The sequence below is a fragment of the Carcharodon carcharias genome, chromosome 16 (assembly GCF_017639515.1).
Source record: "Carcharodon carcharias isolate sCarCar2 chromosome 16, sCarCar2.pri, whole genome shotgun sequence".
In the NCBI taxonomy this organism is placed as follows: domain Eukaryota; kingdom Metazoa; phylum Chordata; class Chondrichthyes; order Lamniformes; family Lamnidae; genus Carcharodon; species Carcharodon carcharias.
Window position 1 is genome coordinate 63,615,624 of NC_054482.1, and position 288,358 is coordinate 63,903,981.

The 288,358-nt window shown below is 44.2% G+C and overlaps 1 protein-coding gene across 1 annotated transcript; it reads right to left on the minus strand.

Annotated features, from left to right (window-relative positions):
- Positions 1-22,086: 22,086 nt before the first annotated feature.
- On the minus strand, positions 22,087-220,327 carry dab1a (DAB adaptor protein 1a). The gene is made up of 25 exons (XM_041207818.1): positions 220,183-220,327; positions 217,729-217,868; positions 188,695-188,793; positions 150,423-150,554; positions 150,089-150,208; positions 147,158-147,196; positions 132,276-132,335; positions 122,458-122,507; positions 96,517-96,589; positions 94,346-94,472; positions 93,517-94,023; positions 89,476-89,843; positions 84,169-84,240; positions 59,447-59,541; positions 56,151-56,313; positions 55,164-55,302; positions 53,726-53,867; positions 53,063-53,195; positions 43,511-43,708; positions 40,907-41,147; positions 36,305-36,433; positions 34,573-34,736; positions 24,087-24,240; positions 22,742-22,810; positions 22,087-22,238 (listed from the first exon to the last, which is right to left on the minus strand). Exons 1-25 carry the CDS (start codon positions 220,325-220,327, stop codon positions 22,087-22,089), a joined length of 3,711 nt encoding a protein of 1,236 aa, XP_041063752.1.
- Positions 220,328-288,358: the final 68,031 nt, after the last annotated feature.

The window sequence follows — 288,358 nt, forward strand, 5'->3', positions numbered from 1 at the left end:
CTCTTCCTCAGAACTAAGGAAAAATAGAAATGAAGTGAATTGTAAGCTGGTTGAGGGGGAGGGACACAGGTAGAGCTGGATAGAGGGCCAGTGACAAGTGGAGGCAAAGAAGAGATTACCAAAGATGTCATAAACAAAAGGACAAAGGGGTGTAGATGATGGTGATATTAGCTAACATAACTTGCCATTTCAACACACCATCCTGCTCTCATGCCCACATGTCCGTCCTTGGCCTGCTGCAATGTTCCAGTGAAGCTCAACACAAACTGGAGGAACAGCACCTCATCTTCCAACAAGGCACCCTACAGCCTTCTGGAGTTAACATTGAGTTCAACAACTTCAGATCATGAACTCTCTCTTCCATCCCCACCCCCTTTGCGATCCCACTTTTTCCAATAATTTATAATTTTTTTAATATAATTTTTTAAAAAATATATTTTTCTTTTCCCACCTATTTTTATTATTTTTAAATTTATTTCCATCCATTGTTTCATCTCCACCTTTTAGCCTATTTTGATATCTTCCTCCACCCCATCCCCACTAGGGCTATCTGTCACTTGCTCGTCCTGCTTTCTAACCTTAATGTCACCATTAGTACATTCATTAGCTAATATCACCACCATCAACACCCCTTTGTCCTTTTGTCTATGACATATTTGGCAATCTCTTCTTTGCCTCCACCTATCACTGGCCTTCTATCCAGTTCTACCTGTCCCACCTCCCTCAACCAGCTTATATTTCACCTCATTTCTATTTTTCCTTAGTTCTGATGAAGATTCATATGGACTCGAAACGTTAACTGTATTCCTCTCCGCAGATGCTGTCAGACCTGCTGAGTTTTTCCAGCTATTTTTGTTCTTGTTTCAGATTTCCAGCATGCGCAATATTTTGCTTTTATCTGGGTTATATCAGTGTCGGGTTGTTCCCTCGGGTTCCGAAATGCACTGGCTATCTTACAAAGGTTGATGAAGCAGGTAGTGGCGAGCTTGTCCAATTGTGTCGTGTGCCTGGACGACCTCCTAGTGAAAAGTGACGCCTGGGAGAACCGTATAGAGCAACTGGAAGCCCTCTTCCAGGGAGTACAGTCAGCTGACGTAGTGGCCAATATTGCAAAGAGTGAGTTCGCTAAGGCTAAAGTGACCTATCTATGTCAAGGACAGATACTGCCCAGGGCTAACAAGATACAAGCCATCATTCACTTCCCCATTCCCACCACAAAACAGGAAATCATGAGGTTCTTGGGGATGTGTGGGTTCTACCACAAGTGCATCCCAAGCTTTAGCATAGTAGCCGCCCTGCTGACAGACCTATCTGGCTGAACTATCTAATTGAGACCCCAGATTGGGGGAAAAAGCCAAAGGCTGTGTCATGTCAACATCATGAAGAGCTATCACAGCTGAGAAGGGAACAAGCAAGAAGCGGTCTGTCCCGTTGCCACCAACCTGGAGGAGTGGGGTAGCAGTGGGGATGAATTGGAGGGAGACATGGGTGAGGCCCACATTGAACTCCCTACTACCCGGCTGACCAATACAGAAATACTAGCCAACTTAGGCCCCTTGTTCTCCCACCTAGGTGCGGAGCAGCGAGGAGGCTACTCAATGCATTTAAAGGCTTCTACAGAGACAAACCAGGCCGCACTACCCCAGACCTACATATCTACTCCACAGTAGAGAAGGAAACCCTTGGTTTATTACTGGCCCCCAGATAGTTTGAGATATATGTCCAAAATGGGTACAAAGAGACCACAATCTATACCCACCACAATACATTAACTTTTGCAGAACAATTTCAGACCCAGAATGCTAGGAGCTTGTCCCTCCAGCCATACCACTTAAAAATCACCCACATTCCTGGGAAATGAAATGTGATTGTGGATGCCCTGTCCAGAACTTAAAGGAGTCCAGTTAGAGCTGGAAAAGATAATTGACCATTGCTAAAAGAATGAATGCGTGTATGAGAGTGTTTTGTTGCTAATAAGTTTTTCCCTTTTTTTAATGAAATGAGAATGAATCTCATTTCATTCCAGGGAGGAGGGGAAATATCATAATAATGAAAGAAAAAACACCAAATTGTGTCTGGAAATATTGGACTTTAAAAATAAGACCTGAGTTTCTAAAAATACGCACAAGCCAATGGCTGAAATGCTGCAGGGTGACTCCCTAAGGGGTAATGGAACACCATCCTGTGCCAGGCAAGGTACTTCTAAAGACATCCAAAAACTATTTGCTCCCTCCGGTAGAGACAATGAGACATAAAGGGAAATGAGTATCACCTCATCAAGAAATCCTGTGAGCAATGCCCAAACAGATTTGTGAATTCACTTCCCACCTGGAATAAACAAAGAAGAGGTTAGAAGTGAGCTGAAAAGCTTCCCCGGAGTCTGTCTGTTGGTGGGTGTTCTGAGAGAGATCAAGTGCTGGAAGCTTGACTCAGAAGTAACAACCACACACAATACTCCCACAAATTGCCATTTTGCGGCTATCCTGATCTCTCCCTCTCTACCAAATTCAACACCACTGGAACCTCAAAACCAACTATCCATCTCTACCGAATTCAACACTATTGGAACCTCGAAACCAACTATCTCTCTCTACCAGAGTCAACTCTACTGGAACCTTGAATCCGAATATTCATCTATTCAATTTCGTCAATTCAATTCTACTGGAATCTCAAATCGAAATGGCCACAATGCTCAATCACCTACTCTCCACTAGTAAAGGACTGTTCCGTATACCTGTATATATATTCAGTTACTTCAAACTGAATTTTTACTTTTAACCTGTATGACCGTATATACATGTGTTTTATCCTATCTTGCCTTAAGTAGTTAATTAAAAAAATAATGCTAAGTGGCAGAATAAATATTAATAAAAGGGAAACTATAAAATTTCAGAGTGCTGTGGAAAAATAGAGAGGTTGGAAATGAAAATTGGACATATGTATGATAAAAGTCATTAAAGAGAAAGAATCAATATGAGCAATAAAAGAGAAAGGCTAATTTCCCCAACCTTTAACTCAAAAAAGTCTGATCAAATTGGCTCCTTCAAAACCAGATGATTGGGTCTGGGATAAAGGTATCCGCACAAGGGACCCTTTTTAGATTAAATCTTGTTGCAACCAACAGATGTGAGTGAGCTAAATAAAGACAGAGAGCCAGTTCATCCCTCCTCACCTGTGGCCTAACAATTTGGGGGTGGCCCAGCCAGATGGTGACAAATTGAGGTGTCTTGCCTGGATCAACAACTTTGTGGGTGGGTCATAGCAACAGGCAGCCTGGAATCTCCATAGTCTTTAGGTGCTGGCCTATCCTTAAACAGTGAGATGTGTGAATTCCATGGGCTTGTTATGAATAATATGTTTTGCATGGACAGCAGGCCGGGAGCGGGAAGACCAATTTTTAACCTCAATTGGTTAAAGGGTGGGAAGATAGGGAGGAGGTTCACTCTTCGGGGACTGCCCTTTGCCGCTTGCGGGGTGGTCCCTCTTAGACTGAACACCCTTCATTCCTAACCATTCCCTCTCACAAACCCACCCTTATCTGCCCCGCCACTGCCCCTGTCCCTAACATTCAAAACCCTCCCAGCCCAAGACCCCGGATTTGCTCCAGGGATACTGGCTTTTGGGCTCCCCCCCTTCGGCTGCAGTCCTGACACCCTCCTGGCGTTGCTGGGACTGATGGAGTTGCCTGCCAATCAGATTGACTGGCAACTCCAGAGGGTGGGATGGGGCACAAGGCCCACTCGGCCCTCATTAATGAGCCCTGTAATGCTTTATGCTGTGGGGCTGCTTGGCGGTGGAGTCAGTCAGCTTCATGCCAACATGGTTTCCTGGGGATGCGTTCTTTCTGCCTCCCACCCACCCCAGCACCCAAATATTATTCAGACCGAAGAGTGAGCTAGCTCAACTGATGTGGAAAAAGAAATTAGCACACTGGACTGTAGATAAACATAGTGATATTTTTTAATTAAAAAATAATGCCAAGTGGCAGAGTAAATATATACTATTAATAAAAGGGAAACTACAAAGTTTCATAGTGCTGTGGAAAGATAGGGAGGTTGGAAAGAAATGAAAATTAGACATAAGTACAATAAAAATGATTAAAGAAGAAGAACCAATGTGAGATATAAAAGAGAGAGGTTAATAAAAGGAATAAAGACAGCAAGGATAAGGTATAAAGAGAAAATCTCAAAAATTGTTAAAAGAAACAATTCTACAGAAACTTAGAATTGTTAAACATGTGAGTCCTAAGAGAAGAGGATAGTTGGTTTGTCGAAGTAAAGTGAAAGTGTTAAAGATACTGGGCAGAATTTCATCCTTGTTGGGCGGGCTCAGCTGGGGTGGTCAGGAAACCGACCTCCGCCTATGATCGAAACTGGAAGACAATTTCACACCGGTGGTCCAATTAAGGCCTGCCCAGCGTGAAATGCGAGAGGCAGTGCTCAGCACTGCCTGTGTGGGTGGGGGGGGAGTGTAGGTGGGTAGGGATGCAAGAGGGGCAAACAGGAACTTTGCACATGGGCGCAAGTGAGCGCTTGAAAATCTTTCTGAAACACAGAGCTGCCTCAGGGAGGTGAAGAGTTTAAAAAAAAATAAAGAAATTAAAAATGTTATAAAACATGTCCCCTCATGTGACTCCATCATATAAATAAAATATATTTTATTTTTATTTGCTTTAGGAAACCTCATCCCGCCCATGGATGAGGTTTCCTAAAAAGTGCAAAGGCTGCTTGGTCTTTTTGCCTGCCCGCCAAATGTAAGGTTGGATGGGCAGTGAAAAATTCTATTTAATTGCTCCTTTAACGGCCTTAATAGGCCTTTTAATTGTTAGCAGAGTGCTGCTGATTTTGGCATGCGCCCACTGAATGAAATATCGCACAACTATGCGTTGACGTCGGGACGCTCGCCCAACGTCAGCGCATATCATTTTATGTTCGAGCAAGTCGGATGTGTGCCCACCTGCCAGGCTAAAAATTTTGCCCACTAAGTACTTGATATCAGTGCCTACAAAAGAGAAAAGTATTTGCAAGGATGAGAAATACTATAATAAATGAAAGGAATCCATAAGTGAGTTAAGCTAAAGGATGACAGGGTCTCAAGATCAAATGTAATAATCTGAACAATGATAAACAATATATAATTATAATAATATATCCGAAGAATGTGAGGGAAATAGGGGAAGAAGCAGCAGAGGTGCTAGGCATTATGATTCAGGATTATATTGAGAGTAGGCCTATGCCAGAAGAATGGAGAGTGACCAAGAATGTATCCATTTTCAAACAGGTAAACAAAACCAATCTGGGCAAGTATAGACTGGTTAGTCTAACCATTGTAGGCAAAGGAGTAGTCTTTATGTAATGATAAATTTATTAAATATCTAGAAAGAACTTGCATTTAGATCTATGTGAAGAGAAAATAATCAGGAGCAGCCAACTTTTAGAGAAATATTATGTTTAACAAGCCTGACAGAGTTCCTTGAGGAGTTGACAGAATAGATGGATGGGTGAAATGCAACGGCTATGGTGTCTATGGATTTTCAGAAAATCTTTAAATAAGGACCATTCAAGGGTCTATTGGAGATGTTTAAAGGAAATTAAATTGGGAGAAGCTGGGAAATAGATTTAAAACTGGTTACAAGACAGGAAACAGAGAAGCAAACACTAACCCTTGCATACCCGAGAAGAATGAGGCAATTCAATTCTTGCAGCAAAGAATCACCTTCCTCACTGATTTTATGACATGCATTATTTTAACTATTGGCTTCTGGCCGGCCAGTGAGGCCTTTGCACCAGTCAGATGGAAGCCTTGTTAAAATTCAAAACTCGGGATGTGATGATTTTATTCAGACCACAACTACGTTTTCATGCTGGGCAGCCACGTTCAGCACCTTTACAAGATTCACCAGGGGCACCAGGTGTGAAGGATCTCACACATCTGATGGGGAACCTAAGATTTTAAGACATTAATCCACAGTTAGCACTAAAAAATGGCAGAATTGCCTTAAAAGCTACCTTGACATGAAAATAGCTGCTAACCTGAATTATTGCCATATGTAAAGTCAATAAGATGATCTTTAAACTGAAAATCAGGATGCAGTCAGAAAAGCCGGGTACTTGTCTGGAGTCTAAAGCTTTATTAATCAAGCTGTTTTTGAACTGAGGTCGCTCTTCAAGATAACATAATCTTTTTCACCAACACAAGCACAATGAACAATTAAAGACACTGAAAATACAGCTGAACATATTTCTTTAGAAAACCTGACTCTTAGCTATGCAGGATAGTCAGCCATATTTGTACCACACAAAGGGTTGACTTCCTTGTCAATGTCCCCTGGACCAGGACAGAGAAACTAATATAACTATATTGGGTTTTGTGAGTATAATTTTCTTTCATATATTTGTTTGATTATCCAATAACTTTGCTGATAAGGTGGAATCAAAATTGCATATATTTTATTCCATTATTGACATGCTATGATTAGCTTTAGTTACCTTCTATGACCTCAAGTATAAGCTGTAATTTATAGTTGGCTTCAACAAAAGACTTATTTTTGAAGCGTACAAGAGGGTGTAGTTTAAAATATATATTATCTCGAGAATCCACACAAACATACTACATGTGACTCCAGACCCACAGCAATGTGATTGACTCTTAAATGCCTCCTGAACAAGGGCAATTAGGAACAGGCAATAAATACTGGCCTAGCCACATCTCATTAATGAAAATAAAACTCCTCAATGCTTGCAGCCCAGGACTGCTCTGGTGAAGACATGGTCCCAAAAACTAAGAGGAATGAAGTCCCCCCAATTCTAAGATGCATCCCTGGGATACCTTCTGGATGCTGTGGAGGCCCGCCGCGATGTCCTCTACCCCTGCTCTGGCTGCAGGAAGCCCATCAGTTTCACCCCTCCCTCTTCGAAGGCAGAGGTGGTCAATGCCAATGTTGCACACAAGAGGTCAGCCATCCAGTGCAGAAAATGGATGAATGATCTCACCCACGCTGCCAGGATAAGGCTCTTATCCTCACTCTAAACTCACACACTCACAAGGCCATCACACATTCACTGGCATCTCACTCACTGCCAGCTAATGGGACATCACCACTCATTCTCTCACAGACACTCTTACATCTCCCCCTGGCCTCATCTCCTCTGGAGGCTGCCTCCTCAGCCTTCACCATCTTGAGGCCTCTTGCACAGATTAACATGCGCTCCATACACACCCTGGGTTACCCTCCTTCCACAGTGTAGCTCTCGCCCTGTAGCGTCTTCCCTTGCCTGAGGCCACTTCTACCCTTCCCCAAGCAAACCCTAGTCCTGCAGCCATTGAAAAGCCACCCCCGGGCTTACAGCTTGTCTGGTGGGTTGAGATCTGCGCGTGAGCCCCCGCTAAAAGTGATGCGGTGCTGCCTGCAAAGCCTGGTGCTGATAGCTACAAGTGCTGCCTAAAGCAAGGTAGGCAAACAAACCTCGAAGTCCTGAGCGAAGTGCAGCTCACCACGTGCATGTCGCTTATGTACAGTTGTGAAACATTGCACGCCGGCATGCCTGGATGATCCAGTGTGAGGGGGTGATTCCAGTGAACAGGGTTTATAATAAGATGCTAAAGTATTGAAATTAGGTTTCAGATACATGGTGGTGGGAAACACGGCTCAACATTGACGGGTGGACTGGATGATCGCAAACTGGTTTCATGACAACGTGAAACCTATTTTTCCATCTCGTCACATTGTCTGCTCATGACACATGATGTCAATGGCCAAAAACATTTAGCTCTTTTGTACATGTTTGGACCAGGGCTGCAATAAGAGCCAGAATTTTCTGGAGTTGAGGTGTGAGTGAATGCCCTTGATATCAAAGCAGCATTTGACTGAGTGTGACATCGAGCAGTCGTAGTAAAATTGAAATCACTGGGAATCAGGGAAAACTCTCCACTTTGAGTCATGCCTAGCACAAAAGACGATGGCTGTTGGAGGCCAATCATTTCAGCCCTAGGACATTACTGCAGACGTTTCTCAGGGTTGTGTCCTGAGTCTAACCATCTTTGGCAGTTTCGTCAATGACCTTCCCTCCATCATAAGGTCAGAAGTGGGGATGTTTGTTGATGATTGCACAACGTTCACTTACATTCACAACACCTGAGATATTTGTTAGTTAGTCTGACAGTCTGTAGGGAAAAAGCTAGGATCTATTATTAAGGATAACAGAGAACCTAGAAAATCATAATATGATTGGGCAGAGTCACCATGGGTCTACAAAAGGGAAATTGTGTTTGACAAATCTATTAGAATTTTCCTGATGTTGTAACTAGTAAGGTGGATAAGGGGGGACCAGTGAATATAATGTATTTGTAGTTTCAAAAAATATGAAATAAAGTGCTGCACAAGATTATTCCACAAAATTAGGAATATATTAGTATGGATTGAGGATTGGTTAACAGACAGAAAACAGAGAGTAGGAATAAAGTGGACATTTCTAAGCTGGCTTGATGCAAGGATTAGTGCTCTGGCCTCATCCAGCTATAATCTTTATCAATGACTTATGTGAGGTAATGTAATGTAATTAGCCATAGTCCACAAGGGACCATAGGCCTCTTTGTTAAAAAGAGATAAGTGCTTATATAGCAGTATTCCACATCAAGCTTGGGACGAGGCAAGGAGGCAAATTTCCATAATCTACCACAGCTGGCATCATTTTGCATTACACTCTAACCAACTGAGCTAACAAACACTCGCGACTTAGATGAGAAGATGGAGTGCCATACTGTAATGCATCCAAGTATGCTGACAATGCAAAGCTGTGCGGGAAAATAAGCTGTGAGGAGGATGCAAAAGCCCTGCAAAAACAATTTAGACAGGTTAAGTGAGTAGGCAAGAATGTGGCAAATGGAATATAAAGTGGAGAAATATGGGCCAAAATTTTCTGTTTGGAAGGCGGGCAGAGCAGGTGCGGATGCGGGCGGGCATGGACCCGATCGCCGCCTGTGATCGAGGCCGCGCCGCCATTTTGCACGGGCAGGCCAATTAAGCCCCATCTAGCACATTTCTGACTCCCGTGGAGAGTGGGAGTGTAAAGGTTGCAGCAGGGGTGTACAGACCACCGGGTCCAATGGTGACCTGGCAGTCTGTTCAAAAGAAGGCCTGGCAGCCTCCTGTAGGCTGTTCACTATAGCCAGCTGGAGATCCAGTCGCAGGGGATCTGCTCAGCAGGTTGATCTGGAGGGAAGGGCAGAGGAGCAGGGCAGGCTGCAGGGTCTGCCCCAGGAGCAGGGTGGGCTGAAGGTTAGGCCAGTGGGTGGCCAATGTGCCCTCGCTTTTCTGATGACTGCCTTGCTGCCCTTCTCAAGGAGGTTGCAGCATGGCAGGAGGTGCTGGTTCCCCAGGATGGGAGGAGGAGGCCCCCCCCACATGATGAAGCATGCCTGGGAGGAGATGACGGAGGTGGTGAGCTCCCGCGACGTGGTGCGGCGCACCTGGATCCAGTGCCATAAGCGCTTCAATGATTTGTTGCGCTCTGGAAAGGTGAGTACCATGTTGGTGTTGGGTCTTTAACCCAGCAGGGAGCTTTAGCCTTTGAAGTCCCCCTCCAAGTCTTACTGTCGTGACTGTATTGAATCATGTTGGGCATTTCTCATACGCTGGGTGGGCAAGCAAATAGTGCCCATGCTTACATCAGCCTCAGTGGGTTCATAAGGAGATGTGTTCATGAGGAGATGGGTTCTCCCCCGCACCATGTGTTGCTCTTATTCACACATGACTAGTCTGGGGCAACCTGCAGGAGATGCAGCTAGGCGCATACTCAGAACTCCAACACATGTCCTACTCATGGTGATGAGATTGTGGAAGGGGAGCCTCAAGGTCTCGTGGCCAAGAGCCATCTGCTGCCCTCGATGCCACACCTAGTTGCGCCTCCTTGCCATGGGAGCTAAGACCGTGTGTTTCTTAAAATGATGGATACAGAATGTGTCCATGGTGGCCGTTTGGGGGGGTTGGGGTGTGGGTGGCATTGGGAGCAGTTGTACAATATTTTTGTGACTGATCAGTAGTAGAGGGGAGAGGAGGCACTGGAGGCCTGATATGGGCCACTGTGGTTGTGTGTGGCAGGTGCATGCAGAGTACATGTGCAATTAACTGCAATGAATGGTCTTCTCTGTTTTTCAGGAGAAAAATGCTCACAATGCCTCTGAGCGTTTGCAGACTGGAGGTGGCCAGGCCCAGTTTCTGATTTTGAGCCGTTTTGAGCAGGAGGCCCTGGAGCTTGGAAGGCACAATGCGCCGAGGTCCACAGGTATCGGTGAGGCTGGGGTGGAGCGGCCAGGTATTTGAGGTCCACAGTGACATCCACTCTGTCTTCCCACCATCCAAAGCACTGATGTTTGTTTGAATCGTTATTGTAGCAACACTGCTCATTCACAGACTGATAGAGTGAGATGTGTAGGTCATAGACAAAGGTCCCTCAGCCCTTCGAACATGCGCATGTCAAGCACCTTCCAAAGTCACCTTATCCTATTTCTGACCACTATCCCTATGGTCTTGTATGCCATGGCATTACAACTGCACATCCAAATACTTATTACATGTTAGGAGGATTTCTGCCTCCACCACCCTTTCAGCCAGTGTGACTCACATTACTGTGTGCAAAAGTTCCTCATCACCTCACCTGTCAACCTCATGCCCCTTACCTTAAATCAATGCCACCAGGTTACTCATCCCTCCACCAAGGGGAAAAGTTCCTTTCTGTCGATCCTGTCTATGCCGCTCATAATGCTATAAAGCTCCAGATTGTCATTCCTCAATCTCCTCTGCTCCAGGGCAAATATCCCCAGTCTATGCTATGTGTCCTCATAACTCCAACTCTCCAGCCCAGCATGCATCCTGGTCAGTGACCTCTGCACTCTCTTTACTCCAATCACATCCCTCCTGTGAAGCGCAGATCACAACAGCATGCAGTATTGTAGCTGTGGCCTCAGCAGCGTTTTCTGCACTTGCAACATGACCTTCCTGCTCCTATATTCTATTCCTCAGCTAATAAAGGCAAGTATGGCATTTACCTTCTTAAACACCTTATGTTCCTGTCCCGCTGCCTTAATTGGCCTGTCAACATGCCCAGCAAGGTCCCTCTGATCCTCCTTAATTTCCGCGGTCCTACCATTCCTTGTGTATTCCTGTACCTTGTTTCTCCTGCCCAAGTGCATCACCTCACACTTATCTACATAACATTCCATGTGGCAGTCCTTAGGCCATCTGACCAGCCCATCTGTATCCACCTGTAATGTTTGGGCCTCCTCCTGACTATTTTCCACCCCACCAATATTCATCTCCATAGGTTCTGGAAGGTTGAGCACATAATGAAAAGGGAAAGGGATGAAGTCTGTCACTGTGTGGACAATAACTGATCCATTGTCCTTGTTGTTATTTTCAGCATCAGCAGAGCCTGGCAACCAGGATCGATTGCAGATGCCCCCCTCCCACACCTGAGGGCCCTCAACTGTCACCTGCGTCACACCTGCGAGGCAGGCACCAGCGCAGATACTAGCTCCTCAGTGGGAATTGCAACATTGGCTAGTGTCCCGGGGCACAGTGGAGAGGGCACTTCACAATCGCTGGAGGAGATGGCAGAAACAGAGAGTGCCAATGGCGCCAGCAGCCAGAGAACTGCAGGGGACCAGGCGCATGCTGAGTTGGGGTGTGATAATGTGCCTCTGGAGTCGTCCGCGACGCAACAGCTGCAAGAAATGCGGCCGGGTGTGTGGGAGTATCTGGGAGTGTTGCATGAGAGTATGCTTCGCTTGATGTCTATGGTGGAGGAGTTCACGCGGAGCATGAGAGATGCTATGAGCCTCATGTCAGAGTGTCATGATTCCTCCATGGAGAGAGTGGCGACTCTTGTGGAGAGGGGCTTCCAGGAGAACAATCAGCTTCTCCTGGGAATACGCTCGGACCTGCAAGTCCTCACAGCACCATTGGCCATAGCTGATCATTGCCAATGTGGGAGATGGTGTGGGCTTCAAGCTTCCCAGCTCTTTGCCCATCCATCGACGGTGAGCAGGGAGGTCCGGGACGACCTCACATTGGCGGAACAGCTGCCTGTCGTATCTGCGGGCTCCTCTCATGGAGCTCCGGATGAGGGCAACAGCTGCTCCACCCCTCTCCCAGTGACTGCTTCATCGGGTGAGTCTGCGATGACTGGGGAAATGCCAACTGTGGACCTGGCAGATCCCTCCCAGGTGGGGCCAGCACAGGATCCGTGGGCCAGAGGACAGTTGCCATGGTCATCAAGGCCAACAGGACCTCGAAGGCTGTCTCAGAAGCCACTCTGAGCGATGGGGCGGCACCAAGATTTAGCACCCGTAAACGTAAGCATATGGCGCCTTAGGCACACAATGGGTTTCCCACTGGTACTTTTGTGTTGGCCCTAGATTAGGGAATTATTATTTCTTGAAGTTTGAAAAATGTTTTGCTTCATTTTGTTTGACCATATGATGGATAAAATTAAATCCAGATGTGTCATCATGGCTGAGGGTGGCTCCTTTGTTCTGCATTTGTATGTTTTACATACATGTCATGAGTGTTTGAGTGTTTGAGGTTTATGTCCAAAGCCCTTAGTTGCAGCTGATGAAGTGGCAGATTCAGCACTTAAGTGCCACGTATGCAAGCGCCAGGCAAGGGTGGTCCTCCAGATCCATTTGTGTGGAGTTAGCTGAAGGTTCATTGGATTAAAGTCTCCTGGGTGTCCCTGCCTCCTTGGTGTAGTGCCAGGTCAGCATTCAACCCTCATCATTCCCCTGTGCTTCCTCATCCTCCGAATAGTGCTGGGCTCATCATGTGCAACAGCATCCACTGCGCTGACGTCTTCATCGTCCACTGTGTCCCCCCTTTCCAGCGCAAGATTGTGGAGAGCACAGCACGCTACCACTATCACCGAGACATGATCTGGGGGGCACTGGAGTGCGCTCCCTGAGCAGTCCAGGCATCAGAAGCACATCTTGAGAAGACAGATGGCTCTCTCCACCTTGTGGAGGCGTGGCTCCTATTGTAGCGCTGCTCAGCTTCTGTTCTTGGATGGCAGAGAGGCATCATGAGCCACTTCCTAAGGGGATAGCCCTTGTCACCCAGCAGCCATCCATCAAGCCGAGCCGGAGCACTGAAGAGCCTCAGCACCTGGGAGTGTCTGAGGATGGAAGCATCATGGGAGCTGCCTGGGTACCTTGCACAGACTTGTAGAATCAGCATCCTGTGATCACACACTATCTGCACATTCATGGAGTGGAAGTCCTCCCTGTTGACGAAGGCACCGGGCTCACCTGCTGGTGCCTTGATGGCCACATATGTGCAGTCTATTGTACCCTGGACGTGGGGGAAGCCAGCAATGGCTGCAAAGCCTCTGGCTTGCTGTCTGGCTTGCCTGGTCCCAACGGAAGTAGATGAAGGTCAGTGCATGCCTGAACAGAGTGCCTGTGACCTGCTTGACACATGTGTGGACAGCTGATAGGGACACAGCAAAGATCACCAACAGAGCCCTGGAAGGAGCCAGAGGCATAGAAGTTGAGGGCAACTGTAACCTTCAGAGCTGCTGGCATGGGGTGTCCGCCCACACAGTTAGGAGAGATCTCAGGGCCAATCATCTGACAGATATAGTTGACTGTCTCCCTTGACAGTTGGAGCCTCCTTCGGCACTGCACGTCAGTCATGTTGATTTAGCTGCCTCTCCGCCTGTATACCCTGACAGCAGGATAGTGGCATCTTCTGCGGCCCCTTCCACCTTGGACTACCTCTTGGCCCTGCACCCCTTGTGCCTGCACCTGTACTCCCAAAGGTGGCTCCCCTGGAGGCTGATTGTGCACTCCTGGCATCCTCCTTATTCTAGCTCTCTCTTCTTCCTCAGAGGAGCTGCCTCCAGTGGACATGTCAAAACCCTTACCCAGGCTAAAGGGAGGCCCCCAGAGAGCTGCAGGCCCGTTAAAGATTCCTGACTGCAGAGTGCTGAGCTGAAGATTTAAAGTACAGAGAAAGCTGCTGGAATTCGTTCTGAACTGCTACAGATCGCACAGGCAAGTTTAAAAAACTTTCTGCAATAAATACTCACAGGCCAGATTGACAACCCCACTGATCCCTCTTACCCCGCCTGTGGATGAGTTTTATTAAAAAGTCACTTAACCGCTTGCCCATTGTGCCCGTGCACTGAGCTGAAGATCGCAAGGGCGCCTGAAAATCGGTGTCGATTGCCGATTTAAGGGCCTTAACTAGCTTGTTAATTAATGGCGGGCACGCGTTGCACTTCATCGCATGCCTGGCCAACGAAATATCGCAATGGCGCGCAGTGACGTCGGGACGCTCGCCCGACGTCACTGCGTGTCATCTTACTTGCTGATGTGTGGGGCCCGCCCCCCACACATCAAGCAGAAAAGTCTGCCCATAAAGTTATTCACTTTGGTAGGAAAAACTGAAAAGCAGAATATTTTTTAAATGGTAGAGATTGGGAAATGTGGATATTCAGAATTATCTGTGAATCCTGAGTCACAGCAAGTTTGTATACAGGTACAGCAAGAAATTAGAAAAGCAACTAACAATTAGGCACAGAAGAAGACCATATGGCCCATCAAGCTTGTACAATTGCACAGTGTTAGTGCTATTCACAGCTCCTAATCCATGCCAGCATGCAACAAGACCTGGACAACATTCAGATTTGGGATGTTAAGTGGCAAGTAGCATTCAGACCACGCAAGTGCCAGGCAATGGCCATCTGCAACAAAGGGAAAGAAGCTAACCATCTTCCCTGTACATTTAACTGCAATACTGTTGCTGCATCCTCACCATTAAAATGCTGGGAGTTACCATTGATCAGAAACTCAAAGGATCACATGACAAGATTTGAAGTTTTAAAAACAAAAAACTGCGGATGCAGGAAATCCAAAACAAAAACAGAATTACCTGGAAAAACTCAGCAGGTCTGGCAGCATCAGCGGAGAAGAAAAGAGTTGACGTTTCGAGTCCTCATGACCCTTCGACAGAACTTAAGTTTGAGTCCAAGAAAGAGTTGAAATATAAGCTGGTTTAAGGTGTGTGTGGTGGGGGGGGTGGGGGGGCGGAGAGAGAGAGAGAGAGAGAAGTGGAGGGGGTTGGTGTGATTGTAGGGACAAACAAGCAGTGATAGAAGCAGATCATTAAAAGATGTCACCAATAGAACAAAAGAACACCTAGGTGTTAAAGTTGGTGATATTATCTAAACGACTGGGCTAATTAAGAATGGATGGTAGGGCACTCAAGGTACAGCTCTAGTTGGGGTGGGGTGGAAAGACTAGCGGGACATAAAAGCTTTAAAAATAACGGAAATAGGTGGGAAAAGAAAAATCTATATAAATTATTGGAAAAAACAAAAGAAAGGGGGAAGAAACAGAAAGGGGGTGGGGATGGAGGAGGGAGTTCAAGATCTAAAGTTGTTGAATTCAATATTCAGTCCGAAAGGCTGTAAAGTGCCTAGTCGGAAGACTACAGTAGCAAACAAACTAAAATCAATAGACTAAACATTACTTAGTAGACAACTAGTACACGAAGCTAGAGAAAAGATATCCCCCTTAACTTCCTAACATGACTGAAAACCCCATGCTGTGTTTATATTTTACAATGCATTCTCCGCACAATTCTAATTTGAACCAGCCCAATGTTACTCCCAGTTTCCAATGGGCTCACATTTCCCTGTTTTGCTCAGTTATAACGTTCAGTATTTGTCGAATTTCAGTTCCTTCAGTCTTCTGGGAATTCCTGAACCGACTTCAAGCAGCAATGCCCACTCTGGTGACTCCTTCTCTTGTCATTGACAGGCAAATCTTCCAGTGTCCTTAAATCCGTTTATCACCCTTGGCTCCATTGTCTAACTTAACTTTGAATATGTACAATGACTGAGTCTCCACTGCAATTCCCACAACTGATTTTGGGGGCTATCCAACTTGACACACAATTTCTTTACAAAAAGGATGTGAAATGCACTTCTGGGGCAGAATTTCACCCATGTAAGGTGGGCTCGGTGGGGGTGGGTAGGTGTGGCCGGGAAGCAGGTCATGATCATGGCCGGAAGGCAATTTCACACTGGCAGCCAATTAAGGCCCACCCAGTGTGAAATGCAAGCGGCAGCGCTCATCACTGCCTATGCGGGCGGGGGCTGGGGGGGTATTGCGAGCTGGGCACATACGCGCGAGTGAGCGCTTCATAATCTCCGAGGCAAATAAAAACATAATGAAACATGCCCCCTCATATGAATCTGTCACATGAGCAAGGAAGTGTTGTTAATTAAGTTTTAAATTTTTTATTTTATTTTTATTTGCTTTAGGAAACCTCATCCCACCTGTGGATGAAATTTCGTAAAAGTGCAAAGGCTGCTTGGCCTTTTCACCTGCCCACCAACTGTAAGGTTGGACGGGCTGCGAAAAATTGAACTTAATTGATAATTTAGTGGCCTTAACAGGCCTTTCAATTGTTGGCGGGCACGCTGCTGACTCCGGCACATGCCCGCCAAATGAAATATCACGTGACTGCACGTTGACGTTGGGATGCTTACCTGACATCAACATCTGTCGGCACATTCTGTATCCTGAGGATGGGAGGAGGAGGGCCCCCCATGAAACCAGCCAGGCGTGGGAGGAGATGGGTGACACCGTAAGCACCCATGATGATGTGCGGTGCACTGGCACCCAGTGCAGGAAAAGATTCAATGATTTGCAGCACTTTGGGCGGGTGAGTACCATGTCTGTCTTGGCCATTTGACCCAGAAGGCAACCTTAGCCTTTGAGCCCCCCCACCATGTCTTGCTGTTGTTACTGCATAGGGCATCTGTCACACACTGGGTGGGCAAATGGGTACTGACCATGCTTACACCAGCCTTAGTGGTTGAGGAGAAGAAGGGTTCTCTCTGCAGCATATGTTGGTGTTTGTGGCATTTGAGTAGTCTGGGGACAACCTGCAGGGGAGGCTGCTAGACACGTACTCAGAACTCCAACACATGTCATATTGATGGTAATGAGATGGTGCAAGGGGTGCCTCAAGGTGTTTTGGACAAGTGCCACCTGGTTGTGCCTCCTTGCCATGGCCGTTAAGACCCGTGTACTATTCAAAGTGATGGACGCCAAATGTGTCCAAGGTGGCCGTTGGGGGAGGGGGTTGGGACCAGCCGTACTATCTTCTGGGGACTGATCACCAGCAGTGTGGACAGGAGCCGCTGGAGGCCTCAGATAGGCCACTGTGGTTGGGGTGCGGCGTGCATGTGCAGAGTACATGAGCAAGCAGCCCCAATAAATCCTCTTCTCTGTTTTGCAGGCGAGAAGTCACCACAATGCCCAGGAGTGCCAGAGGACTCGAGGTGGGTGCGCCCTTGTCCAACGCCTCACACCCTTTGAAGAGCAGGCCATGGAGCTGGGCAGGAGTCAGGAGGCCAGGGCGGCTGGGGGCAGCGAGGCTGGGGTCCAGCGGGTAGGTATTTGAGGTCCACAGTCCCATCCATTTTGTCTGCCCACCATCCAAACCACTGATGGTTGCTGCAATCGTTAATGCTGAAACACTGCTCATTCACAGACTGAGACATTCTGACGTGTGGGTCATACAGAAGGGACCCTCGTCCCCTTGAGGAATCATGTCTCCACCACCTTCCAAAGTCACCTTATCCCATTTGTGACCACTATCACCATGGTCTAACAAGCCATTGGATCACTGCTGCACAGCCAAAGACTTATTTCATCTGAGGGAGTTTGGGACCTCCAACACCCTTTCAGCCAGTGCACCCCACATTACTTTGTCCAAAAGGCCTTCAGCACCTCAGCTGTGAAACTCATGGCACTCAACTTAGATGAATGCCACCACGTTACTCATCCCTGCGCCAAGGGGAAATGTTGCCTTCTGCCCAGTCTACACCCCTGCCTACGGAATGAAGACCAATAATGTGACCTCTCAACCTCCTGTGATTGACGGCAAATGTCACAACTGTTTGCGATGTTTCCTCAGCCCCACACTTATCCAGGCCACAATGCATCCAGGTCAGGTACCTCTGCACTCTCCCCACTCCTATGGTTCGTAACATGCCATGTGGCATTCCTGAGGCCATCTGACCAGCCTGTCTGCACATGTGCATTTAATGGTTGGGGCCCGTCTTGACTCTTTTCTGCCTCACCAATGTCCTTCTCCTTAGGGTCCAGAAGGGTGAGCGACTTATGAGGCTGGGGGAGAAAGGGAGGAAAGGTTAAACTGAATGTATGCTAATTGATGTACTGTCCTTGTTGTTAATTTCAGCATCACCATCGGAGCACCAGAGCGACCCGCGTGTCGACACCGCTCCACACCTGAAGGCCAACATGTGCAACTTGCGGCACATCATTTCAGCCAGCCAGGCACCAGCGCAGACACACACACCTCGGTGGGGACTTTACCATTGGCTAGTGTCCCGGGTCACACAATTGCTGGAGGAGGTGGTAGGGGCAGAAAGTGCTGATGGCGCCAGCAACTGGAGGGCTGCAGGGGACGAGGCAGATGCTGAGTCCAGCACTGATGACTTGCCTCTGGAGTTGTCCCCAATGAAGCAGCTGCAGGACAGGTGGCAGGAAGTGTGTTTGCATCTAGCAGGGTTGCATGAGGGAATGCTTCAGTTGCTCTCTGCGACGGAAGAGTCCAGGCAGAGTGCACGTGAAGGTTTGGCCCTCAGGGCAGAGCTTCAGGCTTCCTGCAATGAAAGATTGGCGACTCACACAGAGAGGGGCTTCAATCAAATGGAACATTTTATGATTGGGTTACGCTCTGACCTGCAAGCCCTCACAACAGTACTGGCCACGGGTGGTCATTCCCAATGTGGGAGATGTTGTGGACGACATGCATCTGTGGTGATCAGGGCGGTCGAAAGGGACCTCACATCGGTGCAGCAGCAACCTGTCGTCGCTGCGAGCTCCTCTCATGGTGCTCTGGATGAAGGCAGCAGCTCCTCTGCCCCTCTGCCAGTCAACATTTCTTCCGCTGAGGCTGCGACAACTGGGGAGGTGCCAGTTCAGGAACTGGCCATTCCCTCCCAGGTGGGGCCATCACAGGCTCCATGGGCCAGAGGACGCCTGCCAATGTCATCGAGGCCAATAGGACAGCAGAGTCAGCAGGTTTCTCTCAAGCCACTCCGAGCAATGGGGAGGCACACAGACGTAGTACCCAAAAATGTAAGCATAAGGCACCTTAGGCATTCCCCGGATATGTCACTGGTGACTTTGTGTTGGCCTTAGAATAGGCAGCCATATTTTTCTTGTTGCAAAAAAGTGCTGTGTTCTTTTCTTTTGGACACAATAAAGTCCACCTTTGTTACCATGGCTGAGTGTCTTTTGTTTATGGTGCATTTTTCTTTTTCACATATTTATCATGAGTGTTTGAGTGGACATTGATGTTTCTGTATTAAGCCTTTATTTGCAGCTGAACAGGTGGAAGATGTAGCATCGAAGTACCACGTGTGGAAGTGTCAGGCAATGCTGCTCCTGCTGATCCATGTGTGTGGAGCTAGCTGAAGGTTCTTTGGATTAAATTGTCGCAGGTGTCCCTGCCTCCTTGGTGTAAATGCGGGTCGTTGTTCTGCCCCTCATCATCGCCCTGTGCTGCCTCATCCTCTGAGGCACTGCTGGATTCATCGTGTGCAGCCTCATCCACTGTGTCAAGGTCTTCATCGTCAACTGCATCCCCCCCTTTCCAGCGCAAGATTGTGCAGGGCCCAGCAGACTACCACTATCAGAGAGACGCAATCTGGGGGATCCTGGAGTGCGCCCCACGGAAGCGCATCTTGAGAAGACCAATGGCTTTCTCCACCACAGTCCTTGTGGTGCCCTGGCTCCTATTGTAGCGCTGCTCAGCTTCTGTTCTTTGACGGCATAGTGGTGGCATCACGAGCCACCTTCGCAGGGGATAGCCCTTGTCACCAGCAGCCAACCATCCAGCCGAGCCAGAGCACTGAAGAGCCCCGGCACCTGGGAGTGTCTGAGGATGTAGGCGTCGTGGGAGCTGCCTGGGAACCTTGCACAGACTTGTAAAATCTGCATTCTGTGATATAACACTATCTGCATGTTCATGAAGTGGAAGCCCTTCCTGTTGACGAAGGCACTGGGCTCACCTGCTGCCCCCTTGATGGCCACATGTGTACAGTCTGTAGCACTCTGGATGCAGAGGAAGCCAGAAATGGCCAGGAAGCCTCTGGTTCGCTGTGCCTGACTTGCCTGGTTGCAGCTGAAATGGTTGAAGGTGGATACCCGTCTGAGCAGAGCATCTGTAACTTGCTTGACACAAGTGTGGACAGCTGATTGGGAGACACTGCAAAGATCACCCACCAAGCCCTGGAAGGAGCCAGAGGCATAGAAGTGGAGGGCAACTGTGAGCTTCAGAGTCACTGGCATGGGGTGTCCACCCACACAGTTAGGGGAGATCTCGAGGCCAATAATCTGACAGATATAGTTGACTGTCCCCCTTGGGAGTCGAAGCCTCCTTCGGCACTGCACCTCAGTCATATTGTGGTAGCTGCTTTGCTGCCTGTATACCCTGGCAGCAGGATAGTGACGTCTTCTGCGGCCCCTTGCACCTTGGACAACCTCTTGACCCTGTGCCCCTTGTGCCTGTGCCTGGCCTCCCAAAGGTGGCTCCCCTGGAGGCTGATTGTCCAGTCCTGGCCTCCTCCTTATTCTATCCCTCCTTTCCTCTTCAGGAGCTGCCTCCAGTGGTGAGGTCAAAACCCATACCCCCAGGCTAAATGGAGGCCTCCGGAAAGCTGCAGGCCCGAGAAAGATTACTGTCTGCAGACTGGTTTCAAAGTACACAAGAAGCTCTTGGAAATTGATGAGAACTGCTAACAATCACACAGGCAACTTTTAAACACTTTCAGCAATTAAAACTTTGTGTAAAACATTAACAACCCCTCTGAGTCCGCATATCCTGACATTGCATGAGTTTTCTTAAAAAGTCTCCTACCCGCCTGCCCATTGGGCCCATGCTCCGACCTGAAGGTTGCATGGGCCCCTCAAAATCCAGGACAATTGACAAGTTAAGGGCCTTAACAAGGCCTTCAATTAATGGTGGGCGAACGCCTCGCTGCTGAGTGCATCCGCTGACTGAAATATCGCGATGCCATGCGCTGACATTGGGATGCTCGTGCAATGTCAGCGTGTGACATTTTAAGCGCTGACATGTGGGCTCCGCCACCCACATGTCAGCCGGAAAATTCTGGCCAATTTTGGGTCTTGCTGGGAAAAGTTCTACAGGCACTGTCTTCTGTTGTCTTGATCAAGTGATCATTCTTGATGGGTGAAGCTAAACAGTGACTGATGGTATATAGCCAAACTTGATCATCTCCTCACTTTAAGACAATGCATAGCATTGGATAGTGAAACGGACACACTACGCCCTCCTTACTCGAGTTGTAGAACTTCAACTGCCACTTTAGCCAAGATCAATTAATTAACCATATTTGCGAGAATTAATCCTTGGCTTGGACTTAGCAACTGAGCCTTGGAAGTCATAAGATTTTTTTCACAATACTTCACAATTCTTTAGTCTATAAGAACAATAATTAGATACTATCTTCATACATTTGTTTTTGGATGTGATGCCTAATTCTTTCAATTAAGTGGCACATCATCTCCACCTGCAAAGTATACAAAGCAGTTTAATTATCTTCTGATTTTCCACTAATACTATTAATTGACCCTCCTGTGTATGCCAGCTGTGAAATGTTTCTTGGTTTGTTGGTTGAATCAGCCTGTTGGATATGTAGTACACCCAGAGTTTCTGACATGACCCTTTATGTTAAATCCAAAGCTCAATAACCGAATGTATATAAATACATCTATTCATAAAGAAAAGCAGGTGAAAAACTGTTTAGTCTTACAGATGAATTGATTTTTATTTAACTGTCCTGTTTAAGCTATCTCCATTTACTTTCATTAACCATTGTGTAACCAAGTATTTTAATTACATTTTACTTTTACTGCAGCAAAATGTTCTCTTCCACTGAAACAAGGTTTTACATTTGATAGAAATATTTTTGGAACCAAAATCTGAAGCTGTGAAGAAGGCCAATAAAGAGCATTGTTTCCTCATTAGCATGATATTATGTGCTGATTATCTCCTTTGCATGTTTGGCCACCATTTTCAGGTGGGGGATTATTGCACTGTCGCGTCCTTGTCCTTTGTCTACTTCTGCATTCAGACCAAGATGACCAACAGCTCCACTTCCCATCAACAGCAACATCTAAATCAAGAAGAAATATGCTATGGCATTCGTTTTACTACATTTCTTACATGACTTTTTGATATCAACAAATTTAATGTGTGGAAATTCATAAAACGAACAGATCAACTCTAAGCCAAAAAATTAACAATCTGTTTTTACAAAAACTCGGTTTTAATTTTGAAGTTATTTTGCTCTCCCATTTTGCTCTCCCTATACCATGATAGCAAGTTGCTGTAAAAGTGGGCAATGTTGGGACATAACAGAAGTACAGGCTGACCGTCCATCCTATTTCCTTTATTTATGGGAAGCAGCTGGTTTCCAATTTTCTCATTGCAATGTGGCTGAAATTGGGATTCAGCAAACAAAGGATGATGGATATAAACCTGTCTCTGCAAAGTGCATCCTGCTGCTTCTATAACACCATGCTGTATTGGCTATTGGTCTGGTTTTGCAAGATGTTACCTTCTGGTGTTAAAAGTAAAATGATTATTTCTCTCCTTAACACAATTAGTAATGCTTACCCTCCCTGGTTGACTTCTCACAGGCAGTTCCATGAAAACCAACAGGACATATACAGACACATTGGGTTCCTGCAATGATATAATACTTTCATTACTGATGTTTGACAACAATTTTTTATTCTGTAGCCTTTAATTGCTACAGTTTTATCCAGATGATTGCAAGGAGTGAAGCAGCAAAGTGTGGATCCTATTGTGGAGAATTTTCTCCCTGTTGTGTGGGCTGGGCGGGAGCCGGCGCGCAGCTGATTGCCACCTGCGATTGGCTGCGTGCTGCCATTTTACTTGGGGGGCCAGTTAAGGCCCACCCAGCAAGACGAGCACCCAGAAGTCCTCAGTGCCCTCTGTGCGGGCAGGGGAAGGAGGGAGAGTCGGGGCCTGTGCTCTTTTGCGCGCCTGCCTCAGGAGCTGCCTCAGGGAGATTAATCTGATTGTGTAAACTTGAAATAAAGAATAAAAAAATTATTCAGACATGTCCCCTCATGTGACAGTGTCACGTGAGCTGGGACATGTTTATGAATTTTGTTAAAAATTCTTATTAAAGTTATAAAGTCTTCATGAAACCTCAACCCGCCTGTGGATGAGGTTCCTTGAAAAATGTGAAGTCCGCCTGGGCTCTTCGCCTGCCCGCCAACCTTAAGATTGGACGGGCAGCCCTTACAAGGGCCTCAATTAGTTGATTAATGGCCTTAATAGGCCTTTGACAGTTCGGCGGGCGCGCAGCTGACTCCGGTGCTCGCTCGCTGAACTGAAGATCTGAATGACGTGCAGTGAGGTCAGGAAGCATGCCGGACATCACCATGCTTCATTTCATGCGTCGATGTGCGGGGGTGGGCCCTGCGCGCCGACCAGAAGATTCAGGCCGTTGTGTTTATTATAATCATGGCTACTAGTTTGTCATTCCTTTGGAAAAATGGAAGGAACCATTGAATGTAATCCTCAAAGTGCCAATAGAAATACAGGAGAATCCTTATGCAGCCATTGTAAAGCAATGGTTCGCATTATAATTTCTACTTTTAAAGAATGATGGTAAAATTTATTTTTTAATTAAGAATTTTGAGTCTTCATCGCAATTAATGATCATTAACAATCAAGGGAAGGGCAGTGATTTTTGAGAATGTGACCTTGTTACATTATCATGCAAAAATGCATTATTCTGTTTTCTATCAAAAGTGGTATATCACCCTCCCAGTGACAATCTGAAAACTTGCACTACATATTACTGTGGTTGTAAGCAAGGATTTTGTAATTATCTTGGTATGTTGACTGTTTGAAAGGAAATAATTAAAATTGTTATTGTAGAAGAATAATGTCCTTCATTGTCTACCAGTCACTAATAGCTTTGTACCTTTAAGAACAACAACACCATTGTTTTGACATGGAGCACATCGACAAGAACTGGATTCAATCAGGTACTCCTCTAGGGCTCGCCTCATGTTGCCTTTGATCTTATGGGCATTCTGAAATGTATTTGAAGTGACTAGTTCATAAAGAGGTACTGGCTGCAAAGAAAAAGAAAAAATATGTAGAATTAGTAAAAACATATTACTTACATTATATAAAAAAATCTTGTACATGACAGAGCTAGGGTAAGTCACAGACTGGTGGGAACCTAGCTTATAACAATTATTTCCATTTAATAAAAGTTCTGGTCTAAGTGAGTGAGTGGGATGTGCCTCATAAGTGGGAGGGAGAGATGACTGAAGGGGGAATCCACCACACAGATGCATCCATTTCTTGGCAGATAATAAGACTGGCACAGGCAGATATATAAGAATAGATTTGGTCAGTCCCTGAGGTGGGTCATTTGGAAAATCAAAGGAGTTTGCAAATCATAAATAAACAGTAAATGAATAGGAAAATATTAATGATGATCTTTTTGATCCTGATGCTCCTTCACATGATTTTGCATTACAAAAAGACATATCTGTTTTGAGCAAAGGTTATGGGGCCAACAGCTGAAAGCCGAGAGGAAAGATCAAAGGAGGGACTAGTTGAATTGCTGATTCAAAGAGCATCTTAACAGTAAGTGGCTATACACAGCGACAATCATTTTTTTGCAGAACTTCCAATGGCATTGTAAAATTCAGAAGTAACGGCATCTTTCCAAAGGCTATGTTGGGCAAAAGAAGTGATTGTTGGCAACATAAATGTGGAGACATGAAAATTAAATACGTGGACTTGCGACAGGATGATGCGGCTTTCAAAACCCCTGTTTCATGGGTGGGGAAGTAGAGGTACTGCTGCATGAGGTGAGGGTGAGTAAGGTTGCCTCTAGGCACCCTTCCCATAGGAATTTTAATTCCTTCAAGGGGGGATGTTGCCCAGGATCAATGCACTGTGCCCACAGGATATGGGAGACATAGTGGTGGAATCCATGAAAGTTCCCAATGTACAAGACACAAAAGTACTTGGTAGATGTCTCAATTATATTGTCAGAAGTTGTTGCCTGTCAACCTGCTGCACAGAATACAGGTGGCACATATTAAATCCTAAGATAACCTTGCAGTATTCCATTGTTTACCATGCATACTCAAGCAGAAACAGTCAAGGTGGAATTTTCAACTGAAATTATTGGTACATTAACAGATTTAGCAGTCTTCCACACAGAACACAGCCTAGCTATATGATATGTGGCCAGCAAGTAAAAAGTAAAAAGCAGAATTGGCTGCAGGGTTGGACTCTTGCTGGTTTTTCTTCAATTTAGAACTTGTCAAAATAACTAAAGCAAAATACTATGGATGCTGGGAATCTGGAATAAAAAAAAATTCTGAAAATACTCAGCAGGTCAAGCAGCAGAATTCTGATAGAAGGTCATCAGCCTGAAATGTTAACTGTGCCTCTGTCGATATTAAGATACTGCCAGGCCTGCTGAGTATTGTCAGCAATTTCAGTTTTTATATTAAAATTACTTCTCTGTTTAGATGACAAAATGACAAAAAATACAAGAGAAGACAGTAGCAGTGGGCCCAAAAATCACAAGCCTTTGGCTCCCTTGGAGGACACTAGCATGGGCAGACATGCATTTAGAAATATTGAGGAAATAAAGATGAAGAAAAACTCAGGACAACTATCATTTTGCTCATGTTATGTCTTATTCCCCTTTCCACTCATTTACACATTTATCCACAGTAGCATCATGTACAACATCTTTCAATGCAAGTTCTGTTTGAAGGTATGCAATGAAGTTGACATTCTAACATTTGTCACTTTTCTGGCATTGAAGCTTTGGTAGAACAGTCTTTCAAGGATGGCTAGTGGTCCGGAACAAGATAGTATGTTGCAGCATCCCATTATCCACTCATCATAATTACACACATTCTGTGGTCAGCTCAGACAAGGCTTGGATGTAAGTGCCCTTTTACTCTAGGGTAGCTGGCTAGAGAGAACAAGACAATGGAGATAAAAGGGCAATAATTATAGAGTAACATACTCCTCAAGTACTCCGGTAGCACATGTAGTCTAGATATCAACTGATGGATCAGCTGTCTGCAATCAAGCAGTGGTATCTTTAGTTCACAGCATTGCAAATCACATGTTTGCAGATAAATGAAAATAAAGTGAAATAAAAAATATCAAAGGAATGAAACAACTGGACCAGCTACATTACAGCTATTGCAGCTACAGAAAGTCATGGGCTGAGTATTCTGTGGTGTGTGACTCATCTCCTCACTCTGCAAAGACAGTCCACCACCAGTGAAGCACAGTTCAGGGGTGTGCTGGAAACTCTCCACTTGTCTGGATGGATACAGCTGTAATAACACTTGAGAATAATCTCAGCTTTTTAAGAGTCAGCCAAGCATTCATAAAGAGCCTTTAGGGAAATGATAACAATAAATAACAACTGAAAAGGTTCAGACAGATGCTATATCACCTGGCCTGTCAATCAAAGCAGTCAAGCAGCTGGTGTTTTTTCATTTGTACCGACAGCTGTAGCTAGATTTTTTGCAGCCTAGAGTGGGGGGTTTCAAGAAACCTGAAGACTGTTCTACCAAAGCTTCAATGTCATTGCATGTGATTTGCAACGTCATGACAGTCAAACAAACCTTATCTGCCCTTCAAGAGTGTTTATATTTACTCCATGGGCAGAATTTTGCCCTTGGCGTGTGGGCTTGGCGGGGGCGGGCAGGGGTGGTCATGAAGCCGACTTCTGCCCATGATCGACATGGCACCATGATTTCATGCTGGTGGGCCAATTAAGGCCCGCCCAGTGTGGAAGGCTGCTGGGGAAGCTTCGAGAAGGGGCGGGCAGGGGCATGATGTCTACCGGGTCCAATGGCGACCCAGTGGCTGATTCAAAAGTGGCTCAGGCAGCCTCTGGAAGATTGCCACAGAACGACGCTGAAGTGAAGATGGATTCTAGTGCGGTTTGACACGGCAGGCGGGAGGGCAGATCGGCAGGGCCGTTGGCACCGCGTTTCTCCAACAAGTGTCCCGCTGCCCTCTTGGAGGATGTGCAGCCAGGAAGGAAACCCTTGTCCCCAGAGATGGGAGGAAGAGGCCCCCGTGCCTCACCAAAAAGGCCTGGGAGGAGGTGGTATCCAGGGTGAGCAGCCATGACGTTATGAGGCACACATAGGTGCAGTGCCGGAAGCACCTCAACAATCTGCTGCGCTCAGGAAGGATGAGTACCATGTTGGGATTGGTCAGTGTGCAGAACAGTTAAGGGCTGGCCACCACACCCATCCAACCCCCGCCCCGTGGACCTGAGGGTTGTTCGAGTGTGAGTGGCAACTATCAATGACACCGGAGCTGGCCAAGAGGGTGAGCCCCTGCTGTGTGGACTGAGTGCCTTGCGGCTCAAGGGCCACAAATCGACTGAGGCCTGCCAGGTGTTCCTCAGCTAGGGTTGGCCAGGCTGCAATGGTGCTGCAGGTAGAGAGTGGGCTAATCAATGTTCCTCTATCTTTTCAGGATGAGACATCCCATAACAGTATTCAGAGGTCATGGACTGGTGGGCGTCCCCCACAGCTCCTAATCCTGACGCGCTATGAGCAGGGGGCACTGGAGCTGGAGAGGTGACATGCACCTCGGTCAACCGACCATGGTGAGGTTGGGGTGCCAGGCAAAGGTAAACGTGCAGCGCACTAAGCTGAGAATGTCAGCTATTGCAACCACCATAGTGTTGACTCTATATTGATGCAAGCCTTGAAGCTGGAGTCCCCACTGATAATGAAAGACGAGGGCATCATGGTGCAGACATCTGTTGTCTCACCAGTGTCATGACTAAAACTGATTACATGTCCTTCTTCTCCCTTTTAGGCTCACCAGCAGGTGCTTGCCATGAGGATCTTGAAGGCCCACCCCTGAGGACCACCATACTCACCACGCACCTGCGCCACACCCTCTCCGTCAAGCAGGCACCAGCACAGATACCAGCACCTCGGTGGGCATAAGATAATCGCTTAGTATCTCAGTGCACATTGGCGAGGGCACTTCACACTCGCTTGACGTACAGGCAGAGGCAGAGAGTGCCGAGGACACCGGCCATTGGAGGACTGCTGGAGACCAGGACAATGTTCAGTCAATGGCTAATGATAGGCTTCTGGAGTCATCCATTAGGCAGCAGATGCTGGAAGTGCAGCAGGGTGCTCGGGAGAATCTGGCGGAGATACATGAGGGAATGCATGCCATATTGTCCATTAGGGAGGAGTCCCTGCAGAGCATGATCACTCATTGATACTCATGGCCGAGCGCAATGCCTCCTCTATGGAGAGAGTGGTGACTCTCATGGAGAGGCTACTCCAATCATGAGTCCCTGGGGTTGCGCTCGGACCTGAAAGCCCACACTGGTCAGTGTCAGTGTGAGAGATAGATTGGGCACCCAGTATCCCAGCTAGGTGCCTATCCAGCAGCTCCTCTGTCCCTCTGCCAGTGACTGTGGCATCTGATGAGCTGTGGCAACTGGGCAGCTGTGGCACTGGTTGTCCCCTCCCAGGCAGGGCCTTCACAGGCTCCACGGGACAGAGGATGACCGCCAAGGTCATCAAGGCCAGCAAGACAGCAGAGTGAGCAGGCTGTCTCCAATGTCAGTGCCAGCGAGCGGAGAGCACCTAGACGTAGCTCCCACAAACATAAATGTAAAGCATTGTTAAGCATAAGATGGCCTTATCATGGGCGATATTTTGTTCCCCCATTTTGCTTTAACTTTTTTAATGGTGTGACAAAGAGCACCAGTTTATGTTCATTTCAGATATGTTTCACATGCACAATTAAATGAGATGTTATTTTGTGCTATTGGGCTCTGTATACTTCATTTATTCTGTTAGAGCAGGTAAGCCATTATATAACGATGGATGTATGCCTCCTGAAACTTCATTACACAGGCACAGAGTGTATGTTGGTGGCCAAGGAAATGGTCCTCTCTGGGATTGAGTATGGAGCCTACAGCCCTCGCATGTAGTGGTGGTTCTTATTAGGTAGGCTAGCTGCAGGAGCATTGGGTCAAAGCATCCCAGGTGTCCCTGCCTCTCTGGATGTTACTCAGGTCAGCGTCCATGCCCTCGGTGTTCTCCTAACTGTGCTTGTCCTTTGACTCACTACTGGACTCATCATCTGTGGCCTGCGCAACTGTGTCAACTTCATCTTCCTCCATTGGGTCATCCCTTGCCAGTGGCAGATTGTGGAAAGTGCAGCATTCAACCACTATCAGTGACACACACTCTGGGGGGCATTGCAGTGCACCCCCTGAATGGTCCAGGCATCGGAAGCGCATCTTCAGAAGACCTACTGTTCTCTCTATCACCACTCCTGTTGCACCTCTGCTCGGCCTCTGTTCTTGGGTGGTGGAGAAGCATCATGGGACATTTTTCAGGGGATAGCCCTTGTCACCCAGCAGCCTTCCATCCAGTCGGGCTGGAGCACTGAAGAGCCCGGCACCTGGGAGTGTCTCAGGATGTAAGTGTCATGGGAGCTGCCTGGTTACCTTGCACAGACTTGCAGAATCTGCATTTTGTGATCACGTACTATCTGCACATTCATGGAGTGGAAGCCCTTCCTGTTGATGAAGGCACCCAGTTGACCAGCTGGTGCTTTGATGGCCACATGTGTGCATTCGATGGCACTTAGCGCGCGGGGGAACCCAGCAATCGCTGCAAAGCCTCTGGCTCGCTATGCCTGGCAGGTCTTGTCCGTACTGTAATGAATGGAAGTTGATGCATGCCTGAACAGAGCGTCTGTCACCAGTTTGTTGCAACTATGGACATCTGATTGGGAGACTCCACACAGATCCCCCACTGAGCCCTGGAAAGAGCCAGAGGCATAGAAGTTGAAGGCCACTGTGAACTTCAGAGCCACTGGCATGGAGTGCCCACCCGCACAGTTGGAACTGATCTCAGGGCCACTGACAAATGGAGGTCACTGTCTCCCTTGAGAGATAAAGCCTCCTTCGGCATTGAGAAATTGGGAACATTTAGTTTTGACCGACTATAATTGAAAAGGATTGTTTAAATAATAACTAGAATAAATCTGAAGCACTAATTCAAAGAAGCTGAGAAAGCCTTGAGGCAGCATTGATGGAAATTGGTGGTAGTCAAGTCTAGGACTCTGGTCAGGAAGAATTTCTTCATACAACAACACATCTTCATCAATGCTTGGAATAAACCTTTGGGTAGAACAGTGGACTTCGAAATTTTTGAGTAATCTATAAGTCAATTAAATGCTGCAATGGGGGGACTAGGTATTTTTCTATATAGATGAGCTAAAATGGGTCAAATGATCTTTTCTCAACTAGACCTATATTGGACCTTGTGGAAAAATGGTAGACCAATAAAAAACAGAAATAAATCCAAACAAAGGGGCAAGAAACCAAACACAAAAAATGAAAATTAAACCAAATAAGAAAAAAATATATGTAGAGAGAAAAGGATAAAGAAAAAAAAAGCCATTCAATGGTGAAGGAAGCACTTCAGATAATTAAAGGTCTTCTAGAACATATCAGATATGTTGTTATTCCATTCAGGGCTAATATCAAAGTTTTTCATTTACATTGGAGGGGGCACCCTTGGTTTCTCATTTACATTGGTGGGCCTCCACTGCCCCCGCACCTTACCCGACTTAAAACAACCCTTCACCCCAGTGGATAAAGTAATTGATAAATAATTGACGGACCACAAATTTTTGTTTTATGTTTAGGGTGCAGCAATACCCTATATGGGAATGATGACAATCACAATATGATTAACTTAAACTGAATGTAAACCTCTTCTGGGTTGTGAACTTCATTTATGTTAGACAAGATGATGTTATTCTTAGGGAGCTGTGCGATCTCATGAAAATTCTGTTGTATAATTAGAATTGGATAATGGAGGTTTTTCTGTATTAATGGAATTACCCCTTTAGTTTGTCCTTGTTTTGCTGTTTACACCGGCTTTGTAGGCTTTGATCCAGAATCATTTGCTTTTCTATTTCAGTGTTTTACACTAGGCATTTTGGTATTAAAATATTCAAATACACAATTAACAAAAAAAAATCACATTCAGGGACCTTTCCTGTAGTTTACATTTTTGAGAAATATTGGACTGTAGCTTTAAGAATAATCATGTGATGTAAGATCACATGATCTGTGTAAACCAATGTGTTAGCAGCATGGGGAACCTCTACAGAGAGAGGAGAGTACTTCTTAGTTATGGAGTGTGCTGAATGTGTGTAGTTGCTGCTGCTGTCTTGTAAATAAAGCCAAATGTTTCCACTAAGAAAAGTTGTCTGCAAATCAACTCTATAACAAACTGGCGGCAAGGCTAAATCAGATTCGGTGCTGTACCTCGCCCAAAGATTGTGAGATAAGTTCATTAACAATAACAGAAGATATACTCATGTGAAATGCCACCGTTCGATGCAGAATCGATCCCTTTGAGCCAACCACAGAGGTGGGTCTCAGCATAGAGAACGTTGTGTGTTCTTTCAAGCAAACAAAATCACGGGAGAAAAGAAGAGGAGACCAATCCTCTTGAGTACTTGTGGGAGCAAAACCTACAGTTTGATTTGAAGCTTGTCAGCCCTCAGTGCTCCAAATTTGAAGACTTTCAGTGAATTAGTAGACCTCGTTAAGGGACATTTTCAACCCAAAACCTCAGTCACAATGCAGAGGTTCAGGTTCAATTCACGCAATAGTGCCTGAGGTAAGGCAATTGTTACCTACATGGTGAAATTAAAGTAACTAATGGAATATTGTGATTTTGGTGAAACCCTGAATGACATGCTCAGAGATCGTTTAGTATGTGGCATGGAATAGTAAGTGGCATCCTGCATGGAAGACAATTTACAGCGGAGACTGCTGGCTGAATTGAATCTTGATTTTAAGAAAGCATTAGAAATAGTGCTGTTGATGGCACTGTAAGGGATTCACAAGCAATTCAAGGGGTGCAAAATGGCTGCAGACACCAAATTAGGTGGGAACAGTCAGCCAAAAGTGGCGCGAAAAGCCGGGACTCTGCTGCAAAGCAGGAAACAGCCCCCACTAATGGAAAAATGAGAGGAAGTAGCTTAGCAACTAAATTGAAAAATAACTTTCAGTGACATGGAAACAATCATTCTTCTAGCGATTGGCAATATAAAAATGTAGAATGTTATTTTTGTCACAGAAGTAGGCACTTAATGAGACAGTGCAAAGCGAGATTTAAACAGGCCTCCAAACAACAAACGAACTCCAATGATGTCTATAGCATAGAAAAACCTGAACCAACAAATTCAGATGTTTATTCATTATTCAACATAAAAGTTTGGAAGATGGAGCCAATATTTGTTAAAATACAAGTGAATGGTAAAGCACTAAAAATGGAAGTAGACTTGGGAGCTTCCACATTGTAATTGGAGAATGCACTTTCAGATATCTAAATAAAGGTGGTCAAGAATTAAATTTGGAACAAACATCTACAAAGTTGAAATCGTGCACAGGTGAAGAAATCTAAGTAAAAGGTATCACTAGAGCAACTGTTCATTCTAGAAACCAATTGGCATGTCTACCAGTGACGGTATTGAAAGGCAGAGGACCAAGCCTTCTAGGGTAAAATTGGTTAAGGGAAATCAACCTTTATTGGCCAATGAGATTCCAAAAGAGAGCTGGAAGAGTTCCTGTTTTGAAAAAGGAGTGTGTAAAGATTCAACAACCTGAAGAAATGAAGACTGTCTTAAACAACAACATGGAAGAACAACAGAATAAACTCAAGGTGACCCTGTTGAATGATAGAGTTCAAAATGAAATGAGTAACCTTCGCAAAGAAAAGGAAAATCTGTTGAAAGACCTTCACACATTACAAGATTCCCTCACATCAAAGTTTGTGCCTCTGGAAAAGTACGAAGATAAACAGGAAGAATTTGACGCCTCTCTGAACAAACTGAAGAACCAGTTGGCAGAGAAGATGCAGCAATGTTCAAGGTTCCAGGAGGAAGCCAACAGATACAAGGAGACAGAAAAGCTGAAGAATCAGCTAAATGAAGCTAAAGAGGCTTTGAAAGCAGAAGTCATAGAACTTTCCAAGAGTTGAGCAGATAATGATGTCTTGGGTGACTCAGCTACTAAACTAAGACAAGTTGAGATTGCATCTGAGGGAAGTCGGAGACTAAATTCTGTGGTAAAAAGAAGACACGTAGAAAGAAGCTGCAGAATTATTGATGAGATGCCGTCTTTGGATAAGACTGAGCTTAATATTTCTCAATTTTGAGGGGAAGGTAGAGAAAAGTCAAGGGAACCAAAAAGCAATGCATGACTTGTACAGTCATGAGAGGCAATTTACTGTTGGAGAAGCAGTATATGTTAAGAATTTCAGTTGTGGACCGATGTGGTTACCTGGTAAAGTAAGTTTGATGACCGGACCATAGTCATACCACGTGGAAGTGGAGGTCTGGATCACCCGTAAGCATGTGGATCATTTAAGAAAAAGAGAGATATGTCAAAAAGATATTATTCCACCTCTAACCATGATTGAATCAGTGATTCCTATTGAAGATGCTCAACCAAGGAAAGACAAGCCTAATGTCTCTGTCAGATTGGAAGACACTGACCTGCAAGTGCCTAATGAGGTACCTGATGTTAATGCAATTCCAGCAAATGTGTTTCCCACAAAAGAATCTGAAGTCGTGGAGCTGTGAAGTTTCACATGGATCAGGAATCCACCTAAAAGACTGAGCTTGTAATTTTATGACCTTTGTAAATATTGTAATGTCATGAGATAAATATTAATGTAAATATAAAATGTACAGAAAAGTTAAAGGGGGAGGAATATAGTAATTATAGTTTTGGGAAATGTTGAACTGTAGCTTTAAGAATAATCCGTGATGTAAGATCACGTGATCAATGTAAACCAATGTGTTAGCAGTGCAGGGAACCTCTACAGAGAGAGGAGTGCACTTCTTGGTTATGGAGTTTGTTGAATGCGTGTATTTATTACTACTGTCTTGTAAATAAAGCCAAATGTTTCCACTAAGAAAAATTGACTGAAGATCAACTCTATAAATTTCCATTCATTGGTTTCTCTTGATCTTGCACCTACTGTGACTGAGAGATTATGGGTGACTTGCTCCCAAACCTTTGCCTGAGCCAATATGAAACTTGCCTGCTGGGAGGTAAACAAAATATTTTTCCAATTCCTCAGACCTTCAGGTTTTGGACTGGATTTCAGCGACTGTGTTCTAATATCCTACTACTTTGTAAAACTCTGTATTGGTGTTCAAAATGTGCTCTTTTATCATACATCATGATAAGAAAAATGACAAAGATACCTATTAAATGAAACATTGGAGAATAAACAGCTAAGTGATTATAATACACATGGTGCATGAAAACTGTTTTTATTTAATTCTAGTACTGAACTTTACTCAATAGGTGAAAATATTACCTTAAATTTAATGATTTCTGGATTATACTCAACCGCATCTCCCCATTCCTGCATCAATTCTACAGTTGGAAGCTGTTTGTGAGCAAGTGCTGTCACATGTTCACTTGCTCCACCTCGCACAAATACTATGAAGTCTTTGGTGTATTTTGATTTGGTAATACCCTCTGGAACAATATATGTACAATTAGAATTCATTATGAAGGAAAAGTTAATAAAAAATATGCCCATTCTCCCCTCTATTTGACCAATGTTCTCACCTCTTCTTCAAAAGGTGCTAGGTAATTATTCACAGGTGTGGAGAACCCTCTGGTACCTCACACAAGTGGCCAGTTTTCATGAGCGTGCATACCTGTGACATGTGTGGCTAAAGGGTTGCTGTGGGAAAGAATGGTCCCTTTTCATAGGATACTCATACCAGTTCTGGGACAGGAAGGAACTGTACCGATGGGATGGACTCCACCTGAACCAGAATGGGACCTCTGTCCAAATGGAAAAGGTAAACAGGGAGGTGGCAAAGGCTTTAAGCTAGTAAAATGGTGGAGAAATCTATAAGCAATGTAAGCAGTCGAAATGTAAACAGAGCAGGGCCGGAGAGCATAGAAAGAATAAAATAAGGGAGGATATATCATATGCAAAGCAATAAAACCTGTGCTAGCCTGGGAGAGAGGTGATTCAAATTGGTTTTAAATCTGTTTTCACAGGACTTCCGCCTATCCATAAGTTATAGAGGAAGTCAGGAGAGCAATCAATTGTTGTGTCTGTAACTGATTTTCCCCACCCCTAGCCTACATCTGTGGATGTCTTTTGGCCTGCTTCTGAGCCAGAAACACCAGGTTCAAGCCCAACCCCAATGCCAGGGGCAGCATAATCCACCCTGCCCGCACCCACCCACCCCTTGCTGGAGAGAATGTCTTCCCCTCGGGAGCTGCCAGCCAACCTAATTGGGTGGCAGCTCCAGTAGTCCTGGTAGTGCCAAGAGCACCTTAATGGGCACCGCTGGGGCTGCAAACAGACAGGGAGTAGGCCTATGGATCCTCGAGCCATGTAGGTCTTGGGTGGGGAGGGTTTGGGCATTTTAGGGAGGGGATGGAGGGCTTTGTGGGTGGTGTGTTTTATAGAGCAGGTATGTAGGAAGAAAGGGGGGCACTATCTCAGGGGGGCTGACCTCCAAAGTGCAAAGGGCACTGTATTCTGGCGTGGGCAATGTATTATCAGGGTCAATTGGCTTGTTAACAAGCTCAATTGACCCTTGATTATTTATTTAAATAGGGGTGGGTGGGTAGGTGGTGGGGTTTGCACCCACCGTATTTTACATTCCTTCCTGCCGAAAACATGCCCGGAGGGGGCATGTAAAATTCAGCCCCCGGACTTCTTGGCCATGGAAGGAGTGTTCATGTTGTAGCTCAAACTAGTTGATAATTAGCACGCTAATCCTTTCAACACTTTTCCCATTCTTCTCCAAAGGGAAAGCAGTGTGTGAAGAAAACAAACAAGGGTACAACTAGTAAACCAATTGTATTGCTCAACTGCTTCCTTGGTTGTGGTCAGCACCCTCAGGAATGGAACTTGGGAACTTCCTGATCTGTATGTCTCAGTATATGTTGTACAGTACATTTCCCCACTCAGCTAATAACACTTATTTAAGTTAACACTTATTCAGGAATTAAATTGAAATATATAATCTACAAATACAGTTTTAATGTTGTATGAAAACCTATTATGTTAGAGGTACCTCCTTTAATATTCAGAAGACTATCGCAAACTCCAGCTTTGACATCAACAGCAACATAGACTCCTTTAATGTTGGCCCCTATGTTAAAGCCTCCCTTTACACAGTCTTTAGCATCATTCAATGTGTAACCTAAAGATTAAAAGAAGGTAAATGCCACCAGTCAAGATTTTAATAATTTGAAATTAATTTCATGGCCCGAATTTTGTATTCAGTGCTGAAGTGATGGTGCTCACTGCTAACCTGAAGCTGCCTACAAAGATCCAGCAATCTCTATCATGTGGATTTCACCTTTCCCACCATTAAATTCATTCTGGCGCAAGCTAGAGGGGATCTCTGGCAGCAACATTGATGTCATCAAACAGACTAAGCACCAATCACATTGAAGAACTCTGACAGACAACAAACCAGGAAATAGCAAACAGATTTTATCATTCATGTTTTATAATATCACAGAAAGTGAAATAAAGATTGGGACATTCACATGGGCTGAAGAATGAAAGCTGAAATATAAACACACATAAAATGATATTTTACGACTTAAAAATTCTGATATTTTTATTACAGTATGGAGAAATTTGCCATTTCACAATGCAAAATTATTTTTTCAGAAGCAAGAGGGGTTCAGCAATAATCATGATTTAGTATGTTGTTAAATACCTAGGGGTGTAACTTTTTCAAACGAAAGCTAATAGCTTACATCAATGTAAATTATTTCAAAAGATTTCCATCTGCGAAGAGTACAAAAAGGGCACCCTGAGAATGAATGGGGAATTACTGCCAGCGGTTCTGGATTTAAGTATTTCACTCCACATCTACAAATACCAACTTGCTGTTAGTTTCACAAGCGTATTGACAGTGAACGCTAACAGTTTTACCATCATTACAACCACAGTATTCGGGCCTATGATTTATAAAACTTCAGGAACATTATAAAAGTACTAACAAAGTAAATTGTACAATGATATCACAATTATCAACCTATTAATTCTGTCTCCATTTACGTCATCAACTCATCATTTCTTTGGTTGGAAACAGACTATATGATCCCCACAGACCCTGATGGAAGTGTTGGTTCTATTAAAATTATAACTTTTTCAAGACACAATAGGTAAATTGTCAGCTCTTCCACCAACTGAATAGAAAAACTCGTTTTCAGTTTCCATCAGCACTTTTACACCTTAGAAAATAATATTAAAAGTAATGTTTGGCTTTCATATGTGTGCATCTATGGATTGCTCCAAACCACTCAGAACATAGGAGCAATTAAAGGCCATTCAATTTCTTGAGCTCATTCCACTATTCAATTTCATGATGGCTCACCTCAGCTTCATTCACTCGTTTTTAGTGCATGTTCCTTGTTACCATGTATTCAAAAAAAAGTCTAGCAATCTCAGTTTTGAAAATTTAAAGTAACCTAGTATCCACAATTTTTTAGGGGAGTAAGTTTCAGATTTCCACTAGCCTTTGTGTGGACAAATTGCCTCCTGAATTCTTTCCTAAATGGCTTAGCTAAAATTTTGTGTCCTCTTTTTATGAATTCCCCTACTCATTGCATGGTATTTAACCAATTTCAATCTTGGTGATCTCCAGCACTGTAGGTTTAAACTTATAATTTGACATTCCAGAGGAAAGAAAATGGAATCAACAAAGGGCCTATTGAAATTGACCCCCACCCTCCCTCCCACCCCCCTGCCACTCCACCACCTTATCAGTAAATAAAAGCTCCGAAGCTAAGCTCTTCTTCACAGCCACTCATTGGAATTAGGTTGTGTAATGTCATTTAATATTCTTGTAAATCAATCAAGCAATTATAGAAGTAAAGTTCCAGCTAACTGTGCAAATTATAATTTCTGCATGTAGTGTATAACACAAATTTTATTCTTATCTATGATCTTTGCAGCCCAGCCACAGGAAAATAGTTTGGAGCAAAACAGCCAATCTGCTTAGTTCCAAAAATAAAAACAAAAAAACTGCGAATGCTGGAAATCCAAAACAAAAACAGAATTACCTGGAAAAACTCAGCAGGTCTGGCAGCATCGGCGGAGAAGAAAAGAGTTGACGTTTCGAGTCCTCATGACCCTTCGACAGAACTTGAGTTCGAGTCCAAGAAAGAGTTGAAATATAAGCTGGTTTAAGGTGTGTGGGGAGGGGGGGGGAGAGATAGAGAGAGAGAGAAGTGGAGGAGGTTGGTGTGGTTGTAGGGACAAACAAACAATGATAGAAGCAGATCATCAAAAGATGTCACAAACAACAGAACAAAAGAACACATAGGTGTTAAAGTTGGTGATATTATCTAAACGAATGTGCTAATTAAGAATGGATGGTAGGGCACTCAAGGTATAGCTCTAGTGGGGGTGGGGAGAGCATAAAAGATTTAAAAATATTTAAAAATAATGGAAATAGGTGGGAAAAGAAAAAGAAAAATCTATATAATTTATTGGAAAAAAACAAAAGGAAGGGGGAAACAGAAAGGGGGTGGGGATGGAGGAGGGAGCTCAAGGCCTAAAGTTGTTGAATTCAATATTCAGTCCGGAAGGCTGTAAAGTGCCTAGTTGGAAGATGAGGTGTTGTTCCTCCAGTTTGCGTTGGGCTTCACTCGAACAATGCAGCAAGCCAAGGACAGACATGTGGGCAAGGGAGCAGGGTGGAGTGTTAAAATGGCAAGCGACAGGGAGGTTTGGGTCATTCTTGTGGACAGACCGCAGGTGTTCTGCAAAGCGGTCGCCCAGTTTACGTTTGGTCTCTCCAATGTAGAGGAGACCACATTGGGAGCAACGAATGCAGTAGACTAAGTTGGGGGAAATGCAAGTGAAATGCTGCTTGACTTGAAAGGAGTGTTTGGGCCCTTGGACGGTGAGGAGAGAGGAAGTGAAGGGGCAGGTGTTGCATCTTTTGCGTGGGCATGGGGTGGTGCCATAGGAGGGGGTTGAGGAGTAGGAGGTGATGGAGGAGTGGACCAGGGTGTCCTGGAGGGAGCAATCCCTACGGAATGCCGGGGGGGGGGTGAAGAGAAGATGTGTTTGGTGGTGGCATCATGCTGGAATTGGCGGAAATGGCGGAGGATGATCCTTTGAATGCGGAGGCTTGTGGGGTGATAAGTGAGGACAAGGGGGACCCTATCATGTTTCTGGGAGGGAGGAGAGGCATGAGGGCGGATGCGCGGGAGATGGGCCGGACATGGTTGAGGGCCCTGTCAACAACCGTGGGTGGAAAACCTCGGTTAAGGAAGAAGGAGGACATGTCAGAGGAACTGTTTTTGAAGGTAGCATCATTGGAACAGATGCGACGGGGGCGAAGGAACTGAGAGAATGGATGGAGTCCTTACAGGAAGCGGGGTGTGAGGAGCTGTAGTCGAGGTAGCTGTGGGAGTCGGTGGGTTTGTAATGGATATTGGTGGACAATCTATCACCAGAGATTGAGACAGAGAGGTCAAGGAAGGGAAGGGAAGTGTCAGAGATGGACCACGTGAAAATGATGGAGGGGTGGAGATTGGAAGCAAAATTAATAAATTTTTCCAAGTCCCGACGAGAGCATGAAGCAGCACCGAAGTAATCATCGACGTACCGGAGAAAGAGTTGTGGAAGGGGGCCAGGGTAGGACTGGAACAAGGAATGTTCCACATACCCCATAAAGAGACAGGCAAAGCAGGGGCCCCTGCGGGCCATTTTATCATCTCTGAGCAGGAATTCACCAACAGCAGTGAAGCAACTCCTCCAGCAGTTTAGTGAAATATGCTTCTACTTTCATTTTTAATATAGTTGGGCACCATTCAATGAGATCAAAAGGAACATTTAGAAATGAAATGCCTACTGACATGTCAAAAGAATCACTTTAAATTGATTGCTAATTTGACAGACATTGAAATTTGCTTGCTTCTGGATTCTGGAATTTATAAATATATATATATAGTCACAACAAAATTTACAAAAAGTGAAGGCACACAGTAATTATGAATAATGGAATTCAAGTCTCTGGTTCCATATTTAAACATTTTGTATGAATTCTTACTCTTTACTGATATTCTATAACATTAGGAATCATGTTTAATTTTGGAAAACATTAATTTCATAAGTTGGAATAATTGGTTAATCTCTGCCCTTGTAAATCACGATCAGGACTTTTTCCAATAACTTGGCCATTATCACAGTTATTTCTGATCATCGTTGGTTACCAAGTGTTTTCCAAAGAGTAGGAATGAAGATCATATGAAACCTGATGAAGATTTTTAATAATTTCCTTCAGTAGAGCAATGGCAAAGCCTAAGAAACAGGTTACTTCCCTCCCCGTCACCCCCATCTTCTCAGGGCTGGTGCATCACATGAGGGTAACCAAGTATGAGGAATTGGAGAAGATGACTTAAAGAAAGGGGACTTTTATCAAAGAGCAGGTATGCCAGAAGCAAAATAACAGTACACTAAGATTTTATGCTCACACATTTTCCCAGCTCTTGCCTATGAATTACTGAATTGCAGTGCACAGCTCCTTAAAGCAGAGTCCTAACCTTTATCAGTAAGATAAATGTCTATCAGCTTAACTACTTTTGAAACCTTGAAATGAAAAAAAATGCAGGTCAATAACTTAATGAATTAAAAAAAGACATACCATCTTTCTGCATTTCTTTGACATCAACTGCCCAAATATATTCATAGGTTCCACCAAGTACACCCTCACTCATGTAATGAGTTCCATAGTCCTTAAAGACTTCCCTGTATTCTCCATAATCGTACACAGTTGGCAGTTGCTTAATTCTTTGAAAGAACTCATAATGGAGCATGAGTTCCCTGGGTTTTATCTTAAACCGAGCCACTTGGAGTGAGAACTGTGCATGAAACAAACTTCTTTTCTGAAAAGGAACCAAAATAATTCAATGGCTGAAGAACATGACCAGTGAAATATTTAAATTATGTGCACACCCATATACACAGTATGTATTTGTAATATCTGGTCAAAGGAAAGAATAAAGGAATTTTAACCACACATTTCCTTCATGATACTCTTTAAATCCATGCTCAGACACTTTTGTTCCCTGGTGTATCACTGTGACTCCTCCTTTTTCTATTCTATCCTGTCTGTCAGTTATTTGACCAAGAATGACATCAAGAAGCTCTCATAAAATTGAAGTCAATGGGAATAAGAGGGAGAGCTCCCCCTGGGTGGAGTCACAGCTAGCAAAAAGGAAGATGGCTGTGCTTGTTGGGGGTCAATCATCGCAGCCACAGGACATCGCTACAAGAGTTCCTCAGGGTAATGTTCTAGGTCCAACTATCTTCAGCTGCTTCAGCACTGACTTTCTCCTGTCATATGGTCAGAAATGGGAGTGTTCACTGATGATTGCACAGTATTCAGTTCCATTTGCAACTCTTCAAATAATGAAGCCGTCTATGGTCACATGCAACAAGATCTGGACAACATTAATGCTTGGGCTAATAAGTGACAAGTAACATGCCACATCGCAATGTCAGGCATTGACTCCAACAAGTTTAAATATGTCACCTTGACATTCAATGACAATAGCATCATCAAATACCCATCAAAATCCCAGGGAATACCATTGACCAGAAACCTAACTGGACCTGCTACATAAAAACTTTGGATGCAAGACCAGGCCAGAGGCTGGGTATTCTGGGGAAAGTGACTCATGTCCTGACTTCCCAATGCCTTTCCACCCTCTACAAGGTAGAAGTCAGGAGCATGATGGAATACGGTCCACTTACCTATGTGAGTGCAGCTCCAGTAACACTCAAGAAGCTCGACACCATCCAGGACAAAGCAATCCACTTGATTGACACTAAAACCACCACCTTAAATGTTCACCCCCCTCCACCACCAGCTAATGTGCCATCTGCAATATGCACTGCAGCAACTTGCCAATGCTTCTTTGACAACATCTTTCAAACCTAGTGACCTCTAACCTCTTGAAGGACAACAGGGAGCAAGCGCATGGAAATACTATCACCTCCAAGCTCCCCTTCAAGTCACATACCATCCTGACATAGCTCTACATTGCCATTTCTTCATTGCCACTAGATCAAAATCTTGGAACTTCCTCCATAAGGGCAGTGTGGGTGTATGTATAGTACACGGACTGCAGAGATTGAAGAAGGCCATTCACTGGGACCGTAGCACTTTAAGAAGGCTCACCATCAATTTCTCGAGGACAATTGGAGATAGCGATATCTGCTTACTTTGCCAGTAATGCTCAAATCCCATGATTGAATAAATCAAAAAAGTTAATCTCAAGTGTGAGAGTTTTTTGTCGTTATAAACTCATGCCTATGGCAACTGGACTGACAGATTTTCACAAAGATATAGCTTTTTAAAATAAAACCACAGGTTTCTTTAGAGTGCACACACAAAACCCCAGCTTCATCAGAGAAAATGAGAAAAATAATCTGCTTAGCCTGACAGTGTGTGGCATGAGGAGACCCAAGAAATTGGAGGGGAACAAAATAACTTAAAATATCAGACTCACACATTGCTTTAGATTTGATTGAAGTATGCCTTAACTTATACGTAATACATGAGGGTGGTGATATTATTTTCTATAGCATGGTGCCTAAATCAGACATGTTCATTGACACTTCAGATTGAGGGGAATTTTGAGGATCACACAAAGGGTAACCTCTGGCCCATGCAATGCCTGGCCTGTGATTTCTCAATGCTACTGTTCATGACAAATCTGAAATTTTCCAACTATATCAACCTTTGTTTGAAGGAAACACATTTATCTAAAATATAATTAAGCAATTGCTGAATAAGTTTGACAATTTATTGTTTCCCTCTCCTTCCTTCTCCTGAATACAATAACTCAAACTGGAGTACAGCTCCCTAGGTGGTGATCACTGCCTGATACCTGTTTATGTGAGCAATTCAACCATGGCATGAGTGCCAGGTGAGCCTGATCCAGTTCTCATCAACATTCATACATATTCACATTCCAGGAGAAGGAGGAAGGAGTCACTAGCTATAATTAAACAGGAGAAAGATGAATATTTCTCATTTTTAATTCAGGTGGGGTGCAGCCAATCATAGTGCTCCTATTGCTACTCCAACTAAGATCATCAATCTTGAACCATGTATGAGCTTACTAAGCTACCAGAAGAATTCTTATTGTAAACTTTTATTCCTTAATCAATTTGGCATATGGAAAAATTGTGAAGACCAAGATCAATAGTAGTTTGAAATATACCATTGTCACGTACTTACTGATGCAGAGTTTTGTAGGAGCTTTTGCATCATTTTCTTGAAATTATTACCATTGTAACTGACTCCAATTTCAAAAACATCTGGATAGCTAATTCCAAAACTAAAGCCAACTTTTTGATTCTTAGATTCAAATCTGCTGTGTGTAAAATTTGAAAATGATTCATGTTCACTCAAGGAGAGTTCAAACCTTCCTTCAGTCTGGAATGAAAAGAATACATTACTATGAAATGACCTATTTTGAAATGATTCATGTACGTAAAAATTACAGAAACATGCACATATAACACTTTCAAACTAATGATTTGGATAATATTGAACTAGTCAAAGTATTTGAGTAATGGTCATAAAGTGTCCCATACAGCGAGAAATTTTTATGATTCCTGAGTTTGTAAGGATAAATTGAGAAACTCTTTGTGATTTGTAACAGCCACAATGTACATGATATTGCAAAAAATATCTCAATATGTTTTAATGCTTTTGAAATGAGTTTGTTTAAAATATATAGTGATTACTTCATGGAAAATAAAAATCCAGAGGCATCATGATTTCAGTCCATGATGTGAATCGATCTCTGTAGTATCAGTAGTTTCCTTGACGTTAATAGTGATACCTTTGTTAACCAGCTTGGTGCTGGTACTTTAGTATTCTTGTCAAATCATTCATGGAGCACATTGCTGATGCAATCGTATTACAACTCCTTTACATTGTTGGAGTTGGAAATGCTTTGGGGTTGGTTGAGGCAGAATGAATCTTATAAGAAAAATTGAATAAATATTTGAAGCAGATGAAGATACAGGGTTATCATAGCATCATACAACACTGAAGGAGACCATTCAGCCCATCAAGTCTGTGTTGGCTCTTTCGAAGAACAATCCACTTAGTCTCACTCCCAAACCTTTTTCCACGTTGTTGCATATTTTGCCTTTAAGTTTTTAATCCAATTCCCTTTTGAAGGCAACCATTGAATTTGTGTTCACCACCTTATATCCGACAGTACATTTCAAATTCTAACTGCTTGTTGGTCTGAATTTTTCTCTCGTTGGGCACGCGCAATTGGTGGGTCTGGGAGGGGTTGGGAAATGGGATCCTGACTGTGATCGACACCCAATCGTGATTTCATGCTGGCTGGCCAGTTAAGGCCCATCCAGCCTGCAACGCATCTACCGAATGGTCAGGAGGGGCTGGGTGGGGGCAGGCCCTGTTGGGTGCCGGGTCCAATGGTGACCTGGCGGGCACTTTAAAATCTGCAAGGACAGCTCACTGAAGGCTGCCAGGGGAGAATCTTTATTCGGTCTGGAGATTGGAGCAACGGCCTCACCAGTGGCAGGAAACATCAGGCTCGAGGGCGGGTCAGGTGGGCACTCAGCCCCCCATTTCTCAGACGAGTGCCTCGCGGTCCTCATGGAGGAGTTAGGTGTGAGGCGGGACACACTCATTCCCAGGGATGGCAGAAGGAAGCCACTGTACCAGACTAAAAAAGCTTGAGAGGAGGTAGCAGCCAAGGTCAGCAGCCACGATATTGTGAGGTGCACATGGGTGAAGTGCCACAAAAGGTTCAATGACCTGTTTCTCTTGGCAAGGGTGAGTACAGCATTGACATGGATCAGCGTGGACAAGTGTGGCTGTCCCCCTGTGGTCCCTGTTAGAGTCTGAGTGCCAACTGTCAATGATGCCAGAGCTGGCCTGGGAGTGAGCCCTGGCTGCTTAGCTTGAGTGCCTTGCGGCTCGAGGGCCATGACTCGGATGTGCCCAGTAAGGTGTTCCTCAGGTAGTGTTGGCCAGGCTGCAATAGCGCTTCACATAGAGAGTGGACTAATCAATGCTCCTCTGTCCTTTCAGGAGAAGAGAAGCCATAACAACATCGAGCAGTTAAGGACAAGCATAGGCCCCCAGATGTCCTAATCATGATGAAATGGATGCTTTGGAGCTGGAGAGCTGCCACCCACCTCGGTCAGCCATTCATGGAGGGGTAGGGGTCTCTGATGAAGGTAAGGGTACAGTGCACAGAGGTGAGAGTGTTGGATTGGACAAACATTCTTCTGTAGACTCATCATTAATGGGAGCCTCAAAACTGAAGTCCCCAGTGATGGCACCATGATGCAGATCTCCGTTGTGCCCCAAGGCACCTGGCCTGCACAGTCACAGACATGTCATTTTTCTACCTTAGATTCGCCAGCACGCACTCAATCACAGGACCCTGAAGAGCCACCCTTGACGCCAGAGGGCTGCCAGGCTTCAGATGCACCTGTGTCATGCCCGCTTTTTGAACCAGGCACCAACACAGATACCAGCACCTCAGTGGGCATAAGATCCTCAGCTAGAATGTTGGTGCACAGCAGTGAGGGCAATTCGTACATGCTTGAGGAGCCGGCACGTGGAGGACTGCTGGTGACCAGGATGATGCTGAGTTGAAAGCAGATGATGAGACTCTAGAGCCGTCCATTAGTCGACAGTTGCTGGATGTCCAGTGGGATATGTGGGAGGATCTAGAGGAGATCCATGAGGACATGCGTCTGTTGTGGAGGAGTCCATGCGGAGCATGAGCACTGCGTTGACCCTCATCGCCACATGCACCACCTCCTCCATTGAGAGAATGGCGACTCTCATAAAGAGGCAGCTCCTCAGACAGAATCAGGGGTTCCTGGGGTTGCATTCGGACCTGCAAGCCCTCACACAGGCAATGACCTCAGGTGGTCAGTTTCAGTGTGGGAGCTGGATGAGGCACCCAGTATCCCAGCTAGGTGCCTGTCCATCAATGGCGAGCAGGGAGGTCCAGAGTGACCTCACATTGGCGCACAAGGTGCTTGTTGTCTCTGCGGGCTCCTCTCACGGCGCTCTGGATGATAGCAGCAGCTCCTCTGCCCCTCTGCCAGTGACTGCGGCATCTGATGAGGCTGCGATGACTGGGGAGATGCCAACAAGACAGCAGAATCAGCTGGCTGCCTCCAATGCTACTGCCAGCGAGGTCGGGGTCGGAGTTGAGGGGGGGGGGTTGCTGGATGGCAACAAGATGCAGCACTTGCACGCTTAAGTTTAAGGCACCATGAGCACAAGAAGGACTGTTCATGGGTGATCTTCTGTTCTGCCATGTTTTGTTAATATGTTTACTGGAGTGGTCATTAACACCAGATATAGTAATGTTCATTTGTTGTGAGTGTCAAAATTATATAAATTTTGCTTTTGTCTTAATGGCCTGAGTATGCTTCACCTTTATTTTTGGTGCAAGGTTTGCAAGTATCTAACGCTGGACATGAGTGGCTCTAAACTTTATTGTACAGGCACTGAGTGGACTTTGGGTTCAAATGAAATGGTCATTTCGACATCCGGGATGGAGGTGGCAGCCCTGGCATGAGGTGGAAGCTGATCTTTGGCAGCCTAGCTGAAGGACCATTGGATCAAGGCGTCCCTAGTGTCCCTGTCTCCCTGGAGGTTACTGAGGTCTGCCTCCATGCCCTCAGCGTTCTCCTCACCGTGCTTCTCTTCTGACTCACCATTGGATTCATCCTCTGTTGCCTGTGTAGCTGCCTCAAGGTCCTCTTCCTCCAGTGGGTCCCCCCTTGTCAGTGCCAGATTGTGCAGAGCACAGCATGAAACCATTATCAGTGATACATGCCCTGGCAGGTATTGTAATGCACTCACTGAATGGTCCAGGCATCAAAAGTGCATCTTCAGAAGACCTATGGACCTCTCTATGGCCACCCTTGTGGAAACATGACTCCTATAATATCACTGCTCTGCCTCTGTTCTTGGGTGGTGGATAGGCATCATAAGCCACATTTTCAACAGTTGTGTCAAGCTGGTGACAGAAGCATCTAACCAGTCATCTATCCAGTCAGGCTGGGGTATTGAATAGCCTTGGCACCTGGGAATTTCTGAGGATGTAAGTGTCATGGGAGCTGCCAGGGTACCTTGCACAGACTTGCAGAATCTGTGTCTTGTGGTCACAAACTACCTGGACATTCATGGAGTGGAAGCCCTTCCTGTTGACGAAGATACTCGGCTGAACCGCCTTGAGGGCCACATGTGTGCTGTCGATTGCGGGGGAATCCAGCAATTGCTGAAAACCCTGTGGCGGGGTCGGAGGGGGTGTGGGTGGGGGGGGGGGGGGGGGGGGGGGGGGTGGGGGGGGTGTGCTGGATGGCAACAAGATGCAGCACTTGCACGCGTAAGTTTAAGACATGCGTAAGTTTAAGGCACCATGAGCACAAGAGGGACTGTTCATGGGTGTAGAAGGAGGCCATTCAGCCTATTGTGTCTGCACTGGCTGTCTGAGCATTTTAACTTACTGCCTTTTCCCCGTAACCCTGCACATTGTTTCTATTTAAGTAATCATCCAATGACCTCTTGAATGCCTCAATTGAACCTGCCTCGGCCACACTTGCAGGCAGTGCATTCCAAACCATAACTACTCACTGTGTGAACAAGTTTTTTTTCTTGACTCTCATTTGCTTCTTTTGCAAAACACTTTAAAACTGGTTATCGATCCATTTACGAGTGGGAACAATTTCTCCCTATCTACTCTGTCCAGACCCCTCATGATTTTAAGAACTTCTTTCAAGCCTCCTCTTAGCCTTCTCCTCTTCAAGGAAAACAGTCCCAACTTCTCCAATCTTTCCTCATAACTGAAGTGTCTCATCCCTGGAGCTATTCTTGTAACCTCTTCTGCATTCTCTCTAATGCATTCACATTCTTCCTATAGTGTGGCACCGAGAACTGTACATAATACTCCAGCTGGGGTCTAACCAGTAATTTATATAAGTTCATCATAACCTCCCTGCTCTTGTACTCTATGCACCTATTAATGAAGCCTAGAATACTCTATGAATTAGAAACAGCTCCTTCTACCTGTGCTGCCACATTTAATGACTTATGTATATATACACCCAGGTCTCTCTGCTCCTGCACACCCTTCAGAATAGTATCCTTTATTTTATACTATCTTTCCATGTTCTTTGCACCAAAGTGTATCACCTCACACTTCTCCATATTGAACTTCATCTGCCACCTATCCGCCCACTCCATCAATGTGTCAATGTCCTTTTGAAGTTCTACACTGTCCTCCTCACAGTTTACAATTCTCCCACGTTTTGAGTTTTCTGCACTCTTTGAAATTGTGCCCTGCATACCTAGACCTAGATCATTTACATATATCAGGAAAAGCAAGGGTCCCAATACTGACCCTTGGGGAACTCCACTACAAAAGATTGGGTCCTGACTTGTCCAATCTCTAATCTGTTGAGCACATACCGGTGAGGAATCTAAGAAATTTAACAGTAAAACAAGTTCCTGTAGAACTGGGACGTGCTCATCATTTTCTTATGAAGGCAAATGACTAAGGGCATCGGCGTTTGCAATTTGATTGCCAGGCCTATGTACAAAAGTGTATGCTTATGCTGCCAGAACTAAAGCTCAGCGTTGCATCCTTGCTGAGGCTATAGCCTTGTCCTCAATAAACAATCCGAGCAATGGTTTGTGCTCGGAAATGATTGTAAAATGGAGGCCATGTACGTACTGGTGAAATTTCTTGACACCAAAGATGATGGACAGGCCTTTTTCTGTCTGCGAGTATATCCTTTTCTGCTGTGGTGAGCATTCTTGATACGTAATCTATTGGCCATTCCATGCTGTCTACCATCCGATGAGAGAGCACTGCTCCCACTCCTTAGGGAGATGCATCACATTTCAGCACCAATTCTTTCATCTGGTCATAATGCACTAATAGATTGGACGGGTGTAACAATTGTTTCACCTTTATGGAAGCTTCTTTCTGGAGTGCCTCCCAGGACCAATGTTGGTTCTTTTTGAGTAGTGAATGCAGGGGACCAGCACTATAGACAAATCGGGTGAGAACCGCCCGTAATAGTTGATCATTCCTAGGAATGATTTGAGTTCTGAGGCGTTCTTTGGCACAGGTGCCTCTCTTATGGCTCTCATTTTCTCCTCAATTGGGTGGAGACCCTGTGAATCTACCCGGTGACCCAAATAGATTACCTCCCTCGCTTGGAATATGCACTTTTCTTTTCTCTAGCGCGGACTTTAACCTCGGCCTTCTTTTTGACTTCACTGTTGGCCAGACTTCTCTCAGATTCAAGCTCACCCTGATTCAGCTCAGTCGTTGTGTCTCCCAAAATTTCATTATCTGTCTGCTTCTTGGAAAATTCTGCGACTTTTGCTTCCAAAGCTTCTTTGGCTTCATTTAGCTGATTCTTCAGCTCTTCTGTCTCTTTTTTGTATTTGTTTGCTGCTTCCTGGAAAATTGAACATTGTTGTGACTTCTTTGCCAACTCATTCTTCAGTTTGTTTAGAGAAGTGCTGAATTCTTTGTTTCTCTTCATACTTTTCCAGGGGTACACACTTTGACCTGAGTGTGTGAAGGTCTTTCAACAGGTTTACTTTTTCCCTTCGAAGGTTGCTCATCTTGTCTCAAGCTCTGTCATCAAGCAGGGTCTCCTCAAGTTTCTTCTGCTGTTCTTCCAGGGTTTGGCTTAAGACAGCCTGCATTTCTTCAGGTTGTTGAGTCCTTACACACTCCTTTTTCAAAACAGGAATGCTTCCGGCTTCGTTTTGGAATCTCAGTGGCCAATTAAGGTTGATTTCCTTTAGCCAGTTTTGCCCTAGAAGGCTTGATCCTCCAATTCCAACACTGCTAGCTTTGCCGATTGACTTCCATAATGGATAGTTACTCTGCTTATGCCTTTTACTTGAATGTCTTCACCCATATATGTTTTTAGCTTGGTGGCTGTTTCTTCTAAACTTAATTGATATTCAGCATTATTCAAATATCTGAAGGTGTGTTCCCCAATTACTGTAACGGAAGCTCCGGTGTTCGCTTCTATCCTAACAGGTTTGCCATTTACTTTCACTGTAACAAATATTGGTTCTGTCTTTCCAAGTTTCAGATTAAACAATGAGTAAATGTCTGAATTTGTTGTTTCAGGTTCTTGTACATTGTAGATTTCATTGAGCTTCTTCTTTTGTTTACAAGCCTGTTTGGATCTTTTCCTGCACTGCCTCATTATATGCCTGTTTCTGTGACAATAGTAGCATTCGATTTTTTAAACTGCCAATTGCTAAAAGACTGATTGTTTCCACCTCTATTAAAATTATTCTTCAATTTCACTGCTAAGTTATTTTTCTTTATTCTTCGGCTAGTGGGGGCTGTTTCCCGCTTCGTGGCAGAGTCTCGCTTTTTCACGCCACTTCCAGCTGATGTGGATGCTGGCACAATTTTGCGCACCCTGTACTGCTTTTGAATCTCTTACTGCGCTTTCCATTGCCAGTGTTATCTATAGCGCCTTCTTGAAATCCAGATTCACTTTGGACAATAATCTCCAACTCTAACTCTACACTGTCTGCTGAGGTAGCCCACGCTACTCACCTATTGTTTACTACAGGGCATGTGATCTTTCTTAACAAGTATTATTCTTAAAGGTACATTGCACACTAAATAAAACCATAATTACTACAGAGAGGAGGATCGTAACTGATTAACTAAATTAATTTTTTTAGGGAGGTATTAGAATTTATGGATAAAGGTAACTCCATATTAAAGTCTATCTAGGCTTCAGCAGGTCTTTTGGTACAGTATCACATAAGAGGTTGGCCCTCAAGATCAAAAATCATAGATTAGGTAGGTAGATGTTGAAGTAGATTTATAGCTGGCTACATCAATGGAGACAGTGGCCGGGATTTTCTGGCCCTGTTGCGGGTGGGACCCGCCATGGGCGAGGTGACGCCCCAGCCGGGAGCCCATTGACTTGCGGCGGGACCAGAAGATCACGGCGGCGGGTGGGTGCGGAAAATCCCGCCCAGTGTGTTTGTGCATGGAGCTGCATTGGATGTGGTCATATATTTAAACCACATGGGCTGTAGCAGCTTAATGTCACCTTCTCAAAAATGGGCAATAAATGCTGGCCTAGACAGAGACAGCCACATTCCATGAATGAATAAATACAACAACTACAACTTATATTTATATTGTGCCTTTAACATAATAAAACATCTCAAGGTGATTCACAGGGTAAACTATGACACTGACCCACATAAGGAAAAACTAGGTCAGGTGACCAAAAGTTTGGTTAAAGAGGTAGATTTTAAGGAATGTCTTAAAGAAGGAGAGCATGATGGAGAGGTGTAGGGAGGGTATTCCAGAGCTTAGGGCTTTAGAAACTGAAGGCACAATGGTGGGGCGATTAAAATTGGGAATGATCTAAAGGCCAAAATTAGAGGACCGCAGATATTTCAAAGCGTTGTGGGGCTGGAGGAGATGATAGAGTTAGGGAGGGGCGAGGCCATGTAGGGATTTGAAAACAAGGTTGAGAATTTTACAATCAAGACATTACTTGACCAGGAGTCAATTTAGGTCAGTAAGTAGGGGGGGGTGATAGGTGAACCGGACTTGTTGCAATTTCAGACATGGTAGCAGGGTGTTGGTTGACCTCCATTAATGGCAAATAGAATGTGGGAGATCAGCCAGGAGTGCATTGGAATAGTCAAGTATAGATGTAAAAAAGAGATGAATGAGGGTTTCAGCAGCAGATGAACTGAGTCAAGGGTGACATCAGGCAATGTTACAGAAGTAGAATAGGCAACAGCCAGTCTTAGTGATTGTGTAAATATATGGTTGGAAGCTCATCTTGGGGTCAAAGTTGGCACCAAGGTGGCAAACAGACCAGCTTAATCTCAGATTGTTACTAGGGAGAGGAATGGAGCCAGTAGTGAGGGAATGGAATTTGGGGCAGGAAACAAAAACAATGGCTTTAGTCTTCCCAGTATTTAATTGGAAGAAATTTCTGCTCATCACTGGACGTCAGATAAGCAGTTTGATAGGTAGCAAAGGTGGAGGAGTCAAGAGAGCTGATGGTGTGGTAAGGCTGGGTTTCATCAACATAAACGTGAAAACTAACATTGTGCTTTTGGATGATGTCGCCGCATACAGATGCGAAATAAAAATTGTTTAAAAATTGACATGCAAGGTACCCAAAGGATCACATTGTCCATATTCTAACTTGTACTAAGTTCTGTTCACCCATTACCCCTCTGTTCGCTGACCTACATTGACTCCCGGGTCAAGTAATACCTCAATTTTAAAATTCTTATCCTTGTTTTCAAATCCTTCCATGACCTCTCCCCTCCGTATAACTTAAACCTCCTCTAGTCTACAACTCTACAAAATCTCAGTGCTCCTCCAATTCTGGTCTCTTGCTCATCTCTGATTTTCATCATTTTATTAGTGTCGATGTCAGCTGCCTGGGGACTAGGCTTTGGAATTCCCTCCATAAACCTCTCTGCCTCCCAACCTTTCTCTACTTCTTAAAGTCACTTCTTAAAACTTAATTCTACCCAGTTTAAAGATTTCTTTATGTGGCTTGGTGGTGTGTGAAGCACCTTGGGACATTTTGCTTACATTAAAAAATTATATGTAAATCTAAGTTTTTATTTACCAATCTGAACAAAGTATTTTAAAAAAATAAGCACATATAGAATCTGCAGTTAAAAATTTTTTGACATTTGAAAAGAAAATCATAGATTGTCCTCACAGTGTGTATTTACCTCAGGGCTGTAGAATTCTAAATTGTGTGGTTTTCTGAATCTTACATTATTTATATAATATGGTGCACAGCTTCCTCCATAATATCTGTTGTCTAGAACAGTTCCTTCCAGAGTCTCAGTTAAAATGTTATATCTGGAAACATATGAAAACGATTAATTTAAACACAAATTAAATTCACCAACACACACTGCCAGTGAACTTTTCCTTACTGTACTGATATTCTGCTCTTGTTTCCTCCCTCATTCTATACACCAAACATATTGTCCTAGGTTCTCTTCCTCTCTCCTGCATTATCTACCACTGTGTTGAATCATAATTCATCACGCAGTCGCGGGTTCTACCCATTCTTTCCAAGGACTTCAAAGCAGGCATTGCCCTAAAACCATCAATCATTTTTCCTTCTAAGATTTGTAACCATTTAAAACCCAAGCTTGGCTTCATATTACTTCCTCATTTATCTCACCTCAATATAATACTGAAGGAGTGCTGCACTGTTGGAGTTGTTGTCTTTTTGATGAGACATTAATTTGAGGCGCCACTTGTCCTTTTGGATACCTAGTGGTTTGTATTGTAAGTACTGCTGATCTAGAATCAATAGTGCACATATTTATAATGTTGTATTGAAGTATCAGTCAGATCTGGACTTACTAGAGGATACATACCCACTTCCAATATGCTGCACGGCCCAATACTGTTCGGTCTTTCTGGAACATGCGTTACTGACTCTCCTGCATCCTTTCTCATCAGACTGATCTCCACAATCATCATCTTCATTACAACAGAGTCTGCGAGGAATGCATCTACCTTAAAACACACCCGGAGAACATGTATTTCAGTGTAAACTACAAGATAATTTCAGTCATAACTTATTGTTTTCAGTCTGACTGATTAAAATACATGGTTTACTGTGTATAGAAGCAGAATTATGGCATTATCTAAATTTAGGTAACCAGAATATTTTAAAGATCCTCCTATACATAAAACTGAACTTACAAGTGACACAATCCTGTTTAGCCAGTACATCAGAGGGGATAACGTTAGTACATAATATAGGGTCCTATTTTAAGTAGGCCAATAGAAATTTGAGTCTTAGTTAACTTGGTCCCACAAGGATTCAATCAAATGACTCCCCTTAAAAAGGGGACACCACAATAATCCCTTCTGTTTAGGTCTGGCCCAACAAATTGAGTATTTTTATTACAATAAATATTTAAAAACTAACTTATTGCAGAGGACTCATGATTTTGTCCATTTGCAAAAATTGATTTTTTTGTACAGTTATTGAATATATCTAATCAATCTAAAATTGCTGGGAAAGAACTAAGAGGATTTGGTTGTAAGGCAAGATAAGTTATTCTAACCTAGGATAGAATTGATGAAATCAAATTTGGAAACTTGCACGCAATTGTGATAAAAACCCAAATGAACCAATTCACTAATGTCCTCCAGGGAAGGGAACCTGTTACCCCCTATCGAGCCTAACACACATGTGACTCCAATCCCACATTACGTGATTGGCTCTTAATGCTCACAGCGTAACTAGCAATGGGCAATAAATATTGCCCTGGCAATGTCATTCACCTCCCAAAATTAAACTGAAAAAATTTGTAATATTAAAGAGGGTTTTAGAGAACAAATGTTGAATCTTTTCTCTGTATCCTTGTGGAGGGTTTGCAGCTCCTAGTCTGTTAAATTTGCATTTCTCACTCACCAGTGTTGAAATCTGTGTTAATTTAATGAGTGATAAGCTAATTTTACCTTCCACTGTTACTTTGCACCTATCCGATTCTTACTTGCAGGTTACGGTCTGCTTTAGAGGATTTATTATTGTTTCATTTTCATTGGTTTGCCCACTTTACATGAGAAGACATCCATGTTTTGGCCATAGATTGAAAACAGAAAGATTGGGTATAATCCAGCAAGTAAGGATACTCCCAAATATTACTAGTGATCCATGATTAACTCAGCATGTTAAAAAAATTAGGGTTAATTTTATTCAGCGCTCTGCAGAAGCTGCTTGCTGATAAACATTATAATGTTAAATGAAGTTTCAGTTCTTCCATAATAGTTGGGTTATATTTTACTGAAAACATTTATTACCTGTTTCAGCACATATGAAACCCTCGCACAAACTCCTGGTTCTGCAGGCACCTGCTAGGCAGGGTTCCTCTTCTCTGTCAAAAGAGTCGCATGATGCGCCACCAAACTGAGATGGTACTTCAAGTCTTGCATACCTGTACTATATAAATTGGGGTGGCAAGCACTGAACTTAAAGGAGTTAGTATCATAAATCATGGCTAGTTAAAGTGTAGTGGGTAAACATATTGGTGCTCCATTGAGTCTGCATCACTAGTTTCAATTTTTGCTTTCTTCAATGCCATTGGAGAAAGGATTGAATGACAGTCTTGTTATCAACTTGAAAGGCTGGTAAAATTGCAGGAAAAATTTCTAACTGTGTATTACAGTACAGAGTGAACATGTAACTTTTTCTCACTTTTCATGATTTTATTTCTTCCAAGCTTGAGGATACAAAGGTCAACTGTAGTGTCTCCCCCACTATAGTTGTGTTCATCTAGTTCAACACAACCCTTCATGACCTGTATGGTTACATCCCACAAACCACTACTGCATCACATTTTCCATTGAGTTGACACTGAGGCCTGTAAATTGAGGCTCAGTAAAACAACTTGACGTTATTTTTCCATACCAGTCCGAAGCAGTAACCTTAAGGACTGAAGAACCTGATCACAGCATGTCATGAGCAATTCAATTTTGTAAAGGGAACATCAGACCCACAATAGATCCTCTGATGTGCATACGTAAAGAGCTGAATGCTTGTTTCAGGCATGGCTTATGGATGTTTATGGAGGAGCTTTCACAACTATGATGGGCTATCCATATCCAGCATCCGCAGTTTTTTTGTTTTTATATCCATATCCAGGGCCGGATGCTTTTATTTTTCAAGAATATTTTTTGGCAGAGTACAGAAGCTGTCAAACTATTACTGAATAATATTCCTTCCTTTCTGATCATGAGAGTCAGATTGCATGGACCCTTATTTATACTGATTTTCATTACCATACTTACATGTTTGTTCTGGCAAGGATCACAAGTGCTCCATGAGGACCAAGAAGAAAGAATGCAATCAATTGGCTGTGATGGATTCCCCAACGATCTTTTCCAGTGTCCTCCCACTTTATTAATATTTACTACGTTTGATTGATCATTTAATTCCACAAGTGTGTCTTTGCTGAAATCAGATAGAGATTATAATAAATCTGGAAGATCATCTTGACAAAAAAATCTCTTTTCCTGGGACGTCTGATCTAAACATAGTTGAGCTGTGTACTTTTAACAAGACTCCATAAACAAAAACAACTTAAATTTGTAGAGCACTGTTATGATAATAAAACGTCCCAAGGCATTTCATAGAAACATTACAAAAGAAAATATGACACTGAGGTGCATAAGGAGATATTAGCTACATCAGATTATTAAAAGCTTGGTTAAAGAGATAGGTTTTAAGGAGTGCCTTGAAGGAGGAAAGTGGGGTAGAGAAGTGAATAGATGTAGAAAGGCAATTACAGAGATTGGGGCCTAGGCAGCTGAACATGCAGTAATCAAAGTTGAAGCAATTAAAATAGGGTATAGTTAAGAGTTCAGAATTAGAGGAGTGTAGTTATCCCAGAGGATTGTGGGCTGGAGGAGTTGACAGGGACAGCGACATAGAGGGGTGAATCCATGGAGGGATCTGAAAACAAGGATGAGAATTTTAAAATCAAGACTTTGCATGACCGGGAGACAATGTATAGGTCAGTGAACATAGAGATGATAGCGGAATGGGACTTGGTGTGAGTTAAGACATGGGCAGCATCTTCAGCTACCTAGGCCCAAATCTCTGTAATTGCTTCCCTACATCTATCCGCTTCTCTACCCCGCTTTCCTCCTTCAAAACCTATCTGTTTAACCAAGCTTTTAATAATCTGATGTAGCTAATATCTCCTCATTCACCTCAGTGTCATATTTTCTTTTGTAATGCTTCTATGAAATGCCTTGGGACGTTTTATTATCATAACAGTGCTCTATAAATTTAAGTTGTTGTTGTTTATGGAATCTTGAGGATGACATCAAGTTGATGGAGGGTAGAATGAGTGAGACCAGCCTGGCATGCATTCAAATAGTCAAGTCCAGAGGTAACAAAGATCTGAATGAGGATTTCAGCTCAGATGAGCTGAGATAGGGGTGAAGTCAGGCAATGTTAAAGAGGTGGAAATAGGCTCATTTGGTGTTGCTGCAAATATGAGGCCAGAAGCTCTGGGATCAAAGATGACACCAAGGTTGCAAACAGATTAGCTCAAACTCAGATTTCACCAGGGAGAGGGGTGGAGTCAGTAGCTCTGGAACAGAGTTTGGAGTGGGTTCAGAAAACAATGTTTTCAGTCTACCCAATAGTTACTAGGAGGAAATTTCTGCTCATTCAGAACTGGATGTTGGATAAGCATTCTGATAGCTTAGCAAAAGTGGAAGAACTGAGAGAGGTGATGGTGCAGTGTAGCTGGGTGTCATCAGCCTATATGTAAAAATTAACTATGCTTTTGGATATTGTCACTGAGGGGCGGCACGCAGATGAGAAATAGAAGGGGGCCAAGGATAGATTTTTGGGGGATACCAAAGGTACTGGTACGGTAGAGAGTCCATTGCAAGTTATTCTCTGGCTCTGATTAGATAGACAAGAATGGAATCAGGTAGAGCTGCCTCACCCAGTTGGACAGCAGAGAAGGATGGTGCTGCTAATTGAGTCAAACATCGCAAACATGTCAAGAAGGACGAGGAGGGAAAATCTACCTTTGTCACAGTCACACAGAATATTATATGTGACTTTGATGAGAGCTGTTTTGGCTGTTGCTGGGTGGGGTGAGGAACCTACTTGGAAGGATTCAAATATGGAGCTTTGGGAAAGATGGAAACAGCTTTGGGAAGCAACAACACATTGAAGAACTTTGGAGGGGAAACAAGGTTGGAAATTGGATGGTAGTTTACAAGGACTGTGGAGTCAAGGGTTGGTCATTTTTTTGAGGAGAGGATGATGATAGCAGATTTAAAGGAGAGATGCACAACACCTGAAGAAAGAGAGAGCCATTAACACTACCAGCTAAAATGAGGGCCAGGAAGGGAAGTTGGGTGCTCAGCAGTTTAGTAAAAGAGGAAGAAAATGTTGGAAATACTCAGCAAGTCAGGCAGTGGAGGAAGAAACAGGAAGGTCATTGACCTGAAATGTTAACTGTTTCTCTCCCCACAGATGCTGGCTAACCTGAGTGTTTCCAACATTTTCAGTTTTAATTTCAGATTTCCAGCATCCACAGTATTTTGCTTTTCCAAAACTGTCAAAGATTGAAGTTTTATATCAATTTTTTCCAAAATCAAAATATTCAACTTTCTATCCAGTGACCTCTGTTAAAAGCACAAGCAAATGGGAATGAGTGGCAGGATCAAATCTGTCAATATATATCATCCTTCTGGAGAAACAATTAAATTCGCTAAATTTTTCTAAAATGGTGCATTTTCCATAACAGTAATTTCAGTTTATTGAATGTAAAATATTTTAGTATGTTCTGAGGATGCAAATGGTGCTATTTAAATGCAAGTTCTATTTTTCTATTCTCAGCACTGATCATTGAATGCCTGAAGCATACTGATAGAATGAAAATGAGAGAGAAAGGACCCAGACAATACTTATTGATAAATAATTATTCAGCTTGAAGAGATGAGGTAGATGTGGCTGTACAGGCTATGAAGTTATTTGCCACTCAATGATAAGTGTCAAATTTTAAGATAACTTTCAATCTGCTGAGCACAGTGTTGGCCATTTATGGACTTCTGAGCACAGGTAAATCTTTACACGAGAAATGCCAAATGTCATGTCCAGAATTTGGCTGGGATATTGCAGTTATGCAGGTGTGATAGGATTGGGCGTTTATTTGTCCATGCTGTTTGATGTTTTGAATTTTCTTGACCATGTTACAATACTAGGTTCTTACAGCCAAATACATTTGCACAAGTTTTAAAAAGAATAGCATGGAGATAATGCTTGAAAAGCGCTAAGCTTTGAAGTTGATCCTCTGTAGACTGTAAAGAATAAGCTCATTAAGCAAATAATAAACCTCACCAGTGGATTACAAGGGGGTACTATTCTAACTTGTTGGGCTATCTTATTGCATAGCTAGATATTAGGCAAAAAGGGCATTGTCCAAAATGTAAAACATTGGGACTGCTTACAGGAGTAACTACCACTGTTGCTGCTGAGAATACATCTAAGGCAAGGCTCTAAGCTTGTAACAACCAGTACTTGGAATAGAAAGCAAGGTTAACATTTTGGACAGGACCTGCTGTCAAAGTTGATATCAATTGTCTTGCAGCGCATTTCTAACGTTTTCTGCTTTTCTTTCAGATTGATAACATTCAGAGTTTTTATTTTCATCTGGAAATGATAAATTGTCAACAGATCATGAACAAACTCCTTTTTTCAAAGATATGTCTTTAAGTTGCTTTGTATTCAAATTATTTACAGAAGAGAGTTGAGATTCTGCTATGCAATGTGAGCAACAAATTTTTAATGTGTATGTATCAAATTCCTTGTTTCTAATTCAACAAAGTTAGTTAAACATTGATGTTGATATTGGTAGAGGAATTACGAGCAAGCGCCATACAGCTCCAAGAAAATAAACTGACAGCAAAAAGATTGTGTTATATAGCATGTGAAATAAATTGAAAAATATCATTTTTCAGGAGAAATTGCTGAACACTCTGAGTTTAAATGCATTACAATGTATTTCAAAAATGACAATTTGTTTTAAAACTAACTAAAAAGACACTGTTAGAAGTGCACCCAGTTTCAGAGGATTACCCCTAAATTCTTAACAACAACCAGACAAATTTTCACCATGTCACATTTTCTCCTCTGTTCTGCTGAAGGAACAGACTCATGCTAGAGAGCAGTTCCCATATGTACAGTCCATCTTCCAGTACCTTGGCCAAGTACCCATTCTCCACGTCTGATGTTTGGCAGTGATGACCGAGAAACATAGAAACATAGAAACTAGGAGCAGGAGTAGGCCATTTGTCCATTCAAGCCTGCTCCGCCTTTCATTATGATCATGCCTGATCATCCAACTCAACAGCCTGCTCCTGCTTTCTCCCCATACCCTTTGATCCCTTTCACCCCATATCTAACTCCTTCTTGAAAACATACAATGTTTTGGCCTCAACTACTTTCCGTGATAGCGAATTCCACAGGCTCACCACTCTTTGGGTGGAGAAATTTCTCCCTTTTTTATGTCCTAAATGATCTACCCCGTATCCTCAGACTATGATCCCTGGTTCCGGACTCCCACACCATCGGGAACATCCTTCCTGCATCTAGCCTGTCTAGTCCTGTTGGAATTTTATAGATTTCTATGAGATCCCCCATCATTCTTCTGAACTCCAGCGAATATAATTCTAACCGACTCAGTCTCTCGTCATGTGTCAGTCTCACCATTCCAGGAATCAGTCTGGTAAACCTTCATTGCACTTCTTCTATAGCAAGAATATCCTTCCTCAGGTAAGGAGACCAAAACTGCACACAATATTCCAAGTGTGGTCTCATGAAGGCCATATATAATTGCAGCAAGACATCCCTGCTCCTGTACTTGAATCCTCTCGCTATGAAGGCCAACATACCATTTGCCTTCTTTACCACTTGCTGCACCTGCATGCTTACCTTCAGCGACTGGTGTACGAGGACATTCCCCTCTCTCAATTTATAACCATTCAGATAATAATATGCCTTCCTGATTTTGCTACCAAAGTGGATAACTTCACATTTATCCACATTATATTGCATCTGCCATGAATTTGCCCACTCACTCAGCTTGTCCAAATCACCCTGAAGCATCTCTGCATCCTCCTCACAGCTCACCCTCCCACCCAGCATTGTGTCATCTACAAATTTGGAGATATTACATTTAGCTCCTTCATCTAAATCATTAATATATATTGTGAATAGCTGGGGTCGAGCACTGATCCCTGCGGTACCCCACTAGTCACTGCCTGCCATTCGGAAAAGGACCCATTTATTCCTACTGTTTGTTTCCCATCTGCCAACTAGTTTTCTATCCATCTCAATACACTACTCCCAATCCCATGCACTTTAATTTTACATGCTTATGTAGGACTTTGTTGAAAGCCTTCTGAAAGTCCAAATAAACCTCATCCACTGGCACCCCCTCATCAACTCTACTAGTTACATTCTCGAAAATTCCAGTAGATTTGTCAAGCATGATTTCCCTTTCGTAAATCCATGCCGACTCTGTCCGATTCTGCCACTGTTTTCCAAGTGCTCAGATATTAAATCTTTTATAATGGACTCTAAAATTTTCCCCACTACTGATTTCAGGCTGACTGGTCTATAATCCCCTGTTTTCTCTCTATCTCCCTTTTTAAATGGTGGGGTTACATTTGCTACCTCCAATCTGTAGGAACTGTTCCAGAGTCTATAGAATCTTGGAAGATGACCACCAATGCATCCATTATTTCTACGGTCACTTCCTTAAGTACTCTGGGATGTAGATAATCAGGCCCTGGGGATTTATCGGCCTTCAATCCCATCAATTTCTCCAACGCCATTTCCCTACTAATGCTGATTTCTTTCAGTTCCTCCCTCTCACTAAATCCTGTGTTCCCCAACATTTCTGGTATGTTATTTGTGTCCTCCTTTGTGAAGACAAAACCAAAGTATGTATTTAGTTGGTCAGCCATTTCTTTGCTCCCCATTATAAATTTCCCTGTTTCAGAATTCAAAGGACCTACATTTGTCTTCACCGATCTTTTTCTCTTCACATACCTATAGAAACTTTTACAATCAGTTTTTATGTTCCCTGCAAGCTTACTCTCGTATTCTATTTTCCCCCTCTTAATCAATCCCTTGGTCCTCCTTTGCTGAATTCTAAAGTGCTCCCAATCCTCAGGTCTGTTGTTTTTTCTGGCCTATTTGTAAGCCTTTTCCTTGGATCTAATACTATCTCTAATTTCCCTTGTAAGCCATGGTTTGGCCACCTTTCCTGTTTTACTTTTGCGCCAGACAGGAATAAACAATTGTTGCAGTTCACCCATGCGCCCTTTGAACGTTTGCCAATGCCTATCCAATGTCACCCCTTTAAGTAACGTTTCCCAATCCACCATAGTTAATTCGCGTCTCATACTATCATAGATTCCTTTATTAAGATTCAGGACCCTAGTCTCAGAATCAACTACGTCACTCTCCACCTTGATGAAGAATTCTATCATATTATGGTCGTTCATCCCCAGGGGGCCTTGCACAACTAGATTGCCAATTATTCCTTTCTCATTACACAATAGCCAGTCTAGGATGGCCTGTTTTCTAATTGGTTCCTCAACGTATTGGTCCAGAAAACCATCCCATATACACTCCAGGAATTCCTCCTCTACAGTATTGTTTCTAATTTGATTTGCCCAATCTATATGCACATTAAAGTCACCCATAATTACAGATATTCCTTTATTGCATGTGTCTCTAATTTCCTGTTTAATGCCATTCCCAACATCACCATTACAGTTTGTAACCCCCACTAACGTTTTTGCCCCTTAGTGTTTCTCAGCTCTACCCATGCAGGTTCCACATCATCGGAGCTAATATCTTTCCTCACTATTGCATTAATTTCCTCTTTAACCAGCAATGCAATTCCATTGTCTTTTCCTTTTTGTCTGTCTTTCCTAATTACTGAATACCCCTGGATGTTCAGTTCCCGTCCCTGGTCACACTGCAGCCATGCCTCTGTAATCCCGACTATATAATACCTGTTTACATCTATTTGCGCGGTTAATTCATCCACTTTATTGTGAATGCTCCTCGCGTTAAGGCACAAAGCCTTAAGGCTTGTCTTTTTAACATTACTTGTCCCGTTCCCACTATTTTTCACTGAGGCCCTATTTGATTCTTACCCTTGATTTCTCTGCCTATCACTTTTCTTATTCCCCTTTCTGTCTTTTGTTCTTGTCCTTGATTTCCCCCTCCTTTGACTCCTTGCATAGGTTCCCATCCCTCTGCCACTTTAGTTTAAACCCTCCCCAAACACTCTAGCAAGTATTCCCCCTAGGACATCAGTTTAGGTCTGAAGGGATTCTGAAACCGAGCAATATTAGCTGGGGCTCGTTCCTTTTACAGCCTGTGCTTCACATACATTTCCCTGGTTGTTTTGTTTTTAACTCCCTCCCCCTTTTCTAGCCTAAGGATCTTGAATCCAATTGCATTGCTCCCTACCAGTCATCTAAAATTTTGAACAACTAAACTTTTGGTCAGAGAAACTTACCAGTAACCACTTGGCTGTATAATGCCTAATGCAACATAAAGCATTATATAATTCACTGATTGAAGCATGATCTTGTATGTTTTCACCATATTCCAAACAGTGTTCACAGCAACTGACGGTTAAGCTTTCAGAATAATAAGTTATCTGTTTTGTAATGTGTGTGCGCTCCTCTTTGATTGATTGATTTTCTTATTTGTGCAGGGATAAAACATACAACTCCTGAAGGTCATTTAAAACTACCGACTTGTCTTTACATCATTACATTTCAAAAAAGTATGAATTTCATAATTACTTTTGGCACATTGCAACCAATCCACTTTAAAAATTAACACAGTTATATTGCATATTAACTAATTGGGAAACTTTCTGCAACAAAATGATTGTGCTGCAGTTTGATAGAGGTCATTATGGGGCAAGTCAGCTGGTGGGTAGCTTCATTTTGAGTGAGTGTGGTTAGAGAATCAGCCATATAATGCCAAAACTCTATCTTCAAACCATGCTCCCTTAGAAGGTAGCTCCACATTGGTTTGCTGAATGTACCTCTAAATTTCAAGGATACTTGTTTCCAGAAGATACAGATCTTTAAAAATCTGCAATTAAGAAATATTTAACTCTGAGCGAGCTACTGTTATGTACAATAATGGCAGCTAGCCAGTTCTGCCCCTTAATGGGCCAATTGGAGAAATGATAATGGCACAATTGTTATCTTCCTTGTCTTCTTGATGCTTTCATGAGCCCACTGGGCTGCAACAGCATGGCCACAGCAGCAAACAATCCTGTGAATGGGCTCCCCATCCACAATGATGGCCTGATAACTGTAGCTATGCGCAATTTATAATTTTTTCCAATGCTGCAGAAAGCACCAGCATTTTGAAGTGCCCTCATGGTCTCCTACATGCCTTGGCAGTGCCCACCTCTCCTGGTGAGGTTACTGGCTGGACAATCCTACAGGCCCTCCTATTGGGCCTTCTGCTTTCATGGTCCACCTGCTCTCCTTAATTGGATGGGGCTCCTGGAGGCGGCTTCTTAATTGACAGCCTCTGGGAAGATTGTGACCGACTTCCTTTTATGGCCACTTCCGGATTCCCAGCAAGGAATTGAACCCAACAGTGTGATAGTGACCCAACTGGGAAAACCAGCTGGTTTCAATAAAAATGGGTAAGGGAATGGAAACCAAAGACAGAATTGTCATAGATTTGCGCAAAGTGCAGTAGCAGGTGTGAAAAAAGACATTTTATGCGCTGGTTGCAATGGCGGATTATTCATGCCATATCATTCCCTTCCCACCTAATAAATTATGTAGTCATGGGAAACACACTGAATCTCTGGGGGCCAGCCTCCGGTTGGTCCGCTACGCCGTTACCTTGTCGCTTCCTCACTCCGGGTGCCATATTTTAACTGCAGCCACATGCACACTTCTCAATGCTTGCTACCCAGGACTGCTCCAGTGAAGACATGGCCCCAAAAGCCAAGAAGAGTGCAGCCCCCCAATTCAAGTGACATATCCCTGGGACGCCTTTTGGACACCATGGACGCCTACCATGATGTCCTCTACCCCCGCTCTGACTGCAGGAGGCTGATCGGTCTTGGTAGGTGGTGACAGAGGTGGTCAGTGCCAATGCTACACACAAGGGGTCAGCCTTCCAGTGTAGAGAAAGGATGAATGATCTCATCTGTGCCACTAGGGTAAGTCAGCCATCTCATCACTTTCAACTCACACACTCACAAGCCCATCACACATTCACTGGCATCCCACTCACTGCCAGTTCAAGAGGGATCACCAGTCACTCTCTCACACACATCCTCACATCTCCATCTGACCTCATCTCCTCTGGAGATTGCATCCTCATCCCATCCATGGCTTCACTCAGCCTGGCCTCCCCCTCATTTGGCCAGGCATGTGCCTTGCTCACAATCTCTCCATCAGTCTTTATACAGGACAACATTGTGCACAATCAATGGGAGAGGTCCCAGACCGGGGGTGGGGTGCTGGGCATCAAGGTCCTCACTCCGTTCGAGAGTCGTGCATTGGAGCTGGCTGAAGAGACATCGCGCCTGAGGTGACGGTGAGGTCAGCGGCAAGCATCCATGTGAAGATCCTGCATAACATCATCCCTCTGTCAATGCTACTCTGAGTCCACTGTTCCGTGTGTAATGTGGCTGCCAAGCACTAATAATCTCCACTTTCTGTGCTAGACCCATCTGACACGTCACCCTTAGGCAACCTTGACACCAACCACAGCACCGAGAGCACCTCGGATTAGGACCCTGAGGGCAACAATTTTGAAGACTCGTCTTTGCCCTCGTCCACATTCTCCACCAGCGCAGAGACACACACCTTGGTGGGACCTAGATGTAGACCATCTGGTGAGCACAACACACAATCTGTTCCACAGCAGGGGAAGGCATGGACATCTTTGGTCACCAGTACTCGGAGGACTGCTGGAGGCAAGAAATCTGAGTTGAGTTAGGTGATGAGCATCTGGACTTGTTGTCAGTGGTTGGAACTGCAAATACAATCATGGGAACATCAGAAAGGGATATCTGGTGCACTTCTCAGATTGCAAGGGACGATGGAGGAGTGTGTGCGTCTTCAGTCTGAGGTGATAGTGCCACCTTCCCATACACCGAGGTCAACACTGGTAGGATGGCGGCTGCCAGAGAGACCTTGATCCAGGACATCAGTCCTGCACTGATGTGCAGGCTGAACTCCATTGCTGATGCCATAGTTGGCCTCCAACATTGTCAACATGAGAGGGGTGCAGGGCAGCTAAATCTCACTCCAGCTTGCCCTTCTCCTCAAGGAGTCAGCCAGGAGCTATCGAGCACCCATAGGGAGGAGGACCAGCAGCTTGACACCTCAGGACCATCCACCCAGGTGATTCCGGGAATGTCCGGCTGACCCAAATCCCCTCTTCCTGTGACCCTATCATCTTCAGCTCCAAAGGTCGTGAAGGGTGCACCTGGCCCACAGCAAGATACCCAAAGCAGGCCTGGGCCCTACAGGGGTCTCCAGAAGATTCCTGCCAAACTCATCGCAGCCAACAGAGCATAGCAGTCAACAGGCTGCCTCCACCTCCACTGTGAGGGAGCACCAAGATATAGAGGCTGGGTTAGGAAGGTTAAGAAGATGTAGTTGCACCGTGTGGGCACAGGTGTTAATCTCTTGTACATAGTCTTCACTATTGTAAATAAACTCCCAAGAATGTTTCCTTGTCTATGGTTTCTTGTTATGATGAGCAGTGCTTGTGTCATTCAGATGAAAAACCTTGGTTCCTACACAAGATAAAGGTAAGCGCCTCAGTCCAGGGCCTCTTCCTTGTGCAGTGTGTAACCTTCAGACCAAAGCAATCATCTGGCTTCACATTCACTGGACACATTAGTGATGACTACACCTCGATGGTTCTTGTCATTGCTGCCAGAATGTCGTGGACAGGCATCACAGAGTTCCATCATTCCCTCTGTGTGCTCTCAGCACTTTTGAGCTGGGGCTGGCCCCCCCCCCGCCACATCTCTTCAGCACCTGTGTCTGGTGATGGTGTGGTCATGAAGGGGATAGGTGCATGTGCGGTGATGGTGTGGTCCTGAAGGGGACAGGTGCGTGTCTGATGATGGTGTGGTCCTGAAGGGGACAGGTGCTGAAGGCTGCCAAAGGATCAAAGGACTGCGTCTCCACGATATGACTCTGATCACAGAGTGCAAGTGAGTTGCCCTCATCAGGCACAAGTCAAACATTCACAGAGGCTGTGTGAAGATCTGTGGAGTGTCTTCACTGTATGTCATCGTCATCATCCTGGAATCTTGCGACCATTAGGACTTCCATTGTGTCTCCATGACATGAGCCTGAGCACTGAGGGTATGTGTGCTATCTTTAGCCACAGAGGAGTCAAATGTTCACAGATGCAAGGTGAGAATGTCAGGACTGTCCTCACTGCATCCCATCATCATCCTCCATGAATATTGTGACTATTAAGGTCTCACAAGCATGCCTATCTCATCTGGCTAGTTTGATGGCCTCATCACTGATATCCCTTACCTTCAAGGACTTCATCACCCTCATCTCATTCGATGTCCTCCTCATCGCAGGAGACGTGCAACTCTGCCACCTCCTCCTCAGCCAGGTCATCCCCCCTTTGAAGTTCCAGGTTGTGTAGCACGCAGCAAGCTACAATGATCTGTGACACCCTCTGCGGACTGTAATTGCAGTGCTCTACTGGACCTGTCGAGGCACCGGAACCTCATTTTCAAAATGCCTATCATTTACTTCACCGAAGTCTGGTTTGCAGCATGACCCTTATTGTACCGTCTCTTGCCTGCAGTCTGAGGCTGCCGCACGGGCATCATCAGCCACATCCTCTGTGGGTAGCCCTTGTCCCCAAGGAGTCAACCCTGCAGCCTCTCTGGACCCAGGAAGATGTCAGGGATCAGAGACCTAAGGATGCAGAAGTCGTGGCATTCCCTGGGGATCATGTGCAGACCTGCGAGATGCATTTGTGATGGTCGCAGACCAGCTGAACATTAAGCAAGTGGAAGCCCTTGTGTGATTATCATAGTTGACTGCTTGTTGCCACGGAGATCTAGGCGCCATGTGAGTGCAGTCGATGGCATCCTGCACCTGTGGAAAGCCAGAGATTGCTGCAAATCCCAGCTCTCCTCAGCTTCCTGGTTTGCCTGATCCCAGTTGAAATGCACAAAGTTTTTGCCGTTGTCAAGGTAGTGTCCATGATCTCCTGGATATATTTGTGGATGGAGGCTTATGAAATCCCGCACAGGTCATCTGTGAAGCCCTGGAAGGAGACACTGGCATAAAAACTGAGCACCGCGGTCACTTTCACGGCCACTGGCAGTGGATGTGCTCCATGTCCCCATAGCATCAAAACCTGCAGCAGGTGACATATGTGACCGACCAGCAACCTGGACGTGTGCAGTCTTCAGTGACACTGGTTCTCAGTCACTCAGTCATCTGCAGGAATGACAGATGCCATCCATGGACCCTGAGTCTAGCGAGGCGCCTATGTGTGACAGCTCTCTGTGGATCTTCAGCTGCATGCACAGTAGGCCCTGTTACCTCTTCATCTTTAGGATGGCGCTCCTTCCATTGGTGAGCCAGGTGCCTCTGTCATTCTCTTCTCCTTCTTCTCTGCTCCCTGTAAACTATGAGGCATACTATTGGATCATTAGACTCCATCATCCTGATGTTCACCTGCTGTAGGATTAAAGAGAGAGATGCAAGGGTTAGCATATGTATCCTAAGGACCTCTCTTGGTTAAGTCTCAAGGCTCCTTCAAACATTCTGGAGAGTGCTGGCCACCACTTGGCCACACCTCCACCCCAGTCCACTTGACCGATTGGGGGCAGCTTCAGCCATTGAGCTACATGCTGGGCTCTAAACTCAGGTGCAGACTCTCATAACCCGTACTGCAAGGCTGCGCTGTTAGCTTGAACCATGAAGGACCATTAAGGTCCAAGCCTTAATAAAGGCATTGCAAGGGGCTGTGAGCACCTCCACCAATGACTGTGCCATGGCTACCTTTCGCATGGGGATTCTACAACTTGCCCAGTCATACATTTGTTCTATTGCTCCCTAAAACGCACACTAATTTGCACTCTGCGCCCGAGGGGTTAAAGGTTCTGGAGCATTTGGTGGCATATTCATACTTTTACGTTGCTTGAGTAGGCGGAAAAGCTTCAGAGGCCCAACTCCAAGCGTGTCAATGGAGCTGCTGCTGAACTCAGCTGTAGAAGAATGCTCACTTTTGATAAGCTTTATCAAGAGCGTGGCTGCACTCACCCTCTACCCTCATTCACCCCCCACCACCCAGCATATGCTTGTGTATTTCCTTCAGTCTGTGCTGCCTTGTCCTCCCCTCCCTCCTGGTCCCACCCGCACTGGAGCCCTTACCCCGGGACTGCACTGAAATCCAGCCGGGAAAAAGCGAGTTGCCCGTGACCCCCTGGAATGCACGGCGCCTCTTCCTTGATACCCTATGGGTGATCCTTGTGACTGCTGCACAAGGTTGTGTGCAATCACCTCTGAGTTCCCCTCAAAGTTCAGCTCTCCAGGTGCACACCTTTTAAAGACAGTCGTGAAGCACGCCATTCTGAAGTCATGCCGACATGTGCGGTAAATTTGAGATGGGGGGATGGTTCCGGTTTGCGGCCACAATGATGAGATGCAAATGCATTAAAACTAAATTCCCGATGTTGGATGGTGGGAAACATGGCCCACCAGTGACGGGCAGAGTGGACAATCGCAAACTGTTCTCACAACAGTGTAAAGCCGATTTTGGCCTTCTTGCCATATTGTCTGCTCACGCCCGCCATGACGCCTGCTGCCAACAGGAGCGGAACATTCCAACCCAAGTTATTCTTAGGAGCTAGATCAGTCACTAAAATGCTTTAAGGAAGCTGTATTTTTATTTTAAACTTTTGGAGGCCAGGATTCCCAGACAGCAAAAAGATGGTGAGAAGGACCAGACCAATGACATAAATGCTTTTATTTCATTGTTTCGTGGCCAGGAGAAGCAAGATTGTTTCCTCGAGATCCAACAAAATACCTGCATGTAACTGAACATTCTCAATTGGCCGACTTCTATCTCTCACAGAATAATAATAATAATAATTATAACAATATTAGTAATAATAATAATAGTAATACTAATAATATTCTTCTTCCTCTGCCTCTTCTTTCTCCCATTTTATCTGTGGTCGCCACAATGCTGGTTGATCAACCTTCACTATCTCCTCTTGTCAGTCACCTATTCTTCCAATCCTGCTGCGTTTAAGTCTCTCGCCACCACATCTTTCCAATTGGTCTTAGGCTTTCCTCTTCTCCTTCTTCTTGGCAGTCCCATCACCACCACTCACCTCACCACATTTCCTGTGTCTCTCAGCAACCATAGTATTTTGATTTCTTCTCAGATACTTTCTTCAATACTCCCACAATCTTCACTGACCCCCTGAGTTACTGGTTCCTGATCTTTCCTTTCTCATCACTCCACACATTCATCTCAGCATCTGCTTCTCATTAGTATCCAGTTATTAGTCCTCTCTTCTTGATGTTTCTGCATCATGTAACAAGGTCGGTCTCACAGCTGCCTTATGGATTCTTCTTTTGACTTTCAGCTATATTTCTTTATCACATAACACTCCACTGTACTGCTTTCAGTTATTCCAACCAGAGCTAACCTGTTGCTTAATTTCAATTGCCATACTTCTACAATAAATAAAAGCAGAAAATGCTGGAAAAATTCAGCAGGTCTGACAGCATCTGTGGAGAGAGAAACAGAGTTAAGGTTTCAAGTCCATGTGACTCTTCTTCAGAGCCATACTTCTATCTCTGACTCCAGGTTCTTGAAACTACTCACAGTCACCAAATCTTCACCCATAATCTTTATGCCTTCACTTTGATCCTCTTCCCTAAGCTTAAACTGAAAAAGGAAAAGGCTGATGTCAAAATAACTGCTGCCATGCAAGGAACTGACTGTAGGACAGGCCATTGCCTGATCCACACCAAGCTGAGTCTAAAGATCCAGCCAAAACATTGTAAATCAACTTGCCAGGCACAGCCAAATCTAGATATCAAACTCCTCAAGAATCCTACTTTGACTTAGATCTGGTTACACAACTTGATACCACTCTGCATTTTGTTTGATCTTCTTCCCGCAAGTGACACAGAAAATGAATAGAAACAGTTCTGTGATCAGATCTTCAAGACTTCAGTGGATGTCCTGGAATACTGCAAGTGCAAACACCAAGACTGTTTTGATGAGAATGATGAATCCATCTTCGCAAACAGAAAAAACTCACACATGCAAATCTTCTAATAGCCCCACAGTCAACAATCAAGCATCAAACCTATAAAAATGCTGAATACAAGCTCCAATGTGCTTTAAGAGAAATGCACAATGACTGGTGAAACATAAAGCTGATGAGCTGCAACATCTAGCCGAAAGGCATGATCCATGTTAAAAACTGTATATTGCTCACCCATCTCAACATTTGCTCCTGTAATAAGAGCTTATGAAAATGATCTAATCACTAATTAGGCTGCTGTAACGGAAAGGCAGTCTGTGCACTGCACCAACCTCACTGAGAATACCAAACTGCAACTCTACCAAGCCTGCCTCCTCAGCGCACTACTCTACAATGGTGAGGCCTGGGCAGGAGAAAAGGTGAATAGGTTTCACCTTCGCTGTCTCAGATATATCCTTGCTAAAATCATGGCAGGGCAATCTCACCAACCCAGAGGTGCTGGAGTGTGCTAATTACATTAGCATACACTCACTGCTAAGCCAATAATGACAGCACAAGCTCAGCCAAGTTCACAGAATGAATGATGGCCATCTACCCAAAGAACTTCTGTATGATGAATTGGCAGCTAAGTCATAACCACCTGGGCAGTCACCACTCCGCTACAAGGATACCTGCAACTGCAATACGAAGATGGCAGATACTGGCACTGACAACTGGAAGACAGTCGTGAATGGCCCTGACCTCTGAAGTCAGGCTGTTTGGAAAGGCATTGGAAGAGATGAGCAGAAACAAAAAACTCAGCTGGCAGAGAAGAAGCTCCAGAGAAAATAGATACCAATGAACCATGCACCTCTCAGCTCACTGTCTTCCTCTGCAGCAAAGACAGGAGAGACTGCTGTGCCATAGTGGGGCTTCTGAGCCACATCAGGTGACGCTTACAGAGTTGATCACCACAATGCAATTCATCATCTTTTTTGGTATTTATTCATTCATGGGATGTGGGCATTACTGGCTAGGCCAGCATTTATTGCCCTTCCCTAACTGCCCTTGAGAAGGTGGTGGTGAGCTGCCTTTTCGAACTGCTGCAGTCCATGTGGTGTAGGAACACCCACAGTGCTGTTAGGAAGGGAGTTCCAGGATTTTGACCCAGCAACAGTGAAGGAATGACGATATATTTCCAAGTCAGGATGGTGAGTGGTTTGGAGGGGAACTTGCAGATGGTGGTGTTCCCATGTATCTGCTGCCCTTGTCCTTCTATATTGTAGCCATCATGTAAAGATTATGGACATACAGTTCAATATCACCGGGAGAATGGTGTCAGGAACGCTGTTTGAAATCTATTTGGTGGTAGTGCCATACAAGGAATCCTCAATGTGAAGACGGGATTTCATCTCCACAAGAACTGTGCAGTGGTCACTCCTATCAATACTGTCATGGACAGATGCATCTGTGGCAGGCAGATGAGGATGAGGTCAAATATGTTTTTCCCTCCTGGTGGTTCCATCACCACCTGCCACAGACCCAGTCTAGTGGTTTTGTCCTTTAGGACTTGGCCGCAGATGCATCTGTCCATGACAGTATTGATAGGAGTGACCACCGCATAGTCCTTGTGGAGATGAAATCCCGTCTTCACATTGACGATACCTTCCATCACGTTGTATGGCACTACCACCAAATAGATTTCAAACAGCGTTCCTGATACCATCTTCCCGGCGATTTTGAACTGTACGTCCATGATCTTTACATGATGGCTGCAAGACCATGCTGCAGAGCAGCATTCTGCAGCAGAGTAGACTAGGGTTATTGTTGTGGTGCAAAGTATCTGGCTAATGGTAGAGTTCCAAAGACTCACAACACTCAGAGAAAATATTTTCCTCATCCCTGTCTTAAATGGGTGAACCCTTATGTTTAAACAGTGACCTCTAGTCCTAGATTCTCCCACAAGAGGAATCATCCTTTCCACTTCCACCCCGTCAAATCCCCTTAGGATCTTAAATGTTTCAATCAAGTTGCCTTTTAGTCTTTTAAACTGCAATGGATACAAGCCTAGCTTGTCCAGCCTCTCCTCAGCTGCATCCGATCATATTTGACCTCATCCTCATCTGCCTGCCTATTCCTGGTATTAGTCTATTAAGCCTTCTTTGAGCTGTTTCCAACACAGTCACATCCTTCCTTAATTAAGGAAACCAATACTGTACACAGTGCTCCAATGCCCTGTATAAAGAACAAAGAACAAAGAAAAATACAGCACAGGAACAGGCCCTTCGGCCCTCCAAGCCTGCACCGATCATATTGCCTGTCAAACTAAAACATTTTGCACTTCCGGGGTCCGAATCCCTCTATTCCCATCCTATTTATGTATTTGTCAAGCTGCCTCTTAACCACCACTATCGTACCTGCTTCCACCACCTCTTCTGGCAGCAAATTCCAGACACTCACTACCCTCTGCATAAAAAACTTGCCCCACACATCTCTAAAGTTTTCTCCTCTCATCTTAAATCTTGGTCCCCTAGTAATTGACTTTTCCACCCTGGGAAAAAGCTTCTGACTATCTACTCTGTCCATGCCACTCATAATTTTATAAACTTCTATCAAGTTGCCCCTCAATCAGTTCACTTTCATTAGCTCTGCTTTCATGTCTTCATAATTGCCCTTATTTAAGATTAATATGTTAGTCTTCGACCCACTCTTCTCTCCTTCAAACAGAATGTAAAATTCAATCATATTATGATCACTGCTACGTAGCGGCACCTTTGCTATGAGGTCATTAATTAATCCTATCTCATTGGTCAATGAGATAGGATTAGTATAGCCTGCTTTCTGTTTGGTGCCAGAACATGCTATTCAAAGAAACTATCCTGAAAACATTACATGAGTTCCTCATCTAGACTACCTTTGCCCATCTTATTTTTTCAGTCTACACATAGATTAGAATCCCCCATGATAATTGCTGTACCCTTCTAACAAGTTCCTATTACTCCTCCTTTGATATCCCGGCCTACCATGTGGTTGCTTTTAGGTGGCCTGTACACCACTCCCACAAGTGACTTCTTGCCTTTAGCATTCCTCACCTCTACCCTAGCTGCCTCTATATCCTGATTTCCTGAACTTAGGTCATCCTTCTCTATTGTGCTAATATCATATTAATTAACAGAGCTACCCCTCCACTTTTCCTGACTTCCTATCCTTCCTAAATGTCAAGTACCCTCCAATATTCAAGTCACAATCTCTGCCATCCTGCAGCCATGTCTCTGGCTATTAGATGTTTGTTTATCTCAATTTGCACTATCAGTTCATCTGTTTTATTTCAAATGCTATGTGCATTCAGATACAGAACCTAAACGTTTGTCCTTTTTTTTTGTCACCTTTAGCCTTATCTGATTAATTACTTTTAGATTTGTACTCTCTGTCCCTTCCTGTGTAGTCTGTTTATAATTTCCCAGATTAATACTTTCCTCTCTTGTTTTGTCTCTACTCTTTGATTTACTACACATTCCCAAATTTGATCCCTTGTCCCCACTATTTAGTTTAAAACCCCCCCTACTTCTCTAGTTGTGCAGCTTGCAAGAACACTGATCCCAGCACTGTTCAGGTGTAGACTGTGCTAATGGTACAGCCCCCACTTTCCCCAGTACTGGTGTCAGTTCCCCATAAACTGGAATCCACTTCTCCCATACCAGTCTTTAAGTCACACATTCATCTTTCTAATCTGATTTGTCCTATGCCAATTTGCACATGGTTTAGCTAATAATCCAGAGATTATTACCTTTGAGATTTTACTTCTTAATTTGGTGCCTAGCTCCTCATATTGGCTAAGCAGAACCTCTTTCCTTGTCCTGCCTATGTCATTGGCATCTACATGGACCATGACAACTGGATCCTCCCTCTCCCACTCCAAGTTCCTCTTCAGCCGATATCCCGAACTCTGTGTCCGGGCAGGCAGCACAGACTTCTGGACTCTCGCTCTTTGCTGCAGGGAACAGTGTCAATCCCTCTCACTATACTGTCCCCTACTACCCCTACATTCCTTTTTGCTCTCCCTGCTTGAACAGCTTCCTGTACCATGGTACTATGTCCAGCCTGCTCATCCAACTTTCAGACTTCACTTTTGTCCACAAAGTTTGCAAGCACTTCAAACCTGTTTGACAATTGCAAAGCCTGAGGCTCATTCACTACTGTCTGCTCATTCCCTTTACCTGCCTCACTCATGGTCATATCCTCCTGTCCCTCACTGCTAACCAAAACAAATGACCCTATTCTATGAGATGTGACTATCTTCTGGAACAATGTGTCCAGGTATTCCTCCCCCTCCAATATGTCACGCAGTGTCTGCAGTTCAGCTTCCAGATCAATAACCCTGATCTGGAATTCCTCTAGCTGCTTACACTTTCTGCAGAATGAAAATTCCACCAACCCCCAAGATTACACAACTCTCAATAGACAATAAATAATTCTTCTCTATCCTCTTTTAATATTCTTTATGACTTAAGATTCCAAGCATGAATGTTGTTCATTAAAGCTAATCAACTTTGGGAGAAGATAATTTCACTGAAATATCGAACAGCACACTCAATTTGAAGTAATAATAACACCATCAAGCGCGTGCATTAGCACAGTTAGTAAACACCTTGATCATTGTGAAATTAAGGTGTGCAGACATGTGTCCAGTGTTAAGTCAACAGTCTGTGCTGAGTTAGCTGATCTTAGCTGGGGTGGCGATGGGGTTCTAAAAATGGCATCAATGCCCTGGGTTGGGGAGCAGCTAGGATTTCGAACTATTAATCTAATGATTACTTTTGGAAAATGAACTTATAGCCATGGATGAGGGCATGATATTGCTCAACTATGGTGATCTCTCCAACCATAATTGAATAAAATTCAGGCTCAAATAAAGGATGATAACTTGGGCAAGGTAGTAACAGATGATTCTTGCACATGGAATGAGGCTTTTGGCGGAGTCAACACCTTCAGTAAAGTCAGGAGAAACTGGGGAAAAGACAAGTGTGTACCTTCATTAAACTTGAAGGGCTCTGATAGGATTCAGTATTCTGCTGTCCTACATTTGTTTATCTCATCCAATTTTTGCGAGCCTTAAATGCAGTAGCTGTGAAGTTTGATAAGGCCCAAAAACTGGCACTTGGATTGCAATTAACCAGCACCTGTTGCTTCCAAACTTTGTACTGCCTACTTATTTTGATGAGTTTGACATGCAGCCAGCACTGAGCACACTGTGGAGTAGTTCCATGCTTGAGTAGGGGCACAAAGTTGTGAGAGGTATGACATGAAGGCCCGATGCATCAGCTTTCACATGGGCCAACAACAGTGGGAAATGGTGACATCTCCTGTGGTCTGGTGTTTACCACCATGATGATCAGTGGCTACAGCAGCCTGACCACTGGTGCCAACACAAAACAACAATCCACAATGACACCTGAGAACCACCTCATATGTGGCATTTGTGGCAGCTCCTGCCTCTCATGGATTGGTCTCTGCTACCCATTAGCAGAAGTGTATCATGTAAAAGTATTCCATCCCCAAAGGATTTGCTGCCTGTCTATCACATGTCTAGAACAGTTAATGTGGTTCCGCTATTTAAGAAGGGTTGTAGAGATAAGCCAGGGAACTACAGGCCAGTGAGTCTCATGTCAGTGATAGGAAAACTACTGGAGAAAATTCTGCAGGAGAGAATCTATCTCCACCTGGAGAGGCAAAGTTTGATCAGGGATAGTCAGCATGACTTTGTCAGAGGGAGGTCATGCCTAACAAATTTGGTTGAATTTTTTGAGGAGGTGACCAGGTCTGTAGATGAGGGTCATGCAGTTGATGTAGTTTATATGGATTTCAGCAAAGCCTTTGACAAGGTCCCGCATGGGAGACTTATAAAGAAGGCAAATGCACATGGGATACAGGGTAATTTGATGAGGTGGATTCAAAATTGGCTTAGTTGTAGGAGACAGAGGGCGATGACAGAAGCTGCTTTACTGACTGGAAGCCAGTGTCTAGTGGCGTACCACAGGGATCTGTGCTGGGTTCCCTATTATTCATCATTTATATAAACGACATAGATGACTATGTGGGGGGTAGGATTAGTAAGTTTGCGGAAGACACAAAGATTGGCCGGGTGGTTAACAGTGAGGTTGAATGTCTTAGTCTACAGGAAGATATAGATGGATGGTCAAATGGGCAGCTAAGTGGCAGGTGGAATTTGACCCTGAAAAGTGTGAGGTGATACACTTTGGAAGGAGTAATTTGACAAGGAAGTATTCAATGAATGGCATGACACTAGGAAGTTCTGAGCAACAAAGGGACCTTGGCGTGTGTTTCCATAGATCTCTGAAGGTGGAGGGGCATATTAGTGGGGTGGTGAAAAAGGTATATGGGACATTTGCCTTTATCAATCGAGGCATAGATTATAAAAGCAGGAAGGTCATGTTGGAGTTGTATAGAACCTTGGTGTGGCCACAGCTGGAGCATTATGTGCAGTTCTGCTCGCCACATTATAGGAAGGATGTGATTGCACTGGAGGGGGTGCAGAGACGATTCACCAGGATGAAACGTTTAAGTTATGGAAAGAGGTTGGATAGATTTGGGTTGTTTCGTTGGAGCAGAGAAGATTGAGGGGTGACCTGATCGAGGTGTACAAGATTATGAGGGCCATGGACAGGGTGGATAGGAAGCAGCTGTTCCCCTTAGTTGAAGGGGCAGTCATGAGGGGACATAAGTTCAAAGTGAGGGGCAGGAGGTTTGGGGGGATGTGAGGAAAAACGTTTTTACCCAGAGGGTGGTGACAGTCTGAAATGGGCTACATGGAATAGTGGTGGAGGCAGGTTGCCTCACATTCTTTAAAAAGTACCTGGATGAGCACTTGGCATGTCATAACATTCAAGGTTATGGGCCAAGTGCTGGTAAAAGGGGTTAGGTAGGTAGGTCAGGTGTTTCTCACATATTGGTGCAGACTCGATAGGCTGAAGGGCCTCTTCTGCACTATGTGATTCTGTGATCTTATGTAGATGGAAGGATACTGAGGATGAGAGCAGGAGTTGAAGCTTGCCTCCACTACTTAAATCTAGCTGACACCTACCTCTTGGAGGGAGGTGCATCGTGAATGGAGCAGGTGCTGGAAGTCATTCTAACAATGAGATGGACCTTGGAAATACACAAATAGCACAACATGGCAGAGAGTGTGCTCTAAGGCTCTCCAACATACCACTGGAGGCTGATCTCAGGACGACAGCATTCATTCTTCCATCACTGCCATTCTGTCAGCAGCCTTGCTGTTGCCTGTCAGCCAGCACAGACTGTTGACACCCATGCTGAGGTGGTGCAGTTCAAACTAGGCCTTCTAGGGCTAGAGCTGCACTAGGTCATCTTGTAAGGTCCGCTACAACTTCCCACTGTCAAAGTAAGCAGCCTTCCGCATTAAGTAGGAGCGCTAGCACAGGCAATGGCAATGGGAAGACAGGCACTAAGGGAATGCACAAGAGTGATTAGTCAACTTTTGTATGGAATTTTAGATGGTTTGCTTGGTAAAGTTAGTATGGAATGGTGGCTTATATGAACAAGAGGCCAAGCCGATGCTGTGTTGATCCATAACAGAGGGGTGGTAAGGTGTGGGACTGTGTTGAATGGGAAATTGGGGTTCCATTTACTGGTACAGCAGTCAGATGAGACAATCATGGACAGCCCAATTGAAAAGGGAATGTGTTGGTTTCCTTCTCCTCCTCCTCAGTTGTTGCCATATACCTGGTGGCAAGTGCAACACTCTCATGATGGCAAGGTTGGGCTGCAGCAGACCATGACAAATCGAGACTCCCCCAAAGTGTTACAGGCAGTGGATGCATTGCTTAATCATCCTAACTGTCTGCTTGATGATATTTCGTATGGCAGCAGGGGTCTTGTTATATGCATATGTGTGCGCATGTGGGTTGCGCAGTGGAGTCATGAGCCAGGTGGTCAGTGGATAGCCTTGGTTACCCTGGTCTATTATTGTAGCTCAAATGCTGACAGTACAGCAGGCTGGTGCAAAATAAAGGCATCATGACAGCTGCCAGGATACCAGGCACATACCAGTTGAACATTGATGGAATGGATCTCTTTGTGGTTATCTAAAGTTACATATGGCACCTACAAAGCACTGTGTACACAGTCAATGGTGCCGTGCACCATAGGCTATCCTGGTGCAGCTGTGAGCATGCTCAGCCTGTTTCTCTCTTTGCCTACAGAGGGTCAGTCATGTCTCTTACAACAGTACAACTTTGAGATGTTGGAGGTGCTCTCTGCTCCAGCCTGGAAAGAGCCTGACTCAAAGATTTTCTTGACCATGAGCGTCTTTACAGCTACTGGCAATATTGCCCTTGCTCTGCTCTGAGGATGTTAATGGCTTAGAATAAGGTGCCACAAATGTTCCTTGAGGCCTCTTGCTGAGAGGCCTTCACCACTCCCCTTCTCCCTCTCCCAGAAACTTGTCTTCCTTTTCATTGCCCATTGCCTCTGCTTATTCTCCCTGTCAATCTATAGGCCTAACTGCACCACGCGTGACTGGGAGCAACTGGTCTGAGCAGAACCCAGCTCAGTGAGAACTAAGGGCCTTCATCATGTGTTGCACCACTCAATGTCAACTTTACCAATTTTAAGCTGCAGAACAAACCTCCAAGCATTTCTGCAAACTCTGCAAAAGACTGTTGAAATCACAACTAACTTGAAAGTGGTGATCCACTTTTGGGGGTTCTTCCTGCTGCTGAATGCATGTTTAACTGTACAAAGTTAAGAAAGGTTTTTAGCTTGAGCGTTGAGATGGAAAATGGCATCGCTAAAGTCAAATCAGTGCTACGCACTGATTGATGTCATGATCTGCCTCTTGTGCATAATTCTGATACATGCTCACAGCACCTGTAGTAATGATCTAGCAAAATAGCATCCAGACCGGCCTGCATCACTGTATGCACATATGGCACAGGTCTCATTTTGGATCCAAAACGACACGTGTAGCACCTAAATTTCTGACAATTATTGAATATCTGCTCAAAATGAGTTTTGATTCTGAAGTGTTGCACAGTTAAATACCAGAATCTGTTCATGTTATTTGAACAAGTGTTTGGGAAAAAGTGATCCTTACTTAGTTCAGAGGTCAATGTTGTGTACACTTCATATGAGAGCAAAGTATTGACCTAAAAGTCAAAAGCTTAGACTGCAGTACAATTAATGATTTAATAATAAAACACAAGCCTGGCATCATCTACCCACTCTGTTTCTTACTTCAGGTTCCTGGTTGGAAGTCTCATTTTCCAAATAGACCTTTGTTGTTGGGTTCCTCAATTTAAAAAATGGTCACCATAATGTGGAGCTTTTGGCACACTAAGTTCCAGCTCAAAGGCCACATTAATCATCATGGTAAGTTAGCACAACAACATTCCCTTCAGCTATTGGAATGTACACATTTAGAATGCTTTCATGCTCACTGTTTACATATCGCACAGTACATTTAAGAGTTCTTCACCAGTCAATATTTCTTTAGATTGCATCATACAATAAGAACTGCCCAACACTTTAATTGGGTGGTTTAGAGAACCGGTACTATTATACTGTTACCTATTTCAAATTCTGCAGCTTCAACAGCACATAATAATCCCTGAGGTCTGTCTGCCCATTAATTGTGCCAATATTCTTACAACAGAGATGACATTGAAATCAAAGGCACTTACATTAATTGGCCTGCAATGTTGTTCATAATTAAAATACTGAGTCTGGTTAGCATGATCATCAGAATTACTTTACAATTTTCTCATTAACTCATGACAAATGCTAAGTATTTTGAAGCTTTAACATTCTTTGTTCCATTGCAGTTCCATTTACCCTCCAAATAAGTTCCAATTTATTGAGATTTTATTATTTTTTGGTGTTTGAGTATAGTCCCTCAACTTCACTTCATCCTACGTGCAGCTCAATGAACAACTTCAATTATATCTCCAAGGCTAATTGTTCATTTTTTTTTCATTTTGGTGAAAGGTTCAAATACCAAGTGTCAGAGAATAATAATTAGGATGTCACCTGGAAGCAATTAACACAACCAACAATAAACCTGTGGAATAAATTAGCAGCGAAGGGTACAATGCAGTAGGACCAAGAAGCAATTAGCTACATTTCAGGAGGAAACTGGTAGATGATGAGCAAGCAGATAGATGGAGTTGTGAACTACCACAAACGGATGGACTTTTATATTCTATATCATGTGAATGCTCTTAAGGCTACATGAATGGAATGTAAGGAAGTGCTTCAAAAACATTGTAAGACTATACAATAAACTTGATAAGGATATAGCATGTGGAAATGCTTGTGCATTGTACTCCAGATATTCCTAATATTAGCAGAACATTTCTGGCCAAAGTCTCTTTGCATCTCTCACAATAACAGGAACCAATTTGCTAATGTTCCTAGCAAGCCACTGGGCTATTGAGGACAAAAAATGAGCCAGGGTTTTTATTACTTATTGATATCCAGTGACTGCTTGTGCGTGTGCTGAATTTGTGTGAATGTCTATGTTGATTAAGCTTGACTATTGCACTCTCAGCAGAAAAAAGTCTTCTGACATTTTTGGGTGATTTTTACTTTGGACCTTGGCAGAAAACCAGAAATCAATGGAAAGAAAAATCAAACAAAGTGCATGAGGGTGGTTAATCCACAACTGCGAGCTTCCTTATGGGAAAATTACCATCTTATGGATAGACTTACAAATGACAAATAACTACTTAGGAAATGCATCAGAGAGCGGTCAGCATCAATGGAACTGTACCATAGAATGAGTTAATACTTCAAGAAAGAAAAGGACAAAGAATCATATAAAATAGATTAAATGTGAAAGGTTTGAACTGTAGCACATGGCATATTGAATATAATGAATTCCATGATAATAAGTGTTGTTTTCCATGTGTATTTTTCTAATAGTATTACATGCTGACTTACAGAAATTCATGTGAATTGTTGTAAAAAAAATCTATTTTATAATGAATTGTTTGATAAAGTTGAAAATAATGTGCAAATGTATCTAAAGTGTGAGCTGTGGTAAGTTAAAATATGCAGAAACATACTCAGTCATATCCCTTTAATTTCAATCTCAAGTTCAAAAATTTAAATTCTGTAAATGCAGAGAAAACAAACTAAGTTAAAAGATCGTTTTGAACACCGATATTTACAAAAAAGAAAAGATGACAAATCATCAAACTTCTTAAAGCCACTTTACCTAAAACACATTCAAAGTGTTCAGTTGAACAGCGAGAACTTTCGTTTTTTTATAAAATAAAATTTGTGTTTTGATTTTTTTCTTTTCATATTGTACAAAAGTGATAAGAGTTTTGTCTGTTTTGAAAATGTCAGAAATCGTACACAGTAGCAAATTCATGCTATTAATGTCCTGCTATAAATTATGTTTGATTTTGTTGCTTCCTGAAAAAGGGATTTTTTCTGATCTAGGGGGAAATGATTAATGTACTTTCCATTAAAGAACATAGAAGAGAGGTTGACATCTGCATAGTGATTCAGCAGCGAGCTCTTGGACCTTAGAAAATCAAATAGCAATTTCTAGAGGATTCAAATACTCTGTTTCTTTCCCAAGAAATTACTTCTAGCAGAATGTGGCTGCCTTGTTGGAAAGTTCCACGTCCACATCAAACTGATCAATCGATCCTTCAGATACAGAATACATTTCTCTTCACCTTGGCGCAATCAGTAGTTAATTCTTTAAAATAGCATCTGTCACAATTGTTTGCACAAACAGTAAGGCAAACCACTAATCCTTCATCATTTTGCTTCTCTGATACAACAGAACGGCTTTGAGGGAGGTGCAGGCGAGGCTGATTGATTTTGTTTTGCACGCTGATCCAATGGAGATCGGTTCAAGATTTCCTGCAACACACTCATGGCTCCAGCTGGTTATTTCTTGGTCTTCTTTATCTGGGCATAGAGAGGCTCCACTGCCTGTGGGCAGACAGATACAGGCTTAAACTTAAGAACAACCTTGTATTGCACTGCACATGTAGATAATCTCTTGCCACCTCATATGCTGTTGGAATATCACTAAACACTCATCAATGCCTAGAAATATGAGAGCAAATATTCACCTTCACGGCCTGGACGGTAATCTGGTGAGGAAGCTCATACATTCTTTATAGAACCTGCATGATTTTCAGCCTATTAAAGTCATTTTGTTGAAAATTATGCAATTTCTATAACTGGATTATTATTCAGGTGGCGAAGTCAAAAATCTACCTAATTTTTTTTTTGTTTAAACATATCTTAGAATTAGTGATATGAATGCACTTATCATGTATTTATTATATTAATGTCTGCAACCTTTACAGTCTTGATTTAAATTAGCACCCCAAGTTTCCCTCATCAGCCATCTCACTGCCCATATTGCCCTGCGATTCAGTCTCACCACCCCTATTTGCTCTGATGTGCAGCATCTCTGCTTCAGTTCTCTATTTTCTAACTCACTGCCCCTGCTCTTGCTGAATTTGGCTAACTAAATTTTGTGTACCTCTGGGTTCAACTTTTGAATTTGATGAAATTTGCAGTTTGAAAATAATCCATTCCTGCTTTTGTCTCCTTGTTGTTTCAAAAATGTCTTCACCAACCTGTTGCAGCATTCATGAGCTGCAAGGACATTAGTTGGGATTCTGATATTTGTCAAAAAGTTATTGAGCGATATAGTACAACCTCAGATTTACAGGATGTAACATCTCAGAGTACAGTATGAAACCCATTACAACACAAAAATGTTTTATACATTCCACTGGCAGAGGCTCATGCAGTTATGAAGATTGATGAGAAAAGCCATGTTTAAACATAAAAACACACAGAAATGATGTTTATACAACTAAAACAAACCACAATCCATGGGTCGCAGTGATCAGCAGCAGTGGGATGCGTGCATACCTAGGAAAAAGAAAAGTGATACCTACCCCGAATTCTGCTATCTAGCTACCGACCTGTGGGGTGAAAGAATCACCAAGACAGTCACCAACTGCATCATTATTTGAGGACGTCTCAGAATTATCAAGCTGTGAAAAAAGAAAATAATTAGCAATTTATTACATAAAGAAATGTATAAAGCAGATTTTAAGATATTTGATATTTACTGGTATTACAAACAGCAGTTGATACATGATTTCAAATGTTAAAATATATTTTTCCTGTTCCTCTCTCAATTTCATTTACCTAACATTTCAAAGTCAGGAAGATGTTCTCTCTATGAACCCCCAAAATTGTCCAGATTGATTCATTGTTTTCAGTTACCCGCCCTGTAATTGGTGTCTCCTCCAAATCCCTAAAACAGATGATCTGGTCATTTATTTCATCACTGTTTGTGGCAGCTTGCTGTGCACAAATTGGTTGTCAAGGTTGCCAACATTACATGCAAACATACAAACAAGGAGCAGGAGTAGGCCATTCAGCCCATCAAGCCTGATCCGCAATTTAATAAGATCATGGCTGATCTGATAGTAACCTGAAATCTGCATCCCACTTACCCCTATAACCTATCACTCCCTTGCTTACCAAGACCACCTCTGTCTTAAAAATATTTAAAGACTCTGCTTCCACCACCTTTTCAGGAAGAGAATTCCTAAGACTCATGACCCTCTGAGTGAAAAAATTTCACCTCACCTGTTTTAAATGAACGACCCCTCATTTTTAAACAGTGACCCCTAGTTCTAGATTCTCCTACAAGAGGAAACATCCTCTCCACATCCACCCTGTCAAGACCCCTCAGGATCTTATATGTTTCAATCAAATCGCCAACGTCAACAAGTCGTACAACATTAATTACAATTCTAAAGTACTTCATTGACTGTAAATTGCTTTGGGATGTCCTGGGGTTGTGAGAAGTGCGATATAAAAGCAATTTATTTCTTTTATCTCTATCTGCTCTCTCTGTTATTTCTTCAAATTTTTTTTAATGTTGGTCAAGTACAACTTACCTTTTAGAAATCTGTGCTGTGACGTCATGATTAGTTAATGTCTCTCCAAATACTTAGTAAATAGGTCTTGTATTATAAACTTCAGTAATTTATCGATCAATGAAGTAAGATTAATGGCCCAATAGTTTTCTGGCTTATCCTAATTATTTATGGAAGGATAGTCACATTAATTCACAGTAAATTCAATTCACAGTAAAATTTTATCCTCCACAGTTGTTTGGAAAGTTAATCAGAGGGGCTCTCAATTCCTTCCAACAGGATCCTCGAGTATAACAATATCAGTGATTTTTCTACCCTAAATTTGAGGAACTTCTTTAGTAATATTTCTCTTTGAAGAATAATCCTATTACCAATGCTACAGCCTAATCCGTGGTTCCACAACTCAAACACCCCATTTCCTCTGTGAAAACTGAGAGCAAGCATGGTTCCCATTCCCTCACTCTCCACTACAAATTACCTCCTTCAACAATTCATGGTCCTACCACCTTGATTATCCTCTTCCTACTAAAATGTCTATAAAAAACATTTTAGTGTCCTCCAAAGTTTTGGATTTATTTCTCCCATATTCCCTCTTAATTTTTCTAAACTCCTCTTTTGTCTGGTTTGGGAATTCAGGAGAGCGTGAGAACCACCCTAAATACCACTACTTCCTGGCAACACTTTGTGGTGATCCAGTTTTCAACTAAAAGGATATTAAGTACTCCAATGCATGAGAATACTATACAACCTACATCTGCCAGATTTACATTCTAAACCTGCCCAGATTGAAAGGATGAAGGATTCCCATATCTGCCAGCTAAGATGAGGTATATGAAATGATACTGGTGAGGAGTACGTGCATAATATCACGAGCATATATGTAAAACTGTTCATAATTTGGCACCGCTTAAGAATCTTACACAGAAAGAACACAAAATTTTTTGGTGTTGAAAATGGAAATGTTACTCTTGTGAAGCAAGTGCACACTCTCCTCAGGCTAACATAAGAACTTAGAAAATAGGAGCAGGAGTTGGCATGTGGCCCCTCAAACCTGCTTCACCATTCAATATGATCCTGCCTGATCTTCTGCTTCATCGCCATTTCCCACCTGTGCCCCATATCCCTTGATTCTCTGAGACACCAAAAAATCTATCTATCTCAGCCTTAAATAAACTCAACAATGGAGCATCTGGTCTTGGGTAGAAAATTCCAAAGATTCAAAACCTTCTGGGTGCAGAAATTTCTCCTCAGCTCAGTTCTAAATGATCAACCCTTTATCCTGGGATTTGTTCCTCCATGTTCTAAATTCCCCAGATAGGAAAAACAACCTCTCAGTGTCTAACCTCTCAAGCCCCTTCAGAATTTTGTATTCTTCACTGAGATCATCTTTCATTCTTCTAAACTCCAGAGTGTATAGGCCCAATTTACTCAGCCTCTCATCATAGGATAACGCTCTCATCCCAGGAACCAATCTAGTGAACCTTGGTTGTACCATTTCTAATGCAATATATCCTTCTTTCAACATGGAGACCAAAATTCCCACAGTACTTAAGGTGTGGTCTCCCCTTAACCCTATACAATTGTAGCAAAGCTTTCTTATTCTTGCATTCCAATTGCTTTGCAGTAAAGGTCAACATGGCATTTGCTGCTTGCTGTACCTGCACACTAACTTTCTGCGTTCCTTGTATAATTACACCTAAGTGTCTTGAAACATCGAAGCTTCAAGCCCTTTAAAAAATATTCTGCCTTTCTATTCTTGCTACCAAAGTGAACAACCACACATTTCCCCACATTATACTTTATCTGCCATCTTGCTGCCCACTCACTTAACCTGTCTATATATCTTTGCAGCCTCTTGTGTCTTCCTCACAATTTACACTTCCACCTAGCTTTGTATCATCTGCAAATTTGGGTAGATCACTCTTGGTCTCTTCATATAAGTCATTAATATAGATGGTGAATGGCTAAAGCCCCAGCACTGATCCTTGTGGTACTCTAGTAGTTACAGACTACAACTTGAAAATGCCCCATATTTCCCTACTCTTTGCTTCCTGGCTGTTAATCAATCCTCTGTCCATGCTAGTATATTACTCCCAACTCCATGAGCCCTTATTTCCACCTTTTGTGTGACACCTTATCAAATGCCTTTTGGAAATCCAAGTATACTACATCAACTTACCTTCTTTTAAGGGGTTGGTTAGCTCACTTGGCTGGACAACTGGTTTGGGATGCAAACTAACACCACCAGCATAGGTTCAATTACTGTATCAGCTGAGGCCATCCATGAAATCCTTGCCTTCTCAACCTTACCTGAGGTATGGTGACCCTCAGGTTAAACTCAGGTTAAAATCTCTGTCTAATGAGAGAGCAGCCTCTGGCAGCAACTTCCACGTACATTTATCTAATTACATCCTCAAAAACTAAAACATTGTCTATAAAAAGCACTTCCCTTTTCATAAAACCATGAGTCTGATTATACTCTGATTTTCTAAGTGTATTGTTAAAGTTTCCATAATAATAGATTTTATTATTTTCCGATGACTGATATCAGGGTAACTGGCCTGCAGTTCCCTTCCTTTCCTGAATAGAGGTGTTACATTTGCCAACTTCAAATCTGCTGGGACCACTTGAGAATCTAGGAAATTCTGGAAAATCGTAACTAGTGCCTCCACTATCTCCTCAGCCCTCTTTTGTAATCCTAGGGTGTAGGCCATCCGGCCCTAGGGATTTGTTAGCTTTTAGTTCCTTGAGTTTCTCTAATATTTTTCTCTGCTGATATTAATTGCCTTAACTTTCCCACTTTTATTAAGCCCTAAGTTACCCTCAGTTTCTGATATATAATTTGTGTCTTCTATTCTGTGAAGACAGACACAAAATACTTGTTCAACGTCTCTGACATTTTCTCATTCCACATGATAATTTCTCCCGTCTCTGCCTCTAAGGGACCAACAATTACTTTATTTACTCTCATTTTTTTTACAATTTGTTTTTATATTCCTGGCTAATTTACTCTCATATTTTATCTTTTCCTTTTTATCAACTTTTTGGTCACCGTTTGCTAGTTTCTGAAGCTGTACTTTGCAATACTATAAGCCTTTTCTTTTAATCTAATACTATCCTAAACTTCTGTAATAAGCCATGGTTGGATCTTTCTAACTGAGTTTTTGTTTTTTAATGGAATGTGTTTTTGTTAAACACTTAGCGCTGAATTTTATGGCGGGAGGGGCGGGTGATGTGGGGGTGCTTCATACTGCTCGACCCTCATCACAATGTTGGTTTCAAACCGACTAACTTTAAAAAAGGCTGCCCTGAATGATAATACACTGCCTCTGGCCTAAATGAGCAGAGGGTGGGATTTCTGCCCCTCAGTTGGAGAAGTCTCACCCTTGAGAGCTGTCGGCCAATCTGATTGGCCGGTAGCACTGTCAGTCCCAGCAGTGGCAGAACTCAGTAGTGGACACTGCTGTGGCTGCAAGTAAGCTCTGGGAAGAACAGCAATGGATCTCGGACTAAGGTAAGTCCTGGGTTTTTAGGGTGAGAAGGGATCAGATATCCTAGGGAGAAGTGGGGTGAAGAAGGTGGAGGTGGGTTTTGCAGGCCAGGCGGAGAGGCACAATGGGGCAGGATATCAGCTTGGGGGGCTGCTCCCAGTTCATACAGGGCACCCCTTAAAATATGCAACCCTCTCTTCCTGCCTGCTTTTTAACCAGCTCTCACCCACCTGACCACGCCAACCATTTTATGACATGGACAGCGTAATATTCAGGTCATTAAGCTTGTTAACAAACTCAATTGCCCGTTAATTATTTTTCCTAAAAATGATGGGCGGGCTGCTGATTTTGGCGCCTGCCCGCCTGCCTTATTAGGGGACCAGGCCAATGTTGGGCAGAAAGGTGGTGGGCTGCCACACATCACATTTTATGTGTCACCTTTGCTGAAATGCCAGGCAGGGAGCCATAAAATCCAGTCCTTAGAGCCATTTCTAGAATGTTTCCCACTATTTGTTTACTACAATACCTTTTCAGTCTATTTACCCAATTAACCTTAACTAGTTCTCCCCTCATACCCATGTAATTGGCTTTGTTTAAGACTCTTGCTTGTGACTGAAGCATGTCCCTCAGAAACTTAATATGGAATTCAATTGTATTGAAGTTTTACACTGCACTGGCTGTGCGATATCTGGAAGCTCTTATTACTGATATTGGATCCTTAGATAAAAAAGTCTTCTATTTCCTATTACTAACTGCTTTAACATTTAGGTGTTCTTCAACCATCCAAGAAAACAAATGTGGGACAGGATATGGCACTACCTCTACTGTTTGCTGCTTGAATACTCACAGCCACTTGCACTCTGCTGTTGTTCAGGTTGTCCGGGTCATCTCCCACTTGGTCATCAGGTGTAGTTTCATTAGGACGCAAGGCTGGTGATTTTGATGGAATACTCTGGTGACAGGATGTTGGGGGAGAGGTCCGGAGGGGAGATGTAGCAGCTGTGCTTTGATGAGGAGATGTCGCAGGTGTGTTCTGATGAGGAGATGCCACAGATGTGTGTTGACGAGGCGATGCAGCAGGTGTGTGTTGACGAGGAGATGTAGCAGGTGTGTGTTGATGAGGAGACGCAGCGGGTGTGTGTTGATGAGGAGACGCAGCGGGTGTGTGTTGATGAGATGCCTCAGGTGTGTGCTGATGTGGAGATGAAGTAGGAGCTGGGAGACAAAATTAATTTATATTCAGCAAAATATGAAATAAAGAACCACAAAGATAAGTGCATAGTTCTTAAACTGTACACTCCAATTACACAGCATGTCCAGGAAAATATTTTTGTTTGGGAAACAGGAAGACAGTAAGTAATAATGAATAAAAATGATTTCCAATGCATGATAGTTAACAGTTTTAAAGCAAATTCACATGATCTACCAAAATTGTCATGAAGCATTACTATTCTGTTGCATCTTGTACATGCTTAAGCAGCTTCCAACTTGGCTGAATGTGTGCAGTAGAAATTGCAAAATTTTATTTTTATATTTTTTTCCTCCTGGACTTTGCAATACTTAAAAAATGTTCCATTTGAGAACCATAGACAATTTTTTATATATATGTATATATATATATTTTGTGTTAATACTGTATGTTTTAATTAACAGGGCAATTTGCTTTGATACTGTGAACTATAAGCTCCAATATATTTTTCTATGTGCTTTTCCTCTTACCAGTGTTACAAACATACAAACAATAATGGGCAGGTAAAGACCTTTTGGTCCAACCAACCTGTCCCACTTAATTGTGATACCTTGGCCTGAATTTTCACCATGATGGAGAGGGTCCCCTGCTTAGTCAAAATGATGCCAGAGGGCTGAATCTGGAAGCCCCGCCACCAAGCCTGGCACCCACCATTTTCGCCAGGGGTTGGGGGGAGGGGGTTATGGGGGCGGGTTGTACTTTGCTCAACCATAGTTCACGGAGGTAACTGTACATGCTTAAGTGTGGCTGCCTTCAACCAGAACCAATTTTCACTAGTGGGATGTCCAAAACACAACTTGTGCACTTTAGACCTATCAGAAGAAGGTCTAAATTTTGCAGAGTAATGTAGGGTACTCATTTGGTGAGGCAAAATATCCTTTTGGATAGGTCCAGGGAGGTGCCCTTTCGGAGAGGTAAGGTGCTCTTTGAGATTGCTAAACATATACATAACTGTGCATAAAATGGTGGACAAACTCATTGGAACTGTCAAGCTGTCAAGGGAACTGTCAAGGGAGCTATCAAGCTGTCAAGGGAACTGTCAAAGTGTCAAGGTATTTAAATGTACTGGCCTTTAATTATTTGAAAAAACGCTGTCTGCAGTGAAAAAATAAATCAGTGCTTGCTATTTCACTCTGTCTGTTGACATTATCCTGAGGTCCTGAGGACTTTCTTTAAAGGATTTGTGCCGCATGGCTGATTTCACAACCTATCATTATCATGGCGGATTTTTCTCAATTCATAGTTTGATTGACAACTCCAAGTGCTTATAAATTATTTAAAGTGGGGCAATGAACACAAATGTTTACTTTGATAAGGGATTAAGTAGTTGAATAAAGTTAAATGGGATGAATGGTTTTTTCTCAATGAGTATGTTTTTCATAATAGTGAATTTAAAAATAGACACATAGGATTCAGCATGGATCCTGAGGTCTGCCCATGGTGGATACTGGGTGAGTTGACATGGAGCACATAAGGACAAAGAGTGGTGCAGGGGTGGCATGAGTTGGCACTAAGTTGGCATAGGCACTATAAAAGAGCCATGGGGTCAGAGAGGCCTATTGGGGTGAGTAGAGGGACATAGGTTGACATGGAGGGTATGAGGGTTCTTGGGAAGTGGGTGGTGAGGCATGAGATGGATGGGTCAGCATGGATGGGGGATGGGAAGTGAGTGTGGGGTGAGGGAATGTGTGGGGGTGAGTACTAGATGTCTGTTTTTTGTTTTTTTTTATAGCTGGGACAAAGCGCTGGAGCACCAAGGTGGGCCTTTTCCAAGCCCACCTCCACACACACACAGCCACTGTGGCTGCCTCTAAACACTTCCCAGGGGGTGGCAGGTTTACCTTCTGCTAACAACTAAGCTCCGAATGAAAATGCGACTGTCCGGGGCAGTTTCTCCCAAGTTAGGTTTGAGGAACTTGATTTTTCCTGACTGCACTCCTGACACAGTAGCAAAAATTCAGGCCCTCTTGTATCACAATATATACGTCCACCACCCCACCTGAAACCATGTCATCTCCTAGGAGATGTGATAAATTAGATTAAAAATCCAGGCAAATTTGGGGAAAAATGTGGGAAATTCTTCTCTGACACATCTCAGTGATTAATACTAGTTCAGGAGTTCTCTTGATCACTGAATTCTCTGCAGTACCACCTTTTGTAAGAAGTGATGTCTGCCCCAGCCAGGAACAGGTTTAGCTCTCGCTTGAAAGAATTCAACAAGTCGGCATTCGCTGCATGAGACAGCAGGCTATTCCAGAGGTTCACTGTTTTCTGGGAAGACTTATTATGTGGCCTTCTACTCTAACTCATTCTTTACCATGTCTTAATATTTCTTAGCTATTCATCCTCCCTTCCTCAACAATCTATAGACTTTAAAAGCTCAAGGCTCCTAACCATTACTGCCTAATTTAGATCTGGTTAATCCCTATGCTTCCTCATATTTTGAACATGGCAGTTTGTAGTGGCATAGGAGTTTGTGCTGACATAAAGACAGTAGGCTGGAATGGGCTTCCAACGGGAGCCCACTGTTGTTGAACAGCAAATAAGGTAAGCTGGCCCCATGCTGTTGATTGGACTCCAGCTAACAAAGGATTGATGATGTTCTACATCTTGGGCATTGGCTCTTTATATAGACTTTTGACAAAAAATTCACACATGATATCATTGTGATATTAATGTTACCAATATATTTTTAGGAAAACTATGTCGCTTTAAATCGCTAAGGAATATTAAAAATATCCCATCAATAAGTCCATCATTAAGAATCCATTTAAAAATCCAATTTTGCTTATGTTGCTCCAGAGAGAAAAAAATAAATTGCTGAAGTAAAGATTCTGCTCCAAATGCACAAAAACCCCACCCATTCATTTCTTTTCACTTAGCTTTTGGAACAAAAACAAACAAAAAGAAGAATAATGCTGCTCAATCAGGCCTGTGATTTTGGATCCATTGCGTTCTCTACATCATGGCCCATGCCCCTTTGGCACATCTGCCATTAAAAACAGCCATGATTTTATTTAAAGATGATAACATCAAATAGTATTCTGAACATCAGCAGCAGCTGGTTGAATAATCAGCATCTGTGGCTACTTTCTGAAATGTTTTTAAATAATATATTCATCCCTACCACAGACACTAGAATTGGTTTGTGCTTTTATACAGCAATTATATTCCTGATTATTTCCCTTCAATGTAAAAAGTGAAGTCTTAAGTGTCCAGATACCTCACTGGGTGAAGGCACTTCCTAATATGACTTAAAGCCATAGAGATAAAATCTTCCAGGATTCTGAGCTGTGATGAGAATGCTGCTCATTGGCCTCATCTGGACAGGAGAAAATGTACAGGCAGCATTCTAACTCCTGATTACAGTTCTGTGACCTATGCTGAAAATTCACATGTGTGGATAGCACAGGCAGGATCAATTACTCAACAGTGCTTTCTCCCTCTATTGAATAACCTGCTAACACTCAAATGTTTAGGTTTATGCTGTGATGAATGGCCAATAAGGTGAGGTACTGGAGAGCAAAAGGCATTTATGGAACTATGCCCCAGCGTGAGGGAGAAAATCAGGGGAAAAATAGAACAGAATTTTGACAAGTACACATGCAGTTAAAGAAAAATAACCACAGAGAAACTTACGTGAATTGGTTGATGATGGTGTGGAATTGGAGGTTGCTGGGGTAAGATTTAACTGAGAGATATCAAAGTCATCTGCATCATCCATCTCCTGTGCCATTCCCACTTTGTTAAAGTAGCTTGTGAAGGCATCTGAGGTGCACGAGAGAGATGATTGCTCACTCCTTCTGGATGGCACTGCTGGGGGTTTGACCATTTGGAAATCTTTAAACATTTCCTTCCCCATTTTCTGTTTTGGCTTCTCTTCTTGATGACTGGCAATTGTTGGTTGACCAGCAGATAAGGCTGCTTTGAACATGGCAGTTTGTAGTGGCATAGGAGTTTGTGCTGACATAAAGACAGTAGGCTGGAATGGGCTTCCAACGGGAGCCCACTGCTGTTGAACTGCAAATAAGGTAGGCTGGCCCCACGCTGTTGATTGGACTCCAGCTAACAAAGGATTGATGATATTTTGAGCACCCGATTGTTGTGCCCAGACTGCGGGTGGCACTGCTCCCATTGTGACATAGCCTGTCAAAATGAACATTAAAGATACCTGCTATGATACTTGCTCTATTAATGCCATGCTAAATAAGGCAATCACTCAGAAATGTACATTTTATGTAATACTCCACAATTTTTCTTAAGTTACCTTGGGAATAAGGCAGAAACTTTGAAAGACCATTCCTCAGAACATGAAATAAAGTGAGAAGAATCCATTTCATAGCTAATTGTATATGGTTGCTGGAAGGAATGGACTTGAAGCATTGAATTGGCCTTTTCTTGATCCAGGAGTTTATTATTAACTGACATAACTTTCCTCTATCATAAAGTAGACCAAGGTTTTCCTTACCTGTGGGCACAGCAGCAGTATTGAAAGGAATGGATCCAAACAAGTCAGGTCTCCCTGGTGGTTGAGCACTTAGAACTCCAGTGGCAAATGTATCTGGTCCAAGGGTATTGGCTGGTGATCCTGGGGTCTGGGAGAGATACAAATAATGCAGATTTAGTGATGCTGTCAACTAGATGAAATATATAAGACTCAGATTTAGCAACTATAGGCACAAATTTTAAATCAATTAATACTACGTTCTTAGAATCTTAAGAATGCAGCATTTAGTTGCAGGAAAGTTACAAATTCATACCCTTTTGCAAATATTTTCTATATTTCCCTAGAATTAAATCTAGAAATTTCAAATAAAATTATATAATGATATTTAGGGATTTAATTATTTCCATTTAGTTCTTCCTAAAGTTGATTTGAAAATTCACAGCAATGACCTACTCATTGTCAGCTTTGCTGTTACACCATCTTAACTAAATGGAAAAGTTTAATTTTTTTCTACCTATTAGAGTAACATGAAAATGACAAACCAAATTTCAGGACCTGGAGACTCGGTTGTTAGAAATAAACAGTAATACAAATTCTCAGCAAAGAAGGAATGAATGCAATCCTTAACAGTGCCTCATATTAGAATTTACATCTGTCCTTTGTAAATATAGCCCCTAACATCAGTCAAATTTGAATAGTTTACCCTCATCCAAGTCTCTGAGAAGCTGCTGAAAATATCTGACATTATTAATCATTAGGCAGAATCATCCCAGATTTGCACTAAGTGTGGCTGTGGGCGGGAAAAAGAACGTTATACCTGCCAGCCGCAATGGTGGATTTTCATGCCGTATTGTTGCAATCCCGCCTCATTCCCGGGAAATACGCCATTTCGATTGCGGCGGACTCTCATTTGCCTGCTATGCCATCACCTCGCTACTTCCTGATGCTGGGTACCATATTTAAAGTGCAGCTGTGCGCACATCACTCAGTGTTTCCAGCCTAGGACTGCTGCACAGAAGACATGGCGCCAGAAGGCAAAAAGACTGCAGCTCCGTGATTTAGTGAGGTGTCCCTGGAACTCCTTTTGGATGCTGTGGAGGCCCGCTGTGATGTCCTCTACCCCCACTCTGACTGCAGGAGGTCCAGCAATCTACCACACCAGCTTGGTAGGCAATGGCAGTGGTGATTGGCATCAATGCTGCATAGAAGTGGTTGGCCATCCAGTGCAGAAAGAGGATGAATAATCTCATTTGTGCCACCATGGTAAAGCAACCACCTCATCACTCTAAACTCACACACTCACGCCAATCACACATTCACCGGCATCTCACTCATTGCCAGTTCAAGGGACGTTACCACTCACTCTCTCACACTCAGCCTCACATCTCCATCTGGCCTCATTTCCTCTGGAGACTGACACCTCAGCTCTCTTGAGGCCACAGACAGATCAGCCTATGCCCTACACACACCCTGGAATACCCACCTCTTCCCCTGTACAGCCCTCACCCTGCAGCCACCCCTTGCCTGAGGCCACTTCTCCCCCTTCCCCAAGCAAGCCCTAGCCCTGCAGCCATTGAAAAGCCACCCCTGCCTTCTGGCTGGTCTGGTAGGCAGAGACCTGCCTGTGAATCCCCCTAAAATTGCTATGGTGCTGTCTGCAAAGCCTGGCACTGATGATTGTGAGTGCTGCCCGAAGCAAGATGGGCAAAACAAACCTCGAAGTCCCGAGTGAAGTGCAGCTCACTAGGTGCACATTGTTTATGAACAGTTGTGAAACATGTTGGTATGATGTGCTCAGATGATCCAGCATGGGGAATGATTACAGCGAGCTGGGTTTATAATGATATGCAGATGTATTACAATGAGGTTCCTGATGTCGGATGGTGGGAAACGCCGCCCGCCATTGATGGGCAGAGCGGACGATTGCAAATTGGTTTCACAACGTCGTGACACTGATTTTTGGCCATGTCGCCATATTGTCTGCTCATGCCACCAAATACACCCGCCGCCAACAGGCATGGAAAATTCCACCCCTTATGTGTAAAATTTTATGTAAAAATTTAAAGACACGATCTTAAGAAATGCTCTTTATTTACATTTATTAGTTTTCTGTGTAGTCAATAAACTTAGAGACACAAGAGTTGCTATGAGAACCTAAGCAACATTGATGAATATTTAAAAGTGGAACTTACCCCAAAGGATGTAATGTCAGGGGGAGTAGACATATCACCAAAGAGGTCTAACTGGTTAATTGTCTGTAAAAAAGCATACCAGTTAGAACATTGTCTCATTCTAATATGGTAAACCTGTATAGTCATAGCATTAAATTGAATATTTTGAAATAAATGCTGTGATCATTAACAGTCCAGTGCACCTTAGAGATTAAACACTGAGCTTCTTTAAAAAGGCATAGCAAGTTCTGATGACTGATATGTGATTCCAGTCCCACAATAACATGGTTAACACTTAATTGTCCTCTGAAGTGGTCTGTAAGTCACTCAATTGCATAAACCCATATTGTAGTGGTTCAACAAGAAGACCCATCACCACCTTCTCAGGGCAACTAGGGATGGGGCAATAAATGTCAACCTAGCCAATGATGCTCACATCACTCAGAATGAATATGATGTATAAGACTTCTTCAATACATTTCCCTCAAGACATTCTTCCATTTACTTCCATGATGCATTATACCTGTAGTCACAGCTATTGCATGCTAGCTGGCATTAACAATAGTGACTGGCATTTATTATAGTTTTAAATTCTGATGGGGCATTTGACCATGATGGCAAAAGGGAAACATGGACAAGGGATGTAGATGAAATTGTGATAAAACCTATCTAATTCTCACCAGGCATCAATATAAATCCACAAACACCAACTTTTCAGCATACATCATTGAACATTAGTGTGTGCACCGGCAGCCCTGCCTCATTTTCCTACACTCACTAGTGTAGGGATACCGAGATCAATTGTACTGTTTCAACGGTGATCAGGCCAATCAACCCAAACCATCAATGAAATCTGCCAGGGTCCTTTTGTCATTCAATGCAATATGTGATGTAGCTCTTGACTGCATCAGCAGGGGGAGCTGTTGGTCTGATTATTCATTTTGACTCCTCATTTGAAAGGAGCATTTAAAAGGCATGTGAAAATTGATAGTCTTGAAATTCAAGAAATATTGCTCATTAGCATGAGTGGCAAAGTGGAACTCCTGTCCACCCATGTTCCTTGATGTAGATATGTCCCAAATTGTGGGCACGGTGACACTTAAATACTCAATATAGACAGCTGGGTAAAATTGCCTCAGAAGTGCTATCTCAACGTTACTCTGGAATGTCAGAGCCACTCTGATGGCTGAAAGGAGGGCAAGGAAGGGGCAGAGAGGTAATGCTGCCAATTATGGCCGAGAAATTCAGGCTTCTGGGCATATGGGAGACAAAGGGCAATCCCTATGTTGAATTGGTGAGGCCAAAGGTGTTACTGAGATTGGGCTTCAGGCCACATTTCCATTGTGCCAGTGAGTTGTGGAGAATAAGAGGCAGCTAGCTATCAAAACATGATTGAGGTTTTGCAGTGGTCCTCAGGTAAATGAGGAAAGCTTGATGGGGAGGCAGGTAACCCTGGAAGAAGTGGCGACGATCGATTGGGGGATTGTTAGGAGCATTCTGTCACCTCCTAGATCCATATTTGATTAAGTATATATTTAACATTACATTGTTGGTTGTGACCTTGCAGATGGTTACCTGCCATCAGAGAAAAACAGTCTTTTGTGGATTTTTCAAAAATCCATTAGGCCTAGAATTATTTACATCTACAAATAGTCTAATGTCTGTTTATGTCCATTTTTGGCCGTTACCAATATAGCAAATCGTGTACCTCTGGTTTCACTATTTCAATGCTCCCCTGGATGGCTGCCCATCAATCACCTTCCACAAACTTCAGTTCACTTAAAGCCTTGCTGCTTCCCTGGAGAGTGAGCATGCAGTGTCTGCTGGCGCCATTGAGGCCTTCCATACCCGGTGGGCACCGCGGGGACTGGGGTGCTTCATTGACCCCTTTAATCACATCTTGATTTGATGTTTGTAAGTTTCCTTTACATTTTGTCTTTGGTTTTTGCAGTTCCCTAATTTAGGGGCTGTGTTTATTTTGTCCCTCATTTTGCTAATTTAGTTTAATTGGTTGACTCCCAAAAGTGTTAAAGCCCTGCTGCCTGTGCTCTAATCTGTGCCCTTAACCCTGTTAATATTCTTCTACAATGGTTAACTTTGAATCACCTATGACTTTCTATCAGTGAGACAATTTCACAGCAGAGACATGGAGCTGAATCTTTGGGTCCCACTGAGATTGGGAACATGGCTGGAAAATACTGGCACCAGCTGGAATGCCAATTTCCCGATCTCGCTATTGGCACTGGCCATTTTTGCCGAGGCTGGTTCAGGGCCAGCACAGCTAACTGTTCCAATGAGGGTGACAGCCAATTAGGCTCAATAAGAACCATTGTAAGGGCACTTCAAGGAAGCCAACTAAAATGTTTCTGATGCATTGAGGGGTAGTTTAACTGCATGGAGGTGGGCACCTAGTGGCAGGCCTTGTCAAGGGGTGGGGGGAGGTGTGGTGTGGGGGCCAGCACTCCAGGCAGGTCTAGAGGCCCTCCCCCTGGGCCAGGTGCAGCCAAAGGTCAAAGAGGGATTCTCCTCTTCTCAAAGTCCACTGAATCTATTTTTTAATTAACAATTGAAGTGCTTTGGGGCACTTCCATCTTGAAATATCCTCTCAATTTCTTCCCCTACACCCCTCTCAATCTGAAAGGTCCCTGATTGGCCCTCCACCTTCAACCACCTGCTCGCCATCTTTAGTTGGACAGGGAACCTGTCTCCATGCCAATTAAGGGCCAAAATCCCAGAGTGACTGTTCCTCTGCCCTACCCAGGGGCATGTTCAGGACTAAGAAACACTTTCCTGCACCTAATGCAAAAATTCAGCCCATGGATTTAGGATCAAAGGAATATGAAGTAGCTGGGTGTCATCTGTAGTATAAGGGTCTGGCACATAAAGGGTTAACACTGGACTGAGTGGAGTACTGCCCAAACAGTGGTGTGAGAGAACACATGACATAAGAATCAGTGTAGTATTGGACAGAGCCGTGTATAGAAGCAAGCTCCTAACTTAGACCTTAACTGTACCGATGTATAGTTTTCTAGTAGCTTACTATTGAACTACTGAATATTACGAATACTTTGACAAGAGAGAGCCCAGTCAACGCCCCTTGATATTCAATGACATTACTATTGCTGAATCCACCACTATCAACATCCTGGGGGTTAACATTGACCAGAAACTGAAATGCACTAGCTATATAAATACTGTGGCTGCAAGAGCAGGGCAGAGGCTAGGAATCCTGAGGCGAGTAACTCACCTCCTGACTCCCCAAAGCCTGTCCACCATCTACAAGGTACAACTCAGGAGTGTGATGGAATACGCTCCGCTTGCTTAGATGAGTGCAGCTCCAACACTCTAGAAGCTTGACACCATCCAGGACAAAGCAGCCAGCTTGATTGGCATTCCATCCATAAACTTTCACTCCTTCCACCACTGATGTATGGTGGCAGCAGTGTGTACCATCTACAAGATGCACTGCAGCAATTCACTAAGGCTCCTTAGACAGCACCTTCCAAACCCATGATCACTGCCATCTAGAAGGACAAGGGTAGCAGATGCAAGGGAAACCACCACCTGGTAGTTTCCCTCCAAGCCATACACCATCCTGACTTGGAAACATATCGCTGTTCCTTCACTGTCACTGGGTCAAAATCCTGGAACTCCCTCCCTAACAGTACTGTAAGTGTACCTATACCACCTGGACTGCAGCGATTCAAGAAGGTAGCTCACCACCACCTTCTCAAGGGTAATTAGGGATGGGCAATAAATGCTGGCCTAGCTAGTGATGCCACACTCCCATGAATGAATAAAAAAGAGACCTACTGAATTACGCCCAATACCTTACAACTTCATCAGTATGCAAATAGAAGCTGACTTTCTAGCTGCAGATGATGTCACTCTGAGGCAGGTGAAGCCTTTCATAGTAACTTATTTCATAACTTTATTACTTGTATAAGTAAATTTCTTTGATTCTCCAAATTTTCCAAACTAGGAATCAAATGAAGGTTGGCCAATAGCCTCAAAAAACCTGCCACAAGCCCAAAATAGTGACTACTCAAAACAACCCAAAGTTAGACCTAGGACATGCAGGTGACTCTTAATTTTTGTATCAAATAAGTTTACTGCAGTTAAATGGCATAATAATAATGTGACTAGCAAAGGGGTATAATTTTATAGTTGTTTGGTAATACAGAACCTGAGTATTGCTGAAAAAAGAGACATGTCTAAGCTTTTTGTCTTGCACTTATCAGGACACTTGACAAGAATACCAATATGAGGGGTGTACCTTACTTCAATCACAAGGTTAATGCAAACAACATACTGATGAGCAGAACAATTTTTTATTGCACAAGGAAATGTTTGGTAGTTAGCGCACTCTAAATACAAGGGCAAATAAATAATTATTATACTATCAGTTTACGCAATCTCAACATTATTAATCCAATATGCTAATTAGTCAAATTTCTCCACAGATCATGTTGGCTTAATTTCTCATATAACATCCAATAATCAAGTTAAACAGAAGTACCATCATACTTTCAAGTTGCCCTACTTTTTCAAATATTTAGAAAGTCTTCCTTCTGTCCTAATCCATGGATTACAACTTTTGTATCCCTCCTTTTTGATTAGAATAATACTGAGAGACCTAATCAGAATACTGGAAAGGAGAGATATCGGTGTTGTAATCTAGGGATTAGAACAGATGGAAGACTTTGTTGAATTAATAGTTCCTGAATTACAGATCTGTATCTCTAAATCTCCAGAGCATGTCAGTTTTTTTTTCTATCCCAAGCATAGTGTGTAGATTACAGCTCAGTACTGTCTGGTATCTGAACAGCAGATCCCTCATGTGGTCACAAAGCTTTCCTTCCATTATTCTCTACTTTTCTGTTCCATTGTCTTTTCATGCACTCCCTCCATCTCTGAGATTCTATACTTCATTATTTTATCCCCTTTCCCGTTCTCCGTTTACTTCATGAGATACTCTTTCTTTTGTGATTTCTCCATGTTAGTCTATCCCTGTGTCTCCTGTATTGTTCAATCTTCACCTCTAAGTATGTGTTCTCTACGCATTTCTGTTCTTGAGTAAGGGTTTTGTCTCATGCTTGGCTTTTAGGGAACAGAAAGGATCATTCTTTAAACATTCTCATTATTTATTCCATACATTGGGAGGTTTTGAGGGATTAAAGCAGTGTAGTTTGTGGCATTTGTGGAAATTTTCCAAAAAAAACCCCTCTGCAGCTGGTGGAATATGCTTCCACCAAAGACTTGGCCCATCCTACCCTTACAGTCCATTACATCCAATGAGAATTGTTCATGAGTGTGAACTCTTCAGTTGCTCGGATTTTATGACAAGAAGCCAATTATTAGGAAAAACGAGGGAAGCAAGCATTTAAAATTTAGAGAATTGAGCAGAGCACAGTCTGTTTGAATAGAATGTTTGCCAGCTGTGATTTAGTACATCAAATGTGAACAAGTGAACAGTGGGCTCCAAATGCCAACTGCCACTGAAAAGGTCACAGTTGGAAATGTATGCTTCCCTTTTTACTCTTAAATTATTCTTCAATTTGGACTTTTCAACACTGAACAATTTGACTGGATCAACCATCAATCAGTCCCCTTTGTAATGTTCAAACTTCAAACAGGTCACTTTAAAATCACTATTTGAAAGAAATAGCCTAACTTCTTTAACTCTTCTTCATTAACTAAATTCCTGATATGTAGAATAATCTTTATTGTGTGTTACAGCACACTTTTAAGCGCACAAATTTATACAGTGCAGTTACTTACTTCAGAAAACAAGTGAATAAAAAACCCCATTGAAAAATAAAGACTGGAGTTTCCAAGATCATCAAAGGAATTGCAGAGCATGACCTCTATCTACTGGAATCCCACTGCATTTTCCTTGGGAGTCTTAGTTAATTTTTAAAAAATTAATTCACGGAATGTGGACTTCTCTGGCTGGGCCAGCATTTATTGTCCATCCCCCCCTAGTTGCCCGTGAGAAGATGGTGGTGAGCTGCCTTCTTGAACTGCTGCAGTCCCTGTGGTGTAGGTACACCCACAGCGCTGTTAGGAAGGCAGTTCCAGGATTTTGACCCAGCAACTGGATAACATTTTAGTGAGAATCCCAATCCTGAGTGGGTCTCCATTGCAGGGAGGTTTTGTCCAACAGTTAAAAAGCTTCTGCAACTGAAATACCTGGAAGCAGATGACTCAGAGGCTGGGGAACGGGAGATGAGGAGGCGGGTGGGATAGTGAAGAAACAGAGATAGTGAGAGAGATTGATAGAGATAACATATGTGCACAGTGCAGTTGCTCTTGGCTATTGAAACGTAATGACAGAAGCAGTAGTTGGACTGTCTGCAATGGCTAAGGTGACAAGATTCCCAGAAGCTGCAGTAGAGATAACCCTGTCAGAGATATAGGCCAGAAGACAATGGGTCTTTGTCAGAAAAAGGATGCATCAGTAATTTATAGGGAGGTGACACAAATGGTCAGTACTAACTTTACATACTCCCATCTTCCAATTCAGCACATCAAAAAACTCCGCTGCCCATATCCTATCAAAGTCTTTCTCATTACCCTGTTCCTGCTAACCCCAAAACCTCTTATTTATTATTGCTCCCCGAAAACCTCAGATTTAAAATTCGCATCCTCCTGTTTAAGTTGCTTCACAGCTTCAAAATTCCAGACTTCAGAAACCTCCTTCAATCCTCCAATACCATCCCACCACAAGTTCTGTTTCCTTTGCTTTGGCCACATGCGCATCGACCCTTCTTCATCACACCAATGTCAATGACCATCTCCAATAAGAGAAAATCTAACCATCATCCCTTGACATTCAATGGCATTACCATCATTGAATCCCCCAGTATCAATATAATGGGGGTTACCATTGACCAGAAACTGAACTGGACTAGCCATATAAATATTGTGGCTACAGGAGCAGGTCAGAGGTTAGGAATCCTCAGAGGGCAACTCACCTCCTGACTCACCAAAGTCTGTCCACCACAAGGCACAAGTCAGGAGTGTGATGGAATACTCTCCACTTGCCTGGATGAGTGCAGCTCCCACAATACTCTAGGAGCTTGACACCATCCAGGACAAAGCAGTCCGCTTAATTGGCACCCCACCCAGAAATGTTCGCTCCCTCCACCACCGACGCACAGTAGCAGCAGTGTGTACCATCTACAAGATGCATTGCAGGAATTCACCAAGGCTCCTTAGACAGCACCTTCCAAACCCACGATCACTACCATCTAGAAGGACAAGACAGCAGATAGATGGGAACACCACTAACTGGAAGTTCCCTCCAAGTCACTCACCCTGACTTGGAAATATATCATCATTCCTTCACTGTCGCTGGGTCAAAATCCTGGAACTCCCTTCTGAATAGCACTGTGGGTGTGCCAACACTGCATGGACTGCAGCGGTTCAAGAAGGCAGCTCACCACCACCTTCTCAAGGGCAGCTAGGGATGGGCAATAAATGCTGGCCCAGCCAGCAAAGCCCACATCCCGTGAATGAATTTAAAAAAAGCCTCTCTCGACCTCTCAGCTTCCCACTCCTCCTTTAAAACCCTCCTTAGAATGCACCTCTTCAACTAATCTAATATATGCTTCTGCTTTGCACCAATTTTAATTTTATGTTATATCTTTCTGAAATGTCTTGGGACGTTTTCCTGCTTAAAGACATAAATAATTGAAAACTGTTGTTTTTGAGATAAGGACAATTCAGGAAAAATCCAGGAGGGGAATTCACTCTTCTTGAAAGTAGCTTTAACCACTGGAGGAGATGATTGGTTTGGCTCAGTTCAGGTGCTTACTGTTGTAAAGATTTGTGAAAAGCGTGAAATAATTGTATCTTTGAAAGACTGAAGGAAAAATAATTTTCATTTGCCCTTTGAAGGGAGGTAATGTACTGATTTAGGCATTTCACTGAGTGAGAATGGAGATTGTGAGCAGTGAAAGTCTGAGATCTAGACCAAGTAAGTGAAAAGACAAGACAAGAACCATCAGCAAAGGAGTTTGATGATGAGCACAGGAAATGTTTGGCATGACTAAGTAGCAACAATTTTCGATAGAGCAATAAATTTAAAAAAACTCCTGCAAATGCCAGTTGAATAAATTTAAAATAATTTTAATTACATGTTAACATGAATGAGAAACTATGTGAGTTCATGGTTATTTACAAGCTAATGTGTGTGTTGGTGGCAAGGCTGCTATTTATTGCCTATACTTAGTTGCCCTCAGAAGGCCTTCTTTTTGAACGACTGCAGTCTGTATGGACAACTGAGTAGAGTTAAAAACAAAAAACTGCCAGACCTGCTGAGTTTTTCCAGGTAATTCTGTTTTTGTTTTGAACTGAGTGGAGTGTTTGGCCACTTCAGAATCAACCACTTTGGTATGGGCCTGGAGTTACACATGGTTAGGAACAGCTTGCTTTGTTTCCTAAAAAACCTGAGTGAATTAGTTGGGTGGTTCAATCAGATAACTTCATTGTCACTTTTACCAACAGCAGCTTTTTATTTCCAGATTTTCAAACCTGAATTCAAAATGTCATGGTAGGATTTGAATTCACATTCTGGTTTATTAGCCCAGGCCTCTGGATTGCTACTCCAGTAACATAACCACTATTCATATCCTCTGTATCTTTGAAGATTGAAAGTTGTAAGGTGGGTCTGAAAATAAGAGAAATCAATCAAATTGATTGATTTTTAGAATGCTTATGTTTAAAAGTAATCTTCAATAATCTCACAATAATTTAAAACCTCAAGTTTTATATGATCAAGAGAGTCTCAGAAACATTCAGTTGGCTCCATTACTGTCTTCTCCTGAAGGTAAAATTCTGACATGAATATTTAAAAACTTGTCTCCTTCCTCAAAAGTCAAACTTCAAACCTGACTTTGAGTTAAACCACTCCTTGTTTTTCTCCCTTGAGTAATTACAATACTCCAATCAAAAACATGATCACAATTGAATTGACTAGCTAGTCAAAAGCATTTCACTTATGCACATGCACTGTTGTTGGTTGGTCCACAAAATGGAAATAGGGACATATTATTGGAGGAATAGTGTTACCAGCAGCAAATATCAACACCAAATACCAGCGATGTTTATCAGCAGCTAATTACTATTGAAACCGGTGCTGCATACAATTTAAGTGGGTTGTTCAGGCTTAGGACAATGTTTTAATTTTGTTATTGGTTGGAGTGAAATGGGGCCAACAGACCTGAATCATACTGTTGTGTCTATGTTACTTTTTGGTAGGAAAATGAAGTTCTGTCCATGGGTGGTTAAATGCACACACTGAGCTCCACTCACCATTGTATGGATGATCATTAAATGCTAATGTTAACAAAAAGCTGAGTGCATCATCTTGACACCTCAAGGAAATTACACAGCTAGAACCACTTTGCAATGCTGCAAAGTGCCGTGCCTTATTAATATACTATTTTATATTGTCTCTATTAAACATAACAGTTGCTCAGATAACAGATTAAATATGATTAATAAAGTTGCCATTTATTTTCAATGAATTTCATAAAATTCTTGCTACACTATAAAAACAGAAAATATGATGATTAAAACTCCTCTACAACAATACAAAAGAAAACACTGCAACAGTCATGTTCTTTAAGGTTAAAGCAGATGGATGAAGGACTCTGAAATACATACCTTACTATGGAGGTTGGCCAAACATGAAAGCCTTCTCCAAACTACAATCTGGTAGAATGAACTTGACTTAGTGTATGAGACACACCAGACATCAACCACATCTGAGACTTCTAATATAAATACCTACTTCTCAGAGTGTGAAAGTGTCTATGTACCAGCTAGAGCTTACAGTACCTGTGCTTCCATTTAGGTTGCTGTGAAATGAACCTTTCCTATTATATGGTAATGAATCCACTTGGCAAAATAACAGATGAGTAGCACACTTTATATACAGGAACAACACAATGTGCACATCTGATTTTCATATGCATTCACCAGTTTGAAACTGCTTTGAAATTTGTCTCAATCACAGATTTCCTTGCAGTGGAAGATCATGAGATGCATAATTTTTAGTGGAGATAAAACACTTCCAACACTTCCTTCAGTTTGATGCCCTACATCTCTGGTCAAGAAGGGAGAGCAGGGTACCTGCTTATGTAATTGGAAGATGTGTAAGTTCAACCCAGCAGTGCCTTGTGGAAGCATCTGGTTTTTAGCTGGTGCCTATCATTAGGAATGAACCTCAGTAGACAAATGCAGTGACCTGGGATATCAAGTGTTGCCACTAATGTGACGCAAGCCTTGAGTGCTCCATGCACTATGCTATCAGATTTCACATTCAAAATGCTTTTCATTATGTTTAAAATGTGAGCTAGGACATGCCAATGGCTACTGGAATCCTTTATTGAATTTCACTTAAAATAAATATCCCCCATAAATATATAGTAGATCTGTGTTTCAGCTCCAAACAAGGATAATAAGATTCCTGTTCTTTCCAGAACACTTGTTTCATATTTCTCCACATATACGGATATAGTATTCTGCACCTTCAAGGTTTTGTGATGTCATTATTGCAAATGTAATTTATATTTCTTGAAAACATGTTTCTTTTGTTACGTAAGTTCCATCTTCAATGGTAAATAATTTGATGATTTAATTAAACATGCATGTTAAAGACGACCCTATTTGGATAAAAGACAATCTGAGGGACTGCTGCAGTAATTTGCTTCATGGTTAAAAACAGGGGTAATGCTGAGTGGAAAAAGTCGTAGAATTTGCCCACTGTTCCCTGAGCCTTTCCAAAGACATATATGGTTATAGGTATTCCCTGATTTCAAAATACTGATCTATACCTTAATAAACTTGGGGGAACATTTCCCCCTCACCGTTGAGGGGGAAGTGCAGGAGCGGGCGCCGATGGCCGGCCTTCCGATCGGCGCCCCCAGTCGGGGTGGGGGGGTTGTGGGTGCCGCCATTTTATGTGGGAGGGCCAACTATGGCCTACACAGCGTGACATTTGCCAGGAAGTGCTGTGCGCTCCCTGTGCAGGCGGGGGGAATTTCCTCAGCTGGGAGTGCGTTCTTTTGCGCATTAAAGAGCGCACAGATCTCCCTGAGGCAAAGTGCTGCCTCAGGGAGATCGGCTCCGAATAAAAAGTTGACAGAAAGGTAATAAAAAAATTTCCCTGACATGTCCCCACATGTGATGCAGTCACATGAGCTGGGACATGTCCTTAACTTTTATTTAAACATTTGATAAACATTTAAAAGCCCTCATGAAACCTCATCCCGCCTGTGGATGAGGTTTCATGCTTTTTCCAAGACTCGCCTGGGCCCCTGCCCTGTCCACCAACCCTAAGGCTGGGTGATCAGGTTCATCAATCAAATTAATTAGTTTCTTACTGGCCTTAATAGGCCATTGATAGTTCGACGGGCATGCAGCCGAATTGGCTGCGCGTTTGCAGAACTGAAAATCTAAATGACGTGCGGTGACGCTGGGATGCACACCCTGACGTATCCCCATGTCATTTGATGCATTGGCAAGTAGGCCCCCCTCCTGCCCACCACCCCCCTCCCTGGCTCACCGACCGGAAAAACCTGCCCTTGAAGTATCCCCATCACTCCTGTATTTATCAATGTCCACTGGCTTCTGCTGTCTGAACTGTCAAGATTGACTACTTCAGTTTCAAATCCCTCCATGGCCTTTCCCATCTCTGGGCTGAATCACTGAATCACAGAATCTTAACGCCACAGAAGGAGGCCATTTGGCCCATCGTGTCTGCACCAGCTCTCCAAATGAGCATTATGACCTAGTGCCATTGCCCTGCCTTTTCCCCATACCCCTGCATCTTGTTTCTATTCAGATAATCATCTAATGCCCTCTTGAATGCCTCGATTGAACCTGCCTCCACCACACTTCCAGGCAGTGCATTCCAGACCCAAACCACACGTTGTGTGAAAAAGTTTTTTCTCACATCACATTTGCTTCTTTTGCAAATCATTTTAAAACTGTGCCCTCTCGTTCTTGATCCTTTTACGAGTGTCCAGCCCCTAATGATTTTGAAAACTTCTATCAAGTCTCCTCTCAGCCTTCTCCTCTCCAAGGAAAACAGTCCCAACTTCTCCAACCTATCCTCATAGCTGAAGCTTCTCATCCCCAAACATTATCTAGGCAGCAGAAATCCTGCCCACTGGGCCATAAAAAGCTTTTCTGGATGGCAGGACTCAGGGAAGTAATTAAAGATGCAGCCCACCCCCAAGAGCTGCTAACCTATTCAGCTGCATGGAGTTGCAATGGCCAATCGTCCTTGAAGAGGGATGAAAAGGGTTGGGAAACGCTATGACCAGGCATGCAGGCCTTAGTCATCAGCAAATGTGTCATTAAATACTGACATACCATTGCTACCAGGAGCCCCTCCGTGAGTTATGGCATGCCTAAAAAGGGACCACCTTTGTCAACCAAGAAGATGCTAGGTATCACTGAGCGGTTTCCTCACGTGGCAGTGGGCTTCCCCAACATGAACAAAATACCTGCGGAGGCGGGGAGTGGCCCTAATTGGCAATTTAAGTGTGACATGAATATGTAATTTCATGATTTATATCTTTTAGGAATATAGCTTTTAGTTTGGGGATTTAAATATTTGAATGTAAGATAAATGAAAGCACTTGGTTTGAGAAACTGATAAATACCCCTAAAGTTATCAAAATTCGAAGGATGGTCCATGTTTACTTAAAGGAGTTAGAGGCAGAGGTATAAAAACAATAAATAACAGGTGTTCCTCTCTTAGCTTCATAATGGAGGCAGTGAGTTTGGTAAGATTGTAGTTTTCCCTGTTAGAAGTTTGCAATATTCATATAATTTCTCCAGATCAAAGAAAAGTTTGAAAGCAATTGGTAAAGAAAGGAAATTTTTTAATGTATCTATACTTTTCAGATCAAGGGAAGGAAACTCCTAGAACTCCTTTCCTAACAGCACTGTGGGTGTACCTACACTACATGGACCACAGAGTTTCAAGCCGGCGTCTCACCACCAACTTCTCAAGTGCAATTAGGGGTGGGCACTAAATGCCAGTGACGTCCACCTCCTATTAAAGAATATATAAAAGTTGGAGATAAATAGTTTAAATTTCTGTCTGGAACATCCCATGTATGCCACGTTGCTATGCAATTAGGTTATGCTTTGGTTTTGGGTTCATCTATGTGATTTCTCAAAAGAAAGGCAGTTGATGTCAGCCTGGAAGCAGTTTTGAGACAGGCATAGAAAGAGCATCTGCCAGGAGCTATAGACCAGTGGCGGAAGGTTATCAGAAACCAAGGCAGTTTTCTGATGTGGAGTCACTAAGAGTTCAGTGAACCCTATGCTTGTGCTGGGTTGTCCTTCAATTTTGTGGTGCTTAAGGAGACTTGGAGGGTCGGCTAGCTGGATACTACTGGAAGGACCCCAAGAAATCGTATATCTTGGAGAACAGGGGAACACTGAAGAGAATCAAAGTGAATCCCTGATAGCTGTGGCAAATGTGGAGAAGTGAAGGAACTCTCAAGATTCTGTAAAGTATAGGGGAGCTCTTGGGTGGAAATAAAAATAGAACAGGAAGAGGAAGTGTCCTATTAAAACTTTCAGGCTTAAAGCATGAGTGTTTATGAAATATCGTGTTAAGTTAGGAGTACTTGCTTTGTTTAACTCTTGTACAGTAAAGGTTTTTGTTTCAAACATGAAATCCTGTAGTGTAATTCTTTCAGCTGATAACTGGAAATTCGAATTTCTTTTAAAGGTACTAGTCTCCACCGAGATCATAACAAATGGTTCAACTGGGCACTGGCAGGCAGCCGATCTGCTAACTTTCCCGCTGTTGGCAAAATTGCATGATAGTGGAAAGATGATGGACACCACTCACCGCCCCCCACCACCCACCCCCCCACCCCCTACTCCCCCAAATACCACCTTCCTCCATTTTACCAGCCTTCCTGCTTTCAAGCCCTTTCATAAAGGGCTGGTAAAATTTGGGTCTCTATCTCAGTGATTTCTTTTTTATCCTATATCCTGCACACACTCTCAGATCCCCCCTAACTGGTCTACGTCTTGCTCACTATTTCCTTCAAAACACCATGCCCCACTACATGGAGTTTCTCTCTCAGCATCTTCATCCTTCTACTAACTTCCTGCCTTTAAGACGCCCTTTGGTATCCTTCTTACTGACTGTGCTGCTCATCGTCTTTCCTTTCTTCCTTCTACTAAATGACCAATCACTGTCAGCTGCCTGGTATAACACTCAGAGAAATCTCTCTCTCTCTCTAGATTATGAACGTTACAGAAATATAAGTTGTTTCTCTGCTTCTCACTGAATGGATAGATTACTACAGGACAAAATATTTATACCTACTGGTACTTTTTAATCAGACTTTTTTTAGGATGTTTGGAGAATTAAGAATGTGGTTATTCAAATATTTGATAATTTGAATATACACTACCTACATAAAAAAGGACAGAGTCACGAGGAGTTTTGGAGGAATTAAATGTAAGTTTTATGAATGTAGCTTTATGAAATAATAAAGTAGGCAAAGTGCAGTATGGTATACCTCTGATACATTGTTAACCTTCCCTACTTGAATGTATATTCCACAAAAAGCTAATCTATTTAACGAGAGGCACACACCTTATCAATATTCTTCAGTTGTTCATCAATCTCCCCCAATGGTCCGCCATTCTGTAAGAATAAGATAGTTTTCATGTTCGAGAAATGGACCCTATTTTGTAATGAAAGCTGCCCACTGATAATTGAAACTCTATTTGAAGCTGACTGGGTGCCACTACCTTAATTGCTCAGGAATGAAATTAATCTTAGTTTACAATATATTTACTTCAGCAGCAATTATGATGCAGCTCATTCAAACTTGATTTTTCATATCCAATAAACAGAACTGCTCTTACTGAAGATCAAGTTGTTGACTGAAAGGAGACACTGCTCTTAATTGTTCTAATCTTCCTTCTTTTATTAGTTATTGCTTCCTTTAGATAGCAACACTCTGCTTTGAAGTTGGAAGGGATAGCTACCGTTCTCAAGAGGTTCGACAAAGTAAGAGGAATCTCTCAGATAAAAGCAAAAAACTGCGGATGCTGGAAATCCAAAACAAAAACAAAAATACCGGGAAAAACTCTCTTCAGGGAAGTCCAATTTAAGATGCTTCTGCCCTTGTCCCTCCCTCAATCCCTGCAGTTACAAAAATGACTCAAATATTTAAAAGAATCATATTATTCTTGAAATTAGAAATATCAGTGAAGGCCCCAGCAATTCCAGCAGGTAAGCACATCACTTGCAACCCACATCATACAGACAGCAAGATTCCAGATTAAATGCATTGCATAGTGTGGTACTGATCCTCAGGCACAGCAAGATCCCAGATTAAATGTGCTGCATTGTGTGGTTTTAAGCCATAGGCACAGTAAAATCCTAGGTTAAATGTTTTGCAGTATGTGGTATTGAGCCATAGACACAGTAAAAACCCAGATTAAATGTATTGCATGGCATGGAACTGAGCAATAGATAGTATGAAATCTCAGACTAAATGTGTTGCATGGTGTGGTATTGAGCCATAGGTACAGCAAGATCCCAGATTAAATGTACTGTGTGGTTTGAGTTATACAGATGGGAAATTCAAGATTCAATCTCTGAAATATCTGAGCTGAGGTAGCAGTTGCTACATATTGCCCCATTCCAGAGGAGAGAAGAGCGTTAAGGTTCCCGCCCTTCCTACACTTTGAGCAACTTCTGGTGACAAGTGAGAACGTGCACAGATATGATATCAGTCCTGAAAAATAGTGCTTGACTAAGGCACTGGAGGACAGATAGCATTTCATGAAACCTTACTCCAACTCAAGCCACTGAGTTCAGAAGGAGAGATCAAAAGTGGGAAAGAAGGCAGAGGGAGCACTAGTTAAGTTTAATAAGGAACGTAACCAAAATCTGAACCTTCAAAACCTTTTATCTATTTAATTACATGGCACTTAATATTTTAGATGACTTTAAAAAGTCAGTTGAATGAACGAATAGCAGTAGTTTGGTTATTCAGTTGAAAAGAAAGAATATGCATTTATTCTTTACGGTAAGGGATGTTTGAAATATAAAGTACAAAGAAGTAAACATATGTGTTTATGGAGGGGGGAAGGGGCTTTGGCAGGAAAATAAAGTTCAGGTATAGTGGAAAAAAAATTGTTGAACTTAATGGTATTTTTCTGTTACCAAATGATATTTATGTTCCTGCTGTGTACCTTGGACTTGGGCATATTTAATATAATCCATCATATCAGTTTAAGTGAGATATAGTACATTACTGCTACTTTTAAGGAACTTTTAAAAAATTAATTCATGGGATGTGTGTTGCTAGCTAGGCCAGCATTTATTGCCCATCCATAATTGCCCTTGAGAAGGCGGTGCTATGCTGCCTTCTTCAACTGCTGCAGTCTATGTGGTGTAGGTACACCCAGAGCGCTGTTAGGGACGGAGTTCCAAGATATTGACTCAATAACAGTGAAGGAATGGCAATAGACTTCCAAGTCAGGATGGTGTATGGCTTGGAGGGGAACTTGGAGGGGAATTTTTGGGTCGGCAAAATGACGTGCGTTGACATTTGGCGGGCGTCCCGACATCACCGCGCGTCATTTAGATCTTCAGTTCGGCGGGCATGCAGCCGACTCAGCTGCATGACCGCCGAACTGTCAAAGGCCTATTAAGGCCATTAAGAAAGTAATTTAAGTAGTTAAGAATACTGCCTGTCCAACCTTGAGGTTGGCGGGCAGGCAAAGAGCACAGGCAGCCTACACAATTTTCATGAAACCTCATCTACGGGTTGGATGAGGTTTCATGAAGGGTTTATTCATTAAATTTAAAAATTTTAAATATCTGATAAACATGTCCCAGCTCATGTGACACTGTCACATGAGGGGACATGTCCAAATAATTTTTCTCTGTCTTTAATAAAAATTTTCATTCTAAACTTAATCCCCCTGAGGCAGCTCCGTGTCTCAGGGAGATTTCTGCGCTCTTTCGCGCGCATGCGAGAAGGAGCGCAGGCCCCGACTCAGTGAATACCCCCCCGCTCGCACAGGGAGCACTCAGCCCATAATTGGCCCATACACGTAAAATGGTGACGTGGCCCCAATTGAGTTCGCGCCTGGCCCCGTACAACCCCTCCCGATGGGGGAAAATTTCTGCCCCATGTATCTGCTGCTCTTGTCCTTCTAGACGTAGTGATCGAGGGTTTGGTAGGTGCTGACTGGGCACCACATTTCTGCTGCTCACAGCCTCTGTTACTAGCAGTCACAACCATATGGTGAGGCTGGCTGGCCTTCTCCTACCATCCTCAGGTATGGGGACTTCTCTTCTTTCCCTCATTGCATTCAACATGACCTCCATGGATCTGAGAACAGGGGGAAGCTTCCCCCCATCTTGCCTCCATTCTGCAGCAGTTTCCTGCTTCCCGTTGGTATCTTAAATGCTTCATTCAGTGCTGTCATTGTGAGCCCTTCCAGAGTCCCTTTAAATGGAGATCCTTCATTGCTTGTTGAGGCTTTTATCCTGCTCATCCTCCTTGATTGGATGGGGAACTCAAAGATGGGACAATGATGCTGTGACTCTGGAAAAGAGCCTTGGCAATGCCTGCCAATTAGTAAACCCACTAAGGGACTAAGTGAAGAAGATTCAGTCTTGAGACTGGGGTAGACTGACAGCATAAATATAATTTTACACCATATTTGTGAAGTGAGGCAAAATATGAACTGTGCACAGAAAGTGAATTGGTTCAATGGAGCCATAACAAGCAAATGTTTAGTCTGTGAGTTATTGCAATATTAGTCTGTAAAAGAGGTTTCCAAACCTGTTATTAAGAAACTTAAATCAGAAATGTTAAAGGATCCTCCAGATGTAATTTAATGAGTAACAATGGCCAGGACTTTACGGCCCCTCCCATGCGATGGGGTGTTATGGTCCCACCAAATTGAATGGAGGTTTAAATAATTCGCCAGATCCGCCGGGGCGAGACACGCTGTGGCAGGGCCATAAAATCCTGCCCGTGTCTTATGTGTATGGGTAATCAGGAATAATCTTATTTCTATTTCAGCAATTTTATGATAATATATAAGCCCACAAATTACTATTATTTACATTGTCACATAATGTGATTATGGGTTATTTTCTGATATTTGGGATGAACATCAACAGCACTTGGAAGATTGATTTTTGCATATCATATACAGGTACTCCCATTTGAGGCAGTCTTTTCAGCTTTTGTGATATGTCAGCTTTGGAGAGTTTTCTAGGTTAACATCTATGTCAGTCACATTTCTACAGAGGATGGAAAAGGGGCAAAACATTTCAGCAGAAACCAGAGTTAAGGTATGAACGAGAATGTACAAAATAAAACTAGAATACCAGCAGGAAACAATGACAAAGGTCAGTTGGAAAATAGGGCCTAATGATCCAGAATCTCTAAAGAAAAGAAAAATCAATAAGAAGTAAACACCGAAGAAGATTATTGAGAAGCACAACATTTAAAAAAAAAGACTGGATGGAAAATAACGCCTATTTTCACATTTGCAGACCATGAGACTGGAAGTGGTACAATTTTACAGCAATAAAGAATGAGTAAGCCCAGGAAAAGGTGGTGCTCTGCAAAAAACTAAAACACAAGCACCAAGCTCCTGAGGGAGGGAAATATTACTGAAGGGATTTCAAACACAGAAAAGGAAAGTCTGTGATTTTCTTGTGAAATTATTTAATTTTTTGTCATTATGTTAGAAATATTATTAGCAATATTTCCTCAGGCAGCTGGGAAACCAAAATGACAGCAGAAAGCACTTTCAAAAATGTTTTAATGATTTTTTTTGTGTTCCTTTCTTCTGCTTTCCGCATGAGTAGATATTCTATCTGTTTAATTATGGGCTGGGTTTTGTAGCAAACCCATAGGTCCCGAGGTCGGGACTAGAAGCTGGTGGCCCTTCCTTTCTGATGTTGAATGGCCAGCAATATATGATCCTATGATAGTGAGCCAATTAATACTGGGGAGACATGAGGGTGATCCACTCAGTACATAGACAGGAAGCAAGGCAGCAGAGGTGGTGTCAACTGATGTCACAGCAGGTGCTGATGCCATATTTAAACTACTGCATTCATTGCCGACAGCCTTCCAGGTCCTATGGACAGGCCTACGGGTACTACAGCCTGCCCACCAGTACCTTGGACTGCCCACCAGTCTGCAGTCTGACTACCTGCCTGGAAATCAGAACATTTTACAGAAGCCTGAAGATACGATGGCAGATGTGAAGACCCCATGCGGCCCTCATGGTTCAGCAATGCCTCCCTGCAGGTTCACTTCAAGGCTGCAAGGGAAAGGTGGGAGGTCCTTTTCCCCAGGGATGGGAGGAGAGGCCCCCCTGACCAAACAAGCCCGGACAGAGATTGCAGAAGAGGTCAGCAGTCATGGGGTCACCCCAAGAACCTGGATCCAGTGCTGCAAATACATTTCGCAGGGATCATTCCCTCCAGGACACCCTGGTCCACTCCTCCATCACCCCCACACCTCAACCCCCTCCCACAGCACCTTCCCATGCAACCGCAGAAGGTGCAACACCTGCCCCTTTACTTCCCCCCTCCTCACCGTCCAAGGGCCCAAACACTCCTTTCAAGTGAAGCAGCATTTCACTTGCACTTCCCTCATTTTAGTCTACTGCATTCACTGTTCCCAATGCGGTTTCCTCTACATTGGAGAGACCAAACGCAGACTGGGTGACCGCTTTGCGGAACACCTTCCGTCTGTCCGCAAGCATGACCCAGACCTTCCTGTTGCTTGCCATTTCAACATACCACCCTGCTCTCATGCCCACATGTCCATCCTTGGCCTGTTGCAATGTTCCAGTGAAGCTCAACGCAAACTGGAGGAACAGCACCTCATCTTCCGACTAGGTACTTTACAGCTTTCCAGACTGAATATTGAGTTCAATAACTTTAGATCGTGAACTCTCTCCTTCTTCCCCACCCCCTTTCCGATCCCTCTTTTTTCCAATAATTTATATATATTTTTCTTTTTCTTTTCCCACCTATCTCCATTATTTTTAAATGTATTTCCATCCATTGTTTTATCTCTGCCTTTTAGCCTATTTCGATCCCCCCCCACCCCACCCGCACTAGGGCTGTCTGTCCCTTGCTCGTCCTGCTTTCTACCCTTAATGTCACCATTAGAACATTTCTTAGATAATATCACCACCGTCAACACCTCTTTGTCCTTTTGTCTATGACATCTTTTGGCTATCTCCACCTATCACTGGCCCTCTATCCAGCTCTACCTGTCCCACCACCCCCCCACCCATTTAACCAGATCATATTTCACCTCTATGCTATTCTTCCTTAGTTCTGATGAAGAGTCATTCAGACTCGAAACGTTAACTGTATCCCTCTCCGCAGACGCTGTCAGACCTGCTGAGTTTTTCCAGGTATTTTTGTTTTTGTTCTAGATTTCCAGCATCTGCAGTATTTTGCTTTTACGTCAATGATCTTATTTGGTCAGAGGGTGGGTTTTGTAGCAATGAGGGGCCACCCAGTCGGTGACAATGGACTTAGGCACTAGCAAATGCTGCCATAGGCGTGTTGGCATCTTGGTGGCCCCTCTATCGCTGATGGCAAAGCAGGAGTATCAATGCAAGAGACTGAATGAATGAGCAGAGAGGCACCAGTCCACCACTGAACATTGAGTTCCACAATTGGGATAGTTGGAATGCTGCAGTGGGAAGCCCATATCCCTTCAATATATTTGGTCTCTCATGCAGGTCAGGGTCAGAAGAGCAGAGAGCTGGAGAGACTGAGGACAGTCGGCTGCCTCAAGGAGGAGGGAACCTCAGAGGGTGCACCGTCACATCAATCCCCTGCACCCTCTCAGCTTCACTCTCAGCTCTCTTCTCACGTCAGAGATTCAGGCACACAACCCAGTGAGCACAGCACAGACGCACCTGAGCAGCTGACGTAGGTTGTGACATCTGAGGCCACTGACAGTTGGAGAACTTTAGGAGGCCAGGCCAATGCTGAGCCCCAGGCTGATGGTGTGCTTCCGGAGCCATCAGCAACATGACAACTGCTGCAGTCACAATGAGAAACAAGGGAACATCTGGTGGAACTTCCACACCCATGCACAGACAATGGAGGAGTATATCCAGGTCATGTCTCTGGCACATGCGTACGTGGGCCACTCCAGGGAGAGATTGGGGACCCTTATGGAGATCCAGCTCCAGCAGATCACTCAATGGATGCTGGAGATGCAAGCAGACCTGCATATCATGGCCTCACCTCTGGGAAAGAATTTTTGGGTCGGCGAACGAGGGCGGGTTCGCTGGCCGACATGTAAAATGATGTGCATTGATGTCAGGCTTGTGTCCCGATGTCATGGCTCATCATTCAGACTTTCAGTTCGGCGGGCGCGCAGCCAAGTTGGCTACGCACCCGCTGAACTGTCAAAGGCCTATTAAGGCCATTTAAATATCAATTAAAGTTATTAACTGAGCTGGTGAAGAGTCCAGGCAGCCTTTGCATTTTTCATGGAACCTCATCCATGGGCAGCATGAGGTTCCATGAAGTGTTTATAAATTAAATACATTTTTTCATTAATGTTCTTTGACATGTCTCAGCTCATGTTACGCTGTCACATGAGGGGACATAACTTAAAATATTTTCTTTTCATTATTTTAAACTTTTAAACCTTAAACGAACCTGTGAAAGAGCACAGGCCCCAGCTCAGGGAATCTCCCCTGCCCGCCCGCACAGGGAGCGCACAGTGCTTCTGGGCCCACGTCACGCTGAGTGGGCCGTAATCGGCCCGCCCATATAGAATGGCGGCATGGACCTGATTGGGGGCGCTGATTGGGTTTGCACCTGCCTCTGCCCCCGCTTGCCCCTGCACAGCTCCCCCGATGGGGGGAAATTTCTGCCCCTGAGATCTATGCAGCTGTGGCAAAGCTAGAGGGGAATGAGGTGCCTGGAATCTCCGGCAGTTTCTCATGCTTCTCAGGAAAGCAGGGAGGTACGAATGTGTGTTGCAAGGGAGAAGGTTCCTCTAAGGACACTCTTGGTGTGGGCAACACCACATCAGCCCCTCTGCCAGTGACACCAGCACCTCAAGAAACTGCGATAACAGAGGAGGCTCCTAAACCTGTTCAGGAGCCTTTCAGCATGCAGGGGCCCTCCAGGCCTCGGACAGCCAGTAGATAGCCATCAAGGTCATCCCAAGCCAAGGTGCTGCTAAGTCAGCAGCCCACCTCCACCTCAGCTGCAGGCACAGGAGAGACCACCATGTTAGAAATTTAAGAAGCGTGAATACAGTGTATAGATATTATAACTTGTATTTGTTGTGCCACAGAGTTCATGTATTATTCCTACATCTCCTTCCAATCCTTGATGCCCTTTGGATTTCACTTACAGCTTGGTTCCCTCAATGGACTGGAAAGGGTGGACTAAGCCACTTGTGGTCAATTATTTGTCCCTGCCACAGTGCGATAAGTATCTGGGCACTGGGCAATAGAGTGAAAAATGAAGGAGGTGTCAATATTAAAATTTCATTGGTATGGATCCAATAGGTGGTAAGGGTCATATGAAACATCTATGTATAAGTGTGTCCTGAAACTTCCTTGCTTACATCTTATTGCACCTTGCTTGTGGTTCCTGGGGTCCTTCATTATTTATCACTTGCTCAGCAGCCTCCTTCACATCCTCATTGCTAGAGGCATCACAATCCACAATATCCTTATTATTCAAACCCCCCTCTGCTCTGCAGTGTCAGGTTGTGCAATGCACACCCGCCCACCACAAAACATGAGACCCTCACTGTGGCATATTGAAGGGCTCAACCAGATTAATCCAGGCACCTGAATCTTCAGGAGACCGATGGCCTGCTTGATGGTTGCTTGGTTGCCTAGTGGCAGGTGTTGTACCTCTCCTCTGCATCTGTGCGTGACTTCCTCAGAGGCGTTCACTTGGGACCGCCGAAGTGTGTAGACATTGTGGCTGCTTCCTGGGAACCATGCACATACCTGAAGGATCAGTTTGTGGTGTTCACAGACTAGTTGTACATTGAGCGAGTGGCAACCTTTCCTGTTGAAGAAGGCACTGGCTGGTTTGTGGGAGCCTTGATGGCCACATGAATGCAATCTTTCACACCCTGCATCTGGGGCAGTTCAGCAATGGTCCTGAACCCAATGGACCTCTCCACCTGTCTGGATTGGTGTGGTAGCGTAAATAGTTGGCAGTCCACTTGAACAGGGCATTAGATACTTCCTTGATGCACAGATGTGCTTTGGGCAGCGAGATCTCACAGTGGATCATTGGAAAGATTCCGAGGCATATAAGTTCAGTGCCATGGTAACCTTCAGGGTCACTGGCAATGGGTGGTCATCATCTCCCATGGCACTCAGCTTGCCCTGCAGCATGGCAAATTGATTAATGAAGGCCTTCCTGGAGAGCTGCCGATTTCAAAGACGCTGCCTCTCAGACATTTGCAGGTATTTAAGCCTTTGATAGGGCAGACCCTCTCTGGAGGGTGGCTTCTGTGCACAGGAGGCAACTCCCATGCCCCTCTGAACAGCTCTCTGGCATCACCACTGCCCAACCACCTCTTTTTGATTCTGAGGTTGCTGATGCCCCACAGTACCTGGACTCCCATCCTCCCTGCTGATCCTCTTCCTCAAATGGGGCCCCGAAGCCTGGGTGAATGAGCCCCATGGAGGTGGCCTTTCTGCTTATGCAAGACCTTATCCAGAGGCCCCCACAATCCCTTTTGATGCCATTTATTTTGAGCAAATGCCACAGTCCCAATGGCACATTGACATCCTGGCTGTTTGTCACTGCAGTGCTGGCTCCTTTTCCCTCTCCAGCCTCTAGCTTCTGGTCCCATACTGCTCCAGTTTCCTGGCATGCCATGCTGGCTCTCTCGATGGCTGTTGCAAGGAGAGAGCCAGCACATGCCCTCACTTGCTTGCTGCCTCTTTCAACTAGGCAAGGCTCAAAAGTCCCGTGGTTCCTGTGTGCCATCAGTAAAATTCAAAGTGCACTGTAAAATTGCAGTCAATTGCCAGTTAAGTGCCTTAATTACAATCCCACCCCAATCAATTTGCAAAGTCTAAATTTGCAAATCTGCCACTATAAGCAGAATGCGGAAATGACATGAAGACATTGGACTTCCTGTCCAACATCTTCCATTCTGATCTTACGGCCTCCATGTCATCGCACAACCACCCCCTCATCACCCAACAATCTCTGAACATGTTCAAAATTGCCCCATAAAATTCCAGGCTATATTTCAGTGCCATTCGGTTAATAGTGATTGTTTTCTTCTTTTTAAGCTATAACATTGATGTGTGATGGACATTTCTCCCATGGACTACAGACATGAACTAAATGAAAGTTTTAAATTATATAAATAGATATTGTAGGATCACAGAGAGCACAACTCAGGAAATTACAACTGTGCCCCATGTGATAGTTCCATCAAATATAGTGACAAGGAAGAGCATTTAGAATGGGATGCTTAGAGCTGAGGAGGAACGGGAGGAAAATTAAAAGGGCAATAACTATAGAAGCATTGATTAAAGTAATAATGTGTGTGTGTGTGTGTGAGAGAGAGGGGGAGAAGATAGGGGAGGGGGGTTGAAGGTTAGAGTCAACAGAAAGGCAGTCTATTAAACAAATATTTTCTTGCATTATGTCTTGCCTTGTCTTCTGAATGAAGCTAGAAGACTTTCTTCAGATCATGGAGTAGTAATTATATAGGCAGAAGTTATACTCTAGAAAATTGTTGAAAGGATGACATTTTTGCACTCATGAGAAAACCAATAATATTGATGGCAGCTTTAGCAGACATGATGCATAGAATGTTTAACTTAGCAATGACAGAAAATAATTATTGTAACTTCTTAACTTAAGTGTTTTTCTATTCTCCATTTCCTTGTAACTCATAATGTTACTTTATTTTATTGACCGCTCATTACTTACTTTCAAAGATTGCAATTGTAGTTGTGATGAATGACACAATCCTAAATAAATATGCCATTCACATAAAGAGTAAGAAGATTAACAACATTGTAATAATTATTCAAAAGTGATAGCAAACCAATTTACTAGCAGTGAAGGACAAACAATAGTATTCCTACCCTTTTCTTTATTCTTTCATAGGATGTGAAGGCAAGGCCAGCATTTGTTGCCCATCCCAAATTCCCCTTGAATTCTCAGAGTTAACCACATTGCTATGGGTCTGGAGTTACATATAGGTCAGGACAGCAGAATTCCTTCCCTAAAGGGCATGAGTGAAGTATATTTTTTTTTTTACAATGATCAATGATAGTTTCATGGCCATTATTACTGAGACTAGTTTATATTCCAGATTTTGTTAACTGAAAACAAATTCCACCAGCTATATGATGGGATTTGAACCCATGTCCCCAGATCATTAGCTTAGGCCTCTGGATTATTAGCCCAGTACATTATCACTACCTCACCATCTCCCTTTCTCTCACCTGCTCTCTCTGACATGTTACCTCATAATAGAGAAAACCCACAATTTTTCAATCACATTAGATAAATACTTATGGTTATTTTAACTGCCAGTTTAGCTATTCAAATTAAAACTATCCAAACAGCTGATTAGATTCTTGATACCAGGGCACAATGCTGAAAGGTATTGATGAATTTACTAGAATATGCAGAGGTACATCTTAGAAGATTAGGTCTTCACACATTGAGGGAAATGATGCCAGGGGCAAACAATTTGGCATCACACCTAGAGGTTAGACAAAAACATATTAGAGTAGCTCAATGAAGTGACACATCTAGCCTGAAAACCAGAATTGAAGAGGCAGCATTTTTTTAAATATAAACTCAATGAATGACATAAAATATCAGTGATACAAAGCACAAGATAGAAAATCCAGATTTGACTCACTGGTTGGCTTTTTGGCACATCATAAACACCTTCCTTCTGCTGACTTGTGGGCACCTGGGTGTACAATTAGAAAACAAATATTCTAATGAACAATCACATACTGTCACAACGTTTTTGTGGAACCATATAATTTTTGATGGTTTTAAAGAAAATTAGTTGATTCCACAAAGGTTTCAACAATATCAAAAGTTCTGGTGTAGCCAGACATGTCATTCCTGAGATAAACTGCTAGATCCACCAAGTAACCTCATGGGTAATCATACCACTGCTATAGAATTCAGAAGGACTCTAATAACCTAATCTGCAACATATTCAGCAGATGCAATTCATTGCTTCATAATGTAAAGTTCTAATTTTACAGTTATTTAGAAATGATCAAAAAGGAGGAATATTTCATGGGGCTGGATTTTATGGCCCTCCCACTGGCGTATTTAAAGATAAAATAAACAGATGGCCTGCCGGCAACCTCCAGCCCACCCGGACCTGCCACCCATACTACATGGGCAGGGGAAGCATCAGGCTTTTTGAGGCCCTTGAGTGGCCAAGTAATGGGCACTTAAGGGCCTCATTCCATTTCAACCACCATATTGTGTGGGCAGAGCCTGGCAGATTTCACTGTGAAGGGTAGGAAGGAGGGAGGTGGTGTGGTACCTCCTTTGGGGGGGGCTCCCTGTGCCCATTGAAGGCAACCTGTCCCAACTCATATCTCCTTTTAAGCCCCCCCCGCTGGCCTCTAAATACCAGCCTTTCACTCCTCTCTCCGCCCTTGCTGGGCCAGTCCAAAATCCTGGGACTAACTTGAAGTCTGGGATCCATGAGACACTTCTTCTTTGCAGAGGTCTACCTGTAGTCCCAGCAGTGGCCACCACTGGATTCTGGTGCTGCTGGGATGACAGAGCTGCTAGCCAGCTCTCTAGGGTGGGACTTCCTCCCAGATGGGCAGGGAAGCCCATACTCTAATCAATTAAGACTGTCCCCAGCATAATATCACTGTGAAGGAAGCTGGGTTTTGGGTAGGCAGACTGACAATGGCCTTTTTGGTCAGGGGAGGGTGGGGGGGCAGGGGGGGTGCGGGGAATACGTCACCCTATAAAATCCAGGGGTTTCAGAGCTCAGTTAAGCAGTATAGTCCAGACCAGAAATTTTTGAGTTTCAGGGATGTTTGCTCCCTTTCGCTTACTTGCCTCAGTTGATAAGTTTGATCAATCATTAGCTTTAGATAAATGGCTTATGAATGTAAGACAACCCACATATGAGAGGAGGAATTCAGCAAAGACATTATCTGACCCACAGCCTTCGCTGGAAAGAGCACTGATATTAGACTTGGAGAAGTCTGATATCAACATTGCCCCATCTTGCATCTTCATACCAGAAAAGAATTGTACGAGCACATGTAATCTTTAGGTGAGAAATATGTAAAAATACAGGGGAAAATGTGTGCAGTTATCACTCAAAAATTCTTGTTTAATAATCTGCTGATTCTAATAAGCATTTTAAATCAACAGGTGCTAAAATAATAGGATATAAAAAGCCTCCTATTTTAAACTCTGCTTCCACTCTCCAACACGGGTGATGTCACCATTTCCCTTTGTCATTGGCTCGTGTCTCCCAGGTATGAAAGTCAATGTTTAGGGCTTGCAAACAACCTTGAAGCAGAACTTAAGCGACCTACTGGTCTTATGGCTTCAACCATCTCGTCATACAGAACATTCTTTGGAATACATATGTCTTCCATTCTGTAAATGTGTCTGAGCCACCAAAGTCACCTCTTCTTGACAAATATTAGCACATTTGAGAGATTTGCCTTTGAGAGAACTGTCATAATTTTCAGTGGTGCACAATTTTAGTATTTTTTAAATACTGTAATTATGAATAATAAAACAATCATCTATTGGCAATGGCCTTCTTTTGCTTTTCTCAATCAATACAAAATATCTCCGAAGTGTTGATATGAAGAAAGCCTGCTAGCCTGATAATTTTCTGGTCAATTTTCACTCTTGGTACCAATAAGTCAATTACCTATCAAAGTGAGATGGCTGAGATCAGGAATTCAGCAAAGTGGGGAATATCAGACCTCAGGCCCATCACTTTGTACAGTGTTCTGATGTTATAACACATAATGCCACATCATTTACTGGATTCATTCTTAAACAAAGATATAAGTAAAATACGGTTCTCAGAAGTTTTATTTTAATAACTGGATCAGTTTTAATAAGAAACTGACCTGCTATATCCTTATGATCTTAACAAAATCACATATTTTGTATTGATTGAGAAAAGCAAAAGAAGGCCATTGCCAATAGGTGATTGTTTTATTATTCATAATTACAGTATTTAAAAAATACTAAAATTGTACACCACTGAAAATTATGATAGTTCTCTCAAAGGCATATCTCTAAAATGTGCTAATATTCGTCAAGAAGAGGTGACTTTGGTGGCTCGGACACATTTGCAGAATGGAAGACATATGTATTCCAAAGAATGTTCTGTATGACGAGATGGTTGAAGCCATAAGACCAGTAGGTCGCTTAAAGTTCTGCTTCAAGGTTGTTTGCAAGCCCTAAACATTGACTTTCATACCTGAGAGACACGAGCCAATGACAAAGGGAAATGGTGACATCACCCGTCGGCCAGCATACACCACAATGACAATCCGTGGCTACAGCACTTGACATCAGGTATCAACCCTGAAAACAACAACCCACAACAACACCCGATAACCCCCTCATATGCAGCACTTGTAGCAGAACTTGCTTCTCATGGAATGGCCTCTTCAGCCATCAGCAGAAGTGCACTATATGAAATTATCTCATCCCCAACAGATTTACTGCATGTTTATCATCTTACGTAGATGGAATGATGCCGAAAAAAGACAACCTCTATCACCTTCCAATAGCTATCACCTACCCAACAGTTACTCTGAAACTTCAATCTGCCAATAGGAACAGACATGCCAGCCAATTACAGTGATAGGGCACATTGCTAATAAATTATGGGGCAGAATTTTACGCCCTGCGGGTGGGCGTGTGCCCAAACCGATCGGGCGTAAAATAGTGTGAGAAGATGCCGGGCGAGCACCCCAAAGTCATCCCACAATATTTTGCTTGGCGGGCACATTTCTGACTTTTGCATGTGCCCGCTGAAAACTAAGAGGGCAATTAAGCTCATTAACAGCGCAATTGTCTCCGATTTTTCATGGCCATCCAACTTTACGGTTGGCGGATGGGAGAATCGGCCAGGCGGACTTTGCATTTTTCACCAAACCTCATTCAAGGGCGGGATGAGGTTTCTGTTATTATATAAAATAAAAATGAAAATCTGTGGAAAGAATTTTTATCACCTATATGTTTAAGTGCCTGATAGTGATGCTTGGACATTTTCTTTCTGATTTTCAGAACTTTCTTTCATGGTTTTCGGGTCTGCAGCTTCCTGAGGCAGCTCTCTGACTTCAGGGAGCTTTCTCTCTGTGCTCGTCCCGCACGCATTGATGTAATCGCCTTCCCTCCTCCCGTCCTGGCAGTGCTGAGCTTTTCAACGGTGCTTCACGCTGGCTGGCCGTTAATTGGCCAGCCAGCATGAAATCGTGGTCGGGGGCCAATGACCGTCAGCAGTCCATTTCCTGGCAGATCCTGGGCCCACCGATTGCACCTGCCTGCTGATCTGAAAATTCAGGCCATGAAGACAGAATCACTATTCTGCCGTTAGTTGCAGAATTGGAATGTATTCTGACAGGGTTATCACAGTGACGATTTTACTTTGATAATTATTTTCACAACTCCAGCCCAAAACTGGCAAATGTTTACCATCATGGAGGAGTTTGAAACATGAATAATATCCTGCTCACAGTTTTTTAAAGTATGTTCTGTAAATTTATGATCACTGTTGGTGCTGGTGACATCCGGTGTTAAACGGGTAATATTTCACAGATTCTTTTTTTTTAATGATTGTGTGGTTTGGAAGGCTTAAATTCTTTCTATAGGTCCAGTTGAAATATCCATATAGGCCTCAGCTAGAATATTGCATCCAGGTTTGGGCACTGCAGGAAAGATGTGAAGGTATTGCGGAGAAGGCAGAAAAGATTCATAAGGATGGTTCCAAGGATGAGGGATTTCAATTATGAAGATAGCTTGGAGACTGTCTTCCTTGTGTAACATGAGATTCAAGTACATAGGCTGGAATTTTTCAGCCCCGTTGGTGTTGGACGTCATGGCAGGTGTGTGGGGACAGTATGGCGAGAAGGCCAAAAATTGGTTTCACGCGGGCATGGGAGCACAGTAGGATCATCCAATGGTATCAGACCGCGAATCCCGCTAGAGGCCGGCGTCAACCTGCCTTGCATCCAGCCAGTGGGATGCACAGCATGGCCCGACTGGAATTGTACCCCCACGCCAGATTCACAATTACACCAGTGGGAAAACATGCCAGCCTAGAAAACATCTGGACAAGTGTGACATGCAGAAGTGGGGATTTACTGTTAGGGCCTTGCTGAGATCACGGACATCCAGGGAGCAGAAGATCCTGGAGCTCTACAGCTACTGGACCCTGGAGGAACATTTGCATCATATGCTGTGTGGATTTTCATGGACATGGCTCCGATGCGAAGTAGCCCTCACCGAAGATCAGGGGGGTCTCCGTTGATGTCTTGGGTCTGCTATGGGACATCACGGTCTTGGCCATAGGTTGCTATGGATGGTCGGCGAGGTAGGGGTGAAGAAGGCCTAGGTTTCACTGGGGGAGGAAGGCGCACTGTGGATGGGGTGGGGGGCGGGGGTTGTGAAGTTGAGATGGGGGGACAAAGGTGTCAGGAGATTTTAGTTGGGAGGAGTGTATGAAGGTGTCAGGGAGTGAGGTTGGGTGGGGAATGAAGGTGTTGGGGGGTGAGGATGGGGGGATGGGGGAGAATGCAGCAAGTGGGGAATTAGGCATAAATGGGGAGGAAGAAGTAATGGAAGGAGTTCAGAGTGGGAAAGGAGATCGGCGGGAGAAAGGAGTTGGGAGGGGAAAGGAGTTTGAAGGGGAGAAGGAGTCTATGGGAGGAAGGTTTCCAGCGGAAGGAAGGAGTTCAGAGGTGGGGGAAGGATTCTGGGAGGAGGAAGGCGTTTGGAGGGGGGAAGGAGTCCAGTGGGAGGAAGGAGTCTGAGGGGAGGAAGGAGTTCGGAGTGGGGAAGGATCTGGGGCTGGGGGGAAGAAAGGAGTCCAGGGGAGGAAGCAATTCAGGAGTCCAGAGGGAGGAGAGGGAGATATCTAGGTGAATGTGCAAGCGAGGGGTCTGTGGATCAATGACTGCCTCCTGGGGAGTGAGCTGCAGGTGAGCATGACAGGAGCGAATGGTACCTATGGGAGGGGTCAGAGGCAGCCAGAAGGGTAGGAAGATGAAGGTGTGACAGTAGAGGTAGAAGGGACGACAAGGGTAGTTGGTGGGGACCCTGAGGCAGACACAGATCCAAGGGTGGGAAAGAGGAGGTCGGGGAGGTCAATGCAGATGGGAGTGGGATTCTCAGGAAGATAGGGAATGTATATGTTCACCTGGACAGACTGGAAAGAAAAGGGTTTGGGTTGGTAGATGACAGTGGGAAAGTGGAAGTGGAGACTTGCAGGGAGCGGACAGCCTCTGAGATTCCTGAGTGGATGACCCAGGGGTGTCCAGCTACCATTCCTCCTCCCTTCGGGTGCCCAAGGGCCCTGGCCTAACTTGAGGGGAAAAAGCACCTGGAGGGATGTCAAGGTGCCCCCTTCCCTCTCGCGTTGCCACTGCAGGAACTCACCCATGGCTACCGCGATGGAGTGCAGGTCTTCATGCATCTCTGTGTTCTGTTGGACCAGGGTCTCCATGGTCACTGCCTTCTTTCCCATGTAGACCTCCATGCACACATATGTGGGCACCACTTCATCAGAGAGCAGGTGGATGCACTCCTCTGATGCATATGCCACTTTATCGAGGGCTTACAACAGTTTTGCGTAATGTTCCACCGCCTTCTGCTGACTGTCCACGATGAATTGGAAGGCTGAATCCAGAGGCTTGTCATCTGACTCTGACCTCACTGATGCCTTTTCCCAAGCAGTCCACCAAGTGTCGGGGAGTTCGGCTGCTGTCCATGCAGTGGCTGCCAGAGTGTGAACCTAAGCCTGCTCTTAATCTAGGGCGCACTGAGGTGTGTGTTGCAGCGCTGGTGGAGGGTGTGGGTAAGCACTGTGACTGGTCTTCCAGGCTGCATGTTTCTAGTTCTTCAGTAGAGGAGGTATCCGCTTGGCTGGAGGTGAAGACCTGGATGGAGCTGAGGGGTTGGCTGGCTGAAGGTGTTGGTCACTTGGCAAAACTCCCTGTGAACCAAAGTGGAGATAATGAATGCATGGCAGCAGAGTCAAAAGCAGGAGAGAGAGCACTCACAGTTGCATTGAGAGATGGATGTGTGGTGCAGGATCCTCACATGGGTGTTCACTGCTGACCTCACCATTGCCGCAGGCAGAGTCCACATCCTCACCAGTCAGCACGATGGTACGTTCCTCAAAGTGAATGAGGGGCCTAATGTGGGCCACTCCACTCAGGTGTGGGGCCTCTCCCTGCTGTTGTGAACCAGCTTCTCCTGCATGAAAACAAATGGAGAGGATGTGAGCAGTTGCATGGCGCTGCATGGAATATTTGTGTAGTGACTGGAGCCATGGTCACAAAGAGGACATGAGCTCCAGAGAATATGAGCCTGATGGAGATGTGAGGGTGTGTGTGAGAGTTAGTAGTGTTGTCCTTGAGGTGTGAGATCCCTGTGGATGTGTGATGGGTTTGTGAGTGTGTGTGTGTGAGTTGAGAGTGATGAAGTGGTTGACTTACACTGGCAGAACAGATGAGAACATTCATCCACTTTCTGCACTGGCTGTCTGACCTCCCTCGTGCACTGGTGGTGCTGACCGCCGCTGCCACCTCCTCCCAGGCCTGATTGGTGACTTTGGTGGACGTCCTGCAGCCAGAGTGGGGGTTGAGGACAGCAGGCACCCCAATGAAGCATCATTAAATTTTGGAGGCTGCCGTCTTCTTAGATTTCGGGCTATCTGTCACCTGGAAAAGTCCTGGTCTGTGTGCATGAGATAGGCATGCGCTCTGGTGTGTTTTAAATATGGTGCCCAGAGCGAGGAAGCTCTGAGGTTAGGGCAGAGCAGGCAAATCCGAGCCCGCCCGCCAGTGTGTGAGCTGGTGTGTTTGCCGTGAATGCATTACTAATGACGCAGCACGCGCCGGGAATGGATATGGCGCAAAAAGCCACCCGTGCGGCCGGTAGCTAAAATGTCCTTTTTCCCATCCGCTTCCGTACTTTGTGCAAATCTGGGATGATTTTGCCTATGGACTGCATGAGGGTTATATCCCGCTGACATCAAATCTTTATAAACATTAATGGAAAATCTTAACTTAGATGAATGGATTGTTTACAATGGATAATCATGATCAACACCCCAGATCCACCAGAAGACCGTCAAGAGCATAATTCCTGATCACTAATCAGCTGAGTAGCAGAGTGAAATTGATGGAGCTTCTACTGCTAACTTCCCATGACCACATGACCAGATTACTTTATCCCCTGGACACAAGGGGAATCTTCCTCTCCTTGGAGCTTCTTAGACTCAAGGGTGCTGAGTAGTCAGTCCAAATAGCTCTTCATGTAGCTGTAGGCCTGCTCCACTTCCCAGTTCTTTAGCAACTGTCAGAAGCTTTGAATTTACTTATTCATGGCCTTGGCTCTTACAATGCAGCAACTAACAAGTCCTAGGCTCCTGCTACTTGCTGCTTTCTCTGGTCACCTGTTCTCCCGATACTCCTAATCCCTCCAGCCTCATACACTCTCCAGGCTCCCTTCTGGACTTCCATTCTCCCCAGGCTCCCAATCTCTCCTGGCTCCCATGTTCTCAAAACTCCCACAGTCTCCAGATCTCTGCAGTCTCCCACTTTCTCCACGGTCATGTTCTTTCCGGGTTCCACGGTCTCCAGAGTCCCATTCTCTTACGACTTCAAATTTCTCCAAGCTCCTGCATTCTATGCGCTCGAGCGCTCCCCAGGCTTGGGCTCCCTCAAGCTTCACTCATTTTCGGTGCTCCTATACTCTCCAGTCTGCTGCGTTGTCTGGGCTGCCGCTGTCTGCAGGTCAGCTTGCATTAGGCTCCCGCTCTCTTTTACCTTTGCACTGTCTGGCCTCCAGCTCCCTCTGGCCATCTGCTGTCTCCTACCTTCCACTTCCTCTAGGCTCAAGCTTGCTTCAGGATGCCCAACGACTCTACTCCATGCGTGCAGGGGCCCAAAGGGGCCAATCTGTTCCCCTCCTCGGAGCTCTCACCCAATACCGCTACCTGCTGGTGGAGGCCCTACTAAAGAGAAGGCTGAGAGGAGATTTCATAGAGAGATTCAAAATAGTGAGGCATCTGGACAGCATAGATAGGGAGAAACTATTCCCACTTGTGAAAGGATCAAGAAAGAGAGGGCACAGATTTAAAGTAATTGGCAAAAGAAGCAAAAGCTTTTTCATGCAGCGAGTAGTTAAGGTCTGGAATGTTATTGCCTGAGAGTTTGGTGGAGGCAGGTTCGAGGCATTTAAAAGGGCATTAGACTGTTACCTGACAAGGAAGAATGTGCAGAATTACAGGGAGAAGGCAGGCGAATGGCACTAGATGAATTGCTCATTCGGAGAGCTGGTGCTGACATGATGGGCCGAATGCACTGCATTGTACCAATTCTACACTGCTCTTCTCATACAGTATAAAGTTGTTGCTTCCCCTGACATTGGTATTCTTGTGATGAGTGCAAGATGAAAAGCTTTGACAAAATGTATTTTTTCAGCAATGCTCAAGTTTTGTACTACCAAACAACAATTTGTAACAATTCTGTGATAAACAGCTCAAAGAAAAATGAGCAGTGAAAATTATTAAATAAGCTAATTGAAATTCCTAACTATAATAAGGACAGATTTCTCTGATATTGACCATGATAGGTGTTGTGAGAATGCAATACCTTGAAGATGTTGTACTGGGTTTACCAACAGGCTACATAATACCTGTTTAGTAATCTTGTAGAATGAATGATGCATTTGAAATTGATATCACAAATTACAGCACATAGAAAACAATTTTAACATTTCAACAGGCATGACATTTAGAGCAAATGCATCCAGTTTAAACAATGCTGAGGGTTATTCAGACCATCAAGAATTTAACATGGAAATTAAATTGGTGACACTATAAGAGACTGTCCCACTTAGCAACAGTTGCTAATGCATTTACAGAGTCGCAGCAGAATTATTTTCTTGTTTCCTAGACAACTGCAACATGAATTTGATGTCAGTAGTTATTTTAAGGCTATAGATGATAACTTCCTCAACTCTGTCTGTATGTGTTCTCCACGGTGGATATTTCGTGAAACATCTTCAAACCTGCATCAGTGATACCTTACTGTAACACCAACGAATCTCACATATAAAACCTTTTGAAATGTGGCATTAAAATACCATTTTATTATTACTCTGAAACATTGATTAGTTTTCATTACAATTAAGGCATTATCATTAACAAACTGTCAGTCATTTTTAAACTATTAGCCATTAGGTCAAAAATAATTTTAAACCAAATGAATAGATACCTATGGTGACAATATCTTAAGTCTTAAATAGGGTAACAATATTTCCACATTTTGAAGATTGAGTGAGGCTAAGAGACTACAAATTGTTTTCATTCTGCAGCCTTATTTGTATGATATTTGAATTACTGAGCATGAATTTTTATGAGTGAAAGTGTCCACCACATTGATCAGGAAAATTACTCAAATAGATTAGATCCAAAATTTTGTACCTGGTAAATGCTTTCCTCTGTTTCACGGATTGGTTCATGTCCAGCCTCAAACACAATGTACTGTGTTTACATTGGCAGCACAAATGGAAAGCACAAAGGCAAAACAGCAGGAAAGTACATGATGAATTAAGAAGTGGAAACAAAGAAAAATCAAAAAGCAAGAATAAGAGCAGCAATTTCATAATGTTTTATATCATAGGCAGATACAAAGAGCTCCACGCATATTAGAAGCACTGAATCAGACTGCCTATGTTGCTAAAAATCCATTAGTCCGAGATTGCTGTTATTTAGAACACTTTGTATAAGACATTAAATGTCAAAGGCAGGGCTCAGAGATTTGAAATTATTTATTATCTGTATTTCAATCAAGAGATACTGACATATAGAGTACTTGTAATTTCTTCAGCAGTACCATTCCATCATAATTTATAAATCTTAAGGGGTTAATTCAACACTGCAATCTCTCATTGACTTTCAATAGCAAAGTCAAACAGTTCAGATGTGATCCCTTTAGGCAATGTACAAATACAAATATCCAAGCCCTTGTGTATGAAGCATACATTTTAACTATTTAATGTGAAAATAAATGCAATACAGATGGGGGTTTCATTTTTGTTCATTCATGGGATATGGGTGTTGCTGGCAAGGCCAGCATCCATTACCTATCAATATTTGCCCATGAGAAAGTGGTGGTGAACCATCTTCTTGAACTGTGCAGTCGATGTGTGTAGATATACTCATAAAACTGTTAGATAGGAAGATCTAGGATTTTGACCCAGCAAAGATGAAGGAACAGCAACATAGTTCCAAGTCAGGATGGTGTATGACTTGGAGTGGAAACTTGTAGGTGGTGATGTTCCCATGCACTTTGTTCTTCTAGGTGTAGAGATTGTGGATTTGGAATGCGCTGTCCAAGAAGTTGTGGCAAGTTGCTGCATTGCATCGTGTAGATGGTACACACTACAGACACGTGCATTGGTGGTCTAGGGATTGAATCTTTAAGGTAATGTATGGGGTGCCAATCAAGTAGCTCCTTTGTCCTGAATGTTGTCAAGTTTCTTGAGCACTGTTGGAGCTTATCCAGGCAAGTGGAGGGCATTCCATCACACTCCTGGCTTGCGCCTTATAGATGGTGGAAATGCTTTGGGGAGTCAGGAGATGAGTTACTCACTGCTGAATACCGTGCTTCAAAACTGTTCTTGTAGTCACATCTTTATATGGCTGGTCCAGTTAATTTTTCTCTTGTAAATGGTGAACCCCCCAGCATGCTGATGGTGGTCGATTTGGCAATGTTAATGCCATTGAACGTCAAGGGTAGATGGTTAGGCTCTCTCTTGTTGGGAATTGTCATTGACTGGCACTTGTGTGGCACCTTGATGTCATGGGCAGCCACTGTCACCACACCTCTGGAACACAACCCATATGTCCACGTTTGGACCAAAGCTGTAATGAGGTCTGGAGCCTAGTGGTCCTGGCAGAATTCAAATTGAGCATTGTTATTGCTGAGTAAGTATATAGAACTGTCAACGCCACCTTCCATCACTTTGGTGATGATCGAAAGTAGACTGATGGGGCAATAATTGGCCGGGTTGGATTTAGCCTGATTTTTGTGGACAGGACATACCTGGGCAATTTTCTACTATGATGTGTAAATACTAATGTTGCAACTGTACGGAAACAGCCTGGCTAGAGGTGCAGCTAGTTCTGGTGCAGAAATCTTCAGCACTATAGCAGGAACGTTGTGGGGTCCCAGAGCCTTTCTGTATCCAGTATGCCCACTTGTTTCCTCATTTCACATGTGGTATCTCAAATTGGCCTAAGACTGGCCTGTGTGATGGTGAGGACCTCAGTAGGAGATTGTGGCTGCTGATAGTTGGATTTGCATTGATATGCTGGGCTCCACCAACATTGAGGATGGGGATGTTGATGGATTCCCCCCCTTTCCATTTGTTGTTTAACTACCCACTGCCTTTTACAACTGGATGTGACAGGATTGCAGAGCTTTGATCTAATATGTTAGATTGCTTAGCAATATTTATATATAGAGATATGTATTACCACAGTTCATTACAAACTGGACACTATTCTTCAATTTGACCTTTAATATTATTTCAGGGTTTTCTTTTCATGACAATTTTATCTCTTCCTGAAAGATTCAATTCCTTGCTGGAGTGCAACCACATTGTCCATTGCTATACCCTGGTAGCTGGTAAAATGGTCCTTATGCCTGTGTGAGTTTGGACAATAATTGCAGATATTTTACCATAGGAGCATTGCCAATCCTGTCCTTACTGTCATCAGCAAGTGTGCACATCAGCAGGGTTGTCGAAAAACAGTTAGAAACTTTGTGCCTAATCCTGAGGTTCTGAAGATAATATTTGTGGTTCCATTGCCACCCTGACAGAGACCAATTAACACAAGAGAGACTATCTAACTTGGGCCAATCCCGGTCCATATAGCTCAGCTATACACTGAATAAACTCTTCCTTTGTAAGTAACATTATATTTCCTTTTTTTTGGGCTAGTCAATTTTCCTTGCTTGTCAAACAAGCCATTACATTCATGAACAACATTGTGAGTACTCTGAAAATCCATCATGGATTAGTCTTGCTATAGTGCTAGATGATTCCTCCGCTGGTTGGGCGTGTGAATTTATACAATCATTGCTCTTATCTGATTAATCTAAGTTTAGATTTATAACCTTCCAAATTTAGATATGTCCTAGTGATGAAAATTAGCATTCAAAGAAGAGTTATTAAGATATCTGTGACAGAGATTTATTCAAAAAGTGTCTGAAGGTGATGTGTGGGTGCCAATGGGGTATAAACATCTTAAAGCCCACTCACATGAAAAGGCTATTTTTGACATTAAATGAATATAACAAAGATGCCACATTCTGCATAATATGTTGTGTGTCTTAATACCAAAATTCCATTTGATTATAATGGCTGTTACGTGTATTGTTCTGTGAAGTTGTTCTATAAACATTGTAAACTGGTTCCAACTCTACTAAAGAACCAAGTCAAGAGATGAAAAAATAATTGAGTAGAAGAGATAACTGGATAGAAGGAAGCAATGGAAAATAAAATAAAAGACTGCAACACAGGTGGATTGGATGTAAAATAAAAGATGTGCAAATGAAAACTAACATACTGCATAGTACATTGAAGGCAATTAGGGTAGAAGATACAAGAAATATAAAAAAAAAATATGAAATTATTAAATATAAATAGCTAGAAATATAAATAACTGGGAATTCCTCAACTCACTGCATTTATTTCATGGGCAAAGTTATAGTGGGTACATGATTTATGACTGCAGGATACATAGAACTAGAGAGAATTTATAGAGAACAATGAATTAACAAGTAACAAGGGAACTTGATTCTGGCACAAAAACATCAGCTTGGCTCGGTTAATAGCACTTAACTAACCCTGGACAAGAGTTTCTGTTTTGGGTTGGGACACTGGTGTTGGAATCAACTCACCTGATTTGCCCTTGTTTGGCCAATTAGCGGCCAGAGGGCAAGCTCACTGTCCAAGTAAGGATGGCAGGCAGGCTCTCCAACTAGAAGGGTCAATAGAATAGCCTTGGGCCAGAGATGCAGCCTGCCATTGCAGGTAAGGAGAGAGAGGGTGCTTCCATTTTGACACATCCCCTCTGCAATTTTAAAAGGTCTGAACTCAAAAATGGCCACAGCTGCCATGCCACCATTGCGGAGGGGAAACCTCTCCACAAGGGGGCCTGTGGCTGCAGCTGTGACCAGATAGGTGGGCATGGGCTTCAGGGTCATCCTGGAGTGCTTGCTTCCCCAGAGACCTCCAGGCAACTACCATGCTACCGATGCCACAGGAGGCCTGAAGGCTGACTGGAATTTTCCTGTTTTCCTCTGATGAATGGCTTTAATTGGTCTTTTATTACCTTAATTAGTTACCTGCTTGTGGGTAGGTGCTTGCTCGGTTCCCAAAAATAGCTCAGGGAAGGGATGGTGCTGGTAAACTGGCACATTGACTGGCAGCATGAAATTTCACATCTTCCCACCTCTGTTCCCACTCCCATATTGTGGTGAAGTTCCTGCCTACTATGGATGATTGGATTCCAGGGGTTGAATACAAAACTGAGGTTGACATGCCTGTGCTGCACTAATGGAATCCTAGACTGTCATTAAGCCTGGATCCCATGTGATCTAGTGATTCAACTTGATGTTAACAATTGTAGGAAACTGTGAAAGTTTGGCACTTTGGCAAATTTTTCTGTTTCAATTTACATCACTGAAACTAGATTAATTGGTTATTCATCTGATTGGTTGATTTTAAGTCCTGGTTGGGAATATGGCCTAATGAATGGCTGGCCTGTTCAGGATTGGCAGCAGAGAGTCCCAGCTGAGTTTAATAGCTCAGCCTCATTTCCAATGACCGACTTTCTGACCAAAATGGCCTGGAACTATTTGGGAAGCAGCTACTGTTGGACATTTTATTATACTAAAGGCACTCTTTAGAAGACTACCACCAGGGACCTTAACCAATAATCTCTGGTATATGGTAAGTAAGCAAGGGGAGGTTTATTGGATCTAACAGGCATAGTAGTCAGGGGACGGGTAGAGAAAGGGAAGTATGAGATAGGGTCAAGTCCTAAGGGTCTGGGTTCAAGTTCCGTTCCAGGGCTTGAGCACAAAAGTCCAGGCTGACACTCTAGTGCGATACTGAGGGAGTGCTGCAATTTCATAAGTATCATCTTTCAGGTAAGACAGTAAACCGAAGCCCCATATGCCTGCTCAGGTTTTTATAAGCCATGGCAGTATTTTGAAGAAGAGCAGGGGAATTATCCCCGATGTCCTGGCCAATATTTATCTCTCAATCAATATCACAAAAACAGATTATCTGGTCATTATCACATTGTGGGATCTTGCTGTGCTTAACCTGGCTGCCGCGTTTCCTACATTACAACAGTGACTACCCTCAAAAGTACTTCATTGGCTGTAAGTGCTTTGAGACATCCAGTGGCTCTGAAAAGCGCTAAATCCGTCTTGCTTTATGAGACCTGTATCGGTACTTCTGGCCCACAAGGAAACTTTATATTTTTAAAAATAAGTTACCTTTCTGAGCCTCGTCTGACCTCATATCCACTTCTTGACATCTTTTGCCTGGCAAGGAAACCACCACTGCTGCCCTGTTCATGCCTCAGGTTAACATTGCAGTGAGGCCTCTGCAGTGACATGATCAACATATTTAAAAAAGGGCCCTGCTGGCTTAGGGCAGGTGTTCATTTTACTTGTAATTTAAAGCTGCAGTCAGACAGATTGGGGTAGCTAGCTATGTAGCCCACTCCATTTTAACTGACCTCATCCCAGTTTTTTTGCTTGGTGGCTTGGCTTTAAGTTCATCCCATGATGTGTAAGCTGAATAAAGAGACATGTTGAAGCTTTTTGTCATGCGCTCATCAGGACACATTGCAAGAATATCAATATAAGGGGAAAGCAACAATTTATACTGTGTGTGAAGAGAGTGCTGATCGGTTGGCAAGTGGACTCTGATTGGTAGACACATTGCCATGAATGCAGCAGTGTCTCCATCAATCAGAGTCCACTTGCCAATGAATGAGCACTCTCTTCACATACAATATAAATTATTGTTTTCTCCTTATATTGGTATTCTTGTGCAGTGACCTGATAAGTGCAAGACAAAAAGCTTCGCCATATTTCTTTCCCCAGCAATACTCAAGTTCTGTTCTAAAAAATGATTAAATGTGTAAATTGGTTGCTGAATTTAAAAGGAAGGAATTAGAGAGTGTGTGAAGCACTTTAGGATCTTTTTGAAGATTTTTAGTATTTGTTTAATTCAACTTCACCACCACCTCTTTTGATTCCTCCAATGTTGCTCAATTATCAAACTGCTGATCCAACATCCAGCATTGGATAGCAGAAATTACCTGAAACAAGTTTCCAAGTACATATTTGCACCATCATTAAAACTGCCTATTTCCATCTCTGTTATATTGCCTGACTGTGCCTGTCTTCACGCATCTGTTGCTGAAACCCTCACTCGTACCTTTGTTAACCCTGGACATGACTAATTCAATGCACTTCTGGCTGGTCTCCCACATTCTAACCTCTGCAAATTTGAAGTCATCCAAAACTCTGCATACTGTGTCTTAATTCATGCCATGTCCTCTTCACCAATCACAGTTATCCTTGCTGACCAACATTGAATTCCAATCATGCAATGTCTTAATTAAAATTCTCATCTTTTTTTCATATCCCTCCATGGCATCATCCCTAGCTATCTCCTTAATCCCCTCCAAACCCATGACCCACCAAGAATATCTGAATTGCCTTGATTTTAATTGCCCCATTATTGGTAGCTGCACTTCCAGTAGCTTAGGCCCAAAGCTCTGGAATACCTTCTCTACACCCCTCTGCCATTCTATTATGCTTTCCTTCTTTAAGACACTCCTTAATACCTATCTCTTCGACCAAGCTTTTGGTCATCTGACCTAATATTTCCTTATGTGTCTCAGAGTCATGTTTTGTTTTATGAAGGTCTTGTGAAGTGCTTTGGGATGGTTTATTACATTAATGTTGCTACAAAAATATAAATTTTTGCTGTTATTGAATGTGAACATTGCTGGTAAGGCCAGCATTTATTGTCTATCCCTAATGGCCCTTGAGAAGGTGGTGGTGAACCTTCTTCTTGAAATGCTGCAGCCCATCTGGTGTAAGTACACCATAGTGTTAGTAGGAAGGGAGCTCCAGGATTTTGGTTTAGTGACACTGTAGGAATGGCAATACATTTCCAAGTCAGGATGTTGTGTGACCTGGAGGGGAACTTGCAGTCGAAGGTGTTCCCAAGCGCCTGCTGTTCTTGTTATTCTAGGTTGTGGAGGTTACGGGTTCGGAAGGTGCTACTGAAGGAACATTAGCAAGTTGCTGCAGTGTATCTTGTAGATGGTATACACTGCTGCCACTGTGCACTGGTGGCGGGGGTGAGTGTTTATGGTGGTCGACAGGGTGCCGAAGAACCAGGCTGCTTTGTCCTGTATGGCATTGAGCTTCCTGATTGTTGTTGGAGCTGCACTCATCCAGGCAAGTGAGCAGTATTCCATCACACTCCTGACTTTAGATGGCAGGCAGGCTTTCGGCTGTTAGGAGGTGAGTCAATCAACATAGGATTCTCAGCCTCTGATCTGCTCGTGTATTCACGGTATTTATATGACTCATCCAGTTAAGTCGCTGGCCATTGGTTACCTCAGCATGTTGTTGATGGTAATGCCATTGAATGTTCTCTTTTTTTGGAGGTGGTCACTGTCTGGCACTTGCACAGCATGAATAATAATTACCACTTATCAGCACAATCCTGAACATTGTCCCGGTCTTGCTGCATGAGGACACGGATTGTTTTAGTACCTGAGAAATTGCAAATGGGACTGAACACTGCAATCATCAGCAAACATCCCTACTTCTGACCTTAAGGTGGAGGGAAGACCATTGATGAAGCAGCTGAAGAGGTTGCGTCTAGAACATTACCCTGGGAAATGTCTGCAGTGATGTGCTGAGGCTGAGATGATTGGCCTCCAACAACTCCATCTTCATTTGTGCTACGTGTAACTCAAAACTCAAACCACTGGGGAGTTTTCCCCTTGATGGATCTCAATTTTTCTGGGGCTCCTTAATGTCACACTTTGTCAAATGCTGCTTTGATATGAACAACAGCCACTCTTATATCATCTCTGGAACTCAGTTCTTTTGTCCATGTTTGGGTGAAAGATAATGAAGTCAGGGGCCAAATGGCTCTGGCAGAACCCAAACTGAACATTGTTGAGCAGGTTATTGCTGAGTAGCTGCTGCTTCATAGCACTGTCGACAACACCTTCCATCACTTTATCTGATGATTGACAGTTGACCTAGTGGGACCTAGACAGGCTGGATGGGTTGCACCTGAACAAAGCTAAGACCAGTGTTCTTGCAGAGTGATTAGCTAGTTCTGTTGGAATGGGTTTAAACTAACCTGCATTTTCGTGGGAATCACAAGATAAAAGAGGAAAACCAAGGCGCAAGCAGAATTGGGAAAGACAGGTGGTGCTAGAGTAGGAAAGAGTATGGTATTAGGTGGGGTCAGAGTAAGAGGAATGAAATATGTCCTAAATTAAATTACTTTGCATATATGTGAATGCATGGGAATGTGGTGAATATGGTTGGTGAGCTACAAGCACAGGTAGCTACATGGAAATATGGGTTGGGTATTACAGCCCTCCACTGGCCATGTTTTCAGCAGGGATGCACCTAAAATAGAAGGGGTGCCCAGGCGACACTTTCCCACCCACCGCTGAGTTGACCCCCATAAGATGTTAGGTGGGCAGTGCCGACGTCAGCAGCCACCTGCCATATTTAAATAAATAATCAAAGGTCAATTGAGCTTATTGCCAAGCCAGTTGACTGGGATATTTTGCTGCCCATGCCATAATACAGTTGATGTGGGTAGGCCATTTTTTGAGGCCACGTTGAAAGGGTGCAGGAAGAAAGGTCGGATGGGGGGGGCATCATTTGGAGGGTGCCATGTGCCCATCGGGGACAAATTGTTACCCACCCTTTGTTCCTCGCTGCCTGCCCTTCAAAACCCCTTCCTGGGCTCTCAGAGTCCCCCTCACTGGAGAGAGAGGATGTCCTAGAAGGGTCAAAGATAGAACCTATTTGGTTGGAGCTGAGAAACAATAGAGGTACCATTACATTGTTGGGTGCATTCTGTGGCCACCAGCTGGCGGGAAAGATATAGAGGAAGAAGTTTGTAAAGAAATTACAGAGAGGTGCAAGAATTATCAAGCAGTTATAATGGGAAATGTTAATTATCTTAATATAGACTGGGATGGTAGTAGTGTAAAAGGCAGGGAAAGGCAAGAGTTCCTAGAGTCTGTTCAGGGGAATTTTCTACATCAGCATGTTTCCAGTCCAACGAGGAAGGAGGCATAACACGATGGAGTGTATCCTCAGTTTGAAGTTAGGACTTGTCTCCACAGACCTGGATGGTGGACACTCTTACCTTACTGTTAGGAACAGATGCATCTACGACAGGTAGATTGGTGAGAATATGGTCAAGTAGGTTTTTCCCACATGTTGGTTCCCTCTCTACCTGCCGCAGGCCCAGTCTGGCAGATATGTCCTTCTAACTTGGTCAGTGGTAGTGCTACTGAGTTACACTTGGCTGTGAACACTGATATCCGTTACCCAGAGTACATTCTTTGCCCTAGCTCAGTTACTTCCAGGTGGTTCAGCTGAGGGTGGCTGGTAGGTAGTAAACAGCAGGAGGTTTCTTTGCTCAAGTTAGACCTGATGCCATGAGGCTCTGGACTCAATGAATGGAATCTTCCTTTGTCAGTGGGTGTCTCGCATGCTGCCTGAAAAAGAGACACCCGCGCTGATTCATAGGAGAAAGGCCCACCGTATCTTCTGCCAATCAGGCAGTTAAGAGGACAATGGTGGGCCTTGTTCCCAACTGAGGACCCAGGATAGACATTCCACCAATGAGAGGCTAGCAGCTCTTACACTAAGCAGTGATGCGGAGGAGGTCATGGACGCTGCTGGAACAACACCCACCAGAGTCCCAGGATCTTAGAACCACCCAGGTAAAAGTTAAGTACCATTGTGGGGGTGTCTCTAGGCATGAGCGTCGAGGGGAGGGGAGGGCTATGAGGTTGAAAGCCATGGCGGCATGTTGGCTGTCAGCGGTTATTCCCCTGCCCCTTGTCCATGCCCTCGATCATGCACAGGTTAGTGTAGATCAAGGGTTCCCCACTCTTCCAGTTGCACACAGCCTGCACAGTTTAACCAGTTGTGCAGGCCGCATGTAGGCAGGCCTACCTGGAGCTGGGAAGATTGCAGTAAAGATGGGAAAAAGCCCTTAATTGGCACTTAATGGTCTCAAGTGGAGGCGGTGATGGGAGGTCAATCACGGGCGTTTCTGCCCAGAGCCTACTTCCGGTGCAAGTGGGAAGGCATTAGGCATTGGTCCTGACACCAACCCACTGAGTTTTCAGGCTCTCCTGCCTCCTTTCTTGCCTCCCATGGGGGCAGAAAATTCTGCTCAATGTTGAGGACCCCCAGGTCAACTCCCTCCTGACTGTATACTGCTGTGCCACCCACCTCTGGTGGGTTTGTCCTGTGGTGAGACAGGACATGCCCATGGGTGATGATGGAGCAGACTGGAACATTGCCTGTAAGGTATGATTCAGTGAGTATTCCTGTCAGGCTGTTGCTTGATTAGGCCATGGGATAGCTCTTCCATTTTCGGCATAAGTCGCCAGATGTTAGTGAATAGCCTTTTGCGACTGGGAAGGTGTGCTTTTGTCATTTCTAATGCTTAGGTCGATGCTGGCTGGTCTGTCTGGTTTTATTCTTATTCAACTTTTCTGTAGTGGTTTGATATAACTGAGTGTTTGCTAGGCGTCTCAGAGGCTCTGTTGTCCCATTTCAGAAGGCAATTAAAAGTCAAACACATTGCTGTGGATCTAGAATCACATACAGGCCAGATCGGGTAAGGACAACAGATTTCCTTCCTTGAAGGACATTAGTGAACCAGAAGGATTTTTACCACAATTCAGTTGTTTCAAGATCATTACTGACTCTAGTTTTTCTTCTAGACTTATTAAGTAATTGAATTTGAATTCCCTCAGCTGTCCTGGTGGGATTTGAACTCATATTTCTGGAGCATTAGTCTGGGCGTCTGCATTGCTGGGCTGAATTTTATCAGCCTGCTGGGCACAGGCTGGGAGGCAGTGGAGGGGCCATAAAATGTCATGGGAAGGGTGGGTGGGGTCGAGCGTCTGTTGCCTTCCTGCCATCATGACAGTTTGCCAGCAATGGGGAATGTGGCAAAAAGCCCACAGATCCAGAGGCCAGTTGAGACGTTTAAGTGACCGATTAAAGGCCTGTTTCTGACACTGCTGACATTTTACCAGTGGTGGATGGGCATTTCCCCTTGTGGGGAGACCTTCAGGTAAACTCTGGTGCCATTCCAGCAGGCTTTGAGTAGGGGGGTGGGCTCCTATTCTGACACTCTTTGTCCCAGAGAGCGGTCAGCCCTGCAGCTACAGTGTCACCTGTCCTCACCACCCCCACACCAGCACCCCCCTGCCACTTCCACCCTTCTCCAACTACCTGTTTGGGAGTGTGGTGACCTTCCATTACTCCCTCTTCTATCAGGTACATCCCAGGAGTGGTGACCACTGCCAGTGGTTTTGCTGAGCTGCCAGCTCTCCGACTGGCCGGCTGCTCCTGCGGGTAAGCAGCAGCCCTTAATGGGGATGGCAGCCCCAGTGGCAACCAATTAGTTGCCTGATCCTGATAAAATGCAGCTCTGGTCTTGCAGAAAGGGGTTTCTCTGAGCTTTTAGGCCTGTCATGAGGAATCCCACCCAGACAAAATTTTGGCCACTGGGCTATAACTTCAGAGCTCACCAGCGTCAGATTGGCAGATGCAGCCAAAGATGTGCTGGCGAATCTCCTTCGGAGGTTCACAAGTATGTTTTGCACGGCAATTGCCCAAAAGTGCAAACTTCCCCTAGGCAATTGTCCTGCACTGGGAACCATCCAAAAATGCGATTTAAATCGCAAACTGCAGATGGTTCTGAGTTACACCAATAGCTACCTGGAAAAAGTTAGAAGAATTAAAACCACTTCTAACTTCTGGGTAACTATTGTACAAATCCAGACCGATTCCTATGGGACAACCTCCATGCCACTGACCCCCAGGGGTCTCCCTTCCACCCCTGACTACCTCACCAACTGGACTACCACACTCCCTGACCCTCCAAGGTTCTCCCACTAACCCCGCTACGGGATCCCCCCACCTGCATGTGAATCCTCCATTCACCCCTGGTGGCCCCGACACCCTCACCTCCCCAGCCCCTTGCAAGGCCAGCCTGACCTGACCCGAGGCTTGACCACCCTCCCCTGAGGCCCGAACCAACACCCGAGACTGGACACACCCCCACGCAGAGGCCTGACACCCCCCGCCCCACAAGGCCTGACACCCTCCTTCCCTGACTTCCAGCACCCCCATGACCTCTGAACCCCCAATACCCGACACTGGCCCCCCAAGGCCCTGACACCCCCTCCCTAACCTTCGGCCCCCACCAAGGCCTGACGCCCCCAACCTCCCTCTGAGGCCTGACACCATCCCCGACCTCCGATACCCCCAACCTCCAATCCCGCCCTCCCCAAACTCTGAACCCTCCCAGCTGCAAATCCTAGCCACTTCAAGGACCTTTAAATATCAATGGACCTTAAAACTTAGCTGGTTTATGGCAGCTAGTACCGTAAAAAAGGAGGAATGGACACCTTCCCTTTGACTCTCCTGCAGTTCGATGCTGGGCCCCGGGGACATGCTACACTGCCTATCTTGCTCAGCCTGAGTTGGGAGGTTGGGTGAAACAGGCTGAGAAAAAAATTAATGTAAGTAATTGGGCATAGAGTGGCAATCCGATGCTGATTGCCACTCCTAGAAAGTTCAAGCCCTACCACTAGGCTACCATCCCCTATTATAAGATGTTATATAGACTCAAGTCTTTCTTTTAATTTTTAATAATACCTATCACCTAAGGTTCTTAGGAATGCAGTGCCCAAAATAATATAAATTAGTGGTTAAAAAAGTTTCAGAGAACAATGTTAAAATCTGAAGCATGCTTACTGTATTTGATTCTCATATGACCATTGGGCAATTTCTCTCTGATGATCATCAATACATTCTCTCATCTGAGATGCAGCACAGATGGGCAATGGTGAATTATATCAGAATGTCTTCCCCTTTAAGATGGCATGTCAAATGGTCACAGACTGAAAGCTAAAACTAACTGGCAAAACAGAATGGATTTGAATGAAAGTTAACCATAATCCTCCAGATGGGATTCATCTGTCTGAATTGAATTGCTGGACTTGCCCAGTGTGTTTTACAAAAGAAAATCACTAATACCACATTTCAAGGTCTGACACATATTTGTCTTCTGGAGGATTACATTTCTTTTGTTGTTACTTCACTTGGGCTTTTGAAGGATTGCTGAAATACAGCTAGTGTTAGACTGACTGATGAAAGATAGGTCTTCTAATGCATTTGGAATCCATCCTGAGCAGGCTCATAAAGAAAACAATTTCAAAGCAGTTAGATGATGCAAGTGAAAACTTGGCTGTGAGCTCTAGGAATATTTTAGGGCTCATTTTCTAGACTGATTTTGCTGGCAAAGTACCTCGCCAATGACTGCACTGTCTGTAATTTTCCATCCATTGAAATCAATGAATGGATAATCACGGGCCGTGTGCCCATGACTTCTAAATATGTGCGGTTAGTGAGTAAGGATCCCTGTTGTCAGTGTATGAAAAATAATTCCTTTTATATTGATCTAAGTTTAGTTTCTTTGAAAGGATAATACAGTTAATCCAGATAGAGCTCAGCTCAATTAACTTAGCTAAAGAAAGAACTTGCACTTATATGTAACCATCATGAATGTGGGGCAAGCTTAATGGACCAGGTAGCCTTTTTACGCCCATCATCTTCATTAATAGCACCTATGATGTCCTCATGAGGTGACAAAATGCTTTACAGTCATTCATTTTCACAGCATTGCTATTATTGTGTGGGCAAATGTGGCAGTCAATTAGCATACAACAATAATAATCAGGAAATCTGTTTTAGGTGGTTTTTGTTGGGCAAGAGAAATCGTCTGATGATCTTCTGCCATGTGATTTTTTGCATCCACCTGAGAGGGCAGACAAAGTTTCAATTTAAACAAACAACAGTGCCTCGGCTGTGCAGCACTCACTATAGCAGTGAAGTAGGGCTTGGACCCACAATCTTTCTGACTCAGAGTCAAGAGTGCTAGCACTGAGCCAAAACAGACGCCAGACTAGAATTGAAAACTATCAGATGTGTTCCCATTGATACAGCTATTGCTTTGGATACAAATAACCCAACTTCTAAATTAAAGGTAAGGGCAAAATACTGCGGATGCTGGAAATCTGATACAAAAACAAAAAATGCTGGAAAAGCTCAGCAGGTCTTACAGCATCTGTGGAGAGTAAGACAGAGTTAACGGTTTGAGTCTGTATGACTCTTCTTCTGAAGAGGAGTCACACAGACTCGAAACTTTAACTCTGTCTTTCGCTCCACAGATGCTGTAAGACCTGCTGAGCTTTTCCAGCATTTTTTGTTTTTGTTCTAAATTAAAGATATAGTTTGGTTGGCCTATTCATGGGCAGATATCTTCAGTAATGGTGAGAAATGGTCATTCAGTTTCGGAGGTTTCAACTTAGTGTAAGTACTTTAGAGCTATGGAGCCATTCACTTAAAGTTCTCTTCAATAAAACTCATTTGAATACTCTGCTCTCTGTTGAATTAGTTATTCTTAGCCACACTAACAGGCCTTGGTGCACCTTGGCTAATGAGGGGGAAATCAGAGTGTTTCTACATATTTTGATCACTATATAGTTATAGTATGATATGAACCATGGTGAGTCCTTAACAGGGGTAAACCTATGTTGTTAATTTGATTTTGCCAAAATGATGGAAAAGTGTTTACTTCTTTTATTTACACAATTAAAATTTCATTGCAGCAAAATTTTATACAAAAATAAGGCAATCAATGGGTGCCGGTCCATGCAAATACATGGGAGGTCATGAATAAAGCCTAGGCTCTAGCTGTATCCACTTGTTGAAAATCAAATTGCAATGCCATTACCTTTCCAAGACATTCAATGTATTAATCCAAATACAAATAGATCTTAACTTTACGAAAGAAGAACATCAAATAAGATTTTTTTTTTATTATTAAAGTGATAAGTAAACCCGTCAACTGTACTGCCTTTACTTTTCAATATTGTTTTGGTAAGTTTCCCAAAATTACCTGATATACAGGATCTTCCACATCTTCCTCCAAAATTGTCTGAATTAGAATGAGTCAGAAATGCAAAGGGAGAGAAATCAGCAGAAGTATCAGACAAAGATAATTGGGGAAAGAGGCACATTACAGGATTTGCAAAGTAGAAGAGTAGCAATTATTTAAATATTATATTCAATTAAAACACATTCCTGTTTTTGGATTAGCAGTTGGAACAATTAAAGCTATCATCGATTTTCTTGGTTGTTTCATTTTAATCTTGTTTCCTTCTGTATGCTCATTATGAATGAATATTTGTATGGCAGCTAACTGCATCTCCAGGCCAGGAAATAAGACCTAGAGTAGGTCAGTGTTTCTAGCATTAACCAAATGCTTTACCTCAATAATAAAATAAGAAGAAAAATCTAAATTGTACCAGTAGACTAGTTAATAATCTATCTTGTGGCCTCTGCAAACAAAACTACTTACTTAAGATCAACTTAATAATAATCTAAGAATAGTTACACACTGTAGGACATTTGTCTATTGGGAAATGGGTTGAGACTATCAGAATACGTAATGGGGCTTGATTCCATCTTGTCAAATCGAGTCCAACTATAGGCTCCTTAGTGAAAGGAAGTGTTCAAATGCAAACAAAAGACCCATTTTGATTGAATAGTTAACCAGAAACTCACTTTTCTCATAACAGTTAGAATCCATCAAGATGTTTGCCACAATTTTATAACTGCCGAGGGAAGTTGGCCAATGCACAGTTGGCTGAAAATATCATACTTGGTAAGGCTGCAAGCTCCGAAGGCTCACCATTAAAGTGGAGGTTGAAGTGGCAGAAGAACAGCTGAGGAATTGGCTAGAAAAGCACAAAGAAGAAATCTGGGCTAAACTGTTCTTCATGATGCTAAAAAATTGGAGGTCCTGCTCTAGGACTTGCACCAAAGGAAAGCAGCCTTATTTAGGGCTGAAGACCACTCTCCAGTAAACTGCTTTAAGTGAGATTACTGACCAAATTAATGAGGTCACTAAGTCTCTTGTACCTGAATGCAAATAAAAATATAGTTTACTGATATTGGGAGGAAGGCAAAGGCATGTTTTCACTCCTTAGCACACATTTTTTGTTTGGCCATCAAGCATGGTGAAAAACTCAACTAGGAACTTCTGCACCTTCTGGGAGGCACCATTTAAAGATATTGCAACCAACCAATGTCTTGTTCGCAAACACTCCACCATTGTATTTCATGGAATTTCTGAAATGTCGGTGGAGGTGGTCACTAAGGAACAGGAAGCAACTTCTCAGATTCCTTCTGCTGTTGAAGGGCTTCTCGGTGGAGTCAGCAGTCATTTCTGCTCTGGATTTCAAGGGGCCTGGATTACATGTTGCAACCCTAAAATAAAAGCAAAATCTGAAATAAAAGCAAAAAAGTGCTGGAAAAACTCAGCAGGCCTGGCAGCATCTATGGAGAGGGAAACATAGGGCAGAATTTTTTGTCCTGTGGGCGGGTGTGCGCCCTTCACAAAAGGGAGTGAAATAGTCCGTGATGATGTCGGGCGAGCGACCCGACAGCATCGCGCACTCTCGCGATCTTTTGGTTGGAGGGTGCACGCAAGCTGCAGCATCATGCCCACTGACAATTAAGTAGCCTATTAAAGCCCTTAAGTAATTAATTAAGATGCATTTTTCACTGACTGCTCAGCTGTTTGGCTGGCGGGCAGGCAAATAGGCCAGGCGGCCTTTGCATTTTTAATGAAATCTCATCCACGCGTAGGATGGGATTTCCAACACTTACTAAAAAACATTAAAAATTTTTAACATCCTTGTTCACATGTCCCTCTTCATGTGACTAATTCACATGTGGGGACATGTTTATCTCACATGTTAAAAGTTTCTTTTTGTATTTAAAATCCGTCAGCTCCCTGAGGCAGCTCTGCGCCTTCAGGGAGCTATCAGTGCGTGCTCCTCTGAGCATGCACACACCTTCGTGTTCATGCACCTCCTGCCCCCACTCTGGCAGTGCTGAGGCTCCCAGCGTGTGTTTCATGCTGACTGGCTGTTAATTGGCCAGCCTGCGTGAAATTGCGGTCGAAGCGCAATCATGGGTGGTGGTTGGTTTTGTGGCTGCTCCCGGGCCTGCCCGCCGTGTCTGCTCAACGAGGGAAAAATTCTGTCCATAGTTTATGTTTTGAGTCCAATATGGCTCTTCTTCGGAGGAAGTGTCAAATTGGACTCGAACATTAACACTATTCCCTTTGTTGAGCACAAAAATTAATCAAAGCAAATTTGTCAAATGCTTTTGGAACCTTTCTGGTTTGTTGGGCTCAGGAATTATGTTTGAAAAAATTCTCTTTTGAAGAGATGAAAAGATGACAACTTCCTTTATACTTAGGAAAATGACCCAAAGGGTATTGTTACTTGACTGAACTTAAACCTGCCCAGTGGTGATTGTACATCATTATTGTTTTTTGTGTTGTAGCAACATCACTGAACTCATTCTTTATGCCTCACAAAAATCATTCAAGTCTATTCAGAAATTTAGTACTGCCTCAAAAACTGCATCACAAAAATTTACGGAGCAAAGGTCATAGCTGTGGTGCAAAATTTCTTGGAAACCAGTGTGCACCTCCAAAACATACTGAGGAATGAAACATCCAAAATCTCCCTGAAAGGGCAACAATGCCCCTTTATTACTCTAACAGATGGAGAGCAGAAACTCACGAATGATTAGAACAAATATAACATAAATGAAACAAATAATATCTATAATTACCTACCATGCTGATATATACCAGAGTCACCTTTAAATTACTGTTAATAAAAACAGACAGCGTTTGCTATAGTTTATTTTTTGTTATGCATAACCTGCATTCCTAGAAATGGTTAGTAAACAGAATGTTGCCAGTTCAGCTCTTTGTCATCATACTGTTGAAAGCTAAGAGTATTTTTACCTGATAGACAGCTTGTTCACATTGTTTGTCCTTTTGGGCCATTTTCTCCTTCTCCTCTCGAAGTTTCAGTTCATAGATGAGTTGAAAGAGATCTCGCAGGTCAAGAATTACAGGTTCAGCCTAACAGTCAAAATGAGAGTAGAAGTTGGACAATGCACACAGTACAGGCTTATCTGCATCAATTAACAATTGATATATATAACCGATTGAATAAAGTGAACAACCAAACGTCATTAACTATTAAATGAAATGTTCCCATTATTTTTAGATGATTTTCAACCTACAGCTGCATTAATATGATCCCTAAAAACATGTTAAAACAAATTATACTTACTGCTTGGGATGTCTTTATTGCCACAAATCGGTGATTGCCTTCTTTGCCACAAATATAACCAAAGGCTCGGTGGTCGGTGATATCTTTAGCGATGTATGATACCTCATGAACTGCATGGTGATGTTGCATAGCCTGTGAGAATGAGCATAGTAACTTTTATAAAAAGAAATCCATTTTGTGAGGGGAAAGCATTCTAGAAAGTTTAGCCAGAATTGGACCACACAGTCATTCTGAGCTATACATAGGAGAAAGTCTCGCGTTGGATCCATGTACTGTGCTGAATTAGCTGATCTCAGCTTGACTAGCAGAAAGCCACTATTTGGTCTTAGTATTCCTGCTGTTCAGAAGGGAAAAAATATCCCACTCCTGATTGCTATTGACTGAACTCCACAAGTAAGTATGCAGTTGATTTGCAAAGGGGAATGGAGTATATAAGTAGGGAAGCCTTGCAACAACCACACAGGGCATTAGTGAGACTGCACATGGTGTATGTACAGTTTTGGTCTCCTTACTTAACGAGGGATACATTTGCATTGGAGGCGGTTCAGAGAAAGTTCACTGGGTTGATTCCTGGAATGAGGGATTGTGTTATGAGGAAAGGTTGATTGGGTTGGCCCTATACTCATTGGAGTTTAAACGAATGAGAGGTGATCTTATTGAAACATAGAAGGTTCTGAGTGAACTTGAAAGGGTAGATGCTGAGAGGATGTTTCCTCTTGTGGGAGAATCTAGAACTAGGGGGCACAGTTTTAAAATAAGGGGTTTCCCATTTAAAATGGGGACAAGGAAGAATTTCTTTTCTCAGAAGGTTGTTAATCTTTGGAATTCACTACCCCAGTGAACTAGGTTATTGGAGATATTCAAGGCTGAATTAGACAGATTTTTGATCTACAAGGGAATCAAAGCTAATGGGGACAGGCAGAAAAATGAAGAAGTTAAAGCCACATGATTTTAATGTGGAGCAGGCTCAAGGAGAAAAATGGCTGTTTCTATTTCTTAACTGTCTTAATTTGTTCACTAGATGTGGACATTGTTGGCAAGGCCAGAATTTATTATCCATTCCTAATTGCCCATGAGAAGGTGGTGGTGAGCTGCATCCTTGAATCACTGCAGTCTATGTGGTGTAGGTAATGGAGATCATGGGTTTGGAAGGTGCTGACAAAGAAGCCTTGGTGAATTGCTGCAGTGCATTGTCAAACTGCAGAAACGGTGCACTTGTGGTGAAGGGAGTGAATGTGTGAGGTGGTGGAGGGAGTGCCAATCAAGTGGACTGCTTTGTCCTAGATGATGTTGAGTGTGATAAAGTGGAGTGCTATGTACCTTTAAGAGAATATAGTTAGTTGACCATATGGCTATATTGACCAATCGCTACACAGTGCGGGCTTCTTGGGTAACTAAGTCTAGAGCTGGAGCTGATTGAAGAAGCACACATGCTGTTAGTGTTCTGTTCTTAGTTCCAATAAACTACCAGTGTTTGTTCAGTAAATCGGTCTCTCTGCCTATATTGTTTCAAGCACCAACTCATATGTTAATATCAAGGGCGCAGCTAGTGTTCGTCGGACAAAGTGAACCTGATAACCAAAAACATAAAACTGGCAACAAAGATAAACTGGATCAATTGACAGAAATCAAGAAAGCCGCAGTAAGCTAGCTATGTTACTTCGCCACTACCTTGAAAGCCGTTTGAAAGCGCAGTCTTCTTAGTCATTGAGTATGCCGCAGTTTGGGCAGCTTGAACCATTCAACCCCATTTCTGATGACTGGTCTCATTATATCAAACGCCTAGTGTTCTTCTTTACGACATTGCGGCAGAGGGCAACAAGAGGGTGATTCTTTTGTCCACATGTGGGAGCAAAAAGTATGGACTAATCCGCAGTCTCACGTCACCTAACACCCTCGATACAAAGACTTTTGACAACTTAGTAACCATTGTAAAAAAAATACCTGAAGCCAAAGCCCTCAGTCGCTATGCAGGATTTTAAATTCAATTCGAGGAATAGACTTCCAGGAGAGACAATCACTGGCTACATAGCTGCTTTAAAGGAATTAACGGAATATGGTGAGTTCAGAACTTCAATTAATGTCATGTTGAGAGACCAATTGATATGTGGAATCGGGGACAATGCTATTCAAAAGCAATTGCTATCTGAAACTAATCTAGACTTCAGTAAGGCATTAGAATTGGCAACAGCCATGGAGAGCGCTGTTAGAGACTCGGAGGCAATAAAAGAAACAGAAAATGACGCTGTCCATCTTGTAGGGCGGCGAGGGTTGGTAACAAAAGGTGTGAAAACGTTGGACTCCGCAGAAAGGAGTACAGACCATTGAAGAACAACGGTACTACAGTGAAAACCCACAACATTAATGAGAGAAATGCATCCAGGTAGCCTGCAGGCGATCGACAGTTCAGAAATATCGAATACTTTTTCTGCCACCACTATGATCACATAATACGGCACTGTCAAGATAAATTGAGACAGCATTTTAAAAACAAACGTAGAAATCGCGAAATCTGTCTCATTGAAGAACCAGAGGAAGCAGAATCTGTCATCTATTCATTATACAACCTGAAATTGGGTAGAACTGAGCCAATCCAGGTAGTCTTTAGAGTCAATGAACAACCCATCAAGATGGAAGTCGATACTGGGACATCATTCTCTGTCATAGGAGAACATACGTTCAGAGACTTAAATAAAGGAGTCCATCCTTTAAGTTTGGAACAATCAGATACTAAATTAAAAACATACATGGGTGAAGAAATAAGAGTGAAATATGTCAAGTCCTGATGCAGTCTGGGGATCAGTCTGCAAATTTACCCCTTATAGTAGTAGCTGGGGCAGGTCCCAGTTTAATTGGTTGCAACTGGCTCAAAAAGATTAAATTGTAATGGGCTGAGATTTTTCAAATCTGAACGAGAAACTTACAGGAATTGTTACAAAAGTACGCTCTCCTTTTCAGTGACGAGCTAGGAAGGATTCGTGGGCTACATGCCAAAATCCATGTAGACCCTAACGCAACCCCCAGATTTATCAGAGTCAGACTAGTCCCTTATGTTCTATGGGACAAGGTCAAGACTGAGATAAACAGGCTGGATAAGTTGGGTGTCTTATAACTGGTGCAATTTTCCGAGTGGGCGGCACCCACAGTAACCGTAATGAAGCCAGACCAAAGTGTTCGCTTATGCGGTGACTGTCAGTTAACTGTAAACGGAGTGGCCAAACTTGATGGACACCCAATGCCGAAGATTGCTGAATTATATTCGAAATTGGCAGGGGGCATCACATATTCAAAACTCGATATGAATCACGCCTAATAGCAGGTAGAGTTGGAAGAAGGCTCTAGAGAATTCATGATCAGCAATACACATCGAAGATTGTATCAACGTACTCGACTACCCTTTGGGGTCTCATCGGCATGTACTATTTTCCAGTCTACCATGTAAAATCTGCTTCAGGGACTTCCCCATATTGTTGTTTATCTGGATGATGTCTTAGTCACTAGACGAACTGACGAAGAGCATTTAACTAATTTGGAGGAGGTGCTGAAGCGCTTCTCACAAGTGGGGGTATGCTTGAAACAAGAAAAATGTCTTTTCCAAGCCAAAGAGGTAGTTTATTTGGGCCATGAGGTCGATGTGAAGGGCCTGCATCCCATGGAAGAAAAGGTCAAGGTTATTCGCAAGGCAGCACTGAGAAATACCACAGAATTAAAGGCCTTCTTAGGCATGATAAACTACTATGGGCAATTTCTCCCAAACCTATTAATCACACTGGCTCCATTATACGCATTGCTTAAGAAAAACCATAAATGGATTTGCCAAGCTCCACACCACGATACGTTTCTGAAGGTAAAGCAATTGTTGAGGTCATCAGCCCTACTGGTCCGCTTTGACCCAAAGAAAGAATTGATTTTAACTTGCGATGCATCCCCTTGTAGATTAGGGGCTGTACTTTCACACCGGATGGCGGATGGCTCCGAACGACCCATTGGTAATACATCTCGCACACACAGTGCTGCATAATGATGATATTCTCAATTTGAGAAGAAGGGCTTGTCTGTTGTGTTTCGTGTTCAGAAATTCCATCAATACCTCCACGGTCGCCATTTTCACACTATAACCGATCACAAACCTCTGCTGGGATTATTTGGTGAGGATAAGGCGATACCCATTGCATCTGCTCACATTCAGAAGTGGGCACTGATATTGGCTGCTTATGAATATACCTTTTTCACCGATTTGGGAGCCAGATCACACATGCTGACGCGATGAGCTGCCTCCCCCTGCCAGATAACAAAATGAAGGTTCCAAATCCCCAGGAATTGTCTTAGTACTAAATTTTTTGGATTCCTCCCCTGTCCAGGCCAAACAAATCTGTGAGTGGACCAGTCGGAATCACATCTTGGAGCAAGTCTTGAATGGATGGTCAGGCGAGCCTGATGACATGAAGCCCTATTTCACCTGCAGATATGAGTTCACCTGCCAAGATGGCATATTGCTCTGGGGAGCAAGGTTAACTGTGCCCCCAAGAGGGTGAAGGCCATTACTGGCCGAATTACATATTGCTCACTCTGGCATTAGTAGGATGAAGATGCTTGTGCACAGCTACTTGTGGTGGCCAGGGACAGACACAGACATCAAAAGTTGTCTCCCCTGTTCGGACGGAATTCCACATTGGCCCCAAGCCCCGAACCCTCCCTCGGGTGCTGGTGCCCCGCAATATGAGCTGCCTCGGGGACATGCCCTCTGTGCCTTTTGGCACGGCAAAGAGGGGCGTTTTGTACGGACTGCTGCTGCACACCTTCCATTTTCTCGCCCTTGTCCGTCGCCCGGACACACCCTGGCGTGCCTTGTTGCCGTCCAGCGGCGGAGGCCCCCGATGGGAGGCCCTCTACGGAGGTGTCCTCCCCCTTTCTATCGGGGACCTGGGTTGGAGGGTGTTGCATGCAGCAGTCCCTTTATAATAAGAGGATGCATAGGTTCACGGACTCTCAGGACACGTGCCCTTTTTGCGGTCTTGTGGAGTCCGTGGACCATGTATACATAGGGTGTTGTAGGCTGCACTCCCTTTTTAGTTATTTGAAAAACCTTTTATTGATGTTTTGTTTGCACTTCAGCCCCACGCTCCTGATCTATGGGCACCCGGTGCGGAAGGGGGTCGGGAAGGAGGAGGACCTCCTCGTGAACCTGCTCCTAGGCATGGCCAAGTTGGCCATTAACAGGTCCAGGCAGCGGGCGATCGACGGGGGAGTCCCGCCCGATTGTTTGTCCCTCTTCCGTGGCTACGTTCGCTGCCGGATGTCCCTGGAGAAGGAGCACGCGGTGTCTGCTGGCACTCTCAAGGCCTTCCGTGCTCGGTGGGCATCGCGGGGACTGGGGTGTTTTGTTGACCCCTTTAACCACATTTTGATTTAAAGTTTGTAAGTTTCCTTTAAACTTTGTTCTTGGTTTTACAGCTGACCTGAATTAGGGGCTGTGCCTGATTTATCCCAATTTTGTTGATTTGGTTTTCATTTAAAAGATTATCAAAAGTTGTCCTCAATGCCAGCAGGTACAAAAGCTACCTCCTTTAGCTCCATTGCACCCCTGGGAATGGCCAGGGTGGCTATGGATGCATCTTCACATCGACTATGTGGGGCCCTTCATGGGCACAATGTTCCTTTTACTAATGGACACCCGCTCCAAGTGGATGGATGTCTACGAAGTCTGGTCACCCATGTCTGCTGCCACTATAGACCATTTGTGACAGAGTTTTTCAGTTCGCGGGTTACCATAAGTGCTCATGTCAGATAACGGGACTACATTTACCAACGGGGAGTTCCACAGGTTTACAACCCTCAACGGAATAACTGATAGCAAAATCTTACCACCCCGCCTCTAATGGTTTAGCTGAGCGGGTGGTCCAAATTTTTAAGTCTGGGATGAAAAAGCTGGATTGGGATTCCATCAGCACCAGATTGTCATGGTTCCTTTTTGCATACCGGACAATGCCACACACGAACACCGATATTGCCCCCGCTGAATTACTAATGAAGAGACATTTCTGCACCCGTCTAACTCTTATCAGGCCGAATTTAGTGAGGAGGGCGGAGAGAAGCCAAGAGGCCCAGAAGGCTAGATATGTGGCCATAATCATGAAAGAAATTTCACGGTGGGAGACATGGTTCTCGCGAAGAACCAATAGCCCAATTAGCTATTAGCCTGTCCATCATCTACAAGACACAAGTCAGGAGTGTGATGGAATACTCCCCATTGGATGAGTGCAGCTCCAACAACACTCAAGAAGCTCAAGTTTTATGTTTTTGGTTATCAGGTTCACTTTGTCTGGAGAATGCTAGCTGCGTCTTTGATGTTGACACATTCGTTGGTGCTTGAAACAATATGGGCAGGGAGAGCGATTAACTGAATAAAACACTCGTAGTTTATTAGAACGAAGAACAGAGCACTAACACAATGTGTGCTTCTACAATCACCTTAAGCTCTAGACTTACAGTTACCCAAGAAGCCTGTGCTCTGCTTATGAATACACTTTTATTCACTGATTGGGAGCCAGATCACACATGCTGATGCGATGAGCTGCTTCCCCCTGCCAGATAACAAAATGAAGGTTCCGTGAAAGGATCTTTCTTCTATAATGCGTCAGTAAATGGCCGAATAATTTGATGACACATGGATCATCCCTGGAGAAGACAGACAGTCCCACAAGAAGGAATGCCATCATCACTTGCGCTTGAGTCTGCACCGCATGTGGAAGAATTGTCACACAATTTGGAAGTACTGGTGGGGCCTGTTGGGCCTGAGAGGGTGGAAGACACAAACTTGCCTGCTTCTACCGAAGAGCCTGGTGGACAGCTGACCCCAAGAAGGGGTCTCTGTAAAACCAGCCGAGACTGTTGAGCTATGACACTCGATACGTCTGAGGAAGCCTCCTGAGTGACTTGACTTGTAAATAGTTATTCATGTAAATAATCAGGGTGTTGTGATGCTTGTTAACTGTACTTTCAAGTAAAGGGGGAGGGGTGTGGTAAAGTGGAGTGCTATGTACCTTTAAGAGAATGTCGTTAGTTGACCATGTGACTGTATTGACCAATCGTTATACAGCACAGGCTTCTTGGGTAACTGTACGTCTAGAGTTTGAGGTGATTGAAGAAACACACATTGTGTTAGTGCTCTGTTCTTCGTTCTAATAAACTACGAGTGTTTGTTCAGTTAACCAGTCTCCCTGCCCATATTGTTTCAAGCACCAACTAATGTGTCAACATCAAGGACGCAGCTAGCGTTCTCCAGACAAAACGAACCTGATAACCAAAAACATAAAACTTGAGCTTACTGAGTGTTGTTGGAGCTGCATTCATCCAGTGGGGAGTATTCCATCACACTCCTGACTTGTGTCTTGTAGATGATGGACAGGCTATGGGGAGTCAGGATGTGAGTAGTTCAGTGCAGGATTTCTGCAACTCACATCTGCCCTTGTAGCTACAATATTTAAGTGACTGCTCCTGTTAAGTTTGTGGTCAATGGTAACTCCTGGAGGTAGATAGTGTAAGATCCAGTGATGATAATGTCATTGAATGTCAAGGGGAGACAGTTAGATGTTTTTCTTGTTGGACATGGTCATTGCAGATGCTTGTGTGGTACGAATGTTACTTGCCAAATGTTAGTGCAAGCCTGAAAGCTGTCGGGACCTTGTTGTTTTCAGGCATGAACTGTTTCATTTTGTGAGGAGTTAAAAATAGGATTGAGCACTGTGTAATCATCAGAAACTGTCCCCACTTCTCACCCAGTGATGGAAGGAAGGCCATTTATGAAGCAGCTGAAGATGGTTGGGTCTAGGACATTGCCCTTTGTGCTCGATATGACTCCATACAGCAGAAAGGTGTTTACCCTTAATTTCCATTGACTTCAATATTACTAGGGCTCCTTAATGCCACATTCTGTCAAATGCTGCCATGATGCCAAGGGCAGTCACTCTCATCTCACCTCTGGAATTCAGCTCTTTTGTCCATGTTTGAACCAAGGCTATAGTGAGCCAAGAGCCAAGTGATCCTATCAGAATCCAAACTGAGGATTTGTAAGCATGTTATTTGTCTGTATTTGACACTTGAAAGCACTGTTAATGACACCAACCGTTACTTTGCTGAAAAAAGAGACATGTTGAAGCTTTTCATCTTGTACTCATTAGGACACTTTGCAGGAATGCCAATATAAGGGAAAACAACAATTTATACTGTATGAGAAGAGAGTGCTGATTGTTTGGCAAGTGGACTCTGATTGGTGGAGGCGTTGCCATGGATAATGCACCAATTGATGGTGACTGAAAGTTAACTGCCGAGTGTTATTTGAAATTTAAACCAGGCAGCTTGATCCTGACTGGTCACCAGGTCCAATCTGACAGGTATGTCCAGCTTTGTCAGCCAGCTTTGTCAGTAGTGGCACTGAAGAGGTATTCTTGGTGATGGTTATTGACATCCCTCACCCAGATTATATTCTGAGCCCTTGATACCTTCAGTGCTTCTCCCAAGTGCTGATCAATATGGAGAAGCACTGATTCATCATATGAGGGAGGGAGGTGGATGATAATCAGTAGTAAATTTTCTTGCCCATGTTTGACCTGATAAGACTTCATGGGGTCCTGAGTCACTATTGATGACTTCCACGGCCACTCCCTCCTGATTGTATACCATGGTTATTCCACTTCGAGTGGCTCTATCCTGCTGGGGGGACAGAACATACCCAGGAACGGTGATGGAGTCTGAGACATTGGCTGGAAGGTATGATTCAGTGAATATGACTGTTAGGTTGTTGCTTGACTAGTCTATAGGACAGCTCTCCCAATTTTTGCACTAGTCCCCAGATGTTAGTGAGGGGGGCTTTGTAGAGTAAACTGGGCTGATAATGTCTTTGCCTTAAACAGTGCCCTGGTCGATACACAAGGTCTGTTCTGTTTTAATTCTATCATAGCAGTTTGATACAACTATGTGGCTTGCTAAGGCATTTTAAGGCAAGTTAAGAGTCAACTACATTGCTGCAGGCCTGGAGTCACATGTAGACCAAACCAGGTAAGGACGGCAGATTTCCTTCTCTAAAGGACATTAGTGAACCAGATTGGTTTTTACTACTATCTGGCAATTTCATTATCTCCATTCCCAAAACTAGCTTTCTAGCCCAAACCATAAACCAAAGTCGATTCCCTGGCTTGAAGTTAATTGTAGAGTGAGGGATATGCTGGCCCCATGAGGTTAGAGATTGTGTTCAATAAACTCCTGTGTTGTTGATGGCTAGCTAGAACTTATCCCATTTAGTAAAGTGGTAGTGCTACACTACATGATGGAGGATGTCCTCATTGTGAAGACAGGACTTCTCCTCACAAGGTTTGTGCTCAGCTGTGATGGTTCTATGATTAATATACAATACAGAAACAGGCTGTTTGGCCTCAGACTGCAGATGAGCAGTAGTACTAATCCCTTGTGCCTGTCTTGTTCCATTAAACTTTTAAAGAATCTTTTCTTTCAATCATCTATTTAACCGGTTATTACTTTTTGAAGAATGGTCACTTGGCTGATGCACCAGGAGATTGCCAGTACATAAAAAACTCTACCCAAACATAAGCTTGCACCCTAAATTAGAAGAAAACTGGGGGCAAAAAAAAGACATCTGCACTTCAAGTGTTATTCTGCGCTATTCTTCACTAACCTTCAAAAATATCCACTGAATGCATTTAACATACCTTGTTAACCTGTGTTAATTTTCTGCTGGTAAATAATAACTTCTTAGTTTCTAAGTGCAATTTTACTTCATTACTTAAACCTTTCTGAAATATTTGCTTTCCAGTATATTATATCGTTTTTGTACTGCGGTTTTAAACAAGAAATTGGGTCACATTATCTCTGGTGTGTTCAGCATTTCACAAGGGAATATCTCAGCCATAATATCCAGTCTATTTCTGGCAAGTGAGCAGACTCTGTGTGGCTGAGAGGAACTTGTATAAGAGGAAAGATGTGGATCTATATTTGGATGTGCTAATTTCACCAGCTCTGTTCTGGTTTTATCCCAGTAGTCCTTTACCTACCTTATCATTGTGATTCATCTCACGCTTTCCATTTTACATTTAAAGCTTTTGGGATAAATGAAGCCAACCATGTTAGTGTTTTCATTTCTTCTGAATCCTTTAACTGCAGCATGGATTTAAGCAGGGGCTACAAGTGAATTTACAGCAGTGAGTTAAAGTGACCACTAGATTCTCATATGAATAATGTCTATTTGGACAAAGCACTGGAGAATAAGATGTGATGGTGGGTGGGGAGGGAGGGGGATGGCAGGAATACTTTATATTGATAGCACTGCCTCTGTGCTATACTTTTCCTTTAACAATCATTCCACTCTGGAAGAAACCCTAGCCTAATGAAGCAGCAGTCTTCTGCATGGGGAATAAATCAGCAAATGTTTCCTTTAAATCAATGTTCCAATTAACAGCATGCCCATTAATTGACATAGGTTACACTGTGACCTTGCTCTGCATTTTATTTTTGGTATTAAATCCTACTAAAGTTCTCAATGTTGCAGGCAATGGATATTTCTTTTTCTCAGCTCCTTTATTTTTCCTAATTTTCAATGATTTTTTTCAGCAATTATCCATTCCCTTCACATGATAATTTTGTTCCTTTTTTAAATTTTACCTGAATGATTTACAATATAATGCATGTTATCTGTTCCTTGTCTCAAAAACCAGAGGCAATTGCTCATAAAGTGTGTCTTTGAATTGACAGTGTAATCAAATTCTCTGCCAAATGACAGGCAAAAAAGTGATTGACTAACTGTGCAAATACCTTACTGCAGAATATGGAATGTTTTCTCTGAGAAGTTAGATCTCGATGCAAATGATAGGGTTTCTCTCTTAACTGGTAAATAGACAAAAGCAAGAATACATTGCATTGTCAATTCCACTGCTTGTAGCTGCCTCTGTCTTTACTCTCTCTCACTATTTCTACCTTAATTAGCTACAAATTCATCTCCAGGTCTTCAAAAGGCAGGAGATTTTTCATTGGTGATGTCTAAACTTGTAGAAATCCCTAAAGCCTGCAATAATGGAACAAGCCTGAAAACTACACTCTATAATGACTGTACTGTGCTTGAGTAGTATTCCACAACACAGTCCTCATCTTTTGAACCTTAAATCAATCCTTTCAGTGGCCTTAATATGTTTTGTGCTGACCTTAAACCTCTATGTTGATAGAATTGTATTGTCTTGCCATGGGGTGAGGGGGTTTCCATTATTTAACACGTGAAAGGTGACATCTCTTAGGAAATTGAAGCCTTTGGACTATTTTACCAATGTTATAGTATTCTTGATGTAGATGAATGTGAGAAATTTAGTGAAGGGTGTGGGTAGACAGAATGCGCAGTTGAAGAGATGGCTCTCAAAGACAGGGAGAGATGCAGGGCGGATTTGTCCCACATTAGCACTAAGTGCAGTAGCGGGTGGGAAAATGGATGTTTTACCCGCCAGCTGCAATGGTGGCTTTATGTGCCGCATCATTTCATTCCTGCCTCATTAATTAAGCGGCCACAGGAAACACGCCATCTTGCTGGCGGGCAGCCTCCGATTTGCCCACCATGCCATTATCTCACCAATTCCTCATGCAGGGCACCATATATAAACTACAGCTGCGTGCACACTTCTCAATGCTTGCAGCCCAGGAAGGCACATGTGAAGGCATGGCCCCAAAAGCCAAGAAGAGTACAGCTCCCCATTCAGCAACACACCCCTGGGATGCCTTCTGGACACCATGGAGGCCCGCTGTGATGTTCTCTACCCCCACTCTGGCCTCAGAAGCCCATCAGTCTCGCTACTCCGGCTTGGAAGGCGGTGGCAATTCTGCACACAAGAGGTTGGCCATTCAGTGCAGAAAACAGATGAATGATCTCATGCCAAGATAAGGCAACCATCTCATCATTCTAAGCTCACACACTCACAAGGTCATCAAACATTCACTGGCATTTCACTCACTGCCAGCTCAAGAGACATTACCACTCACTATCTCACACAAACCCTCACATCACCATCTGGCTTCAGTTCCTCTGGAGGCTCCCTCCTCAGCCCTCACCATCTTGAGGCTACTTGCACAGATCAATATGTGCCCCCACACAATCCCTGGGATACCCCTCTTCCTCAATACAGCCCTCACCCTGCAGCCTCTTCTCTTTCCTGAGGCCACTTCTCCTCCTTCGCCAAGCAAGCCATGCCCTGCAGCCATTGAAAAGCCACCCCACTCTTATGGCTGGTCTAGTAGGTAGAGACCTGCCCGTGAGCCGCCTTAAAAGAGATGTGGTGCTGTCTGCAAAGCCTGGTGCTAATGACTGTGAGTGCTGCCCTAAGAAAGGTAGCCAACAAACCTCAAAGTCCTGGGTGAAGTGCAGCTCACCAGGTGCACGTTGCTTATGTAAAGTTGTGAAACATGTTGGTGTGCGTCAATGCCGACGTGCCTGGATGATCTAGCGTGGGGGGGTGCAGATGATTCAGGCGAGCAAGGCTTATAATGATATAGGTGTATTAAAATGAAGTTCCCGACGTCCAGCAGTGGGAAAGGCGGCCCGCCATTAACGGGTGGAGCGGATGATTGCAAACCGGTTGCACGACATCATGAAACTGATTTTTCAAACTGCCATATTGTCCTCTCACGCCTGCCATGCTGCCATGCTGCCCATTGCCAACGGGCACAGAAAATTCCACCCGTACTAAGACAAAATAGTTTTGGGAGAGAATTTAAGAGCGCAGGGGTATAGCAATGAAATAAGTAGAGAAACTGGGGAGCAGGTGTGGCCTATTAAGCCTCTAGGGCCTGTTCTTCCATTCAATTAGATCATGGCTAACCTGTAAGTTCATCTACTTTGCACTTGGTGGCTTGGCCTAAATAGCCAAGTGGTTATGGTACTGGGTTTATAACCCCAAGATCAAGAGTTCAAATCTCACAATGGCAAGCTATGAAACAATGTAACTTCATCTGAATAGGAACAGATGGACACGTGTTTGTACTCGAAAGAGTTACTTTGCACTTGGTTCCATGTTCTTTAATATTTTTGCCCACCAAAAATCTATCAACCTCAGTTTTAAACAGTGTCAGAAGAGTGTCAAGGTTGTGTACCACTGGATTCAGCCTAATCAGAAAGATGGGAAATTTTTTAGAATTATAACAAGAGGCATGCTGGAGCTGGAGAAAGCTGAAAAGGATAACAAAGCAAATGCAAAAAGGAATTCAAGTATCATATTTTTCATCCTCGCAAGTACGAACATGCAAAAAGGGAGGAAGAACAAAATGAGCGTGTATGTTTTCCAAAATTGAGTTTTGTGAAACTACCATGTTAGCAGTGGACAACAATGCAAGTGTGGTACAACATACCTGGCGTAACACTCCACACCTAGTAGGGAAAGACATAATGGTTCTTACCATTTATAAAATTGTGTGTTTTCTGCAGCTGGAAAATTACTCTGAACTGCTCCCACTCCATTGGCACTACTCTGCCATTTATATGCACTAAGAGGTTTTTGCCATATTCCCAGCATGAGCAGTTCCTAAGAATTTCCTGGCCAAGATATATTCAATGAACAGAAATCAATGGTTGGAAGTTTCAATTTTTTCCCTCCTTCAAGATTCTTGCTTCTGGAGGTAGTGATTCATGCTGTGATAACTTTGGTTACCATATGGTAGCAAAGTTTAGTAAGCTATTCAACCGAAATCACTCTGAAATCACTCCTCACTCCAGCCCCCCCCGCAGTGGGTTCCCCTGCGGCAGGGCGGGCGAGCCATTGAAACCTCCACTCACATCGGTGGGACCGGAAGAACCTGCCAGCCTGAGGGGCTGGAAAATTTGGCTAACATATATACACATATTTCCAGCAGGGATCATTGGTTAATGATCAGGAATGAGAATCTGGATATTTTTTTTTCCTCTCTAACCCAGGGATACTGAAATCAATTAAAGTGGCTAATTGCTGCAAAGACTGTCATTTGCTAACTCAGAGCTTACAGGAACCAATTCGAGGTCTGGATAGCTCAGTACCACATTTAGAAACGGGGCTATTGAGGAAACCTTATAGACAACTGCTTTGATAAAAGATGTGTCGTGCCTGTAGACAGAGCAGGGAACAGCTCACTGAGAGGTATGTGGCTGCTCCAACTTCCTTACATATCAACAACTATTCCTGATCCGTAACTGCCAAACCTATCTTCATTCACAACCTCCAGTCTCAGCACATACATTCTCCTATGGTGGCACATGCACTGTGAGAAAGAGTAATGATTGTGAATTAATATGTGTGTGTGTGTGTGTGTGTGTGTGTGTGTGTGTGTGTGTGTGTGTGTGTGTGTGTGTGTGTGTGTGTGTGTGTGTGTGTGTGTGTGTGTGTGTGTGTGTGTGTGTGTGTGTGTGTGTGTGTACAACTCTCTAACATGTGAGCTGTGCCTGTGAAGGAGGCAATAGTATGGGTTGTGTGAATGTCAGTCTACAGTTAGGGGACAGATGCAATGTGTTGAGATTGTGATGCTGGTAATATAGTTATTGAGAAGTGTCTGTGTGAGAAGGGATCTTACTTGAACATGTGTGCTAAATCATTTAATTTTTTGCAGCAGTCATGCGGGGGCCAGTGTTCCTGGCTGTGAACTCCTCAGCTATCTACTCCCACATTCAACACATTAGTTGCCTCTGTGATCTTCTTCCTTAACCCCAGTATCTACAGGACATCCCTTCTCAGCTGATACTAGCTGGTGTGGGGGTAGGGGTGTCACAATAAGAACATAAGGAATGGGGACAGGAGTAGACCATTTGGCCCCTCGAGCCTGCTCCACCATTCAGTAAGATCATGGCTGATCTTCTTGTGTTTAGATTTCCACGTTCCCATCTAACCCTGATAACCTTTGATTCCCTTGCCTAACAAGAATCTATCTACCTCTGCCTTAAAAATATTCAATGACCCCCACCTCCACCGATTTCTGAGGCAGAGAATTCCAATGTCGCACAACCCTCTGAGAGAAAAAAATTTCTCCTCATCTCTGTGCTAAAAGGGTGATCCCTAATTTTAAAACAGTACCTTCATTTCTGGACTCACCCTCAAGAGGAAACAGCCTTTCGACGTCCACTTTTTCAAGGTCATTCAGGATCTTGTATACTTCAATCAAATCACCCCTCACTCTTCTAAACTCCAGTGGAAACAAGCTCAGTCTGTCCAACTTTTCCTCATAAGATAACCCATTCATTCCAGGTATCAATCTAGTAAACCTCCTTTGAACCGCCTCCAATACATTTACCTCCTTCCTTAATCTGACTCAAAAGCCCTGGGCAAGAAAGGGGAAAAAAATCAACCATAGTTTCTGTTGCAAGGAAGAACAGGAAAAATTAAGAGGGAGGGAATTTTAAAATCAGATTTAAATAGGTTTTGTTTCCACAGTTCCACCAGCTCTCCATCCTTACCTATGCTATATTTCATGCACAAATCCAGGTCCATTTATTATAAAATTATAAAACTATTCGTATAGAAAGTTAAAGCTTAAGATTTTATTCTTTCATACCCCTGCATGCCAATTCACCCTACCCACACTGGTTGAGAGAGTAGGTGAGCAAATAACTGATTTCACTATTTTTTTCCAAAGAGGATGGGTAAATATTCAGATTTATCTCTCTCTCTGAGCCTCTTTGCTGCTCTGATCTCTTTATTTTTTTCATGGGCTGCTAATAGTGGTACTTTTGTTCAAATGGTATCATAATGTAGTTCTTGCATTAAACTTGCTATTATTAGCATGAAGTTAAGTCACTTTTACTTGCTAAAACATCACACTGTACCCCAAAAAGGTTGAATTGCACCATGTGAAGGGGAGTTGAAGAAAACAGTTCAAAAAGGTGAAGGGCCTGCATAAAGTAACATTGATATTTAACTCTCACTGAAGCAATCATATGGAAGAATGAAACTAAGGCCTGAATTATTTGGTCGTTGGGCGCGCACGAGCAGTGGGCCCAGGAGTGACCAGGAAATGCACCCCTGACCGTGATCGGTCCCGACCGTGATTTCAAGTTGGTTAGTCAATGATCGGCCAGCAAGTGTGAAACATGCACTGAAACGCTCAGCATTGTCAAGGTGGGGGCGGGAAGTGGGCGGGCGATGACATCACTGCGGGCGCGTGTGAGTGCTGCGCAAGACCTCTCCGAAGGCAGACAGCTGCCTCAGGGACCTGCAGACCTGCAGATAACGTAATAAAGCTGTAAAAAGCTGCAAAAAAATGTCCATGCATTACAACCAAGCACCATCAAGCCAGGGGATCAACTCTGGCTCAATGAAGAGTGCAGGAGGGCATGCCAGGAGCAGCACTAGGCTTACCTAAAAATAAAGTGTCAACCTGGTGAAGCTATAACAAGGACTACTTCTGTGCCGAACAGCATAAGCAGCGATAGACAGGGCTAAGTGATCCCACAACTAATGGATCAGATCTAAGCTCTGCAGTCCTGCCACATCCAGTCGCAAATAGTGGTGGACAATTAAACAACTCACTGGAAAGGAGGATCCACAAATATCCCCATTCTCAATGATGGGGGAGCACAGCACATCTGTGCAAAAGATATTTGCAACAATCTTCAGCCAGAAGTGCCGAGAGGATGATCCATCTCAACCTCCTCCAGAGGTGCCCAGCATCACAGATGCCAGTCATCAGCCAATTTGATTCACTCCATGTGAGATCAAGAAACGGCTGAAGGCATTGGATACTGCAAAGGCTATGGGCCCTGACAATATTCTGGCAACAGTACTGAAGACTTCTGCTCCCGAACTTGCCGTGACCCTAGCCAAGCTGTTCCAGTACAGCTACAACACTGGCATCTACCCGGCTATGTGGAAAATTGCCCAGGTATGAGCTGTCCACAAAAAGCAGGACAAATCCAACCCGGCCAATTACCGTCCCATCAGTTTACTCTTGATTATCAGAAAAGTAATGGAAGGGGTCATCAGCAATGCTATCAAACAGCACTTGCTTAGCAATAACCTGCTCTCTGATTCCCAGTTTAGGTTCTGCCAGGGCCACTCAGCTCCTGGCCTCATTACAGCCTTTGTTCAAACATAAACAAAAGAGTTGAACTCCCGAGGTGAGGTGAGAGTGACTGCCCTTGACATCAAGGCAGCATTTGACTGAGTGTGGCATCAAGGAGCCCTAGCAACACTGGGGCCAATTAGGAGAGAATTAGGCAATTAGGAGGGAAAATCTCCACTGGTTGGAATCATACTTAGCACAAAGAATGATGGTTGTGGTTTTTGGAAGCCAGTCATCTCAGCTCCAGGACATCACTGCAGGAGTTCCTCAGGGTAGTGTCCTTGGCATAACCATCTTCAGCTGCTTCATCAATGACCTTCTTTCCAACATAAGGCCAGAAATGGGGATGTTCACTGATGATTGCACAATATTCAGCACCATTCGTGAGTCCTCAGACATTGAAGTTGTCCATATGCAGTTGCAGGAAGACCTGGACAATATCCAGGCTTGGGCTGACAAGTGGCAAATAACATTCATGCCACACAAGTGCTGGGCAATGACGGTCTCCAACAAGAGAGAATCCACCCATCGCTCCTTGATGTTCAACGGCATTACCATCACTGAACCCCCACTATCAACATCCTGGGGGTTACCATTGACCAGGACCTGAACTGGACTAGCCATATAAAGAGCTGGTCAGAGGCTAGGAATCCTGCAGTGAATAACTCGCCTCCTGACTCTCCAAAGCCTGTGTAAAAGGCACAAGTCAGGAGTGTGATGGAATACTCCCCATTTGCCTGGATGAGTGCAGCTCCCACAACACTCAAGAAGCTTGACACTGCCAAGGCCAAAGGAGCCTGTTTTATTGGCACCCCATCCACAAACATTATTTCTCTCCACCACCGATGCACAGTGGCAGCAGTGTGTACCATCCATAAGATGAACTGCAGCAACTCACCAAGGCTTCTTAAACAGCACCTTCGAAACCTATGACCACTACCATCTAGGAGGCCATGGGCAGCAGTTAGATGGGAACACCACCACCTGGAAGTTCCCCTCCAAGTCACTCAACATCCTGACTTGGAAATATATCACCGTTCCTTCACTGTCGCTGGGTCAAAATCCTGGAACTCCCTTCCTAACAACACTACATGGACTGCAGCGGTTCAAGAAGGCAGCTCACCACCACCTTCTCAAGGACAACTAGGGATGGACAATAAATGCTGGCCTAGCCAGCGACGCCCAGATCCCATGAATGAATAGAAAAATACAAATTTAAAAAACCTGAAAGCATAGCTCATAAAAATGCTGTCCCCAGATATTTATTTTATTTCCTAATGGAGATTTCATTCTGCCCTTGGATGACGTTTGATGAAAAATGTAAAGGCCGCCTGGCTGATTCGCCTGTCCACCAACTGTAAGATTGGACGGGCCATGAAAAGTCGCAGACAACTGTGCTGTTAATATACTTAATTGTCTGCTTAATTGTTGGCGGGTGCGCTTCTGACTGTTACACGCACACGGCAAGTGAAGTATTGCGTGAGTGAGCGATGACGTCAGGACGCTCACCTGATGTCATCTTGGGTGATTTTATGCCTGATCGGGTTGGGCGCACGCCCGCCCGCAGGACATAAAACTCTGCCCTAAGAATTCTACTTTACTCTTAAAGGGACCTATATTACTAACATTGTCAGTTTGGGCTTCTTTGTTGTTCCAAAAACTGTATGACATTCGTTGTTTATCATTCAATGGAAGCTGCTATATTGCAATGGAAGTTACAATCTCCTTCATCAGATACTGCATGATGATGCTGGGCCCCAGAGGTTGTTGGATGGAATTGGCTGACCTTCTTCACACTGGAGAGAAATATAGGAATAAGGGTAGGCCATTTAGCCCTTCGAGCCTGTTCCACCATTCAATAGGATCATGGCTGATTTGCAACCTAACTGCATTTCCTCACCATTGTTGCACATCTCTTCATATCTTTGGTGAACAAAAATCTATAAATCCCAGTTTTAAAACTAACAATTGATCTTTCTACTTTTAATCTTCAATGTCTATAATTGTCTCCCGAGCCTTTGGCAGAATACTAACATCATGGAACATAACCAAGGAAGTAAAACAGCTTTTATCAAAGCAATTGTAGATTTTCTCAACTGCCCCATTTCTAAGTGTGGTACTGAGCCATTAACACCATAGTGAATAGAACAAGATAGCTTCCAATTGGTGAAAAGTTAGAAGCACTGGATGCCCAAAGAAACTTGGGCGCCTAGGTACAAAGATCATTAAAATGTCAAAAACAGGTACAGAAATTCAACAAAAAAGGCTAATGGAATCATGGCCTCTATATCAGTAGCATTAGGGAAAAAGGGGTTAGAAGCCATGTTTCAGCTGTATAAAGCTCTGGTAAAATCATATCTAGACTAGCATGAGCAGTTCTGGGCACCACACCTTAGGAGAATATATTGGTCTTGAAGAGAATGCAATGTAGATTTACCAGAATGATACCTGGCCTCCAAGTGTTAAATTATGAGGAGAAGTTATACAAACTAGGGCTGTATTTCCATGACTGTAGAAGATTGAGGGGTGAGTTGATCAAAGTTTTCAAGAAATTAAGGGGAACAGATTGGGCAGATTTGGAGAAACTACTTCCCCTCGTTGGGGAGTCTAGGACCATAGAGCCAAATCTTTTGGAGTGAAATTAGGAAATAACTCTGCGCATAAAGGGTGGTAGAAGTCTGAAACTTTCTGTCACAAATAACAATGGATGAAAGATCAATTGTTAGTTTTAAAAATGGGATTTATAGATTTTTGTTCACCAAAGATATCAAGAGATGTGAAACAATGGTGAGTAAATGCAGTTAGGTTGCAGATCAGCCATGATCCCATTGAGTGGTGGAACAGGCTCAAGGGGCTAAATGGCCTATTCTTATTCCTGTATTTCTCTCCAGTGTGAAGAAGATTGGCCAATTCCATCCAGCAACCTCGGGGGCCCAGCGTCATCATGCAGTATCTGATGAAGGAGATTGTAACTTCCATTGCAACATAGCAGCTTCTATTGAACGATAAACAACGGATGTCATACAGTTTATATGGAACAACAAAGAAGCCCAAACTGACAATGTTAGTAATATAGGTCCCTTTAAGAATAAAGTAGAACAGGCTTCAGAGAGAATTAGGAGCAGGTGATGCTTATTGAAGCCTGTATTTAGGAGCTGGGTTTTCCCCCCAGTAGGGAATTGGTTTCTGGACAGGAAGAGAATCCAGAAGCAAGGAGTGGAAATTGGACCTGTATTGAACTATGGTTGGACAATGAAAATAGTTGTGATTCTCAGAATGTCTTGTGCAGTCCAATACAGCTTGCGGCTGATCACCTGTTGAACACAAACAACTTCCATTGTGCTACAGGCACCTTCCATAGAACAGCAAAGTGCTGCAATAGTAGCTCAGATGGTTGCCAAAGTCCCCTTTGGTTGAAAGGAGCTATAAAGCGAAATGTAATTCTGAACCACATAAATCAGTATCTGGGCAGATGGTGAAAAGCTAGGCCAAAGGTTTAGGTTTTAAGGAGTGCCTGAAAGGAAGGAAAATAGGTAGAGGAGCAGAGAGATTTAGGGAGTGAATTCCAGAGCTGAGGGCCCAGGCAGCTTCAAGCAGATCACCAGCAGTGGACCAATTAAACTTGAGGATACTCAAGAGGCCAGAATTAGAGATGGATATCTTGGAGTTATGGGCCTGGAGAAGATTACAGACAAAGGGAGAGAAAGGCCAAGAAAGGATTTGAAGAGAAGGATGAGAATTTTAAAATAGTGCTTTTGCTTAACCAGAAGTTAATCTAGGTCGTCAAACACCAAGAAATAGGTAAATGAGACTTAGGACAAATGTGAATTAGGATAAAGGCAGCAGAGTTTTGGATAATCTCAAGTTTACAGAGGGCAGTATGTGGGAGACTGGCCTGATAGAAGTTGAGGGCCACTGTGACCTTCAGAGCCAATGACATGGGGTGTCCACCCACACAGTTGGAGGTGATCTCAGATCCAATCATATGACTAAAGGAGGTCATTGTCTCCCTTGAGAGGCGGACCCCCTTTCGGCTTTGCACCTCAGACATATTGACATAGCTGCATTGTCACCGGTAAACCCTGGCAGCAGGATAGTGGCATCTTCAACAACCCCTAACGCCTTGGACTACCTGCTGGCCCTGCGCCCCTTGTGTCTGCACCTCTCCTCCCACAGATCACTCCCCTATAAGCTGCATTTGGACACCTGGCCTCCTCTCCTTTCTGTCCTTCTCTTCCTCCTCAGAGGCAGTGCCTCCAACAGAAACCACAATCCCCTTTACCAGGGTTACAGAAGGCTGCCTGATACCTGGAAGGGTCCACATGGTCTGAATCCTCTGGGGACCTTGGAGACACCAAGGAGACCTGAAATGAAGCCTGGAAATGCTAAGAATGAAGCCCCGAATGGAGATGAAACTGCCAAGTACCAATAAGTCACCAGCAGCAAATTGTGTACCAAACTCCTCACTACTCACATTGGCAATGCTGCTGAGCCTTTTTATCCTGCCCATGGATGAGGTTTTGCAAATTGTTGGCTGGCTGGCTGCCTGTCCGCTTTGCCCGTGCGATGAACGTGAAATTGCACGGGCAATGTAAAATCAGTGTCAATTGCCTTTTCAATGACCATAACTGGCCTCTTAATTAATGGTGGGCGTGGCACCGACTCTTGCACACGCCCACCAACTGAAATATTGCCCGAGTGTACAATGACAATGCTCACCCAGTGTCATCGCGTGCTATTTTATGCTCAAGCAGGTGTGGCACGTGCCGGCCCACTCATGTGAAAAATTCTGCCCGAAGAGAAGTAATAAGAGCCAGGCAAAGACTGTACCAGGAGCTGGAGAGAAACACCAGGGGCAGGATTTTGCCATTGGCAGGAGTGCTCGGCATGGTGGCTGGGAAGCCGACTGCCGACCGCAATCGGCTCCACACAGTGATTTCACGTGGGTGGACCAATCAAGACCTGCCCTGCGTGGATCGTGAGAGGTAGCACTGAGCGCTACCTGTGTGGGCGGAGGGAGGAAGGAGAGGCGGGCCTGGTGCGCAGTTCATGCATGCGCGAGAAAGAGTGCTTTAATCTCGCTAAGGCATGGAGCTGCCTCAGGGCGATTGAAGTGCCGTGTAAAAAAAAAAGATGAAGAGAACAAACATTTAATAAAACGTCCCCTCATGTGACTCTGTCACATGAGCTGGGACATGTTTTATTATGTGACTCTGTCTCTTGAGCTGGGACATGTTTTTAATTCAAAAATAAAGTTTTTATTTAATGTTTATTTGCTTTAGGAAACCTCATTCCGACCGTGGATGAGGTTTCCTAAAAAATGTAAAGGCCACTTGGCCTTTTTGCCTGCCCGCCAACCATTAGGTTGGACAGGCAGCATAAATTTGAATTTAATTAGACTGTTAACGGCCTTAATAAGCCTTTTAATTATCGGCGGGCCTACAGCCGACTCCGGCGTGCGCCCGCTAAACGAAATATCGCAAGACTGCGCGATGACATTGGGATGCACGTCCGACGTCATAACATGTCATTTTACACTTGGGCCCGAGCGTAATATTCTGCCCCAAATAATGTGCAGGTTGGAGTAAAACCAAGAAGAAACACCAAAGCCTAGACTTTCAGATTGACATTAGCTACTTTACAACAAATAAGCTAATTGCCAATTTGAAAATATCAAGCCTCAAGAGTCACAAACAGGCTTCTCTACAATGCGTCAATATGGGCTTTGTGACAAAGGCCAGCATGTATTTGTTACAGCACAAAATCTTACATAACAAAAACAAAAACAGAATTACCTGGAAAAACTCAGCAGGTCTGGCAGCATCGACGGAGAAGAAAAGAGTCGACGTTTCGAGTCCTCATGACCCTTCGACTCGAAACGTCGACTCTTTTCTTCGCCGCCGATGCTGCCAGACCTGCTGAGTTTTTCCAGGTAATTCTGTTTTTGTTTTTGTTTTGGATTTCCAGCATCCACAGTTTTTTTGTTTTTAACAAAATCTTACATGTTCATTTCTGAGGCATCAACTACTTTTTAAAATGTAGCTGTTCCTTTTTGCCCCAAGTATCACAATTGCTGACCTTTCATAGTTTCAGTCATCAGGGAACCTACAGAAAATATTTTCCTCCATTTTATTTGTGAACACTATGAACAGCAGGATATCCAAGAAGAGAACCCTGTGGAATTCCATTAGTCACTTTTTCTCTCCTCTTTCCCTCACCCTCAATGTTTTTATTACTTTCTGCTTTGCAGCATTAACTAGTTTAATTTGAGCTGGCTAATTTCTTATCAATTTCATAGGCCTTAATCTTAAAGTGGAACATCATCAAATATTGGTTGAAAAGTCAATTAAGTTCTAATATCCTTGTACCATGTTCTGATAAATTACGGGCAGTTTTGTGTTGAACTAGTGAGCATTAACAATTGGGTTGAGATTGCTCCAACTCAGGCTCAGAGGAGACTTGATAGAAGTTTTCAAAATAATGAGGGGTGTGGACAGAGTAAATAGGGAGAAACTGTTCCCACTCGAGAACCAGCTGGCACAGTTTTAAAGTGTTTTGCAAAAGAAGCAAATGTGAGATGAGAAAAAACTTTTTCACACAGCGAGTAATTAGGGTTTGGAATGCATTGCCTGGAAGTGTGGTGGAAGCAAGTCTCATTGAGGTATTCAGTAGGGCATTGGATGATTATTTAAATAGAAACAATGTGCAGGGTTACAGGAAAAAGGCAGGAGATTTGCACTAAGTTAAAATGCTCAGAGACCCAGTGCAGACATGATGGGCTGAATGGCCTCCTTCTGCACTGTAAAAATTCTGCGATTCTGTGATATGTTTTGATTTAATGTTAGATGGATCAGCTTGAGAGTCATCATCTGTATGAAAGTGGCTTTCTCTATTGCTGTACAATTGACATAATTGGACAATAATCTCTGCTATCAGGGAACAATAAAAACAAGCTGATTGCCCATTGATAGGCCTGACCAAAGTAAAACATAGATTTCAAAATAAGTTGAAATGCTTTCTATTTTGTAAACTAACAACTGCCAAAAGATGTAGAATAGAAATCACAGTCTTTCGTACTAGTGCTAAAATGACCAAACTACTACTTTGAGTTAAAGGTAGCACCTTGAGTGTGCAAAAATATTCTCTTAGCCCTTGGCTTCAGGATTGCTTTCATTACTTAGCTTAGCAGCACTGTAGCCCTCAACTGTGCTTTAAATGCTGATGTTTCAATGCATACATGTACTATAAGAACAGATGGAGTCATCTGTTTTGGCTTCTGACACCACTTTGGGAAAGTGACTCTTCTCCAGGAAGCGAGAAGGTTAACTGTAAAGCGTACTGTTCCTCAAATGATTTGAGTCTAATTTACAGCTATAGCACATCATTTATTGCTGGCCAAAGAGGAGATCTTCATAAAAGTTTCAATGTTTTCTCTAATTTGTTGCTTCTTCATAAATTGCTACAGCAACTTGACCTAATGCAAGCAATCATAGATAACAGCATGAGGGCTGTCCTAGTTTTGAGTGGTTAGCTGTGTCCCGCTGGCAGTGAGCTTATTCCTTTCTGCTTGACACAGATAAATTTAGAATCGAGGTAAGAGTCTAAAATTATCCCTGGAAGTGTGCGGCATTCTTGTGGCAAATACTGCTTGTTAAAATGTGATGTAACTCCTTAAACAGATTGTCCGTATGCAACATGCCTAATTGAAAAAAATGACCATGAATTCATTTGAATTCTGTTCTTATATTTAAGAAATGATTAAGTAACAGGTAGGATAATACTTAAGATCTGCCAAATGTTGATTTAAATAAGTTTAATGCATATCTAAGGATTATTAAAGTCAGTTTTTATTCCTGACTTAAAATATATTTTTGTGTGTTTTTAAGTTTTATTTTTCTGTCAAAAACAAAAGAAAACTGCTGTTGGGGAGTGGGGAGTTGGACTATCCCCCCTCCCCCTTCCAAACTAGCTAGATTTGAAGGAAATCTGGAAGAAGTCCATTTTTAGCAAGGAAACAAGCACGGGGATTTAAAAAAAAAGGGTGTTCAATGAAATAACAGCCCTCAGTTACTGACAGTCTAGCAGTGGCCTAGATAAATCACCTACCATGCAAAACAATGGCACAAGCATCAAATCTAACCTAAGGAACAAGTAGGATAAAGTGGTGCAATAGATTCAGGGGTGAAAAAGTGGCAAATTTCAATGTCCAATTTTATAATTTTTTTTTCTAAAAAACCTTAAATCCAGACACAATTGTGGGCAACAACAGGAGGACTTCACAGAGCAGCATATCTTTTTCATTTTTGTTTACTTTCAGTGCACACTTATCTTAGATTTTATAATTAGACAGGAATCAAAATCTCAGTCCATTTATACAATTAGGTTTAGTTTGTGCACTTAGTGACTGCATATAAAAGATACTAATTGCTGAAATCACTTTGAAAGAATTGTGTTCTAAGATGCACACTCATCACACTAGGCACCTTGCACATTGTCTGATGTGTGTGCGCATCCAGCAATCCAAGTTTCTGCACAAAGATCAGAGAGCATTTGTTTCTGTTATAGAAAAATGTGGAGAAAAGTCATTTTATTACCAATCCGTTGGCCCATAATAATACATGAACTTATAATGCACATTAGTAAAAAAATGACTTTAATGGTCCATTTCCATTTGAAATATATCAATGTTAAGGTGAGACAACAAATAAATTGTATAAACTGTATAAATCTGCCCTATTATAAGGATTACAAACTTTGAATAACACCAAATTAACTTGGAATGTGGCCACTCAGCAGAAAGATCAAGTGGCTTACTTGCTTCCTAATCTTCTAAATTGGATTATATTTAGGAAACTACTCTCCAAAGACAATTAATTTATCTGTACTGTCTCAGCTATGGAGGAATGGTCACATTATACAAGGTTTCCCTAATACATGGCCACTTCCTTTGCCCACCACCTCCACCATCCCATGTGCTTGTGCACTACCAAACCGTTAATACACAAAAATAGCTGGCAACATTAACTGACCTGGTGATATGTCAATGTCAATGTCAATACATTACCATTAGTTGCAGTTCAACAATTTTTCTCTGAGCAACAAACTCAATTGCTGAGAAGTCTACACATGCCATATTGTAACTGTGACCCTAACTGAGGTCAGCTAACTCAACACTTATCTGTATGGCTCAGTACTCCCCAGGGAGCAGGGGAGGCTGGATCTTTTAATTTATTCAAGGCAGAATTAGATAGATTTTTGATAGACAAGGGAGTCAAGAGTTATGGGGGGCAGATAGGGAAATGGAGTTCAGGCGACAACCAGGTCATCCATAATCTTATTGAATTGCCTCCTCCTGCTTCTAAGTTCTATGTTCCTATGATCATGCATGTTATATTGGCTGTAATTGTCTATGCCCTCTGGCAGCGGGCGTCTTGGCAGGTGTGAGCAGACAATATGGCAGGAAGGCCAAAAATCAGTTTTACACAATCATGAAACATGTTTGCAGCCATCTGCCCTGCCCATCAATGGTGGGCAGTGTTTCCCGACACTGGAACTTCAATGTAATACATCTGTATATCATTATAAGCCCAGCTTGCCGGAATCATCCCCCCACACTGGATCATCCGAGCATGTTGGCGTGATTGCATGTCAACAAGTTTCACAACAACATTTATAATGTATGCACCTGGTGAGCTGCATTTCAAGGGGAATTCAGAAGTGAGTGCACAGTTACATTGTGCAGCGATCGCAAGGGTCACCTGTTGGATCTTGAGGCTGAGACGCTGTGAATTCAGGCAAGGGCACAGGCAAGTCACTTTTTCCCATCTGGCTGATATGTGGTGCCGGAGCAAGGGCTGCACTGTAGTTAATGGTAGTGCACAAGCACATGCCGGGGTGGGGTGGGGGGGTGGGCGAGGTAAGTGGCCATGCATTAGGGAAACCTTGCATTATGTGACCATTCCTCCGCAGCTGAGACAGTTCAGGCACAGCCACATTGACTTGCTTGGTGTAGGGCCTCTGGCTTATCTGCCCACTTAAGCAATGCAGAGGTCTGAAAATGCCACCAAATGCTCCAGAGCTTTTCACCCCTCGGGCACAGACTGCAAACTAATTAGCATTTTAGGGGGCTGCAGAACAATTGGATAACTGTGCATGTTGTACAATCTCCTTGCGAAAGCTGGCCATTGAGCAAGCAGTCACTGGTGGTGTGCTCACAGCCCCTTTCAATGTCATCATTCAGGTTTGCTCCAGTCTCCCCCATGGTTCATGCTAACAGTGCAGCCTTACAGTGCAGGTTAGGAGAAAGCTGAGAGCACAGCATGCAGTCCAGTCGATGAAGCTGCCGCCAATCGTTCAGGTGGAGTGTGGCAGAGGTGGGTGGGGTTTCAGGCAGCCATACAGCGTACTAAACTCTGGCCATCAAGTGGTTGCCAGCACTCTCTGGGATGTGTTAAGGGACCTTCAGACTTAACCAAGAGAGGTTCTTAAAACACCCAAGCTAACCCATACATCTCTCTCTTTCATCCTGCAGGAGGGGTACATCAGAAACATGGAGCCTCGTGACCTAGGTATATGCCTCATGGCTTACAGGAAGTAAGGTGAAGGAGAAGGGAGTGCTGGAGGTGCCTGGCTGGACAGAGGGAGGAGCATCACCCTCAGGAAGAAGGGGCAGCTGGGGCTCCCAGACATGCCGCTGAAGAACCACAGCGAACCATCGATGGTCGGCACGTGGCTAGAACCAGGGTCTATCGACTCCGCTTTTCATTCCTGCAAATGACTGAGAACCAGTGTGTCTGAAGACTGCGCATGTCTAGCAAACTGGTCAATTACACCTGCCACCTGCTGCAAGATTTGGCAACATGAGGACATCCACTGCCAGTGGCCATGAAAGTGACTGTGGCACTCAATTTTTACGTTAGTGGCTCCTTTCAGGACTCTGCAGGTGACCTCTTCGGGATATTGCAAGCCTCTACCTACAAATGCATCCATGAGGTCATGGAGGCACACAACTTCATGCATTTTGTTTGTGACTAGGAAAGCCAGGATGCAAGAGCGCATCTGGGGTTTGCCCAGATTTCAGGTTTCCAACAGGTGCAAGGTGCCAATGGCTATAACCACATGGTGCTCAGATCTCTGTGGCAACAAGTGGTCAACAATGTCAACCTCAAAGGCTTCCACTTGCTTAATGTTCAGCTGGTGCACGACCACCATAAATGAATCCTGCAGGTCTGTGCATGGTTCCCAGGAAGTGTCCATGACTCCTACATTCTCAGTGGGTCTCAGATCCCAGATGTCTTCCAGGGTCTACAGAGGCTGCAGGGTTGGCTCCTTGGGGACAAAGGCTACCCGCAGAAGATGTGGCTGATGACACCTGTGCTGTAGAGAGAAGGTATAATGACACTCATGCTGCAACTTGCATCTTGGTGGAGTAAATCATCAGAATGGTGAAAATGAGGTTCTGGTGCCTGGACCGGTCTGGTGGAGTCCTGCAATATAGTCCACAGAGGGTGTCACGCATCATCGTCACTTGCTGCATCCTTCACAACCTGGCACTGCAATGGGGAGAGGAGCTGGCTGAGGAGATGATGGAGGAGCTGAACATCTCCTCCAATGAGGACATCGATCAGGAGGCCCTTGAAGGTGAGGATGCTGGTGATGAGGCCATCACAGTGGCCAGACAAGGCAGGCGCACTTGGGAGGCCTTCATAGCTGCTAGATTTGTGGAGGACGATGATGACATGCAATGCTGAGACACCATAGATCCTCACATTGCATCTGTAAACGTTTGATTCCAGACTGGCTGATGGCAGCGCACATACCCTCTGTGAAAAGGCTCCTGTCACGGAGACGCAGCAGAGGCCCTAATGGTTGCTTGATTCCAGGGGGATGATGATGCCATGCAGTGAGGACACTCCATCGATCTTCACATTGCCTCTGTGAATGTCTGACTCATGTTGAGCCGAGGGCAGCTCCCTTGCACTCTGTGATCAGGGTCATATCATGGAGACACAGCCATGAAACTTTAAATGCAACTGATCCTTTGTTAGCCTTCAGTACCTGATCCCTTCAGGAGCACAGCATCACCAGTCACAGATGCTGAAGAAATGGCGGGGTCCAGCACCACCTCAAAGATGCTGAGAGCACACAGAGAATGATGAAACTCTGTGACACCTGCACATGACATTCTGACAGCAATGACCAGCACCATTGAGGTGCAGGCGTCAGTAACGTATCCAATGAGTGTGAAGTCAGATCATCACTTTGTGCTGAAAGTTAAACACTGCACAGGGAGGAGGCCCTGGACTGAGACACCTGCCTTTATCTTGTGCAGGAACCAAGGTTTCACATCTGAGTGACACGAACGCTGTTCATCAGAACAAGAAGCCATAGACAAGGAGACATTCTTGGGAGTTTATTTACGATAGTGAACATGATGTACACGTGATTAACACCCATGCCCAACCTGTGCAACTATAGCCAAGTGGTTATGGTACTGGGTTTGTAACCCCAAGATCAAGAGTTCAAATCTCACAATGGGAAACAATGTGACTTCATCTGAAACAGATGGGAACGGGTTTGTACTCGAAAGAGTTATAGCCAAGTGGTTATGGTACTGGGTTTGTAACCCCAAGATCAAGAGTTCAAATCTCACAATGGCAAACTATGAAACAATGTAACTTCATCTGAAACAGATGGAAACGGGTTTGTACTCAAAAGAGTTACATCTTCTTAACAAGCTTGGCCTAAATAGCCAAGTGGTTATGGTACTGGGCTTGTAACCCCAAGATCAAGAGTTCAAATCTCACAATGGCAAACTATGAAACAATGTAACTTCATCTGAAACAGATGGAAACAGGTTTGTACTCGAAAGAGTATCAAGAGTTCAAATCTCACAATGGCAAACTATGAAACAATGTAACTTCCACAGCCTTTGGAGGTGAGAGTATCAGATTGCTAACAACCTTTGTTGGGAGTGTGCCGGATTTAAAAGATTTAAAAGATTATCAAGAGTTCAAATCTCACATTGGGTGAGTGTAGTTAATCATCAAGTGGTACCAGCCGTGGAACTTGAATGAGTCAATTATGCAATTAAATGAATTTTTAGCTTGGCCTAAATGGCCAAGTGGTTATGGTACTGGGTTTGTAACCCTAAGATCAAGAGTTCAAATCTCACAATGGCAAACTATGAAACAATGTAACTTCATCTGAAACAGATGGAAACGTGTTTGTACTCAAAAGAGTTACAAATTAGTCTTAAAAAAGCTTGGCCTAAATAGCCAAGTGGTTATGGTATTGGGTTTGTAACCCCCAGATCAAGTGTTCAAATCTCACAATGGCAAACTATGGAACAATGTGACTTCATCTGAAACAGATGGAAACAGGTTTGTACTCGAAAGAGTATCAAGAGTTCAAATCTCACAATGGTAAACTATGAAATAATGTAACTTCATCTGAAACAGATGGAAACGGGTTTGTACTCGAAAGAGTTACATCTTCTTAACAAGCTTGGCCTAAATAGCCAAGTGGTTATGGTACTGGGCTTGTAACCCCAAGATCAAGAGTTCAAATCTCACAATGGCAAACTATGAAACAATGTTACTTCATCTGAAACAGATGCAGGGTTTGTACTCGAAAGAGTTACATCTTCTTATCCCAATTTTGTTGATTTGGTTTTCATTTAAAAGATTATCAAGAGTTCAAATCTCACAATGGCAAACTATGAAACAATATAACTTCAGGCTTACGCCGATGACGTGCTCCTTATGTTTAGTGACCCGGCTGACCTGCGGAGGATGCGCGAGTGCCAGGAGGTCTACTCTGCCGCGTCTTCTGCCAGGATCAACTGGGAGAAATGTTCTGGACTCCTGGTAGGTCAGTGGCAAATGGATCCCCTACCCGAGGAGCTCAGGCCTTTCACCTGGAGCAGGACCAGCCTCCTCTACCTGGGGGTCTATCTCTGCCCTGCTGAGGAATCCTGGCAGGAACTGGGGACGAAAGGCACCGCTCGCCTGCGGCGCTGGACAGGACTGCTCCGAGTGCTATCTTACTGGGGTCGAGTTCTGGTCATAAACCAGCTGATCGCCGTCATGTTGTGGTATCGACTGGTCACTTTGACCCCTCCCCGGACTTTGTCACAAGAATCCAGAAATTGTTAGTCGACTTCTTCTGGGACAAAAGATTGCACTGGGTCGCTGCTGAGGTTCTGAGTCTCCTGCTTAGGGAGGGTGGTCAGGCGCTAGTGTGCCTACGCACACAGGTGGCGACTTTCTGCCTTCAGACCCTGCAGCGATACCTCTACGTTGAGCCTCCTCCTAGATGGTGTGCCCTGATGACGTATTTCTTCCGTCAGGTGCACGGCCTGAATTATGACGTGCATCTGTTTATAGAACAGCTGGGCCTCGGTGGCTCCTTGCAGGCGTTGCCCGTCTTTTACCAGGACCTGATCAAAGTCTGGAAAGTGGTCGCCTTGCGACGCAGCTCTCCCCCGTCAGGAGTAGCGGCTATTGTCAGAGAGCCGCTGCTCAGGAATCCGCCCCTCCATCCTTTTCAGTGGTTGGCGGAGAGGAGGGCTGTGGCTGCAGGGGTGACCAGGATCGGGGACGTGCTGGGAGGTGGAGGACTGGTCTGGATGCTCCCGCAGGAGTTGGCGCGTCGCGCGTCTGTGAGTGTCCAGGTCGCAGCCGATGCCATCCAAGACCTGAGAACGGTCGTGCTTGGACCCGACGTTATTTTGGGTCTTGAGGTGGCCCAGGTGCGCGGTGGTCTTCCGTCTGAACGTTCCCCTGTTCGGACAGAATTCCACATTGGCCCCAAACCCCGAACCCTCCCTCGGGTGCTGGTGCCCCGCAATATGAGCCGCCTCGGGGACATGCCCTCCGTGTCTTTTGGCACAGCAAAGAGGGGCTTTTTGTACGGACTGCTGCTGCACACCTTCCATTTTCTCGCCCTTGTCCGTCACCCGGACACGCCCTGGCGTGCCTTGTTGCCATCCGGCGGCGGAGGCCCCCGATGGGAGGCCCTCTACGGAGGTGTCCTCCCCCTTTCTATCGGGGACCTGGGTTGGAGGGTGTTGCATGCAGCAGTCCCTTATAATAAGAGGATGCATAGGTTCACGGACTCTCAGGACACATGCCCTTTTTGCGGTCTTGTGGAGTCCGTGGACCATGTATACATAGGGTGTTGTAGGCTGCACTCCCTTTTTAGTTATTTGAAAAACCTTTTATTGATGTTTTGTTTGCACTTCAGCCCCACGCTCCTGATCTATGGGCACTCGGTGCGGAAGGGGGTCGGGAAGGAGGAGGACCTCCTCATGAACCTGCTCCTGGGCCTGGCCAAGTTGGCCATTAACAGGTCCAGGCAGCGGGCGATCGACAGGGGAGTCCCGCCCGATTGTTTGTCCCTCTTCCGTGGCTACGTTCGCTGCCGGATGTCCCTGGAGAGGGAGCACGCGGTGTCTGCTGACACGCTCGAGGCCTTCTGTGCTCGGTGGGCACCGCGGGGACTGGGGTGTTTTGTTGACTCCTTTAATCACATTTTGATTTAAAGTTTGTAAGGTTCCTTTAAATTTTGTCCTTGGTTTTACAGCTGACCTGAATTAGGGGCTGTGCCTGATTTATCCCAATTTTGTTGATTTGGTTTAATTGGTTTCTTTTAAAAGATTATCAAGAGTTCAAATCTCACAATGGCAAACTATGAAACAATGTAACTTCATCTGAAACAGATGGAAACGGGTTTGTACTCGAAAGAGTTACACCATCTTTTAGGACTACAAAATCTTTGCCCGAGCCATGTCTTCTCGGCTCGGCACCGTGCTGGACCACATGATCCACCCTGACCAGTCCTACACCGTCCCGGACCGAACCATTTATGATAACATCCATCTGGTCCGGGACATCATCCACCATTCCCAGAGGGCTGGTCTGTCGAGCGCCTTCCTGTCTCTCGATCAGGAGAAGGCGTTCGACAGGGTGGATCACGAATACTTACTCGGAACTCTGCGAGCTTTCGGGTTCGGGACGCATTTTGTCGCCCGGATCCGACTTCTGTACACCGCCGCGGAATGTCTAGTGAAGGTTAACGGGTCCCTGACGGCGCCCCTTCGCTTTGGGAGAGGGGTATGTCAGGGCTGCCCCCTGTCTGGCCAGTTGTATTCTATCTGCGTGGAGCCTTTCCTGCGCCTCTTGCGGAGGAGGTTGTCGGGATTGGTTCTGCGCGGGCCGGGCATCGGGGTGGTCCTTTCGGCTTACGCCGATGACGTGCTCCTTATGTTTAGTGACCCGGCTGACCTGCGGAGGATGCGCGAGTGCCAGGAGGTCTACTCTGCCGCTTCTTCTGCCAGGATCAACTGGGGTAAATGTTCTGGACTCCTGGTCGGTCAGTGGCAGATGGATCCCCTACCCGAGGAGCTCAGGCCTTTCACCTGGAGCAGGACCAGCCTCCTCTACCTGGGGGTCCATCTCTGCCCCGCTGAGGAATCCTGGCCGGCAAACTGGCAGGAACTGGAGACGAAAGTCACCGCTCGCCTGCGGCGCTGGACAGGACTGCTCCGAGTGCTATCTTACCGAGGTCGAGTTCTGGTCATAAACCAGCTGATCGCCGCCATGTTGTGGTATCGGCTGGTCACTTTGACCCCTCCCCCGGACTTTGTCACAAGAATCCAGAGATTGTTAGTCGACTTCTTCTGGGACAAAAGATTGCACTGGGTCGCTGCCGAGGTTCTGAGTCTCCCGCTTAGGGAGGGTGGTCAGGCGCTAGTGTGCCTACGCACACAGGTGGCGACTTTCCGCCTTCAGACCCTGCAGCGATACCTCTACGTCGAGCCTCCTCCTAGATGGTGTGCCCTGATGACGTATTTCTTCCGTCAGGTGCACGGCCTGAATTATGACGTGCAGCTCCTGTTTATAGAACAGCTGGGCCTCGGTGGCTCCTTGCAGGCGTTGCCCGTCTTTTACCAGGACCTGATCAAAGTCTGGAAAGTGGTCGCCTCGCGACGCAGCTCTCCCCCGTCAGGAGTAGCGGCTATCGTCAGAGAACCGCTGCTCAGGAATCCGCCCCTCCGTCCTTTTCAGTGGTTGGCGGAGAGGAGGGCTGTGGCCGCAGGGGTGACCAGGATCGGGGACGTGCTGGGTGGCGGAGGACTGGGCTGGATGCTCCCGCAGGAGTTGGCGCGACGCGCGTCTGTGAGTGTCCAGGTCGCAGCCGATGCCATCCAAGACCTGAGAACGGTCGTGCTCGGACCTGACGTTATTTTGGGTCTTGAGGCGGCCCAGGTGCGCGGTGGTCTTCCGTCTGAGCGTTCCCCTGTTCGGACGGAATTCCACATTGGCCCCAAGCCCCGAACCCTCCCTCGGGTGCTGGTGCCCCGCAATATGAGCCGCCTCGGGGACATGCCCTCTGTGCCTTTTGGCACGGCAAAGAGGGGCTTTTTGTACGGACTGCTGCTGCACACCTTCCATTTTCTCGCCCTTGTCCGTCGCCCGGACACGCCTTGGCGTGCCTTGTTGCCGTCCGGCGGCGGAGGCCCCCGATGGGAGGCTCTCTACGGAGGTGTCCTCCCCCTTTCTATCGGGGACCTGGGTTGGAGGGTGTTGCATGCAGCAGTCCCTTATAATAAGAGGATGCATAGGTTCACGGACTCTCAGGACACATGCCCTTTTTGCGGTCTTGTGGAGTCCGTGGACCATGTATACATAGGGTGTTGTAGGCTGCACTCCCTTTTTAGTTATTTGAAAAACCTTTTATTGATGTTTTGTTTGCACTTCAGCCCCACGCTCCTGATCTATGGGCACCCGGTGCGGAAGGGGGTCGGGAAGGAGGAGGACCTCCTCGTGAACCTGCTCCTGGGCCTGGCCAAGTTGGCCATTAACAGGTCCAGGCAGCGGGCGATCGACGGGGGAGTCCCGCCCGATTGTTTGTCCCTCTTCCGTGGCTACGTTCGCTGCCGGATGTCCCTGGAGAAGGAGCACGCGGTGTCTGCTGGCACTCTCGAGGCCTTACGTGCTCGGTGGGCACCGCGGGGACTGGGGTGTTTTGTTGACCCCTTTAATCACATTTTGATTTAAAGTTTGTAAGTTTCCTTTAAACTTTGTTCTTGGTTTTACAGCTGACCTGAATTAGGGGCTGTGCCTGATTTATCCCAATTTTGTTGATTTGGTTTTCATTTAAAAGATTATCAAGAGTTCAAATCTCACAATGGTAAACTATGAAATAATGTAACTTCATCTGAAACAGATGGAAACGGGTTTGTACTCGAAAGAGTTACATCTTCTTAACAAGCTTGGCCTAAATAGCCAAGTGGTTATGGTACTGGGCTTGTAACCCCAAGATCAAGAGTTCAAATCTCACAATGGCAAACTATGAAACAATGTTACTTCATCTGAAACAGATGCAGGGTTTGTACTCGAAAGAGTTACATCTTCTTAATCTTCCTAACCCTGCCGCTACGTCTCAGTGCTCCCCAACATCCACAGCAGAGGTGGAGGCAGCCTGTTGACTGCTACATCCTGTTTGTGATGACCTTGGCAGGCCTCCTCTGGAGGACCAAGACCTGGAGGGCCTCGGTCTGCTTTTGGGATCCTGCTGTTTGGCAGCAGCACCCTCCTCGGCCTGAGGATCTGGGGTTGCTGGGGTCACAGGAAGAGTGGATGGGCCGGACATTCCCAGTCACCTGGATGGATGGCCCTGGGGTGTATACCTGCTGATCGTCCTCCCTATGGGTGCCTGAGGGCCCCTGGCTGATTCCTTGAAGAGAAGGGGAAGCTGGAGTGATATCAAGCTTCCCCACAACCCTCTTGCGGTGACACTGTTGGAGGTCAACTACGCTGTCAGCAATGGAGTTCAGCCCACACAGCAGTGCAGGACCGATGTCCTTGACCAAGATCGCCGTGGCAGCTGGAATCCTACCAGTGTTCACCTTGGTGCGTTGGCATGCCGATGCTATCACCTCAGACTGAAGGTGGATGGACTTCTCCATCATGCCTTTCAATCTGAGAAGTGCAGCAGACATTCCTTCCTGATGTTCCCGGGCTTGCCTTTGCAGCTCCAAAAACTGAGGTATGACCAAGTCCAGAGGCTTGTCATCTGACTTGGACTCAGCAGATTTCTGGCCTCTAGCAGTCCGCCTAGTGCAAGAAACCTAGTAAGTCCCTGCCGCCGCCTGCTGTGGATCAGGCCGTGCAATGTGTTCACAGATTGTGACCTTGAAGCTACTCTAGAACTAAGTTCCACTGAGATGTGTGCTTCTGAGCTGGTGGAGGGCACTGTGATGGAGTTTCAGCAGATTCCTCTTCTGAGGTGTCTTCTGGGCTTGAGTCGAAGACCTGGGTCGTGGACTCCCTCGGCTGTTTCCCAGATGTGCCTGCAAAAGCAAGGGGAGATAATTAGTGCATGACAGTGGCCTGTGATACAAGACACATCACTCACAGCATGGTTGTCAGATGGATGTTGCACTGTTGGAACCTCACTTGGTAGAGCACTTCACTGCCAGCTTCACTGTCAGCACAGGAGCAGTCCAGGTCTTTGCCAACCAACTGGATGACTATATTTTCAAAGTCTGTTAGCACCTTGATGTCGGGCATTCCTCCACTGGTCTGTGACCTCTCCCTTTTGTTGCATACCAGCTTGTCCAGCATGAACACAGATGGAGAGAATGTAAACAGGATGCCTGCTAGGCCAGATAATAAGGATGCCTGGCATGTGTGGGTGGTGAGTGGTGCCATGGACAGGATGAGGACAATGAAGATGAGTGTGCATGTGTGTGTGCATGCATGCGTGCATATGTGTGTGTGTGTGTGTGTGTGTGTGTGTGTGTGTGTGTGTGTGTGTGTATGGTGATGTCCCTTGAACTGGCAGTGAGTGAGATCCCTGTGGATGTGAAATGGGTTTGTGAGTATGTGAGTTGAGAGTAACAAGAAGAGTGACTTACCCTGGTGGAATGGATGAGATCATTCATCCTCTTTTGGCATTGGGCGGCTGTCCTCTTTTACAGGGCATTAGCACTGATTACTGCTGCCTCCGCCTCCCAAGCCGGTTTGGCGATGTCGCTGCCCCTCCTATGGCCAGAACGAAGGTGGAGGACATCACAGTGCGCCTCCACGGCACCCAAAAGGCATCCAGGGATGTGTCACTGAATCGGAGAGCTGCAGTCTTCTTGCCTTTCAGGGCCATGTCTTCTGTGCAGCAGTCCTGGGCTGGAAGCACTGAGAGGTGCGCGCGCAGCGGCACTTTAAAAATAGCTCCCAGCGTGAGGAAGTGGCAAGGTGATGGCGTGGTGGGCAAATTAGAGCTCACCTGCCACCGAAATGGTGTGTTTTCTGGGAATGCATGATTAATGAGGCAGGATTGGGACGATAAGGCTTGAAAAGCTGCCATTGTGGCTGGCGTTCTTTTTCTCGCCTGCTATCACACAGTGTAAATCTGGGACGATTCTGCCCATTGACCCATTGGGAAGAATTTGGAATTTCCTACATGCAATTTTACTATTATGTTTTACTTTCTGAAATTTGGAGTGGACAACAATATGACATTGCCACAATGCATCATGGCAACGTTTAATTTGAGCACCAGAAACACAATTCATGATCAGTGAAGGGCGACATGTTTTTTTAATGTGGTATTTTTCTTTCAATTCTGTGATTTATGTATGCAGTTCAATTGATTCATGTGTTCCTTTGACCCAATTATAATTCAGCATCTGTATTGAAATAGCACAGTTTTCATTTCACGTCAACACAAATTTTGGGTAGTTAAGTTACTGAACAGGTAATGCATTGCATTTTGGGAAGTGGCATAAGACCATAGAGTCTTGCACTATTTCAGCTTTGCACAGGCAGCAGCATAATACTAGACAGTGAATTATTAAACTTAAATTTTTCAAGTAGTAACAAAGAGTTACCTGGCTATTGTATCTTAGTGTGTATACAGCATTCATGCATAAAACTTTCCCTGCCTAACAAAAACATGGAATCAGTGTAACCCAGACCAGACTCCACTTTGTGAGCAGGCATGTTTTAACCTTTTCAATTTTGTTGGTATCCTGTGCTGTGGATCTTGGACCATCATCTACATCTCATAATAATGAATATTACTGTAATAATAAAACAAATCCCCACTTAGGCTTTGGACTCAACTCCTCACCTGCTGAAGTATCTGAGGACTGCAAGCTAGGAATATTTTTATAATGGGACTCTGCTGTATGGTAACTTACTCCTGTTTTTTCATCAAAGATCTTTATGCCTCCGAATGAAATGGTCAGAAAGATTCTCTGCTTGTGTTCCCCTTTTGAGCGTGCTGCAGCTGCAATTCCCTGTTGGAGGTAAAACAACATGTGTCAATAAGAAAACACAAAGTTCAATCAAGCAGTCCTTGGGTTTCCGGCTTGCTAAACACAAAAATTCAAAAGAATCGTTGAATTCTGTCACGATTTCCCATGTAGTTCAATTGATTCATGTGTTCTTTTGGTCCAATTATATTGCAGCTTGTTTTGAAATGGCACTATTTTCATTTCACATCAACACAAAACCTGGAAAAGATGTCATTGAACACTGCATTTTGGGAAGCAGAATAAGGCTGTCTCAAAGAGGCAATCTCATATCATTTCATCTTTATACTAGCTTGGAAAAGAAATTACTTACAATGTATAAAGCAGAGTTACTTTTGATCTCATTAATATATGGTCGTGTTAAATTAGAGAAAAGAAGAAAAATTATATTTAGCAACTTACCACAACTTTCAGAAACATCCCAAAGTGCTTCACATACACTGACCTACTTTGAAGGGCAGTAATTGCTAAGCAAATGCAGAACAATGAGGCCAACCAGATCCCATAGGTAAGATGAATAGCCAGTTAATCAGCTTTGCTGTACTGGTTGAGAGGAAAGTCAGTCAGGAAGCATGTAAACTCTGTTCTCCTCATTGAATTAAGCAATGGAACTCTCTCTGTAGCAGTCCCTCAAAGTGAGTAGCCCTTGGCAAGAGCTTGGACGTGGAGTCTTTTAACATGGGGAGGCTGTTGCGCTGCACCACATGGTTCTAGCTGACTGGGAAACTCGCAATGGGACTGTTTATGTGCATTTGACCCATGAGAAACAGGCAGCTGGGAAATTGGTTTAACAAACATTTCTGATAATACAGTAGTCTTTTAATACTGCACTGAGTATCAGTGTACATTGTATGGTCAAGTCCTTGAGTGAGGCTTTAACCCACAATCTTCTAAACCAGAGGCAGGAGGGCTATCAGTTGTGTGAAATATGCAAAGACAAGGTTTAATCTTGGGTGTCTGCACATGCAACCAAACCAGAATCTAAGCTTCCATGAGAACTCAGAGCCACATGTGTGTAAACAAAGTTTACAAACCACAGTGTGACAGTTGAAGAGAAGCAATTCCACTTTATTTTAATAAATTATTTCTTTGTAGTGATAACCACACATTGCTGCCGTTCCAGGTCACAATTTAAGAGTTTTCAGGACTTATGTGTCATTTTCCTGACCTTCTGTCACATAGCCTCAAGGTGTTAACTTATGGCAATTGGTCAAAAGGCAATTATCTAACTGTAATATTGTGTGTGATATGATTTTTTTGTGCGAGGATGAAATTAATAACAACCACAAATTCTAGATCAGTGTTGCAGCATTAAATGGGTAATTCCTTGATTATCTGTTTGGGTCCCATCTCATACAACTGTAGCTGTTGCAAAGAACTTCTAAAGATCAGCAGGTTAATTCGAAACAGAAACCATCCAGCTTTGATTTACCAGAAAAAAATAATGGCATCATATATATGGGAGAAAAATAAAGTTGATGCTGATTAATTTATCCAGCAGTCAAGCAAGCCTTCTATTTTCTCCTCAATTATGTTAATGCTAAGATCATTCAAATCCTTAACGACCGACTTATCCAGCAGTGTTTCATTTACTGATGGATTCTTTACTTATGGGAGGACTGTACAAAATGACTGCTAATTAAAAGAAATGTTGAAGCCAAATTACATTGCAAAATTGATAGGAATCATTTTCTGAACCGCAACTGCAAGAGGCTGATTCTCTTTTTGATTGTGTTTGTTCCCCGTAAAGAAATTGGTGATATGATCTGATTTTATAAACTATGCCAGCTCTCCTCAGGCTATGAATAGTGCCACGTAAGAAAGTTTGGAAAGGATCACCAGGGCCATATGTGAGGTCAAAATAACCAGGGTTTTCCAGTGCAGCACTTCCCAGCTCATGATTTTGCATCCTATTAAAATGAATGGGCAAAACTATTGGGCTGGCAAGCATACAAGCAGAAAACCCTAGACGATATGACTGAATTTAGGATAAAATTTCTTTCAATATCCTCCCTTTAAAATCTTAAGATCACACCAGCATACTGTAGTAAGAATGAGAAAAGATCAACTGCATTACAATTGTTTAAAATATTTTGGCCAAAAAAATTGGAGTGCACCTAGAGTTGCGCGATCTTAGTACAATTTGTACAATCCAGGTGCATTGCATATAACCAAAGTGTAATGCAAACATCTAAAGAAGCTAGCAGCAGGACCAAGGCAAATTGATCTGTCAGCCTCATTTGTACTTTATAGGCTCACTGGGCACCAGTTGTCTAAGATAAGTCAAGTTCCTTTGTCACCTCTCAAAGGTAAGAAAGATCCAATGGAAGCTGGGTAGACAAACACTATACAAAGGAATGTAACAGAAGTGGTTTTCTGTTCATTAACTCGGCCATGACATTTATTTTTATATCAGGGCAACTGGGAACATGCTTAAGGACATAAACAGTGAAGGTACACCAAAGGGATTTGTCTGAAACGCATTTCAAAATATCTAGAGCAAAAAGTGTAACAGATCCTAAAACTGGAGGAATACTGAAAGGAAATAAATCATATTCTAGCCCATCAATTGCAAAAAAGATAGGGAGTACAGTTCCTGTTTTTCTTGCAATCAGCGATTTGGACGCAAATTGTGAACAAAGTTGCCCTCATGTTCAGAATTAAACTTTTTGCTCAAGTTTCTGTTCAAAGTCTTTGCATAGCACCGAGTATAAAATCTTCCATGAACCAGTGAATTGGGCAGTGATGTATGGCGAACTTAGAAAGATAGAAAATAGGAGGAGGTGTAGGTCATTCGGCCCTTCAAACCTGCTCCATCGTTCAATATGATCATGGTTGTTCCTCAATCTCAACACCATATTCCTGCTCTCTTCCCATATCCCTTGATGCCTTTAGTGTCTAGAAATCTATTTCCTTCTTTAATATATTCAGTGATTTGGCCTCCACAGCCTTCCGTGGTAGAGAATCCCACAGGTTCACCACCCTCTGAGCGAACAAATTTCTCCTCATCTCGGTCCTAAATGGCCTACCTCAGGCTGTGACCCCTTGCTCTAGAAACGCCCCCCCCCCCCAGCCAAAGGGAACATCCAGTCTCCAGCTCTGTCAGAATTTTATGTTTCAATGAGATTCCCCTTATTCTTCTAAACTCCAGTGAATACAAGCCTAGTTGACCCAATTTCTCCTCATACAACAATCTTGCCATCCCAGGACTCAGTCTGGTGAATATTTGCTGTACTCCCTCTATGGCAAGTATATTCTTTCTTAGGTTAAGAGACCAAAACTGCACACAGTACTCCAGATATGGTCTCACCTTAAAAAGAAATTGGCATTAAAAAATACCCCTTGATGTATTTAAGAGTGGTATCCCATTGCAGTTTTATTAATACAGTTGAAAACTGATTTATTATGAAAAATTGAGCATTTTAATCAGGGTGGCCTTGTCCACCACCTGTGAGTAAAGTAGCCTGATTTTAAAAATCTGAAAATGACTTTAAAAGAAATCTATACAGAACAATTTATTAGTTTCATTAGTGTACACTGTTAGTTTCTTAGTAGACAGTTTCTCAAAAGCCCAAAAAAGGGCACAATTAGTGCAAACTTGCCATGGCGATTTTTTTGACCTGAGTTTTTAGTGGGCAAGGCTGGCTTCCAGTGCAATGTTTTTAAAACCAGTGCAAAAGACCACAGAAACTGGATTTGCACTGGATGTAACTTGTACATGAAATTTCCCAACCCTCAATTAAGAATGAAGCCGATTGGCACAGACATGATTGGCCACCTTCTGTGCAGTATAATTTTATGAGCTCTCTCCTGGTGGATGGTCCTATGTTACTATTTCTATGAATTCGAAAGAGTTGCCTTAATATCCTGGTTATTAAGAGGCCTGTGCAATCAGATTGCCCTCACAGCCTGAGACAATTTTTTAACATTGACAGTGTGTCAGCATGGCTAAAATTAGTAAATTAACATGTGGGGATCATGGGTGGAAATTTGTATCCGATTAACTCATGTAGCAATTGGTTTGGATGATTTTGGGTGCTCTTGTGGAAATGCCAGGCCTGGGTATCTTAGTTGCTTAGCCATGAAAAATACTTGGGCTGACAGCTATTAAAATAAAATTTATTTTACTCTAATTTCTCAGAAAGAATTTTTATTGATAGGAAAGAAGAATTTAGAATTCACATTGGAGATCAAATCTTCACAGAGGAAAATTATTAAACTCTTGACTTTATTATGACTCTAGATTGGTCACATTTAAACGTCAAATGTCAAAATGTTGCTTATTGAAATCAAACAGGATACAAATCTTCAGAGTTTGACATTTTAATACAGTTTGTTTAAAAAAAAATACACAGTTACTGATAATCTTTGATGCCTTGACTTACGAGCATATGAATTAGGAGCAGATGTAGGCCACTCAGCTCCTCGAGCCTGCTCTGCCATTCAATAAGATCATGACTGATCTGATTGTAACCTCTCGCCTACCCCCGATAACCTTTTCCCCCTCTTGTTTACTAAGAATCTATCCACCTCTGCCTTAAAAATATTCAAATACTTTGCTTCCACCGATTTTTGAGGAAGGGAGTTCCAAAGACTCACTACCCTCTGAAAGAAAAAAATTCTCCTCATCTAAGTCTTAAATGAGCAACTCCTTATTTTTAAACAGTGACCCCTAGTTCTAGATTCTCCCACAAGAGGAAACATCCTCTTCACGTCCACCCTGTTTCAATCAAGCCGTCCCTTACTCCAGCGGATATAAGCCTAGCCTGTCCAACCTTTCCTCATAAGATAACCCGCTCATTCCTGGTATTAGCTTAGTAAACCTTCTCTGAACTGCTTCTAAAGCATTTACATCTTTCCTTAAATAAGGAAACCAATACCGTACACTGTACTCCAGACATGGTTTCACAAGTGTCCTGTACAACTGAAGCATAACCTCCCTATTTTTATATTCAATTCCGCTCACAATAAACAATAACATTCTATTAGCTTTCCTAATTACTTGCTGTACCTAACCTTTTGTGATTCATACACTAGGATAATTCAAAACACCAAAGCTTTGTGCATTAAGGCTTTATTTTCGACTTTAAGCCTTTCAAGCTAAGAACTGTGTGAGATGGTGTCAATTGCTCAGAGATTTAGAAAAAACTATTCCTCCTGTGTGTGCATTAATATAGTACATCAATAATGTACTATCATATAGAAATTGTATGAAAATGAATACAGCAACATGAGTCCCACGTAAATGGCCATTCTTTTTACGGAGGAATAATTGTGGCAATTTTTTTTCCTGTTTTTGTAAAGTGCAGAGAAATATTTGCTTATGTTGCAAAATATTTCCTAATCACATGTAGTGGCGCTGAGATTCAATCTCTATAGAAATGGTAGTTTGTTTCCAAGAAAATTTAATTTTGACAGCTTGATAGTAACTCATTGATACCTAAGTCAATCGGATACAAATTTCCACCCATGATCTCCACATGTTTATTTACTCATTTTAGCCATGCTGGCACATTGACAATATTTAAAAATTGTTTCAGGGTGTGAGGACAATCTGATTGTACAGGCCTCTTAACCATCAGGACATTAAGACAACTCTTTCCAGTTTCATAGAAATAGATCCATAGGACCATCTACCAGGAGGGAGCTCATAGAATTGTACTACACAGAAGGTGTCCATTTGGCCCATCGTGTCTGTGCCAATCAGCTTCATTCTTATTTGAAGAAAATGATACCTCTGGCAGTACAACACTGAAGTATCAGCCTAGATTATATGATCACCCTTTGACTGTGTTTTGAGCTCTTGGTCCGTTGACTCAAAGACAAGGGTACTATCACTGATAATGCACGGGTGCATCCTACTATGTCCAGTTAGTGGAGTCACAAGCCTAAGAAATAATTGGGTCAGGTTTGGCTCCATCATTAGGTGTGAGGCAGATAGAATGAGCCTGATGCAGCTGGAGGCCCAGTGATGGTTGGGCTTCATTACTGTATTCCATCTTTCAGATGAGACATTATATCAAGGACCCAACTGCCCTCTCAGGTGGACATCAAAGATTCCACTGTAATACTTAGAAAAAGAACAGGGAAGTTATCCCCAGCATCATGGACAATATTTATCCCTCAGTCACCATCACAAAAACAGATTATTTGGTCCTTATCATTTTGCTGTTTGTTGGAGTTTGCTGTGTGCAAATTGCTGCTGCCTTTCCTACATTATGATAGTGACTACACTTCAAAAGTACTTAATTGGTTGTAAAGCACTTTGAGATATCCAGTGGTTGTGAATGATGCTATATAAATGCAAGTCTTTTTACTCACAGCAAGCTGCCCGTGTATTTGGAACAGATTGTTGATTGTGGGCAGGGAAATATGAGATTCCTCCACGGCACTGAGCAGGTTGAATATGTTATGGGAAGGAAGAGGCAGTCCTGGTGGATGCAGAGGTAATCCCATAATGTTTCACTTGGCCCAACAAAAATTTCTAAAAATAAACCCTCCCCTCTTTGTTTTTGGAGTGGACTCCTGCAGTCCCTTTAAAGGGGTTACCTCCACACTTCCATAAAATTTACAGTGGGACAGCAAGAGAAACTCCATGGAAATTGATAGCAATAAAGGGGAAGATACTAATGGATTATTCATCCATGCCTAGTGCAGATCTGAGGATTCTTCCTGCCCCAGTAAAGAAGTAAAAAGTCTCACAACAGATGAGAAAAAGCCAATTTTTGTATCAGGCTCAATTAAAGTTAATTAATGCAGAAATTATGCATCATTCTGTAGCCGTGTGATGAGAATGATAGATAAATATTTCACTCCAAATCCAACTTTAAGTTCATATGGTCACAATTCCAGATGCCCCAATCCAGAGTTGGAAGTGAGGTAGTTCACAATTTACTTCTGCTCATTTTCCCTTGCTTTGAAATTGTTCCCAACCCTAGGAATGAAGTTATTTTATTAGCAGATGCAGATGCCCATGTCATTAACTCCTGCTTAGTTTACACTAAGTGTGATGGCTGCCAACTGGCTGAATCCAGTTATTCACAAATATCAATTTTAAGTAAGCATTGCTCTCTTACTGTGCCGCTGATATTTGACAGCTATGGCATTGTGTGGCCTATATACTGTCCACACAACAAGTGCAGCTGCTTCATGCTGTTGCGGGTCCAATAGGTAGAACTGGTGGAATATCTCGGGAAGCCCAGTATCTCATCAATCACACTTCCAAAAATTACATAGAAACATCAAATGGAGTTTTTCATTGTTGCCAGAGACAGTGGCAGAAAATAAGTTGCATCCCAAATTCCTGCCTCTCCACTTCTACTGAGCAGAAATGACTCCCTCTGAAAGCTCAGGAATTTTGCAACTACTGAGTCTAACACCAGAGCTAATTTGAAAAGTCATCACAGCAATGAAATGATTCATTGGTGTGGGTGAATTTCCTACTTGAAACAATGATGCAGCTGCCATTAGTGAATATAAACCGGAGAAGGAGCAGGAGGATGATGAAGAATGTGACCCCAGGGACCACTAAGGGCATAGGAGATGCATAAGAGGCAGCAAGTACCATAGCAGACAGCAGGTAAAGCAGAAGAGCGTCAGCTATCCAAGTATGGCAGGAGCACAGCATGAAGACACCAAGCTCACCAGAAAGGATTAGATGAATCACAAATGTCTGCAGCAACAGTTGATAATCTGACAGGCACTACCAGGGGAGATAGGATCACTACTGCCCTCAATGTTCATACCAGATGGAACTTTCAGATCCCAAACGGACATCATATGCTGGCCTTTGGACATGTAGCACAATTTTCTTGCACAATGGAACAACAGACTGCAAGAAACATTAAAAATGAGTTCAATGTATTAACTTGTACAGTGTATGTGCTTAATATGGTTTTCTGTTGTGTTAGACCATTTTGCCTCATGAATTCCTCCATGGTGGTTGTGGAAGGGGCTTGCTACTGAATACTCTCCAATTGTATGATGACAATTACAGAAAGCTGTATAGCCAATGCCTGCTACATATGGGCAGAATTATCCCCCCGTTGGGAGGGAAGTTTAGGAGTGGGCTTGTGGAGGTGCGCCTCCGATTGGCACCCCCGATTGGGGGTGCGCCGCTATTTTACGTGGGCGGTCCTTACATGACATCCGCAAGGAAACACGATGCGCTCCCTGTGCGGGCAGGGGGGGGGATTCCCTGAGCCAAGAGTGCGCTCTTTCGCACATGTGAGTGAAAGAGCGCACTCATCTCCCTGAGGCTAAGTGCTACCTCAGGGAGATCGGCTCCTGTCTGAAAAAATTTTAAAAACAGAAGAAATAAATTTCTCTGACATGTCCACTCATGTGACACTGTCACATGAGTTGGGACATGTCCATCACTTTCATTGACAATTTTATTAAAAATTTAAAAACCTACGTGAAACCTCATCCCGCCCAAGGGTGAGGTTTCATGCTTTTTCTTAAGCTCGCCAGGGCTCCTGGCCTGTCGGCCAACCTTAAGGTTGGATATTGGATGGAAAGGTCCATTAATTACTTTAACTCCTTTGTCAATGGCCTCAATTGGACATTGACAGGTTGGCAGGTGCACAGCTGATTCTGCTGAGCGCCCACCGACCTGAAAATTGAAATGAGGCGGGGTGACATCGGGAGTTCCGCCTAATGTCATCCCACGTCATTTTACGTATCAACTTGCGGCACCCCCCCCCCCCCCCCCCCCCCCCCCCACCCGCTCGCCGAGCAGGAAATCCTGGCCATGTGTACGACCAACTCTAACGGTCCTGCATCAGTAGTAGCCCCCTTTGCTGGAGTTGTTGAGGTTTCATTGCTTTCAATGCTAGTATCTATAATCATATCTGTAGGGCTTTGTGATGGCACTGCTACTGGGAAGAATGTCACCAAGTTGCCTATGAATCACTCCACGCAAATCGCTGCCTTAAGCAATGTTCTCGCTAAACTTTTCCATTGCACAGCAAGCTGAAAGTCCTTGCATAGGCCGCACATAAGTGGACCCCTTTAAGTTACTTTGCATCTGTGCAAAAAAATTTAAAGAGGTATGCACTTAATGAAATTGCCCGCACACTCGAAAAACATTACAGGGAATGCTGGCTTTAAGATATTTCTTCATGTTGCTCACTGATATCTGTGAGCATAGATCACTGGGCATATATAAGTTTTAGGGTCCCTCAATTATTGTTGTCTTGACAGCCTTCTCCAAGAGAGTTGAAGGTAGATAGTAACATGGAATTTGAATAGTATCATTACAGCAATGGTAGCAACTATGAAAGACCCTCTCACTAGACCAATAGTCTTAGTAATAATTTCATTGCTGAAGGCAATGATGTGTTCAATGGGAGACTGAAGTGCAGACAACTGTTGTTTTATCATAACACTCATGGGAGAGGGCAGTGAATATTTGACTGACATATTACTGAGATGATCCAGGACATCCTTTGGATTTCGACTAAACATTCTGCAAGAGGTGTACTTGTAATCCCTCTGCAGCAAAATGTGAAGGTTTTTCATATTTGTAGCGTACACTATAGGAAATGGGGAATCATGGGTATCTGCTGGTAAGATGAGAAGATGCCCCCTCCCATTGTAAACTGCTCTCCAGCGCCGAGCAGATGTCCAGAACCCTGGCAATGAGCAGGCAACATAGCCATCTGGACTTATGCTCTTTGTTGCAGGTGTCAATTCTTCTGATTATACTGTCCCCTACTACCACTACATTCCTTGTAACTCCCCCTGCTTGAATGGCTTCCTGTACCACAGTGCCATGGCCACTTGGCACCAGAACATGCTGTTCTAAGAAACTATCCTGAAAACATTCTATGAACTCCTCATCTAGGCTACCTTTGTCCATCTGACTTTTCCAATCTATATGTAGATTAAAATTTCCCATAATTATCGCCATGCCTTTCTGACAAGCTCCCATTATTTCTTCCTTTATGTTCCACCTGACTATGTGGTCACTATTAGGGGGCCTGTACATGACTCCTACAAGTGACTTCTTGACCTTACAATTTCTCATCTCTACCCAAACCATTTCTACATCCTGGTTTACTGAATTTAGGTCATCCCTCTCTATTGTGCTAATAATATCATTAACTAACATAACCACCCCTCCACCTTTTCCTCATTTCCTGTTCTTCCTAAATGTCCTATACCCTTTACTACTGAGGTCCCGATCCATGTCCTCCTGCAGCCATGTCTCTGTAATGCTATCGAATTGTACTTATTTATTTCTATGTGCACTCTCAGTTAATCTGTTTTGTTTCGAATGTTACGTGCATTCAGATACAGAGCCTTTAGTTTTATCCTTTTATTCTATTTATAACCTCTAGTCTCATCTGCTGATTTACTGTTAGATTTGTATTCTATTCCTTCCTGTTACGGTCTGTTTTTCATTTTCTGGAATACGATTCTCTTTTGCTTGTCTCTACTCTTTGATTTACCACAGCTTCACAAATTTGATCCCTTGCCCCCACTACTTAGTTTAAAACCGCTCTACTTCCTGAGTTATGCTGCTCGCAAGAACACTAGTCCCAGCACAGTTCAGGTGTAGACTGTCCCAACAGTACATGTCCCACTTTCCCCTGTATTGGTGCCAGTGCCCCACGAACCAGAACCCACTTCTCCCACATCAGTCTTTGAGTCACGCATTTAGCTTCCTAATCTGATTTGTTCCGTGCCAATTTGCATGTGGCTCAGGTAATAAGCCAGAGAGTATGACCTTTGAGGTTCTGCTTCTTAATCTGGCGCCAAGCTCCTCATACTGACTATGCAGAACCTCCTTCTTTGTCCTGCCTATGTCGTTGGTACCACATGTACTGCAGTGATTGGGTCCTCCCCCTCTCATTGTTAGTTGCTCTCCAGCGCCGAACAGATGTCCAGAACCCTGGCAAGGGGCAGGCAACACAGCCATCTGGACTCATGCTCTTTGCTGCAGGTGTCAATTCCTCTGATTATACTGTCCCCTACTACCACTACATTCCTTGTAACTCCCTCTGCTTGAATGGCTTCCTGTACCACGGTGCCACGGCCAGTTAGCTCATCCACCCTGCAACCCCCACTCTCAACCAAACAAGCTGAAAAAACCTCTAACCTTTTGGACAATTGCAAGAGCTGAGGCTCCTGCACTCCTGCCCTCTGGGTCCCCTTACCTGCCTCACTCACAGTCACACCCTCCTGTCCCTAGCCACTGACCAAATCAGAAGAGTCTATTCTAAGAGGTGTGACCGCCTCCTGGAATAAAATGTCCAGGTAACTTTCCCCCTTCCTGATATGCCGCAGTGTCATCAGCTTGGAATCCAGCTCAATAACTCTGAGCCAAATTTCCTGCAGCCACAAACACTTACTGCAAATGTGTTTGCCCTGGATCACACCGGTATCCAGAAGCTCCCACATCCTGCAATCGCAGCACATCACCTGCCCTGCCATCTCCAAGATGTGCTAATTAATTAATAATTGCTAATTAATTATGATTAATAAAGCTTACAACTCCCAATGGGTTTTGACACTGCCAGTAAACCTTATAATACTGATAAAACAATACAATACTTACAATACTGATAAAGCTAATAATACCAATTACTGACTTACCTGCTCCTTCTGCTGCACCAAAGTGGAAATCAAATACTGGAGGCTGAAAAAGAGTAGAAGAAAAAAAGCACCTTCTCCCCACCCTTCACCGAACTCCCCACTCAGCACACTTTACTTCTTGAAGTAAACCTTACCTAAAGCACCTCTTTCCCCCAATCTATCGAATTCCCACTTTGAACTAAATTCCCAAATATACTCAGTCTCCATCTCAATCAGGCCAAAATCTCGCCTCACTGACCGTGCGCCTCTTAGTGATCATATGTACATGACTAATCCAATATCCTGGTCTGTTAACATGGCTTTCTTAAAGCTAGGTTACCAAAGTTTAATCAGGATGTGTTTTTTGGATAAACATTGACATTTATTTGTATTTAGATCCCTGTATTAATTTGTTTTGCTGTGGAAATTTTGCATCTTAACATTCTTTGTTTTTTGGAAAAACTCAGCAGATCTGGCAGCATCTGTGAAGAGAGAAACAGAGTTTTGAGTCCATATGACTCCTCTTCAGTTTTCAGATTTCCAGCATCCGCAGAATTTTGCTTTTGCTTTTATTTTGCTTTTATTCATTGTTTGCCATCCTTCCTACATGTTGTTCATTGTTCCTGCAAAGGAGCTTACAGCAAATATGATGCTGAGAATAGGAATTCCTTTGGCTGAATGATTTAGATTTAAACAGCTTTTAATGACTGAAGGGTTAATAACCAAAGAGCACAGATTTCAGGTGACTGATGAAAGAACCAGAGGCAATATAAGGAAATACCTTTTTATGCAGTGAGTGGTTAGGATTTGGGATGCACTGTCTGATAGGGTATTGGATACAGATTTAACAGTAGCTTTCAAAATGGAATTTGCTAAATACTTGAAGGAGAAAAAAATTGAAGGCTTATAAAGACAGAGCAGAGGGGTCAAACTAATTGGATTACTGCAGGAGCTCGTTTAGGTGCTTGGAGGTGGACAACCGGAGCCTAGAGCTCTGCAGGCCTAGAGGCCCTGCCTGCCTGCCTGCCTGGGTATTGCAGCAGCCACATGCTTCTCTGTAGAGATGCTCACCACCTCCTGCAAGTGGTGGCCTGGCTGCTGAATCTATTTTTCAATTAACGATTTGAAAAAATTAGAAAGAGGGTATCTTCATATTGAAGTGCCTTCTCTCTTACTTACCTACCATTACAACCTGCTGCTCTTCTCAAGCTAAAAGGTCTCTGATTGACTCTCCAGTTTTGATCACCTGCCTACCACCCTTAATTGGACAGGAAACTTGTCTCCATGCCAATTAAGGGAGCGCTTCCTTGAAAATCCCAATGGGAGATTGTTTTCCCCTTGGGGGTGGATTAAGGACCTGGATACTGCCCTGACCTCTTTGTCCCACCCCCCAGTGTTTAGAACTGATTGAAAAATAAAAAAGTAACAAAGCTACTATTTTCTCCAATTTCTGGCTGCCTGAAAAATAGTATACCTGATTCTGCTCTGTGTTACCAGGCAGGCGTCAGATATGTAGAACACCACCAATGTCACATGCTTGTAGAGAGGCAGCTGCACACATTGTGCCTCCCCCAGGCAATTTGCATGGCCCATAGGATCTCCAGATGGTCTGATGGGTCCAGCAGTCAGAAGGCCGTGATTGCCTGGAGCTGTTAAAGATAAATGAAGAAACTTACCTGCCTGTCTCTGATCTTCCTCCCAGATCCCTGTCAACCAACTATGGGGAAGCCTCAGGAAATCCTAGCACAGGGACCTGACCTGATGGGCATCTGCCAGATTTTTCCTCCACCCTGTCCTTGGCTAAGTAAAATCTAAGCATTTGTAGAGTTTAAAGTTATATTATGTAATTACAGGTGTATCCAGCAGACCGAGCTAATCGTGTGGTTAATGCTGCATTAATTACTTAATCTTTTCACTGAGATCTAGATGATCAACAAATTAGATAACAAATAAACAGAGGTGGCAATAGAACCATACATATTTATAACACAGAGGGCTGTCATTTAGACTTTCATGCCAGTTCTTTGCTAGGACAATCCAAACTAATCCATTTGTATGCTTTCTCCCCAAGGCCCTGTACCTTCCTTTACTTCAAATGTATATCTATCCTTTCTTTAAAAGATGCAATTTCCCTGTCTCAGTTACTCCTTAAGGCAAAGCATTTCATACTCCAACAACCACATGCTTGAAGAAACTTCTCCTGCCTTCTTTCCACACTATCTGAATGACAATCTAAAATTGATATCTTCTTGTTGGTGACTGCCCAATTAGAGAATACAGTTTTTCCCTAACCATTCTTTCACAGCCCTTCATAATTTTAAAACCTCTTTATGTCTCTTCTCAACTTTCTCTGTTCCAATGGAAATAGTCCTAGTATCTCAGTCTCTCCTCATAACTATAGATCCACAGCCCTGATATCATCTTGGTGAACCTTTGCTCTGTGCGTACTATAGCTTTAATTTATTTGCTGTAATAAACCGCCAAAGGTTTTCTAATTGTGGCCTAACTATTTCCTAGTAGAAATCACCATCCTTACCTCTTTAGGTTTGTATTCCCTGGCTAGGACACTTCTGAGGCCCAGATCTGCCAGCAGAACAACAACCCATCCTTGCTTGAGACTGGAGACTCCATCCAAAGGGTTAGATATGGAGTAATTTGCAGAGCTGAGACAAGGCACTGGAGCCTGCAAGAATACACCATTACCCACCATGACATGCCTGATGGATTTGGAGTGGCACCAAGCTCCTCTGCTGGAAGTCCACAAAAATCCCCTTCCTGGATTGGTTACCATATGCTTTAGTGAAGGTTTGGATCGTCAGAATGCTTCCGAGGGATTGTGTCTTAACTGGCATGACTTACATTAAGATCCATTCAAGGTCATAATAGTAAAGATTTCCCAGGGAAGTCCGGCAGCTCCCATGAACCATCTCCTAACATGGATGGAACACCCCAACCCCCCCTCGCAACGATCACTCCCTCAACCCCAACCACCCATAGTACACTGATCAGAAGGAAGGTCTTGTCGAAATAAGGTTGAATCCCTAGTGGAGCAGATTCAATTTTCCAGGTGTGGCCCCTTCCCCTGGCAGAAATGGACACATGGTCTATAATCCAGGAATTTAAAGAGAGAGAGATGAAAAAGGAGTCAGGGTTGTTTTCAGGTTTCAAATCCGCCTCCAGTGGGAGAGTCATGGTTTGCATGGGTGTGAGCACTTAATTGTCATGCAGACAGGTTTCTTGTACAATTAAGGGCAGCAGATGGACTCTAAAAACTGGACCGATCAGAGGCCGTCCAGCTTCAGAGAAGTACTCGGCTGCAGTACAAGCTAAGTAACTGGAAGGGTGTCTGAACAAGAAGGTGCCATAACAGCTACTTCTAAAAAATGTTGCGGTGGAGGGTGGTCTTTGGCTGCACTCTGACTGGAGGTGGACTGGAAAATTGTGGTCGACCTCCATTAGCTACTTTAACAAGGCTCTTACCAAACCTAATTACCTGCCTGCCTCATGGGGGCAGCGGCCGTTCCAGGTCCTGAGCCCATGTTGGCCATTGGGAAGTCGACACACCAGCCTGCCTCATAATTTTTAGGCTTTGTCCACCTCACTTCCTGATGTCAGTGGGGCCCAAAAATTCAGCCCAGAGAGACAGGTACATAGATTACACACTGACCTATCAATTTTGACCACAACTTATACAAACTGGACTTTTAAGTACCTGGTTTATCCTTTTCTATCTTTATGAACAGAAGTGTTGCAGTGGCTACTCTCCAGTCCACAAGCATAATTTGAATATGGGGAGATGGTGGTATCATGGGAATAGTAGCCTAGAAACCAAGATTAATGGTCTGGGGACATGGGTTCAAATTCCACCATGGCAGCTGGTGGAATTTAAATCTAAAATTAAATATTAAATTTTTTTTAAAAATCTGAAATTAAAAGCTACCCTCAGTAATGTTGACCATGAAACCATTGTTGATTGTCATAAAAACCCCTCTGGTTCACTAATGTCACTTAGCAAAGGAAATCTGCTGTCCATATCTAGTCAGGTCTACAGGTGACTGCAGACCCACAGCAATGTGGTTGAATCCTAAACTTCCCTCTGTAATGCCACTCAGTTCAAGGGTAATTAGGGATGGGCAGCAAATGCTGGCCTTGCCTGCGATGGCCACATCCCATAAAGAAGAAAAAAATCTATGGCGAATTGAAAAATTGTAGCCATAGCCTTTGCAATCTCCCCTCTGAGTTCCTTCAACAGTCTAGGTTTTATTCCCCTTGAGTTCTACTATCTTCCACAATCAGTTTCTTTTCTACAGTTGCCTCTAGGGCAGAAATGATGCACAGTGACGTCGGACGAGCCTTTAATTAACCGGCCACTTAAGGTCCTTGAGTCGCCAATCGACGGCGATTTTTCAGCGCCCGTGCAATCTTCAGGTTGGCACACGGGCGCAACGGGCAGGCAGGTAGGACACATTTATATAAACTTCATCCATGGGCGGGATAAGAGGTCTCAGTGGGGTCCCGAGTGTGCTCTGTCAGATATTGATTTTTCAAAGTTACTGATATTTGCCTGTATGATCTGCAATACTTCAGAACGCATACCAGCTGCTTCCTCTGGATTCTTAACCTTCAGGTCAGCACTCTGCAGTGAGGAACCTTTTTTGGGTCTGCATGTTTCAGGAAGCCTTCCCTTAGCCTGGGAATGGGAGCTGAACTCTCCACTGGAGGCACCTCCTCTGAGGAGGAAGGGAGGGCTAGAAGGAGGAAGAGGCCAGGAGTGCACATTCAGTCTCCAGGGGAGCCACCTTTGGGAGATCAGGGGCAGGCAGAAAGGGTGCAGGGCCAAGAGGTAGTCCAAGGTGGAAGGGACCGCAGAAGATGCCACTATCCTGCTGCCAGGGTATACATGCAGCAATATGTCTGAGGTGCAGTGCCGAAAGAGGCTCCGACTGTCAAGGGAGACAGTCGATTATATGTGTCAGATGATTGAGCCTGAGATCTCTGTGAACTGTGTGGGTGGACATCCCATGCCAGTAGCTCTAAAGGTCACAGCTGCCCTCAACTCCGTTCAGGCGTGCATTGACCTTCATCCACTACTGCTGGGACCAGGTAAGCCAGACACAGTGAGCCAGAGGCTTTGCCGCCATTGCTGTCTTCCCCCCACGTCCATGGTGCAAAAGACTGCACACATGTGGCCATCAAGGCACCAGCAGGTGAGCCCGGTGCCTTCGTCAACAGGAAGGGCTTCCACGCCATGAACGTGCAGATAGTGTGTGATCACAGGATACTGATTCTACAAGTCTGTGCAAGGTACCCAGGCAGCTCCCATAACACCTGCATCCTCAGACACTCCCAGGTGCTGGGGCACTTCAGTGCTCTAGCCCTGCTGGATGGATGGCTGCTGGGTGACAAGGGCTATCTGCTCAGAAGGTAACTCATGACACCTCTCCGCCATCCAAGAACAGAAGCTGAGCAGCAGTACAATAGGAGCCACGCCTCCACAAGGGCTGTGGTGGAGAGAGCCATTGGTCTTCTCAAGATGCGGTTCTGATGCCTGGACTACTCAGTGCCCCCCAGATCATGTGTTGCTGATAGTTATTGCAAGCTGCGCTCTCCATAGTCTTGCGCTGGAAAGGGGGGATGCTGTGGACGACGAAGACGTCGACGCAGTGGCTGTGGCTGCACATGATGACTCCAGCGGTGAGTCCGAGGATGAGCACGCACAGGGAAATGCTGAGGGGGGTAGACGCTGACCCAGGCATACTCCAGGCAGGCAGGGACACCGGGAGGCTTTAATCCAATGAGCCTTCAGCTAGCACACCACATATGGACCTCCAGGACAAGCCTGGGCTGTAGGCTCCATACTCGATATCTAAGTGCAAAATCTGCCTGGTTAGGAACATTAACTGAGGTCCTTGTTAATAAAGATGAATACGTCACAAAATACTTATTACATTTTTGGAAACCATCCACCTGCAGAAGGAAAGAGGCACCCTCAGCCACGGTCAGATGTCTGAACTTAATATTACAACCAAAGAAACTTAATGAAACAAAATGACAAAGGTGTTAAAAATCACACTAACTCATAAAGACCTCATTGCGGGCCAACTCAAAAGCACTAGTGATAAACCCGTGGTGTGCCTAAGGTGCCATATGTTTACGTTTACAGGTGCTATGTCTTGGTGCTGACCCCTCGCTGGGAGTGGCATCTGAGACAGCCCGATCACTCTGCTGTCTTGTTGGCCTCGATGACCTTGGTGGTCATTCTCTGGCCTGTGGAGCCTGTGTTGGCCCTGCCTGGGAGGGAACTGCCAGTTCCACAGCTGGCATCTCCCCAGTTGACGTAGCCTCACCAGATGCAATGGTCACTGGTAGAGGGGTGGAGGAACTTCCGCTCTCATCTGGAGCGCCCTGAGGGGTGCCCGCAGAGACGACAGGTGGCTGCTACGCTGATGTGAGGTCGCTTCGGTCCTCCCTGCTCACTGTGGGCGGATGGGCATTGAGCTGGGAAACTTGGTGCCCAGACCATTTCCCACATTGGCACTGACCAACTGAGGTCAATGCCGATGTGAGGACTTGCTGCTCTGAGTGCATCCCCAGGAAGTCCTGATGGGTCTCCTGGAGGAGTCTCTCCATGAGAGTCGCCACTCTCTCCCTGGAGGACGCATGGCACTCAACCATGAGGCTCATTGCTTCAGCGATAGTCTGCGTAGACCCCTCCAGCAAGGACACCAAGCCAAGCATAGCCTCATGTATCTCCACCAGATGCTCCCGCATTTCCTGCGCTTGCTGTGTCACATACGACTCCAGAGGCACATCATCAGGCATCAACTGAGCATGTGCTTGGTCCCCTGAACTGCTTCGACTGCTGGTGCCATGGGCACTCTCAGTCTCTGCCAACTCCTCCAGCAACTGTGAAGTGTCCTCATCCCTGTGCCCCGGGACACCAGCCGATGTTCTAATTCCCACCAAGGTGCTAGTATCTGTACAGGTGCTTGCCTGGCAGAGATAGTGTGACACTGGTGAGACTTCAGGGCCCTCAGCCCTCTGCTGCTCCTCCTCCTGGCCTTGTTCCGCTGATACTGAAAGGAAGAACAAGGATGTTGGATCAGTTAACGTGGAGACAATGTCAATGTGCATCCCTGGACCCCAGATCATTATGTGCTCATCCTTCCATAAGCAATGGTCAAGCCATGTTGCAAACCTCAATCACTGAACATTCAGCACTGCCATGGCTGTTGGGAGAACAATGGTGACCTCACTGCTGGGCTTACATAGCTGCTTGTGGCACCCCAGCCTTACCGACACTGGTGGACCTGGGCGCATGGTGCCTTTCCAAATCTAGGGCCTCCTGCTCGAAGTGGCTGAGAATTGCCAACTGTGCCGGTCCGTTGCCAGTCCTTACTCGCTCAGCTGCATTATGTGCATTCTTCTCCTGAAAAGGAGAGATGAGCATTGATTAGTGCTACTTTAACCTGGATTCTCTTCGTGGATGGCCCAGCCCAACCAGAGTGGGCATTGCAGGGCTCCAGTGTCTCCCCACCCCACTGCTGCTGAACACTCTCACAAAAATGCTAGGCCCACCCCCCACCCAACCCCCTTGGCCAAATGCTGCCTACATCACATTAGGCACCACACAGTCTAACCTTCCATGGCAAGGAGGCGCAAGCACGTGAAGCGCAGAGCACAGCAGATCGATCGGTGCTGCGCCATCTTGAAGCTCCCCTCCCAGCATGTCATCACCCTGACTTTGACATGTCCTGGAGGTCCAGCACTGCGCGTAGATGCAGCTCCTCCAGGTTGCCCCCAAAACAGTAATGTGGATCTCAGTGTACTACGTGCTGTGGGTGCAGAACCCATCTCTTTACCACCCCCTCAGGGTGATCTTGGCATGGGCAATATGTGCTGGCCCACCCAGCGAAGGGCACGTGCTGTCGATGATTCAAGGCAGTCACTACACTCAGGGTGGTGGGGAGGGATGCATCGGGGGAAAGACTACCTGCTGGGTTAAGTGATCAATGCCAACATGGCACTCACCCTTCCTGAGTGCAACAGGTCGTTGAAGCGCTTGTGACTCTGGATCCAGAGCTCAGGATCTCTGCCACCTCCTCCCAGGCATGTTTTGTCATGTGGTGGGTCCTCCTCCTCCCATCCTGGATATGAGCACCTCCCTCTGTGCTGCCACCTCCTTGAGGAGGGCAGCAAGTCAATCATTGGAAAAACGAGGGGCACAGTGCCCCCCTGCCCTCCCCTCCTGCCTGGCCTGCTCACCAGCAGCCTCTGGGCAGCCCTTACACTGGCCATGATTCACAGCCTTTGAAAGGCTGCAGCAGCTTTTTAGAACAGTCTGCCGGGTCGCCATTGGACCCGGGGGTCATTGAAGTCCCTCCGCCGCCTGCCCACTCCCGCTGTCCTCGGGAGCCATGATTCACGCTGGACGGGTCTTAATTCACCCACCCACGTAAAATGTCAGTATGGACCTGATCGCGAACGGCGATTGGGTTCGTGCCTGCCCACGTCCACTCCCAAACCGCCCCCCATCCCCCGCCAGCCAGAAAATTCTGCCCCTAATTCATTCATGGGATGTGTGCTTTGCTGGCCAGCCCAGCATTTATTGCTCATTTCTAGTTTCCCTTGAAAAGGTGGTGGTGAGCTATCTTCTTGAACTGCTGCAGTCCATGTGGTGAGGTACACCCACAGTGCTGTTAGGAAGGGAGGTCCAGGATTTTGATCCAGCGACAGTGAAGAAACGGCGATATATTTCCAAGTCAGAATGGTAAGTGACTTCGAGGAGGACATCCAAGTCATGATGTTCCCATCTATCTGCTGCCCTTGTCCTTTTAGGTGGTAGTGGTCATGGGTTTGGAAGGTGCTGTCTAAGGAGCCTTGGTGAATTCCTGCAGTGCATCTTGTAGATGGTACACATTGCTGCAAGTGTGCTTTAGTGTGGGAGGGAGTGAACGTTTGTGGATGTGGTGCCAATCAAGTGAGCCACTTTGTCCTGGATGGTGTCAAACTTCTTGAGTGTTGTGGGAGCTACACGCATCCAGGCAAGTGGAGAGTATTCCATTACACTCCTGGCTTGTGTCTTGTAAATGGTGGACAGGCTTTGGGAGTCAGGAGGTGAGTTACTCATCGCAAGATTCTTAGCCTCTGACCTGCTCTTGTAGCCACAGTATTTATACGGCTAGTCCAGTTCAATTTCTGGTCAATGGTAACCCCCAGGATGTTGATAGTGGGGACTTCAGTGATGATAATGCCATTGAATGTCAAGGTGCGATGGTTGGATTCTGTCTTGTTGAACATGGTCATTGTCTGGCACTTGTGTGGCGCGACAGCCAGGTAGATGCCGGTGTTGTAGCTGTACTGGAACAGCTTAGCTAGGGGAGCGGCAAGTTCTGGAGCACAAGTCTTCGGAACTATTGCTGGAATGTTGTCAGGGCCCATAGCCTGCACTATCCAGTGCCTTCAGCCATTTTGTGATGTCACGTGGAGTGAATTGAATTGGCTTAAGACTGGCATCTGTGATGCTGGGGACTTCCGGAGGATCATCAGATGGATCATCCACTTGGCACCTCTGGCTGAAGCTTGTAGTAAATGCTTCAGACTTATCTTTTGCACTGATGTATTGAGGATGGGGATATTTGTGGAGCCTCCTCCTCCAGTGAGTTGTTTAAATGACCACCGCCATTCACGACTGGATGCAGCAGGACAGCAAAGCTTAGATCTGATCTGTTGATTGTGGGATCGCTTAGGTCTGTCTATCACATGCTGCTTATGCTGTTTGGCATGCAAGTGGTCCTGTGTTGTAGCTTCACCAGGTTTACATCTCATTTTTAGGTGTGCCTGGTGCTGCTCCTGGCATGCCCTCCTGCATTCTTCATTGAGCCAGACTTGATCCCCTAGCTTGATGGTAATGGTGGCGTGGAGGATATTCCAAGCTATGAGGTTGCAGATTGTGTTCAAGTACAATCCTACTGCTGCTAATGGCCCACAGTGCCTTATGGATGCTCAGTCTTGAGTTGCTAGATCTGTTCAAAATCTATCCCATTTAGTACTGTGTTATTGCCACACAGCAAGATGGAGGGTATCCTCAACGTGAAGGTTCGTCTCCACAATGACTGTGAGTGGTCACTCCTACCGATACTGTCATGGACAGATGCATCTGTGACAGGCAGGTTGGTGAGGATGAGGTCAAGTATGTTTTTCCCTCTTGTTGATTCCCTCACCACCTGCCACAGATCCAGTCTAGCAGCTATGTCATTTAGGACTCGGCCAGCTCAGTCAGTAGTGGTACTACCGAGACATTCTTGGTGATGGACATTGAAGTCCCCCACCCAGAGTACATTCTGCACCCTTGCCACCCTCAGCGCTTCCTCCAAGTGGTATTCAACATGGAGGAGCACTGATTCATCAGCTGAGGGAGGGCAGTACGTGGCAATCAGCAGGAGGTATGACCTGATGTCATGAGACTTCATAGGGTCTGGAGTCAATGATATGGACTCCCAGGGCAACTCCCTCCTGACTATATACCACTGTGCCACCACCTCTGCTGGATCTGTCCTGCTGGTGGGACAGGACATACCTAGGCATGGCGATGGTGGTGTCCGGGACATTACCTGTAAGATATGATTCTGTGAGGATGACTATGTCAGGGTGTTGCTTGACTAGTCTGCGAGACAGCTCTCCCAATTTTGACACTAGCCCCCAGATGTTAATAAGGAGGACTTTGCTAGGCCATTTCAGAGGACATTTAAGAGTCAACCACATTGCTGTGAGTCTGGAGTTACAAGTAGGCCAGACCAGGTTAGGACGACAGATTTCCTTCCCTAAAGGACATTATGAGCCAGGTGGGTTTTTACGACAATAAACAATGGTTTCATGGTCATCATTAGACTTTTAATTCCAGACTTTTATTGAATTCAATTCAATTCATTTTATTGAATTTATTTAACCCGGGTCCCCAGAGCATTAACCTGGATCTGTGGATTACTGGTCTAGCAACAATACCACTACGCCATTACCTTCCCTATTCCACATTCTTCTCTAGTACACATTCTACCATTATTTGTAAAAATCTGATACAAAATATATATTTAATATGTCAAACTATAGGTTTTGTCCATAGCTGACATCAGACCAGCTGAATAATAAGCACCAGGTTTTTCATTCCTTCTCTTCTTGAACAGAGGTGTTACATTGACTATTGATGCGAGATCGTAGAATTGAATCATTATCTCTGTTCTTCTAGCCACAGATGCTGTTGAACCTGCTGAGTATACCCAGCATTTTCTGTTTTTATTTCAGATTTCCAGCATTTGTAATATTTTACTTTCTTATTTATTTAATATTTCCACAATGCCTTCATTCACCACAACCAGATTTATCCATCACCTGAGTTTTCACACTGTCTCTTTGATTACTTTTTCACATTGCTTGTAAAAGTCCTTAATATTTATTTTTATATTCTTTGTAAACATTTCTATCTTAGCTGCCAGCAGAGAATCATGGATCCAGATTATCTCTGACATACTATGTATGGTGGTATGCTGTGTGAAACAACAGACTGTTTAAACTGGGTCATATTACAGAGCTTCAGAAAGACTGCCTCATTAACTACAATCTTTAGAGAAAAGCTATTTATTGTAGCTTATCTCTGAGGATAAGAAGCAATTGTAACAATGGGTTTTAGAAGACATGGAATGATGCAGTAGGTCACTGTCCATTTACATCCAGAACTTGAATTTCAATTTAGTTTAGTCTAACAAAGTATAGAAGTCTCTCTCTACTACTGGAAAGACTATCATTGAAAAGAGAGTGAGAGAGTGAGAGAGCTTAAACATGTATTGATATGAAAGTGGGTCTATAATACAAAATGAGCCTTTACTCAACACGAGTTCAAACTGTCCAAAAGGGTAACCAGTGAAATGGAAATGTATCTGGGGCAGTCAGGATTTTTTTTCTCTGAAATTGGGAGTTATGGCACATTGCTGAGGCAAAGTACAGGTTTTAATCTTACCGTTGTATGGGTACCCGCGTGGGCCCTAGCTATGCCTGTCTCTTTATGGGGTATGTGGAACATTCCTTGTTCCAGTCCTACTCCGGCCCCCTTCCACAACTCTTTCTCCGGTACATCGATGATTACTTCGGTGCTGCTTCATGCTCTTGTCGGGACCTGGAAAAATTTATTAATTTTGCTTCCAATCTCCACCCCTCCATTATTTTCACGTGGTCCATCTCTGACACTTCCCTTCCCTTCCTTGACCTCTCTGTCTCAATCTCTGGTGATAGACTGTCCACCAACATCCATTACAAACCCACCGACTCCCACAGCTACCTCGACTACAGCTCCTCACACCCCGCTTCCTGTAAGGACTCCATCCCATTCTCTCAGTTCCTTCGCCTCCGTCGCATCTGTTCCGATGATGCTATCTTCAAAAACAGTTCCTCTGACATGTCCTCCTTCTTCCTTAACCGAGGTTTTCCACCCACGGTCGTTGACAGGACCCTCACTGTGTCCGGCCCATCTCCCGCGCATCCGCCCTCACGCCTTCTCCTCCCTCCCAGAAACATGATAGGGTCCCCCTTGTCCTCACTTATCACCCGACCAGCCTCCGCATTCAAAGGATCATCCTCTGCCATTTCTGCCAACTCCAGCATGATGCCACCAACAAACACATCTTCCCTTCACCCCCCCCTATCGGCATTCCATAGGGATCGCTCCCTCTGGGACACCCTGGTCCACTCCTCCATCACCCCCTACTCCTCAACCCCCTCCTATGGCACCACCCCATGCCCACGCAAAAGATGCAACACCTGCCCCTTCACTTCCTCTCTCCTCACCGTCCAAGGGCCCAAACACTCCTTTCAAGTGAAGCAGCATTTCACTTGCATTTCCCCCAACTTAGTCTACTGCATTCGTTGCTCCCAATGTGGTCTCCTCTACATTGGAGAGACCAAACGTAAACTGGGCGACCGCTTTGCAGAACACCTGCGGTCTGTCTGCAAGAATGACCCAAACCTCCCTGTCGCTTGCCACTTCAACACTCCACCCTGCTCTCTTGCCCACATGTCTGTCCTTGGCTTGCTGCATTGTTCCAGTGAAGCCCAATGCAAACTGGAGGAACAACACCTCATCTTCCGACTAGGCACTTTACAGCCTCCCGGACTGAATATTGAATTCAACAAATTTAGGTCTTGAGCTCCTTCCCCCATCCCCACCCCCTTTCTGTTTCCCCCTTCCTTTTGTTTTTTTCCAATAAATTATATAGATTTTTCTTTTCCCACCTATTTCCATTATTTTTAAATATTTTTAAATCTTTTATGCTCTCCCCACCCCCACTAGAGCTATACCTTGAGTGCCCTACCATCCATTCTAAATTAGCACATTTGTTTAGATAATATCACCAACTTTAACACCTATGTGTTCTTTTGTTCTATTGTTGGTGACATCTTTTGATGATCTGCTTCTATCACTGCTTGTTTGTCCCTACAACCACACCAACCCCCTCCACTTCTCTCTCTCTCTCTCTCCGGCCCCCCACACACCTTAAACCAGCTTATATTTCAACTCTTTCTTGGACTCGAACTCAAGTTCTGTTGAAGGGTCATGAGGACTCGAAACGTCAACTCTTTTCTTCTCCGCCGATGCTGCCAGACCTGCTGAGTTTTTCCAGGTAATTCTGTTTTTGTTTTGGATTTCCAGCATCCGCAGTTTTTTTGTTTTTATTATTGTTACTGTTGCTAATGTTGATATTGATTTGACATCCAAAGTGGAAAAGCATTCCATTTCCAATTGAGGCATCCATTTGCAAAACAGAAAATTAACACAAAAAATAAACTTGAAAATGGGTTACAGTTAAGATTTTTGTATAAATAAATTCTTAATTTTTTTCAAAAAATAAATAGGTCCACAGATGATGTAAAGTTAGGACAATGGATGCTTTAGCTTATTAACCTGGAATTTATTTTTGGTAATATTGACAGACAAATGCCAATAATACAATACCAGGTGTCTGATAAGCTGATGTGCAGTGTCCACTCCTTTACACATTGCTAATTTAGAATAGATAAATCTAAAATAACGCTCACAAAGGGAAGTGTAAATTCTTGATGCATTTACAAAGGCTGTAAATAATTATAAACTCTTCAGCCTTTCTAAAAGCTATAAATAGCAAAATAAATGGCAAGGGAAAGCCATGAGTGGCAAAATAATTATGGAGCCATGAAATGCAGTCTGTGGGCAAGTGATGGAATGGTGCAGCATTGGAATCTGCTGTTTGGTGGTGGGCAAACTTGAGGCTTTACTGCATGTGCTGGATGAAAGATTTGTTGCCTCATCTGGTGCTCCATGCTGGAGTGCAGCAAGCCTGACAGGAGATGACAATAGATTTAACACTGTGTAAAGGAATTGGGATCAAAAGCTTTAAAGGTATAATTAACAGGTAGATGACACAAATATGCATGCTGTTCATCATTCTGATCCACATTCACTGAATAGAGAGTCCTCACAGAGTCTTACAGTTTTTTCATTGCTTTTCATGCACACCCAAACTCCAGTAAGGTGCACATTCAAGGAAGCTGCAAGCTATAACACAACTTACCTGCATGGTCATTCGCTGGCACACAAGATGGACCGTGATGGTCATCTGCCTGGTGTTTATAGCCAGCTTTTTCACAGGTGCAATCATTCAGTAACACTGGGGAACTGTGTAACAATACTGTTGAAATTTAGTGTGAAAGTGGAAGAGAATATCGACCAATGTATCAATGTACCATTTGAGATGTGTGAGCAGCACATTGGATGAAACTGCAGATGATTCCTATGCTAGTATGGAAGACAGTGGAGACAAGAAACTGGGAAAGGAGATGCCTTTGGTAGTACTGTCCATATGGTGTAAGTTGGCTGCAGGTGACCTTTAAGCAGGTGACACAGATCTACAACTGACTCTATGTTGACCAGAAATTGGGGAGCCAATTCTCTACATTAACTACCAGATAGAGAAGGCAGGGTCTGGTTGGCAGCCTAAAGGCAGGCAAGAGCAAGGTTCTGCTGCTGCTTATCTCTCTGACATAGCTGCTTGTATCTGGCCTCATTAAAATATCATGATTGAGCTGCTTCAAAGACAAATCCCATCATTAATTTTAACTCGACTTTCCAACATCATTAGGCTCTTTATTTAGATGCTTTGACATTCCCTGATTTCCTAGGAAAGCTTGTATTGTGGAAGGTCCTCTTTCATCAGCTTTCCCTATTTGCTAAAGACTTGAAAGTGCCTCACTTACAGTCACATTTCCAATGAGTTTGCAAGCAGTATTTGATTATTTTAGATTCCACACAACTTCTTATGCAGAAGAACAAAATAATTCTCAAAAATAGCAACAAAGAATTTCTAAGAAATTCCATCAAAAAGCTAGTAACAGAATCTAGTGATTAAAAAAAAATTGGAACTGGAAAACAACAACACAGCGCACCTATTATTCATGCTCACTCCAAATAGGTTGAACCATTTTAGGCTAATCTAAATGTCTACTGGGTCGTTGTGCTTGGCATAAAATATTATATAGAGCCAAGCCAGATTTTCCTCTACCCCCAGCAGTTGCTCTATTTCTGCACCACTAGTCTTAATAACCAAATAAATCTTCACGAATAGTTAAACTGTGGCCTAACCATATCATGTGCATATTCAGCACACAATGTATGCTGAAGGACTGCAAACAAGAGCGAGCTGCTCCTCTAGCCAAGGAGTTCCAGTGTAGCTATGATACTGGAGCTACTCAATGATGTGGAAAATTGTTCAGATAAAAAAATAGAATAAATCTAATCTGGCAATTACCATTCTATCTGCATCCTCTCACTCATCAGAAAGTGAGAAAAGGAGTAACCAATCATGCCATCAAATGACAGCTACTCACCAATAACTTGCTCACTGACACATTGGGTGGAATTTAATGCCCTCCCCGATGGTGTGTTTGGCGGCAGGGGGCATTTAATTTGGCAGGGGGGGTGGCCTCTGCCCTGATAAAGTCCATGGCGGGAAGGTCCATGCATGGCCTTTCCACCCCGTAACCAATTCAGGCCCTTAAATGGGAAATTATGGGTCCCATCCTGCCACTGCAGGCGTTCATTCACCCAGCGGTGGGCAGGGGACTCACCAAGCAGAAAAGCCAAAAAGCTAAATCCTGTTGAGTTGCTGGTGGGCTTCAGTGGGGTCTCTCATTGTCAGCTACTCAGTGCCTGATTGAGGGACTGGTATCAGGAAGAGTGGGGGGCAGGTTCTTGCTGTGAGCCATTCCCTGCACTTGCTGCTGACCCCCCAAACCTGTGATCCCCCACCTGCCATCACTCACCTGTGTCTGGGCCCCTCGCAATCCTGGGTCTCAGGTGGATACATTACTGGCAGCAACTGATTGGTTGGCAGCGCTCGGTGGGTACAACTTCTGCCCTGGGGTCCTTGATCCAGGTCCACTGCTGCCTGTGTCACTTAATACGGTGGAGGTTCTCAAAAAGAGGCATTTTGTGGTGATCGCCCATTCTCCAGCTGGTGAATGAGAGCCTGTCACCTACGTTAAATTGTGCCGTTAGTTTATGTTCTGCCAGAACTAATTGATCTAAGCATGGACACAAGAGCTAGATGCAAGAGTGGTAATGTGATTGTCCTCAACATTAAAGAAGCATTTGACCAGGTATGGCACCAAGAATTTCCAGCAAAACTGAGGTCAAGAAGCAACAAAGGAATCATACTTGGTGTAAGGAAGATTGACGGGACTGTTGGAGGCCAATGAATACAACCACAGGACATAACTTTTGGTGTTCCTTATTGAGGTATCTTCAGCCCAACAATCTTCAGTTGTTCTGTCAATGATTGTTGTTGAATTCCCCCACCATTAACAGTGGCTCTACTTTGTTCAGTTCAAATAAAGAAACTTTACTTGTGGATATACTAGGATTTCCACAAATTTTTGTATTGAATATTTTTTGTAAAGTTGAATGTTTTCTTCTAAGAAAGATGAAACATTTTGACTGAAAACTTCTTGATGAAATGAATTAGAATAATTTGTTTGGGTCAGCTGTTGCTCACCATGGATACAATATTTTTGTTCCCCTAAATTACACTTGTTGACTGGCGCATACATTGTCCCTTTCTGTAACATGTGATCAGTACTAATAAAATCTAACAGTTTTCATCATTCTCTTTGTCCTTATCTTATCTCCATTAGAATGGTACACTCCGTTGACATGAGGTAATTGATTCAGCAATCTGGCTGAGGAGAGGTGAAACCTGCTCAATATAAATATTCATTGTTTTATTATATTCCAACACTTGTGGAATTCTGTAAAGTTACCTTTAGTTTCATCATTGAGTCTTGGCAGAGTTTATCGCCTCTTGCAGCTGAAACCTCATCCACACCAATTAGTTTTGCCCTGTACCGGAATCCATCTCCTTTAAACCGTTTTATCAGACCAGCCTCACTCCGATCCTGACCTGGAAGTTAAAAGAAATAAAGCACTAGGGTTACAAGTTAATTTTTTTTTTGGTAATTAGGTATCAAGTGAAGAAGCAAACAAGTTTTGTTAATGCAGCTGAATCCTCTTCTGATTATGCTAATAATAACTTGCAATTATGTAGCATCTTTGATGTAGAAAAAACATCCCAAGGCACTTCACAGGATTTTAAAAATGGGTACAAGACATGTGTCGAAGTTATTAGTGATTAGAGACATAATAAAAGAAATAGGTTTGAGAAACTATTTAAAGACAGGGAAAGAGGAAGTCAAGTGCAGGGAGTAGGATAGGGAGTTGCAATAGTAAGGTCAAGATAGCTGACAGCTTTGCAATTGATTGTGAATGAGAGAACAGGGATGCCAAATGGTCAGAGTTAAACAAAAGAACGGCTTGGGGTGGAATTGAAGGATGGAGGAAGACAGAAGGAGAAGGTGTGGTGAGACCATGTAAGGTTCACAGATGAGGATGGGGATCTTGAAATGAATGCATTGGAGAAAGTGGGGGCTTTGGTGAACACCACTAATGTGATGGGTAAGGATTTAAAGCAGCAGTGCTTAGCATGAGGCAGGATTGCACAGTGGTACTTTGAACAAATTGGATTTAATGAAAGGTGTAGCTTGGAGGCCAGAGAGGACAGTGAGAGAAATCAAGTATGAAGACAAATGGACTAAGGTTTTGGCAGTGCTAAAAATGAGGTAGGAGCAGGACTGAATGATTTTGTGGAGGTAGAATTAAGCAGTCTTCAATGGGCCCAAGATGTGCAATTTGAAACTCAGTTTGGGTTAGAAAGGAGACCTGAGTTTCAGGCTATCCATAGCCCAAGTGAATAGTTGGGAGTTGGGGTGGATCTGGAGTCAGCAGAAAGAGCAGAGTTTTGGTGACAGCTTCAGAATTCCCAATGTTCCACTGGAGGAAATGCTTGCTCAGCCACAACTTAATGTTGCATGGAAGTCTGGCAGCATAAAGTTAGTTGTGGTGTCAAAGAGTGAGATAGGGCTGGGAGCCATCAGCTGAGGCAATTTAAATTGACCTATGGATGAAGTCACTGAGAAACAATGTGTAAGTGAGCAAAAATGAAGAGGCAAGGGAGGACCTTAGTTTTACACCATAGTTGGACAAGTGGGAGCAGGCAGATGTCTACTGAAGATGCAATGGCTGCATTTGAACAGGTATAAGTGGAACCAAACAGGAGTAGCTCTATGGAGGTGGAGCATGAAGGAGATATAATGGAGGAAGATGGGGTAAATACAACAAATAAGTCCAAAAGGATAATGCAGTGGGATTGTGGTCATATTGGTGTTTTGATGAGTGACAAAGTAGGGTGACTGTGAAGGAGGTTGAGGGCAGGAAATTAGAAGAGAATGAATGATGGTTGAAGTGGTTGTCCCGGTCTCAGTCTTGAAAATAATAAAATTTGTAAGTTGCTAACATAATGTTATTCAAAATTTCACTAAGGCAGGTTTAAAATAAATGGAAATTACTTTGCAATGCAAAATTACCACTAAAGAGACATTAACAAAATAGTTAAATTTTATTTAATCTACTCAACTGGATTGTCTATCCATCTCCCACTCTTCTACTCTTATCTGGAATAATAATACAATATAAGACTGCTTCAAATAAAATTAGTAGCCATTATTCTCTGCATAATATGCTTCCAATTTGTCCATTTGAGGGCCTTTGATAATTTATAGGATGTAAAACACATGTTAATCTACACCCACATCCAATTTAGACGCGATTATGCTCCATTGTCTGTCAGGTCTTTCCTGAAATATAGGTATTCTATACTCCCGCAGGTACCCAGTTTTGTTATAATGGAAGTGTACTTCATTCTTTCAGGGAAGCCGTAGCATAAGTTAGATTTTAAAGCAGGAGACAAAAGGGGTAAAAATTAATTCATGCCACTATAAGCCAGTGCAAAGGGGGAACAGTGGCCAATTCCAAGTTGGGCCTCAGGCTTCATCTGAACACAAACCTTGCAGTTACAATCATTCCTATCTCTCTGCTGCACCTCACATTCCCATCTGGACAGCCCACTCACAAACACACTCAGCTCTCTTGCACCTATGCCTCAAAACCACCTCCCACAAATGGTGACCTTCACTCCTCTCCACATAAGCCATGATGAAAACTCACACTTCTCTGCTTTCTCTCCTTGCAGGAGAAGAGAGAACAATATTTGGGAAAAGGAAAAGACCTGGGTGGAAGATGGGCTGGGGGTGGGTGGATGCGGGTATTGGTTGACCCTCCAGTGACAGGCACATTGTTGGGCATTGGTAATCTGTTCCCACCTGCTCCAACAGTAAGGAGGCCACAGATGTCAGCAATAACCTGTTGCGACAACCTGAGCCTCCTGAGGCACTGCTGCTCAGCTATGTCAGGAGAGCTGATTTTCTGCCTGTATAGTAGACCCTGTTTTGGGGTCTCAGTGTCCATCCATTTGCCCTGTGGAACTGATGCTGCTGCTGGTGGCTTCTACTCTTGCACCTCAGCAGAGGTAGAAGGTGGAGCTGCATATGTTACTCCCATGCCAGGGAGAAGGCTGGCAGATAGGAAGTGCAACTGAATGTGAGTGAGATATTAGGCAGTTACAGTGCTTTCCAAGAAGTTGGCAATCACCTGTCAAGCAGTGATAGCACTCTCTGAAAGAAGAAGTGTTTGAACAACAGCTTCCCAATGGCCATGGCTGGAGCTCTTCAGCATAACTGATCAAGCCTTTGCTACTTAACAGTTTCGCTGAAGAAGTTCTTCCCGCTGTTCATTCAACTCGGTGGCCCAGGTGAGACACAGACACAATGTGTAAGCTGTATGCTATTGCGAAAGTGCAAAACGCTCTTAATTGCCTTTTTAATCACTTCAACTGTTTTCTCTCCTGATCCAGAGGGCTCCCCTGCAGGATTCAGAATCCAGCACAGAGAAAGCCAAAAGAGGGCAGGATGATTTTGGGATTCTGAATCAACATCATTTTTGGTGACTTTTCCACCTCGCATGTTCCGGCATAGCTCACCTCCACCTTTCTGGGAAAATCCTGCTAACTGAGTGGAGTCAATGGGAATCAGGGGGAAAACTCTCTGCTGGTTGGAGTCACATCTAGCACAAAGGAGGGTGGTTGTGGTTGTTGGAGGTCAATCATCTCAGCTCCAGGACATCACAGCAGGAGTTCCTCAGGGTAGTGTTCTAGGCCCAACCATCTTCAGCTCCTTCATCAATGACCTTCCTTCCACCATAAGGTCAGAAGGAAGGATGTTTGCTGATGATTGCACAATGTTCAGTACCATTCGTGACTTCTCAGATACTGAAGCAGTACATGTCCCAGTGCAGCAAGACCTAGACAATATCCAGGCTTGGTCTGACAAGTGGCAAGTAACATTTGTGCCACAGGTAATGATCATCTTCAATGAGAGAGAATCTACCCATCGGCCCTTGACATTCAATGGCATTGTCATTGCTGAATCCCCCACTATCAACGTCCTGGGGGTTAACATTGACCACTCGAGCCACGTGCAAATAGGCATAGGGACGCAAGAATAAGGGAAGTAAACACGTGGCTAAAGGAGTGGTGGAGGAAAGAGGGGTTCCATTTCGTGGGACACTGGCATCAGTATTGGAACAGGAGGGCTCAGAACCGTTGGGACGGTCTCCACCTGAACTGATCCTGGGACCAATGTTCTAGCGAAAAGGGTAAATAGGGTGGTCAACAGGACTTCAAACTAGAAAATCCGGGGGAAGGGAAGGGTAAAACTCCAAGAAATATGACTAATGGGAAACAAAGCAGCAGGTTAGCGTGTGGGGGGGTGGATTCAACTTCATGGAAAATTATGAAAAAACTAAAAAGAAAGGAGAACCCAGGAGAGGCTATTAAAGTCTCCAGAATACAAAACAGGACAGAGTGTTTAGAAAGGGCTGGGAACCTAACTTCAACCACATCAGATAAAGGGACGACAATGAGAAAGGGGACGGGAAATACAGGACTGAAGGTGTTGTATCTGAATGCACGCAGTATACGAAATAAGGTAAATGAGCTTGTGGCGCAGATTGAAATTGGCAGGTATGATGTGGTGGGCATCACGGAGACATGGCTGCAAGGGGATCAGGACTGGGAGCTAAATATCCAAGGATATACATCCTATCGAAAAGATGGGCAGGTTGGCAGAGGGGGTGGATTTGCTTTGTTAGTAAGAAATGAAATTAAATCGATAGCAAGAAATGATGCAGGGTCAGATGATGTAGAATCTGTGTGGGTAGAGTTGAGGAACCACAAAGATAAAACAAAAACCATAATGGGAGTTATGTACAAGCCTTGTTGGGACCACAACTTTTCACTTTATACATTAATGATCTAGATGAAGGAACTGAGGGCATCCTGGCTAAGTTTGCAGATGATACAAAGATAGGTGGAGGGACAGGTAGTATTGAGGAGGTGGGGAGGCTGCAGAAGGATTTGGATAGATTAGGGGAATGGACAATGAAGTGGCAGATGGAATACAACATGGGGAAGTGTGAGGTCATGCACTTTGGTAGGAAGAATAGAGGCATAGACTATTTTCTAAATGGGGAGAGAATTCAAAAATCTGGAGTGCAAAGGGACTGGGGAGTCCTAGTCCAGGATTCTCTTAAGGTTAACTTGCAGGTTGAGTCAGTAGTTAGGAAGGCAAATGCAATGTTGGCATTTATTTCGAGAGGACTAGAATATAAAAGCAGGGATGTGCTGCTGAGGCTTTATAAGGCTCTGGTCAGACCACATTTAGAATATTGTGAGCAATTTTGGGCCCCGTATCTCAGGAAGGATGTACTGGCCCTGGAGAGGGTCCAGAGGAGGTTCACGAGAATGATCCCAGGAATGAAAGGCTTAACATATGAGGAACGTTTGAGGACTCTGGGTCTATACTCGATGGAGTTTAGAAGGATGAGGGGGGATCTGATTGAACCTTACAGAATACTGAAAAGCCTGGATAGAGTGGACGTTTGGAAGATGTTTCCGTTAACAGGAGAGACTAGGACCCAAGGGAACAGCCTCAGAGGAAGACCTTTTAAAACAAAGATGAGGAGAAACTTCTTTAGCCAGAGAGTGGTGAATCTATGGAATTCATTGCCACAGAAGGCTGTGGAGGCCAGGTCATTGAGTGTATTTAAGACCGAGATAGATAGGTTCTTGATTGGTAAGGGGATCAAAGGTTACAGGGAGAAGGTGGGAGAATGGGGTTGAGAAACTTATCAGCCATGATTGAATGGCGGAGCAGACTCGATGGGCCGAATGACCTAATTTCTGCTCCTATGTCTTATGTTCTTATGGACCAGAAACTGAACTGGACTAGCCATATAAATACTGTGGCTACAAGAGCAGGTCAGAGGCTAGGAATCATGTGGTGAGTAATTCACCTCCTGACTCCCCAACGCCTGTCCATCATTGACAAGACACAAGTCAGAAGTGTGAGGGAATACTCTCCACTGCCCGGGTGACTGCAGCTCCAACAACACTAAAGAAGCTTGACACTATCCAGGACAAAGCAGCCCACTTGATTGGCACCCCTTCCAAAAACATCGGCTCCCTCCACCACCGACAAACAGTGGCAGTAATGTGTACCATCTACAAGATGCAGAAACTCACCAAGGCTCCTTACGCAGCATCTTCCAAATCCATGACCACTACCACCTAGAAGGACAAGGGCAGCAGATACATGGGAAGACCACCACCTGGAAGTTCCGCTCCAAGCCACTCGTCATCTTGACTTGGAAATATACTACTGTTCCTTCACTGTTGTTGGGTTAAAATCCTGGAACTCCCTCCCTAATAGCACTATGGGTGTACCTACACCACATGGACTACAGTGGTTCAAGAAGGCAGTCACCACCGCCTTCTCAAGAGCAAATAGGCATAGGCAATAAATGCTGGCCTATCCAGTGACGCCCACATCCGGAAATGAATTTTAAAAAGTAGGGTCAACACTCGTGAATTTCTTCAGGATGTCTCTAAGCAGGAACATATTCAAGGAATCTAATGCCTGTTTATGATGGAGCATGGGATGCCTGAATATTCTGAAATGCCAATATGGTGTTGGACATATATATTTCGAGTATCTCTAGAGTGTAGGACAGAGCTCTGCAAAATTGTTCCTTTTGAATGAGGGCCAATTTCTGTCTCATGATAGCTGCTGCATAATCCAAATATTACTGATATGCCACTCTGGGTTATAGTGGTCAATTGTAATCTTACAGTACAAAGGACCTATATAATTAATGTGTCATTTTATAAAAAAGCAGAACATTAATATTTCAATAATAGATATTTTCAAGCTCTTTCCAAGCCATTCTGTGAAGGGGCATTCAAATAAAAGTACTGTTGTAAGCCTTTGCAACACTTCAGTGACTAAGTGCGCCATGTGGTGCATTACTAAAGCAGGCCCGAAGATCTTGGGTTCAATGCTTGGTCTTTGCTGAAATATCTGAAGTCAATGAAGGTCATGGTGAGAGTGGTACCATTGTGATTGAACTATCAGCGGATCCCATTAACTGCCTTCAATTGTAATTTCCCAATCTTTGCTCTGTATTTTGCACTGAACATTGATATTATGGAAGACAAAGCATTGTGACACAGCATAGCTAGGTAGGTAATTAGCCATAGTCCATGAAGGACAACAGGCATCTCTCTCCATTAGAGAGAGAGAGAGAGACAAATTGGTTAAATAGCTTGAGGGGCACCGCACCATATCAAGTGTGGGACAAGGTAAGGAAGCAGGCCTCCATGAATTACCACAGCTGGTACAGGGATTGCATCACATTCTAGCCATCAAGCCAACTGAGTTAACTGACCCCCTGTGATAAACATACCAATTGGCAAAACCACCTACTGGTTTTACCCAGGGTTTAGATGTCTATCAGAAACTGGTGGGATTGCACTGGGAATACCCATCCCTCTGTGTGTCTAGGCACAATATAAATAGGAACTACTCTGGTTTGCATAATATAAATAGGATTGTTTATACTTCATTGCAGTGTTACCTGCTCTCATTTTGCGTTCCCACTCACACATTACTTTAAAATTTGAAGCAACGCATCAGACATGGGAAAAGAAATCAGGGATTTATTTTCCTCTCATGCGATATTAGGAATAATTTAAAGTTTCCTGCAGCTTTAAATGTGACGCAACAAACCATTTAATGAGATTGTTTTATTCAATTATGCAACAATATCTTAAATTGAATTTGAACACCATGGTTATTAGTACATTGTTACTTTCAATCCATCTGAATTGTACTGAAAATGCATATGAGAGTTTAGTGACATTCCTTATCAATGAATCAATGTGTTCAGAGCATGAAGAGAGAAGAAAATCAGCTAAGGAAAAACTTTGCAGCTTTAGTTATTGTTTCATTCCTTAACAAAGACTGAGACAAGACCCTGTAACCTTGCAGTTTTGTTGGTTGCAAGCCTAGTTATTTATTAACATGAATTCCTCTTTTACTTTGATAAAAATCACTATGTAAAATGACATATATGTTGAAGATAAAAATTAGTATACCAAAAATTTTGACCAGGGTGTGTTTTGGAAACTACTGAACATTTTGATTTGTTGTTATGCATTCACGCTGATTCCCTAATTAGTTGACTGCAAATTAATTATCAATAAATCTGGGTCAGTGACATACCAACAAGGTTAACAGCATTCTATAAATATCCCACTACACTCTTCAGCTCTCAGCTTACCTCCATGCCTGTAAAATCTTAGCCATAAAAGATAAGAATTGTGAATTTAATCGCCTGGTACGTATTATTCAAAAGCTTGTAAAGACCAAGGATTGTTTTCAGGACTCCAATCAAATCTTGGAGTTTTCAGAGATCATGTTTATAATTTTGATCATAGCCTTGTAACCACAAATATCCAATATTCTACATGTCATATTTAGCTAGAAAGGAAATTATATTTTCAACCAGGCTATGGGACAGTTGTTACATTTAAATAAAACAGAAGTGTGGTGACATCACAGGATTCTCACCAGGACATGGGGATGGGAATGGAGGCTGGTGGGTTTGTAATTTTATGCTGCTAGTTGACATGCCAATTTGCTGGCATCCTCCTGCCCCCAGACAGTTTCTGGAAGGCCAGCTCATGTGCAGAATGGCTACCTGCTCCCAAGCGGTGAATAGCTGGGTAAGGCCATAAAGAAGCCAATTAAGGCCATGGATCATAGGGGCGCCCTGCAGTGTTGGAGACGTGGCAGCAGCCTGGAGGCGGCCTCCCAGTGGCAGACTGGGTTGGGGGTGGTAGTGGGGGAATGTGTTTGGAACAGCTTGGTGTCAGTGCTCCAGGATACATTCGAGGCCCTTCACCCCACCTACTTGTCTACAGCTGTGGCCACAGGCCGCCCGGTGGAGGGACTTCCCTTCCATAGTGGTGGTCCAGCAACTGTGGTCATTTTTTTTCAGATTTTTTAAAGTTGCTGAGAGAGCACCTCAAGATGGAGATTTCCTCTCTCCCCTGAGCTGCAAAGGCAGCTTACAATTCTTTCCATGCTGAAGGGCGTCATATTGGCCCTCCAGTTTGAAAGGTTCACGTTTATTTTGTCCCTGATTTTGTTAATTTAGTTTAATTGTTTGAACTCAAAAGAGTTACCATCCTTAATTGGACAATGAGCATGCTGTCTGGCTACCAATTGGCCAATCATGGCAAAATCAATGTCAGATGACTGCTCACAACACATTGCAGGGTTATGACCCACATTTAATTCTAACATCAGGGTCCTAGCCAAAAATGCAAAATCCTGTTCTACACTTCATTACTTGGTTGAACACAACAAACATAAGCAACATGATATTTAAAATAGTCCTCGGTGATTCAAAATCAGATTCTTCCAATAGAGGCCAATAATTTATCTTCTCCCTTGCAACATTGAATTCCAAATGATGAAATTCCATGGGGTCAGCAGCACTTCAGTATCATGCCTATGCAGCCATTCTTCACATATTGTGTGTTGGCAATATTTCATCAATGAAGGACATTATATTCAAGCCTCATCCTATGCTCATTAATAGCTCTGGGGCACTTTTCTTCTTTCTGGCCTATAGTGATTCCACCAGTTGAATTCAGCTAACTCATTACACAGTCGGGATCAAATCTGGGAACTCTTTGGGCCCTATGCTTCAGTGTCACTGCATTTACTTACTAAGCCATTAGGGGGAGCAAGTACCTCTTTCTCCATTGGTAAGTATCAGATACAGAGGCCTGTTTTCTCATGTGCTTTCAAGGTCACAGGCAAATGCAGTTTCCACAGAAAGATGGTCAGAGTTGCAAAATGTGAGTCAGCAGGGTGTGACTGCAAGTGAGGCAGGTAGAGGGATCCTGTGTTCAGGAACAGAGGAACCTCAGCTCTTGACCTTGTCCAACAGGTACGAGGTACTTGCTCCCTGTGTGGATGAGGAAGAGGGCTGGAGGGAGGATGAGCCAACTAACCACGGCACCGTGGCACAGGAGGCCATTCAAGAGGGGGGAGCAAAAAGACAAGCGGTAATTGTAGCGGATTCTATAATTAGGGGAATTGATAGCTTCCTTTGTAAGCAGGATCGAGAGTCCCGCATGGTATGTTGCCTGCCCGGTGCCAGGGTAAGGGACATCTCTGACCGGCTTGAAAGGATATTGGAGAAGGAGGGGGAGGATCCAGTTGTTGTGGTCCACATCGGGACAAATGACATAGGTAAGACTAGGAAAAAGGACCTGTTTGGAGATTATCAGGAACTAGGAACTAAATTAAAGAACAGATCCTCAAGGGTTATAATCTCCGGATTACTACCCGAGCCACATGCAAATTGGCATAGGGACGCGAGAATAAGGGAAGTAAACACGTGGCTAAATGAGTGGTGCAGGAAAGAGGGGTTCCATTTCATGGGGCACTAGCATCAGTATTGGAACAGGAGGGATCTGTATCATTGGGACAATCTCCACCTGAACCGATCTGGGACCAATGTTCTAGCAAAAAGGATAAATAGGGTGGTCAACAGGACTTTGAACTAGAAAGTGGGGGGCGGTGGGGGGAAGGATGGGTAAAACTCCAAGAAGTATGACTAATGGGAAACAAAGCAGCAGGTTAGCGTGTGGGGGGCTGGATTCAACTTCATGGAAAATTATGAAAAAACTGAAAAGAAAGGAGAGCCCAGGAGAGGCTATTAAAGTCTCCAGAATACAAAATAGGACAGAGTGTTTAGAAAGGGCTGGGAACCTAACTTCAACCACATCAGGTAAAGGGACGACAAAGAGAAAGGGGACGGGAAATACAGGACTGAAGGTGTTGTATCTGAATGCACGCAGTATATGAAATAAGGTAAATGAGCTTGTGGCGCAGATTGAAATTGGCAGGTATGATGTGGTGGGCATTACGGAGACATGGCTGCAAGGGGATCAGGACTGGGAGCTAAATATCCAAGGATATACATCCTATCGAAAAGATGGGCAGGTTGGCAGAGGGGGTGGGGTTGCTTTGTTAGTAAGAAATGAAATTAAATCAATAACAAGAAATGATGTAGGGTCAGATGATGTAGAATCTGTGTAGGTAGAATTGAGGAACTGCAAAGGTAAAAAAACCATAATGGGAGTTATGCACAGGCCTCCGAACAATAGTCAGGATGTGGGGCACAAGATACACCAGGAGATAAAGAAGGTGTGTAAGAAAAGCAAGGTTACAGTGATCATGGGGGATTTCAATATACAGGTAGACTGGGAAAATCAGGCTGGTGGTGGATCCCAAGAAAAGGAATTTGTGGAATGTCTACGAGATGGCTTTTTGGAGCAGCTTGTGGTGGAGCCCACTAGGGAACAGACAATTCTAGATTTAGTGATGTGTAATGTGGCAGATTTGATAAGGGAGCTTAAGGTGAAGGAACCCTTAGGAGGAAGTGACCATAATATGATAGAATTTACCCTGCAATTTGAGAGAAAAAAGCTGGAATCAGATGTAACGGTATTACAGTTGAATTAAGGCAACTACAGAGGCATGAGGGAGGAGCTGGCCAGAATTGACTGGGAGATTAGCCAAGCAGGAAAGACAGTGGAACAGCAATGGCAAGAGTTTATGGGAGTAATTTGGGAGACACAGCAAAAGTTCATCCCTAGGAAGAAGAAGCATACTAAAGGGAGGATGAGGCAACCGTGGCTGACAAGGGAAGTCAGGGATAGCATAAAAGCTAAAGAGAAAGCATACAATGCAGCAAAGAGCAGTGGGAAACCAGGGGATTGGGAAGCCTACAAAGACCAACAGAGGACAACTAAAAAAGAAATAAGGAGGGAGAAGATTAAATATGAGAGTAAACTAGCCAGTGATATAAAAGAAGATTGTAAGAGTTTTTTTAGAAATATAAAGGGTAAGAGAGATGCAAATGTGGACATTGGGTCGCTGGAAAATGACGCTGGAGAAGAAGTAGTGGGGAACAAAGAGATGGCGGAGGAACTGAATAAGTACTTTGCGTCTGTCTTCACAGTGGAAGACACGAGTGACATCCCCAAAGCTCAAGAGAGTCAGGGGGGCAGAGGTGAGTATGGTGGCCATTACCAAGGAGAAGATGCTAGGAAAACTGAAAGGTCTGAAGATGGATAAATCACCTGGACCAGATGGATTACACCCCAGAGTTCTGAAGGAGATAGCTGAAGAGATAGTGGAGGCATTAGTGGTGATCTTTCAGGAATCACTCAAGTCAGGGAGGGTCCCAGAGGACTGGAAAATCGCTAAAGTAACCGCACTGTTTAAGAAGGGAGTGAGGCAAAAGGCCGGAAATTACATGTCAATTAGCCTGACCTCGGTCGTTGGTAAGATTTTAGAGTCCATTATTAAGGATGAGATTTCAAAATACTTGGAAATGCATGGTAAAATAGGGCAAAGTCAGCATGGTTTCATCAAGGGGAGGTCATGCCTGACAAATCTGTTAGAATTCTTTGAGGAGGTAACGAGTAGGTTAGACAGAGGAGAGCCAATGCATGTTATCTACTTGGACTTCCAGAAGGCCTTTGACAAGGTGCCGCACAGGAGGCTGCTCAGTAAGATAAGAGCCCATGGTGTTAGAGGCAAGGTACTAACATGGATAGAAGATTGGCTGTCTGGCAGGAGGCAGAGAGTGGGGATAAGGGGATTTTTCTCAGGATGGAGGCCGGTGACTAGTGGAGTTCCGCAGGGGTCAGTGTTGGGACCACAACTTTTCACTTTATACATTAATGATCTAGATGAAGGAACTGAGGGCATCCTGGCTAAGTTTGCAGATGATACAAAGATAGGTGGAGGGACAGGTAGTATTGAGGAGGTGGGGAGGCTGCAGAGGAATTTGGACAGATTAGGAGAATGGACAAAGAAGTGGCAGATGGAATACAACGTGGGGAAGTATGAGGTCATGCACTTTGGTAGGAAGAATAGAGGCATAGACTATTTTCTAAATGGGGAGAGAATTCAGAAATCTGGAGTGCAAAGGGACTGGGGAGTCCTAGTCCAGGATTCTCTTAAGGTTAACTTGCAGGTTGAGTTGGTAATTTGGAAGGCAAATGCAATGGTGGCATTTATTTCGAGAGGACTAGAATATAAAAGCAGGGATGTGCTGCTGAGGCTTTGTAAGGCTTTGGTCAGACCACATTTAGAATATTGTGAGTAATTTTGGGCCCCGTATCTCAGGAAGGATGTTCTGGCCCTGGAAAGGGTCCAGAGGAGGTTCACGAGAATGATCCCAGGAATGAAAGGCTTAACATATGAGGAACGTTTGAGGACTCGATGGAGTTTAGAAGGATGAGGGGGGATCTGATTGAACCTTACAGAATACTGAAAAGCCTGGATAGAGTGGACGTTTGGAAGATGTTTCCGTTAACAGGAGAGACTAGGACCCGAGGGAACAGCCTCAGAGGAAGACCTTTTAGAACAAAGATGAGGAGAAACTTCTTTAGCCAGAGAGTGGTTAATCTATGGAATTCATTGCCACAGAAGGCTGTGGAGGCCAGGTCATTGAGTGTATTTAAGACCGAGATAGATAGGTTCCTGTTTGGTAAGGGGATCAAAGATTACGGGGAGAAGGCGGGAGAATGGGGTTGAGAAACTTATCAGCCATGATTGAATGGCAGAGCAGACTCGATGGGCTGAATAGCCTAATTTCTGCTCCTATGTCTTATGGTCTCACACATGTTGGAATCCCATGTCTTAACAGAAAAACAGAATCTCACTTATTTTGTCACCATAAACCAGTAGCCCTGATCATGAAATCACTCCAAATTTTCAAGAAATAATATTATCTATAATGAACGCTGAGATTGTAATCATATTCAATTCACACAAATCCACTGAGTATTGCTGAAAAAAAGAGACAGGCTATCTCAGCTTTTCATCTTGCACTCATCAAGCAGACACAAGAATGCAAAATTTGAAAGGGAACAATTCATACTGCATGAAAAAGAGGGTGATGTTTGGTTGGCCAATCAGCTCTGATTTAGTCAAGGCATTTGCATGGTGAATGCACCAAGAAGCTGTGGTTACCCATACTTTTGTTTACCAAAAATTGTGCAATGTCTGGACATATTCCTTTTGCCTGCAGAGGACAGGTCCCTGCAGATGAATATATGTAGCTTCTAGCAATCATAAGTGAACTACATTGTAAAATTCTTTGCACACTCAAGATTGTTCAGCAAATGCAGCCCAATCACAGAATCACATCAAATATTGGGCATTATGTTCTGAGTTTTGCAAGCACAGGTTGGTTGAGTACGGTCAGTACTCTGCCTTTTGTGAACAGCAGAAGGGGCATGCTGTTTGATACAATCCATCAGCCTTTGGAACATATAGCCTTTATACCTGCCATTACACCTGCACTGAAATTCATAGTGATGCAATGTAGATGTCATGACTTCCTTGAGTGGCACATTAGTGAGTAGGCTTGCAATGTCATACGGGCACATAGGCACGGCATTGCTGTCGATATGCAAGTGGCGTATGCTCTTCGCGATAGTGAAGGAATCGTCCACCCTTTGTATGGAATACTCAGTCAGAACTGGTTATAGCAACTCACTCAACTATTTGGCCAATTCATATTGTGCAGAGCCAGTCATAGATAAGATAGGGTATAATGGGGCATCACTTTTGTGTGTCTTGGGCAACCCGTACATATGTAGATGTAATGAACCATAAGGACGAATCCTATCATATACCCCTATGTGTGACTCCAGGCCCACAGCAATGTGGTTGGCTCTTAAATGCCACCTGAAATGGCCTAGCAAGCCACTCAGTTGTATCAAACCACTACAAAGTCTAAAAATAAAAACAAAAACAGAATTACCTGGAAAAACTCAGCAGGTCTGGCAGCATCAGCGGAGAAGAAAAGAGTTGACGTTTCGAGTCCTCATGACCCTAGACTACAAAGTCTAATTCGCTTCTTAACAGCACTCTGGGTGTACCTACACCACGTGGACTGCAACGGTTCAAGAAGGCAGTTCACCACCTCCTTCTCAAGGGCAATTAGGGATGGGCAATAAATGCTGGCCCAGGCAGTAATGCCCACACCTCATGAATGAATAAACAAAAAAAAAATGAGGCAGATTGTTACTGTTACACAAGTCTAATAGATGCAAGCTTGACACTGAAATAGGGAGCATCAAGTTTATCATCTGGGATAAAGGCTATCCCGATCAGATCATTGCTTGCTGTGTATCACACACACTTATGAATGGGCCTAAGGCCTTTTGAACATGAAAAGTGCCCAGTCTACCTCAAATTACCCTGAAAGGGTAAAGTATCTCAAAAATTTAAGCAACAGATGAAGTTAGCTATTTCATGCTGCTACTGTGTAGTGGCAACATGAGTGGTGCTTTCCACTGACAGGGTGCTGCTGTCAAGCCAAAAAGACATTCTGCTTACCACACAATGAGTAATGTGGTATATGAATTTCAGTGCCAGTGCAATGCCAGGTAGGTTTCATTTCAAACAGCACATCCCTTAGGCTGTTTGTAATAAGCAGAGTACTGACCGTACTCAACCAATTTGTGCTTGAAAAACTCAGAACATAATGTCCAACATTTGATGTGATTCTGTGATTATAAAGCATTTGCTGAACAATCCTGACTGTGCTAAGAATTACACTAACAGCCAACCTAAGATTATCAGACAGGTTTGCAATGTCGCTCACTTAAACTTGCTAAAGCTGCATATATTCATATGCAGTGTCCTGTCCACTGCTGGCAAAAGTAATATGTCCAGACATTGAACCTTTTTTGAGTAAACAAAAGCATGGAGTACAATAGCTCCCTGCTGTATTTCCCATGGTAATGTCTCGACCAAATGAGAGCTGACTGGCCAACCTATCAGCACCTTTTTTTCATGCGGTATAAATTGTTATTCCTTTTGAAATTTGCCTTTTTTGCATCTGTCCTGATGAGTGCAAGACGAAACATTTCAACAGCATGTCTCTTTTTTCAGCACCGTTCAAGCCCACTAACTGTTTAGGTCACAATCTAAATTAGTAGGCATATTTTATTATTGCTTACCATTGATGTTTTGGCAGTTTTAGGATTTGACATGTGTGAAATATGAAAAGAGAAGTCTACTCCAGTGAGCAGCCAGTAGATCTTGCTTTTTATTCCTGTACTACAGGATTCATTACAGGGGGTGAAATATCAAAAGCAGCTGAACTGGTGTAAGAAGGAGAGGTCATGAAAGCCAGGGAGTGGGGTTTAAGCAGATATTGGCAATGGAAAGAAAAGAAGCTTGGGGTTATCTTTTCTCCTGTGAGTGATCCTGGTTTTGGTTTTGGTAAAGCAGCAGAGAGCCCAGATAGAAGTTGTTGTGATCTAGCCAGATTTGGGGATCAATGGTTCATTCAGTTATTTACTACCTACATTAAAGTCTGCACCATTTGGAATTGAAGGAGTGAGGGCAATGCCAGTACTGGAGAAGGCTACGAAGGGAGGTGGTGAAGAGTTTGCTGGGATCAAGAGTTTTCAAAGGTGTGGATGAGGGAGTGGTTGGAACAAATTGATAATTGCAGAGGCATCATGATGAATGGAAGTGCATAAGCTAAACAATTGGTGGGGTTGAACTGCAGTTGTAACAATATGAAATGTTTTTTCCCCAGGAATGGACACCAATGGAGGTAGGGTAGAAGAGTGCAGGGGTTGTGGATAATGGATACGATTATAAATGCTGTTTTAAAATGTCTCTTTCACTTAAGGTAAAACAGGGTGTCCTGAATAGGTGGATGGTGATCAACTTTATGAGGAGACAGGCCCATGTAATCTATAACTGAAACCTACAGAAAATCAAGTGGCAGCTTTCACACATTGACAAAAAAAAGGGGAAGCTGGCTTTCTGGACACAGAGACACACAGATACTTAGACATGGAGAGGGAGGCAGTGGCACCTGTTGCCATGAAAAACATAGGATGCTGGTGAAAATTTGTTCTCTGTTCGAGGAAATGGGACTTATGGAGATTTAAAACCAAGGAGTGGATCTTGCTCCTGGAAATCAGTTTGGGGATACTCAGAAGACCAAGTGGAATGATTTTCAAAGGACACTGGAAGATTCACCCTGGCATGGAGGAAGAAGGGAGGCTGCTGAAAAGCCGGGAGTAGGTTGGAACTTAATCGTCAAGACTATGGCCAGAATTTTTATCTTGATGCGCGGGTGGGCTCCAACAGCTTGGCAGCAGGCAGGTAGCCAAACTCCGCAACCGAAACGGGGCCCGCCACCATTTTGAGTGGGCGGGCCAATTAAGGCCCGCCCAGCGGCCTGCCCAACAGGAAGCACGCGGGGGTGGAGGGATTCTCCGTCTGTCAAAGTGCACTTGTTCGTGCAGGCGCGCGAAAGACGCACATCTCCCTGAGACTAAGTGCTGCCTGAGGGAGAATACTGATAGTATAAAAATCTTTAAAAATAGAAAAATATTAAAATTATTAACATGTCCCCCTCATGTGACAATGTCACACGAGATGGGACATGTTAATAAGAAGCACATAAACTTTATTGAAGTTTTTAAAAACGGACATGAAACCTCATCCCGCCAGTGGATGAGGTTTCATGTATTATCAGAAGTCCGCTTGGCATCCTGGCCTGCCCACCAATCTTAAGGTTGGACGAGCAGGGCATTTAACAAGCTTAATTATCCTGTCAATGGCCTTAATTGGCCATTGTCAGGTCAGCAGGCGGACAGCTGATTTAGCTGTCCGCCCGCCTTCCTCAATATTTAAATGGACCGGGATGACATCGGGGGTTCAGAGGAGAGAGAACAAAAGGGGAACTTTGAGATAGAGATTGAAATCACCATGAATGAAGTGTTACTCAGGGAGGAAGAGAAGTGGAATATCCTAAGGAGAAACTTCAGGTGGGGCTGTGCAAGAATGGCAGACAGTAAAGATTCTAAAAAAAGCAAGAGCAGTGGAACAACGCAAGGTGCTTACAGGAGAAGAAGATACCAGATGAATTGGAGTAGGGAACAGTTGGTACCCAAAAGGACCTGGGTGTCCTTGTTCTTGAGTCACTAAAAGCTGGCATGCAGGTGCAACAATCTATAGGGAAGGCAAATGGTATGTTGGTCTTCATGGCAAAGGAATTTGAGTACAGAAGTAGGGATATCTTGCTGCAATTGTATAGGGCCTTGGTGAGACCACACGTGGAATATTGTGTACAATTTGTCTTCTTATCTAGGGAGGGATATGTTTGCTATAGAAGGAGTGCAACGGAGGGTCACCAGACTAATCCCTCAAATGGTGGGATTATTTTATGAGGAGAGATGGAGGAAACTGGGCTTGTATTCTCTTGAGTTTCAAATAATGAAGTGATCTCATTGAAACTTACCAGAATTTTACAGGGCATGATGGTGTGGATGTAGATAGGATATTTCCCCTGGCTGGTGAGTCTAGAACCATGGGACATAATCTCAGAATAAGGGATAGGCCATTTAGGACTGAGATGAGGAGGAATTTCTTCACTCAGAGGGTGGTGAATTTTTGGAATTCTACCCCAGAGGGCTGTGGGAGCTCAATCATTGAGCATATTCAAGACATTAATCGATAGATTTCTGGAGACTAAAGGCATCAAGGGATATGGAAATAGCACAGGAAAGTGGCACTGAGGTGTAAAGAACCATGATCTAATTGAATGGCAGAGCAGGCTCAATGGGCTGACTGGCCTACTCCTGTTCATATGTTCCTAGAGATAGACATAGTGATATGAACCATGTCATCACCACAGCAGCTTCGGTGGAGCATGTGGAGGAAAATAATATCCAAATGGGAAGGTTCTGATGAGGGACAAGGAGTCCCCACTCATGAGGCAAGTTTCAGTCAGAATCAGAATGCTATTACAATTATCCAGAATCACTGGAGCCTTGTACATGAGCATTCTGGAGGTAAGTGCAAAAGGGACTGATATATTTGTACAGATGGTGGGTGGAGCAGCATGGCAAACAGCTTAACTCCCAGGAAGCATGCAGCTTGACAAAGCCAGCAAGAGAGCAGGAGGGAGCTTTTAAGTTCACTGCTCAAAAGGAAACAGTGACGGGCACCTCAATGGGCACCTCAGAGAATGCCAAGAGAGTAGCTTACCAACTCTGGCTGGACATATTTCTAAGGGTTTCATTATATGACTTACTGCTGTTATTGACTATTGTGCCAAAATAAATGTCCCATGAAGCAACACAAGCATTTGTTTTTAAAGTGTGTCAGAAATGTCTCCCTGTTCACTTTGGCATGCAAGGGTTTTAATGTGGCTACAAAGGGAAAGGTGCACATTTTCTATGATTGTTCTCCAGGTAATTTGCAGCAGCACCCAGGAGATTAAATTTAATTTGTGGATAATGCAGAACAAACCTGTGGAGTTGGCAACCCTACAAGAGAGATGTGGAGGGCATCTGTGGGCTTATTCAAAGGGGATTGAACTTCATCAACAGCTCTTTAGACAGCATTCATGGACAACCTTCATTGTCCATTTTTTTTCTATATTCAGTACTTTACGCTCATCTGTATTAAATTACATCTACTCTTGTCCAACCCATTTGCATATCTTGTCTAATTCATTTTGCCATTCCTTCAGATTCAATTACTCCTTCCAGTTTGGTATTATCTACAAATTTGACCAGATTTTACTAAATTTCTATGTCCAAGTCGTTAATGTAAATTAGAAACAGTGGGGTTCTTAACACTGATCACATTGTGACTCAATCTCTGAATAATTAAGCTTTTTGCTATGAAATAGACAATATTACATTCTGAAAGATAAGGGGGAACTCATGCCTTGGGCAATAATCAAAGCCAATGTCCTTCAATAGTACATGCTCAATTTTAATCCCAGCCCAAAGGCAGACGATAAAATAAAGGGTTGGTCTTAATCTCCTTAACACTGGAGACACATAGGTTTAAAACTCTCACATTTTCCATTAGGTGATAACAATTGCTTACATTTTGAAGGCTGAATAGAACAATACAACCTATTATGATAGAAAACCAGTAAGTCACACAATATTTGCAAAATCATCGACTTTTTTGAGTGAGCCAACAATATTGCACAAATCTTCAAAGGTGACTTTAAACAGGACCAAATTAATTACCATCAAGTCCACCATACAGAATTGCCCATGGGTTGACTTCTGGGATTCAATGTGTGATTCTTTCTTTTATTCATTCATGGGATGTGGGCTCGCTGGCTAGGCCAACATTTATTGCCCATTCCTAGTTGCCTGTGAGAAGGTGCTAGTGAGCTGCCTTCTTGAACCGCTGCAGTCCATATGGTGTAGGTACACCCAGAGTGCTGTTAGGAAGGGAGTTCCAGGATTTTGACCCAGCGACAGTGAAGGAACAGCGATATGTTTCCAAGCTAGGTTGGTGAGTGACTTGGAGGGGAAATACCTGTTGGTGGTGTTCCCATGTATCTGCTGCCCTTGTCCTTCTAGGAGGTAGTGGTTGTGGGTTTGGAAGGTGCTGTCTAAGGAGCCTTGGTGATTTCCTGCAGTGCATCTCGTAGATGGTACACACTGCTGCTACCGTGTGTCAGTGGTGGAGGGAGTGAATATTTGTGGATGTGGTGCCAATTAAGTGGACTGCTTTGTCCTGGATGGTGTCCAGCTCCTTCAGTGTTGTAGGAGCTGCACTCATCCAGGCAAGTGGGGAGTATTCCAACACATTCCTGACTTGTGCATTGTAGATGGTAGACAGGTTTTGGGCAGTCAGGAGGTGAGTTACTCGTCGCATGATTCCTAGCATCTGACCTGCTCTTGTATCTACAGTATTTATGTGGCTAGCCCAGTTCAGTTTCTGGTCAATGGTAACCCCCAGGATGTTGATGGTGGGGTATTCAGTGCTGGTAATGCCATTGAACATCAAGGGGCGATGCTTGGATTCTCTCTTGTTGGAAATGTTCATTGCCTGTCACTTTTGTGGTGCGAATGTTATTTGCTACTTGTCAGCCCAAGGCTGGATGTTGTCCAGGTCTTGCTGCATTTGGATATGGACTGCTTCAGTATCTGAGGAGTCGCAAATGGTGCTGAACATTGTGCAATCATCAACGAACATCCCCACTTCTGACCTTATGATGGAAGAAAGGTCATTGATGAAGCAGCTGAAGATGGTTGGGCCTAGGACACTACACTGATGAACTCCTGCAGTGATCTCCTGGAGCTGAGATGACTGATCTCCAACAACCACAATCATCTTCCTTTGTGCTAGGTATGACTCCAACCAGCGGACAGTTTTACCCCTGATTCCTATTGACTTCAGTTTTGCTAGGGTCCTTCGTGCCACACTCGGTCAAATGCTGCCTTGATGTCAAGGGCAGTCACTCTCACCTCACCTCTGGAGTTCAGCTCTTTTGTCCATGTTTGAACCAAGGCTGTAACGAGGTCAGGAGTTAAGTGGCCCTGGCAGACCTCAATGAGCAGGTTATTGCCAAGTAAGTGCCACTTGATAGCACTGCTGACCCTTTCCATTGCTTTACTGATGATCGAGAGTAGACTGATGCGGCGGTAATTGGCTGGGTTGGATTTGTCCTGCTTTTTGTGTACAGGACATACCTGGGCAATTTTCCACATAGCCGGGTAGATGCCAGTGTCATAGCTGTACTGGAAAAGCTTGGCTAGGGGCGATGCAGGTTCTGCAGTACAAGTCTTCAGTACTGTTGCCGGAATGTTGTCAGGGCCCATAGCCTTTGCAGTATCAAGTGCCTTCAGCCATTTCTTGATATCATGTGGAGTGAATCAAATTGGTTGAAGATTGGCACCTGTGATGCTGGGGACCTCTGGAGGAGGCCGAGATGGATCATCCACTCGGCACTTCTGGCTGAAGTTTGTTGTGAATGCTTCAGCCTTATCTTTTGCACTGATGTACTGGGCTCCACCATCAATGAGGATGGGGATATTTGTGGAGCCACTTCCTCCAGTAAGTTGTTTAATTATCCCCCACCATTCATGACTGGATGTGACAGGACTGCAGGGCTTAGATTTGATCCATTGGTTGTGGGATCACTTAGCTCTGTCTGTCACTTGCTCTTATGCTGTTTGGCACACAAGTAGTCACCAGGTTGACACCTCATATTTAGGTATCCCTGGTGCTGCTCCTGAAATGCCCTCCTGCACTCTTCAGAGTTGATCTCTTGGCTTGATGGTAACGGTAGAGTGGAAGATATACCGGGCCATGAGGTTACAGATTGTGTTCGAATACAATTCTGCTGCTGCTGATGGCCCACAGCTCCTAATGGATGATCAGTCTTGAGTTGCAAGATCTGTTCGAAACTTATCCCATTTAGCACAGTGGTAGTGCCACACAACACGATGGAGGGAATCGTCAATGTGAAGGCGGGAATTCGTCTCCACAATGACCATGAGGTGGTCACTCCTACTAATACTGGCATGGACAGATGCATCCACGGCAGGCAGGTTGGTGAGGATGAGGTCAAGTATGTTTCTCTCTCTTGTTGGTTCCCTCACCACCTGCTGCAGACCCAGTCTTGCAGCTATGTCATTTAGGACTTGGCCAGCTCGGTCAGTAGTGGTGCTACTGAGCCACTCTTGGTGATGAACATTGAAGTCCCCAACCCAGAGTACATTCTGTTCCCTTGCCACCCTCAGTGCATCCTCCAAGTGATGTTCAACATGGAGGAACACTGATTCATCAGCTGAGGGAGAGCAGTATGTCGCAATCAGCAGGAGGTTTCCTTGCCCATGTTTGACCTGATGCCATGAGACTTCATGGTTTCCAGAGTCAATCTTGAAGACTGCAGGGCAATTCCCTCCTGACTGTACACCACTGTGCCGCCACCTCTGGTGGATCTGTTCTGCCAGTGGAACAGGACATATCCAGGGATAGTGATGGTGGTGCCTGGGACATTATCTTAAAGTATGATTCAGTGAGGATGACTACATCAGGCTGTTGCTTGACTAGTCTGTGAGACAGCTCTCCCAATTTTGGCACTAGCCCCCAGATGTGAGTAAGGAGGACTTTGCAGGGTCAACAGGGCTGCGATTGCTGTTGTCGCTTCCGGTGTCTAGATTGATGCCGGGTGGTCTATCCAATTTCATTCCTTTTTTGTGGCCTCGTAGCAGTTTGTTACAACTGAGTGGCTTGCTAGGCCATTTCAGAGGGTATTTAAGAGTCAACCACATTTTCTTCATAATTAAGCATTCTATTCATGAAGAATAATCATTTTGGCACCAAACTCTCTCCAAAAGTAATTTTTGAGCCTAATTATTGCTTTGTCTATGACTAGATCGTAGATAATATGTATCAGCCAAAAAAACTATTTTTTTTATTTAACTAGATGTGGCTTCTTTCAAATATCCTGAAAAAATAATCTTTGTTAGAATTTCTGTGAAGATCCACTTCCAAAATCTATTTGTGCTACCTCCACTCTGATTGCATTGCAGCAATATTTTATCAGTGTCTCCCTCACATCAGTGAACATGAAATATGCACAAAAGATGGCTGTATCATTCAAATGTAATGTAGCGAATGGTCACAATTAGTATCGCCAATGAAAGAACCATGTGTTCAATTGCGATACTGAATTTGTTTATATAGATAAATAAATAAGGGACTGGTTGTGGTTAGCGATGAAGCTTTTGTGGATTCTGCAGAGGATGAAGGTAATGAATATTTTTATTCGAAGATAGCAAATCCAGGTTGAGATTCAGTGCCCATCAGGCACACAAGAAAAGATTGCATAACCAGATTTCAGATAACAGATTTAATATCTCTTTTACTAGTTTTAATTATTTCAAGCTGACAAATAATCATAATGTGGAGATAAGGTGAGGAACAAGGTCATCATCTGTGGAGATTAGGGTCTTGAAATTCATTTGAATAATCCATAGTCATTTTGAGCTCAGGGTAGTTAAAAAGAATTCTAATCAATTTGAATTCAGTCAACCCAAATAAATTTGTCTAAACTTGGAACACTTTCTCTCTGTGTGCCCCAAATCTTTAAAATAACAGCAGCACAAACTGGGCACTAACAGTATTAGCCAAATCTATAAAAGAAATAAGAGGAACATTTTTAAAAAAATGAAAGCAGCACCATCCTTATCAGGAGAGATAAATATGAACCATTTGCCATTTGAGTTACAATGAAATGGTGCAATGATGCATTCAATGTGTACTGAATTATCACATTAAGTGCTTGGCAAAAAAAAATTCCCAAACACTTTTTGAGAACGATTGTGCTCTTCTAAGCCAACACAGTATAATTTATAAGGCAGAAATGATGGTGATTCTGGAAATGGTGGGTTGATTTTGTGGCAGAAAAATAACTGATGTGACATGTTTCAGAATCACAGGGCGGAATTCTCCATTTTTGAAACTAAGTGCGGTGGCAGGCAGGTTTTACGGCATGTATCCTGTTGTGTGGAACAGCTGGAAATTGTGCATTAATTATGTACAGGCGAGTATCTCACCAAATCACCAGGCGGGTCAGGAACTGGTTCGTCCGCCCATCCATTACCTGGTGGGGTTGAAGGTCTGGGTGCCATATTGGAGTGCACACATCTCACTTTCTCCAGCCCACCTGTCTAGAGGACATGGGCTCGAGATGTCATCAAGCTAAAAGAAGAAGGCTGCAAGTCTCATGAAGAAGGCAGCGCCCCGCTTCACCCACCAGGCCCTCGAGGTCTTGATCAGAGGAGTGTGGGCACATAGGGATGTCCTATATCCCGGGGGTTGTTGCAGGAAGCACTCCAGCTTCATCTCTCTGGCTTGGAGGCCATTGCAGGGGATGTCAGCGTGGCTGGCAATCATGCCCAAAATGCCATCCAATGCAGGAAGAGGATGAATAATCTCATCCGCTCTACCAGGGCAAGTCATCCTTCAAGTCCCTCCAATATCAAACTCTCATCATGGCATCATGTAATCAAAGGGCCGTTCTCTTCAGGGATCTCACATAACCATTACCAGGGGACACATATCAACACTGATTAACTAACAGAATCTTTTACATTGCCATGATCCCATCTATCATGTTGCGCACTCTCCGTCTTCAGACCTGCCAGGGAGGCTTCACCACACACAGGAAGCATGCATCTTTCCCAAACTATGCTCCAGCCCTTCTCATCACATGCCTTTCTTTTGTCTTCATCCAGGGCAAGCCCCAACATGAGACCACCTCCAGGTCACCATGGGAAGTTTGGTGACCACAATGGACATCTTGGTCCAGCAGGTTTTTCCAGATTTGCGCTTGGCCCAGGACTCCATGGAAACATACCCTGGTGGGCACCAACATGGGGGAGGCACCTTGACCTCCCACCAGATGCACTATCTCCTCAAGGAGTCAGGGTGGAGCCCTTGAGCAAGCACAGGGAGGATGAGCATCAGCCAGACACCCTGGGGACTTCCTCTCAGGACACTCCAAGGGTATCCAGCTGCTCAGAGTCCTCTCTGCCTGTGACCCCATTCACTTCAGCTGCACAGGCCAAGGAGGGTGCATCTGCTCCTGAACAGAAGACCTTTAGCAGGCAGAGACCCTCCAGACCTTGGGCCACCAGAGGACACCTGACAAGGTCATCACAGACAATGGGGGAAGTGATGGTGTGCTGGTATTGTTGCTGGACTAGTAATCCAGAGACCCAGGGTAATGCTCTGGGGACCTGGGTTCGAATCCCGCCATGGCAGATCGTGGAATTTAAATTCAATAAAAATCTGGAATTAAAAAGTCTAATGATGACCATGAAACCATTGTCAATTGTTGTAAAAACCCATCTGGTTCACTAATGCCCTTTAGGGATGGAAAGACCTACCTGTGACTCCAGACCCACAGCAATGTGGTTGACTCTCAACTAGGGATGGGTAATAATTGCTGGCCTGGCCAGTGACACCCACATCCCATGAACGAATGAAAAAAGGACATAGCCATCAGCAGGCTGCCTTCACTTCTGCTGTGGATGTTGGGTCTGCAATCAGACATAGTGGTAGGATTAGGAAAATGAAGAAATATTGAAATCACTTTTGGGTCATGGGTCTGTTACCACTGTAAAAATATTGCACTTCTGTAAATATGTTTGACATTTATGAATGGCTTGGTCAACTGAAGGCATAATTATGTACATTTGAATCCTCTCATTTCTAGGTTTAGCCATCCCCCCACTTAGTGATAGTCTCCCTCTGTGACGTCAACCACACTGATGGTGGTCTTGTGTGATGTCAGGGAGATGTGTCAAAATCGTTATTAGAAGCGTGTGATTTATGCACTTCTAACCCTTCTTCCTCATGGAAGACCATTGTGTGAGGGTAGCCCATGAGCCTTGAGGGATTAGCGGCAGTTGTGTTTCCTTGGTGATAATGCCAAAGGACAAGACATGGATGAGAGGAGGAGACCCCAAACCATGTCCTCATCTCACTGGCCACTGTAGTTTCTTAATTATATGGCGATGGCTGCTTCTAGTCTTGCATCGCTCTCATTGTTGAGTGGATCCTCATTTCCCAGGGCAAGTGCATGCAGAGGGCACCACTGACCTCTTTAAATATCATGGTCTGGTGAATCATAAGGCTAGGAGCTGCAAGTGTGAATGCTGAACAGTTCTTGAAGCAAATGGTTGGAAATCTCTTGAGATGAAAGGGTCAGGAAAACTGTGGTCATCTCCCTTTGCCTTCACTTTACTCTTCCTGGAATCTGGCAGTGATTAAAGTGTCACAGGTATGTATCCCATGTCTTGCTTCCTCTCTGGCCTTGTTGAATTCAAACTGATTGTCATCACCCTCTTGAGATTCTTGGGCCTCCTGATCTTTATCTTTTGAAGAGCTCTCATCTTCCTCCATTTCACCCATCTGGCAAGGGATCACCTCTTTGCAGTATGAGGTTGTGAGGGATGCAATACACAGCGATGATGCATGAAACCCTATCGGGAGTGTACTGTAGTGCGGCACCTGAGTGATCGAAACATTCGAAGTGCATCTTCAGAATCCCGATGGTCTGTTCTATTAGGGAGCATGTGGAGCTATGAGCAGATTTGCACCTTGACTCGGAATGACTCTGAGGGCGACGCACTGGTGTCACCAGTCAGCGTTTCATTGGGTATTGCTTATCCCCAGGCAGCTATTCCTGCAGATGTTGAGGCACTTTAAAATTCTCAGGCACCTGGGAGTGACTCAGGACATAGGAGTCATGGCAACTCATAGGGTATTTGGCACAAATGTGCAATATGTGCTTCCGATGATCACATACCAGTTGTACATTCATGGAAAGGTAGCCTTTGCAGTTGATAAACATTAGGGGCTGCTGCCTTGGAGAACTTAAAGTCACACAGGTGCAGCCGACAGCACCCTGCACACTTGGCCTGAGATGGCTGCGAAGCCGGTGAATCTCACAGCCTAGCTATCTTTGGCCAGAGCAAACCTCACATAGTGATGCGCCTTGCTGTAAAAGGGCATCGCTGACCTCATTAATGCATCTATGTGTTGTGGACTGCGAGATTCCGCATTGTTTCCCTGTGGATCCCTGGAATGACCCACCGGCAAAGAAATTGAGCATGGCAGTCACCTTCAAAGCCACTGGCAGGGGATTGCCTCCAACTCCACGGGGTGTCAGGTCTTCATGAAGAATGTGGCAGATGTGATCCACCAGAGCTCTGGACAAGTGCCGACATGCAAGCATTGTCTCTCACTCATTTGTAAATAGGACAGCCTTCTTCAGTATACCCTTGGTCTGGCAAGTCACCTCTGTTGTCTGGGTCTCTCTTCCTGACTCTTTTGTTCTTGCTGTGGCTCCCCTTGACCCTGGACATCAGGCGGGTCCTCCTAGTGGAGCTGTGCTCTGCGTCGCCTCCGCGTCCTTCGCCTCCTCCATTAAATTAGGACCCTCAAACAAGCAGCATTGAGCTCTGGATCCATTTTTGCTTTTACCTTCTCTTTGGAATGAAACATTGAAGGCATTAATGATTAACGGGTCAAGATAGTGAAGCTCACAGTCTGTTAACTATAGCAAATGTAATGGTCTATAGTGGTTTCTGCCCTACTTGCATTGTCGCTGATGCAGCCTTGTTTTAGAGACGTTACCACCCACATCGAGGTGAGCAAGGTGCCATCCCAGAAATGTTACATCTGAATCCCTGATTGGTTTGAGAAGGTTTGGATGACAAGTGCTACTTAACCTGGCTCAGTGCTCAAATCTCTGATCTGGCATGCTGACTAACAATAAGTTGCTCATGATTAAAGACTGGATGCCCTTTGGCCCATTATGAATGTCAATTCTGGTGAGCACGTTTCTGGCCTCCATTAGTGAAATGTCATTTATGCTGCCCCTGTGCTTCCCTAATGATTTTCTGCATCTCCAAATTTCATATTCCAATGTGTTACGCAGCGAATGTTATGTTAAACCACTGACTTATGAGTATCCTTGTTACAGCACTGAAAAAGGCATTGGCTTCAAATGGCTATCTTCGCAAGGAGGTCTTCCTCCTTTCTCTCTAATCAGACTCCAGATCACTCTAGCACCACCAACAAGTTAGAGGTTAGAGGCCCCTAGAAATGGTCCTTTAATCCAGCAGTGTCTTTCTCCCACACAGCTTCAGACCTCTCCTGTTTCAGATTCACTTCTACTTTCAATCTATAACTAGTAGAGCAAGATGGTGATTCTGCACTACTATTTCGAAATGAGCTTCAACGCTCTATCTCTCACTTTCTGTGCCCCAGAAATCTACCTGGAACCTCATGATGTGAAGGTAGGCCTCCCTCCTGTTATCCTCCAGCCACTCCCAATAATACTGGATCCCATATTTGTTGTGGTGGACAGTCCTACCCTCCCTCCTGAGCCCATTACTACTGAAGCAACAATGCCCCATGTGGACCTCTACCCTCCCCATTTGGAGGCTGTGGTTACCTAGCGAAGTGAACCCCCTCCCCCAGCTCCCAGGAAAACTTAAAATACTGCCCCTCCCACTTTTATTATGTGTTCCCCAAATACAGGCTGAAGATGCCTCCCATTACCATCTTCATACTAACTGCAGCCCAGTACAAAGACAGAAAAGTCCATAGACATGACTGTGAGATAGCTCCGTGCACCAAGCTGTGCATTATTCCTATTGAGCACACAGCCCGTGCCCCTCCCTGGAGGGGGGAGTACGACGCGCTCCCAATGGTCACTTCTGCTGCATGCCTGCTGCATCCCATGGCTGTTTGCACTCTCTGACTGCTGACTGTGAGGTCCACAGAGCCCCAGGACTGTCTCTATTCTCTGACTGCTTTCAGCAGAGCCCCAGTAATGTCCCTACTCTATGACTCCTGACTGCAAGCCCCAAACCAAAAACTTTGACTTTCAGAGTTGCCCATTGCCCTCATGACTTAAGACTACACCCTTTCTCTTCTTAACCACCCCGCCTCATGTGTCTGTGTGTGACCCATCTCTCTTGTGGCACAGTAACAACATCCCCCACTTTCCTGTTCGAGGGTCTGCGTGCATCCCTTCCCATTCATGCACATGGTATCCCTTTCATCCCATGGCTGTCAGCATTTCAGCTACCCTTGTCAGGCCCTAGCTACCCATCCCTTGGTCTACCCTTTGCCTCCCATCATTCCCCCTCCTCCTCCACCTCCTTGCAAAGCCTTCCTGCCCCTCCACCTTCAATTTTGCCCCCTCCCCCCCAACCCCCTTGCAAAGCCTTCCTTCCTCATTGCCCTCCGTGTGTTCCACCTTCCCCACCCCATCTCCCCTCAACACCTTCTCTGGCTGAAATGCTGGTTTCTAAATGCTCAGCCCTGCATGTACAGTGCTGTCCTCCTGGACAACAGTGGCACCCACTGGGAGCAGACCACCCCTACATCCCACCCACTTACACTGGTCACAATACTGGTCAGTGTCTGGAAGTTGATTCCTGCTTGAGTACCACTACACAGTGGTGTTTTTGTGACTACAGAGGCAAGCACCGGGAGCAGACCAACCCTACAGCCCCAGCAATGTTGTGTTCCACTGGCATCGCAATGAGACCAGTGCACCACTATTGAAGTTGCGAGTGTAGTCAGGTCTGACCGGTGCACGCCACCCTTTTTCAAATGAGATTCAGACCGACATAATTTCCTGCTGGCGTGACACAAGATTGGAAGACGGCATGTTATTCCAGTGAGAAGTTAATTTAATGAGTATTCAAGAGGTGGTAATGAATGCAAATGGCGTTCATGCCACTGCTCAGCAGGAAACCCAACCCTCCATTAACCCACCATCGGGAAAATTGCAAACTATTTTTACGTTGGTGGGTTTCTAATTTTCAGCCTCTCGCTAAAGTCTCTACTCCCACCCGCCACAACACCTGCCGCAGGCGGGATGGGAGAATTCCACCCACAGGCTTTAAGGAGACATGCCAACTCACAAAACTCTGTAAAAGCTGATGAACAACTTAAAATAAACTGAAAATTGACAAAAAGGGCAACTCTAAAATAAACAATGCCGAATTTAAGAAGTCTTAAATAAAAGCCCAAAACAAAAGTTAGTGCTTCATGGTGACTGACTAAGTTAAATTTATTTTTATTACATTGAATTTCAGGATTTTTACTAGTGGTATAGGGTCACATTCAACATCTCATTACATCTAGATAAACTTGGCTTGCATTGAGCAAAGAAAATTTAGGGGCGATCTTATCTTAAGTGTTTAAAATGTTAAAACAATTTGTTGGATTGGGAAAGTAGAAACTATTTCCTCTGGTGGGGAAATGAAGAAGGAAGGGACCTACCTCAACATTAGATCCAGGCCTTTTAGGAGGGTAATCGGGAAGCACATACTCCATGCAAAGGGTAGTAGAAATATGGGGCAGGATTTTCCCCCCATCGGGGGCCTAGTTGAAGAGTGGGTGCACACAGGCGTGCCTCCAATTGGTGCCCCCAATCAGGGGCATGGCACCATTTTATGTGGGCGGGCCGATTAAGGCCTGCCCAGCGTGACATCCGCACAGAAGTGCTATGCGCTCCCTGTGTGGGCGGGGTGGGATTCCCTAAACCTGAGGGTGTGCTCTTTCGTGCATGCGCACGAAAGAGCACACTCATCTCCCTGAAGCTAAGTGCTGTCTCAGGGAGATCGGCTCTACTGTCCAACGTACTAAAAAAGAATTCCCTGACATGTCCCCCAATGTGACACTGTCACATGAGTTGGGACATGTCCATAATTTTAAAAAAAACTTTAATTAAACTTTTTAAAACCTACATGAAACCTCATCCCACCCGTGGATGAGGTTTCATGCTTTTTCTAATTCCTGCCAAGGATCCTGGCCTGCCCGCCAAACTTAAGATTGGACAGGCAGGTCCATTAATTAGTTTAATTACTCTGTCAATGGCCTCAATTGGCCATTGACAGGTTGGCATTCGCGCAGCTGATTTTGCTGCACCCCCGCCTATCTGAAAATTTAAATGGGGCGTGGTGACATCGGGAGTTCCGCCCAACGTCACTGCGTGTCGTTTTACGTGTCGGCGAGCGGGCTCCGCCCCCCTCTCCCTGACGGGAATATTCTGCCCATGGATTTCTTTTCCCCAAAAGCCCGTGACTAAGATTGTTAGACTTACGGAATCAAGCAGCATGAAGGTAAGGTGAGCAAATGGAGTTGAGGCACAGATCAGTAATGATCGAATTGAGTGGCGAAGCAGGGTTGAGTGGCTGAACTCCAACTGTTCCTATGCTTCTATGAAAACTAACACCTAATAGCCTCATGAATGAAATATAAGTAGTTATTAATGGGAGTGCAATGTGACATACGTTTGTCATGACTTAAGCATCAGCTATGGCCAATATACTATCAGAAGTATTAAAGGAAAAACAAGCATAGAAGTGTAATTTTTGCAATAACATATTTAGAAAATTTGAAGAGGGAAATGAGTTTTGATGCTATAAAATGCATTTTTAAAGTGTACTGGAACATACACTCCAAAACATTTTTGACCCCTTTCCCAAAATTTTTACAGATTTGACATTCCCTTTAAATGGTTTCTGCAATTCTTCTTTACTCTTCATAGGACAATACAAGACTGCTTATTACAAGACCAAGCTCACAGACTAAATAAAATATGCTTGCACAGAAAGCTAAATTTAAAATGAGGAGTAAATTTTAAAATGACTGACAAAAATAGAGGTCATCTTTCATGATATTGCAGAACTACCACTTTTTTCACCAGTTCCTTACAGGTTGTAAACTACATTTTTATTGGAGTATACCCAACACAAAAAAAAACTTCAACTCCTCCTATCCTACTCGACAACTGATGAGGTGGGCCAATGACATGTCATTAAGCTCTCACAGTGCCAAAAGGAATGGCTGCTTCGAGACTGCCTGAAACCACTAGAGAGAAGATCACAAATCGAAACAAGTGCTCTGCTACTCTCTGGCACCAATGTTCTTGAGAATATTTATGATGTATGTTACCCCATCTAGCAACTGCTCCCACTGTACAGAAAGTAGAACATCAAAGCTTACCCATATCACTGCACGCTGAGGACTTGACACTCACTGTAGCAATACAGACAAGCGCTACAAATGCTATCGAAAAAGAATTTTGCAAAACTGTATTATATAGGCAGGATAGTTGCCATAACACAGCCTGACAGAATGCAAAAAGTATAAATACAGCAAGCAGACTATTAAGATATGACCCTAGGATGTCCACACAACATACATTTCTTTGTTTAAACTTGGCACAGTTAAACATAACCAGTTGCAGTGAATCTCTTTGTTTACATGGTGTAACACTGAACTATTTAATGGGAAAATGCAAGCTTCTGGCAAAATATTTTTACTCATCAATCCAGATATATTGTTTACATATATTGGCATAGTATTGCATTGCTCAGCTCCTAATCACTTTTAAAAAGCGTCAAATCTAATCATTTCAAAATAGGTTGTCACATGTAAGGGGAATCAAATCAGTAGCAAAAAGCTCTTGGAGGTTTATATCAAATAAATATAGGGCTCATATACAGAACACTTTGAAGAAGAGTCAAACAGACTCGAAACGTTAACTCTGTTTCTCTCTCCACAGATGCTGCCAGACCTGCTGAGTTTTTCCAGCATTTTCTGCTTTTATTACAGAACACTTCAACCACGTAACAGCAAGATCCCTGAGATCCAACATTACTGATTAATCACAACATCAGTGTACAATACTTACACACTTTATACCTGTGATCTCTTAAGAGTCTGTTTGGGCAGCAATCTATTGCAAGTAAATCATGGGAGGAAACAATTGAGAACACTAAGGAGATAGGTCAGCCAAAGAATGGACTGGGATGGATGTTGCAAGCCTTATCAGATGGGCTGAGGATACAAAGCTGCGGAGGTGATTAATGACTTGCCTGAACGATGACCTGCCAGGAAATGTTGAGAAAGAGAGATTTATCATACATTATTTCTAACTGTGTAACATCAACCCTTTTGTTGGAAAAGGGTGGAGAAATATTGTGCTGGCAGAAATTTCTGACTGTCCCTTAAATGTTGAGTTTGGAGTATATAACAACATATACACATTTTATTACAAAACATACTCACAACAGAATGATAAACAGATGTAAGGCCTCTGCTCCTATTAATCAAATAGCCATCTGTTAGACAGAATTATTTAGACAGGGAAAATCTATAAACCCAAAACAAACAAACCCCATTTAAACCTTTGGTTTAATGGTCCCTTTTGTGGAATTCATTCTATCCATCCTAATTTTTCTGTAAATCTTCAAGGCACAACCAGTAAAAAGATAAATTGGGACACTGATAATAAGAATTGATGAGACCTTCACTCTGTTTGTAACATCTTGTTATTAATATAAATAAGTATTTTAATTTTACAATAAGACAAGGCTAATGAAACTAGGCTTTAATAAATTGCCATCATTAACCCTTTGAATCCTAATGATTAGATTTAAAACCTATAATCAACTTTAATATAGTAATCCCACAATTCCTTTTGGACCATTTAATACAATTATCACCACAAAAGGCAGTTCATTTTTCATTCTTGTGTATGATTGATAATTCCAAGATAGTTTAGAAAGAACAAAGCTCTATGAATATTAAATATATTGGCTTAATGTGTTACCAAATAAAATTGACTTTTGTGGTTAGATTAATAGGGATGCACTAGACTCGCGGAATCATTTCTCCAGACTGTTTAAAAGCCTAATCCCAACAGCAAAAATGTATACACCATTTTCAGTTTCACAAGGAAAGAAGACTGATATAATTATCAAGGAAGCCTTGAAATGCTGTATATATTAACCTTTAACATCTCTTTTTTCTATTGATTAAATGTCAACCTTTCTCTGTGGTAGCACTCTCACCTCTGAGTCAGAGGGTCATAGGTTCAAGCCCCACTGATGAAACTTGAGTATGTTATCTAAATTGACACTTCAGTGAGTGATATGCTGTTTAAGGTGCAATCCTTAGGATGAGAGGTTAAACTGACCCCTTGCTAATCTGTTACCTGATCCCCACACTGATATGGATACACCACATGCAGCTTTCATCATTTCCACTGGCTAAGCTTGATTCTCTTCAGGACTGACACAATGGGCAGAATCATCTATGCCCGCTGGCATTGAGCAAGTTTGGTGGCATGAGCGGACAAAACGGTGAGACCAAAAATCGGTTTCACGACATTGTGAAACCAGTTTGTAATTGTCCGCTCAGATGGTGGACAATGTTCCCTGCCAATGGATGTCGGGAACCTCATTGTAATAAATTAGCATATCATTATAAGGTCAGCCTGCTGGACTCATTCCCTACCTCCCCACCCCACCCCTGCCCCCGCCCCCCACCCCCACCAAAAAACCCCCTGCTGGATCGTCTGCTCACATCGGCAGGAAAACACACTGGTGCAGACCATGTCTTGACAATTGTAATGTGCAGAAGTCAGGACTAACCACTAGGGCTTTGCTCACATTGCAGACATATGAGGAGCAGAAGATACTGTCAGAGCAACGACATGCTAGTTGGACTATTCTGTACCACCTGTCCCTCATGGAAAAATTTATGTGGAGAAACACCTTTGACCACAAATCCATCAGGCAGTCTTAGAGGCCCTGCGGGGAAAAGGAGATGGTGGCTCCTGTCGGATAGTTCCCTGAGCAGACTGTCAAAGTCATTTGGCAGAGTGCCTCATCACCAGAAATTTCCAACAAGCACCAAGATGTAGCTTGGCTAGGGGTGAGAAAGGCCCTCCCCGTCAGATCCTTCCAACACGCCAGGATTCTCACCCCCTCTGCACATTGCCCTCAAGGTGGCTGTGGTGGGGAAGAGACCGTTGTCCACCTCCTTGTGGAATGTGCCTTTGCAAAGAAGGTCTGGAGAGAGATGCAGTGGTTTTTGTTGAGGTTCATCCTGAGCAGAGCTGTGACGCAGGACTCTGCTCTACGGGCTGTTCCCAGGGACACACACCGAGACAAAACATCAGCTGCAGCTGGAGGATCATCAACTCAGTGAAAGATGCTCTTTGGTCTGCCTGATATTTGCTGGTCTTCCAGTGCAAAGAGCTGTCCCCGACCAAGTGCTTCAGATTGGCACATTCCAGGATCCAGGACTACGTGCCAAGAGATGCACTAATGCTTGGGGCAGCTGCCATAAAGGCCCAAAGGGGAAAGTTCGCTATCTAAGACCTTTCTGCCACAGTGCATTGAGGGGCTGGGAATTGTATAGACGCCTCGGGATGTATGACTCACAATAAATGTATGCACTGAATACTAATTGTATTATAATTGTATTGAAGCACCTCAGAGTGCAAGATGATGTATGTTGATAACTCCAATACCATTGCACAGTCTGACTGTCTGTAATGACCAGTTGAAATGATTGTAATATTCATTGATTGTATTGAAGCACCTCATGATCCATGTGTAAAAGTTGAATCTGATTGCACTTTTTGTGATGTCGATTTAGAAATGTTTTGTAATGTTCTTTCAGATATTTTATGAATAAAGTATATTTTTCAAAAAAAGCTGACACACTGGAGGAACATCCATGGCATGCTGGGTGGATTCCCATGGATATGGTTCTGCTGTGAAACAACTCATGGATGTTGGAAAGTCACTGTTGATGCTCACAATGGATGATGATTGAGGGGGTGGGAGAGGAAGGTTTAGGGTCAACTGGGAGAGGAAGAGATGTTGGGGGGGGCGGGGGGTGAAGTTGGGTGGGGGGAAGAAGGTTTCGGGGAGTGAAGTTGGGACCGAAAAAATGAAGATGTAAGGGGGGCATGAGGTTAGCAGGGGGGAATGAAGGTGTCAGGGGGTTGAAATTGGGAGGGGGGAATAAATGTGTCAGGGTGGATAAGGTGGGGTGGAAATGAGGGTGTCAGGGGGTGAATTGGAGGGGTAGGGTCTAAGGGCGAGGAGGGGAAGAAAGTAGCAACTGGGGGGTGTAGGTGTAAGGAGAGTGGAAGGTGTAAAGGAAGGAGTTCGAAGGATGGACGAAGTGCAGAGAGGGGAAGGAGTCCATGGGGGGAAGGAGTTAGGAGAGGTGAGGGAGTCCGGGGGAGGAAGGAGTCCAGAGAGACGAGGAAGTAAGAGTGGAGGAAGAAGTCAGGAATGGAGAAGTTAAAAAGCTGGAGGAAGAATTGAGGCTGGAGGAAGAGGTAAGGCTGGAAGTTGGGAGTGGAGGAAGGTCTAAGGGTGGCAGAAGAAGTAAGGGCATCTGAGGTAGTCAGAAAGGGAGAGGGACTAAGCAGGGCAGGGCTTCCAGGGGTTGGGAACACTAAGGGTGTGGAAGGGGTTCTGCGGGGAAGCGGTCCAGAGTGGATGTTGTGCCCAGGCGAATGTGAAATGGGGGGTCTGATGGGTCCATGCCTGCCTCCTGGGGAGTAAACTGAGGGTGGGTGTGGTATGAGGGAATGGGGAGAATGACTGAAGACAGAGTGAGGTGGTAGGGTGGGAGGATGAGGGCTCGATGGTAGCGGTAGAAGGGATGGCGAGGATGGTTGGTGGAGACTCGGAGGCAGACACGGACCCTGGTGTTGGGAAGGAGGAGGTCAGGGAGGTGGATGAGGGTGGGCTTTTGGGAAGGACGTTCACCTAGACATCGCCGAAGGAAAAAGGTTGTGGCTGGTATGTCATGGAGGGGAGGTGGAGGGTGATGCCATGGGAGTCAACTGTGATGGGGGAAAGGAAATGGGTGACTGGGGGAGGGGAAAAGACAGGAGAGCTTACAAAAAAGAGAATCCAGACCATGCTGTCTAAATCAAAAATGAAACCACAGTCATGGTGGGCAAGATCAGGTGCTGCGTGGGAGTGTGATCATTTGGTGGGTGGAGATGCAGATCAGCTTGGATGGACAACTGAAAGTGAACCCCAGCAGCAGCATTGAAAATGCTCAGGACATTGAGGTGAGTCCAATACTGGAAGGATCCACGTGCATGGGAGAGTGCTTGCACGAGGCTCTGAAAGGCCTTGCCCCACACACACACACACACACACACACACACACACGCACACACTTCATCCTTTAGAGTCACTCATTGGGCGGCTGCCCCATCTGTGGTGACAGAAGGCAAGGCTGAGGGGCTCACAGGCAAAGGGGACTTGGAGGGAGAGGACAGCCTCTGAGATTCTTGAGTGGATGACCCAGGGGTGTCCAACTTCTCCCTTCGGGTGCCCAGGGGCCCTGGCCTGACACCTTGAAAAGAATGAGCACCTGGAGGGACGTGGAGGTTCCTCGTTTCCCTCTTGCATTTCCACTGCAGGAACTCATCCATGGCTCCCACAATGGAGTGCAGGTCTGTACACATCTCCGCGTTCTGCTGGGCCAGAGTCTTCATGTGCACATGTGGGCACCACTTCATTAGAAAGCAGGTGGACATACTCCTCTGACTCGCGTGCCTCTCTGTTGAGGGCTTCCAACAGCTCTGCGTGATGTTCCCATGCCCTCTGCTGACCCTCCAGGGTGAGTGGGAGGGCCAAATTCAGAGGCTCGTCATCTGACTCAGACAACATAGATGCCTGATCCCCAGAGGCCTCCGAGTGCCAGAGAGCTCGACTGCACCGCCTCCTCCTGCTGTGGACATGTGTCTGTGTGGTGACCACCAGTTTGTGAACCTAAGCCTGCTCTAGATCTAGGTCCCACCGAGGTGTGTGTCTCTGCGTTGGTGCAGGGTGTGCGTAAGTGCTGTGATGGGTCTTCCAGGCTGCTTATTTCCAGCTCTTCAATGGAGGAGGTGTCCTCTTGGCTGGAGGTGAGGGCATGGATAGAACTGAAGGACTGGCTGGCTGAGAGTGTTGGCCGCTTGGGCAGAGCTCTCTGTGAACTGAAGCAGAGATAATTAGTGTATGGCAGCAGAGTCAAAAGCAGGAGAGAGAACACTCACAGTTGCTTTGAGGGAGGGATGATGTGGTGCAGGATCCTCAGGTGGGTTTTCGCCACCAAACTCACTGTTGCCGCAGGCAGGGTCCATGTTCTCACCAGTCAGCACGATGGCACACTCCTCAAAGTGAGTGAGGGGCCTAACGTGGGCCACTCCACCCTGGTTGGGCCCTCTCCCTGCTTATGTGAGCCAGCTTCTCCTGCATGGAAACAGGTGGAGAGAGTGTGAGCAGGACATATGGCACTGTGTAGAATGTTTGTGTGGGGAGCGGAGCCATGGACAGGATGAGGACACGAGCTCAAGAGGGTATGAGCCTGGTGGAGATGTGAAGGTGTGTGTGAGAAATAGTGGTGTTGTCCCTTAAGGTGTGGGTTACCCTGGCAGAACAGATGAGACCATTCATCCTATAGTGGCAATGGGTGGCTGTCCTCTTTTGCAGGGCATTGGTACTGGCCACCATTGCCATCACCTCCCATGCTGGTGATGCTGCTGCCCATCCTGCGGCCAGAGCGGGGCTAGAGGACATAATTGCAGTTCTCCACGGTGACTAAATGGCCATGTCACTGAACCTGGGGACCACGGCCTTTTTGCCTTTTGGGGCCCTCCTGTCTTCTGTGCAGCAGCCCTGGGCAGGAGGGCTGCACTGAGAGGTGTTCATGAAGCTGGAATTTAAATATGGCGCTTGGTGTGATGAAGCAACGAAGTGATGGTGTGCTGGTGAATGAGAACTGCCCCCCCACCATGTAAATGGCATGCTTCCCGGAATGCATAATTAATGTGGCGGGTGTGGGACGATTTGGTGTGAAATGCTGCCATAGCGGCTGGCGGGTAAAATGTTGTTTTACCCGCCCGCTACTGCACTTAGTGCAAATCTGGGATGATTCCGCCCATTGCCTCTTAGGCTGGTATCTTCAGCTTGCCAATTAAATCCTGATGATGTAGAAGAACCAATTTTGCATGGTCTTCTTGTGCATCAGATTGAACATAGTGGTTCATGGCCATCATTGGTTTTGCATTCAAAATCGGGCACAGACCAAACCAGGGGAAAATGTCAGGAACCATTCTATCGCATTGAGCTGTAAAATGCATATGTAGTAAGGGAGCATATTTAATTATCATTGGCAGTGGCTGCCCCTTGATTCAAGTATGATATCTACTCAGGGTCGTGAGTTTCTGCCATGGGTCTTCATGTGATTAAACAGCCCAATTCTCAACCCGTTGTTCTTTGGTCACATGGGGTAGGATGTCCCATGACGTAGTGGATTCCAGAGTGAAAGGTTTACTTCCTTTTCTTTCCTTCTCTGCCACTGTCTGCCTCATCAGTAAGATGTTGTGACTCAAAGCGTGTTGCAGCTTGATGGACAAGTTGTCACCATTCTAAACGATTGGTAGCAAGCTCCTCCCAGTCATTTATGTCAATGCTGCCACACTTCAAGGAGAGATTCAGAGTGTTTTTGAAGCATTTTCTTCATCTGTCCATGGAATACTGCTGTTTGAGAGTTGAGAAAACTGGACTTGGCAGAGAAGACAGTTTTTAACTAAATGTCCAGTTAATCGATTTTGCAGGAGTTTAATACTATCGTATTGAATGCTACAAATATTTAGGTCATAAAGAGGTAACATAACATAGAAGATATTTTGTTCCTGTGAGCTATACAGTCAGACTTGATATTTATATTTCATAACGTGATGAGGTCATATATATGCCATTTTCTTAAAACTGAAGTAAAATGATGGGTACATTTACACCAGGCTTAGAATCTGCATTTCAGCATTTAAATATGATGACCTAGAGCTACTTAAAACCTGCCCCTCAGTTATGATGTGAACAACCTGTTACTCCAGGGTGTTGCTGCCGTCAGAACTTTGCTGCTATGTGAACACGTTTATCAAAATCCATCTGGTTTAAATATTGCAATTTAATAATGACATTTTAATTGCAATCTCAAGCTCGGTAACTCATTTTGTCTGTTTCTTTCTCAGTCATCATGATTTCCCATTTCTATAAGTATTCTAGAAAAAAATTCAACCTAAAAAATGATAGCTATATATTGAAATACAGTTATACCTTTTAAGTGTAGTGTAAATTAGACAGCTGAAGAATCACATCTTATATTGGAAGTGGGAGACTGTCTTAGCGCTTGGGAATGGATCTATCTTTTTGTGACCAGCAGTGGGGAATGGCTGATTTTTCCCTCTCCTTTATTGGGCCCTAAAGCCATTTGTAACATCCCACTATTAAGTTAATAATGCAGTTTAGCTCAATAAATTTCCCTTGTGTCACATACCATACGTTGAATTAGACAGAGCAAATCAATTGCCTACTCTAGGCTTCAGCTGACACCACTCATTGACTGGCTTGCAAGAATTTATCATATAAAAATTACTATAAACATATATAGCTGCTTTAACTTCTATGAAAATACACAGTAAGGAACAAAAGGTTAGAAAATCTATTCCAATTAAGAACTTTCAAAGCATGTGACAATATTATTGTTAGAAATATCTTCTCAGCACTTGGGCACTAGCTGTGCAGTGAAACAGATATTAACAGTTTTCCAAAGATATTTACTCTGCGTTATAATTCATGCTGTGCTGCAAAGGCATTACAAAATCATTTTGCGCATGACACCATTGCAACAAAGCCACGTACATTGACTTACAGCCAGTAATTGAACACATACAGTAACAGTTACAGCGAATCTTGTCTTACTTCAACGTTACTTCATTCCTTCCTCGTATGTGTATCAGGCCATGTGAAATTGTGCTAGTTAGTGGACTATTAACACTTTCTTTTGGTCAGTCCCATCACTGAATCAGAGTAGGTTTGCATTGTGTTATTATCTGCTCTCCTCTTCGACTTAGATTCTACCCACCTTGCTCAACATAAAGTATCAACTAGATCAGCTCCGAATCAAATCATTTAGCTCGTCATTGAGTCCAGATGTTATACTTAGTTCCAAAATACTACCAATTGTCTTAGTTACCACAGATTCACCTGTTCCAACTCATGCTGCTCTGTAGTACCAGAAGCATTTCTTCCTTTTATTGCCTCAACGGACAAGAAGTTCAGGGCTTGACCTCAGACTCCTTTTCCACCTAAGAGATGACTAGCAGAGCTACCATTTAAACCTACTACTGTCCTAGTGGGATCATTGAATCTTAATTTGTGAATGTTCCCTTTTTCTTAAATAAACCTCCATGCGGAATCATCCTAGATTTGCACGAAGTCTGGTAGCGGGCAGAAAAAAGAATGTTTTACTTGTTGGCCGCAAAGGTGGGTTTTCATGCCATATTGTCCCAATCCTGCCTCATTAATCATGCATTTCTGGGAAACACGCCATTTTGCTGGCGGGCAGCCTCCAATTCACCCATCATGCTGTAGCCTTGCCACTTCTTTACACCAGGCGCCATATTTAAATTGCAGCTATGTGCATACCACTCAGTGCTTCCAGCTCAGGACTGCTGCACAGAAGACATGGCCCCAAAAGACAAGAAGACTGCAGCCCCACGATTCAGTGATGCTTCCCTGGAACACCTTTTGGACTCTGTGGAGACCCACCATGATGTCCTCTTCCCCCTCTCTGGCCGCAGGATGGGCATCAACATCACCAGTCTGGCTCGGGAGGCAGTCACAGCAATGGTCAGTACCAACACTGCCCACAAGGGGTTGGCCATCCTGTGCAGAAAGAAGATGAATGGTCTCATCCATGCTGTCAGGGTAAGTCAGTCACCTCACTGCTCTAAACTCATACACTCAGAAGCCCATCACTGGCAGTCACTCACTGCCAGCCCAAGGGACATTACCACTCACTCTTTCACACACAGCCTCACACCTCCATCTGGCCACATCTCCTCTGGATATCGTCTCCTCATCCAATCCATGGCTCCACTCAGCACACACACACTCGCACACTTGGCATCCTTCTCATTTGGCCGGGCATGCACCTTGCTCACGCTCTCTCCATCTGCCTTTATACAAGGCAAGGTCGCAATATAAGGGTGAGATCCCAGACTGGGGTTGGAGTGCCGAACATCAAGGTCCTCACTCCCTTTGAAGATTGTGCATTAGAGCTGGCCAGAGAGGATGTGGGTCATTACTGTGGCAATGGCGAGATCGGCACCAAGCATCCAAATGAGGATCATGTACCAGATCGTTCCTCTGGCAACTAAACCATGAACCCACTGTTCTGTATACCGTGGCAGCCGTGCAGTAATAATCTCCACTTTCTCTGACAGGCACATCTGCCACAGTGCCCTCAGGCAACCTTGAGCCTGACCCCAGCACCAACAGCATCTTGGATGAGGAACCAGAGGACAGTACCCTCGAAGACCCATCACACCACTCATCCACACCCTCCACCAGTGCAGCATCACACACCTCAGTGGGACCTACATGTACAGTAAACTCGGGTTCACTATCTGGTGAGCACAGTACACAATCTGTTCCACAGCAGGCGGAGGCAGAGGCACCCAAGGTTGCCGGCACTTGAAGGACTGCTGGAGGCAAGGGATCTGCTGAGTCCGCTGAGATGATGAGCTTCTGGACTCAGACCTCAATCAGTTGTTGGAGCTACAAAGACAATCACTGGAACAGCAGAAAGGATGACAACTGCACTCCTCAGATTGCAAGGATGGAGGAGTCTATCCGCGATCAGTCTTAAATGATCGTGCTGCATGCCATTGCATCGAGGTCAACATTGGCAGGATGGTGGCTGCCATGGAGACCTTGGTCCAGGACATCTGTCCTGCACTGCTTCGCGGGTTGAACTCCATCGCTGATGCCACAGTTGGCCTCCAACAGCGTCAATGCGAGTGGAGTGAAGGGCAGCTTGATCTCACTCCAGCATCCCTTTCTCAATGAGTCAGTAAGGGACCATTGGGCACCCATAGGACGGAGGATTAGCGGGTGCACAACCTAGGGGCATTCACCCAGGTGACCCTGGGAGTGTCCAGCCCATCCGAATCCCCTCTTTCTGTGACCCCAGCAGCTCCACTTACAGAGGTCAAGGAGGGTGCTGCTGCCACACAGCAGAATCTCAAATGCAGGCCAGGATCCTCCAGGTCTTGGCCCCTCAGAGGACACCCGCTAAAGTCATCACAGACAGGGCACAGCAGTCAGCAGGTTGCCTCCACCTCCGCTGTAGTCTTTGGGTAACACCAAGATGTAGCGGCAGGGTTAGGAAGGTTAGGAAGATGTAACTTTTTTGTTACAACACAAATAAATTAAATTAACAAAATCAGGGACAAAGTAAAAGGCAGCCTGGTTAGTTGCACAGCCTGGGCATGGTGGTTAATCATTTGTACATAATGTTCACTATTGTAAATAGACTCCCTAGAATGTCTTCTTGTCTATGGCTCCTTGTTCTGATGAGCAGTGTTCTTTTCACTCAGATGTGAAACCGTGGTCCCTGCAGAAGAAGAAGGCAGATGTCGTATTCCAGGGTCTCTTTCCTGTGCTTTGTGCAACATTCTCAGAACACTGATGGTGTGCCTTCACTGTCACTGGTCACATCAGTCATGCTTGCACCTCGATGGGGCTTATCACTGCTGCCAGAATGTCCTGGTCAGTAGTGCAGAGTTCCGTCATTCTCTCTGTGCGCTCTCTGCACCTTTGATATGTGGCTGGCCCCCATCTCATCAGCATCTGTGTCCGGTCACAGTATGTTCCTGAAGGGTTAAGCTCATGAAGGATGCCATAGGATCAGCAGAAGTTAAGAGTTTCCACACTGCATCTCCATGATGTGACCCTGATCACAGAGCACAAGCGATCTGCCATCAGCCAGATAGGAGTCAGACATTGACATAAGCTATGTGAGGGTCTATGGAGTGTCCCCATTGCATGCCGTCATCATACTCCACAAATCTTGCAGCCATGAGGGACTCTTGAGCGCGCCTGCCTTGTCTGGCCAGTGCAATGGCCTCATCGCCTTCATCCTCACCTTTGAGGACCTCCTCATTCTCATCCCAGCCAATGTCCTCCTCATCGGAAGAGACATGCAGCTCCTCCATTTCCACCTCAGTCAGCTCCTCTCCCCATGGTTGTGATGGGCACAGCAGGCAATGACAACGTGTGACACCCTCTGTGGACCATATTACTGGGCTCCAACAGACTGGTCCAAGCATCGGAACTTAATTTTCAACATTCCGATGGTTTGCTCGACCAAAGTGCAAGTTGCAGCATGAGCCTCATTGTAACTTCTCTCTGCTGCACTCGGAGACCACCATATGGGCGTCATCAGCCACATCCACTGCGGTTAGCCCTTGTCCCCGAGGAGCCGACCCTGCGGCCTCTGAGGACCCTGGAAGACGTCAGGGATCTGAGGCTACTGAAAGTGTAGGAGTCATGGACACTCCCTGGGAGCTGTGCGCAGACCTGTAGTTTGCATTTGTGGTGGTTGCACACCAGCTGAACATTCAGTGAGTGGAAGCCCTTGCAGCTGATGCAGCTGACCACTTGTTGGCACGGAAACCTGAGCACCACATGAGTGTAATCGATGGCACCCTACACCTGTGGGAAACCTGAGATCTGGGCAAATCCCAGTGCTCTTGCTTCTTGGCCTTCCTGATCTTGGATGAAAGGCACAAGGTTGTATGTCTTTGCGAAGATGGCGTCCGTGACCTCATGGATGCATTTGTGCATGGAGGCTTGCAACATCCCACAGAGGTCACCTGTGGAGCTCCGAAAGGAAAGAAGTTAAAAATTGAGCACCATGATCACATTCACTGCCACTGGCAGTGGATGCCCTCCGTGTTCCCGTGGCGCCAAATCCTGCAGCAGATGGCAGATGTGACCAAACAGTTCCCTGGACAAGTGCAGTCTTCAGTGGCACTGGTTCTTAGTCATCTGCAGCAATGACAAGCGCTGTCTATAGACCCTGGGTCTCACTAGGCACCGACGGATCGCTGTGGCTCTTCAGCAGCATGTGCAGGAGTCCCAGCCGCCCTTTCTTCTTGAGGGTGCTGCTCCTCCATCTGCTTAGCCAGGCGCCTCTGTTGCTCTCTTCTATTTTGTCTCCCCTCCTTGTAAATCATGATGCATGCAGCTAGGTCACCAGGCTCCATGCTCCTGATGTACTCCTCTTGCAGGATGAAAGAGAGAGATGCATGGGTTAGCATGGATATTCTAAGAACCTCTCTTGATTAATTCTGAAGACCCCTTAATGTATGCCAGAGAGTGCTGGCCACCACTTGGATGGTCAGAGTTCAGTGCTGCCTGAAACACCACGCCACTGTCCCACTCCACCTGACCGATTGGCGGCAGCTTTGCCCACTGGACTGCATGCTGTGCCTTCAGGCATGAGTCTACGCTGTTAGCTTGAACCATGGGATAGGCTGGTCCAAACCTGAATGATGACATTGCAAGGGGCTGTGAGCACCTCCACCGGTGACTGCTCCATGGCCAGCTTTCGCAAGGAGATTGTACATCTTGCCATCCAATTGTTCTGCAGCCAACCAAAATGCTAATTGGTTTGCAGTCTGTGCTCGACAGCTGAAAAGCTCTGGAGCATTTGGTGGCACTTTCATGCCTCTGCATTGCTTCAGTGGGCAGATAAGCTAGATAAACTAAACTCCAAGCATGTCAATGTAGCAGCATCTGAACTGTCTCAGCTGTGGAGGAATGGCCACTTTATACAAGGTTTCTCTAATGCATGGCCACTTCCCTCCCCCATCCACCCCACATGTGCTTGTACACTACCATCAAACAGGGCTGCTTTGCCACCCCCCCACAACCCCAACTCACTTCACACTGGGCTGCCTTGCCCCCTCCCCAGCTTGCCCCAGCCGCAGTGCAGCCCTTGTCCAGAAGTCACACTGTCAGCCAGCCAGGAAAAAGCAACATGCCTGTGAATGTACAGCGCCTCAACCTTGAAGTTGAACAGGCAACCCTTGTGAGTGCTGCACAATATTAGTGAGTACTCACCTCTGAGTTCCCCTCGAAATGCAGCTCGCTAAGTGCATGCTTTATAAAAGTTGTTGTGAAACACGTCAGCATGCAATCACGTTGATGTGACCAGATGATCCAGTGTGGGGGGATGATTCCGGCCAGCAGGAGTTATAATGATATGCAGATCCATTAAAATGAAATTCCTAACATTCGGCGGTGGGAAATACGGCCCACCATTGACGGGCGGAATGGATGAGTGCAAACTGGTTTCACGACAGCGTGAACACGATTTTTGGCCTTCCCACCATATTATCTGTTCATGCCTACCATGACGCCTGATGCCAACGGGGACAGAAAATTCCGCCCTCCATTTCTGACTGCAACCCTGCAATGTGGCAGTCCTGCAAACCTATCTTCTTGAGAATAAAGTTGAACTTGAAAGCACAGTTTAACATATATTAGATAAAAATAAACACCTTTCCATGATGAAATGGCCAAGAATTCTAAAACAAGATATATGTGCATAAAATGCATAATGCTATTGCATTATTACAGCTTATTTTCTTTACCAATCCAGTAACATGTTATTATTGCCATCAGTGTTCGGTCTGCACATTCAATTCTTTAATTACAGTTTATATTGCACCTTTTGCATATTTACCTTATGACCCATGCTCCAATCACTATTGTTGTTCCTCTCCAAAGGCTTAGAGTGTTTAAGTCTAAGCCCTAAAGTTCTGAGTGTTACCTTGACGAAACATACCAGACAAGATTTTGATCAGGCATTAGGATGACTGAAATAAAGTCTGTCAACTAAATGGTTGGTTAATTCTGGCACAGGATAGTGCCAAACCTGCATGCAATCATGGCTCATGCCAAATCTATGACCATGGTAGATTGACCACTGGGGAGAGAAACAGCTGTAGCAATACAGTTCATTCCTTCAAAAAGAGCACTCATGAATGGCGTAGTAGGTAATGCACTGCCTAGTGGGAAACTGGGCAACATCGGCCAGGAAGACCATTAGTTCCATTTGTCGTTTATGGCAAGGTAGCTGATCTCAGTGGAGACAGCAATATGGGTGTTACCACTGACCTCAAGTAAGGAAAGGTAAAAATCCTGATTAATATCAAATGACTCCACCCCTTCCCCCAAGATGGTAAACGCATACATATCAACGAAGGTCAAGATCAGCCCTGGTGATAACATACTCCTAAAAAGTAGAAAAAGGAGAACAAGTTTTTACTTTGTCAATCTTTTAGACAGATGCAGATTATAAAGAAAACTGATAGCAGATGGTGCGCAGATGGAAATCTTAAACCCTTAGGATAATGACTGTCCGATAACACAGTTTTCTGCATAACCAGACCAAATCTCACATTTATTGGTTCATGTAAAAACCTGAAATCGACAAGAACAGGTGGAAATTTCCACCCCTTCAGCTGTTCCACTCTGTGTTGTTATCATTGAGATTAAAACTAATAACATGAATAGATGTAATAAAACTAAATCAAATGAAAGAATAAGGAAACTGGTGCAATGCATCATAGCTGAGCTGAAGGGCTGTTACCAGTATTTGTCTCGAGCTGGGTGCACATTCAGTCCAGAGAAATTAAGTCAAAACATTGGCCCTTTAATAACTGATAAGAATTAAATATAAATAAATTCTACATTCCTAACACAGTTACTATATTATTTATTATGCAGTCCATTAATTAAGAGGGATTCTAGATGCCTATATGTCTTTTAAAAAATTGCTATTGGAAAAAAAGGATCATTTTGTATTTTAGTAAATTCTCTAGAGATTAAAAAATATCATAAGGAGGTTAAATGCGCTAACCCTCAACTTGCCATTTTTAGATTCAAATCCAGCCACCCTGTGGTGTGCTATAATTTGCTATTTTTTGGTTTTGGAAAACATAGAAAATTTATGAGAAAGTTATTTGTGCTTGTGCAGGGCTCTATGTATAATAAATTTGGTATTAACCCGGACTCTGGCACAAAGTTTTCCCTAACCTGGCACTAAATTGATAACATTGTGGGAAGAGTTGAATTAAACTAGCTCCAGGTGAAGAAAAACAACTATGGCCGGAATTGTCTAGTCTGTCCCCTCCCCTCCCCTCCCCCAGTGGGGCTGGCGAGCCATTGAAAGCTCTGTTCACACTGGTGGGCATGAGGGGCTGGAATGTTCCAACCTATGTTTGTGCAAAATTGCCCTAACACATTTGTTGGAAAATCACACTGCAACTTTAATGGATGTGGATCTTCAGTCAGGCAATGCAAAAAAACCCTGACAATCCAAAATCCATGAGTGCTGGAAAATGCATGGCAGAGAATTGGTCATCTGTTATATAATCAAACTGATTTTCTTGATCACTGACTTTAATTCGCCAGCATCAACTTATCGCCTAGCGGTAAAAGTTGAAATCTACCCCATGATGCCCAGCATCACATTTATCTTTGTGGTTGTTGGCTTTGTAGTGCTGTCGGACACTAACACCATCTCATTTCTATTGCAACATTTGAACTAACTTTGGCAGCTTTCAGTGGTAATGATCTAATACAAATGCTATATCGATTTCTCTACCTGGTATGACCACTTTAGTGAGACAAGACCACATAATACCTGACAGGTGGCTGTCTTTTTGTATCAGGAGCATACAATACCGTAGACACCCATAGCCTAAACCAGAAAACCACTTGAAAGGGCACCATCTCATTTTGTGCATTTCTTTCGTGGTTTGTTCTTTTATGATAACAGTACCATGGCTATCCTACTTCATAAACTAAATGTATTTTTTTTTCTTATACAACAAATCTAGATACATTGCTCATTCTATTTTTGCAATTTTGTTACTATGGAAGCTACTAATAATTGTATTTCATCACCCATCCCATAGTGGTTTGGGGGATGGATGTCTTCACCAATATTATTAGCTCTATTTCATGACTAGTCTATGGAATGATATAAAGCTAAGAAGGGTAGTGGAACAGTTCAGAAATTACAAAATATGTAGTGAACAGAATAGCAGCAGCTGAAATTTAATACAGTCAAATGTAAAAGACTGCACATAAGAAGGAAAAATGTATAGCATTTTCACACTCCATAAATGGTGTGGTCATCTAATTGTAATGTTACAGCACCATCAATGAAGATAGAAAATGTTGTGAGATAAGGAATGGTAAGGAAAGTTAAGAGGGAGCATGAGGGAAGGGAAGATTCAAAAAGCAAAAAAATGAAACATTTTATAACAATATCAGTAAAAAAGAAAATTGTTAAAAGTGAGGATGGAGTCTGAAGGGAAGAGAATTGCCAAAGTGTAGATGATAATCAAAAAAATCTTATAAATTTTTATATAGATTTCATATTATTTTTTTCCAAAGGGGATTGTGGGAATGGTGGTGGATTCTCAGATGATTGGGAGTAAGATATGTAGTTGGGCTTAAAGGTAGCCAAGGCACAGCAGCCAGACAGGATGCATTCTAAAATCCCAACTGGGGAGATGAGACAGAAAATTGTGGAGGTTCCAGATGTTATAGTCCTGCCTGCCTACATGAAACCAGCTGGGAAGGCAGTTAAAATGTGCAGGATAACTCACCTGCCAAGATCTGACATGTGAATGCTAGCCTGCTAGCTAGCAGGGATGCCACAGCGGGTGGACACGGGAGGCGGGAGGGAAGGTTGGCCGGGCAGTCGGCCCCACATTTTTCAGATGACTGCCTCGCTGCCCCCCCTGAAGGAGGTGGCAGCCAGGAGAGAAATACTTGTCTCCTGGGCTGGGAAGAGGAGGCCCCCCCACCTCACCAAAAAGTCCTGGGAGGAGCTGGCATCCAGGGCCAGCAGCCACGACGTGATGAGGCGCAGATGGGTCCAGTGGCAGAAGTGCTTTAACAATCTCCTGTGATTGGAAGGGTGAGTGCCATGTTGGTATGGGATTGGCCAGGCTGCAATGGCACTGTAATTAGAGGGTACACTAATCAAAGCTCCTGTATCCCTCCAGGAGAAAGCATCACATAACAATGTAGAGAGGTCACTGACTGGCGGTGATTCCCCCACACTTCCTCATCCTCAGTAGATACGAGCTGGAGGCCCTGGAACTTGAGAGGCGCCATGCATCTCGGTCAAAGGGCCACGGTGAAGTTGGGGTGTCAGATGGAGGTAAGAGTGCAGTGCACTGAGGTGAGAATGTGGCTTTTTGCAACCATTGCTGTATTGTCTGTACATTGATGTGAACCCCGAAGCTGGAATGCCCATTGATAATGGAAAGACGAGGGCGCCATGATGCAGATCTCTGTCTCATCAGGGTACCTGGCATGCACACCAATAGTCTAATGACTTAAACTAATGACATGTCCTTCTTCTCCCTTGTAGGCTCAACTGCAGCTCCTTGTTATAAGGAGACTGAAGGCCCACCCCTGACCCCTGAGGACCAGCATGCTGAGCACACACCAGCGTCATATCATCTCAGCCAAACAGGCACCAGAGCAAATATTAGCATCTCAGTGGGCGTAAGATCGGTATCTAGTTGGTGCACATTGGTGAGGGCACTTCACACTCACTTGAGGTGCAGGCGGAGGTAGAGAGTGCCCAGGGCGCTGGCAGTCGGAGGACTGCTGGGGACCAGGACAATGCTCAATTGATCACTGATGATGGGCCTCTGGAGTCGTCCCTGAGGCAGCAGCTGCTGGATGTCCAGCAGGGTGTGTGGGAGGATCTGGCAGAGATACATGAGGGAATGCATGCCATGGTGTCCATTGTGGAGGAGTCCATGCGGAGCATAAGCGCAGCATTGACCCTCAAGGCTGAGCACACTGCCTCCTCCATGGAGAGAGTGGCGACTTTCATGGAGAGGATCTTCCAGGGATAGAATCAGGGGTTCATGGGGATGCACTTGGACCTTGCAAGCCCTCACACCAGTAATGACCTCAACTGGTCAGTGTCAGTGGGGAAGATGGATTGGGCACCCAGTATCCCAGCTAGGTGCCCATCCATCAACAGTGAGCAGGGAGGTCCAGAGCAACCTGTGTTGGTGCACGAGCTGCTTGTTATTTCCGTGGGCTCCTCTCAGGGCGCTCTGGATGATGGCAGCAGTTCCTCCGCCTCTTTGCTAGTGACCGTGGCATATGATGAGGCTGCGGCAACTGGGGAGATGCCAGCCATGGCACTAGCTGCTCACTCCCAGGCGGAGCCAGCACAGGCTCCACGGGCCAGAAGATGCCGCCAAGGTCACCAAGGCCAACAGGACAACAGTCAGCAGGCTGCCTCAGATGCTGTTGCCAGTGAGGGGGGAGCACCTAGAAAGAGCATCCGCAAGTGAAAATTTAAAGCACCTTAAACATAACATGACCTGATCACAGATGATATTTGTTTCCCCCATTTTTCTGTTATTTTTTAAATGGTATGATGTAAAACACCAGTCAATGTTAATTTCTGTTATGTTTGTCACTCAGAAGTAAATGAGATTTTTTTTGCAACTGGCCTCTGGATACTCCATTTTCACTGTAGGTGCGGGGTAAGCCATGATGTTATGATGGACTCATGACTCCTTAAACTTTCTTGCACCGGAACATAGTGCATATTGTTGACCAAGGAACTGGTCCTGTCAGGGATCGAGTATGGAGCCTGCAGCACTGGCGTATTGTGGTGGTTCTTATTTGGTAGGCTAGCTGCAGGTGCATTGGATCAAAGCTTCCAAGGTGTCCTTGCCTTCCTGAAGGTTACGCAGGTATGTCCTCAGTGTTCTCCTGAGCGTACCCGTTCTCAGACTCACTACTGGATTCATCGTCTGTTGCCTGTACAGTTGCGTCAAGATCTTCTTCCTCCACTGTGTCCCCCTTTTCCAGTGCCAGATTGTGGAGAGCGCAGCATGCAACCACTATTAGTGACACACAATCTTGGGGTATTGCAGTGCGTCCCTTGAACGGTCCAGGCATTGGAAGCGCATCCTGAGAAGACCGATGGTTCTCTCTACCATCTCCCTTATAAAGGTGTGGCTCCTGTTGTACCACTACTCAGCCTCTGTTCTTGGGTGGCAGAGGAGTGCCATGAGCCACCTTTTGAGGGGATAGCTCTTGTCACCCAGCAGTCATCTATCCAGCCGGGCTGGAGCATAGAAGAGCACTTGGGAGTGTCTCAGGATGTAAGCGTCATGGGAGCTGCCAGGGTACCTTGCACAGACTTGCAGAATCTGCATCCTGTGGTCACACACTAGCTGCACGTTCATGGAGTGGAAGCCCTTCCTGTTGACAAAGGCACTGGGCTCACTCGCTGGCGCCTTGTTGGCCACATGTGTGCAGTCGATTGCACCCTGGATACGGGGGGGGGACCCAGAAATCACTGCGAAGCTTCTGGCTCGCTCAGCCTGGCTAGGTCAGTACAGTAAAGAATGAAAGTCAATGCACGCCTGAACAGAGTGTCTGTCACCACTTTGACGCAACTGCGGACAGCTGATTGGGAGACTCCACACAGATCCCCCATTGAGCCCTGGAAAGAGCCGGAGGCATAGAGGTTTAGGGTTACCGTGACCTTCAGAACCACTGGCATGGGGTGTCCACCCACACAGTCGGAGCTAATCTCAGGGCTGATCCTCTGACAGATAGAAATCACTGTCTCCCTTGAGAGATGGAGCCTCCTTTAGCATTATACTTCAGGCATATTGAGATAGCTGCATTGCCGCCTGTAAACCCTGGGAGCAGAATAGTGGCATCTTCTGCGGTCCCTTCCGCCTTGGCCTTCCTTTTGGCCCTGCACCCCTTGTGCCTGCGCCTGCCCTCCCACAGGTTGCTCCTTTGGAAGCTGAATAGGGATACCTGGTCTCCTCCCCCTTCTGGCCCTCCCTTCCTCCTCAGAGGAGTTGCCTCCAGTGGAGACCACAATCCTAATTAACAGGGTAAGGGAAGGTTATCTGATACTTGGAAGGCCCCACATGGTATGAATCCTCCGGGGGCCTGGAAGACAACACTGAGTCGTGAACTGAAGCCTCTAAATGCTCTGAATGCAGCTCTGAAGCAAAATGAAGCTGTCCTGTTCACAGAAGCCAGCAGCAGCAAGTGATATCCCAAACTACTCCCTACTTGCTTAATGAAGCCCACTGACCCCTCTTATCCTGCCTGTGGATGAGGTTTTGCAAATTGTGGCCTGCCTGCCTGCCTATTTTGCCCTTGCAATGGTCTGAAGATCACACGGGCTATGTAAACCAGGAGTCAACTGGTATCTCAAGGGCCTTAACTGGCCACTTAATGGTGGGTGCGCCTCCGTCTTCATCGCAAGAGTGCGCATTGACGTCGGGATGCTTGTCCAACGGCAATGCGCTTTATTTCACACATGGGCGTGTCAGGCAGGAGCCCTCATGCCAAAGGTAAAATTCTGCCCTAGGTGATAGTTTGGTGCTGGTTGCTTATTTGAACCTGATAGCTTCATTTTTTTGCATTTCTAGGCTTAATTTCAGGACTCATTGGTGTCTCCAAGGCCCCCGGAGGATTTTGACCATGTGGACCCTTCCAGGTATCAGCCACCTTCTGTAAACCTGGTAATGGGGATTGTGGTCTCTGTTGGTCGCACCTCCTCTGGGGAAAAAGAGAGGGGCAGAAGGAAGAGGAGGCCAGGTGCCCCCACTGTAGTTTCTGGGGGAGTGACCTGTGGGAGGAGAGGCGCAACTCCATGATGTTTATACCCTGGGACACTTCCAGGTGCTAAAGCTATTCAGTGCTTCAGCCCAACTGTATGGGTGGCTGCTGGGTGACAAGGACTTTCCGTCGAAAAGGTGGCTTATGACGCCTCTCTGTGTCATGAAGAGGTATTAATGTGTATAATGTTATTGTAAATTATTTTTAAATTGGACTTGTAGTAGTGTCTGTGTGTGTGTGTATGTTTGTATGTGGCTTAATTGAATTAAAGCCAGCTAGTCTGGGTGCTTTGATGTATAGTAGTTTGAGATGTTAATTAGATAAACGTAAGACTAGAAGGTAAAGAGTACATTTGCATTTGTTGAATAAACCATTCAAAAGAGAGTAAAATCTTGCAACTAGCTAGGAGACACCAAGCAATGTGTTTATATTACTAATAAAATTGGTGCTATGAAAGGGGTTTTATTGTTAGAAGAGATGGAGTTCAAAGACCTGGTGATACACTGAGAATTTAAATTCAAAGGGAAGGCTAGGTATAAACAGGAAGGAGTTTTTTAAGTGCAGGTCAAAGGCATGTAAGATCTAAGCAGCCTATAAGCCCTACAACTGTGTCTGCTAATCAACCAAATTGCATGGGACCTTATTTTGAATTCATAAGGTCAAATGTGCTTTGCCTGCGGTCTGTTTAAAGTCTATGGGTTATTATTGCCTTGGTGAAGATTTACCTGGGAGTGATTAATTTGGGGATTTGTTTATAAGTTATTATGGTAGCAACTTGTAGACATGTGAATGTGTTTAGTTTCTTGTTAAGTTAATAAATGTTTAATTTAGTTTATATAAAAAACCTTTTGAGGCTTGGTGGTTTCATTTCTACTCAGCCTTCCCCAACTGCTGCGTCATTAACATCTGCCACTCAAGAACAGAGGTAGAGCAGTGTTATAACATGAGTCATACCTCCTGGTGATAGAGAGGACCATAGATCTTCTGAAGATGCACTTCCAATGCCTGGACAGTTTGGAGGGTGCACTACAATACCCTCCCAGAGTGGGTGTCACTGGTTGCATGCTGTGCTCTCCACAATCTGGCACTGGCAAGGGGAACCCACTGGAGGTAGAGGATCTTGATGCAGCTCCACAGGCCACAGAGGATGAATCTAGTAGTGAGTCAGAAGAGGTGCACAGTGAGGAGAACGTTGAAGGTCTGGAGGCAGACCTCTGTATCTTTCAGGGAGGCATGGACATCAGAGACACATTGATCCAACGCTCCTTCAGCTAGGCTACCAAAGACCTGCTTCACCTCCCGCTAGGGCTACCATTTCCATCCAGCATGTCTGAAATAACCCTTTTATTTGAACCCCAAGCCCACTCATTGCTTGTGCAATAAAGTTTAGAGCCACTCACGTCCAGCATTACATACTGGCACACCCTACAACACATTAAATAAAACAGGTGAAGCATACTCAGGGCATAATGACAAAAACAAAATTTATGTAATTTTTACAATCAAAACAAGTTAACATTACCATCTCCGGTGTTTATTTCCACACCAGTAAGCATAAACAAAGCATTACAGAACAAAAGATCACCCGTGAACAGTCTCTCTGGTGCTCATGGCACCTTAAACTTATGTTTAGGAGTGCTACATCTTGGTGCCCCCTCCTTGCCGGCAGTGGCATTGGAAGCAGTCTGCTGACTTTGGTGTCTTGTTGGCCTTGATGACCTTGGCGGTCATCCTCTGGCCAGTGGAGCCTGCGCTGGCCCTGCCTGGGAGGGAGTGGCCAGTGCCACGGCTGGCATCTCCCCAGTCATCAAAACCTCGTAAGATTCCACAGTCACTGGCAGAGAAGCAGAGGGGCTGCTGCCGTCATCCAGGGCACCCTGAGAAGAGCCCACAGAGAAAACAAACAACTCGTGCGCCAGCTTGAGGTAACTCTGCACTTCCCTGCTCACCATTGATGGACGGGCACCTAGCTGGAATACTGATGCCTCATTCATCTCCCACACTGACACTGCCCACCTGAGGTCATTGCCTGTGTGAGGGTTTGCAGGTCTAAGCACAACCCCAGGAACCCCTGATTCTGTCCCTGTGGCTGCCCCCCCACGAGAGTTGCCACTCTCTCAATGGAGGAGGCAATGCGCTCGGCCATGAGGGTCAATGCAGTTCTTGTGCTCTGCATGTACTCCTCTACAACAAAGACCATGGCACACTTACCATCATGGATCTCTGCATGATCCTCCTGCATATCCCGCTGGACATCCAGCATCTTCCACCTAATGGACGACTCCAGAGGCTCATCATCTGCCTTCGACTCAGCATCATCCTGGTCTCCAGCAGTCCTCTGACTGCTGGTGCCCTGGGGATCCACTGCCTCCACCTGCTCCTCAAGTGAGTGTGAAGTGCCCTCACCGCTGTGCTCTGACATTCTAGCTAATGATCTAACATCCACTGAGGTGTTGGTAAGTGTGCTGGTGCCTGGTTCAGAGGGCGAGTGTGATGCAGGTACAGCTGTAGCTTGGCGGTCCTCTGGTGTCAGGGCCGGCTCTTCAGGGCCCTGCTAACAAGTGCCTGCAGGCGAATCTAAGGGAGAACAAAGACATAGCATTAGTTTAAGTCATTACACTGTCACTATGCAGGCCAGGCACCCTGGTGAGACAATGGAGATCTGCATTATGGTGCCATTGTCTTACAATGATCAATGGGGTCTCCAGTTTTGAGGCTCCAATCAATGAAGAGACTACACAAGAATGTTTGAGCCATCCAAAACTCTCACCTCTGTGCACCTCTTACCTTCATCTGACATCCCAGCCTCTCCACGACAGGCTGATCAAGGTATGTGGCGCCTCTCCAGCTCCATGGCATCCTGCTCAAATCTGGTCAGGATTAGGAGGTTTGGGGGGGCTTCTGTCTGTCCATGACCTCTCTATCTTGTTATGGATCATCTTCTCCTGAAAGGGCAGAGGAACATTGATTAGTCCACTCTCTACCTGCAGTGCCATTGCAGCCAGGCCAACCCCAGCTGAGGAGTACTTTGTAGGCACATCCGGGTCATAGCTCTCACGTCGCAAGCACTCAGTCCAAGCAGCCAGGGGTCACCCCCATGGCCAGTTCCGGTGTCATTGATAGTTGGCACTCAGGCTCCAACAACCATGAACTCCACAGTGGAGGGGGGGATGGCCAGCCTGTGACACTTCACCACACTGATCCATGCCAACATGGTACTCACTCTTCCAAGCACAGCAGGATGTTGAACATTTTGCGGCACTGCACCCACGTGCACTGTACAACGTAGTGGCTGCTGACCTCAGCTGCCAACCCCTCCCAAGCTTTTTTTGTCAGGTGCGGTGGCCTCCTCTTTCCATCTCTGGGGATGAGGGCATCCCTCCTGGCAGCCTCCAATTGCAACGCAAGGCACTCATCCGAAAACCGGGGAGCTGAGTGCCCACCCAACCTGTCCTCCCGCCTGGTGTTTCCAGCTGCAGTTGAGGCCATAGCTTCGGTCTCCAGAGCACAGAAGATTTTTTCTTCCCTGGCAGCCTTCAAGGAGCTGCCTATGCCATTTTTAAATTGTCCTGCCTGGCCCTTCCTGACCTTTGGGAAGATGCTGCTTCATGCTGGATGTGCCTTAATTGGCCAGCCAGCGTGAAATCATGGTCGTGGGCCGATTGCGGGCGGGGGCCAGTTTTCTGATTGGTCCCGAGCTCACCGATCATGCGCGCCCACCAAGGGAAAAATTCTGGCCAGAATGATTAACAATTGCAATGAACTCCTAGGTAGATTGGTGGTGGTGAAAGCCCTGGAGTCAATTAAGAAATGAACTGATGCTGCAGTGGGAAAGACTTTAAGGTTTTTTTTTGGATGGATGGCCTTCCTCATCCATTATTATTTTGCAATCCTGCAGATAGACAATTCAAAGGGGGAGGAGATTGACAATGTCAGTATTTTTCCCAGGAAGGATGAGATGTCACTTGTGAGCTATTCTGTCGAGGTTTTAAGCGAAGAACTGATTGCTCACTCAAATCAGGCTTAGGACCTAAATGTACAGAGCACTTGTCTGGGAGTCAATTCAGGAACCCACTTGAACTATCAGACTAAATGCAAAAATATCATTTATGTCCACTGAATTCATCAATAAAAAACTCATTCACTCTGCATTGGAAATTCCCTTTACTTAAAGCCATGATTCTATGATGATGGAAACAATTTCAAGACTGCCATTCCCAGCAGTTTATAAATTTTAGGCATTCATATCAAGTGACAATATCAATCATTTATCCAAGTGCAATAGAGGGTCAAATACAATATCAATGTCTTCCTCCATTTTCCAAACAATGTATACAGACCCTCACCACAGAAACATTCAAATAACACAATATTCATTTTACTGTACTTGCAAACTATCTATTTTTAGGTTTTGACACCTCTAAAGAAGATTGCAAGTTTAACACCAATTTGGAAGCAATTCACATCCCACAAGGATATGGCTTCAGGTTACATTAATTCATATATTTAATAATCAGAGAGGAGACTTTTGCCTCATTCATCTGGCGAGAATGCAAACCAAGTCAATGTGAAGGAACTCACAGTGCTCCAAGCACTGTATCACAACACTTCTCAGTTTTAATAATGCCTTTTCCAATAATCTGGATGCACAAATTCTGTTGTGAATATTCTCAGCTCAATTTGTGTAATTAGTTGCTGTACCTGTTATATAATTAACCCAAATGAAGAAGAGTTCATTTGTAAAATTTGAAGCAAGAAAAATCAGGCATTTTCTTTGTACCACTGAACAAAGGATTGGACATTAAAGAAGTTTTTTGAACATAATTACATGTTCTTTTTATTAGCATAATAGGTTCAAGAGTGGATATAAGGAATAAAGTGTCCTTCAGTTGATGGAATATGGGAATAGGAAGCATACGTGCAAGTCAGATTTATTTCAGTGGGTGGAAGTTAGGACAGAGACTGTATTATGTAATTACTTTTAGCCTGATAATTGTTTTGGTTGTATGTTGGAGGACAAAATGCACATAAAGTTCATCAGCAGGTGAACATAAGCTATTGTAAAGAGTTGGTAAATTGTAGAGCAAATGAAATGTAGGTAATTTATGTGAAGCATAACAATTAAGTTTTAATGATCATTACTGCACTCAATTAGTTTGATACAAAGCCAAATATTCATCAATTTCAAAAGATATTAGATTTAAAATTTATGAACTATACCATTATTAACTGAGGGAATATTTACCTGTTCTGTGAAGTACCTAAATCACTTTAATATGACTTTATATGGAGATATGCAGTTTAGGGACCAAGTGATGGTTTCTTATATGATGGTGTTGGTTTGAGCACTGGACTACGTGACTAACATCGCTTAGTTAAGAAGGCATCACCTTATTGGAAAAAAGTTTGGTAAATATCTTTTCTTGTTTGCTTAACCTACTTCTGTGATGATTTAATAAACATTGATGCATGATGTATGAATCTGCATGATGCATGAATCTACATCAAAGAGATAAAATGCAAGGCAAGTAAATTCAAGAAAAGCCCAAAGATTTTGTATAAATACATAGACAGCAAATGAATAGCTAAAGAAGGAGTAGGGGCTATTAGAGACAATAGGGTAACCTGTTTGTGGAGACGGAGGACATTGGTATGGTTCTTAATTAATATTTTGCACTAGTTTTTACAAAATGATATAGACATTGCAATCAGGGAGAAGGAGTGTGAAATATTCAAAGACATTAACAGAAGGAGAAAGGAACTATTTAAGGGGTTTAAAATCTTTGAGAGTGTATTCTAGGCTGTTAAGTGAAGTAAGAAATTCTGGCCATAATTTTCCAGTTCTATATGGCTAAAGGCATGTTGCCAGAGGACTGGAGGACCACTAATATTATACCATTGTTTAAAAATGGAGAAAGAGATAGAACAAATAATTACAGGTCAATCAACCAGATTTATTTTTATTTATTTATTCATTTATTTTTCCTTTTTCCCTAACCCACCCCCACTAGGTCACCTGTCACTTGTTTCTATGTTGTGCATTCACAGAGCGCTGACTCTTGTTCTGCTACTAACACATTCCATCTTACCTTTATGCCACTACCATCACCTTCTTTAGTCTTTAACATTACCATTAACACTCCCTCAGCCCTGTGACCATGACATCTTTGTCAATCTCTTCTTAGCTCCCACCTATCCCTGACCTTCTATCTTGCTCCACCTGCTCCACCCCCTCTTAAACAGTATAAAATCCATCACATTTCTACTTCTCCTTAGCTCTGAAGAAGAGTTATACAGACTCGAAGCATCAACTCTGTTTCTCTCTCCACAAGTTCTGCCAGACCTGCTGAGTTATTCCAGCATTTTCTGTTTTTCTTTCCGGTTTCCAGCAACCACAGTATTTTGCTTACAGTCCATTGAAGTTGGTTTTTCAGGAGTTTTGCATGGATGCTTGTGCCGCTGGCTTCAAGAAGGACACTAGCATTTGTTCGTCAATGCATTTGATGTAGTCTATATGGATTTTAGTAAGGCTTTTAATAAGGTCCCACATGGCAAACTGGTCATGAAAGTAAAAGCCTTTGGGATCCAAAACAGAATGGTCAGTTGAATCCAAAATTGGCTCAGAGGCAGGAAGGGAAAGGTAATGGTCACTGGGTGTTTTTGTATCTAGAAGACTGTTTCCAGTAGAGTTCCGCAGGGCTCAGTACTAGTTTGCCATGTGGTTGATAGTGAAGAATAAAACTGTAGACTGTTGGGAGATATCAATAGACTAGGCAAGTGGGGGGAAGAATAACAAATAGACTTCAGTTGGGAGAAGTGTGAAGTAATGTGTTTGGGGGAGGTTAACAAGGCAAGGAAACGCACAATAAATGTTGGGATACCGAGAAGTGTAGAGAAACAGAAGGACTTTGGAGTGAATGTCCACAGATCCCTGAAAGTAGCTGGACAGGTAGATTATAAGAAAAGAAATGTTATGCTGGAACTGGAGAAATACTGGCTAGGCCACAGCTGGACTGTTGCATGCTGTTCTGGTCTTTGCGCAATAGGGAAGATGCAATTACAGTAGAGAGGGTACAGAGGGGATTTTATGAAGATATAGCCTGGACTGGAGAATTTTCATTATAAGGAAAGATTGGATAGATTTAGGTTGCTTTCCTTGGAACTGAGGAGGCTGAGGAGAGATCTAATTGAAGTGTATTAAATGATGAGGGATATAGATAGGATGGTTAGGAAGGGTCCATAATCAGTGGGAATATATTTAGGGTAAGAGGTAGGAGGCTTAGAGGGGCTCTGTGGTGAAATATTTTCACCCAAAGGTTGACAGGGATCTGGAACTCTCTGCCTGAAATGGTGGTTACATTTAAAAAAGTACTTGGACATGCACTTGAAGTGCCATAACCTACAAGGCTACAGACCAAAAACTGGAAAGTAGGATTGGGCTGGACATCTCCTTACCACCTGGCACAGATACTATGGGCCAAATGGCCTCCTTCCATGTTGTAAATTCATGTGATTCTATGTAAGCCATGAATTCTAGGACTATAAAATAAAGCGGAAAATGCTAGATATGCATAGCCAATCAGCAAAGATCTGACAAGGAAATATAGCTTCACCTTTTGTGTCAAAGTCTTTAACGGAACTCATCTGGTCAGTTGAGCCCTGCCTAAAAAATTCAGGAGGATGTAAAATATCCCATGGAAATAGTCAAAGAAAAGTGGAGAGGTCTACTGATGTCCTGACCAGCATTTATCCTTCAACCAACAGCTTTGAAACAGATTGACTGGTCATTCTTCTCGCATATTGCTTTCGGAACTTTGTTTAGGGAATTTCGTTGCCACATTTGCCTATGTATCAAAAGTAAACTAATATTTGTGAATCCCTTTGGGTGGCCCTGAGGACATAAAAAGCACTACATAAATGTAGGTTCCTTTATCTTTCATAAAACTTTCTTCATCTCTAATGCACACTTAGGCGGTACCTAACCACAACTGCTTAATTAAGCATGCATAACGAGGCTTGCCTGAGAGCCCGGATTTCCATAAAGGCTTCAATTTGTTGAAACAAGTGCATAGAAGGAAAAACATTGATTGATAGTTTGACAGTTTTTTTTTCTGTGATCTATTTTGTCACTCGCTCAATGTTTATTTACACAAGATAAAAAGATGTCAAGTGCTTATAGTTTCTGTTATTGATACTTTAAAGGTCTGGTTGATTGACAATTGTATACGGTTGTTGCAGCAGCAGTTTTTTAAGAAAGTTATGAATGTTTGTTACTATAAGGGTCATTGGTTCTATACAGAGTGTATATTGGGTGAATGGGCATGGAAAGTACTATGTGTTGGCATGGAGGATATGAGGGTCCTTTGGGGATGGGTGGGGGACATGAGTTGGCATGGAGGGCAAGGGTAAGACTTTTTGAAGGTATCTTTTGAAAGGTTCCTGCATCCAGATTATGGTTCACTACCCCTCTGAGGGGCCATGAATCACCAGTCCTTAATAAGCTGACCTGACGCTATGAAAATTGTGGGGTGCCGGGAGATGCCTACCCCCCCAGTGGAGGCAGACTGGTCAGGAATGCAGGGCATGGGCTCGCTACCCGCACCCTTCTCCTGTGCCAGTGAAAATTGGGGATGTTGGGAATGGGGGCAGGAATCCCGGAATTGGGTTCCCACCCAGTAATTTTTAAAGGCTTGCAGTGTTTCTATGATTCAGTGAATATCTGGCCCAACATCGCACACATATTTGATATTTGTTGGTTGTATTGTGCTCAAATCAATCTGGCCTTATAAACAGAATGCACTTAGAGTTAATTTTTCTCATTCAATAGATTTTCTCCTCATCTCAAAGCTATTTGGGGTACACTGCTCAGAGGACAATCAAACCAGTAACAGAGACAAAGCCAACAACAGGAAAAGGTTCCTTCGATAATTGCAGCCCTCATGTTAATTCAGGGCAGTTGATGATTGTTGTGTAATTGACTGAATGCAATCTATGTCAAAAGTATTTTCATTTAGTTCAACATGACATGACCACATAGCATCTATTTTATTAACTTTACTGTAGGGTAGGTAACTGGGTATGTTGTATCACAGAAAACATTCTACAGGCCACAAACTGTCTATGTTGAAAAACCACAGGTGCAAAATTGGGCTAGTAATATCTGTTGTTTGGATGCCATTCAGGGACTAAAATTATGTCTGATACATGTGTGCATGCTTCTGTCGTACAATGGCTGGACGCTATTTTGGTGAAAGCAGGCTTGTTACTAGTACTGCTTTAGAGTTAACTGCTCCAGTCAATACTCTCTCTTAAAGTTATACAACTGAACATGTGTTAAGCAGTAGGAAGGGGCCCCGCCCCACTAGTGCTATTTAGTTGGTTGCTGGTTGATTCCTTCTGGCTGTTATTATGATTGTACAAATGTTTGGTGATTTTCATAGTCAATTTAAGTTGTAAATATCTGCATGGAGTGTTGTGGCAGATGCTAAAGGACTTTTTCCTGACTTCAAGGCTTCAGCACTGAGTTGTGCCAAGACATGAGTGAAGTGCACACATTCCCCTTGGAATACAGTGTGATTGGGAGAATTAACAGAGGCCACACAGAGCTGGAAACGTTTCTGAGAGAGAGTGGAGGAGGAAAGGAGAAGGCCTCGCTGCAGGGAACCTTTCCCATCCAGGGTATTCAGGGAGCAGTTTGATGTCCTCACTAAAACCTGCCCCCTGCTGCACTCACATTTACAACCACTAGAGAAGGGTAAGGACATAACAGGTGATTGTGAGATGACTATGGTGATGAACTTTCACGCATCCAGATGCTTCCAGGCTGGAGCAGTTTGCAACCTCTTGGAGTTTGCCACTCAATGTTACGCTAGATCACAGAGGATCTGGAGTCAAAGAGAGCTAACTACATTTCATTCTCTTCTGCCAATGACCAGCAATCAGAATGAGATGTGAATGTGCTAAGATTACAAGCCTCCCTTTGATGCAGAGTACCATTAATTGCAAGCATTTCACTTTCTAGGCGACTCATGTCAACTCTGCTGTATAATAGAACTGAAAGTCCACTCTGCCAGCTATATTTAAGATGCCACAGCGAACTAATGGATGACACCGGCTATCTACTGATGACTTGGTGAAAGACACTGATGCATAACCTATGCACACAAGCACAGAGCGCACACAATAAAAACCCTGCTGCCACACGAAAGTTGATAGAACAGATCATTGGTGCACTGAAACAATGCCTCCACTGCCTGGACAGAGTGGATGTCAAGATTTATGGTGGTCTGCTGCATGCTGCATTGCCTTGCCTTGCCTTCAGAAGAAGAAAGCCGTTATGACCAGCTATGTGGCGAGCAGTTAAGCAGCTGGATCATGAGGAGGAAGAGGAGGAGGAGAAAGAGTAGGAGAGGAGGCAACTTGGATACCCTTTTCTGCCCAGGCTGTGATACCAATAAATGCAACCCTAATTCTCCATTCACCAAAGGTCTCACACATCACCTTCTCTGTGTCCTCCAATTGGCCACAATGCAAAAATAAAAGCTGCCACAAAATAAACATTCTAACTTATAAATCAGATTTATAAGTGACATCATTCCATACTGCATACAAACATTAACTAATTATCATTGTGCATTCTCTTAGTACCTGTCTTCTGTATGCCTTTGCCCATCCTTGTGTTCCTATTTAGTATCACCTCAGTGGCTGCAGAAGGTCTGGTGGAAGGCTGCTGACTTTCAGTGGAGGAAACTGAAAATGGCTTTTAAGAATGATCTTGAAGCCCTAGTTGTAGACTGCACCAGCTTGACATGGGTTGCAGCAGTGTGGGTTGTCATCAGCAAGGGCACTGCTGGAGTGGCAGGGATAGTGGGATGAATTCAGTTATCCTGAGAGATGAGAGCAGGTTGACCTTGCATGACTGCAATCTGTACTTACACTGCAGCACTCAAACGTTGGGTGACTGCTGCTCGTGCTGCAATGGAAGTTGTAGCAGGAGCCATTAGACGTTGCATCATAATTGAATCCACAAGTATGCAAACAGATTTGGACATCATTTCTATGCTGAAAAGGATGGACTTTAAGCTCTGCACAAAGGCTTGTGCCTGTTAATCTATTCTCCTTGACATTGACCACAGGTTTTCTGGCAGACTTTCCAGTGCACCAAGCATTTTGTTGTGCATGTTCATTGATGTTCTTCTGCAGGCTGCTCCATCGAAACCCTCATTGAGTTCACTGCAGCAGAACCTATTTGCGACCTTGCCCTCTGATAAGTTGACAGCTGCCTTGTCCCCTACCCTGAAGGCACTTATGCCCAGTGTATCACCACATGCAGGTCTTGCCTATAATGTATCCTCTGAGTTATGTGTCAGTGTCTGAGCTGGTGGCTGCAAGTGTGAAATCAAATAGCAGTGCTATGTCTTCAGTATCACTCTCTTCTTGGTGTTCCTTCACCAATTAGCCAGGTTGCATTTATTGGGGTTCTGAAAAGAAAAAAAATCACAGGGGTAAGGCTGTGCTGAGGGAGGGGAGAATCTAAGTTAATGCTTAAACTGACTGTAACTTGTAAATCAGAAAGGATGAGAGGGGAGTGGAATGTGAGGAAGAGGGTTAGGTATGGGGATACTTTCATCTGTGATGATTTCAACCACGTCACTGGCCACCTCAGTAATGGGTATCTAAGTAATGGCCAGGACTATCTTCTCCACTGGAATTAGGATATACAGGCATGCCTGTCCCCCTCCAGTTAGCTCCTGCTACAGTTGTGCACCACCTTGACCTGCAAGAGAAGGGGAAGTGAGAGAGGGGAGAGAGCGAACATGTGTCTTACAACAATTAGGGAGTGGTCAGGTGCTCCAGATCTGGCAGCATTGGATTTTAATTTTCTTAAGTGATTCCAGCTAAGATAGGTGAGATTATAAAATTGGGGTGCAAAATATGCAGGTGAGGACATTAGGCAAGTGGGAAGCTTCCATGATATCGCCAGCTAATTTCCACAGGATAGAGTCTATGCCAGCCAACAATATAATTGACAAACTGCCTATACAATCATGTCAGGAATTGAGCAGCCTGCCCACTTAGAAAACGCAATTTTCAATGGGAATTCTGAGGCTTAATTACGGTGGGAATGCATCTCTTAATGCTAGGTTTAATTTCCTGCTTTGAATTTTATGAAACAATGCTGGGTAGAAATGTGGCACCAGAAATGAGCTGGAGGGTTGCCCCTAGGTTTTCTGATACATTCCTAATGACCCAGTGGAGTAGGTCAGGGAAAGCCCATAGAAGCTCAGTTGTGCAGGCCTGGGCAGAAGTGATGAAACAGGTCAATGTCAGTTGTGCCACCCTGGAACCTGGCTTCAATTACCTCAGCAAGGCTAAGTACAGCTCTCATTTCACACGAGAGCACCAGCTAACGCACCTTTCACCGCTGCTCTCCTAGCGGTCTCAACAAGTCCCTCCCTTTCATCACATCCTGCAACAAATATTTACAAGGTCACACTGCAACACACTTCCTTCTCATTCAAGACATTCTAACCTCTTCCTTTGCTCTCTTCACAACAGACATTAATACCATTTTCTTCTCACATCCTAGTCAGTACAAGACCACTATCTCAATTTTCCAGCACTCCTTCCACATTTCACATTCCACATAGTTTAGTTTTATATTCACCATATCCCTATCCATATTTAATCTTGCTTCTTCTGCAGCTTTTAGCAGATACACCACATACACAAGCTGTACCACCTCCACTGAACTTTCTCAACAAACACTCAAATTTCCAATTTCTCTTACTGTAGGCCAATAAAGCCAGGGAGAGGAACAAGACCAATGGTAGGAGTACCCAACAATGTAGCCTTCACCCAAGCAGAGCAAGAAGCTCTGGAGATTAGCGACCTGAACAGAGCCATGAGCACTGGGGAAGGCAAGGCTGGGGTTTACCTGTGTAGGGTGTTTGCATATCCTTCATTCACCTCAGGAAATATTCAGGAAGTTTCACAACTTCAAACTGCATCCTTAATACTCTCAGTGCCACTCTGATTCTTGATCCTCTTTTCTACCCTCTAGTCCTTCCAGGCCATACAGCACCTGGGATCCACCTATAACCCCCATCGCAGTCACCATCTGACAATTAGGACATAACAGAGACAAAGGCTTAAAACAAAATTGTAAGTAGAGCCAACAACAGTGCATTTTGCTGAAGAATAGAGGTTATACTGATATTGGCATAAGGCCACTCTTGTGGATTGGTTATGAGATGGCACTTGTTCAGGAATCTCTGTGACAAGTTTTTTTCTAAATGTTCTTTCTGGCGCACTCCTAATATTTCTGCCACAGGTTTTCATACATTAATTGCATGTATAATAAGTCAATGTTGCTTATGTGATCCACCTACTAGTTTCTTCCCCAATTACAGAAAACGTGTCTGAGATTAATGAAGCCTTTCCTCTGAGTGATATACAATACCACTAAGATTATGATTATAACCCATATTTCTTGCTTGAGAGAATGCATGTTCTTGCAGTGTAATCACTTTGTGTTCTTATATATTCATCATGAATCAATTGTAATCTAATATGGCAAGAAATTATCTTCTGTGTTGTGAACATATTGGCCAAAAACTTCCAATCAAGTCAGAATTCCAGTGTCAGACTCTGATGAGACATGAAGCTAGCCACTTACCTGCATACATTGAAGAGGTGCTGACTTTCGATCCAAGATGCAAAGGAGCTCCCTCAGTGCAGAAATTTTCACAGAAAGCAGTAAAGAAAATCAGTGCAGAAGCCACAACCACTTTTTACAGCACTAATTGTTGTATTCTGGTAACTGTTTAAAGGTCTCCACGCTTCTCAGTGTGTCAGTGAATGAGTGCATGAGTGAATGAGTGGATGGGTGAGTGAATGGTAAGTGTGTAAGTGGGTAGGTGGGTGAGGTAAGTGGTTAGGGTGGTAGGTGGGTAGGGTGATAGGTGGGTAGAGTGGCAGCTGGTTAGGGTGGTAGCTGGGTAGGGTGGTAGGTGGGTGAGGATGGTAGGGTGTACTTAGTCCTATGATCATTGCTTGGTATTTATCTGGTACAAAGTTTGCCAGCCATTTATCAGCCTAGATCTGGATGTTATCCAAGACACACATACAGAATTCATGAATGGAGTTGACCACTTCAATTACCAACAAAAATGGCTCTATTATCTCCTCCTGGCCTTCAATAACACCATCAATATTTCCCAAAACATCAAGACATTGGAGGTCACCATTAACTAAATAACTTGAATGGCCATATCAACACCATGGATACAAGAACAGACCAGAAACTTATGTTACAACTCAGATAGCCTGATTATTCATTAACAAGTTAGCTGATGGTAACTGTGGCAAATAGATGTCAATGTAGGTCATCCATGTTGGACCTAATAAGGACAGAACAGGGTACTTTCTAACTGGTGGGAAGTTATGAACAGTGGAAGTCCAAAGAAACTTGGAGTTGCAGGTATACAGATCATTACAATGTCATCAACATGTACAAAAAATGATCAAAAAAGCTTATGAAATGCTGGCTTTTATATCTAGAGGAACAGAATACAAGGGGGTAGAAATCATGCTACAAAGCCCTGATTAGATCATACCTGGAGTACTTTGAGCAGTTATGGGCACCAAACCTTATGAAAAATATATTATATCGAAGGGAGTGCAGCATAGTCTTACTAGAATGATTCCTGGACCCCAAGGGTCAAGCTACGAGGAAAGGTCAAACAACCAATGTTGTATTCCCCGAAATTTAGAAGGTTGAGGGGTGACTTGATCAAAGTTCTCAAGATGTTAAGAGGAACAGACAGTTTCTCCCAATATATCCCACTTCCACTAGTTGGCGAGTCTAGGACCTGGGGGATGGTCAAAAATTAGAAACAGACCTTTCAGAAGTAAAATTAGGAAACACTTCCTCACACAAAGACTGGTAAAAGTTTAAAATTCTCTTCTGCAAATGACAGTTGATGCTAGATCAATTGTAAATTTTAAATCTGAGACTTACAAACTTTTGTTATTAAGGTATTACGGTATCAAGAAATATAGGGCAAAGACAGGTAAATGGAGTTAGATTGCATATCAACCATTGAATGGCGCAGCAAGATTGAGGGACTAAATGGCCTAGTCATGTTCCTATGTTAAAGATGAAGGATAGAACTGTGTGGTCTTTATACACTTGCAAGCATATCACTATTCAATTAAAGACCCAACTGATATATATTCTATGATACTCATCTCCTGACTTCTGAATTCCTCCCTACTGCTTAAAATACTCAAGTCAGGAATGAGATGGAATGCCCATCACTCATCTGGAAAGGTGCAGACATACACTCAAATATATAGATAGGATCTGTGCTGCATGTGCATGGAATGTATGGCTGGTTGTGATGGTTAATGATAAATATCAACTCATGAAAAGCCACGAGGACCAAAATGCACTGAGGGGACAACAAATAAAAGTAAAATAAAACAAGGAGAAAAAAACAAAAGAAATGCTTTATATTTTGTGTTGGATCCTGCAGATAAAGCTTTTTTTCAGATGTATTATTTATCAGTTCCTACAAACAAAAAAAGTACTTAAGTATGAAAAAAATTAATAATTCATTGTGAATCCAAGATCTATGTATAAGACACTCATTATTATGAATTCATGCACTGAAGATTCCAAACAGCTTCTTTTTTAATAGCCAAGAAAATCTGGAATCAAAAAGGTTAAATTTTAAACAATGTTACAGTGCCTGTTATAGGTGACTGATGCAAGATTCCTCTCTTTGGGTCAAAGTCTCTGTTTTGAGGGTCATTTTGGAAGCACAGAAAGCTCTAGCAAAGACCAAAGCTCAGAAAGGAAGGAAAGTGTATATGGATGAAGAGGAGGGTGCTACAATGCCTTTTCCCTCTAGTGAAGAACCTTAAGCCAGTACTCTTCATTATTCTTCCTTAACGGAGGTTTTCTACCCACGGTGGTTGACAGGGCCCTTAATCGTGTCCGGCCCATCTCCCACGCATCCGCCCTCACACCTTCCTCTCCCTCCCAGAACCATGATTGGGTCCCCCTTGTCCTCACTCATCATCCTACCAGCCTCCGCATTCAAAGGATCATCCTCCGCCATTTCTGCCAACTCCAGCATGATGCCATCACCGAACACATCTTCCCTTCAAACCCCTGGCGGCATTCTGCAAGGATCATTCCCTCCGGGACACCAGTCCTCCATCACCCCCTACACCTCAACCCCCTCCCATGGCACCTTCCCATGCAACCACAGAAGGTGCAACACCTGTCCCTTTACTCCTCACCATCCAAGGGCCCAAACATTCCTTTCAAGTGAAGCAGTACTTCATTTGCTCTTCCCTCAATTTAGTCCACTGCATTTGCTGATCCCAATGCAGTCTCCTCTACATTGGAGAGACCAAACGCAGACTGAGTGACTGCTTTGCAGAACACCTTCAGTCTGTCCGCAAGCATGACCCAGACCTCCCTGTCGCTTGCCATTTCAACATACCACTCTGCTCTCATGCCCACATGTCCATCTTTGGCCTGCTGTGATGTGCCAGTAAAGCTCAATGCAAACTGGAGGATCAGCACCTCATCTTCCGACTAGGCACTTTACAGCCTGCCGGACTTAACATTGAGTTCAACAACTTCAGATCATGAACTCTCTCCTCCATCCCCATCCCTTTTCCGATCCCTACTTTTTCTAATTATTCATATTTTTTAAATATATTTTTCTTTTCCCACCTATTTCCATTATTTTTAAATGTATTCCCATCCATTGTTTCAGCTCCACCTTTTAGCCTATTTCGATCCCTTTCCCCCACCCCACCCCCATTAGGGCTACCTGTCACTTGCTCATCCCGCTTTCTACCCTGTCACCATTAGCACATTTCTTAGCTAATATCACCACCGTCAACACCCCTTTGACCTTTTGTCTATGACATCTTTGGCAATCTCTTCTTTGCCTCCATCTATCACTGGCCCTCTATGCAGCTCTACCTGTCCCACCCCCCTCAACCAGCTTATATTTCACCTCATTTCCATTTTTCCTCAGTTCTGGTGAAGAGTCATAAGGACTCGAAACATTAAATGTATTCCTCTCCACAGATGCTGTCAGACCTTCTGGGTTTTTCCATTTTCATTTTTGTTTAAGCCGGTGCTACCGTTTCCCAGATCCTATTGTCACCTCCCACATGGTGGCCCAAAGGCAAACCAGTAA

Excerpts from the sequence above, each read along its gene's own strand:
- dab1a (XM_041207818.1), bottom strand. The coding sequence starts at position 220,327 with ATGGACACTGAGACCCCAAAACAGGGTCTACTATACAGGCAGAAAATC. Across the intron at positions 150,555-188,694 it reads TCTTTGATGAAAAAACAGGA|GCTATGCAACATCACCATGC; the intron begins GTAAGTTACCAT and ends TCATTCTCACAG. Across the intron at positions 96,590-122,457 it reads TATGATGTGCCAAAAAGCCA|TTTTTTACAGACAATTAACC; the intron begins ACCAGTGAGTCA and ends TAACTGGTATGC.